Source organism: Pseudophryne corroboree, chromosome 11 (genome assembly GCF_028390025.1).
Source record: "Pseudophryne corroboree isolate aPseCor3 chromosome 11, aPseCor3.hap2, whole genome shotgun sequence".
Taxonomy (NCBI): domain Eukaryota; kingdom Metazoa; phylum Chordata; class Amphibia; order Anura; family Myobatrachidae; genus Pseudophryne; species Pseudophryne corroboree.
In genome coordinates, this window is record NC_086454.1 from 113,468,636 (window position 1) to 113,756,993 (window position 288,358).

The window sequence follows — 288,358 nt, forward strand, 5'->3', positions numbered from 1 at the left end:
ATAGAATCAATGTTACTGTGACATCACCTACCACTCATTCACAACTCATATTACACCCTCACTATACCACATAGTGCATTCACACTCTTTCCTAACAAACACCACTTCCCCCATAATTCACTTTTCTTTCCTCTTTAGTCCATGCCATAGCCCCTCACATTGTATTACTCCAACATGATCATACAACTGGAATTCTGCACTCCTGTCTATCTCCCTCTCCCTTTCTCTATTACCACTTTGCCATACTTTATTGCATCTATCTCTGCTTTCTGCTCCCTTTTTAACAGCCTTTCCCTCACTCCTTCTCTACTTTCTCTTCCTTCACTCTTAAATACCCCCACCCTATCACTGACATTGTGTTACTCCACTTTCTCTCCCTTTGGTGCACACTGCAGGTCACGTCCCCATACTCTCCTGCTCTATTTCCCCCCGCTTCTCTAGCAGATAACCAGTACATACAGGTGACCCTTCCAACATCATCCTCACCCTCTTTATTACACCCATCCCACTACTTTTGTGCTCTCTGGAACATCAAGTCCATTTGTAACTAACTGGACCTCATCCAAAACCATTTTACAATTCTTTCAACCTGCTTGTTTTCTGTGAAACCTGGCTCAACACAACCTACACATCTCCAGTTGCTCTCTCCTTCTGGGGCCTCTTTTCTCCTGCCAACTGGATGATCAACAATATGGTTGTCTGGGGGGCATTTTCTTTCCCAGCTGCTTCTCCAAGGTACTACCTTCTCTAACATTTTCTCCCTTTGAAGTTCAATCTCTCTGTTTCACCATGTTCACTTTTGGGGGATGGTCATCTACCGTGCCATTGGGCCCACCTCCCACTTTCTTGATATTTTTTCTGTATGGATACCTCACTTTCTCTCCTCCAACTTTTTTACCTCATTACCTTTGCCACTCAGTGGCAATACGTTATCAACGTCCGGCCCCAGCCAGCACCATCATTGCCCAGTCATACTAGGATTGAACGGTGAGCAAGTGAACCTTTGGACCTTGCTGCATAGCTACACCAGGCTCGTAGTATTGCTGGCTCCTAATGGACAGCATAAGGAAGGAGGGCACCGAATACTGCACGGTTAGCCAGTCGATAGGTGACTATCATCATACACACTGGGGGTATTTCAGACCTGATCGCTAGGCTGTGTTTTCGTACTGCGAGCGATCAGGTCTAAACTGCGCATGCATATGCACTGCAATGCGCAGGCGCGATGCATGGGTACAAAGCGGATCGCTGCTCAGTGATGGGTTTGTGCGAATGATCCATTCACACGGGTGTTCACAAGGAATTTGACAGGAAGAAGGCATTTGTGGGTGGCAACTGACAGTTTTCTGGGAGTGTCTGGAAAAACTCAGGCATGTTCAAGCGTTTGCAGGGAGAGTTCCTGACATCAATTCTGGTCCCGGACAGGCTTAAGTGTTCGCAGCGGCTGAGTAAGTCCTGAACTACTAAGAGACTGCACAAGACCTGTTTGTACAGCTCTGCTACACATGCGTTCGCACACTTGCACAGCTAAAATACACTCCCCTGTGGGTGGCGACTATTTGATCGCAGCAGTGCAAAAATCACATGCTAGCGAACATGTCTGAATTACCCCACTGTGTGATGGGTGATTCCATTTAATTTACCCTCCATTCACGGGGATACATTCTTTTTAATTCCCACACTATGGAGATCACATTTTATCCCATTACCATTAGCATTAGTGGATGTAAGGATCAGAATCAGAATCAGCTTTATTGGCCAGGTGTACTCACGTACACTAGGAATTCTTTGTGGTACAATGCATCGCCAAGCAGCAACATGAAGGGGGAATACATAGCATACGAAGGGGGAAGAACATAGCATACATTACACACATTACACGTATGAGTTGATACTGCACATTGCAACTGTACAATAGACTCAACATATTAGACATATTATACACGTAGGTCTAAACACAAAGGCTGCTTGGCAGAGCAGCACCGAGGCAGCCATCCGCGGCGCCAACTAGAACTCAAACAATGCACATAATACAGAAGATTTAAGTATTACATCAAAAGATAAACCACACAGACAATAAAGACAGAAAGCATAATGCAGGGTTGGTGTAAGCATTTTGGGTAATAACCTCCAGGGGTTGTGTATTCCACCCTCACAAGGTACCAGGTGCGGCAGCCATCTTAGGCGCTCTGCGTAGGATTACCCAGGGTGGAATAGTCCACCCCTAGAAGAGAACACAAAACGGGGAGATTGCAGAGTCCTTAGGTTCAGAGTAGGGTTCCAATAAAACCATCAGGTCCATGTATTTTTCATCCCATCCACAGGTTTACCAGATAAGGCAGCCATGTTGGGCGCACTACGAAGGTTACACAGTGGGAGATGAGCCATACAAGGGCCAAATGCATTCACGGGAAAACTGACACAAGTGTAGGAGTATGCTATACCATGCATGGAAAGATCCAAATGAAGCACACCCTGCCCATGGAGGAACCATCCGAGGCAGCCATGTGAGGCGCACTGTGTAGGTTACTGCTGGCAGGGTGTGCAACCAATGGAGGTACACATTACAGGAATAGCACACAGTGGGGGGAAAGTACCATGTAAGAAGAAAGAAGAGAAAGACACATTTGCAGGAAAACATTAATTTGTGAAAATGATAAATGTCCTGGTCTCATGAGAGCAGTGCGGGTGGGTGTGAGAGTGTGGGGAGCTGTGCGGGTGGGTGTAAGAATGAGGAGTGCACACTAATGTCCAATGGAACTGACCCAGCAAAATCTGGTCCTGATGCGCACGCCCCTCAGTTCCCTGCTCAGCTTGAGGGGTAGTCTTGGGGGCAGTCATGATGTTCTTGGACAGAGAAGTAGTAGGCATTGGTCCCGGTGTTCTCAAGGACGAGGTGAGGAGAGGCCACATGATGGTCCTGAGTTGCAGTGTTTGGGGAAATTGTTTTATTCGAGATTTTAGCGTAGTCCAAATCCAGTTCAAACTCCGGTTCTAACTCCATTCTTAAATCACATTCTTAACAAATGCATTCTTCACAATTGCAAGCAGGCCAAGTCCTGACTGCAGGCCTTGATAATTTTGCTCTTAAATGCTCCAACTATATCAGATGGCAAAGGGGGAGGTATGCAATCAGAAGTTCAGCTAATTAACAGAGGTTATTTTGCATTGAAGAAGGATCACAGACATTTGCAGACAAACTTCCTTGGGGTGTGAAAAGTGTAGCCAGAGAGAGATGAGAGACTCAGATATACAAGCATGAAGATGGTGTTTTTACCTGTGAAGAGATCTTTGAGGACCAAACAAATGGTTGTTTAAATATATGATCATAATTAGAAGGCCCATACTAATCTATACGGCAGACGGCAATTGAAATGTTATTGGTCTGAAATATCTAAAATTATGTCAAATTATTTCCTATTTTTGTGATATACCAATGCTGTAAACACTGACATATAGATGAAATTATGGCTCTTTTTCACCTGAGATCCATAGTTCTGTTATAAGTATATCCTAAATATCCAAATAGGAATTTAGTTGATAGTGTTAAAACGGGATCAGTACGAAATCCCGCTGGACGGGATCCCGGCGGTCGAAATACCGACACCAGAATCCCGACCAGCCCAATCCCGACAGGGGTGGCGAACGGAACACAGCCCCTTGCGAGCTCTCTGCGCTCGCCACGCTGCAGGGACGGTGCCTCGCTACGCTCGGCACACTATTTTATTCTCCCTCTGTGGGTGTCGTGGACACCCACGGAGGGAGAATATGTTGGGATTGTGCCGGTTGGGATTACGGTGTCGGTATTTAGACCGCCGGGATGCCGTCCGGCGGGATCTTGACCGCATCCCGTTAAAACACTTTATAATAAATTGTATCCCTCTACTGTGGGACATAGTAACTCTTTTTACATTCTGGTCCTTGGAGTTACAACTTTGGAGATCATTCTGAGTTGATCGCTCGCTAACTATTTTTGCAGCGCTGCGATCAGATAGTCGCCGTCTATAGGGGAGTGTATGTTTGCTTTGCAAGTATGCGAACGCATGTGCAGCTGAGCGGTACAAAAAGTTTTGTGCAGTTTCTGAGTAGCTCAGGACTTACTCAGCCGCTGTGATTCCTTCAGCCTGTTCTTGTCCAGAATTGATGTCAGACACCCGCCCTGCAAACTTTTGGACACACCTGCGTTTTTCCAAACACTCCCAGAAAACAGTCAGTTGACATCCACAAACGCCCTCTTCCTGTCAATCTTCTTGCGATCGGCTGTGCGAATGGATTCTTCATTAAATCCATCGCTCAGCAACAATCCGCTTTGTCCCCGTACGACGCGCCTGCACATTGCGGTGACCTGATCGCAGTGCAGCAAAAAATCCTAGCGTGCGATCAGGTCGGAATGATCCCATTTATTATATAAAACTTTACTGTAACAATGGCCTAAGTCTTTTATTCATCTTATGTATATGATGTTATATTAAATTTATAAAATATTGGGCGTAATTAAGGTTGGATCGCAAAATTTGCAATCCGCAATCTAGGTGATTGTCGAATGACTGTGCAGCATTCACATTGTGCACGTGCTACAAAAACAGCATTAGATAATGCGTACTGCAGCTGCTGTCTGAGTGGCAGGAAGCCAGTGTTTCTTGGCGGAAACCTGACATTTTCTAAGTGTGTCTGAAAAAAATGCAGGTGTGCCCAGGCGTTTTTTAAGGAGGGCCTCTGATGTCAGCGATGACCACTTCCAGCCTGTTAAGCAAAAATTGAGGATAACCTTGCCTGGCGCAGATAGGAAATTTCTTCGATGTTCCGCTAATTGCGTATAATTTTGCGAACAGCCCGCATATTGCGATGCATTCACAATTTTTTACGATGGGCGTTTTTTCACTATTTCTGGGCGGCAACTATTTTATCGCAGAAACTGCTTTTTAGCAGAAACTGCAATCCTTGCTGAATTAGGACCATAACCTGTTATCTTTGTGCTCTTCCATACCACATTTGTATTATTTTTGAGTTTTAAAGGATAGACAATCCCCTGTTTTGAGAGAGCTGCTTAGATATTGTGTTTTCAGATACCACAGGATTGGTTTTCGGTGCCTTCCCGATCTCCCACCCCCCATTTATGGGTAGAGGCTCAGTGACTGCTGTTTGCTGCCTAGTCCCCCTTGTTTGACACACTACTGATTGCTTCAGGCCTTAGTGAGTCTCCCTATCCTTCCCTCTACACTAGGGGTGGGCAACATGCGGGCCGCGGGCCGAATGCGGCCCGCGAACCGATCCTGCCTGGTCCGCTGTCCCCCAGCAGTGCGCAATGACAAGCGGCCCGACTAGCTGAGCCGCTGGTCATTGCGCTACAGCAGCTCAAAGACGCGGCGCCGCTGAGGAAATCCCGGTCACGTCACAGGGGCTGCTGACCGGGATTTCCTTTCCGACGTCAGGCGCTGGGCGGTGCAGGGGCAGAGCCAAAGCAGGGGCAGCAGCGGATGCGGCCAGCGGATCATCTGGGCAGCTGGACTCCCGGCTGTCTCCTGCTCCCTGGCTAACCACCTCGGCCGGCTCTGCATCATGGAGCATCATGGAGGAACAGCGGCAGCGTCCCCCACACCCTCCCTCCTCCAGGGAGGAGGAAGCAGACCTTGGCCTACCAATCACTGTTCCGCATCACACCCAAAATTACTGGCGGTGCGGCTCCATGGACTGCACAGCACTTGATCTTCTGGCCTGTACCTGGTTACCACATGTGACGTCCTGCAACTCAGTGGATTGGTGCAGAGAGAGGTGAGCACCCTGGGAGCCCTGTACCCACCTAACCCCCCCCCCCCGTGTGTGTGACTCACTGTACCTAATACCTCTGTGTGAGTGACCCCCACTACCACCCTCACCCCTGGTGTGTGTCCCAGTACCCTCCTACCCCTGTGTATGTGTTCCACACCTTGTACCCCCCCGTGTTTGATACCCAGTACCCCCTGCCTCTATATATATGACACCCTGTACCCCTACCTCAGTGTATATGGCACCCTGTACCCCTACCTTCCTGACGTTTTTGACAGTGAACACCCCCTGACGCTTTGTGACACACCCCTGGGGGTCCGAGTTACGGATTTTCGCAGCGCAGCGATCAAGGCAAAACGGGGCTAAACTGTGCATGCACCGCAATGCGCATTTGCGTCGTATCGTACGGGTACAATGGCCGGCGTGCTTTTGCACAGGATCTAGCGACGCTTTCAGTCGCACTGGCGGACGCAAGAAGATTGATAGGAAGCGGGAGTTTCCGGGTGGCAACTGACCGTTTTCTACGAGTGTTTGAGAAAACACAGGCGTGGCCGGGCGTTTGCAGGGCGGGTGTCTGACGTCATTACTGTGTCACTCGTCGCAGCAAACATCGCACAGAATAAGTAACTACAGGGCTGGTCTTGTTCTGCACAAAATGTGTTTGCAGGCGCTCTGCTGCACAGGATGCTATTTTAATACACTGCCCCGTGGGCGGCGACTATGCATTTGCACGGCTGCTAAAACTAGCAAGCGAACGACCAACTCGGAATGAGGGCCCCTGTACCCACCTACACCTGTGTGTGTTTTTGTTATACCTTGTACCTGTGCGTGCTCAGGGAGGGAGGGGATATTTTGTGTGCGGCCCTCGAATATTCGATGGAATGTGTTAAGTGGCCCCCCAGCTGAAATAATTGCCCACCCCTGCTCTACACCAACTGTTGTTCAATTATTTGTAATTTGATTAGCCTTTGTATTGTGTTCTGATAAGGCTGTATGGAGGGCATTTCCAGCGGTATGGGGTAATGGGGACCTGCTACATTCAGCGAGACGAGCACAGATCTAAAATGCAGTAACTGGGTGGTGTAATAATGGAAGTTAGAGGTGAAGGGATATGGTACAATCAGTGAAGGGGAAAAGTAATATATTGTAATAGAATATAAGGAGAAAAAACAACAAATAATGTAAGAGGCATAAATCAGGAACAAAAATATAGTGCTATTTATTGCTGAGTGGGTATCTTGCTTAGGGCCCCGTGAGGTCTAAATCCACCTCTGAGGGGGAGAGTAACATAGACCAGCTACAGTAATATGCAAACCAGCAAATAGATGCATGTACATGTGAAAGTCACATCATTTATGGGTGGTAGGAATTGTTTCTAATATAAAAGCTTTGTTGAATTCTAATACCGAAAGAAAATATTCCAAGAAAACATTAGTTTAAGTGTATGTGACAGAACTCTCACTTAATCTGGGTGGCTATATTGCTACCGACAGGGCCGAACTTAGCCCTTGTGGCGCCCTGGGTGAAAAAATAGGGGCGTGGTTTCATGAAGGGGTATGGTCAATTATGCTCCCAGTAGTATTGCCCCCAGTAGAGGTGTTGTGCCCCCAGTAGTATTGCCTCCAGTAGAGTTGTGCCCACTAGGTTGTGCTGTTTACAAATCACCATCACCGCTCCTGATTCCCGACTGCTGCTGCCCTCCGTGTCCGGCCGCCGGTGCCGCTCCTCTGATCTATGGGAGAGAGGTCATGACGTCTCTCTCATAGCACCGCATAGACACTAGAGGTTAATCATGACCTCTAGTGTCTATGTGCCGCTCCCACAAAGCAGTGCGGTGCACGATGACTTCATTGCACACCGCACAGTCAGCACAGCACCACACAGCACCGGGGGGCACCACCAGTAGCGGCGGCGCCCCGGGCAAAAATCCTGCGTGCCCGTAGCAAGATCCGCTACTGGCTACCGACTAGCACCAAACCTGCAATAATTTTAACTCTTCATATGCATGCAGTTATATCTTTTTCTACCTGCAATTTGACGTGCAATTTCCTTGAACTCTGTATCAGGATCTGTGTTTCCATCAGCTGACCATCATCCAAGTAGCATGGTTGCTTCTCCCAGCACTGGAACCCCCATCCTAGCCTTGATAGTGTTGGTACTATACTGTACATGTTTTGGGATATTTGAAAAACAATGAGATAAAAGCTTTATATCAACTGCCAAACACTGTAAATGCATGTATGGCGGGCAAACATTTAAGTAATACTTTTGTGCTATACTGTATTTACATGCTACTTATAAAAACTATGTTTATATAAGATTATGACATTGAGAATAATAATAATTGTCATGTTTGTCCTCAGTTTTAAATCCTGTGAACTATGAAGTCTGCAGCACCTGGGGGAACTTCCACTACAGAACATTTGATGGAACAATCTATCGTTTCCCAGGGATATGTAACTACCTATTCGCTTCACACTGTGGAAAATACTTTGAAGACTTCAATATCCAAATTCAACAAGCTCTGGTTAAAAAAATACCAACCATCTCTCAGATATCTTTAAAACTAAATTATCTGCTAATAGAAATAATTGACCACAACCCTACACTCCATGGGCAAATGTGAGTACTGTTATTATTCAATAAAGTGCCATCAAAATATCCATATACAGAATTTAACAATGTAAAAATATACAAAAAATGGATGTATAATACTAAATCCTGTAATCTTCCTCTGCTCAGTTTCATTATTTATTAACATTTATATAGTGCTCACATATAATGTGGTGCTTTACAGAGAACATTTGGCTATTGACATCAGTCCCTGCCACTGTGGAGATTACAGTCTGTATTCCCTACCACGTGCACATCAGCTGCATGAAGTCAGGGGGTATCTGTTTGGATGGTCGACCATGTTATGGTCGACAGTCATTAGGTCGACCACTATTAGTTGACATTGACTTGGTCGACATGGACACATGGTCGACACATGAAAATGATCGACACATGAAAAGGTCGACATGAGTTTTTTTAAAAAAAATTCTTTTGGGGAACTTTTCCATACTTTGCGATCCACGTGGACTACGATTGGGAACGGTGATCTGTGAGGGGACGCGGTGCACTAATTGGGGTTCCCCGTCACTTTACGCAGAAAACAACACCAAAAAAAGTTAAAAAACTCATGTCGACCTTTTCATACGTCGACCTTTCATGTGTCGACCATTTGTCCACATCGAACATGCCAATGTCGACCAATAGTGGTCGACCTAATGACTGTCGACCATAACATGGTCGACCATTCATACCGGAACCAAGTCAGGGTAGGCAGGGGAGGCAGAGCCTTCCTGCTCATTCTCCCTGCAAATCTCCAGAGATTTTATATAAAAATAATTAGAATAATATAAAGAAAATATTTATAACATAAACAACTTCTTTGTTTACTGTAATCCTTTTTATAACACTCACCAGCTTTGTGGAGATCCCTGGAGCTGCAGGGAGATGAGAGATGAGGCAACAACAGCCCTGCCTCGGTTCTACATTCAGACACTGCTTTGCAGAGATGGGGGCAGGGCTACACCATGGGCAGTAATGCTGCACAGTAAGGGAGCTAATAGAGGTATGCCTCTGATTGTGGGGGTGGGCCTTGTGCATGTGTCATGTGACCCGGAAGTGCACTGTAGTTGGAGGTCAGTCAGTCAGCAGCAAGAGAAGACACAGGAAATGTAGAAAGGAGACTCAATGGACACTAGCTTAGTGTAGTGAGGGAAGGTTACAGTGAGTAGGGGGTGAGACAGGCTCCCAACATTCACCCCTATCCCCATGTGTGCCTCCCCAGCCATTCACCTCACTGCACGTCACTGATGCAAACTAAGGTTAATAGATATATTGAGGGTCAATCAACCCTCCAATATTTTTTGGGAGTGTGGGCTGCATAGCATGGGGATACTATACAATCTCCATACAGTTAGTGTCACCGTGGGCAACAAACACCTTAGTGCTGTGAGGCAGTAGTGCTAACTATAACATCAACAGTATTGCCAAATATGTCATAAACATTACCATCCTTTAAGCCAATGCTATACCATATCCCAAAACATTAACCTTTAATTCACTTGTTTTGTCCTTTTTAAGATTTATCAGTCATCATCAGAATTCATGGTCAGAGTTTGAGACATTTTAGGAACAGGTACAATGAAACAGTGCTGTAACCTCAAATCTAGAAGGGGCTTACTTGGATATTGCCTTTAGAGATTGTTGCATAAATTATCTTGTTTTATAATAAAATTGTTTACCATTATAATTTATTTTGACTAGTGTTACTGTAGTAATCTCCTGATACAAAACATGGCAGTAATATCTGAACGCCATGATCAATATAGATCCACACTTTATAAACAAGTGACTTAAATGTGGTCTGCAGTAAAGAAAATTCTAGTACAGCACCTAATGTATCATTTTCACAGATTTCAGTTTGTCAAGGTAACTTTTTCAAAAATAATATAATTTAAACTGCTTCTTCAATCAGTTAGAGAGTTAAGTTTGTCTGCCAACAGCTTTTCTGTTTTGGGTTGGAGAAACCGATTTTGGGGACTTCTGAAAGAGTATAAATTAGAATTGTTAGTTCTATGGTGTTTTATATTCATTTTGTCTACTTTCTCCTATACCTTTCAGAATAATAACATAAACTCTCTAAAGTTTTGCTACACGTGTGTGGCCAAATCAGATAGTTCCAGCTGAATAAATGTTTCCCACATGGTGCAGATATTGCAGTTTAATAGTGAGATACAATGGTCAGATACAACCATAATGCAACCAGATTCTTCAGTTGTCATGTGTATAAATTAGGTGTTCTTGCTTAGTGTTCTTTTGGAGGCAAAAACCTGTGAAGCTACAGTATATAGGCCCTCATTCCGAGTTGATCGCTAGCTGCTTTCGCTCGCAGCGCAGCGATCAGGCAAAAAAAGCGCAGTTCTGCGCATGCGTATGCGGCGCAATGCGCATGCGCGTCGTACTCTTACAACGAACTATGTAGTTTCACACAAGGCTAGCGAAGCTTTTCAGTCGCACTGCTGCCAGCAGAGTGATTGACAGGAAGTGGGTGTTTCTGGGTGTCAACTGACCGTTTTCAGGGAGTGAGTGGAAAAATGCAGGCGTGCCAGATAAAAACGCAGGTGAGGCTGGTGAAACGTAGGTGTGGCTGGCTGAACGTAGGGCGTGTTCGTGACGTCAAAACAGGAACTAAGTAGTCTGCAGTGATCGCAAGCTAGGAGTAGGTCTGGAGCTACTCTGAAACTGCACAAAATTATTTTGTAGCCGCTCTGCGATCCTTTCGTTCGCACTTCTGCTAAGCTAAGATACACTCCCAGAGGGTTGCGGCTTAGCATTTGCATGGCTGCTAAAAGCAGCTAGCGAGCGAACAACTTGGAATGAGGGCCATAGCCAATAGTTCTACAACACAATTGGGCATCATAATTACAGTGTATATAGGTACCTTTTAAATATCTGGTCCTAAAAAAAATTCTTTGAACATACTTTAAGTGCTTAATTTTGACATGAATGGTAATGGGTCATTTCTGAAATAATATATTTCAATGTTTCCCAATCTCCGCCATTGCAGTCCAGGTTTTAAGGATATCCATGCTTGAGTACAGGTGACTTAATAAGTACCAGTCAATTTAAATTAACCATAGGATTCGATCATTGATAGTCTTAAAACCTGGACTGTAATGGCAGATTTTGGGGAACTCTGATCTATATAATAAAATTGACATATGATAAAAATGATGCCGTTACATTGGACTGTAATAACAATAATATGACTTCTGACCCCTCTCAGTAATGTCAGACATGCAGAGAAGGGAGAGAGATGTAATTGTAAAGATAGTAAGGGAGGGAGAAGAAGAGGTGGGAACAAAGTGTCTAGGGGAGAGAAGATGAGGAATAATAAATATATAAAAGCCAGACAAAAGCAAATGGCTGATTTGTGGATTGTTGATCAATGTTTTCCCTTTACAGATTAAAGCTCCCGTACAACAAGAAAGGTATCCGCATAGAAAAAACTGGAGATATATTAAAGATAAGTGTTAAGTTAGTCCTAGATCTTACTTGGGATGACGACGGCAGTATTCATGTAAGTATACATGGTAAGAAAAAACAAAACAAAAAACAAAACAAAACATGGATATTGTAAATTTAATGCATTTAGGGAGTAGGACACATCTAAACAAAGACTCAGTCAATGGCTTAGTCAAAGTTTGCTACTTGCTGCCTCACATTAGATTTAGGGCACTGCACAAAATATGCAATAGCTGGGAAATGCAAGGCAGGCTGTTCAGTACCCTGAGTGTACAAGGTCCAAGATAAAACTCCCTAAATTCAGGTATTATTTTATGCTTGTTCATATGGCTTACTTATTTAGCCAATGGAATTAAGGGTCCATTATATTTTAAACTTGACAATTATAGCCATTCATGAAGTGTGTAATGTATTAAGCTTAGGAACGAAGATGCAGGGACGGTTAATACTATGGGCCATATTCAATTAGCAGTGATAACGGACTTTTCACGTGAAAAGTCCGGTTTTCGGGTGAAAAACCGGACTTTTCACGTGAAATGCAATTACAGCCTATTCAATTATCCTGGAAAATTTATCGTTGATCATGTTTTCACTAATTTCACTTCACCTTCTCTGAAGCAGGTAAAAAGTTGGGAAAAGTCACTATTTTAAGGTAAAAATGTTTGGATATGGTACAGAACTCCTGGGACACCCCCCTTTATGACTAATTAGGCACGTTGAAGTTTTTAATTATTTTTAATTGGCCAATAATGACATGTCATTTTTGGGGTGAAAAAGTAAAAAGTGATGGAAATTGGGGTTCAAGGTATGGGACAGGTATATTGGGGTGCTTTATGAGTGGGACAGGTGTTTTTTAGGCTTGCAGATGGGAGTAATCGGTCTGTTTCCACTTTTTTTTAAAGTACCCTAAAATGACCCAAATATATACTTATACCCATTTTCATGTACCCCAAATTTAATGAGAGCATTTATTTTGCTCAAAAAAACTTGCTTTCTATCATTTTTTTGCATTTAAAAAAAATGCATATAACCGCCATTTCACACAATTTAAGTCCCCAAAAACTCTCTAATGTGATCTCTAACACACTTCTCTTCTGTTTTCCTATGTTAGTTTAGCATTTTTTGGGGTACAGGCTGATTTCCCCATTTTCACCTGCACTTTTCACTGCAAGAATTTTCACGTGAAACCCGGTCGGAATTGAATAGGTCGAAAAATGGAGCGTTTTCGCAGCAATTTTTGGCCGATTGCAGCGAAAAATTTTCGGGCGAAAAATTGCCGCGAATTTGCGGATAATTGAATACCCTAGAATGCCTGAATACATACAGTAATGGCACTACTGTATTGGACAGGTCAAAAAGAATTAGAATGGTACAGTAGTTTTAGCTTTACCATACTTCCTGATGAGGAAATAGAAGTTCCAGCAGGTAGGAGCACAAGGCCAAAAACAAATGTCAGCATTGTCTTTCTACACACAGTATTGTATAATGGTTCAATTAGGCCTCTCTCTCTGCTGAGTCCCAGCAGAGAGAGAGGCCTAATTGAACCATTCTCCTGGATTATACACAAAGGAGTATCACAGTCATGGCTAGATTACCCTTAAAATAGTTCTGTACATGTTCTGATGTTGATGGTCATTCAAGTGCAGTTGCACCTGCAATCATCGGCGCAAAGTACCAATTTGAGGTGCGTGAATGGGTCCTGTGGCAAAGAATGCAGCCTAGCATCAGACTGACTTTTATTGACAGTCTGATGCCATTGCAGGAAGGGGGCAGCTACGGCCTCCATTTATGAAAGCGGAGGCGCGTTGCCACCGTTTTGGGGGTGGGAAGTAGTCAGGGATCTCTGTGGTAGCATGGAGATTTCCAGGCCTCTGCGACGGGCAGCTTGTACAGCACCATAGGTGCCGTAAGCAGCCCGATGGCGACTGAGAGATCCGATGCTGTATCCGAGGATGCAGGTCGGAATCACTAGTGCAGCAGGAGGCATCTGCTTGTAAAAGGCACCTCCTGCTGCTTCAGCATACAGCACTATCACTGCTGCTTACAAGGAAGCAGCAGTGATAGCTTATCCAACTCCACCTGAATGACCCTCATTATCAGGGCTGTCTTAACAGCATAGTAGGCCCTGGGCAAAGCAATGCACTGGGCCCCTATACACCCATTCACTGGAACCAATTATAAATAATCATAACATGCCCCTCCTGCGATCTTGTGCCCTCTATTCACATACTTCCATACAGTGTATTGCTGTCAGCAATTTGATTGGTGGATATTCCCAGCCATCCATCAATCATGCTGAAAGTCATTCACTGTCTGGCTGCAGGCTGGGAGGCAGTTTGAGAATGCTACATCATCTCTCTGATTGTGTGACCATCACCTTGCAACTATATATTACATCATAAAACTATAACTATATATATATATATATATATATATATATATATCACACACACAATTAGCAGCCATACACATGATGCCCACATTAGTGCTCCTTACACATAATGACAACAGTAATAGCTGCTTACACATACTGCCACCAGTAATGCCCCTTACACACAATACCCCCACTGTAGTGCCAGATACACATAATGCCCCCAGTACAGTGGCAGTTACATGGAAGCAGTGGCGGATTTAGCGGGGGGCGATTAGGGCGAACGCCCCCCCCCCCCTAAACATACCGGCGCAGGGCCGGCCCGACATTGTGCGCCAGACTCAGGAGGGCTCAGTGAGTGACGTCACGCACTCTCTGCTGCGGCTACCCGTCCACCCGACACAAGCTGCTCTCCACAGGGGACCCCATTACAGGGCAGTTTAACATGTGACGCCAGCTGCTTCCGGCCCGGGCCCTGTCAGACTGAGCACATTGGACAGCTGCCGGGTGCAGGAGCTCCAGCGCATTCACCAAAGTCTCCTCTCCTGCACCATCAGTCACTGTGGTGTGCTGGGAGAGGAGCCGAATGAGACTAAGGAAGGTTGGTTGGAGGGACGGACATTCAAATTAGATAGAGATTGCAGGTGCCAACATCGCAGTGAGGTAATCACAACTGTGCACCTCCGGAGCAGAGCTGAATAGCTTACCCCTGCTGCTGGACGAAAGAAGATAAGAGATTATAATTTCTTTCATCCAGCAGCAGGGGTAAACTATTCAGCTCTGCTCCGGAGGTGCACAGTTGTGATTACCCCACTGCGATGCTGGCACCTGCACTCTGGGGGGGCCTATAGCAGTACTGTGGTGATAGGGGCTCATTGGGCTACCGGGCGGGAGATTAGGACACTTCCCATCAGCAGCTGCTGTCACACAGATTCAACTCCTCCCTGAGCATCAATGACTCTGATCTTCGCACCTGGTAGCTGGCCCCTCCCCCGAGACCAGCAGCCACTGTACAATATTCAGCCGCGGATCGTCCCGTTGGACTTCCTTCCTCCCCGGCTGCCAGCTCCCTCCCAGGGTGAGTACATTCTAGTTTTCATCCTAACTCTAAAAATACAGTTTATCAAATATAGGTTTCAGTCAGATGTGGTCCACCCCCCTCCACCCTTCCGTCTCTTTCTCCCCCCTCTTGCTATCTCCCCCCCCTTTCCCTCTGCACCCTTCCTCGTCTCTTTCTTTCCCTCTCCGACCCCACCCTTTCCCTCCACCCTTACCTCTCTTCATCCCACCCTCTGTCTCTCTATCTCTTTCTCCCTGTCCCTATGTCCCTGCTGTCACTCTCCCTGAATTTTGTCTCATTCTATGTGGCATAATGTGAATTTCGGCTCATACAGTGTGCTATAATGTGAATTTCGGGTCATTCTGTTTGCTATAATGTGAATTTTGGATCATTCTGTGTGCTATAATGTGAATTTCGGCTCATTCTATGTGCTATAATGTGAATTTCGGCTCATTCTGCGTGCTATAATGTGACTTTTGGCTCATTCTGCGTGCTATAATGTGACTTTTGGCTCTTTCTGCATGCTATAATGTGAATTTTGGCTAATAGAGTGTACTGTAATGTGAATTTCGGCTCAAACCATGTGCTATAATGTATACCATTGTTGTCCTATTACTGATGCCATCACAGGATCTATTAAAAGAAGTTTGTATTTATATAAAGCTTTTTTTCCTGCTAAAATAAATGCATTTCACTTTTTTCTCTCTGAAAGTGGACTGGTAGTCCAAATCTGGCTTGCACGATTGTGCATGTGTGAGCTACGAATGCATGCAGGAATGGCGATTCGCCAGTCTGTATCACCAGTGCGCAGGGTTCTCTCCACTAACTGGCAACATTTTATTAGTAATGGCAACAATTGGAAATTTTAGAAGCGAATGGGAGGGGCATGTGTAAGTGGGAGGAGCTATGATTAGGGGGAGGAGTCATCATTATTAAACTGCCCCCCCTAAAAGTTAAGTCTAGATCTGCCACTGCCCCCAATTGGTAACAATCAATCACATCAAATCACATAAAGCATTGACATATTATTAAAATCACACCTGTGACACATTCAATCTCAAAATCAGACTCACCCTCCAAGTGAGTACAAGCTGTGTGTGCTGCAGGGCCTGTCAGCGTGGCAACATTACTACAGTGTACACTGGCCGCGGCGTATTTCCTGCATGTGGAATGCACTTCCGGTGACGAATCCCGGAAGTGTGCGCACCACGGCGCGCAGCTGTGCGTTCCACTGCTGAAGACAATGCCCAAAAGAATAATGAATAATCTGCCTAGATGCAATCAATAGGTATCAACTATATCTATTTATTATGCTTCTATGCCACTAGACAAGTGAACTATTGGTATGCATAATCAAAAAATGAATGTCACCACTCGAGCCCGGATCCAAGTCAGGCTCAGGTTTTCCCGCCTGACTCAGGAACCAGAACGAGGCAAAACGTCATCATCCCGCTGTCGGATTCTCGCGGGGTTTGGATAACATATAAGGAGCCGGGCGTCGCTGCTATTTTCACTCCGGCATTGGAGAGTGTAGAGAGAGGACGTGTCTCCGTCCTCAGTGTCTTGCATCAGTTCAGTGGTAGTGTCTTGTGCTGCATCAGTCCAGTCACAGTGGTTGTGTCCTCTGCTGCCAATGTCCAGTGCTGCTGTATAAATCCAGTCCAGTGGGCTGTGTTTTTGTTGTGCTGCATCAGGTCAGTGGTGGTGTATTGTGCTGCATCAGTCCAGTCACAGCGGTGGTGTCCTCTGCTGCCATATGTCCAGTGCTGCTGTATAAATCCAGTCCAGTGGGCTGTGTTTTTGTTGTGCTGCATCAGGTCAGTGGTGGTGTATTGTGCTGCATCAGTCCAGTCACAGCGGTGGTGTCCTCTGCTGCCATATGTCCAGTGCTGCTGTATAAATCCAGTCCAGTGGGCTGTGTTTTTGTTGTGCTGCATCAGGTCAGTGGTGGTGTATTGTGCAGCATCAGTCCAGTCACAGCGGTGGTGTCCTCTGCTGCCATATGTCCAGTGCTGCTGTATAAATCCAGTCCAGTGGGCTGTGTTTTTGTTGTGCTGCATCAGGTCAGTGGTGGTGTATTGTGCTGCATCAGTCCAGTCACAGCGGTGGTGTCCTCTGCTGCCATATGTCCAGTGCTGCTGTATAAATCCAGTCCATTGCAGTGGTGTTGTGTTGTCCTGCATCAGTCCAGTGGTGGTGTCCCTGTGCTGCTGTAGATGTCCAGTTGTAGTGCCATATATATGTCCAGTGATACTGCAGTATATGTCCATTGATACTGCCGTAAATGTCCAATGGTACTGCTGTATAAATCCAGTGATCCTGCCATTTAATTCCAGTGATCCTGACATATAATTCCAGTGGTACTGGCGTATAAGTCCAGTCCAGTGATACTGCCGTATATGTCCAGTGGTACTGCCATATAAGTCCAGTGGTACTACCGTATAATTCCAGTGATCCTGCCATATAATTCCAGTGGTACTGCCGTATAAATCCAGTGATCCTGCTGTATAATTCCAGTGGTACTGGCGTATAATTGCAGTGATCCTGCCGTATAATTCCAGTGGTACTGACGTATAACTCCAGTCCAGTGATACTGCTGTATATGTCCAGTGGTACTGTCGTATAATTCTAGTGATCCTGCCGTATAATTCTAGTGATTGTGCCGTATAATTCCAGTGATCCTGTTATATAATTCCAGTGGTACTGGTGTATAAATCCAGTAATCCTGCCGTATAATTCCAATGATCCTGCCGTATAACTCCAGTCCAGTGATACTGCTGTATATGTCCAGTGGTACTGTCGTATAATTCTAGTGATCCTGCCGTATAATTCTAGTGATTGTGCCGTATAATTCCAGTGATCCTGTCATATAATTCCAGTGGTACTGGTGTATAAATCCAGTAATCCTGCCGTATAATTCCAATGATCCTGCCGTATAATTCCAGTGGTACTGTTGTATAAGTCCAGTGATACTGCCGTATAATTCCAGTGGTACTGGCTATATTTCCAGTGATCCTTCCATATAATTCCAGTGATCCGGTCGTATAATTCCAGTGGTAATGCCATATAAATCCAGTGATCCTGACGTATAATTCCAGTGATCCTGCCATATAATTCAAGTGGTACTGCCATATAATTCCAGTGATCCTGCCGTATAATTCCAGTGGTACAGACGTATAATTCCAGTGATCCTGCCGTATAATTCCAGTGATCCTGCTGTATAATTCCAGAGGTAATGGTGTATAAATCCAGTGATCCTGCTGTATAATTCCAGTGGTAATGGCGTATAAATCCAGTGATCCCGCCGTATAATTCCAGTGATCCTGCCGTATAATTCCAGTGGTACTGGCGTATAAATTCAGTGATCCTGCTGTATAATTCCAGTGGTACTGATGTATAACTCCAGTCCAGTGATACTTCCGTATATATCCAGTGGCAATGGCATGTAAATCCAGTGGTACTGCTGTATAATTCTAGTGATCCTGCCGTATAATTCCAGTGGTACTTGCATATAAATCCAGTGATCCTGCTGTATAATTCCAGTGGTACTGTCGTATAATTCCAGTGAGCCTGCCATATAATTCCAGTGATCGTGCCATATAGTTCCAGTGATACTGCCGTATAATTCCAGTGGTACTGGTCTATAAATCCAGTGATCCTGCCATATAACTCCAGTGATCCTGATGTATAATTCCAGTGGTACTGGCGTATAAATCCAGTGATGTTGCCTTATAATTCCAGTGGTGCTGGTGTATATTTCCAGTGATCCTGCCGTATAATTCCAGTGATCCTGTCGTATAATTCCAGTGGTAATGCCGTATAAATCCAGTGATCCTGCCCTGTAATTCCAGTGGTCCTGCCATATAATTCAAGCGGTACTGGCGTATAACTCCAGTGATCCTGCTGTTTAATTCCAGTGTACTGTCATATAATCCCAGTGATCCAGCCGTATAATTCCAGTGATCCTCCCGTATAATTCCAGTGATCCTGCCATATAAATCCAGTGATCCTGCCGTATAATTCCAGTAATCCTGGCATATAATTCCAGTGATCCGGCTGTATAATTCCAGTGATACTGCAATATAATTCCAGTGGTACTGGTGTATAAATCCAGTGATCCTGCCGTATAATTCCAGTGGTACTGGCATATAAATCCAGTGATCCTGCTGTATAATTCCAGTGGTACTGGCGCATAATTCCAGTGGTACTGACATATAATTCCAGTGGTACTGGCGTATATTTCCAGTGATCCTGCCATATAATTCCAGTGATCCTGCCGTATAAATCCAGTGGTACTGGAGTATAAATCTAGTCCAGTGATACTGCCGTATATATCCAGTGGTACTGCCGTATAATTCCAGTGATCCTGCTGTATAATACCAGTGGTACTGGCGTATAAATCCAGTGATCCAGCTGTATAATTCCAGTGGTAGTGCCATATAATTCCAGTGATCCTGCCATATAATTCCAGTGATCCTGCCGTCTAATTCCAATGGTACTGGCGTATAAATCCAGTCCAGTGATACTGTCGTATATGTCCAGTGGTACGGCCATATAAATCCAGTGGTACTGCCATATAATTCCAGTGATACTGCCATATCATTCCAGTGGTAATGGTGTATAATTCCAGTGGTACTGGCGTATAATCCCAGTGATCCTGCCGTATAATTCCAGTGATCCTCCTGTATAACTCCAGTGATTCTGCCATATAATTCCAGTGATCCTGCCATATAATTCCAGTAATCCTGTCATATAATTCCAGTGATTTGGCTGTATAATTCCAGTGATACTGCAATATAATTCCAGTGGTACTGGCGTAAAATTTCAGTGGTAGTGGCATATAAATCCAGTGATCCTGCTGTATAATTCCAGTGATCCTGCCGTATAATTCCAGTGGTACTGGCGTATAAATCCAGTGATCCTGCCGTATAATTCTAGTGGTACTGGCGTATAATTCCAGTGGTACTGGCATATAATTCCAGTGGAACTGGCATATATTTCCAGTGATCCTGCCATATAATTCCAGTGATCCTGCCGTATAAATCCAGTGGTACTGGTGTATAAGTCCAGTTCAGTGATACTGCTGTATATGTCTAGTGGTACTGCCGTATAAATCCAGTGGTACTGCTGTATAATGCCAGTGATCCTGCTGTATAATTCCAGTGGTACTGGCGTATAAATCCAGTGATCCAGCTGTATAATTCCAGTGGTAGTGCCATATAATTCCAGTGATCCTACCGTATAATTCTAGTGGTACTGGCGTATAAATCCAGTCCAGTGATACTGTCGTATATGTCCAGTGGTACTGCCATATAAATCTAGTGGTACTGCCATATAATTCCAGTGATCCTGCCATATAATTCCAGTGGTAATGGCGTATAATTCCAGTGGTACTGGCGTATAATTCCAGTGGTACTGTCATATAATTCCAGTGATCCTGCCCTATAATTCCAGTGGTACTGGCATATTTGTCCAGTGATCCTGCCATATAATTCCAGTGGTACTGGCGTATAAATCCAGTGATCCTGCCATATAATTCCAGTGGTACTGGCGTATAAGTCCAATGATCCTGCGGTATAATTCCAGTGATCCTACCGTATAATTCCAGTGATTCTGCCATATAAATCCAGTGCTACTGGCGTATAAATCAAGTCCAGTGATACTGCCGTATATATCCAGTGGTACGGCCATATAATTCCAGTGATACTGCTGTGTATGTTCAATGGTACTGCCATATAATTCCAGTGATACTGCCGTATATATATACCCTGTTGCAAAGCGGATAACTGAAGTCATAACAACTATGCTGGTGTTAGACGTGCATCCAGTATACACCATTAGTGCAGTGGGACTGCAGTGCCACTCCTAGATGGGCCAGGTGTTTGTGCAGCACACTTGTGTCGCTTAGCTTAGTCATACAGCTACCTCATTGCACCTCTTTTACTTCTTTGCGTGATGTGCTATTTGAGGACTAGTTTTTTTAAAGTGCCATCTTGTCTGCAACTGCAGTGCCACTCCTAGATGGGCCAGGTGTTTGTGCTGCACACTTGTGTCACTTAGTTTAGCCATCCAGCTACCTCATTGCCCCTTCTTTGCATCATGTGTTGTTTGGGGCCTATTTTTTAAATCTGCCATCCTGTCTGCCACTGCCAGTGATCCTGCCATATAATTCCAGTAGTACTGGCGTATAATTCCAGTGGTACTGGTGTATAAATCCAGTGATCCTGCCGTATAATTCCAGTGATCCTGCCGTATAATTCCAGTGATTCTGCCGTATAAATCCAGTGCTACTGGCGTATAAATCCAGTCCAGTGATACTGCCGTATATATCCAGTGGTACGGCCATATAATTCCAGTGATACTGCTGTGTATGTCCAATGGTACTGCCATATAATTCCAGTGATACTGCCGTATATATATACCCTGTTGCAAAGCGGATTACTGAAGTCATAACAACTATGCTGGTGTTAGACGTGCGTCCAGTATACACCATTAGTGCAGTGGGACTGCAGTGCCACTCCTAGATGGGCCAGGTGTTTGTGCAGCACACTTTTGTCGCTTAGCTTAGTCATACAGCTACCTCATTGCACCTCTTTTACTTCTTTGCGTGATGTGCTATTTGAGGACTAGTTTTCTTTAAGTGCCATCCTGTCTGCAACTGCAGTGCCACTCCTAGATGGGCCAGGTGTTTGTGCTGCACACTTGTGTCACTTAGTTTAGCCATCCAGCTACCTCATTGCACCTATTTTTCTTCTTTGCATCATGTGTTGTTTGGGGCCTATTTTTTAAATCTGCCATCCTGTCTGCCACTGCAATGCCACTCCTAGATGGGCCAGGTCGCTTACCTTAGTCATACAGTCACCTCAGTGCAACCTTTTGGCCTAAAAACAATATTGTGAGGTGTGAGGTGTTCAGAATAGACTGGAAATGAATGTTATTGAGGTTAATCATACCGTAGGATCAAAATGACCCCCAAATTCTGTGATTTTAGCTGTTTTTATGTTTTTTTTAAAAACCATTAAGATCCAAAACCAAACCACAAAAGGGTGGTTTTGACAAAACAAATCCAGATCCAAAACATGAGCATGGAACTAGAACCAAAACCAAAACATAAAACACGAAAAGTGCCACCGCACATCTCTATTTATAATACAGTATCTAAATGTATCTCAGCAACTTCTTTCTCTATACATATTTATTTATTACCAGTTAATTATATAGCACACACACATTGTGCAGCGCATTACAGAGAATATCTGTCCATTCACATCAGTCCCTACCCCAGTGGAGTTTATAATCTATATTCTCTACCACATAGACAGGCACACAAAGATAAACATTAGGGTGAGGCAGTACTGCTAACCATAACATCAACTGTGCTACTGTTATACTGTACCAAGTATTAAATGTAGTGATTTTTTTTATAATATAGAACATACTCCTAATTGCGCCATTATGAATATTTTGACGTTCGCCAGCATTAATGAACCACTTGTGATTGGTCACTAGAGTTTTTGGCGCTGTTACTGATAGATGCTCTCTTCAATGCCCTGGCAAATATTATGGGCCAAATGTAATAAAGTGAGAGTTTCAGAAAGTGAGAGATTTGGTAAGGTTTTTCAGTTTTTTTTAAAGTGGCAATCATTTACACTGAAAAACCAGGTTGATCGTGTTGTGTAAATGATTGGCACTTTTAAAAAAAACTGCAAAACCTTACCAAATCTCTCACTTTCTGAAACTCTCACTCTATTACATTTGGCCCTATGTCTTTATGACTTTATGTGCATTTCAACAATCTCCCCATCTCATACACAAGACAGAAAGTTGTTTTGTGTATACTGTATATAAACACACACAAAATACAGTATTTTATATATATTAAATTTTTAGCTTTGAAACATACGTTGCTATGTTAGCCTGCTTTGCTCTGGCTGGCTCCGGTGGTAAGGATTTTCACAGCATCTGCTCACTCCAGTCCAGTGCACATACTGACAATGGACAACTCCTTCCCATCCCTACACCACAGTCCCACTCAGAGTCCGAGCATTCAGTTTGTGCCTGCAGCCAGGATCTAGTGCAGATACAGAGTACAGACAATTCAGCTGCTGACTTTGAGGGGTATTATGCATCACCCTTCATTTGAACTGTTAACACTGCCGCCATGGCTCTCTGCTTTCCATCACCTAATGCAGGTGCATAGCTAGAACTTTGTGAGCCTCATAGCAAAAAATTTAAGGGCCACCCTCCCTAGCTGAGCAAACTTGGCACCTTTGCCCTCCCCTTGCCATGCAGACTTAGCACACCATCCCCCTTCCCCCTCTCTTACTGGGTACACCTAGCACCTCCCAACCCCCCTTTGCCACCCTCCCTCCCTTATTAGGCACACCTAGCGCTTGTTACCCATCTTGCCACCCCCCTCCTTACTGGGTACACCTAGCACCTGTTCCCTCTCCTGCCACCTCCCCTCCCTTACTGGGTACACATAGCACCTGTTCCCTCTCCTGCCACCTCCCCTCCCTTACTGGGTACACATAGCACCTGTTACCCCTCTTGCCACCCTCACCCTCTACTCTCCCTTACTGGGCACACCTAGCACCTGTTCCCTCTGCTGCCACCTCCCCTCCTTTACTGGGTACACATAGCACCTGTTCCCTCTCTTGCCAAACCCCCTACCCTCCCTTACAGGGCAAACCTAGCACCTGTTCCCTCTCCATTCACCCCCTCCCTTATTGGGCTCATCCAGCACCTGTTCCCCCTCTTGCCACCGCCAGTCTCTTACTGGGCTCACCTACCACCTGTTAACAACCCCCTACCTTACTGGGCACACCTAGCACCTGTCCCCTCTATTGCCACCAGCTCTCCTCTTACTGGGCACACCTAACACCCCTCCCTCCACTACTTCTCCCTGCTACTCCCACTTCTCTTACTGGGCACACCTAGGACTAGTTACCCCTCTTGCTACCCCCTTCCTTACTGGGCAGACCTAGAAACCTGTCCGGCCTATTGCCACCAGCTCATCTCTTACTGAAAAACAAAGATAAAGGCGCCCTAATGTTCCCTAGTTGAAATGCTGTCTGCTGCTCTCCAAGGAAAAGGGTATTAGCAAACCCTAAACAAATGAAAACAAGAAAACAAGAAAGAGAGAGCGCAGACAGACTAATGTGTAATAACACCAATTTAATATTAAAATGTAATATATATTAAACTTTACAATCAGTATAAAAAAGATTGTTTAGAGCTGATAATAATTTACTCCAATAAAGAATCCACACTCCGCATATCTGATAGTCCCGTAATACTAGTGCACTAGTAGATGACACAATAGCCGGCAGCACATTAGAATCTGAAAATGGTGATCCTCAGGTCTAATGATATATATGGAATTGATCGTATATCATTTAGAAAAACAGTTCAAAACTGGATACTAAAGTCCCGATCTAAATACCACTGATCTACTTAAATGTTATTAGTACCGTTTCAATGGAGATATTAGTGGGTTGCAGTATATCTGCTCCGTCCGTCACTCTCTCACTGTGACCGCTGTCCGGAGCGAATTTGCTTACCGCTTCCACTGGTGTCTCAGCGGCACTGATATGAACCGGACGCTGTGTACTCCGGTTCATATCAGCCGTGGAAAGGAGTACACAGCGTCCGGTTCATATCAGTGCCGCTGAGACACCTGTGGAAGCGGTAAGCAAATTCGCTCCGGACAGCGGTCACAGTGAGAGAGTGACGGACGGAGCAGATATACTGCAACCCACTAATATCTCCATTGAAACGGTACTAATAACATTTAAGTAGATCAGTGGTATTTAGATCGGGACTTTAGTATCCAGTTTTGAACTGTTTTTCTAAATGATATACGATCAATTCCATATATATCATTAGACCTGAGGATCACCATTTTCAGATTCTAATGTACTGCCGGCTATTGTGTCATCTACTAGTGCACTAGTATTACGGGACTATCAGATATGCGGAGTGTGGATTCTTTATTGGAGTAAATTATTATCAGCTCTAAACAATCTTTTTTATACTGATTGTAAAGTTTAATATATATTACATTTTAATATTAAATTGGTGTTATTACACATTAGTCTGTCTGCGCTCTCTCTTTCTTGTTTTCTTGTCATCTCTTACTGGGCACACCTACCCCCCTCCCCCCATTTGCACCCCCTTCCTTAGTGGGCACACCTAACACCTCTGCCCCCACTAATCCTCCCTGATGCCCCCCCCCCCCACCTTCTCTTACTGTGCACACCTAGAACCTGTTTCTCCTCTTGTCACCCCTTCCTTACTGGGCACGTCTAACACCTCTTACCCTCCTTACCAGGAATACTGCCCTCCCTACCTTTATGGTCACTGGGTGTATATATAACTGTGCCTGGGGCGGGTCTGGATGTAAGGGAATACTTCCAGGCTCCAGGCGGCTGGTAGAAGGTGTGAGTTCATTGCCCCTCCTGGCAGGCTGGCAGAGGCCTGTAGAGGCGCTGTGGGATGGAGTGAGAAGACAGCCGGCTGTGGAGTTGCTGGGTGGAGGCGTGGCATCATTGCCTCTCCCAGCAGGCTTAAAAGTCTGTAATTGTGCTGTGCTGGATGCTGGGACAGATGGCCGGGGAGGTGAGAAGCATGGTGCAGGGGAGCTTTGGAAAGGGGGGGGGTTATGCACCGTAGCCTCTGCAGCTATGGCAGATAACTGGTGCGCCTTTGATTTTATTTGTTAGGACCCATGGCACAACAGCAGATGACATATAATGAGTCAGTCTGACTCATTATAATGCAGATGGCGACGGGCCCCTTCATAGCATAGGGCCTTGGTGCAATGCACCTGCTGTACTGGTGCTAGTTCCGCCTGCCGCTGACAGAAGAAATATAAATGTATTTGTTCCCATTCCATTGCAGCGTGGTTTGCTCCAGATAAAAAGTTACAGGACTTGTTTTTTTGGATGTTTTTTGCATTACTTCCAAATCAGACTCAGGCCCTCTGTATGGTAAACATGACAATTCCATGTTTAAAGACATTAGTCTGATTTAATGTGGGGGTGGTTTATTAACCTTTATGATTTAAACTAGAGATCTGTGGGTTAGAATTTACTCAGCACTTAACGCCAAAGTTAACACGAGTTTGGATTTATCTGGATTTTTCTTATTGGCTATCCAAAGCACGTGACATCCTGGGAGTCAATACGATGCCATTTTGAGATCTGGGTAAATCTGAATCTGCACATCTCTAATTTAAACTGGCAAAATGCAACTGATTAGAGAAAGTGCAAATTTACGATCTGTGCCTTATGTAATAGCCCACAAGAGAAAGGCATGGAGGAGATTCTGGCTTATCTGCCTGTACTTTCAAACCAGCAATAATTTAAATGACAAAATAAAAAAAAATTCTGTCTTTTCAATGATTGCCATTTTAAAAATAAAAGACCTATTTCAGTAAGGATCGCAGATTCTGCTTTTTAGCAGAATCTGCAACCCTTTCAATCGCATGCTGAGGGATGCCCATCGCAGGGCAAGGATGCCCAGCATGTTAGCCACCACCCACCCACTGTGATTACATTCTAATTGCGAATGCAATGCATTTAGAGTGTGGTCACAGAAACTATTGGAGCCTCCTGCCGGCGCAGCCTGGCTGCGATGGCAGGAGTCCCACCGATATTTTTTGATCGGAGCGGCTACCATGAAAATCCCACCGCCATGCCCCTATTTCCCCGACGCCGCCCCGAAGACATTTAGTTGCCGCCCACCCCCTACTCTGCGAATGCCTCTGTCTGTCAATCAGACAGAGGCATCTGCAGTTATAGTGCACTGACCTGCACGTTCGCGCTAGCCCCTGATCTAAAAAATATATTATTATCATTATTATTATCATCCTTTATTTATATGGCGCCACATGGGAGCTGCAGTGCTCAATTACAGAGTAAACAAATAAGCAAAACATGAAGACAATGACTTACAGTTCAATACAATATAGTACAGGATATATAAACATAGCTGCGTCAGTAAACAGCACTGAAATAAGTATCAGGGTGGCAGAACACTGAGGGATTTGGTGCCATCAAAGGGAGTATTGAAGAAAGGAAGATAGGTTAAGTAAGAGACGTAAAAGCACATGAGGGAAGAGGACCCTGCTCGTGAAAGCTTACATTCTAAAGGGGAGGGGCACACAGAAAGGGGTGACACAGATGGGGAAAAAAACGCAGTCACATCATGTTTACAATGAGACCTGAATCAGGCCCATAGGCAGACTCACCGGAGTCATGGCAGTGCCTCCAACTCGCTGGCTATTATACAACTGCAGACTAAAATGTATTTCTAATTTTCTTTATTTTGTCATAGTTAATCATCAACAAGAAGTACATGGGAGAAACATGTGGTCTATGTGGAGATTATAACGGTGATCCTGGAAATGATCTAGTTTACAAGGGTAAGAACCAAGACTGAACAATGAAAAATGAAAATAGTGGAGAAGTGAGCCAGTGGAGAAGTTGCCCATGGCAACCAATCAGTTGCTATGTATAATTTTATAGAATGCACTTGATAAATGTTACTTCAAAGCTGATTGGTTGCCATGAGCAACATCTCCATTGGCTCACTTTTCCACTTTCTTTACTACTTCATGAATATACTCCTTAGTTTCTAGTAGTGAAATACTTGCAGTGCCTACCCGAATGATTATTCATTTTATTCAATTGTACAATTTCCCCCATTTTTTAGTTTACTTGTCTGTGTTAATGTCTTTTGTAGTAAAAAATATTTTTTTTATTTTCTTGTTTACTAATTCCTTCAGTCTGTAAACACCCTGGTGTAAAGTAACTAAGATGGGAGTTCCGTTTAAGATAGGATGTTGCCAACAGCAACCAATCAGATTCCAGGTATTATCTTCTAGAAGGTGCTAGATAAATGAGAAGTAGAATCTGATTGGTTGCTATGGGCAACATCCCATCTTAGTAAATTGACCCGCTTGTCGTAAATCATATTATGCGTCTCATTTGCAAAACATTTAATCTTTATTGGGTGTGTGGTGGTAGTGACATGGCAACAACATATGCATGCGTATGCAGATTATGGTGGGCAACAAGGCACGTCTGTGCAAAGCAGAGCCTGTCAGGACCCTGAGCAGCCAGTCAGAAGCCTTAAGATGGCTGCCCTCACCTGAGTCAGCAGCACTGCAGTCAGAGACTTGCAGGTGATGGCCAAATGGTATTAGTTCCCTCAATGGACTGCACCCCATGACACTGACTGGTGCACCCTTGCCCCATTTCTCCCTTACCTGTGTTTCTGCACTTAAAATGTAGAAAAAAAATGGCAGGGGATGCCCCATTACCCAAGCGTGCATCAGCATTCTCCCTTTAGCCATGTGTGGCTTTAAACCCCCCCCCCCCCGCCCCCTTTACCTGGTCTGTGGCATGACAGCAGAGATGATTTGGTGTGTTGATTATTTTGTTTGCAAAATAGTCAGTTAACATTACAGCGAGAAATCAGGGAATCTCAAGGAATACTTCACTTCAACGTCAGCTCAATAGTTCTTTAGTTTGTTATGAAATACAAGCAATTTTATTAATTGTAAAGGTGCGTGTGATGTGTGTGTACTATATGTATTGTGTGTATATGTGAGATGTGTGTGTGTGTGCATGTGTATAGCCAATTAACGTGATAGCCAGGCGACTGCTCAGTCTCTAATTTGTATCCTAATAACATTCTACTTTTTGGCCACATGATGTCCTCACGCCATTTTACTTATTTTGTTTTCTAAAAAGTAAATTAACAAGATAGCATGATGATTCTATGAGCCTATGTTACTCGGAGAATCTCAAGGAGCATTCCGGTGAAAACCCCATCAAAATCGGTTCAGTAGTTGTCAAGTTTGTCATGCATATACAAATAATTTTAATTTATATATTAAAGAATGGGGAGAATATACAAACTCCACACAGTTAAGGCTATGGTGGGAATTGAACCCATGACCTCAGTGCTGTGAGGCAGTATTGCTAACTGATATATAGATATCTCCACAAAAATACATACACCTGGCGCCACTCTCCTCAAAGTAATTAGCAGCTAGTCTCGGGGATTAAGTTCCAAATACCCCAAGTTTAAAAGCAAAAAAAGAAGAAAAGAATGAGACAGCGCTTCTTACTTTGAAAAATATTTTTTATATATATATATAACACAATAAATCTCAATATCACATATGAATACCGGCCAGTTTTTCTTTAAAAAACAATTCTATATTTATATTATACAATCTTAAAACAGCAAAAGCCACTTGATACTTTATGGAGCTGCCAATTTCAATACTCTATTAGCTACAATACAGCTGTAGTTTTAACTTGCATAAATATTCATCTATCCTCTATGGAGACAAATTAACAGATATCATATCCAGGTTGGAATCCCACTGTAATTATTTCCAGCACAGTTCTTTTAGGTACAACATGCAAGTATGCCAATCAAATCAAACGATGTTAGGCAGTCCTGTAAGCATGCCAAAGAATTAACAGGGTATTATGACATGTTAGTAGAAGGCAGATCTTCCAAGGCAGTAGCAAGATCGTGTTAGTGTTATAACATGTTAGCAGAAGGCAGATCTTTCCAGCACTTTTAAGCCATGCACCAATTTACTGGTAGTTAGTATGTAGCAGTTCTTTTAGGTGCACCATGCAAAGCACCAATTACCTCTCCCAGCAACTTCTCTCCCTTGGAGCCTTGCCTGTTCTCCAAGGCTGCTGTGTGGAGTCCGTTCTGTTCCCCCTTTAGCACTGGGGTGTTTGAAAGAATGTGAGCCGGCCGGCTTTCAAACAATGCTGCAGGAGTGCTTTTCTCTCCCAAGGTGTTCTGCTCGTGACAAACGCGTTTCTCCGCCTCCTTATTAGCATCGGCGGCTTCTTCAGTGTCAGTGGTGCTTATGTGCATAGTTTGATCTTTAAATACTCATAATCGTGGCTCGCGCATGTGCACTGCGCCCGCGATTCAAGCCTCTCTCTCGGTCTGGTTTCCTATGTTCGCGGGTCGCGCATGCGCACTGCGCCCGCGTTTGAAGCCTCTCTCTCAGTCTGATTGTTTTCTTTACAGGCACGGAGCCAAGCCTCGTTTTCGTTCTATGTCAGAACAGCTTTTTTCTTTTTTTCTCCAACTAGGCTTACTCCATATACCCAAGCCTCATTTTCATTCCAAGAGTATTGAATGGGCTCCCAATGTATCAACATTATTCCATACTGTTCTATTAACAATATAAATAAATAACAAACATACACACCTAAAACACATAAACCTTTAATTAAAAATTACTAAGTAACTAGATTACTACTAATTTTACCCTCTCGTACATTAGTATTTAGTCCAATCCGCATCTATACTACCCCTATGGGGTTCTTTCCTCATCACACTTTATATATCCATATGAATTGATTTCTTATATATATCCATTAAACAATAGACCATAAATGCATAACTTAATCTATTATTCCAGATTTTTTATATATATATAGAAACTTTATACAGATAATCATCGATTATTTATGATTTATATATATATATATATATATGAATGAATGAAAATTTTCCCCATGATTTTAATTAATCCATCTAATATATGTAATAATTTATGTATAATATCCAATATGCTATAATAGCACGGCTCATCCCCCACCTCTTGTGTTAGTGTTTTCTTTGATAAATTAAATATACCTTTTCCTGTTTTTTCCTTGGGGTTTACCTTCTGCAGGGAGTCTTGTTTCTGTTTGCCTCCCCCTCCTCTACATCCTCTCCTTCTCCGTTTCTGCTTCTCTTTCTCTGAGATTTTGCTATCTGCCAGGCATTTGGTCCCTGGTACCTGTTTCCCCCTAAAAAAAACTTTATTCCCTGGAGTAGAATCATATTCATCTTCTGTTTCTGATGGTTTGGTAAATTTTCTAAATCTCTCCTTATATGTGTGGGGCCTTTCGTTGTAATTCTCCAGAGCCTGAAATCTATTTGCATGTACCCAGTTCCTATTTTGACTTCCTCTCTGATATGCTCCTCCCTCTTTTTTATGGTGTTGGTAAGAATTATTAACCTGTCTATTTGTATTCCTCCTATAAACTGCTGGTTTAGAATATGGGGTGGGATATTCCTGTTCCCTTGGTTTAAATCTCTTATTATAATTGTGAATATTTCCACTTTTATAATCTGAGACATCCCTTTCCATCTTGTTCTCCTTTCTTGTTATTAGGGACTGTTCAAACTCTTCTAGTTTTTAGTTTACTTTCTGATCCTTGACCTTGTATTCTTCAGATTTCTCATATACTTTCAGTAGGGTGTGGACTTTTTCAATCTCTAGTTGTAACTCATTAACTCTTTGTTCTCTATACTTTATAAGTATCTTTATTAGATTTTTGGAACAATTATCTAGTATATTGTTCCACTCTTCTGTGAAATCTTTATCTTCCTTAAAAGTGGATTCTTTCAAAATCCTCAACCCCCTAGGTATAAGATTATCATCTAGATATTTTTGTAGGGATATCTGGTCCCACCATTGTTTGGTCTCTGTCATGCACAGATGTTCCAATTTATTAAATAAACTATGCATTTCTGTTGATTCACCATGTGTATCACCTGTGGTGGGGTGTTGCTTTCCCTTGAGATAGTAATTACGTCTCTCTAATCTATTCACAATACATGTAAGTTGTGCCATTGTATAGATGCGGACTATTGTGGACTAAAGCCTCTGTACGAGAGCAAAATAAATAATGCTTATACACCTTTAAAATCTAACTATATTAAATCACTTAAATAAAATCACTTAAATAAAACAGGGATAGTGGCAGCCTGTGTAAGGAACTATTCACATATCAATCTCCACAAAAATACATACACCTTGCGCCACTCTCCTCAAAGTAATTAGCAGCTAGTCTCGGGGATTAAGTTCCAAATACCCCAAGTTTAAAAGCAAAAAAAGAAGAAGAAAAGAATGAGACAGCGCTTCTTACTTTGAAAAATATTTTTTATATATATATATGAAACACAATAAATCTCAATATCACATATGAATACCAGCCAGTATTCTTTAAAAAACAATTCTTTATTTATATTATACAACCTTAAAACAGCAAAAGCCACTTGATACTTTATGGAGCTGCCAATTTCAATACTCTATTAGCTACAATACAGCTGTAGTTTTAACTTGCATAAATATTCATCTATCCTCTATGGAGACAAATTAACAGATATCATATCCAGGTTGGAATCCCACTGTAATTATTTCCAGCACAGTTCTTTTAGGTACAACATGCAAGTATGCCAATCAAATCAAACGATGTTAGGCAGTCCTGTAAGCATGCCAAAGAATTAACAGGGTATTATGACGTGTTAGTAGAAGGAAGATTTTCCAAGGCAGTAGCAAGATCGTGTTAGTGTTATAACATGTTAGCAGAAGGCAGATCTTTCCAGCACTTTTAAGCCATGCACCAATTTACTGGTAGTTAGTATGTAGCAGTTCTTTTAGGTGCACCATGCAAAGCACCAATTACCTCTCCCAGCAACTTCTCTCCCTTGGAGCCTTGCCTGTTCTCCAAGGCTGCTGTGTGGAGTCCGTTCTGTTCCCCCTTTAGCACTGGGGTGTTTGAAAGAATGTGAGCCGGCCGGCTTTCAAACAATACTGCAGGAGTGCTTTTCTCTCCCAAGGTGTTCTGCTCATGACAAACGCATTTATCCGCCTCCTTATTAGCATCGGCGGCTTCCTCAGTGTCAGTAGTGCTTATGTGCATAGTTTGATCTTTAAATACTCATAATCGCGGCTCGCGCATGCGCACTGCGCCCGCGATTCAAGCCTCTCTCTCTCTCTCTCTCTAATAGAACTGTGCTGGAAATAATTACAGTGGGATTCCAACCTGGATATGATATCTGCTAATTTGTCTCCATAGAGGATAGATGAATATTTATGCAAGTTAAAACTGCAGCTGTATTGTAGCTAATAGAGTATTGAAATTGGCAGCTCCATAAAGTATCAAGTGACTTTTGCTGTTTTAAGATTGTATAATATAAATATAGAATTGTTTTTTTAAAGAATACTGGCCGGTATTCATATGTGATATTGAGATTTATTGTGTTTCATATATATATATATATATATATATATATATATATATAAAAAATCTTTTTCAAAGTAAGAAGCGCTGTCTCATTCTTTTCTTCTTCTGATAGATAGATAGATAGATAGATAGATTTCTACATAGAATGAGAATTTTACCAATATGGAACCTCATTCCGAGTTGTTCGCTCGCTGCTTATTTTAGCAGAATTGCTAATAGGCTAAAATCCGGCAGTTCTGCGCATGCGTCTGCACAGCTGGGCGCACGCGCTAAGCAAATTTACACAAAACTATGCTATTTTACTCACAGGCCAACTAAGCTTTTCAATCGCTCTGCTGATTGACAGGAAGTGGGTGTTTCTGGGCGGAAACTGGCCGCTTTCAGGGAGTGTGCTAAAAAACGCAGGCGTGCCAGGTAAAAACACAGGAGTGGCTGGAGAAACGGAGGAGTGGCTGGTCGGACACTGGGCGTGTTTGTGACGTCAAACCAGGAACTAAACGGACTGAGGTGATCGCAATCTAGGAGTAGGTCTGGAGCTACTCAGAAACTGCAAGGAAATTGCTTTCGTTAGCAATTCTGCTATGATAAGATACACTCTCAGAAGGCGGCGGCTTTGTGTTTGCATTTCTGCTAAAAGTAGCTAGCGAGCGAACAACTCGGAATGAGGGCCCTTATCTGACACAGAAGCACAAACTAATATGATAACACCATTGCATAGGTATTGACTGACATGTTGCATTAATTTAGATCTTTACTGTTCTGGTGGTGATTTTTCTTACATAGGAATGCTGTTAGATCCTCTACTGTTTGGAAATATGCAGAAACTAAGGAAGCCTGATCAAATCTGTGAAGACCCTGAGCCAGATACAAATGGAATCTGCAATATTTATGTAAGCATATATTTTATAGTGTACATAGTAGTATAACATTTACAATACATCCTGGGATCATTTACAACTGCAGAAAAATGCAGGTGCATTCATAAATATGCACCTTCCCTTGTAAAAGCAATACAGATTTGTTATGCATGAACAGATAAAGTATATTAATAAGCTTCAAATGATGGAGACTGGACACCATACATGCCTGCTCTCCTGGAATTTCCCGGAAGCTCCTGAAAACCGGGTGGCACAACTGGCAACCTTTTCCCCGTGCAGCGTGCCACATCTTGTCGAATTTGCCAACACACCCTCATCACAGTCGTCGCGGTCTGGGGGTCAGATGACGCGAATTGACCCATGTCCCCTGCCTCAAAATGCCGAAGCCATAAGCATTCTGTCCTTGATGATATCTTCAGATATGCCTGCATTGCAAGTAGATCAGAAGACACAATGAATCAAAAATGCAAAAAGGAAATCAGAGCAGCTAAAATAGAAAACGAAAAGCAAATTACTAAGGAGAGTAAAACTAACCCTAAAAATAGGATTTTAATTACCTACCAGTAAATCCTTTTCTCGTAGTCCATAGGGGATACTGGGAATCCATATAGTACCATGGGGTATAGCCGGGTCCACTAGGAGCCATGGGCACGTTAAGAAATTGATAGTGTGCGCTGGATCCTCCCTCTATACCCCTCCTACCAGACTCAGTCTAAGACAACTGTGCCCAAGGAAACAGACATACTTTGAGAGAAGGATAGATAAGGAAAGTGGTGAGATTACGAACCAGTACACACAGAATAAGAGGAAAGCCATTCTAACCAAATCAGAAACATGAACAGCAACAGCTTAACCAACCAGAATACTTAGCCAAGTAACAGCACAGGAAGAACGAAGCACCGGGAGGGCGCCCAGTATCCCCTACTGACTATGAGAAAAGGATTTACCATAAGGTAATTAAAATCCTATTTTCTCTTACGTCCTAGGGGATAATGGGAATCCAATTAGTACCATGGGGAAAAGCTCCCAAACCGGGTGGGAGAGTGCTGAGGTTCCTGCAGAACTGATTGACCAAACTGAAGGTCCTCAGAGGCCAAAGTATCGAACTTGTAGAACTTAGCAAATGTGTTCGAACCTGACCAAGTAGCTGCTTGGCAGAGCTGTAAAGCCGAGACACCCAAGAAGAACTCACTGACTTAGCAGAGTGGGCCTGTACAGATTTTGGAATCGGCAAGCCTGCCGTGGAATAAGCATGCTGGATAGTGACACAAATAAGAAAACAGCGCTTCACAAAAATATCTTAATACCAGGTGTAGTTAAAATACAAATGTCATTCATATAATAAAACATAAAGGGGTATATGCAATTGCGGTTGAATTGCCGCAAATGTCGAAAAACGGGGCATTTTCTACACAAAAAATGTATGTAATAAAGTTTTACTTTCACGGTGTGCGTGTACTGTTTTTATTTGGGTATTTTTTTGCAGTAGAACTACAGGTACCAGCAGGCCCGTTTCCCCCCCGCATGCTGGTACTTGTGGTTCTTCATGTACCAGCTTGTGGGGGAGGCTTGCTGGGACTTGTAGTTCTACTACAAAAAACAATATTCTTTTATTTGACACAAGGCTATCAGCCCCCCCATCCGCAGCCCTTGGATGGGGGGGACAGCCTCAGGCTTCACCCCTGGCCCTTGGGTGGCTGTAGGGGGGGGACCCCTTGATTTAAGGGGTCCCCACTCCTCCACGGTACCCCGACCAGGGGTGACTAGTTAGTGATTTAATGCCACGGCCGCAGGGACCGATATAAAAGTGTCCCCCAGCTGTGGCATTATCTCTCTGACTAGTGGAGCCCAGTGCTAGTGTTAAAAATATGGGGGACCCTACGCTTTTTGTCCCCGTATTTTTTGCATCAGGACCGGACGCAGAGCCCGGTGCTGGTTGTAAAAATACGGGGGATCCCCTGTCAATTTTCCCCCCGTATTTTTACAACCAGGACCGGCTCAAAGAGCCCGAGGCTGGTTATGCTTAGGAGGGGGGACCCCACGCAATTTTTTTCTGGGTTTTTTAAACACTTTTGTGCCGTCCAAAAAGTCGAATCCAGGATGCACACTTTCCGTCAATTGGTCCGTTTTTCGACAGCGGGACTGTCGAATCCGTTTTTTATTGAATATGTCGAATTCGGGTCCCGGCGGCAGGGTGTCTGACTGTCGAATTGTGTCGAATTCAAAAACGGTCGATACCCCATAATTTCTGACAGATTAATAATACAGGTTGAGTATCCCTTATCCAAAATTAAAAATCCCACAATTGTACCACAATAACAATATAATAAAAAATGAAACTAAAGGCCAATCACTCGACTTCTTTGCTTTTTTGAAAAGGGGCAGGTCAGTGTATGTAAATGCCGGCATATAAACAGTGTGCTAATCAGCAAACCGTCCTCCTCACTCTAAGATGTTATAGCAACATCCAATTTGGAGATCAATAATTACCAGCTCCCTTGTGGTATTAGCCTGGTATTCCACCTAGCGAGGGTCCAGATGCTCTCTTTATCCTGCGCAAAGTAAACGGTGGTTCTCCCTGTGTTGATGTCCACAATATCGGGTGCTTGAATCTCCCAGCATTTGTAGTGACTCGGAGTGGTTCCACTATATGGCTGGACATTGCCCTGGTCAGAGGATTGGCTTACTTACGCGTTTCGCTGTCATCTGGCAGCTTTATCAAAGGTCTTGCCGGCATTTACATACACTGACTTTGAGGCCAGTCCGGAGCAATGAGGATTGCTTGAACCTTTTCCCTTTTTATTCTTTTTAGAATTCTTGGGATCAGAGGAAGTGGAGGAAACATGTACACTGGCTGGGAGACCCACAGAGTTTTCAGTGCATCTACCATGACTGCTTGTGGGTCTCTCAACCTGGAACAATACTGCTTGAGATTCTTGTTGAGTCGATAGGCCATCATGTCGATCTGTGGATATCCCCACCGACATGTCAACCACCGGAGCACCTCTGAGTGAAGGCTTCACTTCCCCGGGTGCTGGTCGTGTTAGCTGAGGAAGTCTGCTTCCTAGTTGTCTACTCCCGGAATGAAGACTGCTGACAATGCCACGATGTGTTTTTCCTCCCAGATGAGAATTCTTGACTCCTCTGACATTGCTGCTCTGCTTTTCATTCCGCCCTGTTGGTTTATGTACGTTACCACTGTCACATTGTCCGACTGTACTTGAATGGCCTGATTCCGAAGTAGAGATGAGGCCTGCAGAAGGGTCTGTCTGTCTCTTTCCACCGTCCTCTCACATCCTCTGTCTGTCTGTCTCTTTTTTCTGTGTGTCTCTTTCCACCATCCTCTCACATCCTCTGCCTGTCTGTCTCTTTTTTCTGTGTGTCTCTTTCCACCATCCTCTCACATCCTCTGTCTGTCTGTCTGCATGTCTGTCTCTTTCCTCTGTGTCTCTTTCCACCATCCTCTCACATCCTAGGTCTGTCTGTCTCTTTTCCTCTGTGTGTCTCTTTCCACCATCCTCTCACATTCTCTGCCTGTCTGTCTCTTTCCTCTGTGTGTCTCTTTCCACCGTCCTCTCACATCCTCTGTCTGTCTGCATGTCTGTCTCTTTCCTCTGTGTCTCTTTCCACCGTCCTCTCACATTCTCTGCCTGTCTGTCTCTTTCCTCTGTGTGTCTCTCTCCACCATTCTCTCACATCCTCTGTCTGCATGTCTGTCTCTTTCCTCTGTGTGCCTCTTTCCTCCACCCTCTCACATCCTCTGTCTGTCTGTATGTCTGTCTCTTTCCTCTGTGTGTCTCTTTCACCATCCTCTAACATCCTCTGTCTGTCTGTCTGTCTGTCTGCCTGTCTGTCTCTTTCCTCTGTGTGTCTCTTTCCACCATTCTCTCATATCCTCTGTCTGTCTGTCTCTTTCCTCTCCACCATCCTCTCACATCCTCTGTCTGTCTGCCTGTCTGTCTTTTTCCACCATCCTCTCACATCCCCTGTCTGCCTGTCTGTCTCTGACAGCAGGGAGGGATTTGGAAAGATCCCTCACCTATCCAAGCTGACGCATCAGGGACGTTGGCGGTATCTGGCATCGTCTTGGTGATGGTAGCGGGTATTAGCTTGACGGCATTAGGGGTCATCAGCGGGACTCAGAGAACATTATGCCTGCAGTGCCTCACCAACCACTGACCAGTGGTTGGTGAGGCACTGCAGGCATAATGTTCTCTGAGGGGGATGTGAGAGGATGGTGGAAAAAGACAGACAGGCAGACAGACAGAGGATGTGAGAGGATGGTGGAGAGGAAAGAGACAGACAGACAGAGGATATGAGAGAATGGTGGAAAGAGACACACAGAGGAAAGAGACAGACAGGCAGACAGACAGACAGACAGAGGATGTTAGAGGATGGTGAAAGAGACACACAGAGGAAAGAGACAGACATACAGACAGACAGAGGATGTGAGAGGGTGGAGGAAAGAGGCACACAGAGGAAAGAGACAGACATGCAGACAGAGGATGTGAGAGAATGGTGGAGAGAGACACACAGAGGAAAGAGACAGACAGGCAGAGAATGTGAGAGGACGGTGGAAAGAGACACAGAGGAAAGATTTACTAAATGATTTAGGAGAAGGATTAGAAAACACAGTGTAAATTTTTGCAGATGATACTAAAATATGTAGGGTGATCAAGTCAGATGTGGATGTGGAGTCTCTTCAGAGCGATTTATTTAAACTGGAAGTTTGGGCAACAAAATGCTGTATGAGGTTTAATGTGGAAAATGTAACGTTATGCACTTTGGGACTAAGAATAGACATGCAACCTACCAATGAAATGTGTAAAATATAGGGGAAACGGTATTAGAAAAGGATCTGGAGGTGTTCATTGATAGTAGATTTAGCAGCAACACACAATGTCAAACTGCAGCAACAAAGGCAAATAAGGTGTTAGCATGCATTAAAAGGGGAACTGAGACAAAGGATGAGAGTGCAATCCTGCCACTGTACAAATGGTTGGTACGGCCGCATCTTGAGTATTGTGTACAGTTCTGGGCACCACACTATAAAAGAGGGGTGTAGTACGGGTGACCGGCGTCTCCTGACCGCCAGTCACCTTACCGACGCCGGGATCCCGGCAGCATACCGACGCCGGGATCCCGGCGGGGAGGGGCGAGTGCAGCAAGCCCCTTGCGGGCTCGCTGCGCTCGCCACGCTGCGCTCGCCACGCTGCGGGCTCGGTGGCGACCTGCGGTCGCCACGGGTTCTATTCCCACTCTATGGGTGTCGTGGACACCCACGAGTGGAAATAGTCCCTGTTGGTCGGCATGCCGACCATCGGGATAGTGAGCCGTCGGGCTCACGGAGGAGGTCATGTGACTGTCGGTCAGCCGACCGGCGGTCACATGACTACCACCCATAAAAGAGACATATTAGAACTGGAAAAGGTTCAGAGGTGAGCTACCAAATTGATTAAGGGATTGGAGACACTGGACTATGAGGAGAGGCTTTCTAGGTTAGATGTGTTTACACTAGAAATGAGACGACTAAGAGGAGATATAATTAATATTTACAAATATATAAAGGGGCAATGGGGGTAATTCAGAGTTGATCGCAGCAGCAAATTTGTTAGAAGTTGGGCAAAACCATGTTCACTGCAGGGGGGCAGATATAACATGTGCAGAGGAGTTAGATTTGGGTGGGGTGTGTTCAAACTGAAATCTAAATTGCAGTGTAAAAATAAAGCAGCCAGTATTTACCCTGCACAGAAACAATATAACCCACCCAAATCTAACTCTCTCTGCAAATGTTATATCTGCCACACATGCAGTGCACATGGGGGGTCATTCCGAGTTGATCGTAGCTGTGCTAAGGGGGGACGCCCAGCACAGGGCTAGTCCACCCCGCATGTCAGTGCCGGCCCCCCCGCACAAATACAAAAGCATCGCACAGAGGCGATGCCTTTATATTTGAGGAGTAACTCCCGGCCAGCGCAGCTCCTGCGGCTGGCCGGGAGTCACTCGTCGCTCCCGTTGGCTGCAGCGGCTGCGTGACACGTCACACAGCCGCCGAGGCCCGCCCCCCGAACGGTCCGGCCACGTCTGCGTTGGCCGGACTGCTCCCCCTAAACGGCGGCTATAAACGCCGTTCAGCCCCCTCCCACCTAGCAACCGCCTCTGTCTCAGAGGCGATCGCTAGGCAACGATGACTGCCATGCGTCGGCGCATGCGCAGTTCCGACCCGATCACACGGCTGCGAAGAACTGCAGCATGCGATTGGGTCGGAATGACCACCATGGTTTTGCCCAACTGCCAACAAATTTGCTGCTGCGATCAACTCTGAATTACCCCCAATATGCTGAGCTATCAGGTGATTTGTTAACTAAGAGACCTCTACACAAAACGCGCAGACACACGCTAAGGCTTGAGGAGAGGAAATTTCGTACTCAGCGCAGGAAGGGATTCTTCACAGTAAGGGCAATACGAATATGGAATACACTGCCAGAGAAGGTTGTAATGGCGGGCTCAGGGCCTAATTCAGTCTGATCGTAGATGTGCTAAATTTTACACCTCTGCGATCAGTTTCTCAGACATGTGGGGGGACGCCCAGCACTGGGCTAGTCCGCCCTGCATGTGAGGCCGTAGCCCCCGCAAGGGTGCAAAAGCATTGCACAGTGGCAATGCTTTTGCACCCGCTGAGTAGCTCCCTGCCAGCGCAGCTGCTTACCTTATACTGCACAGGATTAGGATGTATTCTCTACAGTACATTGCTGTCATTAATCTGGCACATTATCATGCATGCACTAGCATTAATTACTATATAAATTATCAAGGAGTCCAGACAAGGTACTCTATAATGGTTAGCCAAACCTCTGTGGTGGCTTGCCACACCCCCTTTGGAGGCTGGCCACACCTCTAATCATGGGCCCCTACCACTGCATACCCTCCGGTGGGCCCTTCATGCTCCGGTCTGACACTGCCTGTGCTGAGCCTCCCTCGCACTGTCAGAGAAACTAATCGTAGATGTTCTAAATTTAGCACATCTACAATCGGGTCTGAGTCACCCCCTATGTACCTAATAAAATATGACTTTATGCACAACTGTCTAAAAACGTTAAACCGGTGGCACAACAGTTTGTACTGTGTAAATGACCCCCACGCACTATCACATTGATGTGATCTCATACACCAAACCTCAATACACCATGCAGCTGCAAAATGCCAGGCACGAGTGCAGTACGCTGAGTGGTATAGAATAGCAACATTTTCTTAAAATGTGCATATTATTCGCACTGTAGACGCAGCAAAACATCAATTTGTACCAGTAACATCAGGCTGCGACTTTAACCACACAGGAGTTAGTTTGATATACTGTATGTACAGATGTGTCTTCATACATTATTGCTGCAGTCATTCCAAACAGCTCCTCCCGATGCACCAGGCCAAGCACAGCATCTGAAAATGCATCTTAGTCGCAATGCAATGTGACAATGATGCATCAGGAGACTGCTTATTAATTTGATATGTGAAACTCTAAGTGCGACTGAGTTTGAATATCTATACAAAGTGCGTTGATGCAGCAGAAACTGCTTTTTTTCCACGTCAAGTTAAGTTTTGCTTCATATACAGACTCAGTCGCACACAGATGTACAAGTATAGCATATCAAATGAATCAGTTCAGTCTCCTGGTGCATCCTAGTTGCATTTCATTATTACTAAGATGCATTTTTGGGTAAAAAGACTTGAAAAAGGCAGTTGGCCCTAGTAGAGTCACACGATATCCGGTGGCTCACTTGTGCCAAACGTCTCACATCACGTGGTGTATTGAGCTATATGTATGAGGACACATCTGTACAAAATCGCAGATGAAGCGCAATGGAGCTTGGTGTGAAAAAAGATGCAGCATTGTAGCACTTCCTATACAGATTCAGGTGCATTAGCACACAGATGCATAGTGTTGCGTATTAATCACTGCAGTCTCATTAAGCAGCTTTGTTGCATCTGATTGTTTAAGTTGTGCCACTGAGCTGCACTTTCCAGTGAAAAAAGTGTTCAATGCAAGTCCATTCACCCGTGTCCTGTCGAACTAAGTAGGGCTATCACACGGCGCTAACAACCAGTATAGCTCTTAAACATTCTTCACATAAATATGCGGATAAACTTTTTCTTTCCCCAAAAGATATTCTGAGAAACAAAAAAATACACACAATTGTGCAATACAGAGACAGAAATAAGATCAAGGAGTGTTTTTATTGGTCCTACTCACAATTGTACAGGTTATTGATTGCGTATCACCCTCATGGGGTAAGTCATCCTCAGAATAGATTATTCTCCTTTAAAACTGGAACTTGAAAAAGAAATAAACAGTGCAATACTGTCTAATTTAAAAAAAATAATAATATACAAATGCACTCACAAGGTTAAAAAAATCAACAAGCATATCACCAAACTGTATAATCCTCTCCAAAGTCACTGTTTTGGTCCAATCTGGCACAATGAATTCCTCCACAACTCGGAATCGTAGGAGATAGCACCAGGTCGTAAACATCCACGGCATCCTGTTTAGAGGTCTTTCAGGAAGTGAAGAGTCCCACAGCTTAAACGCGTTTTCAGACCCAATGGTCCTTCATCAGAAGCATGGAGACCTTCCACCTAACTTCCCTTTTATACCCACTCCAATTATGGGCAGTTATAGGACCTCCTACATTTCCCAGCTCTCCCAGCCGGAAGTGAGTCACTCAGAACGACATGATGGATTTCAGCTATATAAAAACATATACTCCTAAAACATCAAAATAAATATTTTGTATATCATACACACTGACTGGAATCATCAATATTTCAGAAATAACTTCAATTGATTGTGTTTTAAATACATTAATTCCCCCGAGACCGGAAGTGCGTCAACAGGAAGTGACGCAACGTCCTTTATGTATCAGGGACGGTGTTATTTGTTTTTTATATACTTTTGTGGAATATTCATATAGTGTACTTAATAACAACAATCTTAACTTGATTGTAGTCAGTCCCTCTAACTTTACAACTAAAGCGGCATTGAGGCCGAAAATTCAGCACCTGGAAGTGACACGAATGCGTTCCAGATACAGGAAGTGATGAAACATCCTTTGTACAGGACAGGACTATGAATTTATTAGAGGGGACCCCCCAGCTGATAAGTTCCACTTGGCGTGATAAGGATTTAGAAACTCGTCTAGCAAAGGCAGAAATGCGCTGGATCTACAAATTAGGAACATTGATGCCACAGGGCTTGAACACTGATTTCAAACTCAAGTGGTTCTTATAGTGTTGCTGTTTCCCTCTAATAAATGCATAGTCCTGTCTTTTCTTAATCTCTTCTATTTTTGGCTGAATCTGCTCTGAATATGTAGTATTAGTGATGTTTTTAACATTGATTATTTTTTAATTTCTTTTATTTTTTGGGTCCGTTTTAGAGAACCTGCTTGATGCCAAAAACTGGATTCTTATTGTAATTTTATGAGTTATGAATGTCTAAATGTGTTGTATCTAAAATGTATGGTCTTTATGGTGTAAAATACACATTGACTGGCGTTGGAACGCAAACAGGAAATTATTTTCCTGTATCTGGAACGCATTTGCATCACTTCCGGGCACCGCGTTTTCGGCCTTAATGCCGGTGTAGTTGTAAAACTAGTGGTACTAACTATAAACAAGCTATAAACCTCCTAATGATAATGTGTGGACCCTTATTCAAAAAGTAAAGCATTCAATACCTTTAATACCAAGAAATAATGACATGGAGACTTGAATTTGGCAGAAAATTGTTAGCTATTTATTGTACCCTAACCATTAGAAAAAACCTGTAAAGTAAAATTTAAGTTAACATGCCGATTCAGCCGGCATATGGTGGCAGAAAAAAGAACGGCTATATTCCACTGACGATAACCTCAAAAAACATTAAAACCCAAACGATCCTAATTTACCACAAACCATGCATAGGTAATATGTGCCCGACTCAGACCTCCACGCTGACTGCCCACCCTGATGGGTGATGACGCTGCCCCCTGATGGGTGATCTAGCGGCCTTAAAAGTCAATGGAGGTGAGTGCACCTAAACCACACCAATACTGTAAACAACTGTAACTAACAAGTCAAACTAAAACCTGCCGTTCTTTTCCGCCAACAAATAGCCAACGATAAACCACAACTAACAATTTAGAGCCAAGGCACTCCGTGCCAAAACCTCTACCAGATGGGGTGGGAGGGCGGGAAGGCAAACCAGCAGCAAGAGAGACTCAGCTAGCCTATGCATCCCTGTATATACTGAACCCTCCCCTCTCTACCATTGGCTGTACTTTTCATAACATTTAGGTCCACCCTTCACAGGAGGTTTAGCTCTCTCCATTCCTATGCCTGTCATTTCGCTCTCCTAAACCTCCTAATGATAATGTGTGGACCCTTATTCAAAAAGTAAAGCATTCAATACCTTTAATACCAAGAAATAATGACACGGAGACTTGAATTTGGCAGAAAATTGTTAGCTATTTATTGTACCCTAACCATTAGAAAAAACCTGTAAAGTAAAATTTAAGTTAACATGCCGATTCAGCCGGCATATGGTGGCAGAAAAAAGAACGGCTATATTCCACTGACGATAACCTCAAAAAACATTAAAACCCAAACGATCCTAATTTACCACAAACCATACATAGGTAATGGGTGCCCAACTCAGACTTCCACGCTGACTGCCCACCCTTATGGGTGATGACGCTGCCCCCTGATGGGTGATCTAGCGGCCTTAAAAGTCAATGGAGGTGAGTGCACCTAAACCACACCAATACTGTAAACAACTGTAACTAACAAGTCAAACTACAAAATGCCGTTCTTTTCCGCCAACAGCGAAAGACTCTTCCCCAGAGTCTTCGCACCGCCACCATACCCTCAACCTAACTCCTGCAACACCAGAAACAGATCCTCCAGGAAAAACAACATCCCTTCCTTGGACAGCTGCACACCATCAGGCCGAAAAAAGGTGACTGGCACGAAACCGAATCCTAGGGTGGCGAACCACTTTCCCTCCGTGAGCCAACACCCACTTCGCCACCGCCGCATTCACCTTTTGCCTGGCCTCATCAATTGGGCTACCGTCCGCCACTCCTCGCCAACGCAACCTTGGCACCATCATAGAGAACACCAAAACACAATTGGGTCACACTGCGGCCACACTGGCCAAATCTTCCATCATGGCCCATCGCAGCTCCAAAGATGTCCTCTTCCCCAGATCGTTGCCACCCAAATGGACAACCAGCACCCTAGGGACTCCATGCTCGCTGACCTGACTGACAAATCTACTCTTCAGATCTTGCCACATCATCCCCCGCCAACCAAGCCAACGAACGCCATGAGCCCAAGGAAAAAACTGCGCCCCCTCCGAGGCCAAAAACCTGGCTGCCCAGTAAACATAAGAGTGGCCAACTACCCAGATTACCAAATCGTCTTCTACCCAACCTGAAGAGAAGGAAAGGAGTAAAAATCGGTTAATAAGTATCCTAACAGGTGCATTAACCTGAAGGATCTGCCAAAAGAAAAAAGGGGTTTTCGTGTCTTGCATAAGTCACGGCCTAGCCGATCTAAACAAGCTTCCAGCCAATCAAAGCATAACATAAAAACACAACGGGAAAGATCAAAGTAAAATAAGGAAAATAAAAATTGGGGGGGGGGGTTAAAATGGGAAAAACATGTAAGAACTCAGCTGGAGGTGAAAGCGTAAAAACCTACTGAGGGACTTCGTGTTGTAACTAATCAGACGAATTGTAGATTGGAATTCAATCCGTCAAGTCAGGCAAAAAATCGCAAAAGAACTCCAGACCCCCGCTGCCAGCAGCGGCGAGTAGCTAATCCCTGAGTAGGATGAACAAGGGAGACGAACAGACACAAACTGCACAAGGACGTACTTAACCTTACAACATGAACTTATACAACGTCTAATAAAACTGAACTGGTAATCAAACTAAAAACTCATGAAACTGGGCGAATATATAGTTTGTAACTTGACGACTTCCATCGCCCCACTGCCTGAATCTCCGCAACGGAAAAACCCGCCGACACAGCCGACGTCGCCGCCCCGATTCGGAAAGAATGTGTACCAAAAGCAGCAGGTGAAAGGCCCAAGCTCGCCAGACAGCGGCTCAGCATCCAACGAAACTGATATTTCGTCAAAGGTAAACTGTCATGGAGAACGCCAACTGGAACAAAAGCGATTAAAAAATTGACGACGCGATACTGCCTACCGCATCAATGACGGCCGGTAGCAAGGCCGCATCGATGGGGCGTCGCCTATCAGGCGCGCCCACCCTTTCATCGCCTTTACAAGAAGCCCTCTCTTTGTCACGTCAGGGACACCCTTGATTCTATTAAAAAACGAAATCCCTGGTAAGTACCGGGACACCACCGCTCTGGACCTACCCGTGACAAAAAGCTGCCAATAAAAGAAAGCATCATCCGATGCCCGCTCTTACCTTCTTGACTACGTCCTCGGACAAACTCTTCCCACTCGCTCCAAGCTTGACCGTAAGCCTTGAGCGTGTTCGGAGCCACTGACCGCATCGCTAGACCCTCCAGTCCGGTCCGATCACCTGCCAGACATAACCGGGACATTGAAACCCCCGCTCATCGGCCTCGGGTGCCAACAAACGACATCTCTCCCACTGACCGCGGGACAACGCGTTGGCTGCATTCTTATGCAAGCATGCCAGCAGCAATCGCCCAAGCACCCTCAGAACCACCAGCGACTTCGCCCTCTGGTTATTGATCGCATGCACCACACCCAGATTGTCACATCTAAACCAAATGCTGCGATGAGCCAGACGATCGCCCCAAACCTCCAGCGCTACCATAATGGGAAAAAGCTCCAGCAGCAAAAGGTCCTTAGTGAAACCTTCGCAATGCCATTCCTCAGGCCACGAGGCCACGCACCAAGATCCCTCTAGGTAGCAACCGAACCCAGAGGAACCCGCCGCATCGGTAAACAGCTGTAACCTAGCATTGTCGATCGTTGGGGCCAGCCAGATACGCACCCCATTGAAGTCTTCCAGGAACGAGGCCCAGACGGCCAAATCCCTCTTAATCTCGGAGGACAAGCGAATGAAATGATGCGGCCTGGCACACCCCGCCGTCGCCCTCTCCAGCTTTTGGCAGAAAACCATGCCCATTGGGATCACCCGGCAAGCAATGTTCAAGAGGCCCAGCAAGGACTGCGCCTGCCTAAGCGTGACTTTGTGCGACATCACGAACTGGCAAATAACCTCGCGGAGCTTCGCGACCTTGGCCTGAGGAAGGTGACACGATCCCGCCACCGTGTCGATTTCAATCCCCAAGAACGACAAACAGGAAACCGGCCCCTCCGTTTTATCCTCGGCCACAGGAACGCCAAAGTGATAAAACAACGCTCGGATGCTGAACAGCAAGTTGCTGCAGCGCGGCAAATTCGCCGGTCCCACACACAGGAAATCATCGAGGTAATGCGCAACTCCATGACCCCCTGAAGAAGACTCCATGCACCAATGCAAGAAAGTGCTAAACCTTTCAAAAAACGAGCATGAAACGGAACATCCCATCGGCAAACATTTGTCAATGAAATATTCCGCTCCGATTCGAAAACCCATAAAACTGAATGAGTCCGGATGCAATGGGAGCAACCGAAATGCGGATTCAACATCGATCTTTGCCATCAGAGCTCCCGGGCTGTAACTACGAACCAACTCCAGCGCCTCGTCAAACGACTGGTACACCACCGAGCAGTGTGCCGGTGGTATCGCGTCGTTGACCGACGACCCTGACGGGTAAGAAAGATGTTGAATGAGCCGAAAGGCACCCAGAGTCTTCTTGGGAACTACCCCCACTGGGGAAATGACCAGGTCATCCACTGGGGGCGAGCTAAACGGGCCCTCCATCCTACCCATTCGCACCTCTTTATCAACCTTCTCGCGCAAAACAGACGGCAAGGCGCGAGCGGACTGAAGATTCCGGAGAGCCTTGACCGATACTTCGCCCGCAACTGGCAAGCGGAAACCAAACTTAAAACCCTGAAACAAAAACTGAGCGTCCGTACTATTCGGATACCAATCCAACCATTTGGACATGGCGTCCAAATCAATTGGCGTTGGGGCCCTGTGGAGCGATCCCGCTCGCGCCGGGTCTTGCGTAGCTCTGCTTTCCCCTTTCGCCTTGCCGATTTCCTTTAAAACAGTTGGAGGCCGGGTGGAAGCCGCCACATTGCAAGCACGAATGTCGAAACCGACACTGCTTGCCGAAGGAACAGGTGGCATTATTAAATGCGAAGCACTTCCCCCTCGCGGCGGGCTGCCCTCCCCCGCGGATAGCCAACCTACCTCTCCTACCCGGTCCCCCTTCCGCGCTACTCCCCTGGACGGACGACCCTGCGCGTTGCCCGTCCGCCCCCGGATTCCGGGGCTCCTTTGCGGGTTGAGAAGCCCGGGTGACCTGGAGCCAGACCTCCACGTCCTTGCAACCAAAGTCAATAATATGTAAGCAGTCCTGCTTCTCTCGGTACTTCTCATCATACATCCGCCATTCGATTCCTGACGATGTGCGCTGCATATCGTGTATCAAGTGCAGGTATCGTATGACGTTCATATGTTCCTCAGGCCTATCTTCCAGATAACACGCCGCAAAGACGCAAAAACAGGCCAGCCAGTTGTCGAAAGTACGGAAAGCTTCAGCTCCGATGCCTTTCTTAGCTGTCGCTACCTTAAACTCCTTCTTCGCGTCCTTAGTCAGCACGAACATATCAACGTAATCGCCTCTGCAGATCTTCCTACGGCAGCTATCCCGCAACCCCCTCAACACTGCTGTATAATCACAGTAGACTACTCCCGGCAAATCGCGGCGCTTCTTGGCCCTGCGAGCGTCCTCGCTAAGCCGCTTGCATGTCTTCCGCCTCTCTTGCTGCCCTGCCGCCCTCTTAGCGTACTTCGTTGCACGCTTTTTTGCCCTAGTTGTGCTACTGACGTCAGACGCTTGCGACGACAGGGAAGAAGAGGAGAAACTGAGAGAACTGGAGCGTGCGCTGGAGCCCGACGCTGACTGCTCAAGCTCACCTGATGCTGTCGACTGTTCGGACTGGGAGTCCTCCGGTGTGGAAACTTCGAAATCCTCCTCATCGCTCACGTCCACCTCAACTTCTCCGCGATCACCTGAAGAAGAAGACAAAGCACGGGACCCGGAAACCACTCCCGGGGCATGCCTAGCACTCCGGTGCAAAGACGTCCCCACCTCGCGCCCGCGCTCCGTCCGTATTGGACGGTGTCCCAACTGTGCCGCGGCCGCCCCCAGGTCACGGCAAGCGCGCGCTATTCGCTGAGCCACTGACCCTGGCTGCGTACCGGACGCCCTTGCTCCTGCGCGGGCGCCGGAATGCCTTGCTGCCCCCGGGGATGCGGCTGCGGCCAATGGGCCCAATACCGCCACCACCGTCGACAGAGCCGACGCCAACTCTCCGGAAGCCTCCTGACTTCCCCAAAAGTCGCAGCCGGCACCGGCGGGAGCCCCCGCAGATGCCGGCGCACCTCTCCTGGCCCGTCGGCCGGCAGGCGCCAATAAGGGATCCGACGGCCAATGCCCCACCTGGCCTGTTGGTGATCTGCTGGCCCCCCTGACCACAATTGGCGTGGCCCCCCACCAATCATCTATCCTATCCTGCGCCTGCTGGCCCTCACTATCGCTGCTGTGCCTACCACCGGCCCCCCCGCGCGTGCCCTACCCCCACAGGCCGGAGCTCTCTCCGTCTGCAGGGAAGGCACCTCTGCGGGGCTCAATACTGCCGCGCTCTATCCAGGGGAGCCCCCCCCCCCGCCGGACTCCGGCTGTAAGGGAGGCAGCAGGGGAGACGTTGAAACTGGCGGCGCCGCAGCGCGCACACGTGCGCGAACGGCGCCACTGGCTGAGAGCGCGGGCGTGCGCGCACCCCCGCTTCCCGCCACCCTCCTTACAGCGTCTGGGCCACCGGAAAGGACCGCCGGACGAGACCCTGCGACAGGCCTCGTCCGACCCGCCGCCGCTCTCCGCCCACCCCGACCCCGAGGGGGACGGGTGGGGAGATGGGATGGGAGCCCCCATTGGCCACCGCTCTGGCCCGCGGGCGCCTGCTCCCGGCAACGGCGCCTCACCCTCAAGAGGTGGAGGTGAAGGCCGATGCCCGGCCACCTCTGGTCAGCTCCCCCGTGCCCCAGCCCCCCCCTGCCGCTCGTGGCCAGAGGTTATTACCGGACCCGAAACCAGGGGCAGGGAAGACCGGGTCCGTCCAGCCACCGCCGCACGGGCACCCGCGTCGGCGAAAGTGGACGGGGAACGGGCAGATGAGCCAGCAGGCCCATCCGCGGACCCAGCTTCACCGCCTGGTGAGCGGTAACGAGCTGGGGTCCCGGCAGAACGGAGGGAGCGAGAGGCGGCCATTATCCCAAGCAGTGTGTGGTGAGATGAGAGAGGAGGGTGAAGCTATAACAGTACAACAGTATAACAGTATAACAGCTATAATAGTATAACAGTATACTATATAACAGTATAACAGTTTTCAGTGTAAACCTGAATACTTCAACTAGCCTAGCTAAAACACTAGTGAATATGCAATTCAGCAACACTCACCAGAAGGCAAACCAGCAGGAAGAGAGACTCAGCTAGCCTATGCATCCCTATATATACCGAACCCTCCCCTCTCTACCATTGGCTGTACTTTTCATAACATTTAGCTCCACCCCTCACAGGAGGTTTAACTCTCTCCATTCCTATGCCTGTCATTTCGCTCTCCAGACTACTGTTAGTTAGCCCGCTATATATATATATATATATCCCATAACATTTTTAGAAATACAAATAACATTGTTCGATATACAAAGGACGTTTCATCACTCCATGTATCTGGAACGCATTCGCGTCACTTTCACCTGCTGTATTTTTGGCCTCAATGCCGGTTTAGTTGTAAAGTTAGTGGGACTGACTACAATCAAGTTAAGATTGTTGTTATTCAGTCCGCTATATGTATATTCCACAAAAGTATATAAAAAACAAATAACACCATCCCAGATACATAAAGGATGTTGCGTCACTTCCTGTTGACGCACTTCTGGTTTCTGAGGAATTAATGTATTTAAAACACAATCAATTGAAGTTATTTCTGAAATATTGATGATTCCAGTCAGTGTGTATGATATACAAAATATTTATTTTGATGTTTTATGAGTAAATGTTTTTATATAGCTGAAATCCATCATGTCGCTCTGAGTGACTCACTTCCGGCTGGGAGAGCTGGGAAATGTAGGAGGTCCTATTACTGGCCATAATTGGAGTGGGTATAAAAGGGAATTTAGGTGGAAAGTCTCCATGCTTCTGATGAAGGACCATTGGGTCTGAAAACTCGTTTAAGTTGTGGGGCTCTTCACCTCCTGAAAGACCTCTAAAAAGGACGCCGTGAATGTTCATGAGCTGGTGCTATCTCCCACGATTCCGAGTTGTGGAGGAATTCATTGTGCCAGATTGGACCAAAATGGTGACTTTGGAGAGGATTATACAGTTTGGTGATATGCTTGTTGATTTTTTAACCTTGTGAGTGCATTTGTATATTAAAATTTGTTTTTAAATTAGACAATATTGCACTATATATGTCTTTTTCAAGTTCCAGTTTTAAAGGAGAATCATTTACTCTGAGGATGACTTACCCCATGAGGGTGATACTCAATCAATAACCTGTACAATTGTGAGTGGGACCAATAAAAACACTCTTGGATCTTATTTCTGTCTCTTTGTATTGTGTGTATTTTTTTGTTTCTCAGAATATCTTTTGGGGAAAGAAAAAGTTTATCCGCATATTTATGTGAAGAATGTTTAAGAGCTATACTGGTTGTTAGCGCCATGTGATATAACTTTTTCTATATCCTACATGTACCTAAGAGTTTGTTGGTGAGGGCTCTATTTGTGTTATCACTGGCTGCAACCTCATATTGTGAGCGCAGTGTGGATTGCTATTTTTCTGTTCACTAAGTAGGGCTGTTTGGTGCAACTGCGGCAATAGTGTATGAAGACACATCTGTATATTCAGATATGATAAATAAATACAAGTATTTGCAAAAATACAACTATACAGTTATATGACGTACAATAAACATAACTCACCTGTATTATTCAGCCATATTCTTACATTTATCCTTTTCAGAGACGTACATGTCTGAGGACACTAAAAAACAAAAAGTGGGCAATGTGCAACAGACTTGTGAACCCAGATCCATACATCGAGGCCTACATGCTTGATATGTGCCTCTGCAAAGGCTTTCAGACATTTAGCACATTCTGTCTATGTACCACTATTGCTGAGTATTCCCGTCAGTGTGCACTAGCCGGAGGAAGACCACCAGAGTGGAGAAGCCTTACGATGTGCTGTGAGTATAAGTAGTGATTGGCTCCACTTCCTGTTTATCAAAATATAAAACTCCAGTTTTATATCTCCCCTTATCGCTCAAAAATTTGATACATTTCCCGTCCATCTTAAAAAAAAATGCTATAAAATACTGTAGACTACAAAACTTTATAGTTTAACATGTCTAATTAATGCTTCTTGCACTTAAACAGAATTTAAAAGTTAAGAGAACTATTGAAACTCTAACACTCAATCTTCAAGAAGCAATGATGTTACTGTTGGACTGGGAACACTCCATGCAGTCTTCCTTTGTTACATTCCAGGCACTGCTGTTGTCACATCATTGCCATGACCCCCCCACCCAGATCTCAAGCGTGCGTTACATTACAGGCACTGCCGTTGTCACATCATTGCCATGACCCCCCACCCAGATCTAAAGCGTGCGTTACATTCCAGGCACTGCCGTTGTCACATCACTGCCATGACCCCCCACCCAGATCTCAAGCGCGCGTTACATTACAGGCACTGCCGTTGTCACATCACTGCCATGACCCCCCCACCCAGATCTAAAGCGTGCGTTACATTCCAGGCACTGCCGTTGTCACATCACTGCCATGACCCCCCACCCAGATCTAAAGCGTGCGTTACATTCCAGGCACTGCCGTTGTCACATCACTGCCATGACCCCCCACCCAGATCTCAAGTGTGCTACTGCATCTTTTGTGTATGTCCTCCATAGGAGGAGGACATGCCACTAAGCATCTACTGTACTGGAGAATATGTCACATATACAGTACCGTAGACTGTGCTACACAGCAGAGGAGCTACAAATCCCACTGTACATAGGCGTTCCTATAATGGGTGCAAGGTATGCAGTGTGCACATGGGCCCCTAGGTCCAGGGAGGCCCACACCACATACTCTGCACCCTTATATTATAATTAAATCTGCAGAGACCTGCAGATTGGGGGCCCTTCACTGCAGACACAAATCACTTGGAAAATCACTGCCGCGTCCATGTTCCCAAAGAGACCTATGCATGCGCAGTAGTCTCTGGCATAATGCCAGATTCTATTCCTTGCCAGAGAGGAGGGGGCCTGCAACGGAGGCTGCATGCGGGCCCTATACTCTCTTAAAATGCCCCTGCATATACTGTATCACCATTGATTACTGTTAAAGGGCCACCGCTGTTTGTATATACAGGTGTGTGCTACTCCATCTACAGTATGCACATCATCTGCATTAACCCTGTAAGCTCCTTGCTGGATCTGTCTCTTACTACTGTATGTGCATACCGGCATTAGCCGCAGTGCTGCAAGTATGATGATACGGGGCGGTACTGCGTATCGGTAAGAAAGGGACAGCCGGCCTGACTGCCTTGCTTGCAGCCGCTGCTGTGCCTGAGGGGAGGAGGGCGCAGTGCACGCCTCTCCTGCCCCTCAGTGCTCAGTCAAGTCTTCGGCGGTGTGTATCTCAAATGAGGCGCCGGTTCGCTAGCAAATCAGAGCTCGCGGATCGGCAGTGGCAGTACTTGCACCACTTATTAGCCCTGTGTTACCTTGCTTCCTGTTGGTTAATAAACCAATAAGCCTGGTTAAGCTATCTGCTGTGTGGAGTGACCACCATATCACACCACTGACACCTAGCAACACCATAGGTTCTGCCAATAGTTACAACTATGAAGGCAGAAATCATAATGGGCATGCTCTTTGCACAATACTGACATGGTATTTCATCACATTTTGTGCTTAGCTGCAGTCAGCAGTGGGGGTCATTCCGAGTTGATCGCTCGCTAGCAGTTTTTAGCAGCCGTGCAAACGCATTGTCACCGCCCACCGAGGAGTGTATTTTTGCTTTGCAGAAATGTGAACGCCTGTGCAACAGAGCACCTGCAAACACATTTTGTGCAAAACAAGACCAGCCCTAGCCTTACTCTTCGTGTGCGTTGATTCTAACGTTGGTGGGTTGGCTTTTGATGTCATACACCCGCCCAGCGTTCGTCCAGCCATTCCTGCGTTTTCCCTGGCACACCGGCGTTTTTCTAAGCACTCCCTAAAAATGGTCAGTTGACACCCAGAAACGCCCCCTTCCTGTCAATATTCTTGCGGCTGCCAGCGCGAATGAAAACGTTGCTAAAACCAGTGCAAAACCACAAAGGACTCGTACGTTGCACGTGCGCTGCCTACGCATGCGCAGAAATGCCAATTTTTAGCCTGATCGCTGCACTGCAAACAATGGCAGCTAGCGATCAACTCGGAATGACCCCCAGTGTCATAGAGTAAATATGCTGTCACTCACAATTGTGTGGCTGCTAACTCAAAGATTTGTGTGTTCTTTGAAATACATATATGCAGTTTGTGTAACTCAAGGTCTCAGCAAGTATGTATCACAAACAGGTCACCACAGTAAGATAAAATGTCAATGAAATTGGTTAATGCTTGTAGACATTTGCTTGATGGATGCAGTGTTGCAAACTTTGCCGGTAACTCTGCAATGAAAATTAATTGAGCTTCTGTTGCTAGAAGCTGGTGCACATTATTTGCTTTCTTTTCTGCTTATATCCACTAATATTCCAGTGCGCATGTTTGTAAATCCTAATAGTGTAGAACAATATGCACCAGTTGAATGTTAAATGGGATTTAGGGCACACAGTTCATCTTTAAGCATGTTTGGGGATTTATTCAGGAGAGCTGCAGTTGTCAGCATTAACAGCTGTAGCAGAGTGTAGTGCAGAATAAGCTGTTATGTTACCACAGACAGTGATAGTGTGATACTTCTGGTGTTACCCATGGTAAGACTTCCCTTGTATGTGTCCTCCACGTCCATGCAGTACATCACAGTCACGGTAAGATGGCACAGGGGCACACGTACACAGTAGACGATTCAACAGCCATTTTGGGAAAGGTGGCTGCCCTGCTTCAATTTAAAGCAATTTAAAGCATCAGGAGATAGTGCTGTAGCGCACTACTCTCTAATCCCCTCATCCCCTTGCTACAGCTTGTACTGGCTACGCCTACTATAAACATTTTTTACGTCATGATGTAGAATTTTGGTACATTTCTTATAACTGAAACAGAGGTTATGCATCAAACATAGGGGGTCATTCCGACCCATTCGCTCACTGCGTTTTCACGCAGCAGAGCGAACGGGTCCCTGCTGCACATGCGCCGGCGCCTTTGTGCGCCTACGCATGCAGGACGGCCGTGGCAGGACAGCGATGCCTTTGCACTTCTGCGGGGGGGCCGGACTGACATGCAGGGTGGACTAGCCCCGTGCTGGGCGTCTCCCCGCAAGTCAGGAAAGTTGATCGTAGCTGTGCAAAATTTTGCACAGCTGCGATCAACTCGGAATGACCCCATAAGACAGTGAAAAACATCTTACTAGCTTCCCCTCCCCCTATCCTAAAAAATGTTTGCGCTGAAAACACCTTTCTACTAGAGATGTGTGGCTGGCACTTTTCGTGTTTTGTGTTTTGGTTTTGGTTCTAATTCCACTTTCGTGTTTTGGTTTTGGCTTGAATTTGCCAAAACCACTCTTTCGTGTTCTGGTTTTGGTTTTGGATCTGATTGATTTTTTTTTTAAAACATAAAAACAGCTAAAATCACAGAATTTGGGGGTAATTTTGCTCCTACGGTATTATTAACTTCAATAATATTCATTTCCACTCATTTCCAGTCTATTCTGAACACCTCACAATATTGTTTTTCGGCCTATAAGTTGCACCGAGGTGGCTGTGTGACCAAGCTAAGCGACACAAGTGTGCGGCATAAACACCTGGCCCATCTAGGAGTGGCACTGCAGTTGCAGACAAGATGGCACTATTCAAAAAGTAGTCCCCAAACAGCACATAATGCAAAGAAGAAAAAGAGGTGCACCAAGGCTGCTGTATGACTAAGCCAAACGACACAAGTGTGCGGCACAAACACCTGGCCCATCTAGGAGTGGCACTTCAGTGGCATACAGGATGGCACTTTTCAAAAACTTGGCCTCAAACAGCACCTCATGCAAAGATGTAGAAGAGGTGCAATGAGGTAACTGTATGACTAAGCCAAGCGGCACAAACATTTCCCACTGGAATTATACGTCCAAATCACTGGAATTATACGTCCAAATCACTGGAATTAAATGGCAAATCACTGTAATTAAACGTTCAAATCACTGGAATTAAATGGCAAAATCACTGTAATTATACTGCAAAATCACTGTAATAATACTGAAAATTCACTGTAATTATATGTCCAAATCACTGGAATTTTACATCCAAATCACTGGAATTAAATGGCAAAAGCACTGGAATTAAATGGCAAAATCACTGGAATTATACGTCCAAATCATTGGAATTAAATGACAAAATCTCGGTATCGCCTGCCTAGTGAAGTGGAATCTAGATGGGATTTGGTACCAGGAACACAATACCTCCATCAATTGTCTAAATCCCACTGCACTAATGGCGGATACCGGACGTATGTCTAACACCAACATAATTGTCAAGCCCTCAGTTATGAGGGCTTCCATTATTATGTGAAGCTGAACCACTAGTCATGAACATAGGCCAGGGCCTCAGCCTTTCCTTGCCACTCCGTGTCGTAAATGGCATATTGGCAAGTTTACGTTTCTCCTCAGACCATTTAAATTTCTTTTATTGGGTCTTTTTACTGAACTTTGGCTTTTTGGATTTTACATGCTCTCTACTGTCACATTGGGCATCGGCCTTGGCAGACGATGTTGATGGCATTTCAACGTTTATGTCATGGCTAGTGGCAGCAGCTTCAGCACTAGGAGGAAGTGGTTCTTGATCTTTCCCTATTTTATCCTCCAAATTTTTGTTTGTCCATTATTTTTTGGAGTTATATAACACAATGGCCCTCATTCCGAGTTGTTCGCTCGCTAGCTGCTTTTAGCAGCAGTGCAAACGCTAGGCCGCCGCCCTCTGGGAGTGTATCTTAGCTTAGCAGAATTGCTAACGAAAGGTTAGCAGTTATGCAATTAAAATTTTCCCTGCAGTTTCTGAGTAGCTCCAGACCTACTCCTAGATTGCGATCACAGCAGACTGTTTGGTTCCTGGTTTGACGTCACAAACACGCCCTGCGTCCGGCCAGCCACTCCCCTGTTTCCCCAGGCACGCCTGCGTTTTTACCTGACACGCCTGCGTTTTTTAGCACACTCCCAGAAAACGCCAAGTAACCACCCGGAAACACCCACTTCCTGTCAATCACTCACCAATCAGCAGTGCGACTGAAAAGCGTCGCTCGGACCTGTGTAAAATTGCATAGTTTTGAGTAAAAGTACTTTGCGCGTGCGCACTATGGCGCATGCGCAGAAATGCCGATTTTTGCCTGATCGCTGTATAGCGAAAATCTGCAATGAGTGAACAACTCGGAATTACCACCGATATGCGGCAATGGAATGACTGATGGCTGATGGCCAGGACACTACCACTGGTCTGATGCAGCACAACACAGCAACACTGTAAGGGACTTGTTGTTATTAGTATTATAATATGGCAGCAGTGGACATATAGCAGCAGCATATACCACTGTGACTGCCTGGTCACTGGAATGACTGATGGCCAGGACACTACCACTGGTCTGATGCAGGACAACACAGCAACACTGTAAGTTACTTGTTGTTGTTATTATTATTAAAATACGGCAGCAGTGGACATATAGCAGCAGTGTATACCACTGTGACTGCCTGGTTACAGGAATGACTGATGGCCAGGACGCTACCACTGGTCTGATGCAGCGCAACACAGCAACACTATAAGGGACTTGTTGTTATTATTATTATTATTATTATTATTATAATACGGCAGCAGTGGACATATAGCAGCAGCGTATACCAATGTGACTGTCTGGTCACTGGAATGACTGATGGCCAGGACCCTACCACTAGTGTGATGCAGCACAACACAGCAACACTGAACTGATGCAGAACATAAATCAGCAATGGACATATGGCAACAAGAGGAAATAAACACTGTGACTGCCTGGTCACTGGAATGACTAATGGCTAATGCACAGGACACTACCACTGGACTGATGCAGCACAATACACCACCACTGAACTGATGCAGCACAACACAGCAGCAATAGACATATGGCAGCAAGAGGACACAAACACTGTGACTGGACAAATACAGCACAAGACACTACCACAGAGGACACTGAGGACGGAGACACGTCCTCTCTCTACACTCTCCAATGCCGGAGTGAAAATGGCGGGGACGCGCGGCTCCTAATATGGAATCCAAACCCCGTGAGAATCCGACAGCGGGATGATAACGTTTTGCCTCGTTCTGGTTTCCGAGTCAGGAGGGAAAACCAGAGCCTGGTTCGGAACCGGACTCGAATGGTGAAGTTTGGTACGGTTCGGTTCTCTGAGAACCGAACCCGCTCATCTCTACTTTCTACTGTCTCAACCAGTAGAGGAAATGTTATGAGGAGCCGCCGCAGCTGATCTCTGCATCAGGTCCCGGTAGTTGCCAGGTGAGCGTGACATTGCGTCATCCCTGTCACACTGGCTGATGGTCCTGATGGTTGCTAGACAACCAGGACTGTCGGCGGCTGTGGAGGATCTTGATGGCTGTACGTGCAGCTTACAGCTGCAATCTAGCTGCCTCTCCTGCCTACCTTTTCTGAAGTTATCCTCTTAGCTAAATGCCTGAATTACTGAACCTTGATTAAGTTGCTTCTTAGTATTGTGTGTGTTCTGTGCAGTTATTACTGCTGTGATTTCCACCTGTGTTTAGCTGGAATCCATGGCTAGTTACCACTGCTAATCCATATTGGATTTCTGTGCAAACTTAATATATCTCTCAGTCTTGGACTTCAACTGTGGTTTCTTGTCTCCTACTTTATTACACTGCTGCTTTAGTAATAAGTACTGACTATGGGGGTTATTCAGGTTTGTTAGCAAACAAAAAAAGGTAGCAATTGGGCAAAACCATGTTGTACTGAAGGTGGGGTAAATGTTACATGTGCAGGGAGATTTAGATTTGGATGGGTTATATTGATTCTGTGCATGGTAAACACTTGCTGTTTAATTCATATACTGCAATTTAGATTTCAGTTTGAACACACCCTACTCAAATCTAAATCTCTTTGCACATGTAATATTTGCCCCACCTTCAGTGCAACATGGTTTTGCCCACTTGCCAACTTTTTTGGTTTGCTAACAAACCTGAACAACCAAAAAGGTAGCAATTGGGCAAAACCATGTTGCACTGAAGGTGGGGCAAATGTTACATGTGCAGGGAGATTTAGATTTGGGTGGGTTATATTGATTCTGTGTATACTGGCTGCTTTATTTTTACACTGCAATTTAGATTTCAGTTTTAACACATCCCACCCAAATCTAACTCTCTCTGCACATGTTATATCTGCCCCCCCCCCCTGCAGTGCACGTTGTTTTGCCCATCTGCTAACACATTTGCTGCTGCAAATTACCCCCAATATCTCCACTGCTGTGGATATTTATTATGAAAAGCAGTAGTCATTGTGTTATAGCATTGTACTGCTTTCTAAGCTCTGCTACAGATCTGTGTTTACATTACTCATTTGCATTCCACCAGTAGTTAAATATTGCGCTGCACTTCTGGATTTATAATACTCTTATTTTTAATGACCATATCCATTGTCTGCATATTACTACGCTGAGATACTGTATCCTTGCTACTACCTGCTCCGTAGATTTCTGAACACACCTAAAATTCTACAGTTATTCTCCTGTTAACTGTTTTCCTGCCAATCTGCATCTGCCTTAGTTACTAATTCAGCCAATTATCAAGCAGTCTCCAGACAATTGTATGAGTCCCTACAGCTTGAGGTTTAAGACCTGGTGACATCCAAAGTACCGGTGCATGTATAATACACTAAGGGAACAACAGGTGACTGTTGTAGGTTAAAGACCCTAGCAGTGGCTCTAGGGGTCTCATGCAACTGTGTTGGAGTTCCTATCAGGAATCTACTTACAGTAGTTTTGAGTCTGCAACCAATCTACATTTTTCACACATTTTTTTTTTTCCGTATAGATAGTTCATCCCATGCTAAACCAAGTTTCCAAGGAATTCCGGGCCTGGGTTGACCAGTTTAGGGCTGGTTGCCATTCTGGCAGGAGGATACCATGCTGTGGTCCTTCTTGGTATAGCAGCAGCCCCCCAAACAGGTTCAGCCAAGTGCTGTTTATTCGGCCAACCCCACACAGTTTTCCCCCCCAATTAACAGTACCAGCCCAGCTTTAGAGGTCCAGGGTTTGTTATTAATTTAAAGGGTGAGACATCGCACATTTAAAAAATAATAATAATAACCATTTATTTTCAGTTAAACCTAACGAAGCCTGCACAGATCAAACTTGCCTTATTGTTTTTGTCAGTTTATAAATGACCAACAGTAAATCTGCAGATACTATTCTAGTTTAGGTTAAAACAAATGATTGTTGGCCTGATGTTCTAAAGTTAGTTTTTTGGTCATGACCTTGAGAGCGTTTGGGATGTTTCAGTAACAGCAGCTTTACTTGGTACAGTGTTCAAGATTGGTAATGAACGGGGATTATGGTGTTTACTGGTCAGTCAGATACTAATTTGTTTTATACCTCTCCACATCAAAAACTCTCTTGTTATGTCATAATGTACTATTGGTGGTGTTGATTATATATGCATTCTCCTCTATAAATATTTTGAAAATATACACATGTTATATCATGTTACATGTTATTAGCACGGTTATCAACATATGGGTTATTTGTCATTTCTAGAGGATTGGAAAGCTTCAGATGAACAGTTTCTATTTTTTCTATATATTATATAGTTAGAAATATTAACAAATGTATATATATATATTTTTATTAATGTCTCTTCAAATATTTCCTTTCTTTGAGATCCTCCCCCTGTTTCTGGCATTTTCAGTGCCTGTTGTCTTGAGGACAGGTCTCTAACTGATAGGTTATGGTTACAAAGTACACCATGTGCTGGATGTAATGCCGTCCGAGTTGGCTGGAGGTGCGGGTTGCCGGACAAACTTGGATTTTTTTTAAAGTGTCAATCATTTACAATCAATTAGTCTCCCTTCACTACAATATAATAATAATAATAATAATAATAATAATATACTTTATTTGTCATTAGCAAAATCGACAACGAAAATGTCAATGAAAATGCAATAAGAGTCTCACAAAGCCATAAAAATAACAGTAACATTTTGCCACATTTTGGAAACATTTGCACACAACCTACTGATCATTTAACAGCCGGATAGCAGTTGGAAAAAAGCTATTTAACATGCGGTTTGAATGAGCGCGGATACTCCTGAACCGTTTTAAAGATGGCAATCTTTCAAAGATCAAACAATTTGGATGACTCTCATCAGTAAATATACTCCTAGCTTTCCTTAATACATTTCTAATATACAAGTCTTTCATACTTGGCAGAGGCACCCCAATGGTCCTACTGGCAGTTTTAACCACCCTCTCAAAAGCTATTCGTTCCGCTGCAGTGCACTTTCCAAACCACACTATCATCCCATACGTTAAAACGCTCTCTACGATACTATGATAAAACCTAACCAAAGTGCTTGTGCTTAAGCAAACAGCTCTAAGCCTCCTCAAAAAGAAAAGGCGTTGCTGAGCCTTTTTAATCAAAAAGAAACTGTTCACAGACCAAGTTAGGTCATTTGTGATATGTGTACCTAAACATTTAAAAGAGACCACCTCCTCAATCGGCTTTCCATCCAAAGACACAGGAAATAATGGTCTATTACAACCCCGCCTAAAATCAACAACCATCTCCTTTGTTTTGGACGTGTTTAAAACCAAACAGTTTACTTTACTCCATTCCAGTAAGCGTAAAATTTCGGATCTATAAGATGACTCATCGTTACCACTTATCAAGCCGACAACCGGTATATGCAGGAGATATAGGTTAATATATTACAACAGTAGAAATGTAGCAGTGGAGCAAGCAATATATGAAATATCTGTAATATGGATGTGATAATAGTATTTGTTTTTCCTTCAGATAAGACATGTCCTGCTAACTTAATCTACAAGGAATGCAGCCCACCTTGTGCTCCTTCCTGCTCCAATCCAGCAAGACAGCTTTTTTGTGATGGACCCTGTGTGTCAGGGTGTACCTGTCCAAAGGGTAAGCCTAGGGAGTTCATGCTGTGAATAAAATATAAAGATACAATCACTTATTAATGCTTGATGAATGTTTTAACTAGTCACACAAATGACCACAAAATTAAGAGACACGTGGCTGTCTCACAAAGCCTTTGGTATCATATAAACTTCAAGTCAGACTGTTGCTGTTCACAAGGATACCATCAGAGGGTACGGGTTTGGTATGAATTACTAGTGTGTGGAATGCCAGCTGTCAAAATCCCCACAGCGGCATCCTGCCCACCAGAATGTCGGCAGCGGGTTGAGAGCTAACACCCCTTGTGGTTTCGCTGCGCTAGCCACACTGCGGGTTCGGTGGTTCGCTGTGCTCACCACCAGATCTGTTCTCACTCTATGGGTATCATGGACAACCACGAGTGGGAATAGCCCTGTTGCCCTGTTGCGCCGGGATTCCGGTCGGCGATATTGTCGGCTGTCATGATTCCGGCAATGGTACACTAACCGCCGAGGTCCCGACAGCCGGTAAATTAAATGCATCCCGAGAGCGCATGTAACATTTACAACATTTTATTTGTAGGTTCTAGGAAAATAAACCAGATAAATTCTTGTTGTAGTATATTAGGTTTGTGCAGTAAAAACGTCTAACCGAGTAAAGAGCTGCAGAACATCCAGGGGATATGTGCTAATATTGGCAAAAACATTTATAATATATACAGTACAACATATATTTGTCACACTATTAGACAATGATACACATCAATGTAAAAAATAACTGGAAAATATTGAATTAAAAACGTATGAAGCCTGCTTAAGGTTCTTTACTAGCTGAAGAACATGCTGAAAATATAGGGCCTAATTCAGATCTGATCGCTAGTCTGTGTTTTTTGCTGTCCTGCAATCAGAAAGTCGCCGCCTACAGGGAGAGTGTATATTCGCTGTGCAAGTGTGCGTTCCCATGTGTTGCAGAGCTACTCAAAATCAGTGTGTGCAGTCTCTGTGCAGTCCAGGACTTACTCTTCCAGTGCAATTGAATCCTGATGATCGGGGCCGGAGCTGACACACTCCCTGAAAATGCTTGATCTAGACTACGTTTTTCTGGACACTCCCTGAAAACAGTCAGTTTCCACCCACAAACGGCCTCTTTCTGTCAATCACCTTGCGAACCCCATGCGAATGGATCCACTGCACCATCCCATCGCTGACCACCAATGCACGTTGTAGCCATCCAACACGCCTGCGCATTTCGGCTCAGATGCATGCACAGTTCGGATCTGATTGCCCGCTGTGCGAAAACACGCAGCAGCGATCAGATCTTAATGACCCCCCATAGCCATTATTCTTGCACAGGAGATATATCCTACGGTATTACTTATGCCTTTGGAGCTCCTGTATCTGACATGCTTTGTGAAGCCCACAAAAAATTGCCTTGAGTAATGAAAAGATTGTACTACTGTATACAGTACTTTGGGAATTGCCATCAACATTCTATTATAGTATGAGGATAACCAAAAACATTCTGCTACAGAATTAGGTTTCTCTTCAAGATTTACTATGAGTGTTGAGTCAAGATTTTATTGTGGATTTTTAATTCTACAAATTCTACAATGAAATGCTTTACTGCATATAAGCAATCAGAACACTTTTTATAATCCACATTAGCAGTATTTTGGAGCCAAACAACACTTCCTCTTTGTCAGGATGATTGTCTATGAAAATCCTTCAGATAAACATTAAACTGATGAATGTCTGCTTTGCCTGAGAATGGCCGATGAATAGTTCAGAATGTTTCTAAAGAGGTGCATATATTGAGGACAAGTGTACCAAAAAGAAAGTTGTCAATGAGGTATACCCCCTTCTGTACAAGTGGCAGACCACTTGATAGACATGCTAGAACATTAGTTCTCTGTAGAATATAAATAGCAAACACATTTCTTACCTAGAACACCTTAACCAAGTCATTGTTTGTCTTCTCAGGATATGTGTTGGATGATATAACTGACTTGGGATGCATCCTCAAAGAAAATTGTTCTTGCAGATACAACAATGAAATCTATCCACCGGGATCAGTTTACAAAGGACATTGCTATACTTGGTGAGTATATTTTATAATATCACTACTGTATATTTTATATTCTGGATATGTCTATCATGCCCGGATATGTTTAACAAACACAGGACAAAGTAAGTATTTTTAATTATCTTACTGTTGAGCACCTGACTATAATTAATTTCAGATTGCAAAATACAGTACATCCTGGTTTTCCCACAAAGTGGCAAGACATGTGAATAGGAAAGAGCTATATAGATGCTGGATCAGCTAGTCAATCAATTTGGACTATGTCAATTAAGTGCTAGGGCTCATAAAGAGGGAAAGTATATTATTTTGTGTAAGTGTTCTTCTATAATGACACATAAAGCAGACTGTTAAACAAAAGTTGTGTTGTTGCAAGCATCATCTTAAAGATGACAGTTTCACTATATTATACGCAACATGGGCCCTCATTCCGAGTTGATCGCTTGCTATTTTTTCCAGCAGTGCAAATGCATAGTCGCCGCTCACAGGGGAGTGTATTTTTGATTTGCAAGTGTGCAAACGCCTTTGCAGCCGAGCTCTGCAAAAACATTTTGTGCAGTTTCTGAGTAGCTCTGGACTTACTCAGCCCTTGCGATCACTTCAGTCTTTTTGGTGCCGGATTTGACGTCAGACACCCGCCCAGCAAATGCTTGGACACGCCTGCGTTTTACCAAACACTCCCAGAAAACGGTCAGTTGACACCCACAAATGCCTTCTTCCTGTCAGTCTCCTTGCGATTCTTCGTTAAATCCAACGGCCAGCAATGATCCGCTTTGTACCCGTACAATGCGCCTGCGCATTGCGGTGCATACGCATGTGCAGTAGTGACCTGATCGCTGCGCTGTGAAAAACGGTGGCGAGCGATCAACTCGGAATGACTCCCATGGCCATAATTAAATTTGACAAGTAAAATGCATGAAAAGGTGCCAACAAATAAGAAACTAAGAAAGACCTAATATTTAAAAAAATTATAGTTTCTCTTTGTCAGTTTAGTTTTATTTTCAGGTTAATTTTGTGTTTATCTAAGCTATTCATGTGTTGGTACTTTTCCATGCCTTCTTTTCCTTTTATGGCGCCATATTTAACCTTATGGGCAGATTTTAGAATAATTTTCTCCTTTAAATGCCTGTACATGTCGTAAATATTATACTTAGTAAATTTGTAGGCATTCTACAGACGGGTGTGATATGCGTGACCGATGGTTGGGGTGCCGGTGGTCACATGACCGTCCGCGGCATCCCGACTTTTAGAATGCCGACAGGGGACGTAGTAATTAATCTACTCCTTGCTTGCCTCCTACCCTAACCCACCTGGAGTGGTGGCTAGCTCTAAGGACACCCGCTGCAGCTAATCCCAGGGTGTGGCAGCTAGGGCTAAAGACCCAGGTGGTGGTGGTGGCTACGGCTAATCCCCCCTTTGGCGCCTAAACCTAATCCACTTGCCGGGCCATAACCCTCACCCCAATACTTACCCTTGGGATGCTGGTGGTCCGGGATCCAGCACTGGTATACTGAGTAGTGCCAGGTGCCAGGATGCTAACCATATTCCCTGCAGACAGGATGCTTACCGCATCCCCTACAGACAGATCTGAATAGGGAAAGTTTGATTATTACCATGCTGAATATACAGAAATATTACTTATATGACACAAAACCTGTACTAATTTTTACAATATCTTTAAATGATGTTACTGTATAAATGTTAGTAATTACTTCCATAACAGCAGTGCCATTTTTAGGGCCGGGCCAGCCATGTAATTGCACAGGGTGCTGGCCCGCAGCCATTGTGTGCAGTATTCTATGCAGTTTGGCAGGTAGCAGAGAATATTGTGAAAAATATCCCTCCCAAAATGTTCGCCACCTGGGAGAGGACAGTTTGGATGGATACTAGAAGAAGCGGCAGCCATTTGGGGAGGGACATTTAGATGGAATCCAGGTTGAGAAGGCAGGCAATGGCACAGCAATGCCGGGAATTTGGTGGCAGGGGTGGCAGCGGATGGAGCAGACTAGCAGCAGCAGCAGCAGCAGCATGAAACAACCCCTGACAACGAGTAGGACCAGGTGCAGTGCCAATTTTAAGGGGCGTTGTGATTATTACTAAGTGATGCATGGTGCAAGAGGCATACTGTGTGGGGCATAACAAGGGACATTACTGTATGGTGCATGCTTTGCTGCAAGAAGCATTTCTTTGTGGGTCATAACAAGGGGCATTACTGTGTCGGGCATACTTTGGTGCAAGGGACATTACTGTGTGGGCATAATATAGTGATAGGGGCATTACTGTGTGGGGCATAGTAAGGTGTAAGTGGCATTACTGTTTGGGGCATAATATGGTTAAGGTAGTATTTTCCTGCAAGACCACACCCATTTCTGCAAGCCCTGCATCACATACATATTATACATTCAGTGCTTAGTTTTGATCAGTTCCTGTAATAGGATGAGTTGAAGCAAAAATAAATGTTGATACAAAAATGAAAGATAAATAACACTGTACATGTTATTGTTGCTTTTTTGCAGTTTATGCTCTAAGGGTCACTGGAACTGTCAAGAACTCCCATGCCCAAGTGTTTGCTCTGTGGAAGGTGGATCCCACATCACAACTTTTGATAAGGCGCATTATACATTTCATGGGGAATGTAGTTATGTGCTGACAAAGGTAAAGTTGATAGTGACAATTTTCTGAAGTCACCAGGATTGATCCATTGTCAAATCACAAGAAAACATCCGAATTTGCATTAATATATGCTACAGTAAATACTTTTACATTTTATATATATATATATATATATATATATATACATACTAGGTGCTTCATCGCGCCCTACGGGCGCTCTTCACACCGTCGCAAGGGGCTACGCCCCCTTAACCCTTGCATGCCTTTCTGGGGTTTAATATTTGTATTATATGGAGTATTACCTGCATTCCTTTGTTAGTTGTTAAATATTGCACAATGAAAGGGCGTGCGATGGTGAAGGAGGCGCAGCCCCTTGCGACGGCGTGAACAGCACCTGCAGGGCACGATGTACAGAATGTAGCGGGTGTGGGGGGGACTGCGGATGGTGTCTGTAGATGCTGCGGGTGGAGGGAAGCAGAAGTGGGGGTGGGGCCCGGATGGGGAAGGTTCGGGAGGTGCTGCGCGTGGGGGAGGGGCAGAGGAGTGGGGGATGCAGATGGGGGAGGGGTACGGAGGCACTGAAGGTGGGGGAGGGGCAGGGGTGCCACGGGTGGGAGAGGGGCAGGTGTGGGGATGTTGTGGATGGATGAAGGGTTCCGGAGGTGCTGTTGGATGGGAAGGGATGGGAGTGCCGGGGGTTGGGTAGGGGACCGCAGGCACCATGGGTAGGGTAGGGGCAGGTACGGGTGTTGCGGCAGATGGGAAAGGAGGTCCGGAGGTGCTGCAGGTGGTGGAGGGGCAGGTGCGGGGGTGCCATTGGTGGGGGAGGGGTGGGTGAGGGGGGGACCGCTGATGGAGGAGGGTGTCTGCAGATGCTGCGGGTGGAGGGGAGCAGGTGTTGGGGGAGACATATAAGGGGGGTGAATGGTGGAAGGGGCCTGGAGGTGCTGTGGGTGGTGAAGGGGTGGAGGAGTGGGAGCCACGGGTGGTGTAGGGGGTCTGGAGGCACAGCATGTGGGGGAGGGGTGGAGTGCCGCATGTGGTGGAGGGGAAGGTGCGGAGGTGTGGTGCATTGGGGAGAGGTCTGGAGGCGCTGCGGGTACTGTACATGCCATAAAAGGTAGTTGGAGGGTATGCAGTAACAGAGCCAGGACAGGGGTGACAGGGTCAGTACAGGGTTGACGGGGCCAGGACAGGGGTGACGGGGCCAGGACAGAAATGATAGGGACAGGATAAGGGTGACAGGGCCAGGATAAGGGTGAAAGGGCCAGGATAAGGGTGGCAGGGCAAGGCCAGGGGTGACAGGGACATGACAGAACACAGGGCACGGGAGAGATTGGTATTAGGGACAAAACAGTGGTGACAGACAGATGTGTCTTACCGGAGTCACTGCTGCTGGCTGCTGCTGTTCCACTCCAACCTGTTGGGATCTGCTGCTGCTGGAGACTTGGCATGGCTGACTCTCTCAGGCTGGAGTCCTGCTTCCTCTGCCCGTCCGCATCCCTCCCCCCCTCCTCAGTCACACACCGCAGACCTCGCGCAGCTGCCGGGCACTGTGGTAAGGTGAGACTGGAAATGACTGGTTAGCCCCCAGGAGATGCTGCGGCTGGAGGGAGGAGGGGGTCATAGCATGCACGTGGCGCGGACCTCACGGCTTCCGGGCACTGTGGTAAGGGGAGACTGGGAGTGACTGGTTAGCTCCCAGGAGACGCTGCGGCTGGAGGGAGGAGTGGGTCAGAGCCTGCAAGCAGCTCGGATTTCTGCAGCGCTACCCGCCAGCTAAAGTGTGTGAATGAGCTGGGCGCACTCCACTGCGGGTGGCAGCTCTGCAGCTAGCGGTGGGGTTGCCGGGGCTGGAGATAACAGAGGCAGTATGGAACCTGCACAGCAGCAGGTGCCCCACTAAACTGCAGCTAAGAAGCGTGGAGTGTGCCAGAAAGTGACGCTCCTCCGCATCAGAGAGACCCTGCTGAGTATGCCGATGTGGGGGGTCAAGCACACAGTGAGCCGGTGCCCGTCTGTCTGTATGACATACCCCTCACACACCCCCATACCTCCCAAATGTCCCGATTTTCGCGGGACAGTCCCATTTTTTGGGGTCTGTCCCGCTGTCCCACCCGCGGGTCGCAGTGTCCGGCGGTGGGGGGGGGGGGGGGGCAGTTGGAAAGCTCCTGTACTCGCTGTTCTGCTTAGCAGAGCAGCGGTGAATAGTGGAGACAGAGGGAGAGGGGGCATCAGGGGGTACGGATTAATGGGGGGGTTCCAGCAGCAGAGCTGGATTAAGGTGGGGGGGGGCAGGGAATACGTACCGTTGGCCCCACAGTTTTAGGGGACCCCCCGGCTGGAGTAGCTCTGTCCCAGCTCAGAAGCTCCCCCCCCCCCCCCGTCCTGCCAGTAACAGCGGCAGCATTGTGCTACAGTCAGCGCACGCTGCTACGTGTCGGCAGGTCTGTGGTGTTGCAGGGAGGCAGCAGTCTCCCTGCTTTCTTCTGCCAGTGTGTGTAGGGGGGGAGCGACCACCTCCTCTGGATTTAGCCCTAGCTGAGGGGCCAAAATCCCATCAAAAAAATAAAAATAAAAATCGAAATTTGCATAAGGGGGCGTGGCCGCGCGGGCGCGATTAGGCCACGCCCCCAACCCACAGCAGGCACAGCAATGAGATAGGGCTCGCCTGTCACAAGTGCCCTGGGCCCCCCAGACTCATAATCAGCCCCTGGGAGCATGCCAGCAGCTCACAGAGCGCTGGGCATGCTCCCTCACTGACGAAAACGGGGACCCTCCTGTGAAGCCACGCCCCCTTTTCGCCGAGTGTGTTTCCCTCCTTCTGCCTGGATAAAGCTCCTGCAGAAAGCTGGGAGGTATGCACCCCTGCCTGTGCCATGCCCAATGCCCATGCTATCTGCTGCTGCTCCTAGTCTCCTGTAGATTTGGCCAGATCTCTGTGACTCATTTGACTAACTCCGCCCACTGTTGTAACTCCGCCCAGCGTTAGCAAATGAATCACAAGGTCACAGAATAGGGCTATTATATAGGAGATATATATATATATATATATATATATATATACACCAAGCAATGTACCCGGCACTCCACCTTGGAATAAGCTGGTTCTGGTGCCCTCATAAATAAGACATATACAATCAAGGATGCGGCACTCATGAACACTTTGTAAGAATCACAGACACCGATAGAGGTATGTTCAACGTTTCAATCCTTTAAGGATTTTCGTCAGGAGCAAACATGACACAAGTACAATAAAACTCACCTTATATCCCCACAAACATAAGTGACCCACAGGTGGAAGGCTGCTCGCTCCGGAGCGGGAGTCCGCCCAACGAGCGCTGGCGCAGAATGGTGACGTCATCGCGCATCAGCGCGACGCACGTCAGACGTTGTCATAGCAACCTGGCAGCTGTAAACAATACAAAGAGAGGAATAATCGATGTCTCACTGGCGGAGTGTAAACCACAGCACATAATCTAGTGATGCTGAACATATTGTCAAGCTGAAATGTATGCAAATATACCAAGCATAATGTACTAGAACATATGTGGCAAAAAATAGCATTAAGACACAAGATTGCGGCGCATGTCAGGTGCTGTCATGGCAACCCGGGCGGTACACATAAACAATAGCTACTATAATAGCAGCATGTGAAATTCAAAATATAATCAGGTGCCACCCATCCCAGTGCCATGGCAGCATTCAACAAGCGCTAACGCAAAAGAATAGTGGCCAAAAACATACATCCATATAATTGCAGAGAAACAAAACAAAAACTGGCATAATACATTAAGCGAATGTAGAGAAAATAATGGCATCATTCAGACCCCTTGGACTAATCACATCAAGGCGGAAAATCCATGCAGCCTCTCTTTTTAACAACAGAGCATTACGATCACACCCCCTACGCAACGGGGGGATGTGATCAATCATTCTATACCTCAAACTGTTTAAGGGGTGCTTGGCTATTAGGAAATGCCGCGCCACAGGCTGCTCGCTAGAACCATTACTAATGGCGAGACGTATAGCAGAGCGGTGTGCCCCCATCCTTTCTTTAAATTTTCTCTGTGTTTTCCCTACATATGAAAGCCCGCAGGGACAGAGTAATTGGTAAACAACGTAGGAGCTTTCGCAGGTCAAATGAAAACGAATCTTATATTTGGTCCTCAAATGTGGGTGACAAAAAGTGTCACCCGGAATGAGGAAGCTACACGTAGTACAGGGGCACTTAAAACACCCATTCTGTCTCTTAGCCAGAAAGTTCCTACTGTCACTAATTCTGTCCACTGAAACATCTGTTTTGACCAGTTGGTCCCTCAGATTTTTAGGACGTGAATAACTAGTCATTAATGAAGTGTTGGCCAGCCCTATATCCACATCAGATGTAATAATTGGCCACAATTTTTTAGACACTTGATTAATTTTAGGTGAGTGGGTGTTAAACTTATTAACCCAATACAGTCTGTTGAAATTCTGTTTAGGAGTCTGTTTAAGTAATAGCTTATGTCTATCCAAGGACATCGCTTTCTTTTTGGCCATCAGTAAGGAATTTAAATGGTACCACCTATTAAGGAATTTATCAATTAACCAATCAATCTGGTCAGATGCTTTTGTTAAATCACTGTTAATTCTTATAATTCGGACCATTTGTGAAAAAGGTAATCCCATTTTCAGATTGACTGGATGACAGCTCTGGAAATGAAGGAGTGAATTCCTATCTGTTTCTTTTGAGAATAAGGTGGTCATAATGTTGCCCTCATGTATGCTGATTTTAACATCAAGAAACGTAATATCAGACTGACTCATCTCAAATGGTAATTTAACCGGTGTGTCAGAGGCATTATGAACCTCAAGCAATGATCTTAACTCAATTTCAGACCCCAACCAGATTAACAGCAGATCGTCAATAAATCTAGTATATAACATGATTTTCTCTGCCACATCAGGATTATCAAAAAACAGTAGTTTTTCCACATCAAACATATAGGTGTTAGCATAACTGGGGGCCACGGAAGAACCCATGGCACACCCAGTTATTTGAAGATAAAACTTGTTATCAAACATAAAGAAATTTCTCTTTAAGACTAATTCCAACATTTGTAATAAACAATCAATATGAGTGTCAGGATATTCATTGTGTTGCATTAACAAGCCTTTCACTGCAGCGATTCCTTCCACATGGGGGATCACTGTGTAGAGGCTAGCTACATCAGCCGTCACCAGCCACGCTTCTGGCGGAATAGACCCCAAAGATTCTAATTTGTTCAACAACGAGGTAGTGTCCAATAGAAAGTTGCCGTGTTGTTGTACTAATGGTTGAAGCACGGAATCTAAGAAAATCGACGTGTGTTGAAACACAGATCCCCTTGCCGACACAATAGGGCGGCCGGGGGGAGGAGTCAAACTTTTATGAATCTTCGGCAATGTATAGAGCAGCGGAATAATAGGAAATTTAGGTAGTAAAATATCGAAAATACGTTCATCAATCAACTTGATATCTCTAGCGTGCACCAACATCTCACGAAGCTCACTCATAAAGGTGGTAGTGGGGTTATTTTTGAGTGGTTGGTATACTTTATTATCCTCCAGCTGGCGATAAATTTCCGTCTTGTAATCTTGTAAATCCTGCAAGATCACTCCACCCCCTTTATCCGCCGGACGGATCACTAATTGATGGTTGGAGGATAAAGATTTGATGGCATCGCGTTCCAATTTTGTTAGATTCAAGTGTGGTGGATTCTCCACCATAGTATTGGACATGACATCTTGATCGAGCAAGCGGATAAACGTTTTAATGGATGCATTATTTGATGGTGGATAAAAATTAGACCCTTTTTGTAAACGTTTAAGTTGTGATGGTATAGGGTTTTGTGTAGATGTGGTTGGAGAAGCCTCCTTCTTGTGAAAAAATTCTTTAATTTTCAGTTGTTTCTGTAAGCAGAATTTCTCCATTTGCCAATTAAATGCATTAAAGCCAGTAGATGGAATGAAAGAAAGTCCTTTAGACAAGAGACTTGTTTCACTAGGACTAAGATCATATGATGAAAGATTGAAGACTATTTCTTCCTTGATTGTACCGGTGGTTTGGTGCCCAGATTTTTGTCTCCTATTCTGGCCCCCTCGCCTGTTATATCTTCTTGCTCTATTCTTCCCCTGTTCCTGGTGGCTGCCGCTAAAGGGATGAATTCCTTATTTTTTCTGCGGTATGATCTGGGTTTATCAGCCTCACTCGCCGTGCTGTTACCCTCCTGTGAGGATTCTGTATCCAAGTTGCCTTTCGGATAACGATTCTTGCGGAAAAAAGGTCTGCGTTCCTTATTCTGCTGGCCTCTCGGATTATTCCCTGTTAACCATCTGTATACCTGATGGTGTTCATAATCCAGGGTAACTTTAGACAATTTCTCACGTTTATATTTCAGCACATCTCTTTTATAAATAGCGAGTTGATTACCCAATTTATTCAACCAGTCATTATCAGGGTCAGTTTGTAAGCAAGGAATAAATTTAGCCTCAAAGGTCGCAATTTTGCTCTGTATATTGGAGTGTTCTTTCTTCGATTGTTCCACAACTAGTAGCATTAGATCAAATGAGCATTTGTTCAGAATGTTGATCCATTTCTTACAAAAATTAGGGTCAAAGCGACCAATTGTGGGACAATTTCGGACTCTGAACCCTCTCGGTATCTGCTTAGCTCGAAAATAATCGCTCAATGATACTGCATGAAGATGAAAGTCAATCTCCTTCTTTTTCAGGTTTAATAAGTCCCGGTAAATGATCTCATTAGGCAAACCTTCAGTTTGATCCACCATATGTTCTTGGTGTAAAATAAATTCTGTTTCTGATTCAGAATAACTAAACATGTCATGTAATGGAACTAGCAGCGGATTAAAATGTTCATCGTTTAGATCAGCTGACTCTGCCATACTAATCACCAGTCGCAGTCCAATCCACCAACCACAAGTAAAGTGCACAACCTGTGCAAATAGTGCAAAAATTAAATAAAAGTGCAGTGTAAATCACACACCTTTTAACTTCCTAGAAAGTCAATAGGTCAGCAGCAAATGTTCCATAGATATAGGTAATAACAATGGCGAGGGTGCCCTGGTTCGTTTGTGTGATAAAACACACAAATCAATATCCACCAAGCAATGTACCCGGCACTCCACCTTGGAATAAGCTGGTTCTGGTGCCCTCATAAATAAGACATATACAATCAAGGATGCGGCACTCACGAACACTTTGTAAGAATCACAGACACCGATAGAGGTATGTTCAACGTTTCAATCCTTTAAGGATTTTCGTCAGGAGCAAACATGACACAAGTACAATAAAACTTGTATTATTCCGCTGCTCTATACATTGCCGAAGATTCATAAAAGTTTGACTCCTCCCCCCGGCCGCCCTATTGTGTCGGCAAGGGGATCTGTGTTTCAACCCACGTCGATTTTCTTAAGGTGGGTACACACTATTAGATATATCTGCAGATCAATTGATCTGCAGATATATGTATGTACGGATCGGGCAGTGTGCTGTGCATACACACAGCCCGATCCGTCGGGGGACTGACGTCATGAACTGGACGGACGGGCGCGAGCGCCCGCCCAGTTCACCTGTCAATCACCGCCGGCCGCCGCAGCATGTGTACGGGCGGTCGGACGACCGCCCCATACACACACAGCGACGGGCCAATATATCGTTAGATATATTGGCTGTCGGCTGTGCTGCGCGGCCGACGCGATACGTCTGTGAACGACGGAGTTCACAGACGTATCGCCCGTACACACAGGCCGACGGTCCCGCGATATATCGGCCGTTCAAGAGAACGGCCGATACATCGACCAGTGTGTACGGGCCTTTAGATTCCGTGCTTCAACCATTAGTACTACAACACGGCAACTTTCTATTGGACACTACCTCGTTGTTGAACAAATTAGAATCTTTGGGGTCTATTCCGCCAGAAGCGTGGCTGGTGACGGCTGATGTAGCTAGCCTCTACACAGTGATCCCCCATGTGGAAGGAATCGCTGCAGTGAAAGGCTTGTTAATGCAACACAATGAATATCCTGACACTCATATTGATTGTTTATTACAAATGTTGGAATTAGTCTTAAAGAGAAATTTCTTTATGTTTGATAACAAGTTTTTTCTTCAAATAACTGGGTGTGCCATGGGTTCTTCCGTGGCCCCCAGTTATGCTAACACCTATATGTTTGATGTGGAAAAACTACTGTTTTTTGATAATCCTGATGTGGCCGAGAAAATCATGTTATATACTAGATTTATTGACGATCTGCTGTTAATCTGGTTGGGGTCTGAAATTGAGTTAAGATCATTGCTTGAGGTTCATAATGCCTCTGACTCACCGGTTAAATTAACATTTGAGATGAGTCAGTCTGATATTACGTTTCTTGATGTTAAAATCAGCATACATGAGGGCAACATTATGACCACCTTATTCTCAAAAGAAACAGATAGGAATTCACTCCTTCATTTCCAGAGCTGTCATCCAGTCAATCTGAAAATGGGATTACCTTTTTCACAAATGGTCCGAATTATAAGAATTAACAGTGATTTAACAAAAGCATCTGACCAGATTGATTGGTTAAATGATAAATTCCTTAATAGGGGGTACCATTTAAATGCCTTACTGATGGCCAAAAAGAAAGCGATGTCCTTGGATAGACATAAGCTATTACTTAAACAGACTCCTAAACAGAATTTCAACAGACTGTATTGGGTTAATAAGTTTAACACCCACTCACCTAAAATTAATCAAGTGTCTAAAAAATTGTGGCCAATTATTACATCTGATGTGGATATAGGGCTGGCCAACACTTCATTAATGACTAGTTATTCACGTCCTAAAAATCTGAGGGACCTACTGGTCAAAACAGATGTTTCAGTGGACAGAATTAGTGACAGTAGGAACTTTCTGGCTAAGAGACAGAATGGGTGTTTTAAGTGCCCCTGTACTACGTGTAGCTTCCTCATTCCGGGTGACACTTTTTGTCACCCACATTTGGGGACCAAATATAAGATTCGTTTTCATTTGACCTGCGAAAGCTCCTACGTTGTTTACCAATTACTCTGTCCCTGCGGGCTTTCATATGTAGGGAAAACACAGAGAAAATTTAAAGAAAGGATGGGGGCACACCGCTCTGCTATACGTCTCGCCATTAGTAATGGTTCTAGCGAGCAGCCTGTGGCGCGGCATTTCCTAATAGCCAAGCACCCCTTAAACAGTTTGAGGTACAGAATGATTGATCACATCCCCCCGTTGCGTAGGGGGTGTGATCGTAATGCTCTGTTGTTAAAAAGAGAGGCTGAATGGATTTTCCGCCTTGATGTGATTAGTCCAAGGGGTCTGAATGATGCCATTATTTTCTCTACATTCGCTTAATGTATTATGCCAGTTTTTGTTTTGTTTCATTGCAATTATATGGATGTATGTTTTTGGCCACTATTCTTTTGCGTTAGCGCTTGTTGAATGCTGCCATGGCACTGGGATGGGTTGCACCTGATTATATTTTGAATTTCACATGCTGCTATTATAGTAGCTATTGTTTATGTGTACCGCCCGGGTTGCCATGACAGCACCTGACATGCGCCGCAATCTTGTGTCTTAATGCTATTTTTTGCCACATATGTTCTAGTACATTATGCTTGGTATATTTGCATACATTTCAGCTTGACAATATGTTCAGCATCACTAGATTATGTGCTGTGGTCTACACTCCGCCAGTGAGACATCAATTATTCCTCTTTTTGTATTGTTTACAGCTGCCAGGTTGCTATGACAACGTCTGACGTGCGTCGTGCTGATGCGCGATGACGTCACCATTCTGCGCCAGCGCTCGTTGGGCGGACTCCCGCTCCGGAGCGAGCAGCCTTCCACCTGTGGGTCACTTATGTTTGTGGGGATATAAGGTGAGTTTTATTGTACTTGTGTCATGTTTGCTCCTGACGAAAATCCTTAAAGGATTGAAACGTTGAACATACCTCTATCGTTTTCTGTGATTCTTACAAAGTGTTCGTGAGTGCCGCATACTTGATTGTATATATATATATACACACAAGAGACCCGACCGCTGATCAGCCAACCAGTTTACAAGTTGTACACTGCTGAGACAGGAGCTGGTGACCAATCTCTGGAGGGTTCCAGAGATTGCAAAGACTTGGGCACTCAGCACACCATTGGCAACAGCTGTCAGCAGAAACCATCATCAGCGGCTTGGCACCAGCAGCTAACCCTGTGAAAAGTCATTGGGTGACTTATTAATACCAGCAACAAAGCATGGAAGTTGGATGTTTAACAGCTGCTGCAACATTGTAGCAGGGTCTGGCAGAGATCCTGGGCATAGTGTTGGGCCTGGATCCGGAAAAAACCTGACCCAGTTCCCTGATTCCTTCCAGGGATCCCCCTCCCCCCCTTCCACATAAGATTTTGCAACAAAATAAATTATGACCAATTAAATTGAATACCATGGGTATTGGGAGCATACATACTTGCAGTAATTCAAAGTTGGTCTTGATGCACGTTGTACGATTTGCACTATAACAGTCAAGCCTTTAAAGGAACATGAAATGGAGAAGAGAGAGAGACTGAGTCAAGTGATGTTTAACTCAGCCTCTAAAGTTAAAAAGTGGCACGTAGTGCAGATATAGATATGTACAAAAGCACTAATAGTCTACATTGCTCTGCAATTTCCATTTGTAGTTGGAGATGTGCACTCATTTTTTTTTGAGCAAATACAAAAGCAAACAAAATACAGTAGAAAGGAGTGTTCCATGTTACAGTAAGTATACCAAACTTTGTTCTTAATGAGTCATTCTTCACTCCTTCCAAATTTGCCCAGCGGCTTATATAAATTTCAGCTTCTCTGAAAATTGTCCTATGCAAATTGATGCACATAGCACTATTAAAGTGTTTTTTTTGCTGCTTTTCTATCATTTACTGTATCACTTTGGAAATGAGGTCCAATTTGTTTCATTTTAATATTTTATTTAAGAAATATAATCTGTTTTCTTGTTATTTCAGATGTGTGGAAATAATTCATTCTCTGTGACCATTGAAATGAAGAAGTGTGGCCATAGTGAAACTGCCACTTGTTTAACACAGATCCTCCTTTTCCTGGATAATGGAACCTATGTAAGTATGTCTGCCAAAACAGTACATTTATACAATCAAGTGTTAACTAATCATTTACTAGAAAAAGAGGATAGCCGGATGATCGGTCAACAGTAATAAGGTTGACAGTTAATAGGTCGACAGGTACAAAAGGTCTACATGGGCAATAGGTCGACATGAAAATGCTCACAGATTATCAGGTACAAAAGGTCAACAAAATCGAAATAAGAACTCAGCTGCGCAATGAAATTGGAAATATGAACAAAAGCTGACGTATGCTGAGATAAATTCTAAATAAGAATTTAATATGACAATGAAGGAAATTACATACAATAAAACATATAGTCTGGACATTAAACCTTATAGGGAAAATAGTAAAATACCCTGTACTGGATATCAGATGAAACAAGCACTTGTGATGTGAGCGGTAACAATATGCAACATTTGTATCCAACAAGTAGAAACAGTATCGTATCCTGGATATGAATGAATTGTTAGATTGTGGAGTAATCATAAGTTGTAGACCGGTAACTGCAGTCCCATGAATGGATTAATGGACCTCAGGTATGTAGAAATACTCCGATGTCAGATAAAGTCAAAATTACCTCTCCCGTGGGCTGGTTTCTAACCGAGCGTCCTCGGTTAGATTATCCTGCGTTGCCCACCACGTAGCTGTCACTGGGAGGGAGAGTGCAAAGCTTGCACTGGGCGGAGTCCTACATGGAGACACTGCTGGAGGTATAAAGGAGCCGCTATGGAGACTGAGTTACCAATGCCGCTCGGCGGGCCTCGATGTCAGCTGCGGCGTGCAGAGAATATAAGCCACTGCAGGGGCTGCAAGGCCAATATCGGTCTATAAATATGGATGAAAGTGCTGTCGTGCAAATGTCACAATAATCAACACACATATGGCCGACACTTTTTCCACCTAATTTTTTCATTTTTACTGTACCATACACATGGACTACAATTGGAAATAGTAACCTTGTCTGAAGCATGGTGAGCGAACATGGTACACTAATTGGGGTCACATGTGGTTAAACATACAAAAATGACACTTAGAAATGCAAAAAAAGTGTCAACCTTTTTTTGTGTCGACCATTTCATGTTGACATTTTCACTATGTCGACATTTTGTACTTGTTAATCTCTTCAGGTGTCTACCTTTTTTCTTGTCGGCCTTTAGACCCAGTCGACCATGTGCATGTCGACCATATGGGGTCAACCTAGTGACTATTGACCTAATTTTGGTTAATTTAATGATCTTCACCTGAAAAAGAGGTATGGGATATTTTATGATTATTTGGGAGCTGCTACTATACATATAAAGGGAAAATAAAACAAATGAAGGCAAGAAATTATCCATCCTTCACAAGTACAATGTTTTCTTTTTTCTTTTTCTAGAAATGTTAAATTATAAAATTTAACCTCATTGGATGCTGGGGGGCATTTTTGCTATAACTTTGCACCATATGTCTGGTTAAGTTGGTTCCCAATGTTCCACTCCATGTACAATTAGACTGGCCAAAACTGTTATCCACAGTTTTCCTATCACCGGAGGTCTTAAGGATGCTAGCTGACATCCTACCAGATAAGCAGTTACTATCCATTCGTATGACCAACTCTGCTGAAGTCACACCAATGTGTGAATTGCATGACAGGCAAACGTGAAGGAATTACCTAAACAAGGTGATTTATGCCTGGACAGTGCTCAATTGAGATTATGGCTCCTACTAGGCTGGTTATTGATTAGGGCATTGTGTCAGTTACATGTATTGAAAAAGTCTTTATGAGCCTTCCAAAGTAAAGAAGCAGGGAATAGGTCCCTTCTTTGCTGGCAGAGAAATGGAAGATCATGGTTTGGCAGCCAAGACAGAACGATTATGGATTTGTGACCACTTGTGCTTTGGGTGGGGTTGTAGATTAGGCAATAGTGTGGTACTGTATACCATCTGCCATTTGTTCTGTCATTTGTTCTTTATTAGTGTTCAAGTTTGCTGTATGTAATAAAGCCTGTCTGGACTTACAACCATCCATGATTACGAATCTATGAAGGTCAACATGTGCCTCAAGTTAATACAAAAGTTAACATATAAAGCTGCCCCCAGACATACCAGTCGATTGGCAAGGCCAAACATCCTTCCCACCATACACACCATCTACAGTGCCCAATAAATTGACACCACCATTCTCCCAGCTCTGTTCATTAATTATAAATTCTGTAAAATGAGAATCACAGCATTATTGTACATCACGAGAGGTGGGATTACACTGTTCTGATTTACAATGACATGTCAGCAAATCTCCTACATGTACTACCCCAGAATTATTGGTTAAAATGCAAATTCAGGTGTGTGTACTTTGATGTTAGAAATCTTTGCGTTAATCCAGATGCATATGCAGTAGGTCTTTTTGACTCATAAAAGAAAATGTGACTGATGTAGGATGTCTGTTTACATTGTGTAATATATGAAAAAAAATTGTGCAGCACATGTACCCAAAGTAAAAACATGTTTATGCATGAATGTAGATTTGTACTCACATGACACTTGATACTCCTTTCATATGAAGTGTTAGTATGGGGGCGGAGGAGGGAAGAGGTGTGCAAATGGAGACTTACAGTAGTAGAGCAGGGACATGTTTTCTCACCTGATGACTGATGCAGACTGTGGAGGAACATGTAGATATGCATGTGAGTGGGTGTCACTTTTGAGTACCTAAGGGCTGGTATAAAGCCTAGGTTGGTAGCAGCAAATAATAATTGGTCAAATGGTTGGAAAGAATGTATATATTAGTAATTAGTTAGAGGGTAGTTCAGTGAAATGCAATGTTTGGTAACAATATGCAACTGCACTCACTGCATATACTTATGGTAGTCTAACATACCTACTTTTCCTGTGAACCCCTGTAGACTCAGACTGCACCACATATAATTGAATTGCTCACAGTGAGTCTACACTGGGTCTCACCACTAACCACAGTGAAGTATATTGTACTCATTCTCAAACAATTTAGGCATGCTGAAACCAATAGTGCACTACAGAAAACCACATAAAATATACTATCCCACATCCACCAGTGCAAGCGTGTTTGTAAAGAGCCCTAGTTCTATCAGGAGTATATTAATTATGACAGGCATGTCCGAGAGAGGTACAGAGGAAAGCGTTAGCAAAGAGATTGAGGACTAATGAGAGCACAGCAGTGCTGACCACTCAAAATAACTGAGAAGGCTACGGGTAATACGACTGTGTAATTATGCAGAGAAATGAGTACACAGGAGGAATAAGTGGAATAGAAAAACAAATAGAGAGGTATGCAATAGGAAACAATAGCATGGACTACAAAGACTGGTAACAGGCTAACCCGGGGCTGGATGCAATAGTACAGAGAAAGATAGTCTGAAATAAACCAAAGGCATGGATTGACTCTGAGAGACAAGAGCTCCCGCTGCAACCAAGGACTATGAACACTAGGGAGTGAGAGACAGACAACACATATACTGTAAAGGAGACAAGAGCCAATGAGAGTCACAGCACAGCCAACCTCCCCTAATTACCAACTCTCTGCAGCTGTGCTGCTGCATGTCCACCAGCCTCCAGAAACTTTAATTGAAGACGCTTCTGGCTTCCCCACTGCCTGGTAACCCCTGCATCAGCAAGCGGAAGCTCGGTAGCGTCCCAGTCACCTAGCAATGACCAGATTATGCGTGCCGTGGCTTGTAACAGAATTAGGTTAATTGTGTGCAGAATAATCAATCAGAAAGTATTTTTCTTTAAATTATCTCCCTTTCAACAATATAATGTATCCTTGTTTCTGTAGGTATTTGAGATCAAATATGACAACAATGATTTTCCCCTTATTATCTATAATAAGGAAAGCATGGCTAAAGGTATTGTGATATAATCATCATATGCATGAATAAAACGATCATTTATTTGATAGGATTCTTTCTTTGTGTAGTTGGCATTCCAAACAGCATACATTACATTTATACCTTTTTTTGGTATTTTAAGATAACAGCAGCAATTACATCATAATACATTCATAATTTTGCTATGGTGTGTAAATTAGACATAAGCACTCCAATTGCAAAGAAAGTAAGTAAAGCAGATTAATTATTATTCAATGAGTTTTTAATTTATATTACATTTTATTCCAAATCAAATTTCCTTTTGTTTTATTTTGTCTTTCACTTTATATTGCCTAGAACATAAAAGCTAACATTTCCCAAATAGAACAGCCGTCACTTCACTAACATTTAATATTTTCTTCTATTGCAGACAGATACAGTTTTGGGAAATTTTATTTTCTAAAAATCTAACCAACAACAAAACTTTTTTTTTAAATGCCCAAAACTGTGCATCAAGCATCTACCCATTGCATGTTATGTTAAATACATTATGTGAGCTCTATAAATAAATTTGAGGACCAACTAAACTACTGTTCAGCACTGGTGCCAAGTGCGGTACATTTGTTAATTCACATGGAGTAGGTCAGAAGTTTGAATTGCAAATATATTTTAATGAAACATTTCCATTTCATACACTCAGTAACGGTTCTGTGACAGGATATTTTTGCAAAAACATTTGAAGCACTTTATGGATTAAGATAATTAATTACATCAGACCTGATTTAGGTATGCAGTCAGCTTGTCAGCATTAAGACTGCTGACAGCATAAAGTTGACATGTTCTCAATGTTTACGTTCAGAATGTCAACATGTACAGACTATCAACATTTAACATTTCGACATTCACAATGTCCACACTAACATACTATTGACATTTTTAGAATGTTGACGCAGCATTTTAGGGTTAGGCATACAGTAAATCAGGTTTAGGCTGCAATTAGGGTTATGGTGAGGCTTAGACTGCAGTTAGGTTTAGGTTAGAGGTAAAGTAAGGTTGCAGTAATAGTTGATGTTTCAAGCAGTGAAAAGAGTTAAGTGGACCAGTAGAGAAGTTGCCCATACTGTAGCAACCAATCAGCATCCTGGTATAATTTATAAAGTACATTCTATAAAATGATAGACACAAGGTGATTAGTTGGTATGGACAACATCTACGCTGATCCACTTCTCTATTCTTTTCACTGCTTGATACATCAATCCCTAAGGCTTAGACTTACATTCAATGGAAACTCCCATTGTTGACATGTTGACTGTCTACATTCTGTCACTGTCAACATGCTGTCACTGTCAACATCCTGAATGTCGACATTATGTACACATCGACATCCTCAGTGTCAGTATTCAGAACATGTCAACATACTGTCAACAAAATGTACCACATAATGAAACAATGCGATTGAGTGCAGACTGTTACAAATAGTGAACAAGGGTTATATAATAAGTTTCTGGATGCATAAAAGTAATATATCTACAAACACAGTGAACATTACTGTGAAGATACGGGTTCCAAAACACTCAGACTCGGTGGTAGATGAAAATCAACAGCTGATTATTGAACAAATTTGGTGATAGCACAGCACACTTCAGTAATACAATCCAATACAACAGATCTCACACTGAATTCCTGACAGAGCATCACCTCTTAGTCTTGGGCTAGCGACTCCAATCTCCAGCAACACAGGGTCCTATATAAATATCCTCGCTCGGTGTCCCAAAATCTAATATAATGGGTTCCACAGCAGACCACTGTCAGAGTTCTACTTCTAAAGGTGGGTACACACTAGGCGACATGCTCTATGAGTGATGTCACCTAGTCTTTCCCCCTCCCGGGCCATTCGGCGCAGTGCATACACACTGAGCAATATGATGACCATATCGTTCAGTGGTGTCACGCCTCGGCTGGCCCATGCAGTCAGCTCTTGGGCAACAGTCCAAATTGAGCTGCATGCACGGCCAGCAGTGAGGGTCATTAACGACCCTCGGGGCCGCGCATCACTCGTCGTTGGCGGCATGCACACTTGCCGAGAAACTGAACAACATTGCTCAGGAAGGATGAAAATGAGCGATATTGTTCATTTTCTCGGCAAGTGTGTATGCACCTTTAGTCTAGGGTCAGAGAATCTTCTACTCAGCTCTGTGGGTAGCTCTATTTATACCCCCAGAATAGCAAGGGTGTGTTCTGTTTTTTTTTCTTTGTTTTTAGGCAAAGGAATGCATTACACATTTTCTAATCAAGGTGATTAAATCAGTCAGAGAGCCACCCTGTATGGCTAGCTTACTATTGGTCAATAGGGAGTAAACAAAAGGGACAATGTACCTTAAATTACTCAGCCTTAGAATGTTCACTATGGTGTAAGTAAACAGTATACAACTAGGGCTAACTTGAATACATTACCTAGAGTGTAACAGATAACATAATACAATTGCATATAGGGGGTAATTCCAAGTTGATCGCAGCAGGAATTTTGTTAGCAGTTGGGCAAAACCATGTGCACTGCAGGGGAGGCAGATATAACATGTGCAGAAAGAGTTAGATTTGGGTGGGTTATTTTATTTCTGTGCAGGGTAAATACTGGCTGCTTTATTTTTACACTGCAAATTAGATTGCAGATTGAACACACCCCACCCAAATCTAACTCTCTCTGCACATGTTATATCTGCCTCCCCTGCAGTGCACATGGTTTTGCCCAACTGCTAACAAAATTCCTGCTGCGATCAATTTAGAATTACCCCCATAGTACCAATATTAAAGCTAGTTCAAACACAGTATAGGTGTTGAGTAGCAACATGCTATGGAGAGTGAACAAACACACAAACTGAATATAAACAGTTATATAGGGGGATGTGGGGATAAAAATTAAATATTCAACAGGTTTTGTTGATGTGGGATATCAGGCAATTAGATTACTTTTCACAGACTTCTCATTTCCTCAGATTCCACTCCCACTTTTTAGACCCATTTTCCCGGAAAGTTGTACTTTAGGTACAGTCCTCAATGTCCAAGCCAGGCTGCTGGAATAATAGAGTACGTTTTTTCCCTGTGTCTGTTGAGAGGGTAATCAGCAGTTCAGTAGTTCCTGCCTGGGCAGTGCAAACTAGCTGGTGCTATAATCCCACATGGGTCAAAAGGACTGAGGACCATGCTACCTGAAGAGTCTAGGGCACAGCCTTTTGGGTCTGGTGGAATTATGATTACCAGACCACAAATTTTCAAGTCCTCCACCAGATTCCCAACTACATGTCCCTGGTAGCAGCAAATAACTTTGGGCACAAAACTAACTTGTACATGGCTGTCCCTCTCCCACTCATTCTGTGGGGTCCCACCTGAGAACAAGCAAATAGTGGCATGTTGGTTGAGAGCTCTCCTGGTGGTGTATTACATTCCTCACCTCTGGTGCTTCAGGATTATGTATTTTATCCATGTGTCCCAAACATAAATTTGTCAGACACATGCTGACTCTTGGCCATGGCTCCCGATACAGTGTGGGCCTCTCCTCCTACCTCCCCAGATTGCATTCCCAAACTCTGCCAAATGGTTGTAACATGTTGGGGCTTCAGCCCTAGTGCCAGAGACAAATATAACTTAGTCAGCAGGGAAGTCATAGAAATTGACAATTTATCTCTCTGGTTGGTGCTCACCTGAGGGATTCCCTTGGAGGTTCTATTACTCGAGTGGTGATAGGATGATTCTCCCTCAATCACTCACTGGCACTCTGTGATTATTATTATTATTATTATTATTATTATTATTATTATCCTTTATTTATATGGCGCCACAAGGGTTACGCAGCACCCAATTACAGAGTATATATGCACATAATCAAAACAAGAAATCAGTGACTTACAGTTGAAGACAATATAGGACAAGTACAAGGTAACTAAACATTACTACATCAGTAGATGACACTGAGATAAGTATCAGGGTGGCCGAAAACTGTAGGATTTGGGACAGCTGAGGATTATTAAAGTAAGAAAAGGATAAGCACATGAGGGAAGAGGGCCCTATTCATGAGAGCTTACATTCTAAAGGGGAGGGGAAGACACACAGGGATGACACAGATTGGGTAGACCAAGCGTGGAACAGAGGGTTAGGATGAGATTTGGCTGGGTTTGGTAAAGGAGTGGGTCTTAAGAGCCTGTTTGAAGTTCTGTAGAGAGGTGAAGAGTCTGAGGGGGAGAGGTAGAGAATTCCAGAGTAAGGGAGCAGCATGTGAAAAATCTTGGAGATAGGAGTGGGAGGAAGTAATTAGAAGACAGGAGAGAAAGAAAGGCAGTGAGGCGGTTATAGACAATATGCTCAAGGAGTTTGGAGGCAAAAGGGAGGAAAGAGTTTGGTTGATAGTTGGAGAGGGTGTTTGGATCAAGGGTAGGTTTTGTAAGAATAGGGGAGACAAGAGCATGCTTGGAGGCAGAGGGGACAGTGCCTAATGAGAGGGAGAGAATAAGAAGGTGGGCAAGATGAGAGCAGGCAGAAGGAGAGAGGTAGCGGAGGAGGTGGGAGGGGATATGGTGGAGTGGGGAGGTGGTGGTGGGAGGGAGGAACGAATGAGGGACATGATTTCCTCGTCAGATATATGGGAGAAAGATGTCAGAGTTGGTGAGAGGGAAGCGGAGGGGTGGAAAGGGATGGGTGGTGGCTGGTTGCTGGTCTGGTGGAATGTGATGTCCTGACATATGTCAATCTTGGATGTAAAATAAGTGGCAAAGTCAAGAGCAGACAATGAGGATGGGAGAGGAGGTGGCAGTGTTCAGAGGATGGGGTTGACAGCGGCAAAGAGACGCAGAGGGTTGGAAGACTGGGTAGAGATGAGAATGTTGAAGTATGATTGTTTAGCGAGAGAAAGGGCAGCACTGAAGGACGAGAGCATACGTTTGAAATGGAGGAAGTCTGCCTTAGAGCGTGATTTTCTCCACTGTCGTTCAGCAGTACAAGAGCATTTTTGAAGATATCTAGTGCATTTGGCGTGCCAGGGTTGAGGTGTTGATTTGCGATGGTGAATTGTGGCTGGCGGATCAAATGAGTTAAGATGCATTGTACAGGGATGTGGCTTGTTCAGGACATGAGAAAGAGAGAATAGGAGAGAGAAGTGAGTCGAACAGGGAGGATAGGGATGAGGTGTCAATGGCCTCAATGTTACGCTTTTTGATGGTGGCCTTAGAAGGGAGAGATGGGGAAGCAGAGATAGATAAGTTGAAAGAGAGCAGGTGGTGGTCAGTAAGGGAAAAAGGGGAGTTGAGAAATCAGAAATATTGCAATGGTGAGTGAAAACCAGATCCAGTGAGCTCCCGTTCACATGGGAGGGTGAGGAGGTCCACTGGGAGAGACCAAGTGAAGAGGTGAGGTTAAGGAGTTTAGAGGAAGGTGATTTTGTAGGGTTATCGATAGGGATGTTGAAATCACCTAGGATAATGGAGGGAATGTCAGAAGAGAGGAAGTGAGGTAGCCAGGAAGCAAAGTTGTCGAGGAATTTGGAGGAAATGCCAGGGGGGGGGGGGTCGGTAAATGACAGCAACTTGATGATTAGTAGGTTGGTAGAGGGGTATCTCATGAACCTCAAATGTAGAGAATGTAAGGGATGGTTCTGGAGGTATAAGGTGGTATGTGTAGCTAGAGGGTAAAAGGACCCCAACACCACTACCATAGCAACCCCTGAGTCGGAGTGTGTGTGAGAATGTGAGGCCCCCAGCAGAGAGAGCAGCAGGAAAAGTAGTATCAGAGGGGGTAATCCAGGTTTCAGTAATGGCTAGGAGATTCAGGGAGTTGGAAATGCAAAGGTCATGAATGGGGCCCAATTTGTTGCAAACAGATCTGGCATTTCAGAGGGCACAGGATAGGGAATAGGAGTTTGTGGGAGAGATGTGAATGAGATTATCAGGGTTGCTGTAGCATTGAGGTAAGATTAATTTGGAAGGAAGGGATATAGAGGGTGTAGCAATGGTGCTGGGTCCTTGGCTAGGAAGGGAGACTGCAAGAGTGAGAAATGGAGGGAGTGCAGTATGATAGTGGTGGAGGAGAGGTGAGGTGACAGGCAGAGGAGGGAGAGAGTGGTGGGGTAGAGTGTCTGTGAAGGGGCAGAAGTGAATTACAATGGGGAAACAGAAGAGGAGGGAAAGCGAGGCAGAGGGGAGGATGGGAGACAGAGCAGCGGAGAGAGGATGAGATGTAGGAGACTGGGAGAGAAGGATAGAGGTGGTACCAGGGGACAAAAAAAAAAGGATTAGGAAGACAAGGATTAATGGGAGCTGTTGCCAGCCTGGCCATAGTGTGGATGGGGTAAATACTGGTAGTAAAATGAGAATAGGAGTAGTAGGTGGACGATCCGCCTAGTCACTCCGGGAGTACACATTTGCGATAAAGCCATCTCAGATGAGCACAGCTCCATCTGTAAATATCCTGGCTCAGTGTCTCAAAGTCCAATATAATGGGTTCCACAGGAGACCACTGTCAGAGCTCTACCTTTTAGCCTAGTGTCAGAGAATCTTCTAAGCTCTCTGGGTAGCTCTATTTATACCCCAGTATACCAGGAGTGTGTTCTGCTTTCTTCTGTGTTTGAAGGCATAGAAATAAATTACACATTTTCTAATCAAGGTGATTCATTCAGTCAGACAGTCACCCTGTCTGGCCAGCTTACTGTTGGACAATAGGGAGTAAACAAAAGAGACAATGGTTCATTAAATGACTCAACCTTAGAGTGTTCACTGTTGTGTAAGTAAACAATAGACAACAGAGCAACCATACACACCGGGGAGATGTGTGCTGTGTGATCTAGCACAGACTGCTCAGCACATATCACTCCCCACGCTCAGCACACAGCGCGATGTGATCTCCTGATGAGATGCCTATCTCCTTCTCTAACTGGGCCATGGTCACCCTGTCATCCACCTCAACTGTGGCCCGCATAGCAACAACATTGTCTTCGGTGATGACAGACACAGAACATCCATAGCACTCTTCGTTTTCCCAAGACAGTCTCCAATGCTGAAATTCTGTAAATAACTCAAACACAGTCGTTCGGGATGGCGCTTCATCCCCAAAAGCAACTCGCAGTTGGTCAAAACTTTCTTTTAGATGTAGAAGATCATGTCTCTATAGTAGCCTCTGTTGAGTTTTATAACGAGTTGGTTAAAGAAGTGAACATTTTGACTCCTTCGGTGTGCAGTGCTGCTTATAAACAATTCTGTGAATAACTTTAGTTAGAGATTACAGTTCACAACTAGACAATCAGATTGTGTCTACTCTACCTATGCACTGCACATCCAGAAAAAGAGAGTTATGGTAGATTTACCTTTGTTAACTCTCCATCTTTGCAGTCCATAGGGTCCACGTGGATAACATCGGGTTGTAGGAGATAGGATCAGCCTGGGCACCATACAGTTAAGCTTTTTCCGATATCCCAGGATGCATCGGTCCCTCTATCTATAACCCCGACTCCATGCCCAGGGAGGTCAGTTTGGTAACAAACCCATAGCAAGAAAAGGATAAAGAGAGAGAGAAGATCTGGTACACATAGAAACACACTCTCACAGACAGCAGAAGGGAACCAGTGATCATAATAAAATGAAAATAAAATGAAGGAACAAAAACAATGTTCATAAAATACTTATTGCAAAAATATCATAAATATCAGACTTGCTTATTGATAATCAGGAAGCTAGCATAATTCCCACAGAGTGTTTTGAATAATCCGTAACTTTTATTGTGGACAGTAATGTAGCCAGAACTTTATGGGCCACATAGCAACATTTTGAAGGGCCCTCTGCCCCAATGCTTCTGAAAGACACCTCTCTGCAGCAGTTGGTAATTTTATATTCCATAATAGTTCTCTAGTTCATTTTCTGAACCATAGTAGTGTGTTAGTTAATGTTATGCCCCATAGTAGTGCCCTAAATCACATTATGTCATATTGTAGATTTACTAAGATGGGAGTTCTATTTAAGATGGGATGTTGCCCATAGCAACCAATCAGATTCTACTTCTCATTTATCTAGCACCTTCTAGAAGATAATACCTGGAATCTGATTGCTTGCTATGGGCAACATCACATCTTATATAGAGCTCCCATTTACCCCATAGTGCCCCAAGTTCATAATATGTCACATTACAGTGCCCAACTTCATATTATGCCACACTAAAGTGTCTCCATATTGTGCCACATTACAGTGCCCCAATTCATATTATTTAACATTATAATGCCCTCCAGTTCCATTTATACCACATTAAAATGAGCAGGTCCAGGGGCATAACCAGATACATTGTAGGCTCCAAAGCAAAAGTTTGTAAGGGCCCCTATGTATCTACCAATGTTGAAAAAATTATATAACACTTGCAACTGTGACAGAGAAGGTGGCCCCTCTTAGTTCTGGGCCTCATAGCAGCTGCAGTCCCTGCACTTATGGTAGCTACGCCCTTGATTGTGGGTGTTCCCAAAAGCCATTTTTGTGATTCAAAATGTCAATGTAAAAGTTCTTGGCACATCTGTGGCAAAGTATATACAGTAAATCCAAAAGATACAATGTGTTGAAAATAGACGCTTCAGCGTTAAACACTTACCCAAATAGTGTGAGCAGGAGAAGAACCTGTTGCATCAAATCTTGCAAGCCCACTTCTAGTGTTTAGAAACTTAAAGATATTCCCCAATAAATTGCCTCCAAATATGTTAAATAGGAGTTAAACTTCAAACAACCATACCCCTGATTTAAACCAATAGAGCCTGCAATATAGAATATAAGATAAAATAAAACAATAGAATATTTTATTAAAAATATTTCTGCCAAGCACTTCTACCTTGCACTTTAAGATTAATGGGGTGGACCTGCCCTCTTACAGTATTTGTGTAAACACAAAGGGCCTGATTCAGATGTGGTTGTTCTTGCGGCTGACATTGCTATCTTTTGCTGTAAGCAACTGAAATTATGGAGATCATTCAGCAGATCATTCAGCAGCAGTCTACGCATGCGCAGTGCTAATGTGCGTGTGTGAGGGTTAAAATGCGAACACATCCCGGGACGATACAATCTCATTTTCACTGACAGCGGCGGGTGTAGGGGTGCGTTATGGGATTTGGGGTGGAGTGGTCTGGCCAACGCGGGTATAGTTAGACCATTTTCAGGGCAGCTGACCGTGGCATCACATGCTGCCACTCTGATAAAGATAATGGCGGTGGTGCGGCCATGCTGCATATGCAGGGGGTCATCCGCTATTTCCTAGTCAGCCATGCGATTGCAGTTAGATTGTGATCGCAACGCTGGGCAGGTCTTGGCATACTGGGTGGCCTTGCCCTGTGCTGGGCAGCCTCCAGATTGTGATCTGCAGCAGTAGCAGATTCTGCTACTGATACTGAATAGGTTCCTATATGCTAATATGGGCCGAAGCTAACCTGAGCATAGGGACGCCCAATGCAGTTGAATTATATCCGTCCAACAGCGTATGATTGCTGATACATCGGTACCATTGTTCTAGATTGGAACATGAAGTAGATGATGGGTGCCTCAGAAATAAACAGCAACCGATTTGCATCAAATAGATGATTTGCATCCAATAGCCAATTTGCGACAGCATCTGAATCAGGTCCAATATTATGTTTTCCTGATTCGTGAATTGCTTTTTTTGTGCAGAACATTTTGAATGTAATCTAAATGTAAGTTTTCTTGTCGTTCTCGCAGCTGGTGTGACCATTTGCTGGCCAACCTCATTCTACATGGTTTTATATACCAGAAAAGGCTTTTATTTACAGGTGCAACTTACACCAATCATGCAACTGTACGTTATCCTAGACCCATTTTACAAGGAGAAAATGTGTGGTAATCATAATCTTTTACTTTGCAAATCTTATTTATTTTGCTTTGCTGTTTTAAGAAAGTAAAGAAAGATGAAATAGAATCGATTGTGTATTATTTCCTAATTAGATACATTTCATGCTACAGTTGGCTATTAAAATAACAATAGGCAATTTCATTCGAGGGTATTCAAGAAAAAACAATTTAGGACATTTATTTAAAAAAATTTAATTTCCTTGCTGATAAATGTAAATGTGTGAGTCCCATCTTGTTGGCACTAATAATAAAACAGTTAGTGCCTTTACTATGTATTTTATTGTACTATGGGGGCCATTCAGACAGGGCCACTAATGCGGCCCGCAGTACAGTTTGCCGATAAATGCTACCGCAATGTGATTGACAGCAGCAGGCGTTCGTGGATGCAGTGTTGTGGGGGTGGAGCGGACTGAACAGGGGCGGACTGGGACCATTTTCGGGGGGCTGCTTTACTTTACACACAGCTACTCCGATTAGAAACATGGTGGCCGACCTTCTGATAGCGCCACCAGGCTGTGCTGCCAGGGTCAATCTTAGTTCCGATGCATCCGCAATCTAATTGGTGGCCCCCAGCATGTGAGGAAATGGGTGCAGATCTGGCTGCGTATATAGAGATCTGCATCCATCTCTGAATAAGGTCCTATATCTATTTTGTTTCATGCAAAGGGTAATAAAAACACAGAGCTTAATTCATGTTTTAAGTACAGCATAAAAATAGGATTTTAATTACCTACCGGTAAATCCTTTTCTCGTAGTCCGTAGAGAATACTGGGGTCCACATTAGTACCATGGGGTATAGACGGGTCCACTAGGAGCCTTGGGCACTAAAAGAAATCGATAGTGTGCACTGGCTCCTCCCTCTATGCCCCTCCTACAAGACTCAGTCTAGAAACTGCCCGTGGAGACTGACATATCCTGAGTAAGGATGTAACAGAACAGTGGTGAGATTCGAACCAGCACACATAAACAAGAGGAAAGCCATGCTAACCAAACTTGAACAGCAACAGCTGAATTAACAACATTACTTAATGAAGTAACAGTGCAGAAAACACGAAGCACTGGGCGGGCGCCCAGTATCCTCTACGGACTATGAGAAAAGGATTAACCGGTAGGTAATTAAAATCCTATTTTCTCTTACGTCCTAGACGATACTGGGGTCCACAGTAGTACCATGGGGCTGTACCAAAGCACGCAAACCGGGTGGGAGAGTGCTGAGGTTCCTGCAGAAATGATTGACCAAACTGAAGGTCCTCAGAGGCCAGAGTATTGAACTTTTAGAACTTAGCAAACGTGTTCGAACCCGACCAAGTAGCTACTTGGCAGAGCTGTAAAGCCGAGACACCCCGAGCAGCCGCCCAGGAAGAACCCACCGACCTAGTAGAGTGGGCCTGTACTTTAAATGGCAATCCTGCCGTAGAATAAGCCTTCTGGATAGTAAGCCTGATCCAGCGAGCAATAGACTGCTTTGAAGCAGGGCATCCAATTTTCTTGGGATCATAGAGAACAAATAGCGAGTCATATTTTCTGTGATGAGCTGTCCGCTTCACATAGATCTTCAAAGCCCTCACAACATTCAAGGACTTTGAGATAGCAGAGGTGTCAGTAAGCACCGGAACCACAATAGGTTGGTTGATATGAAACGCAGACACCAACTTAGGAAGAAATTACTGATGAGTTATGAGTTCAGCTTTAGCTTCATGAAAAATCAAATAGGGGCTTTTGTGAGATAACGCCCCCAATTCCGACACACGCCTTGCCAACAGTGTAACAGTCTTCCACGTAAGAAACTTTACGTCAACCTCCTGTAAAGGCTCAAACCATTCCGATTGTAGAAACTGCAACACCACGTTAATATCCCAAGGTGACGTGGGAGGCACAAAGGGCGGCTGGATGTGCAGAACACTCTTCAGGAACGTTTGAACTTCAGGGAGGGAAGCCAATTATTTCTGGAAGAAAATGGATAAGGCCGAAATCTGGACTTTCAAGGAGCCCAAACGTAGGCCCACATCCACACCTGACTAGAAAAATCAGAAAACATCCCAGTTGAAATTCCACTGAAGGAAATTTCCTGTTTTCACACCACGAGACATATTTTTTCCAAATACGGTGGTAATGTTTAGACGTTACCCCTTTCCTGGCTTGGATCAGGGTTAGAATAGCCTTGTCCGGAATGCCTTTCCAGGCTAGAATTTGACGCTCAACTTCCATGCTGTCAAACGTTGCCATGGTAAGTCTTGATAGACGAACGGCCCCTGTTGCAGAAGATCCTCTCGAAGAGACAGAGGCCACGGGTCCTCTAGGAACATCTCCAGTAAATCCGCGTATCAGGCCCTTCTTGGCCAATTCGGAGCAATGAGAATTGCTTGAACCTTTTTGCTTTTTATTCTTTTGAGAACTCTTGGGATCAATGGAAGAGGTGGCAACACGTAAACCATCTGGTAGACCCATGGAGTCACCAGAGCGTCCCTCGACCTGGAACAATACTGCCTTAGCTTCTTGTTGAGACGAGAGGCCATTATATCTATCTGTGGAATTCCCCACCGACATGTTAATGACTCGAACACCTGCGGGTGGAGGTCCACCCACTCTCCTGGGTGGAGGTCCTGTCTGCTGAGGAAGTTCGCTTCCCAATTTTCTAATCCCAGAATGAAGATTGCCAACAGCGCCACCGCGTGTCTTTCTGCCCAGAGGAGAATTCTTGTTACCTCTGACATTGCCGCTCTGCTCTTCGTTCCGCCCAGTTTATGTACGTTACCGCTGTCACATAGTCCGACTGAACTTGAATGGCATGATCTTGAAGAAGATGTGATGCCTGTAGAAGGGCATAGTATATGGCTCTTAGCTCTAGAACGTTGATTGGAAGAATGGTTTCCTGACTTGACCATTTTCCTTGGAACTGTTCCCCCTGGGTGACTGCTCCCCAACCTCTGAGGCTTGCGTCTGTGATTAGCAGAATCCAATTTGAATCCCAAACCTTCAACCCTTGGTCAGGTGAGAAGTCTGAAGCCACTACAGAAGATAAATCCTGGCTTTTGGTGACAGACGTATCCTCTGGTGCATGTGAAGATGCGATCCGGACCATTTGTCTAACAGATCCAGCTGGAAGGGCTTTGCATAAAATCTTCCATACTGCAGAGCCTCGTAAGAGGTGACCATCTTCCCCAGAAGGCAAATGCATAGATGCACCGATATCCAGGCTGGTTTTAGAACATCCCGCACCATCGACTGGATTACCAATGCCTTTTTTTCAACAGAAGGAATACCTTCTGTTCCTCCATATCCAGTATCATCCCCAGGGATGGAAGCCTCCGTGTCGGTTCCAGGTGGGATTTTGGTAGGTTCAGAATCCACCCGTGATCCTGAAGTAGTCGGGTTGAGAGGACAATTGCTGTCCAACAACCTCTCCCTGGATGGTGCTTTTATCAACAGGTCATCCAGGTACAGTATTATGTTCACTCCCTGCTTGCGGAGGAGAAACATCCTCTGCCATTACCTAGATGAATACCCTCGGTGCCGTGAAGAGGCCAAATGGCAGGGCCTGGAACTGGTAGTGACAGTCCTGTAGTGCAAATCTTAGATAAGCTTGATGAGGCGGCCAAATGGGGATATGAAGGTACGCATCCTTGCTGTCCAGAGACACCAGAAATTCCCCTTCCTCCAGGCCCAAGATCACCGCTCTCAGAGACTCCATCTTGAACTTGAACACCCCCAAGTACGGGTTCAGTGATTTGAGGTTTAAAATGGGCCTTATCAAACCGTCTGGTTTCGGTACCACAAACAGGTTGGAGTAATAACCCCTGTTTTGTAGTTGAGGTGGAACTGGGACAATGACCTGAGTCTGTACCAGTTTTTGAATGGCTGCCTGTAAGGTCATACTTGCTTCTGGAAAAGCTGGTAAGCCTTATTTGAAAAATCTGTGAGGTGGAAGTTCCTGAAACTCCAGTCTGTATCCCCGGGTGATAAGGTCTTTTACCCAGGGATCCTGGCAAGATGTTGCCCAAATGTGACTGAAACAACATAACCGGGCTCCCACCTGCCTGTCTTCTAGGCAGTGCGGTCCACCGTCACGCTGAAGGCTTTGAGGAAGCAGATCCGAAGGTCTGTTCATTAGAACCTGCAGCTGCTGGTTTTCTGGCTTTCTTTTATTGTCTTTGAAGGCTGTAGAAGAACATTTGGGTTTGCCCTTAAATTTTGCTGTCTGAAAGGACTGCAGAGTAGGAGCAGAGTAGGTTTTCCTAGCTGGGGTGCTGCAGAAGGAAGGTATGTAGACTTACCCACCGTAGCCTTGGTTATCCACTTATCCAATTCATCTCCAAAAAGGTAGGCTTTCCACGCCTTTTCTGGAATCCACAGTCCACTGGCATAGCCACAAGCCCCTGCGTGCTGAAACTGCCATGGCAGTGGTGCGTGCATTGAGCAAACCAATTTCCTTTATGGCCTCCACCATAAAGTTAGCAGAGTCTTTAATATGCTGTAGGAGTAAAATGATCTCCCCCCTGGGTAATTAATCTAATCCGTTAATTAGGTTACATGACCACTTAGCAATGGCCTTAGTGATCCAAGCACAAGGAATAGTGGGTCTCTGGGCCACCCCAGCAGCAGTGTATAAAGATTTGAGAGTGGTCTCAATCTTGCGGTCAGCCGTGTCCTTTAAGGATGCTGCCCAAAGAACAGGTAAGACTGTCTTACGTGACAACCTAAACACCAATGCGTCCACAATTGGCAGGTTTTCCCATTTCTTTCTATCTTCCAGAGGAAAGGGAAAAGATGTAATTAATCTTTTAGGGATCTGAAACTTTTTGTCAGGATTAGCCCAAGTTTCTTCAAACAGGGCATTCAATTCCTTTGATGCAGGAAAAGTTGCTGAGGATTTCTATTTTACATTAAAATAAGATTCCTCCTATAACCTCCACCACCCCATCAGCAATGTGCAGGACATTTCTGATAGCTTCTATCAGGGCCTGTATTCCCTGTGACAGGACAGCATACCCCCCACTCGCATCCACTTCACCCTCCTCTGGGTCTGATGTATCGTCATCAGTATAAGCCTGCATGAGCTGGGCCAGAGTACGCTTTTGTGGGCAAATGGCGGGGGCCTGAGACGCTGGTATGGGAACTAAATCTCTATTCATCGGGTCATCCATAGACTGTCTTAAGAATTACGTCTCGTTCTCAGTATGGGATCATTTAGTAGAAATACTGGATATCGTCCCTTTAATGGAATCTAACTATGGGGGTTCAACCCCACTAGCCTGAGAATGTGCACTATCCTGAGTACAGGGTAGTGAGTCTCCAGGGGAGGACTCTGCTGTGCAGGAAACACAGTCCTTGAACATGGTAACGTGAAGGGACACCCACACAGAAGGTGAAAACACAGTTTTACCCACACACTGTACACAGAGTCCGCAGGGAGACACAGAAAATGGAGCCAGCTACACAGCGCCCTTGTAGCCAAGTAAAAACTCAGCTGGGTCGCCACACTAAGTCCCCTAATAGGGCTGTATACTACAACATTCCCCTTCTTCTAAAGATCCCCTGGTACCGCTGAGGAGACGTGGAGTCTTCGTGGAGGAGCTGCGCTTCCCTGTGATTCCTGTCAGTGTAAGCTGCAGAGGGAAAATGGTGCTGGTGAGCTGCTGGATCCGCTCACAGTGAAGCCCCGCCCCTGTAATGGCGCCCGGCTTCCCGTGTTTTTTTTTATACTGGCCTGAGGTATTAGTGTGCCTAACAGAGGGTTCAAAGTTAGGTCTGTTAGCCAATGTGGGTAATCATTGGTGGCTCAGCGTGCCCCTCACAGCGGGACACACTTATGTGTATGTCCTCCTGAGCCCCCTGGAGCGCAGCCTGCATCAGCGCTGCGCTCCTACCCTTGTGCCGCCATTCCCGCCGGCGACCTGCTAACCGGGATGCTGGTGCTGTACTCACCACTCTTCTATTTTCTGGCTCTGCTAGGGGTGGCTGCGTACTGCGGGAGGGTACGCTCACCGTGGTGCGGCTTGCGAATGACTCCCTCAGGAGCTCAGTGTCCTGTCAGCAAGGAAACAGGACCATTAACTCTTTAGGAAGTTGGGCCATTCTCCCCCCTAAGTCCCACGAAGCAGGCAGTCTGGTGCCAACCAGACATGCCTGAAAACAACAAACAAAAAATAAATGCAGAAAACTCTTCAGGAGCTTCCCTGAGCATGACCGGCTCCTCCGGGCACATTTTCTAAACTATGTCTGGTAGGAGGGGCATAAAGGGATAAGCCAGTGCAAACTATTGATTTCTTAAAGTGCCCAAGGCTCCTAGTGGACCCGTCTATACCCCATGGTACTAATGTGGACCCCAGTATCCTCTAGGCCGTAAGAGAAAGAATGCAACTAGGCAAAACCATGCTGCACTGTAGGTGGGGCAGATGTAACATGTAAAGAGAGATTTAGATTTGAGTGAGATGTATTCAAACGTAAATCTAAATTGCAGTGTAAAAATAAAACTGTCTAACTTTTGTGAGCTACATGCAAAAGTAGCGGGTATTTACCATGTACAGAAAAAAATATACAGATGGAGCCATGCTAATCGTGGATCCGTCTGTGCCACAGGTGCGCTATTGCAGCGTCTGGGGCGCGCACATCCATGATGCGCACGCGCCCCCTTCACTAGAATGGGAGCGTCTCTGTGCACTCCCGTGACGGGGCTAGGCGCCGGATCGCCTAGTCCCGCCAGGAGTGCACATATACGATCGAGCCACACTAGATGAGTACGGCTCCATTTGTAACCCACCCAAATCTAAATCTATCTGCACGTTACATCTGCAGCACCTGCAGTGCAACATGGTTTTGTCCAGTTGCTTGCTTTTTTTGCTTTATTTACAAATATAAATCAGGCCCATATTTCACTTTCAAAGAGTAAAATGATTAGGCATACTCCTCAAATTAATGTTATTTATTTAAATAATCCCTCTTTTTTTTTATAAAGGACTTTGTGGAAACTTTAACAGTATTCAGAAGGATGACTTTATGACTAATATTGGAGCAGTGGAAAGCAATGCTGTTGAATTTGCTAATACATGGAAGACCTATTATCAATGTAAAAATATAAAACAGTTTTATGAACATCCCTGCATTTATGGCATGGAAATAGGTAATAATCTGTTTCTACTGTTTGCAATTAGTTATACTTTCATGCTACGCATTAAAATGGAGATATTACCTCACCAACCCCATCTCCCAGAACAATTTGGTTAGTGGGGGAAGTGAATAGACTGTATATCAGCGGTGCAAGTATATGGGTACACTCGGGTACGGAGTACCCTTAAGAATTAGGCAGCGGGTACGCAGTACCACCTGCCACACACTTTGCCATTACCACAATTATAATGTACCACAAAGCAACAAGATCATGGTGTTTGGCAGCATGACAGCTCCTGCCACTTTGTCAGGGTCACTGGGAGTGCGACAGGGGCTGTATTTTCCTGTTATAATGGAGGCATTACTATATATTGTTATTAAATTGGGGGCATTAGTATATATTTCTATTATACTGGAGACATTACTATGTATTTTTAGCCTTGCCTCTAGATTCCCCCCCAAAAAGGGGCTGTCGTGTGGCCAGGCCGCTAGTGTCATTTAGCCACTCCCACTAGCAGCATGTGACCACACACCCTCACAACACATGACCACGCCTATTTTTGGCACTCCGTACCCCTAAGAAAATATTTCTACTTGCACCACTGCTGTATATCTATGTTTATTGTTTAATTCTGTTATTTTGCTGATGCTTTAAAGTACATACAAAGTAGATGATAAGGGTCAAACAATATTATTATGAAATATTTTAATGCTTGTACAAAATAGATAAAAATAGGACTAACAATGGAAATGAGAGCATTGCAGCAGCAATATGGTTTTGGGAATGTTGACAGTTCTATTTATTGTGGTCAATATACATTAATGACCTCTACTGACCTTCTGAGAAGTTAAACAGCTTTGCATTTTACAAGCATTTCCAAAGGCATTTGAACTTGAACTTTTTATTGTTAAACACAAGTAGATAAAATGCTTTATGAATGTTTGTGTACAGCTATTAAATACTGTTGCTGTTTGGCATACCTCCCAACTGTCCTGATTTTCGCGGGACAGTCCCGTTTTTTTTGGGACTGTTCCACCCGCGGGCCACTGTGTCCTGAGGTGGGGGGAAGTTGGGAGGCTCCTGCACTCGCTGCAGAGCAGCGGTGAATAGACGCTGTGTGCATGCGCACAGCTTCTATTCACTAGAGACGGAGGGAAAGGGGGCATGCCAGCAGCTCATAAAGCGCTGACCATGCCCCCATAGTAATGAAAAATTGGGGCGTGGCTTGTGAGCATGGCCCTCCCATGAAGCCACGCCCCCCGTGAAGCCACGCCCTATAGGCTACATCCCCCTTTCGGGCACGCCTTCACCGTGCCAAAGCGTCCCTCCTTCTCTCCTCCCAATGTTGGGAGGTATGAATTTGGTACATCAGTGGTTATTGCACAGATAGTTTACTAAGCAAGTGACAACAAGATGTTAGCAATGAGTTTATAAACAACAGACTTCAGTTATGTACAGGCAGAATGTAAAGAAGGATTAGCTTCCATATAATCCCGCCAAAGGAAGAATTTTAAACTGGACATAACTATACAAAATAAATAATTAAAATGTTAGCTCACCCAGTCTTTTCTCATTAATCCAAGATCCCTTAGTGGCGGCCATAAGTCTGTGTAGCTACCTTTCCTGTGAAAAGGGGAAAAAAGTATATGTACAGTATCTTGGACTATAACAAAAATAGTATTTAAAGATTGGAATACAGTATGGTGATAATTACGTGTAAAAAAAAAAACAACAAAAAAAACTTTAAACCAGTGGTGTTAGTTTTTGTTAGACGGGAGGATTGCCACCTAGCAACGGCAGGTGGGTTATTTGTAAGCATCCTGATTTTCCGCTGGAAGACAGGGAAGGGACTTTTTTAAATCACTAACCTGCTGACACTAACAGTGAAGTTGCAGTTGCCCAGCAGGCTAGGTTGTGCACAGGTCACATGCACACTGGCAGCTGGGCAGGGATAACACTCACTGGGGGAGATTCAAATGTTTGAAAAGTCAGTTGGGAGTCTGTTTTTTCCTATCTAATAGACAGGAAAAAACAGACACCCAACCAACTTTTCAAACATTTGAATCTCCCCCACTGAATCAGATTTTTCTTCAGTGCTGAAGGATGAGGATGCAGTCTCTTCTCTCTGGCTGACACACTGGGGGTGATTCCGAGTTGTTCGCTCGCTAGCTGCTTTTAGCCGCCGCCCTCTGGGAGTGTATCTTAGCTTAGCAGAAGTGCGAACGTAAGATTAGCAGAATTGCGGATAGAAATTTCTTAGCAGTTTCTGAGTAGCTCTAGACTTACTCAGCAATTGCGACCAGCTCAGTCCTTTTCGTTCCTGGTTTGACGTCACAAACACACCCAGCGTTTGCCCAACCACTCCCCCGTTTCTCCAGCCACTCCTGCGTTTTGCAATTTGAACGCCTGCGTTTTTCCGCACACTCCCATAAAACGACAGTTTCCGCCCAGAAACACCCACTTCCTGTCAATCACACTCCGATCAGCACAGCCATGAAAAAGCTTTGTTATGCCGTGAGTAAAATACCTAACTTTTGTGTAAAATAACTAAGCGCATGCGCTCTGCGAACCTTGCGCATGCGCAGTAAGCGACTAATCGCAGTATAGCGAAAATCGGCAACGAGCGAACAACTCGGAATGACCCCCACTGTTCTTTCCTCATTTATTGCAAAAATTGACATAAAAACCTTGGTAAAGGTTATATCAGTGTCCACTACTCCCTCATCTGAGACACAGAGGGAATGAGAAATCCTTCAGAAATAATACCTGATAGCCAATTCACATTCTGAGGTATAACTCTGAGCTAATCATTCAGGTCTTTCTCCATATTATGGTAAGTGTGTTGCTATCAAATATAACTAAACAAATACAAATAATAATGGATTTCTCACAGGGATGCCTGTTCAGGCCAATCTATTTTATCACTCCCTGAAACTGCCCGTAGCAGGCAAACCTAACCTGTCCAGAGCTGACAGAACAGTACTGCCCGTAGCTGGCAATATACCTCTGCCTGGAGCTGGCAGCAAGTGGAGACCCGAAATATGATTAAAGGGTACTCTCATGACAAACCCATTGCTGGTCCTTCCCTTATTGCTTAATCCTCAAGTCCCTCCTCTGTGGTAGATGCAGAGTCTGAGGAAGGGATTGGGACAGCTATGTCTTTAAAGTCACATTGGGCACCGAGAAGCTTTCTGCCAGAGACCGTTGATAGATAATGCAGCGCTGGTTTCTGTCACAGATACTGTATACTGCATATTTCACCTCTCACTGTATCAGGCATAAATATAAAAAAAAAAAAAACACAGCACAGAAAGGTTTGTCACTGTGTTATCATCATCCTTCTCACGAAGTACAGTAGTTATGAGGAAATACTAATCCCTCAGACTCTGAGGTAACAATGGACTTTGATCATAATAAACCATTTTCTGAGGTACTGTAGGCATATGTTCAAGACTGATGTTGCCACTAAAATAAATAAACAAATCCTCACAGGGATGTCAGCTGAGGTGTACACACGGATGTGCATAGTCGGATCCGGGGGGGGGGGGGGGCACTCGGCCCCGTGCCCCTCCTGTCACTTCTAGTGGCAGCACTACTGCTATTTACGTCAGTCAGATTTGATATAAGAGTTGGTAGGCACTAGGACCCACCGCGGCTCTAACAGCAAGTCTGTATGGTAACCAATGGGGAGGCTCGAGCCACCGCAACCTACCTCTCCCACTGCCAACCGGCCAGAGTTCAGCCAGGGGCGGGGTTCAAATGCCAGCATTGAGTAAGACTGTTACCTATGATGGCACAGAAGACTTCATTAGCCCTTACTGCACCGCACAATAATCCCAGCACCTCCTCCTCCACTTCCTTTACCACCATGCTATGTGCAGTCACACTCAGCCTCAGATTTGAGAAAGTGACCCATGTGATTGTGACAGGGCTGTCCTGCAGATGTCTTATGCTGCTTGTTGGAGATCCAGCTGGCTGCTTCTGCTAATCAAAGATGGGCAGTTCATGTCCTGCAGTCTGAGTCTCAGTGCAGTGCCCAAAACAAGGTATGCTGCACCTGCCACCACCAACTAAAACCTATAATAATTATGTTGTGCTGGGGTGCCTTCCAGGCTCCCATAACTAATGGAACAGGTGACCAACATTTCAAGGCCCAATCAGCCTTTTCATCAGGGTGAAACATTGGCAATAAACCAGGATGCGCTCCTACATTACCTGATGGTGTATTCTGTGAGGCCACACCCCCTGTGATACCACACCCCTTATATGGGAGCACGCATGTCTTAGGTGCATGTAAATATAACTTATCGTTGATCTCTATCATGGCGCCCACTCTTTCATTTTCTTCTGGATCTGCCCCTGCGGATGTGGATCATCAAATCAACAGTGTCTAGGTCGACAATGTTTAGGTCGACCACTATAGGTCGACAGTCTCTAGATCAACAGGGTTTGAAGGTTGACAGGGTTTCTAGGTCGACATGTGCTAGGTCGACAGGTCAAAAGGTCGACATGAGTTTTTTTGGGGGGGTTTGTGTCGTTTTCTGCTTACAGTGACCGGGAAGCCGAATTAGTGCACCGTGTACCCTCGCATGGCTCGCTTCGCTCGCCATGCTTTAGGCAAGGTGCCTCGCTCCGCTACTGCTTCACTCTGCACAGATTACCGTTCCAATCGTAGTCCACGTGGATCGTTGAGTATGAAAAAGTTAAAAAAAAAGAGAAGTGAAAACTCATGTCGACCTTTTGACCTGTCGACCTAGCACATGTCGACCTAAAAACCCTGTAAACCTAAAAACCCTGTCGACCTATAGTGGTCGACCTCAACATTGTCGACCTAGACACTGTCGATCTTCAGATCGGATCCCGTATTCACAAAGTTCCCTGATATTGCCTGTAGTTGACAAAAACTTTAGAAACCCATCTCTGAATAAGAGATAATGGGGGTCATTCCGAGTTGATCATAGCTGTGCTAAATTTAGCACAGCTATGATCAGGCACTCATACATGCGGAGGGACGCCCAGCACAGGGCTAGTCCGGCCCGCATATCAGTGCCGCTCACCCCTCCCCCGCAGAAATGCAAAAGCATCGCACAGCAGCGATGCTTTTGCATTTGAGGAGTAACTCTCAGCCAGCGCAGCTCCTGCGGCTGGCCGGGCAAACATCTTCGCTGTCCGGGTCACAGCAGCTGCGTGGTGATGTCACGCAGCCGCCACGGCCCGCCCCCCCCCCCCCCCCCCCAACGGTCCGGCCACGCCTGCGTTGGCCGGACCGCACCCCTTAAATGGCAGCTTGATGCCGCCGTCCAGCCCCCTCCCGCCCAGCGACTGCCTCTGCCTGTCAATCAGACAGAGGCAACCGCTAGGCAACGAATGCCTTCGGCCGTCTGGCATGCACCGGCGCACTGCAGCGCCAGCGCATGCGCAGTACTGACCCAATCGCACTGCTGCGATAAGCTGCAGCATGTGATCGGGTCAGAATGACCCCCAATGTGACTGCTGGCCAATGTCACTAACACTTTCCCTTCCTAATAATCCCCACACTTCTGAATGGGAATCCTAATACCAGGTCGCAGGGGTGGCTCTAGCTTCAAGGACCAGGGCCGGTGCAAGGTTTCTTAGCACCCTAGGCAAAACTTCAGCCTATTGCCCATCCCCCCTGCCCCCCTCCGCCATACTCTTTTTTTCAGCCAGGCACTGCCGAGGCTGTGTAGAGCTGTCATCCTGGCATGCTGTGTGTGTCTGTCTAGTACCTGCAGTCACTTCTGGTGTCCTGCATGGGAAACAATGGCATGCATACAGTCCAGAGCCCCCTGTAAATATTAATCAGTTTAGAGTCGGCAGTGCCCCCACCAGGCCAGGTTCTAGCCACAGGGGAAGATGCACTCGGTGTCACCAGTACTGTCACAATCACACTAACCTGAGTCCATATGGTTCTGCTCAGGGACTCTCTGCTGTTAGTGGGTCTCCTGTTGGTTGCCCATGCTTCCACAAAGAGTTGCAGGGATGGATGAGCTGGTGAAGCTGTGGCACAGGATCTGGGCACATGAAGGGGGAGAGGGACATAAGACCTTGGGGCATTAGTGGGGTGAGGGGGAGAGGGAGGAGGGACACAGGACCTTGGGGGTAATGACACAGGATTTTGGCACATGAAGGAGGAGGGGGTGTCACGGTACATGGGGACATGAGGGTGGTGGGGAGTGGGAGGAGGGACACAGGACCTGGGGACATGAGGTGGTGTTGCACATGATCTGGGGACATGAGGGGGGGAAGATGGTTACACAAGACATGAGAAGGAGAGGGGAGGACCTGGGGACACAGGACCTGGGGGGATGACAAAGGACCTGAGCATATGAGGGGAGAGAGGGTGACATGGGAAATGGGGGTGTGGGAACAAGACCTGGGGGCATGAGGAGGAGTAGGGACACAGGACCTGGGAACATGAGGAGGTAACACAGGACTAAGGGGATTGACACAGGACCATGGCACATGAGGGGTAAGATGGGGAAATGATGGGGATGGAGAGGGGGAGTTGGGACACAGGACCTGGGGACATGAGGAGAAATGACACAGAACCTGGGCACATGAGGGGGGAGGTGGTGACACGGGACATGGGTGGGAGGAGGGACACAGGACCTGGGAACATGAGTGGAGGTGACAAGGGACCTGGGCACATGAGGGGGCGACATGAGACATAAGTGGGGCAGGGGAAGGAGAGACAAAGGACCTGGGGAAATGAGGAGGGGGTGGGACACAGGACCTGGGGTGTTGACACAGGACCTGGGCACATGAGGGAAAAAGTGGGCGACAAGACATGAGGGGAGAGGGGAGGAGGTACACAGGACCTGGGGACATGATGAGGGTAATACAGGACCTGGTGGGTTGACACAGGACCATGGCACATGTGTGGGTAGGTGGTGACATGGGGACATGAGGGAGTAGAGAGGGAGAGGGGGACACAGGACCTGGGCACATGAGGGGGGGAAGGGGGTGACACTAGACATAAGGGGGAGAGGGGAGAAGGTACACAGAAGCTGGGGACATGAGGAGGTGACACATGACCTGGACACATGAAGGGAAAAGGGGTGTCATGGGACATGAGCGGGAGGAGGGACACATGACCTGGGCACATGAGGGGGGAGGGAGTGTCACGGAACATGGGGACATGAGGGGGTGGAGAGGGTGAGGAGGGACTCATGAACTGGGGGCTTGAGGGGGGTGAGGAGGGACACATGAGCTGGGCACATGAGGGGGGAAGGGGGTGTCATGGGATATGAGGGAGTGGAGAGGGGGGACACATGACCTGGGCACATGAGGGGGGAGGGAGTGTCACAGAACATGGGGACATGACACGGTGGAGAGGGGGAGGATGGACACAACCTGGGGACATGAGACCACACAGGTGCTGCTGTAGCTGAAAGTGCTTGGTGCAGTAAATTCAGGCTTGGTGCCCAGAGGCATGCATCTCCTTTGCCTCTAGGCATTACTCCCCTGCTTCTATGGCATAACTGGACATTATCAGACATACTCCATATCCATTTTTGGAGGGTTACCACCTGCGCACTGAGGTAATGTCAACCCCCTATTGGGTGTGGCGAGCTGCTGATGTTTGTAGGTGATCTAACCTACTGGAAAAGTTTGCAGAGTATAAACAACACAGCGCTCAACCCCTGATAAGAACTAATGCAGTGTCGGTGTTCACTTTATCTATGTGTTCTTATTCATGATAATAATAATAATAAATCACAAGTGTAAATCATACTCTGTATTGATGTTGAAAAAGTGCTGATATCAGTTTGATGTAACAATTAAACTTTTATTTCCGGAGTCACAGTGCTCCTTGTAGATACTTAGTAAATATAAGGTTAACTTTATAACTAATTGGGGTTATTTCAGTCCATGCAATTGCGTGAAATTTCTCCTGTAAAATAATTATCAGGAGTACTTGACCTCTTTCAAAGGTCCAAATTAATGTGTCCCGATTAACTAGCCGAAAAAAGCATGAAAACAACATAAAAATAAAATTAAGAATAATGAAAAAATAAAAACGAAAAATAGAAATAAAAAGGGTCCAATTGCTGATCGCAAAAGTCAATATTAAATGTGTTATCACTGCCCTAATTAGGGCCGTCTTTTAGTCCTGCTGATCGCAGTAAATTTCCTGGTATAAATGTCAATGGAGATGTGAGTTGGGGGATATATGTTCTGGGGGTGCGGCGTCCCGTAACCCTCAGGTGCATATACTTACCCTTCTTCCTCTTGTCGTCTTAGCCTCTCGTCCCCCGCTGTGTCCGTTCGTCTGTCCCTCCGTCTCTCTCCCCGCGGCCGGCGCAGAGCCCCTGTGTGCAGCCTGCACACCGAGGCACGGACCTTCGGGGCGACGGAATCACCGGCGGCTACGGCACTTCCGGGCACTGTCAGCCTGTTACGGGCGTTCGGTCCCCGGCGTGCTGCAGCACTGACGGCGGCTCTACTTCACTGGCCAGTGAAGGAGACTGTGGGATCTGGAAGCGGCTGATCTTTACAGCGGGTGTTCGAATGGCAACAGAATACAAGTATGTGAGAAGTCAGAGCTGGTTCCCTTCCCTTTCTAATGAGATGACAGGGGGTGTCACGGGACATGAGAGGGTGGACAGGGGGGACACAGGAGTTGGGCACATGAGGGGGGAAGGGGGTGACACTAGACATAAGGGAGAGAGGGGAGAAGGGACACAGGAGCTGGACACATGAGGGGGAAGGGGTGACACTAGACATAAGGGAGAGAGGGGAGAAGGGACACAGGAGCTGGGCACATGAGGGGGGAAGGGGGTGACACTAGACATAAGGGGGAGATGGAAGAAGGGACACAGGAGCTGGGCACATGAGGGGGTAAGGGGGTGACACTAGACATAAGGGAGAGAGGGGAGAAGGGACACAGGAGATGGGGACATGAGGGGGTGACCCATGACCTGGGCACATGAGGGGGAAGTGAGGGTCACGGAACATGGGGACATGATGGGGGGTGGAGAGGGGGAGGATGGACACAACCTGGGGACATGAGGGGGTGACACAGGACCTGGGAAAAATCGGGGAGAAGGGAGCCTCAGCCTACAGGATACCATGCTGCGATGGCGGACCAGCGCTGTACGAGCCAGCAGGGGGGGGTGGAGAGAGGGAGGAGGAGGAGGGGGAGAGAGAGGAAGGCATCCTCTCTCACCTAAGATTAGGTTCATATCCTCCGCCAGGCAAACTTGCGCCTCTCCAGGAGCTGATGTCGATGGCCAGGTATAGCTTCTGTGTATGCGCAGCAGAGCAATGTAACTAATAGACGCTCTGTCCTCCTCTCTCGTTGGTGCCTGTGAGGCTGTCGGCGCTGCGCCCTCTCTCCTTGGTGCTGATCTGTAGGCTGGTCACACACACTGCTCTGCTCGTATGCCGCCAATAGAAAGCTGCTATTTCAAAGATTTTTTCTTCCAGGCAGCTTTAGCAGGCCTCCCTCAGGTCTCGCCGCCCATAGGCAGCTGCCTAAAGCTGCCTAGTGGAAGCGCCGGCCCTGGCCAGACCACTGTCAAACCTATACTCCGTCCTCACACTGGGCTTTGCATTCACAATCTGAGGTGCATGAAAATTCTAAACAGGCATTCATGTCTACACTTATAAAACAATATTATATGGCGTTGAGGATTGTCATAGCCCTGCCTGATGTGGCAATTCTCTTCTCCCAGTTTTCTGATGCAGCTCTTAATGCATTATTGTGTGATAAACTGTTGATTTCTCAAATAAAACTCTAAGATAAACTATTAAAATTATAGCTGCAGCAGGTTCTCTGCTTGCTACTAACAGGTTCTCTGCTATATGACCTGGACTAGGCAGAAAGGAAGTATAATCTATACGCTCCCTGGATACACTTTTTCTCACGCCCTTCTAAAAGTTGTCAGCAGAGCTACTGTATTGTGGGCCAAGCAGTTACTGTAACTATTTTACAAACTTTAAAATAGTATCGTTGCTCACTATAGCAGTCTTATCAGAACTAGAACCAAAATATCTGGACTATTCTAGTCTCTCACACGTAGACCTGGTTGGACCAGAGTTTCTGTCAGGAGTAATGTCTTGTTATATGGTTTACAGGTCCTTTGTGTTGCTGAAGCCTAGAGCTCAAGATAAACATACTGTATGAAGCCATTTGTGCATTGTGCTTTCAGAGCTAGACTTTAGTAAAGAGAGCTTACCACCGATAAAATGGTTAAAGACAATACAAGTTGGTGTCAACTTGCCATTAATTTAATTTCTCATCAAAGGCATATACAGTACACCGATTGATATGCAGTCCCGACTGAATGATATATTACAAACCGTTCTCTGACTAGAACAAATTAGAGATGGAAAACCCATTTTTGCATAGTTGATCAGTCATACTGTAACTTCCCTATCAAAAATAAATAAATACGTAAAATTAAAATTTGTCATTCAGACCAGTATTAAATGTAAGAGTGCAAAACAGCTTTTCAAAACCCATAAGATTCTGTGTGGAGAGTTTGCATGGCATTTACTTTTTACTAAACCAAAATGGATTATGCATTAAAATAGATCTCCAGAATGCTTTCCTTCCCATTTCCATACATCTGTACAACAGTAGGTTACAATTTTATTCAAAAATGCTTTTATTCCGGTGTCCTGTCATGTTACTTTGCTTCTCAAACACACCTTATATTTTACCTATTGAAACAATAGTAGTCACCACATTTCTCCAACCATATGGTGTCTAGAGAGTGGTATACATAAACAATTTGCTAAAATCATACACCACAGTGACTTAACAGTATCTTTCATAATAGAATTGGCCTTTATCATAAACTGCCATAATAGGGCAGTCAACAGAGCAGCGGCATCTACAGGCAAGATCCCTAAGGTTGAATCCTGATAAAGCACCCCTTCTTTCCAGTACATGCTTTGAATAATGGAACCTGCCTCATCCAAAGAAATGGGGAGCAATAGGGGGTTTGGCTCTGAATTTCTTGCTAAAGCCAACAATTTCTCTCAATGATTTAGCGGCACTAACCGGGACAAAGGTAGATCTCTCTTACACATTTTCTCTCCTATGCAGGAACTCACTAGCTCTCCTCAGTTTTTCTTAAAAACCTGTCACTGCTAGTCAAGCATACCGATCTTCCCATGTCACATGGGAGACACTGAATTGGAATTATCTTCCAATTTCCAAAGTACAGGCCTGCATTAGACCCTCTACTGATTTTAATGATAACATCAGATGTGTCTCCACCAGGATAACTTCTCCCAACAAAGATCCATACAAGGAGAATTATCTTGGAAGAATACAGCCTTTCTAAAAGTACCTTAGAGCTGAGAGCTGGTAAATAACTGTTGAATCGCTTTAACCTCTCTACACACAATGCTCTAGTTCTGCTTTGGACCATATGGCAGCTATGTCCTACTTAACAGAATAGAGAAAATCTTTTAATGTTCCTTTGCATGGAAGATTTGGACATTTTGCAGGAGATCATAGAAAGGAACATAGGGGGTAATTCTGAGTTGATCGCAGCAGCAAGTTTGTTAGCAATTGGGCAAAACCATGTGCACTGCAGGGGGGGGCAGATATAACATTTGCAGAGAGAGATAGATTTGGGTGGGGTATTTTGTTTCTGTGCAGGGTAATTACTGGCTGCTTTATTTTTACATTGCAATTTAGATTTCAGTTTGAAAACACTCCAGCCAAATCTCTCTCTGCACATGTTATATCTGCCCCTCCTGCAGTGCACATGGTTTTGCCCAACTGCTAAAAAATTTCCTGCTGCGATCAACTCAGAATTAGGTCCATAATTCTAAAAGCAATAAACCTGCCTGGAAATATTATTCTAACTTGCAGATTCCCTTTCCCCTCTTTGACTACCTTGATTTCCTTATTATATATTATGTCTATTTCTAAGACACTGGCTTCCCTCTTAGCTTTAGCATTTGCAAATAACAGGAGTTGAGCTTACCCTATTAGTTTTCTTAAAACCATTTCTCAACCCACAAAAGTGTACCAAATTATTCTCAATGGTCATATCAAAACATCTCTTATGTACAGTAGAATTCTTAGTAGAATTAGAAAAAGTAAAGATGATAAAGAACCAAACCATTAAATTTTCTCCTGTTTATCTACTTACCTCACTTGTACCCTACTTGTTAGAATATACAACAATTATTTATTAAGTTTAGAAAACCTATCTGTACAGCTAAACCCTCCACCCTTACAGGATATATTGTCACATGATAGTGTCTGGTATTGATATTTCTCAATTTAAAGGCCTCTCTTTACTGGGTGACACTGCTTCTAGAGCTGCTTCAAAGTCTTGCCACGTCAAGCTATCATGCACGCTTCAAGCTGGTCATCTGCACATGAATTGGCAAAATACTACGGAGACTGGTGATCATGAGGTTTACCTCCTATACCCTCCAATTAGTTTGAAGGGAAACTTACCTCACACACTGGTATACCCTCAACTTCAATGGATATGACACTACTCAAAGGCCACTTTTGAGAGGAGTTACCAAAATGAAGGCACCTCAGAAGGTCTTCCCTTAAACATAATTATATACAAGGCTCATTTGTCATCAATGCGGTCATGTGCATAACATTATTGGAGACTTATGATGAAGAAAAGATTAGGTCTCTCAGAACAGCCTACAGGTGTGTGGTAGTCTGCCCACCAGATGTTGATAGGTGGCAATCCTCCTGACGAACAAACAGTAGTTTGCAGGAATCTATGACCTTAAAACTTCCTTTGTTCTAGGGAATAGGATTGCCACCTAGCAACAGCGCCCATCCCACCCTTCCAAAAAAAATTAAAAATATTACATAGTAGGTGTTGCTCTTTGTTGGTTACTCTTCCAGACATTAGTCTATTATCTTTTCAGGCCCTCTGAGGGACATGAGAATAACAGAGTCTGGCTACAGAGGACCTTAGAAATTGAGAAGCCTCAATTTTTTCTGTTTGGTTACTTGCAAAACAACGGTTTCTTTATAATATTGTTTTGTCATCCATTTCTGGAAAACAAGACAAATATACTGTTGCTGAAAAAGTCAGTTCACACATAAGACTTTATTCTCTAGTTGTGTACAATTACTATTATTCCAACTGCAATTGTCTAAAATTATAAGAAAGTTGTTCCAACTTCCATTTCTTGTTCTGCTTAGATATATATCATACAGTGCAAATATAACCAGAACTAAAAGAATTTATACACAATATATATATATATGTTTTTTTTCTCAGTGTTTGCCTTTCACAAGCCTCACCAGTACTGTATGCCTAAATAAATGATTCAGTCAGTTCAGATCTAAATGTGTGGGTATTACTCTCCTTCGTTCCAGTATACACAATATTCACCCTGAGGTGTTCTTGTTATTAGGATTGCTACCAGTAAGCTTTGAAAAATCTGATTCAGTGAGTGTTAGCCCTGCCCAGCTGCAAGCGTGCATGTGACCTGTGCACAACCTAGCCTGCTTTGCAAGTGCAACTTCACTGCTAGTGTCAGCAGGTTAGTGATTTAAAAATGTCACTTCCCTGCCTTCCAGCGGAAAGTCAGGATGCTTACTACATAACCCACCTGCTGTTGCTAGGTAGCAATCCTATTCCCTAGAACAAAGAAAGTTTGCAGGTCATAGATTCCTGCAAACTACTGTATTGATATTTAGTATGTACAGCATACTCACTGTAACATGCACACTGGTGAGTGAGCAGAGAGGAGTTTCATATAGCTAACCAGTGGAAGACTACATGGGTGGAATTCAAATGTTTGAAAAGTCAGTTGGGTGTCTGTTTTTTCCTATCTATTAGATAGGAAAAAACAGACTCCCAACTGACTTTTCAAACATTTGAATCTCCCCCGATGTGTCTTCCACTGTGATGCTCTAACACAGTCTCCCAGGATTGCTCCTGCACATGCTCAGTAATGATCTTGGTGGTTATCTTGGGATATGGCATGAAACCTCCCTGGAGAAAGTGAAGATTGAAATTAGTACAGTAGCGCACTCCTCTTTCAAAAGGTACCATAAAGCGCTGCAGGACTGGAAAAAAGTGCAAGTGAAGTTAAAGATGTCGACATGAGATAATGGGCGGAGAGGACCTCTGCATGCAAACTTCTTGTCTAGTGAGAGAAAACAATGCCAAGATAATAGGAGCTAGTTAAACATGGAGTAGGCATAGGATGCAGTATATGCAGTGGGAGTAGTATCAGGTGGGCTAAATTGAGGAAGTGGGTTTTGAGGGATTACTTGAGGTATTGAAGGATGTGGGAGAGTCTTGTCAGCTGAGTGAGGGCGTTGACTTGAATTTAGGATGTTAGGGAAGATTGGTCAGAAGTTTAAGTATCACTTATCTGCATAGATTTGGATGCCACTGGAGGCAAGATGTTGAAAAGATTTTGGTAAGAGTGCTGAAAGGCAGATGTCTTCCAACTACTAAACAATTCCATTTCATGCAGAGTGATGTGTAATAAAATAATCCTAATTTGCACAGGGAGGGGTTCTATTAGGCTCCATTTATGTAGTTGTGGGACTAGGGTAAAACAACAATGCAAAATTCTAGGATATCCACCAATACCACCCTCAAATGTTTTGGTTTGATTTCAGTTTGGTTTTGGATTTACTTTTAAAATTGATAAAAACAGCTGGAATCATTTAATTTGAACCTTTTATTGTTCCTACAGTAAATGGCACTTTACAGTAAATCACGAGGGATGGATTTTCATGCCATCAAAAGCACACAAACATTTTTTTTTTCAGATCTGAGACCCAAACCCAAAGTGACCCGAGCTGGGATTTGGTTCAACGCGAAACCCCTAAGTTTGGTTGTCTTTGGTTTTCACCAAAACCAAACTGCTCATCTCTAATTTGGATTACAGTTTTCCAGAGACAGCCATAATACTGGTTACAGCAATTTAGTAAATAGGCACTGTTAAGAGGAATGTAAAGAGGTATAGACACTGGATTAGCCACTGTACTGCAGTGTAGTAAGAACCACAATTTTTAAATTGGGAAAAATTATATCTAAAGAGTATCAATAGGCAATATGTTCCTACTATGAGGTTCTGACTTATTTATCCAACCAGCACTTTAGACAGGATGCAGTCAATTTACCTACATTATAATCCCGACAGTCAAAATACCGACAACCACTGACCGATGGTCTAAATACCAACTAGGTCAAAATCCTGTCATGGTCAAAATACTGACATTTAAAATACCAACAAGGTCAAAATACCGACATTTATAATGTTGACAGGTCAACAAGTCGACATGAGTTTTTATTATTTTTCATTGAAACCGACTTGTTCATACTTTACCATCCCAGTGGACCCGGAGGGGGAATATAATAGTGTTCCGAGCGCAGCAAGGCACTGTGCCTGAAGCATGGTGAGTGCAGTGAGCCATGCGAGGGGACACGGTACATGTATACGGTGTCCATGTCGATCTATGTCAACATACATACAAAAAAAAAAGAAAAACTTATGTCAACGTTTTGACCTGTTGACATTTGAAATGTTGGTATTTTGACCTTGTCTGTATTTTAAATGTTGGTATTTTGACCTTGTCAGTATTTTGACCTTGTTGGGATTTTGACCATCGATCAATTGTTGTCGGGATTTTCACCGTCAGGATTTTGATTGTAGGTATTTCATAATAAACCCATATAGACATAGGGCCTAATTCAGACCTGAGCGCAGCAGCAAAATTGTTATCTAATGGGCAAAACCACGTGCACTGCAGAGGGAGCAGATATAACATGTGCAGGGAGAGTTAGATTTGGGTGGGTTATATTGTTTCTGTACAGGGTAAATACTGGCTGCTTTATTTTTACACTGCAATTTAGATTTCAGTATGAACACACCCCACCCAAATCTAACTCTCTCTGCACATGTTATGTTCTCTAATGGATTTGCCCATTAGAGAACAAATTTGCTGCTGCAATCAGGTCTGCATTAGGCCCTATGCCCATACTGTATGTATATAAATTAAATCTTACATCCAAGTATTCATTCAAAGTTATAAAATATTTCTAACATATATTATTGTTCTATTAAACTGTACATTTCCGTGCACCAGTGTTTTTGACCATCCTCTTTTTAAATCTGCAAACAGAAAAATATGCTCAGTATTGGTGTAGCGTATTGATTGACACAGAAGGACCATTTGCTGTCTGCCATGCTTCATTGAGCCCTGATATGTACCATCAGGTAAAGTACAATAATGTTCTAGAAAAGATGTTTTAGAAAAGATGATGGAGAGTATTCAATAAAAAATGATTACTAACAATGGGACTGATGAAGAGCTGTCATTAATTTGATGTACATTTCTGAAAGGAAATCTCCAAGAAAAATTGTTTATTTTTGCCTACATGCAGAGCTGTATGCATCTTGTGATGTGTCCACCTGTGTGTGTGTGTGTGTGTGTGTGTGTGTGTGTGTGTGTGTGTGTGTGTGTGTAGCATATTACCTGGTTTGCAGCTACTATTATTATTATTATGTTTTATTTATATTGAGCCACAACATAACCGCAGGGGATGTAGTTGCTATCACCGATGTACAGGATCCTGGTGGCCAGAAGACAGGTGCCAGAATCGTGACAGCTATCAGAATGCTGATGCCGAAATCCCAACAGCTGACATCATGAATGTAAATATCAGGGGGAGGTTATGGTTAGGTTGCGGGGGAAGGGATGGTTAGGGTTAGACTGTGTGTGTGTGTGTGTGTGTGTGTGTGGGGGGGGGTTAGAGTTAGGCTGCCGGAAGGAAGGTTAGTTGAAGGTAAGGAGGAAGGCAACAATACTTACCCTGAGTGTGGAGATCCCGGCCATCGGGATGCCAGGGTCAGATTCTGACTGCCGGTATCCTAAGCACCAAGATCACATACCCAACCACAGTGCTGTACAGTGATAAGCAATACCATTTACATAAGCACATATTATAACTATTTACACAAAGATATAGCCAAAGACATGGTCATGGTGTAACACGAGGTAGAGGGTGTAGTGGAATGATTTGCTGTGGCTGGTAGACGGAAGCAACAATGGTTCACGGGGGTGGTATAGGAAAGAAAACAGAAATCAATGAGCCTGTACCCACACATCAGCAGTTAGAGAGGATTAGATTATATAGTGAGGAAACAGAATATCAAAGACTCAATAAAGAAAGGGAATGTTCTTAACAAGATAATGAGGGAAGAAAACCTTGCTAGTAAAGGCTCACAGTTTAAGATTAGGGGTGGGACAAGAAGGTTTACTGGGAGCGATGATAGGTGGGTGGACAGAGATGCTGAATATTGAGTAAAGAGGATGGCTGATTGTGATGTAGCAAGTCTTATGTTCTCGTTCAAAGGTGTGTACTAGTCAGTGTGCACTTGCACCTACCACTTTTCTAGCTGCAAAAGAAATGCCTCACAGCATGTGTGTAGTCTCTTATGTTCTGATCTGGATGATGAACAGTTGCGTGAACATGTTTTTACTAAACTTTACCTATGTGAGAACTCCTCTTACCTGAAGCATCAGACTCAGTATTTCCAAAAGAGGTCTTTGTGTTCTATAAAAAAGAAATGGTTACACTTATATAGAAAAATGCCACGATCTCACTTGCACTTCAGATTGTAAAACAGTGGGTGGTGATATGATTTTCTCACAGTTTACCAGTGGTATCGTCCATATATGAAAATAAACACATAAAACAATACAATAGTATAATATTTCACATGTCTCTGATTTCCACACATGAATATAAAAATAGAAAAGTGAAGATAGTCCCATCCAGGAGATCCAGATTCCCTGCCTCCATTTTAGCACCCAAAATGTGAATGATAGTCAGCACTGTGGAGACTCTCACTTGTATGCTTACTTCAGGAGTAAGGGTCGGTCTCATCAGCATCTGTTTTAAGTTATCCCCTTTGCCATATGCCATCATGGGTGGCTTCATATGTGTGAAAGTTATTGAGGGGTCAGACACCAACATAGGCCAATGTTTATGAAGAGTCCTCTGTGTATGTTGCGCATAATTATCATACTTGGTGGAGAAGATCATTTGATGTTTAGGGATTGATTTTTTAATATAATTTCCAATTAAGATTTTCCTTGCTTTCTGCAAACAATTGCATAATGTCCCTGAGGTACAATATATATCTGTTCCTGGAATCTGTACATCATCTCATTCAATGAAACTCCCTGTTGGACTCTTCAGTGTTGATTCTCATAACCCTCAAGAATTGGGAGACTGGGAGATTATCCTTGAGCACAGGAGGATGGAAACTGCTTGCCAAAAGCGTGGTATTCCTGTCAGTGGATTTTCTAAATAAGGTAGTAGTGAACCGACCCCCAGCAATACTGATGGTGACATCCAGGAAGTTAACCTGATGAGAACAGATCTCATACGTAAATTTAATAGGACATTCAAGCTTATTAATTTGATCGACTTTCCTAATAAAGGACTCCTCACGACCTGACCAGATGATGAATACATCATCGATAAACCATTTGTAGAACTTGATGCTGGAACCAAACTCAGGGAAGTTGTAAGTATTTTTGAATCGCGACATATACAAGTAGGCATAAGAGGGAGTCAGATTGGACCCCATTGCTGTCCCCAATTGTTAGATAAAGAATGCCTCCTTAAACTTAAAGTGATTCTGACTTAAAACTAAACTGGTAAGTTCAAGAATAAATTCAGTTGGCATACCAAAAACATGTTCTGATGAAAAGATCTCCTTCAATGTATCGAGGCCTTCTTAATGCGGTATTAAAGTGTATAGTGACTGCACATCCATGGTAGCTAAAAACAAATTTTTGGTTGTTTCCCCGACCAGGTTTAAATGGTGTAGATAATCACTCATGTCACGGATGTAACTGGCATCTCTGGTCACATGTGGCTGCAGAATATGATCAATAAATTGGGCCAATGGTTGCTGTAATTACCCCTCTGCTGCTATGATCGGCCAACCCTGGGAGGTTTGACCAGGTGTCTTGTGTATTTTTGGAAGTGTATATATAATAGGACATCTAGGTTCGTCCACTGTTAGAAACTCAAAAACATCTTCGTCGATCCACCGATTGTCGAATCCCCTCTTCAAACATGCATCAATTAGGGACTTAATCTGCGGGATGGGATTCATACCAACTTTCAGATACATGTGTGTGTCAGATAACTGATGGTTAATTTCAGCATCATAATCTGCCCAATCCTGGACCACCACCGCCCCACCTTTATGAGCTGGTCGAATGACCAAATGTGGGTTTGTGTGTAATCTCTTGAGTGCTGCCCTTTCATCTGGGGAAAGATTATCAAATATGGGTGGAGGATTGAAACCCCGAATATCTTTATTGACCATTCTGTGAAAAGTCTTGAGACTTGGGTTGCCAGAGATTGGGTCAAACTTTGAAGTTTTGTTAAATGTTTTTTTCTGTTCCATATTGCCTTTATCAGCAAAGAATTCTTTAAGCCGCATGTTTCTCCCAAAGCGATATTGATTGACTGTACCCTGAAACGACTGATGTCTCAATGTAGGAACAAATGAAAGACCTCTCGTTAAAAGCTTTATTTCTGATGTTTTCAAATGCACTGTTGACAGATTGAACACAAGGTCTGCATCCGTCTCCTGCGGCCACTTCTTTTTGTATTCGCCACTCCTCGTATGTGGTCGATGATTCTTGGATCTCCAACTGGCGGTGTTCCTGCGTGATCCAATCCTGTCTCTAAAAAATGGGCACCTTCACATTGGTGATCAGACTAATCAGTGTCTGACGTGGACATTGAAGAGCCAAAATCTTGTGGATACTGCTGTGGTCTACAACGCCTAAAGGGTAAATTTTGTCTGTCCGAGGAAGACTAACTACTATTGCCAAGTAACCAACGGTAAACCATATAGTTTTGGTAATCTGAGGTCACAGTTGTCAACTTCTTACACTTAAAAGAGGTCAAGTCTTTTGGATAAGAATCAATTTGAGATTGTAATCTCTCTATCCAGTTAGAACTTTTATCATCACATAGTAGGGGAACAGAGGTGATCTCAAGTTGTTCAGTATCACACTTTACTTTCTTGAGCTCATTACCTGCCTCCTCAATTACCAAAACTAAAAGGACAAATGAACATTTATTGAGGATTCTGCACCATCTACTAGAGAAGACTGGATTATTCCGTCCAAGTGTTGGAACATTATTGATACGGAATCCTCTAGGTATTAATTTGCGTCAATGATATTCAGATAGAAATTGTCTGTGTAACTGGAGGTCTACTTCATGGTGCCTTAGCTTTAATAATCTATAAAAGACATCAGCCGAGGTCTCTGCAGGTAGAGTATCAAAATCCAATTTGTCAAATAAGACTTTCTCAATCTCGTCATCCATAAATGAGATCGTGCGCTGTTCGGCCTGTGACAGTAAACCTTCATCAAAGAGACAAGATGCTCCTTGTGCAATGGTCATATACTCATTTAGCTAAAAAATGAGTCTTCGAATGCAGTGTGCAATACTATTGCTGAATATATGTATTTATAAATCCAAAGAATGAGACAGCACACTAGCAAAAATCCAAAAGTATCAAGAATTGCGGTGCATTGTCCATAATAAACAGATAATAACATTCACTCTCCCCCAATTTTTTTTTTAAAAGTATGCATGGTTGAAACGGCTGTTGGGCCGCTGTTGTTGTTACTTTGTTACACCTATGTACCACAAATGATGTTTTGTGAATAAATCTTCACCCTGCTAAACATGAGTGCTGATCGTCTATATTTTCAATTTTTTGGGGAGAGTGAGTGTTATTTATATACAGTATATATATATATCTATATATATATATACAGTATATATATATATATATATATGTAGCAAATAATAGAATGTTCCTTAATGCACTTTTATTATATAGTAAGGTTTAATAGCCTTGAAGCCAATTTCTTATTAAATACAGCTCTCTTTAGGCAGCTTCCACAAAAGAAAGGACCCCTTGCCGATATTGGTTATATGAAGATAAATACAAAGAGATGTCTTTGCAGAGTGCTCTTATTAAATGGATTATCCAATCTATTTTTGGGGATATAAACAGAGGATAACTTTATCAGTACCTTATATACACATACACCCAAATGTTAAAAACATATCTTTTTATTAAAATGTAAATGACATAATCAAAAATACGTTTCTGTAATCATTCTTTAGAAAACAATATTGATCACTAAAAAACATATGTTTGTTCAATTTTTGTTCATACAATAAAACATTAAAATATGTTTGTTTCACCCAATGCGTTTTGTCGTATAGTAACTTCTTCAGGGGTGTTCTTTTGGCTGTAAGAGAGGAGAAAAAATACCTTAATACACAATATTTATAAAACAATATACAATTCAGAAAAATTAAAATACATTTGTACTATTTTATCAAATGATATAATTCACAAAATAGTTATTCATCTTTAAATGAGTTATATTCTTCTTCTTCTTCTTCTTCTTCTTCTTCTTATTATTATTATTACTATTATATCACAGATGATGACTTTAGCTCTTTTTCAAATAGTGGTTGTCTGTTGAAAGACTCCATGTTAGCTTAATTAGTCAATATACTCGTAAAACTATGTTAAAAACTATTTAGGCAAAAATAGTTTTCTTATTGTAACGCCAAAATAATTTGAAATGGTTTTCCTTCTTAAATGGTAACTCAATGAATGAGATCATAAGCAAGGCAAATTATTTTACCTAATTAAATAGAAATATCCAGTTTAGTTTTTTACCAAATATAATTTTAACATAATTGTCCCTTTTACCCATAAATACTTACTGAAAACATATTTAGAGTAGTCTTAATTGGTTTCCAGAGCCTAATAACAATTTTAGCTGGATTCCCTATTTGTGAGATTCCTAGAGAAAAACATTTACAGTATTTAATGGTTAATTAATTAATTACTTAAATCATTCTTTGATGAGGTTAAAACTAAAGAAAAAATACTTACTTAAGGCTTAGATTAAAGTCAAATAGCTTTTAACTGCTATCAGATTTTCTGTCTTTTCCTAATTGAAACAACAATGTATCACTATTGTTTGATTTCAAAATCGATAGATTAATTTAAACAAAAGTTTACCTTACCAGTAGCAATCCTACATGTCTGTGTGCATAGGAATCCAAATCAAAATATATTTAGTATAGTAGCACATTAACCATACTTGTAAATCCTTCTAATTATTAATATAGTTTATGTTTCAGCCATATATTTACATTAGTATTAACCCCTTAAGTAGTGGTAAAACATGAGTGAGTGTGTGTGTGTGTATATATATATATATATATATCTATCAATAGTGATACTCTATATTTTTTATTTTATATCAGTGATAAGCAACATATCTCTATTTGTTTTTTGAATAACCCACTTTATTAATTAAACACTGAAATAATTTTATCTACAATTCTTATTATTATATATTCTATTCGTTGCTAATAGCAACGTGTGCTAAGCTATGAACATGATTGTTCGTTGCTGTAGCAACGTAACCTATAATTAATCTATAATTTAAATAATTTAAGATTAATTATAGGTAACATTGCTACAGCTTCCCTATTCACGGACCGCGATCACCTCCACGTGACCAGTCTCAATAGCGGTCATGTGACATGCGCAATGACGTCGAGCGTGTCAGGATGAGGCTTGGTGCGCATCCAGGAAGCGGGATCTCAGCTCCTGGAACGCAAAACAGACAATTAGGTCTGTTAAGTGTTTTTTTCACTTTTAGCTTTAGCCCACTGAACACCAATGTTTTTAAAGGCGCATTAAGATTAAAAATAATTTCCTCTATAGCTCCCTGAACACAGAAAGTTAGGTTTAATAAGAATATCAATTAGGGATTAAATAGGACCAAACAGGAATTGAGGTAACTCACTCTGAGGCTTAAATAGAGAGCCAGGGTGCCTATCATTCACTCCACATTTGAATTCCTATGCACACAGACATGTAGGATTACTGCTGGTAAACTGAACTTTTTTTTAAATTAACCTATAGATTTTGAAATCAAACTATAGTAATACATTGTTGTTTCAATTAGGAAAATACAAAAAATCCGATAGCAGTTAAAATAAGATTTTACTCACCCGTAAATCTATTTCTCGTAGTCCGTAGTGGATGCTGGGACTCCGTAAGGACCATGGGGAATAGACGGGCTCCGCAGGAGACTGGGCACTCTAAAAGAAAGATTATGTACTATCTGGTGTGCACTGGCTCCTCCCACTATGACCCTCCTCCAGACCTCAGTTAGGATACTGTGCCCGGAAGAGCTGACACAATAAGGAAGGATTTTGAATCCCGGGTAAGACTCATACCAGCCACACCAATCACACCGTATAACTCGTGATACTATACCCAGTTAACAGTATGAAATATAACTGAGCCTCTCAACAGATGGCTCAACAATAACCCTTAGTTAGGCAATAACTACATACAAGTATTGCAGACAATCCGCACTTGGGATGGGCGCCCAGCATCCACTACGGACTACGAGAAATAGATTTACCGGTGAGTAAAATCTTATTTTCTCTGACGTCCTAAGTGGATGCTGGGACTCCGTAAGGACCATGGGGATTATGCCAAAGCTCCCAAACGGGCGGGAGAGTGCGGATGACTCTGCAGCACCGAATGAGAGAACTCAAGGTCCTCCTCAGCCAGGGTATCAAATTTGTAGAATTTAGCAAACGTGTTTTCCCCTGACCAAGTTGCAGCTCGGCAAAGTTGTAAAGCCGAGACCCCTCGGGCAGCCGCCCAAGATGAGCCCACTTTCCTCGTGGAACGGGCTTTTACTGATTTAGGATGCGGCAATCCAGCCGCAGAATGCTCCAGCTGAATTGTGCTACAAATTCAGCGAGCAATAGTCTGCTTAGAAGCAGGAGCACCTATTTTGTTGGGTGCCTACAGGATAAAAAGCGAGTCAGTTTTCCTGACTCCAGCCGTCCAGGAAATATAAATTTTTAAGGCCCTGACTACGTCCAGTAACTTGGAATCTTCCAAGTCCCTAGTAGCCGCAGGCACTACAATTGGTTGGTTCAAGTGAAAAGCTGATACCACCTTAGGGAGAAACTGGGGACGAGTCCTCAATTCTGCCCTATCCATATGGAAAATCAGATAAGGGCTTTTACATGACAAAGCCGCCAATTCTGACACACGCCTGGCTGAAGCCAAGGCCAACAACATGACCACTTTCCACGTGAGATATTTCAAATCCACAGTTTTAAGTGGCTCAAACCAATGTAGTTTTAGGAAACTCAACACCACGTTGAGATCCCAAGGTGCCACAGGAGGCACAAAAGGGGGCTGAATATGTAGCACTCCCTTTACAAATGTCTGAACTCCAGGCAGCGAAGCCAGTTCTTTCTGGAAGAAATCGACAGAGCCGAAATCTGGACCTTAATGGAACCCAAGTTTAGGCCCATAGTCACTCCTGACTGTAGGAAGTGCAGAAAACGACCCAGCTTAAAATCCTCTGTTGGGGCCTTCCTGGCCTCACACCACGCAACATATTTTCACCAAATACGGTGATAATGGTTTGCGGTTACTTCTTTCCTGGCTTTTATCAGCGTAGGAATGACTTCCTCCGGAATGCCCTTTTCCTTTAGGATCCGGAATTCAACCGCCATGCCGTCAAACGCAGCCGCGTTAAGTCTTGGAACAGACAGGGCCCCTGCTGTAGCAGATCCTGTCTGAGCGGTAGAGGCCATGGGTCCTCTGATATCATTTCTTGAAGTTCTGGGTACCAAGCTCTTCTTGGCCCATCCGGAACCACGAGTATCGTTCTTACTCCTCATTTTCTTATTATTCTCAGTACCTTTGGTATGAGAGGCAGAGGAGGGAATACATAAACCGACTGGTACACCCACGGTGTCACTAGAGCGTCCACAGCTATTGCCTGAGGGTCCCTTGACCTGGCGCAATATCTAGTTTTTTTGTTTAGGCGGGACGCCATCATGTCCACCTGTGGCCTTTCCCAACGGTTTACCAACAGTTGGAAGACTTCTGGATGAAGTCCCCACTCTCCCGGGTGTAGGTCGTGTCTGCTGAGGAAGTCTGCTTCCCAGTTGTCCACTCCCGGAATGAACACTGCTGACAGTGCTAAGACGTGATTTTCCACCCATCGGAGAATCCTTGTGGCTTCTGCCATCGCCATCCTGCTTCTTGTGCCGCCCTGTCTGTTTACATGGGCGACTGCCGTGATGTTGTCTGATTGGATCAGTACCGGCTCGTTTTGAAGCAGAGGCCTTGCCAGACTTAGGGCATTGTAAATGGCCCTCAGTTCCAGAATATTTATGTGTAGGGACGACTCCTGACTTGACCAAAGTCCTTGGAAATTTCTTCCCTGTGTGACTGCCCCCCAGCCTCGAAGGCTGGCATCCGTGGTTACCAGGACCCAGTCCTGTATGCCGAATCTGCGACCCTCTTGAAGATGAGCACTCTGCAGCCACCACAGTAGAGATACCCTGGTCCTTGGAGACAGGGTTATCAGCCGATGCATCTGAAGACGCGATCCCGACCACTTGTCCAAGAGGTCCCACTGAAAGGTTCTTGCATGGAACCTGCCGAATGGAATTTTGCTTCGTAAGAAGCTACCATTTTTCCCAGGACTCGTGTGCAGTGATGCACCGATACCTGTTTTGGTTTCAGGAGGTCTCTGACTAGAGATGACAGCTCCTTGGCTTTCTCCTGTGGGAGAAACACTTTTTTCTGTTCTGTGTCCAGAACCATCCCCAGGAACAGTAGGCGTGTGGTAGGAACCAGCTGTGACTTTGGAATGTATAGAATCCATCCGTGCTGTTGTAGCACTTCCCGAGATAGTGCTACTCCGACCAACAACTGCTCCTTGGACCTCGCCTTTATAAGGAGATCGTCCAAGTACGGGATAATTAAAACTCCCTTTTTTCGAAGGAGTATCATCATTTCTGCCATTACCTTGGTAAAGACCCTCGGTGCCGTGGACAGTCCAAACGGCAGTGTTTGGAATTGGTAATGGCAATCCTGTACCACAAATCTGAGGTACTCCTGGTGAGGATGGTAAATGGGGACATGTAGGTAAGCATCCTTGATGTCCAGGGATACCATGTAATCCCCCTCCTCCAGGCTTGCAATAACCGCCCTGAGCGATTCCATCTTGAACTTGAATTTTTTTATGTATGTGTTCAAGGATTTCAAATTTAAAATGGGTCTCACCGATCCGTCCGGTTTCGGTACCACAACAGTGTGGATTAGTAACCCCGTCCTTGACTATCACCTGCTGGGAATACAGCTTGTGAATTGCCTCTAGCACAGCCTCCCTGCCTGAGGGAGTTGTCGGTAAGGCAGATTTGAGGAAACGGCGGGGGGGAGACGCCTCGAATTCCAGCTTGTACCCCTGAGATACTACTTGAAGGATCCAGGGATCCACCTGTGAGCGAGCCCACTGATCACTGACATTTTTGAGGCGCCCCCCCACCGTACCTGGCTACGCCTGTGGAGCCCCCGCGTCATGCGGTGGACTCAGAGGAAGCGGGGGAAGAATTTTGATTCTGGGAACTGGCTGACTGGTGCAGCTTTTTCCCTCTTCCCTCGTCTCTGTGCAGAAAGGAAGCGCCTTTGACCCGCTTGCTTTTCTGAAGCCGAAAGGACTGTACCTGATAATACAGTGCTTTCTTATGCTGTGAGGAAACCTGAGGTAAAAATTTTTCTTCCCAGCTGTTGCTGTGGATACGAGGTCCCAGAGACCATCCCCAAACAATTCCTCACCCTTATAAGGCTCTATGTGCCTTTTAAAGTCAGCATCACCTGTCCAGTGTCGGGTCTCTAATACCCTCCTGACAGAATGGACATTGCATTAATTCTGGATGCCAGCCAGCAAAATATCCCTCTGTGCATCCCTCATATATAAGACGACGTCTTTAATATGCTCTTATGTTCGCAAAATAGTATCCCTGTTTGACAGGGTCACAGACCACGCTGCAGCAGCACTATCTGCAGGTCTCAGTCTAGTACCTGAGTGTGTAAATACAGACTTCAGGATAGCCTCCTGCTTTTTATCAGCAGGTACCGTCAAAGTGGCCGTATCCTAAGACGGCAGTGCCACCTTTTTTGACAAACGTGTGAGCGCCTTATCCACCCTAGGGGATATCTCCCAGCGTAACTTATCCTCTGGCGGGAAAGGGTACGCCATCAGTAACTTTTTAGAAATTACCAGTTTCTTATCGGGGGAACCCACGCTTTTTCACACTTCATTCACTCATTTGATGGGGGAACAAAACACTGCCTGCTATTTCTCCCCAAACATAAAACCCTTTTTTAGTGGTACTTGGGTTAATGTCAGAAATGTGTAACACATTTTTTATTGCCGGGATCATGTAACGGATGTTCCTAGTGGATTGTGTATATGTCTCAACCTCGTCGACACTGGAGTCAGACTCCGTGTCGACATCTGTGTCTGCTATCTGAGGGAGCGGGCGTTTTTGAGCCCCTGATGGCCTTTGAGACGCCTGGGCAGGCGCGGGCTGAGAAGCCGGCTGTCCCACAGCTGTTACGTCATCCAGCCTTTTATGTAAGGAGTTGACACTGTCGGTTTATACCTTCCACCTATCCATCCACTCTGGTGTCGGCCCCACAGGGGGCGACATCACATTCATCGGCATCTGCTCTGCCACCACATAAGCCTCCTCATCAAACGTGTCGACACAGCCGTACCGACACACCGCACACACACAGGGAATGCTCTGACTGAGGACAGGACCCCACACAGCCCTTTGGGGAGACAGAGAGAGAGTATGCCAGCACACACCAGAGCGCTATATAATTTAGGGATTAACACTATATTGAGTGAATTTTTCCCAATAGCTGCTTGTATATACAATATTGCGCCTAAATTTAGTGCCCCCCTCTCTTTTTAACCCTTTGAGCCTGCAAACTACAGGGGAGAGCCTGGGGAGCTGTCTTCCAGCTGCAATGTGAAGAGAAAATGGCGCCAGTGTGCTGAGGGAGATAGCTCCGCCCCTTTTTCACTGACTTTTCTCCTGCTTTTTTATGGATTCTGGCAGGGGTATTTATCACATATATAGCCTCTGGGGCTATATATTGTGATATATTTGCCAGCCAAGGTGTTTTTATTGCTGCTCAGGGCGCCCCCCCCCCCCCCAGCGCCCTGCACCCTCAGTGACCGGAGTGTGAAGTGTGTATGAGGAGCAATGGCGCACAGCTGCAGTGCTGTGCGCTACCTTGGTGAAGACTGATGTCTTCTGCTGCCGATTTTCCGGACCTCTTCTTGCTTCTGGCTCTGTAAGGGGGACGGCGGCGCGGCTCCGGGAACGAACACCAAGGCCAGTTCCATGCGGTCGATCCCTCTGGAGCTAATGGGGTCCAGTAGCCTAAGAAGCCCAAGCTAGCTGCAAGCAGGTAGGTTCACTTCTTCTCCCCTTAGTCCCTCGATGCAGTGAGCCTGTTGCCAGCAGATCTCACTGTAAAATAAAAAACCTAAAATAAACTTTCTTTCTAGGCGCTCAGCAGAGCCCATATTGTGCATCCAGCTCGGCCGGGCACAGAAATCTAACTGAGGTCTGGAGGAGGGTCATAGTGGGAGGAGCCAGTGCACACCAGATAGTACCTAATCTTTCTTTTAGAGTGCCCAGTCTCCTGCGGAGCCCGTCTATTCCCCATGGTCCTTACGGAGTCCCAGCATCCACTTAGGACGTCAGAGAAAAGCTATTTGACTTTAATCTAAGCCTTTAGTAAGTATTTTTTTCTTTAGTTTTAACCTCAAAGAATGACTTAAGTAATTAATTAATTAATTAATTAACCATTAAATAAATGTTTTTCTCTAGGAATCTCACAAATAGGGAATCAAGCTAAAATTGTTATTAGGCTTTGGAAACCAATTACGACTACTCTAAATATGTTTTTAGTAAGTATTTATGGGTAAAAGGGACAATTATGTTAAAATTATATTTGGTAAATAAACTAAACTGGATATTTCTATTTAATTAGGTAAAATAATTTGCCTTGCTTATGATCTCATTCATTGAGTTACCATTTAAGAAGGAAAACCATTTCAAATAATTTTGGCGTTACAATAAGAAAACTATTTTTGCCTAAATAGTAAGTAAACATAATTTTATGAGTATATTGACTAATTATGCTATCATGGAGTCTTTAACAGACAACCACTATTTGAATAAAAGCTAAAGTCGTCAACTGTGATATAATAATAATAATAATAATAATATTAATATAACTAATTTAAATATGAATAACAATTTTGTGAATTATATCATTTGATAAAATAGTACAAATTTATTTAAATTTTTCTGAATTGTATATTGTTTTATAAATATTGTGTATTAAGGTATTTTTTCTCCTCTCTTACACCCAAAAGAACACCCCTGAAGAAGTCGCTATAAGATGAAACGTGTTTGGTGAAACAAACATAATTTAATGTTTTATTGTATGAACAAAAAATGAACAAACATGTTTTTTTAGTGATCAATATTGTTTTGTAAAGAATGATTACAGAAACGTATTTACATTTTAATAAAAAGATGTGTTTTTAACATTTGAGTGTTTGTGTATATAAGGTACTGATAAAGTCATCCTCAGTTTATATCCCCAAAAAATAGATTGGATAATCCATCAAATGAGAGCGCTCCGCGAAGATATCTCTTTGTGTATGTATGTATATATATATATATATATATATATATATATATATCTTACTATATTTAACACTATCAACCCATGTGTCTACACAGTATTTAGATGCAATTCTGTATCTGTAGCACTACAGCCAGGTTCACTGTGCTATGTGATTTTGTAATCAGTAGTATTTTATTTACAATATACTGTACGGCATATATTTTTAATTTTAGTCTGCACTGCACTGCATGGCAGTCTTGTGTAGTAGTGGCGTTCGGTCATGTGCCTGCCGGCATCCCGATCGCCGGCAATTACTATGTAAATAGTAACGTGAGGCGTAACGTGCAGGTTAAGAGCTGCAAAGTTCACATTTTTATGTTCAAAATATAGTGGGTTCCTCCTTTAGGCACCTGAAAATGTTTTGTTGTCTACAAATGTTGTTAAGACAGGCCCCACTATAGAGTTTTTATTGCAACACGGTCAATCACTTGTTTGTGCATGCTCAAACTGGATGGCTGGGGAAACCCTTACCTTTCACAGACAGAGATGTTGCATTTTAAATGCATCTACCTCTACAGCCATACAACATAATGTGTCTTTGTTTCTGGTAAATTTAATTTTCAAATCAACAAAAAAAATTATTTGGTGATAAAGGTCACAGCACAAAGGACCCAGTAATTCAAAACTCTGACTGTGCGACACTGTTCTTGTCCATTTTATAAATCCTGTACTTGCACCATCCAGAGCCCAGTTGTTATGTTCGCCTACTACATCTTTGAAAAATAATCATGTGCTGTGTTTTGCTGATAAATCACTTGAGTAAATGTATAATTCAATCTAGTTTTAATGTATGCATAATAAGTATCAAGGTTGTTGGATTGTGAAATGAGTTTGTCACCAAAAGTAAGATCCACCTGACTATACCATATATAATAAGGGCACCCCGCACCCCACTCCATTCCACTTAGCTATATGTATTTTACAATCACAAATATCCAATGTTTTCCACGTAGGTGGGTACTGTATTTCTGTAAGAACTACATCCCATTCACCATTTAATTTGATTGCCTATGCCAGTTTGTTCATATACTTAGAAATCTGATTTTGTTGGAGTGTATCTGCTGAAGCATTACTAGGTAAGGTTATGTAGATTGATTTGGCATCAGAGGAGGTTTAGTAAAGAAATCAAAATAAAACGTATAAAATGTGCAATCACATGGTATACCATCACACTGTATCAAGGAGTATGAAATCATATCATAAGAGGTGTACTTAGCAAATGAAAGCAGAATTGCCAGTTGTCAAAAGAAAAAAGTTTGATGAAATGTGGACCTTTACACTACTACTCAGTATCCCTTGTAACTTCCTCAAAAAATGGCCACTGTAGACTATGGTTCATTTTCTACAGTGCATTCCTGTTTGTGATCTAATACTGTATAAAATCTAGAAATGTGCGGTGGGCACTTTTCGTGTTTTATGTTTTGGTTTTGGTTCTAATACCTGTCAAAGTCAGAAAAATGTCTCTATGCACGTTGCCATATTTGCACCGCACACTGGTCCGTGCTGCGCATGCGTACGCTCTCCCGTGAAGGCGCATACCCGCAATAGCGTGCACCCGCGGGCGCACGGTATGCGTATTTACGGTAGAGTTTATGTAGTCGTAGCGTGCGACTCATTCGTTACATATTTTCATAATTAATGTAGTTTGTAGATCATGATCCCTTTGATAGTTTCTGAAAGTTTGGTTAATATAGAATGTCCCTGAGCTGAGGAATCCCTCTTTGTGTTATACGAAGGGTCTAACAAGAGTCATACAGCAGTGTTTGGTACCCATCGGAAGAGTATTTAATTAGCAATATTCCGGTGTTGGTTTGGAGCGTATTAATCGCTCGTGCGAATAGTTATGGACATAAGAAGTTTATGTCCATTTCTACTATTTACTCATACTCAGGTATGCGGCGGGAAACCTAGTTCCCCACCCACCTGAGCTGTTTGAAATCGTCACAGCCCACCTGTATGAATCAACCTATGACCTTTTGTTATGATGCAGGGCCGAATTCCGACGTCCAATGGACAATGGGATTGTAGGGACTGTAAGATTGCATTGTGTGTGGGGCATAAATAGGCAGGCCGACCACATCCAGCTCTCACTCTTCAACGGTTCTCATTGCTGAAAATCGGGTGCTGGATGTCCAGGCGCATGCGATCGTTTACCCTTGTGCGTAAGTTTCTCTCCGTAATCATATTGTCTTACTGTGAGTCAATCTCTCTCTCTCCGTCTCTCTCTCTCTCTCTCTCTCTCTCTCTCTCCTTTCTCTTTTCTCTCACATCTCCCCTAGACTAGTATTGTATTGTATTAGATAGTATTGTATTTTGGTTAGGAAGTCTCTGTTATATTGTAGTGTATCATTTGTACTGTTATCCCCTTTTACGAGTATATTAGATATAATACAGTTAATAGGCTTTGGACCCTAAACCAGTATCTGTGTATTTCCTATAGTGTTAAGTGTTCACTTGAGCGTCGGTGACGCTCAAGCAGCTTTATAGTTAGTCAGGTTACACAAGGTTGCACTTACACCCTGTACTCACATTAAGGTATTCTGTGAATTTTATTGGTATAAGGTTTAGACATAAAGGTATAGCGTTGTGAGCGTCTGCGCCGCTGGTGATCTCCTCGTGGTCTCGAGCGTCCGCTACGCCATAGCGAATCATTACTCTAGTCATAGCCAATAACGTGTCCTGTGATCACTGGGCCGTGAGCGAACGTGACGCTTGAGCGTCTCGCCTACGGCTGAGCGATCGTTACGCAACTAGCGTACCATTACGGTACTTCTTAAGTAAACAGCGTACAGTGTTCTTAGACTTCATAAAGGGTTGTTTATACGACAAGGGAATTTAGCATTGTCATACCCAACTCATGTTTTGGTTTTGGATTGGTTTTGCCAAAACCACCTTTTCGTGTTTTGGTTTTGGATCTGGATGATTTAAAAAAAAAAAAAACCATAAAAAGGCTAAATTCACAGAATTTGGGGGTAATTTTGATCCTACTGTATTATTAACCTCAATAACATTCACTTCCACTCATTTCCAGTCTATTCTGTACACCTCACAATATTGTTTTTAGGCCAAAAGGATACAACGAGGTGGCTGGATGACTAAGCTAAGCGACACAAGTGTGCGGCACAAACACCTGGCCCATTTAGGAGCAGCACTGCAGTGGCAAACAGGATGGCACTTAAAAAAAACTAGTACCCAAACAGCACATTATGCAAAGAAGTAAAAAAAGGTGCAATGAGGTAGCTGTATGACTAAGCTAAGCGACACAAGTGTGCAGCACAAACACCTGGCCCATCTAGGAGCAGCACTGCAGGGGCAAACAGGATGGCACTTAAAAAAACTAGTACCCAGACAGCACATTATGCAAAGAAGTAAAAAAGGTGCAATGAGGTAGCTGTATGACTAAGCTAAGCGACACAAGTGTGCGGCACAAACACCAGGCCCATCTAGGAGTGGCACTGCAATGGCAGACAGGATGGCACTTAAAAAAACTAGGCCCCAAACAGCACATGATGCAAAGAAGAAAAAGAGGTGCAAGATGGAATTGTCCTTGGGCCCTCCCACCAACCCTTATGTTGTATAAACAGGACATGCACACTTTAACAAACCAATCATTTCAGCTACAGGGTCTGACACATGACTGTGGCTGAAATGACTGGTTTGTTAGGGCCCTCACCAAAAAAGAATCAATCAATCAATCTCTCTTTGCACAAACTGGCTCTACAGAGGCAACATGTCAACCTCATCCTCCGATTCCTCACCCCTTTCACTGTGTACATCTTCCTCCTCACAGAGTATTATTTCGTCCCCACTGGAATCCACAATCACAGGTCCCTGTGTACTTTCTGGAGGCAATTGCTGGTCAAGGTCTTCCCGAAGGAATTTATAATTCATTTTGATGGACATCACCTTCTCCACATTCTGTGGAAGTAACCTCTTACACCGATCGCTGACAAGGTTACTGGCTGCACTAAATGCTCTTTCGGAGTTCACACTGGAGGGGGGCAACTTAGGTAAAATAAAGGAAGTTTGTGCAAGGGCCTCCAAATTGCCTTTTTTTTCCTGACAGTATATGTACGGACTGTCTGAAATGCCTACTTGGATGCTGTCACTCATATAACCTTCAACCATTCTTTCAATGGTGACAGAATCATATGCAGTGACAGTAGACATGTCAGTAATCATTGGCAGGTCCTTCAGTCCAGACGAGATGTCAGCACTCGCTCCTGACTGCCCTGCATCACCGCCAGCGGGTGGGCTAGGAAATCTTATCCTTTTCCTCCCGGCCCCAGTTGCGGGAGAAAATGAGGGAGGAGCTGTTGATGGGTCACGTTCCACTTGAGTTGACAATTTTCTCACCAGGTCTTTGAACCTCTGCAGACTTGTGTCTGCCGGAAAGAGAGATACAACGTAGGCTTTAAACCTAGGATCGAGCACGGTGGCCAAAATGTAGTGCTCTGATTTCAACAGAATGACCACCCTTGAATCCTGGCAAAGCGAATGAAGGCCTCCATCCACAAGTCCCACAAACTTTGCGGAATTGCTCCATTTTAGGTCCTCCTTCAATTTCTCCAGCTGCTTCTGCAAAAGCCTGATGAGGAGAATGACCTGACTCAAGCTGGCAGTGTCTTAACTGTGTCAAGTTCGAAGGGTTGGAGAACCTTGCACAAAACGGAAATCATTCTCCACTGTGCTTGAGTCAGGTGCATTCCCCATCCTTTGCCTATATCATAGGATGCTGCTCCTCCATCCTCTGAAGCATATACAGTGTTGAATTGCACCTCATTACCACCTCTTGCTTCAGGTGATGGCAGGGCAGGTTCAGGAGTGTTTGACGGAGATCCAGTCTTTGGCACGAAGTGGCTGAATGCCAATAATGGCCCACAATTTTCCGGGCCACCGACAGCATCTCTTGCATGCCCCTGTCATTTTTCAAAAATTCTGCACCATCAAATTCATTGTATGTGCAAAACATGGGACGTGCTGGAATTTGCCCAGATGTAATGCACGCACAATATTGGTGGTGTTGTCCGATATCACAAATCCCCATTGTGCAGTTATGTCCCGTCTAGGATGACGATCGACTCCCAGCAGCAACAACAGCAGCGGCAGAAACAGCAGGCGTACCTCTCAAGGATCTTCCAGAGGAATTCCGGTTATGAGAGGACTCCTCAGTCTTGCCAGTGACATGGCCTGCAGGACTACTGACGTTCCTGAATGAGGAGGAAGTTGACGTTGAGGGAGTTGGTAGTGTGGCTTGCAGGAGCTTGGGTACAAGAGGAAGAAGGGGTATAGGTGTCAGTGGACTGCTTACGCTCTTACTCAAAGTTTCACAACTTGACACTGACTTCTGATAAATGCCCAGCAGGTGACGTATAAGGGAGGATGTTCCTAGGTGGTTAACATTCTTACTCCTACTTATTACAGATTGACAGAGGTAACACACGGCTTGACACCTGTTGTCCAGAATTGTGGAGAAATAATTCCACATCGAAGAGGTGGCTTTTTTGTATTTTACCTAGGCATAACAATGGGCTTCGTTATCCCATGGACAACAGGTGTCTCCCCCGGTGCCTGATTTAAACAAACCACATCACCATCAGAATCCTCATCGTCAACTTCCTCAGTGTCAGCAACACCCATATCTTCATCCTGGAGTACTTCAACAGTGGCATCTTCAATTTGAATATCAGAAACTAGACTGTGGGTGCTCCTTGCACTTGCAGGGGGTGTGCAAATGGTGGGAGGATCCACCTCCTCCCGTCCAGTGTTGGGAACGTCAGGCATCTCAACCGATGACACACTGGGACTTTCCTTGGGGATTTGTGATACCATCTTAGTAGAGAGAGCACCACTTTCCGTCAAACTCAAAGTGACAGGTGGGATATGCCCACAATTATGCAAACCACGCCCTAACCACGCCTGTAATTATGCTAATCACGCCCTAACCACGCCCCTAATCACTCCTCCGACACTCCCACTTTTCCTCCCCTTCTGATATTGTTTAATAGGAAATAAGCTTACAAAAGGAGATATAAGCGTAGTTTAATCATTGAAAAGCCTCCTGTTTATTAACTGTTAGATGATGCAGCAATGTATATTATTTCCAGTTGATTTGTGTGTTGTTAACTCTTAGTTGCACCAGTAAATGTTATATCCAATTGATTTATAAAATAAGCATGCAAGCTATGAGCTTTGTGACAGATAGCGGACCAATTAATGGCAGGGCACACAGACGTATGGGTGCATTAAGAGTTCACTATATGTGTATTTTAAGCTATGGTGTTTGTGACAGATTAGTAAAGTAATGACCGGTACACATAGACGTGTAAATTGTTTTAATTAGGAGTTGACATTGAGAACTAGGTAGTCCTTATGTTTTGTTTATATTTACAGCTATTTGAGCGACGCAAACAGACAAGAAAGTTGCAGGGTAATTAAGTTCTGTTACTAGTGATATGATAATTTTGAAGGCTGGGGAATTTGCTAGTGACCGAAGGTTGAACTTTGATTGCAAGCAGACATGACCAGACTTGTCTGGTCATTAATTAAGGACTATCAAGAGTGCTATGAGAACACGAGTTTGTAATTGACTAGTTGTCGGATGTAAAATGGCATACACGCTATGGATAATGATATATTATCAATTAGCAGCGGTTAGTGGTTAAGAGATATAGAGAGAGAACCATTTTAATGGCGCTGCAGTAACACGACTGGTAATAAACATAATACTTAATTGCCGGTTTATAGATGCTAACCAGTATTGATAAAGCCTAATGGGTATAGAAAATAATACATATAACAAGTAGTACAAATCAGTAAAATCATTCTACGTCATATAGGAACTAAACAGTTTTTATCATTTGACGAGCAAAATATTTTAAACATTAATGCCATTTCACAATTAAAATGCTGTGGCTACATTAACAATACTTGACAGACATACCTATTAAACCTAAATGTTGCTATAATATAGAAGCAAGATAGCGCTAATCATGTGTGTATATATATATATATATATATCCTAATATTATTTGTAAAAACAACTCGTGTTTATATTCAAAATGTTGGCAATGCTTTATGTAAGATAAAGCCGTATAAATTAGTTGTATAACATAATCAGGTCTAAAATGATGTGTTTATTAATAAATAAGCTGTTTTTTGAAACCCTATTTGTATATGACCCCTATAGCTCCACCCGTAGGGTCTGAGTTTTGCATTTGTCAACAACATTTCAGCTTTATAAGGAGAGTCCTGTAACCGTTCCATTACAGCGTTGAAATCTATCACACAGAAGATACTGAGTCATTGCAACACAAAAAAGTGCACTTTTTCTTGCAAACTTGGTGTTTTTTTAATGCAAATAGCAGCAGCCATTTTCTTAGTCTGGATAAGGATGGGGTTACTGGCTTTGTTCTGCATGCTGATGCTAATAATAATAATAATAATAATATTAATAATCAGTTTTATACATTGATAAATGCACCACACTGCATTTGTCAGCAAGTATTAACAGTTCCATTCCCCAGTTGGTTGTTTGGTGTCCCCGTCATCCTCTAGGCTGGAGAATAGGCAGCTGGTAGAACGCTAGCATTATTGATTGTCTCGATGCATAGGAATGGCACGGTATTGGTAGCTTTGGATAACCAGTTTCATCATACAGCAGTCTTAGTTATTATTCATGCATATTAGCATTTCCCTATTTACTTTCAAAACACTTAATAAAAATAATAAATTAGGTGTAAAACATATTTGATTCCCCCTTGCTCATTCTGCCGGAGACTACCTGAAATAGTAGCAATCTCCCTGATTCTCAGCATAGTCCCTCAATCTCCCTGACAAAAAAAATCAAAAAATCAGCGACACATACATTCAAAAGGATCATCGGCGTCATTTCCCTGTATTGGTTATAAGGCACAATGATCCCAATGGCTACATGCATTTTTAATAAGCTTAATACTGCAAAATAGCAGTGTCTTTTCTTCAGCAAGTAGAACTTGCTAACTTTGGGTATTATTTACATTTGGATGTAAGTCATTTTCACGGCACACCTCTCAGATGTAGCAGTACGTGCCCACATTGATATGTGTTAATTTCACAATATCCCTGAAATGCTTTTTTGAAAAGTAGGAAAGTATGATGTAAAATGAAATATTTGTTGTCTACACATGGCAGTGTTATCTACAGCGCCAACACACTGCTGTGTTTAGCATTCTGGGATATTCCGTGTTGATAGACCCCCATTTGAATTTGCGAACAGTATTAGCATTGGAAGCCCTGAAATTTTTTTTTTTTTTAAATAACAGTGGTCGCAGTAACGGGGGTTTACCAATAATCTGGCATTGGATAGGTATAGCTGGTGAAATGTAGTTCAAAGGGGTTGTATTCTAAGCCTACCTTTTCAGATTTCATAAGGCGTTAGTGGTTTATCTGAATGGGCATAAAATTAGTTCTTCTTGTTATACAAGGCAGTGTGAATGTATAATGATATAATCCCTAGCTGGTGTGGTCACGGTGATAGGGGCAGCAGTTTACCAGGAACAAGCTTTGCAATTGACATCACGTGCATCCTGAATACATAATGACTCATGAAAATATTATAGTGGTTTCTGAAAGGTTCAGTTTTTACTTTCTAAACATTGTAAATGTTTTTTATTTCAGACGTTCAGTTATGCAGAGGTTTGCTGGGGATTTTTTTCTTTTTCTTTTTTTTTTTATTACCAAATGTTTTTAATTAAATAGTGTAATCTGTTGGCCTTGTCATCATGTCATTCAATTATTCTACAACGGGCCTTTCTGAGAATATAGATAAACATATAAAGACAAATAGACCACTTTTTAACACTACTATAATACACAAGTCAAGTTAACCTATAAATTCCTGCGAATGACATCTGCATGTTATTCAGTGTAATTGTTAATGGCTTGTCGATATAGAGGCCACCATCATGAATAGTCATGGATGTTAGAAGTCACTGTGGATCCACCATCATGCCATCTCATTGACTTATATTCAGTGCTTAGAAAAAAGGTCCGAGTACTCTGATAACCAAAGGCTACAAGTTGGTGCAAAATGTACAGATGTTTCCGCTCTGGACAATGCTTAAAATGCTTATTTTCTTAATTTATTAAATGATTTCACTGATCTCGGCCTGTATCCAGAACTAGTTATAAGAATTAATAATTACTCCAAGAAACAAGATGCTCATACTACATCCCATTGAGTACCAACAGAAGTGGACCAGGGTAATTAGGACCTTCGCCATTCTCCGCTCTCGGCGCCAGAGCTCATACTGTAACCCACTGAGTGCCATCAGAAACAACATAGCTGTAACTATGCCTATCATTTGCAATAGCGTTTAAATAGACTTTAATCTGTGTTTCCCCAATGGATATGCACATATGTATGGCTAATATTATTTATAGCACATTGACAGTTATTGATTTATGATTATTTGTATATCTACATCTACTGTAATTTATAGATGATAAATCTGGGTCGTAGCCAGAACTTTGTGGGACCCCATAGCAACATTTTGAAGGGTCCCTGTCCTAATGCGTCTAGAGACACCTATCCACAGCAATTGTTAATTTTAAACCCATAATAATATATTTATTATTTATTTATTAATTACCAGTTTATTTATATAGCGCACACATATTCCGCAGCGATGTACAGAGAACATTTTCCCATTCATTTCAGACCCTGCCACAGTGGAGCTTATAATCTGTATTCCCTATCACATGTACACACACACATTCACGATAGGGTTAATTTTGTTGAGAGCCAATTAACCTACAAGTATATTTTTGGATTCTGAACCATACTGTTGCCATAGTAAATGTTATGCCCCATAGTAGTGCCCTAGTCTATTTTATGAACCACAGTAGTGCTCTAGTTCATTGTAGGGCTATCAGTACACATTATCCAACACTGTGACATCAATTCACATTATGACATGCAGGGTGACCAGTTCATATTATGCCACACTATAGTGCCTCCACTTCATATTGTGCCATATTACAGATGCCCAGTTCAGATTATGAAAAATTATAATGCACAATATTTCATTTTATATCATATTACAGTGAACAAGTGAAGAGGCATAAATACATGTATTGAAGGCCTGATGGCAATGGTTTGTAAGGGACACTGCATAACAAACAAAGTGTGCCCCTCTTAGCCCTGGGCCCATAGCAGCTGCACTAAAAGCATCTATGGTAGCTATGTCCTTGTGATAAATCCATGTTATACACCTGGAAATAGTACAATTTTCTTACATTTGTTATCAAAGGATGTATAGTGTAAAGGGCCTATCAAAACTTCCCTTAATATTTGCATTTAGTAATAATACTGGACTTTGCTGCGGCAGTATCATAATATATCACCCCTACACTATGAAAGTGATGTTGAAACGTTTTATAAATGAGATTGCTTACATTTAAAAAGAGAGAATTTGTGAATGAATCCTATCATTCATGGGACTGTTGTGTTTAATTTTTGCATAATGTTATTTTACAGATTTTTCCAGTAAAACTTAATGTTAGTGTTGTAAACATATGCTGTCCAATAGGCACACAGACATCTGCCCTCAGGGTTTATCTTCCCGGAGGTCCTCCACAGATGATTGTATGACTTTTATTCATTATACTGTGGTATTGAGAACTTATAATGACTGTGCTTGTATAGACTGTTATTATATTAATGTGTATGTTAACATCATGTATTACTTAATCACAGGCGCAGCATGGTCATAATTGATGATGTATTGACTTTCTGTTTTATAGAATGGTACTGAAGAGCCCGATGCATATCGTCATCACAAACCTCGGGAACGCTTCAAGAATCCTTTTGTGATCAACAATGATTTAACAGGTAGGATTATCGAATTAGTCATACAGTCAATGGTGAGTGTGGAATCCTGGCCAGTCATTGGAAGTGCCTCACACGCTTTGATTTTAATGTATAAACAGTTGACGCTTATTTACTGAGGAGTATATAACAAATCCTAACAATCAATAAACAGGCAAGAGTTACCTTTTAGAGCCACAATACAATGGGCCATAAAAACAAATCCTCAAGTAGAATGGGAAAAGACATCTTGAATCTCGCAGAATGTATTTTTAAACGATTATGAGACACATAAGGATACTTTAGTTCTGTAAGCAATCCTGCAAAGTATAAATAATATACTTGAAATAAATTATATGCTTTTACTTAAAACATTTACAGCATGATGCTTGTCCACTGATGTAGAGAAACCAGAAATTGCTTGTCAAGGTGCTATAACTCTGCAATGTATAGTATCAGGCAGATCGAATGCTATAGCATATTTAATTGGGTTGCTGTTTCCTAGGTAACAATAAATGTTTTGTACAGGCTGCACATTGATAGATTCATACGTAGATAAGACATGCAACAGTAAACATACATGTGTAATGCTTCATTTAAGCTTCTTCTACTATTGCAGCACCACTTTTGGAACTTTTTTAAAATCGGTAGGAATGGCGGTTATTGTTTATAGTCGAGAGAGAGGGAAACCTCTACCACAACAACACATAGGAAATCATTTTACTGCGGGGCCTCTCCCTTAACCAGAGCATTTAGGACAGTATATAGCTGTATTTCCTGATGCTGCATCCACTTGTAGCCTTAGATGAAACCCATGGGTACTGTCAGTGGGAGGACCAACCAAAACGTAGTTTGTACTTATTAGCACCGATCACTCATATACTTTCCCTACGCCGACATATAAAGTTGGTAAAATAACTAGATTTGATGGAATTATAGAAATAAGGCCATTCAAAATGTAAATCTGAATGAAGAAAGTTTTTGTTTACATTGCAAGTACCAGATACACCACGTCAAATTATCTAATGGTTTTGAAGGGTCTGCCCAGATCCTGACTGTTATATGAAAACATTATTTACACTATATGGTACTGCCAATCGCATTAAAGGTTAACATCTTTCTGCATACGTTATGTTAACTGTTTCATTAAAGCAATCCTAGCAAGTGCCATTTTATTGCACAGTGCAGAAGTTCCCAGCAAGGCAGAAAACAGTGGTATCACAACAGGTGAAAAAGCAGCTGTAAGCCTGACACACTTAGTCTGCAAGTACACAAACCTGGCAACAAGCAGTACAGGTTTTAAGGATATACATATGGGGATTTAATTTATTTATTTTGTCATATCGAGATGTCTCGATAAAGGCCCAGGCCAGGGCTGAAACGCGTTGACAAGCAGGAGTGTGAGTAGTGACAAACTTCTTTCCGGATTTTTATTCATTAGACTTTTATTCAATTTTTTTATGCTTTACTAAAAGGGGACATCCCGTGCTTTTGGGACCCCCTTCAGTCTTTCCTTGCCGGCTCCGCATAGGAATTGTTTTATTTTTGTATACTGTGTTTTTATGGATCCAATACAGTCTGTCTGTATCCGTGACTTCCAATAAATTTTTGTACCCCCCCTATATCCATCTGAGGAGAGCTGAGTTCTTTCTTTTGGGGAGGCAAGACTGTCACCATTAAGGACAGTGGACAGGGGAGTCGAACCTAAAGATACCTTGATGGGAGTACGACGATACTTAGAATTGTGAGTTTGGGTACGCACAAGTTGTTCCACAGATTTTCATGCTACCTTAAAGATACCTTGATGTGTTTACTATCACCTTCATGAGTGTGAGTTTCTGGGTACGCTCCATCTAGATATTACAAGTTTCTAAAGATACCTTGATGTGTTTACCACCCATCTCGCGAGTGTGAGTTTTGGGGTACGCTCCACCAATATATTATTGACTACACCTATTTGCCAGGCGCAGTTCAAGTGAATCAGGCCTTGGTACTGGAAAAAGAAACCTTGATGGGCTTAGATATATCTGATTAAAGTGTGAGTGGGGTACGCTTAGAACCACCACTAGTTCCCTTGTAAAAGACTCATCTGACATATAGAAGGAATTTACTACACATTGGTTTTTCTTGTTTCTATATTTCCCTACATGTTGCCATATCCTGGAGAAATTACACCAGCCAATATCTATTGAAGGATTCACCACAGGAAACTGCTAATAAGGGATGTAACGGTGATATTTTCATTATAAGTGGTTTTGTTTTATTAGAGCGCTGTTGGTGTAAATACAGATCTCAAATTTCTGGTGTTGTGAGTAGTGTCTGAGATGTGGTGACATCTCCTGAGATCTGTTATACCATAAGCTGCTTGGCGCCTGTCCTGGGACACCCCCGAAAAAATCTTTGTTTCATTCAATCTGCCTGATACTATACATTGCAGAGTTATAGCACCTTGACAAGCAATGTCTGGTTTCTCTACATCAGAGGACAAGCATCATGCTGTAAATATTTTAAGTAAAAGCATATTATTTATTTCAAGTATATTATTTATACTTTGCAGGATTGCTTACAGAACTAAAGTATCTTTATGTGTCTCATAATCGTTTAAAAATACATTCTGCGAGATTCAAGATGTCTTTTCCCATTCTACTTGAGGATTTGTTTTTATGGCCCATTGTATTGTGGCTCTAAAAGGTAACTCTTGCCTGTTTATTGATTGTTAGGATTTGTTATATACTCCTCAGTAAATAAGCGTCAACTGTTTATACATTAAAATCAAAGCGTGTGAGGCACTTCCAATGCCTGGCCAGGATTCCACACTCACCATTGACTGTATGACTAATTCGATAATCCTACCTGTTAAATCATTGTTGATCACAAAAGGATTCTTGAAGCGTTCCCGAGGTTTGTGATGACGATATGCATCGGGCTCTTCAGTACCATTCTATAAAACAGAAAATCAATACATCATCAATTATGACCATGCTGCGCCTGTGATTAAGTAATACATGATGTTAACATACACATTAATATAATAACAGTCTATACAAGCACAGTCAATATAAGTTCTCAATACACACAGTATAATGAATAAAAGTCATACAATCATCTGTGGAGGACCTCCGGGAAGATAAACCCTGAGGACAGATGTCTGTGTGCCTATTGGACAGCATATGTTTACAACACTAACATTAAGTTTTACTGGAAAAATCTGTAAAATAACATTATGCAAAAATTAAACACAACAGTCCCATGAATGATAGGATTAATTCACAAATTCTCTCTTTTTAAATGTAAGCAATCTCATTTATAAAACGTTTCAACATCACTTTCATAGTGTAGGGGTGATATATTATGATACTGCCGCAGCAAAGTCCAGTATTATTACTAAATGCAAATATTAAGGGAAGTTTTGATAGGCCCTTTACACTATACATCCTTTGATAACAAATGTAAGAAAATTGTACTATTTCCAGGTTTATAACATGGATTTATCACAAGGACATCGCTACCATAGATGCTTTTAATGCAGCTGCTATGGGCCCAGGGCTAAGAGGGGCACACTTTGTGTGTTATGCAGTGTCCCTTACAAACCATTGCCATCAGGCCTTCAATACATGTATTTATGCCTCTTCACTTGTTCACTGTAATATGATATAAAATGAAATATTGTGCATTATAATTTTTCATAATCTGAACTGGGCATCTGTAATGTGGCACAATATGAAGTGGAGGCACTATAGTGTGGCATAATATGAACTGGTCACCCTGCATGTCATAATGTGAATTGATGTCACAGTGTTGGATAATGTGTACTGATAGCCCTACAATGAACTAGAGCACTACTGTGGTTCATAAAATAGACTAGGGCACTACTATGGGGCATAACATTTACTATGGCAACAGTATGGTTCAGAATCCAAAAATATACTTGTAGGTTAATTGGCTCTCAACAAAATTAACCCTATCGTGAATGTGTGTGTGTACATGTGATAGGGAATATAGATTATAAGCTCCACTGTGGCAGGGTCTGAAATGAATGGGAAAATGTTCTCTGTACATCGCTGCGGAATATGTGTGCGCTATATAAATAAACTGAAATAAATAAATAAATAAATAATAAATATATTATTATGGGTTTAAAATTAACAATTGCTGTGGATAGGTGTCTCTAGACGCATTAGGACAGGGACCCTTCAAAATGTTGCTATGGGGTCCCACAAAGTTCTGGCTACGACCCTGATTTATCATCTATAAATTACAGTAGATGTAGATATACAAATAATCATAAATCAATAACTGTCAATGTGCTATAAATAATATTAGCCATACATATGTGCATATCCATTGGGGAAACACAGATTAAAGTCTATTTAAACGCTATTGCAAATGATAGGCATAGTTACAGCTATGTTGTTTCTGATGGCACTCAGTGGGTTACAGTATGAGCTCTGGCGCCGAGAGCGGAGAATGGCGAAGGTCCTAATTACCCTGTTCCACTTCTGTTGGTACTCAATGGGATGTAGTATGAGCATCTTGTTTCTTGGAGTAATTATTAATTCTTATAACTAGTTCTGGATACAGGCCGAGATCAGTGAAATAATTTAATAAATTAAGAAAATAAGCATTTTAAGCATTGTCCAGAGCGGAAACATCTGTAAATTTTGCACCAACTTGTAGCCTTTGGTTATCAGAGTACTCAGACCTTTTTTCTAAGCACTGAATATAAGTCAATGAGATGGCATGATGGTGGATCCACAGTGACTTCTAACATCCATGACTATTCATGATGGTTGCCGCTATATCGACAAGCCATCAACAATTACACTGAATAACATGCAGATGTCATTCGCAGGAATTTATAGGTTAACTTGACTTGTGTATAATAGTAGTGTTAAAAAGTGGTCTATTTGTCTTTATATGTTTATCTATATTCTCAGAAAGGCCCGTTGTAGAATAATTGAATGACATGATGACAAGGCCAACAGATTACACTATTTAATTAAAAACATTTGGTAATAAAAAAAGAAAAAAATTCCCAGCAAACCTCTGCATAACTGAACGTCTGAAATAAAAAACATTTACAATGTTTAGAAAGTAAAAACTGAACCTTTCAGAAACCACTATAATATTTTCATGAGTCATTATGTATTCAGGATGCACGTGATGTCAATTGCAAAGCTTGTTCCTGGTAAACTGCTGCCCCTATCACCGCGACCACACCAGCTAGGGATTATATCATTATACATTCACACTGCCTTGTATAACAAGAAGAACTAATTTTATGCCCATTCAGATAAACCACTAACGCCTTATGAAATCTGAAAAGGTAGGATTAGAATACAACCCCTTTGAACTACATTTCACCAGCTATACCTATCCAGTGCCAGATTATTGGTAAACCCCCGTTACTGCGACAACTGTTATTTAAAAAAATTTTTTTTAGGGCTTCCAATGCTAAAAATTCAAATGGGGGTCTATCAACACGAAATATCCCAGAATGCTAAACACAGCGGTGTGTTGGCGCTGTAGATAACACTGCCATGTGTAGACAACAAATATTTCATTTTACATCATACTTTCCTACTTTTCAAAAAAGCATTTCAGGGATATTGTGAAATTAACACATATCAATGTGGGCACGTACTGCTACATCTGAGAGGCGTGCCGTGAAAATGACTTACATCCAAATGTAAATAATACCCAAAGTTAGCAAGTTCTACTTGCTGAAGAAAAGACACTGCTATTTTGCAGTATTTCTTTGTGTATTGTTTATGACATGATGTTCCATATACTGTAAGTGGGCACGATAAAAGCTTATTAAAAATGCATGTAGCCATCGGGATCATTGTGCCTTATAACCAATACAGGGAAATGACGCCAATGATCCTTTTGAATGTATGTGTCGCTGATTTTTTGATTTTTTTTTTGTCAGGGAGATTGAGGGACTATGCTGAGAATCAGGGAGATTGCTACTATTTCAGGTAGTCTCCGGCAGAATGAGCAAGGGGGAATCAAATATGTTTTACACCTAATTTATTATTTTTATTAAGTGTTTTGAAAGTAAATAGGGAAATGCTAATATGCATGAATAATAACTAAGACTGCTGTATGATGAAACTGGTTATCCAAAGCTACCAATACCGTGCCATTCCTATGCATCGAGACAATCAATAATGCTAGCGTTCTACCAGCTGCCTATTCTCCAGCCTAGAGGATGACGGGGACACCAAACACCCAACTGGGGCATGGAACTGTTAATACTTGCTGACAAATGCAGTGTGGTGCATTTATCAATGTATAAAACTGATTATTATTATTATTAGCATCAGCATGCAGAACAAAGCCAGTACCCCCATCCTTATCCAGACTGAGAAAATGGCTGCTGCTATTTGCATTAAAAAAACACCAAGTTTGCAAGAAAAAGTGCACTTTTTTGTGTTGCAATGACACAGTATCTTCTGTGTGATAAATTTCAACGCTGTAATGGAACGGTTACAGGACTCTCCTTATAAAGCTGAAATGTTGTTGACACATGCAAAACTCAGACCCTACGGGTGGAGCTATAGGGGTCATATACAAATAGGGTTTCAAAAAACAGCTTATTTATTAATAAACACATAATTTTACACCTGATTATGTTATACAACTAATTTATACGGCTTTATCTTACATAAAGCATTGCCAACATTTTGAATATAAACACGAGTTGTTTTTACAAATAATATTAGGATATATATATATATATATATACACACATGATTAGCGCTATCTTGCTTCTATATTTTAGCAACATTTAGGTTTAATAGGTATGTCTGTCAAGTATTGTTAATGTAGCCACAGCATTTCAATTGTGAAATGGCATTAATGTTTAAAATATTTTGCTCGTCAAATGATAAAAACTGTTTAGTTCCTATATGACGTAGAATGATTTTACTGATTTGTACTACTTGTTATATGTATTATTTTCTATACCCATTAGGCTCTATCAATACTGGTTAGCATCTATAAACCGGCAATTAAGTATTATGTTTATTACCAATCATGTTACTGCAGCGCCATTAAAATGGTTCTCTCTCTATATCTCTTAACCACTAACCGCTGCTAATTGATAATATATCATTATCCATAGCGTGTATGCCATTTCACATCCGACAACTAGTCAATTACAAACTCGTGTTCTCATAGCACTCTTGATAGTCCTTAATTAATGACCAGACAAGTCTGGTCATGTCTGCTTGCAATCAAAGTTCAACCTTCGGTCACTAGCAAATTCCCCAGCCTTCAAAATTATCATATCACTAGTAACAGAACTTAATTACCCTGCAACTTTCTTGTCTGTTTGCGTCGCTCAAATAGCTGTAAATATAAACAAACATAAGGACTACCTAGTTCTCAATGTCAACTCCGTTTTAAAACAATTTACACGTCTATGTGTACCGGTCATTACTTTACTAATCTGTCACAAACACCATAGCTTAAAATACACATATAGTGAACTCTTAATGCACACATACGTCTGTGTGCCCTGCCATTAATAGGTCAGCTATCTGTCACAAAGCTTATAGCTTGCATGCTTATTTTATAAATCAATTGGATATAACATTTACTGGTGCAACTAAGAGTTAACAACACACAAATCAACTGGAAATAATATACATTGCTGCATCATCTAACAGTTAATAAACAGGAGGCTTTTCAATGATTAAACTACGCTTATATCTCCTTTTGTAAGCTTATTTCCTATAAAACAATATCAGAAGGGGAGGGAAAGTGGGAGTGTCGGAGGAGTGATTAGGGGGCGTGGTTAGGGCGTGATTAGCATAATTACAGGTGTGGTTTGCCTAATTGTGGGCGTATCCCACCTGTCACTTTGAGTTTGACGGAAAGTGGTGCTCTCTCTACTCATCTTAAAACGCACAGTTCTTTACTGTTTTTTTTCTAGCTTAACTCTTATAATTTTTTTAGCGGGAGGATGAGGGCTTCCATCGGCATGTTAAGCTGAACCACTAGTCATGAACATAGGCCAGGGCCTTAGCCGTTCCTTTCCACTCCGTGTCGTAAATGGCATATTGGCAATTTTACGTTTCTCCTCAGACCATTTAAATTTATTTTTTTGGGTCTTTTTACTGAACTTTGGCTTTTTGGATTTTACTTGCCCTCTACTATCACATTGGGCATCGGCCTTGGCAGATGACGTTGATTGGATTTTCATCGTCTATGTCATGACTAGTGGCAGCAGCTTCAGCACTAGGAGGAAGTGGTTCTTGATCTTTCCCTATTTTATCCTCCAAATTTTTGTTCTCCATTATTTTTCTAGCGTTATATAACAATGGCCCTCATTCCAAGTTGTTCGCTTGCTAGCTGCTTTTAGCAGCAGTGCAAACGCTGAGCTGCCACCCTCTGGGAGTGTATCTTAGCTTAGCAGAAGTGCGAACGAAAGGATCGAAGCACTACTACAAAAAAGATTGTGCAGTTTCAGAGTAGCTCAAGACTTACTCCTAGCTAGAGATCACTTTAGTCTGTTTAGTTCCTGTTTTGACGTCACAAACACGCCCTGCGTTCGGCCAGCCACTCCCCCGTTTCCCCAGCCACTCCTGCGTTTTTATCTGGCACGCCTGCGTTTTTAAGCACACTCCCCGAAAACGGTCAGTTACCATCCAGAAACACCCACTTCCTGTCAATCACTCAACGATCAACAGTGCGACTGAAAAGCGTCGCTCGAGCTTGTGTAAAACTGCATCGGCTTTTGTGAAAGTACATTGCGCGTGCGCAGTGCGCAGAAGTGCTGATTTTTATCCTGATTGCTGTGCTGCAAACAACGGCAGCTAGCGATCAACTCGGAATGACCCCCAATATGCGGTATAGGAGACCGTACCTCTACACCACACAGGGCAAACCCTGTGAAAATTATTTTAGATAAATATTAATAACCCCATTATTTGGAGTAAATAATATACAGCTCAGGACAGCACCACTGAACTTATATGGCAGTACCACCGGACATATACGGCAGTATCAATGGACATATACGGCAGTATCACTGGACATATTCGGCAGTATCACTGGACTGGATTTATACGCCAGTACCACTGGAATTATATGGCAGTTCCACTGGAATTATACAGCAGGATCACTGGATTTATACGGCAGTACCGCTGGACATATAAGGCAGTATCACTGGACATATATACGTCAGTATCACTGGACTGGACTTATACGCCAGTGCCACTGGAATTATACAGCAGTATCACTGGATTTATATGCCAGTACCACTGGAATTATACAGCTGTATCACTGGAATTATACGGCAGGATCACTGGATTTATACAGCAGTACCGCTGGACATATACGCCAGTATCAATGGACATATACGGCAGTATCACTGGACTGGACTTATACGCCAGTACCACTGGAATTATACGTCAGGATCACTGGATTTATACACCAGTACCACTGGAATTATATGGCAGGATCACTGGAATTATACAGCAGGATCACTGGATTTATTCATAGTAACATAGTAACTAAGGTTGAAAAAAGACAATTGTCCATCGAGTTCAACCTATTTGTGGTCTCCTGTATACCGCTGGACATACAGTATACAGCAGTATCAATGGACATATACGGAAGTATCAATGGACATATATGGCAGTACCACTGGACATATACAGCAGCACAACACACCACCACTGGACTGATGCTGGACAACACCACACCACTTCAATGGACTGGACTTATGCAGCAGCACTGGACATATGGCAGCAGAGGACACCACCACTGTGACTGGACTGATGCAGCACAACACACCACCACTGGACTGATGCAGCAGAACACAGCACCACTGGACTGGATTTATACAGCAGTACTGGACATATGGCAGCAGAGGACACCACCACTGTGACTGGACTGATGCAGCACAATACACCACCACTGGACTGATGCAGCACAACACAGACCACTGGACTGAACTTATACAGCAGCACTGGACATATGGCAGCAGAGGACGCAACCACTGTGACTGGACTGATGAAGCACAAGACACTACAACTGAGGACACTGAGGACGGAGACACGTCCTCTCTCTACACTCTCCAATGCCAGAGTGAAAATTGCGGGGACGCGTGGCTCCTTATATGGAATCCAAACCCCGCGAGAATCCGACAGCGGGATAATGACATTTTGCCTCGTTCTGGTTTCCGAATAAGGCGGGAAAACCAGAGCCTGACTCGGATCCAGGCTCGTGACGTGAAGTCTGGGGGGGTTTGGTTCTCTGAGAATAAAGGGTTTTTCACAGCTAGAGCCCTGTCTACCTTTTATTTTATTTATACCTTTTATTTTATTTAATTTTATTTTATCTACCGATTATTGTTCAAGAACTGCAAATCTTATTCATTTGAGCAATCAAAACACAGCTTCTGACAATACACGCGGCTCGGCGGTTGAAGCTGCTGATCCGCGTGTATTCCGACAGCATTCCGACAAGTAGGATTTCCCAACTTGTCGGAAAAACTGAGCCCGGATTGAATAGGTCGGAACCCCTTGCGACCATTTCCAGTTGGAAACTGCCATCTTTACGACAAGATGGCAGTTTCCGACTCTAATTGAATACACCCCATAGTCATTTTGGACTTGAGGAGCCAACACACTGCACACTCAGAGTGTCAAGCATCTGGTTTTATCTTTATTGCTCCTCTCCCTGATATCATATTGAGATTATACATACTGTACCTCAGTTTCTTTCTAGTTAACTAAGCTATACAATAGTGAAAACACCATCCAAATTCATTCAGTAATTTTTACGAGATGCCAGAAAGAAAAGACAAACAAAAATGACATTTTTATTATATAGATATAGATCAAGATGAAATAATATTATATTTCTTGCAGCCAAACTGGATATATATAAATCTTTGTCACCTTTACATGCAATATATAAGTTCAAATTTGCTGAATTTATTTTTTGTTTCATGTTCAAAATATACTGAAAAGGGTTGTTGTTTAGCAAATACTGTAAAAATATATCCCATGTTTACCTATTATATAGAAACACTCCCTGGCAGATAAATATAGCTGGTAATAAATAGAATGCTATTGGGAGTGCAACTCAATGAGTTGCTTCTAGTTTTTTATTATTATTATTATTATTATTATTATTAATAATAATAATATTTGCAAATCTCTTTGTTTTGGTTTTGGTTAAAAAAAATTCTAATCATTGATAAAAATAAAAAAAATAAAAAACAGCTATAATAATGTAAAACCCAAAATTTGGATTTAAAAGGCGAATACTGAACAGCTGGAAGAACCGAACTGGGAATCAGATCTCCTCAGGACATCTGGACCAGGCCTGTTTCTAGCCAACTTGGCTCCCAGTGCGAGATATAAAAATGCGCCCCCCCATGACATTAAAAAATATGCGCCCCCAGCTAGATTTTTAAAAATACCCTGCACGCACTGTAGGCACGCGTGCTCCCGGTGATGGGGTGTGGCCTCATCCAAATGGGTGTGGCCTCATTAAAATGGGCGTGTCGTGTGAAAAGTCTACCTCACAATCCAGTTTTTGACCCTGCTCCAACAGATCACGGCCACCATAGGGAAAAAAAATTCTACCATATTAAGCCCCACACAGTAATGCCCCCTGCACCATATTATACCACACACTGCAATGCCCTTGATACATTAGATCCCCACATTACGGCAGGCAAGTGTCCCCATTTTCCACATTATGGCAGGCAAGAGTGCCCATTTTATACATTACGGCAGGCAAGAGTCCCCATTTCACACATTACGGCAGGCAAGAGTCCCCATTTTACACAGTACGGCAGGTAAGAGTCCCCATTTTACACAGTACCGCAGGCAAGAGTCCCCATTTCATACATTACAGCAGGCAAGAGTCCCCTTTTTACACATTACGGCAGGTGTCCCCATTTTACACATTAGGCAGGCAAGTGTCCCCATTTTATACATTACGGCAGGCAAGAGTCCCCATTTCACACATTACGGCAGGCAAGAGTTCTTTTTTTACACATTACGGCGGGTGTCCCCATTTTACACATTACGGCAGGCAAGTGTCGCCATTTTACACATTATGGCAAGTGTCCCCATTTTACACATTATGGCAGGTGTCCCCATTTTCCATATTATGGCAGGTGTCCCCATTTTACACATTATGGCAGGTGTCCCCATTTTACACATTATGGCGAGTGTCCCTATTTTACACATTATGGCAAGTGTCCCCATTTTACACATTATGGCAGGTGTCCCCATTTTACACATTATGGCACTCCGAGAGAGAGAGAGAGAGAGACAGAGAGACAGAGAGAGGGAGGGAGGGTATACTTACAAGAGGTGATTCCCGCTCTTCGGGCCACCTCACCAGTCGCTCCTCGCGCTGGCCGCCTCTCCCTCTTCCTAACTTGGTTCCCCCTCCTCCTCTGTACTCCGCTCGGGGGGTGGAGTTTTGCGGAATGACGCGGTTGCGTCGTGACATCATGACGCAACCGCGTCATTCCGCGAAACTCCGCCCCACTGAGCGGAGTACTCGGGGAGACGGAGGAGGGAGAAGCAGGGAGCCACAGTTAGTGCCGCGGTGGGCGTCTCGTGCGGTTGTACGGCTCGCCCGCTCCAAGAAATGGCCTTGATCTGGACCAGGTTTGGTTTGCTCCGGATATGCAAAATTTGTGTGGATTCGGATTTCTGCAGAACCGTACTGTCATAATTTATTTAAATATTCAGAAAGTAGTAGAACTCTGCGACTTCCGTGTGCATTCAATCCTTAAAAATGATAGATATATGCGTACCAACAGTAAGAATGATTTCAGCTATTTAAATATATTTATAAATTGGCATAAAGTTACACAGCACTGTACATAGGGCCCGATTCAGACCTGATCGCTGCCGTGCATTTTCACACAGCGAGCGATTATCGATGGACTGCGCATGCGTATGCACCACAATGCACACACACGTCACCAAACAAGAACAGGCATTGCCAAACAGTGACAGGCTGGTGCAAAAATTTAAATCGCACAGCCATTCGCAAGCTGATTGACAGGAAGAGGCCGTTTGTGGATGGTAACTGACCGTTTTATGGGAGTGTCAGAAAAAACGCAGGCGTACCCAAGCGTTTTCAGGGAGGGTGTCTGACGTCAGCACCAGACTAGTGATGTGCACCGGACATTTTTCGGGTTTTGTGTTTTGGTTTTGGATTCGGTTCCGCGGCCGTGTTTTGGATTCGGACGCGTTTTGGCAAAACCTCACCGAAAATTTTTTGTCGGATTCGGGTGTGGTTTGGATTTGGGTGTTTTTTTCAAAAAACCCTAAAAAACAGCTTAAATCATAGAATTTGGGGGTCGCTGGATGGCTAAGCTAAGCGACACAAGTGGCCGACACAAACACCTGGCCCATCTAGGAGTGGCACTGCAGTGTCAGGCAGAATGGCACTTCAAAAAAATAGTCCCCAAACAGCAAATGATGCAAAGAAAAAAAGAGGCGCACCAAGGTCGCTGTGTGACTAAGCTAAGCGACACAAGTGGCCGACACAAACACCTGGCCCATCTAGGAGTGGCACTGCAGTGTCAGGCAGGATGGCACTTCAAAAAAATTGTCCCCAAACAGCACATGATGCAAAGAAAAAAAGAGGCGCACCAAGGTCGCTGTGTGACTAAGATAAGCGACACAAGTGGCCGACACAAACACCTGGCCCATCTAGGAGTGGCACTGCAGTGTCAGACAGGATGGCACTTCAAAAAAATAGTCCCCAAACAGCACATGATGCAAAGAAAAAAAGAGGCGCACCAAGGTCGCTGTGTGACTAAGCTAAGCGACACAAGTGGCCGACACAAACACCAGGCCCATCTAGGAGTGGCACTGCAGTGTCAGGCAGGATGACACTTCAAAAAAATTGTCCCCAAACAGCACATGATGCAAAGAAAAAAAGAGACGCACCAAGGTCGCTGTGTGACTAAGCTAAGCGACACAAGTGGCCGACACAAACACCTGGCCCATCTAGGAGTGGCACTGCAGTGTCAGACAGGATGGCACTTCAAAAAAATAGTCCCCAAACAGCACATGATGCAAAGAAAAAAAGAGGCGCACCAAGGTCGCTGTGTGACTAAGCTAAGCGACACAAGTGGCCGACACAAACACCTGGCCCATCTAGGAGTGGCACTGCAGTGTCAGGCAGGATGGCACTTCAAAAAAAATTGTCCCCAAACAGCACATGATGCAAAGAAAAAAAGAGGCGCACCAAGGTCCCTGTGTGACTAAGCTAAGCGACACAAGTGGCCGACACAAACACCTGGCCCATCTAGGAGTGACACTGCAGTGTCAGGCAGGATGGCACTTCAAATTTTTTTTCCCCAAACAGCACATGATGCAAAGAAAAAAAGAGGCGCACCAAGGTCGCTGTGTGACTAAGCTAGTATACTTGACGACACAGAGGTAGGTAGAGCAGTGGCCTACTGTACCGTAATGCTATATATTATATACTGGTGGTCAGCAAACTGTGCAAAACTGAAATGCACCACAGGTATGGATGGATAGTATACTTGACGACACAGAGGTAGGTACAGCAGTGGCCTTCCGTACCGTACTGCTATATATAGTATACTGGTGGTCACTGTATCAGCAAACTGCAATACTAAAATGCACCACAGGTATAGAATGTAGATGGATAGTATACTTAATGACGACACAGAGGTAGGTACAGCAGTGGCCTTCCATACCGTACTGGTATATATACTGGTGGTCACTGTGTCAGCAAACTGCAAAACTAAAATGCACCACAGGTATTGAATGTAGATGGATAGTATAATTAATTACGACACAGAGGTAGGTACAGCAGTGGCCTTCCGTACTGTACTGCTATATATACTGGTGGTCACTGTGTCAGCAAACTGCAAAACTAAAATGCACCACAGGTATAGAATGTAGATGGATAGTATACTTAATGACAACACAGAGGTAGGTACAGCAGTGGCCTTCCGTACCGTACTGCAATATATAGTATACTGGTGGTCACTGTGTCAGCAAACTGCAAAACTAAAATGCACCACAGGTATAGAATGTAGATGGATAGTATACTTAATGATGACACAGAGGTAGGTACAGCAGTGGCCTTCTGTACCGTACTGCTATATATAGTATACTGGTGGTCACTGTGTCAGCAAACTGCAAAACTAAAATGCACCACAGGTATTGAATGTAGATGGATAGTATACTTAATGATGACACAGAGGTAGGTACAGCAGTGGCCTTCCGTACCGTACTGCTATATATAGTATACTGGTGGTCACTGTGTCAGCAAACTTCAAAACTAAAATGCACCACAGGTATAGAATGTAGATGGATAGTATACTTAATGACGACACAGAGGTAGGTACAACAGTGGCCTTCCGTACCGTACTGCTATATATAGTATACTGGTGGTCACTGTGTCAGCAAACTGCAAAACTAAAATGCACCACAGGTATAGAATGTAGATGGATAGTATACTTAAAGACGACACAGAGGTAGGTACAGCAGTGGCCTTCCGTACCGTACTGCTATATATAGTATACTGGTGGTCACTGTGTCAGCAAACTGCAAAACTAAAATGCACCACAGGTATAGAATGTAGATGGATAGTATACTTAATGACGACACAGAGGTAGGTACAGCAGTGGCCTTCCGTACCGTACTGCTATATATACTGGTGGTCACTGTGTCAGCAAACTGCACAACTGAAATGCACCACAGGTATAGAATCTGGATGGATAGTATACTTAATGACGACACAGAGGTAGGTACAGCAGTGGCCTTCCGTACCGTACTGCTATATATAGTATACTGGTGGTCACTGGTCAGCAAAACTCTGCACTGTACTCCTCCTATATAATATTATACTGGTGGTCCCCAGTCCCCACAATAAAGCAGCACACTGAGCACAGATATGGAGTGTTTTTCAGGCAGACAACGTATACTGGTGGTCACTGTCAGCAAAACTCTGCACTGTACTCCTGCTATATAATACAGCTGCTCCCCAGTCCCCACAATTAAGCAGTGTGAGCACAGATATATGCAGCACACTGAGCACAGATATGGAGTGTTTTTCAGGCAGACAACGTATTACTGGTGGTCACTGTCAGCAAAACTCTGCACTGTACTCCTCCTATATAAAGCTGCTCTCCAGTCCCCACAATTAAGTAATAAACAAGCACAAAATATTTGCAATGCATCAACATAAACGGAGAGGACGCCAGCCACGTCCTCTCCCTAACATTTCCAATGCACGAGTGAAAATGGCGGCGACGCGCGGCTGCTTATATAGAATCCGAATCTCGTGAGAATCCGACAGCGGGATGATTTACCGGAGCCATACGGGAAAATCCGAGTATAGCTCGGACCCGTGTAAAAAGGGTCAAGTTCGGGGGGGTTCGGTTTCCGAGAAACCGAACCTGCTCATCACTACACCAGACCCAATCAGCCTGTTCTCATCGCACTGCGGGAGTAAGTCCTAGGCTGCACACAGACTGCAGATGGTGGTAAAATCATTCGATGGTGAGTGTGGTGCAAACGAATTTGCAGCTGCCCACTGACTGAGGGAGTTCTGTAGCATGGCATATACATGTGATCGCACACTTGCATGGGCGAATTTACACTCCTCTTGGGCAGCGACTATCTGAACGCAGGACAGCAAAATTAGCAACACAGCGATCAGGTCTAAATTAGGCCCATAGACTATATATTCATATCATTTCATGCTTCATTGGAGTTAACTGTCTATGGGGCTCATTTATCAACAAGTGACACAACTCGTGAATGATAAAACTTGTTGCATATGATAAATGGTGCTCCAGCCAATCAGCTCATGTCATGTGTTTGAAAAATTATAGTTGGGTGCTGATTGGCTGGAGCACCATTAATCACACACATCAAGTTGTATCATTCATAACATATTTTATCACTCGTAGATAAATGGGCCCCTAAATTTATATATATATATATACTGGTGGTCACTGTGTCAGCAAACTGCACAACTGAAATGCACCACAGGTATAGAATCTGGATGGATAGTATACTTAATGACGACACAGAGGTAGGTACAGCAGTGGCCTTCCGTACCGTACTGCTATATATAGTATACTGGTGGTCACTGGTCAGCAAAACTCTGCACTGTACTCCTCCTATATAATATTATACTGGTGGTCCCCAGTCCCCACAATAAAGCAGCACACTGAGCACAGATATGGAGTGTTTTTCAGGCAGACAACGTATTACTGGTGGTCACTGTCAGCAAAACTCTGCACTGTACTCCTCCTATATACAGCTGCTCTCCAGTCCCCACAATTAAGTAATAAACAAGCACAAAATATTTGCAATGCATCAACATAAACGGAGAGGACGCCAGCCACGTCCTCTCCCTAACATTTCCAATGCACGAGTGAAAATGGCGGCGACGCGCGGCTGCTTATATAGAATCCGAATCTCGTGAGAATCCGACAGCGGGATGATTTACCGGAGCCATACGGGAAAATCCGAGTATAGCTCGGACCCGTGTAAAAAGGGTCAAGTTCGGGGGGGTTCGGTTTCCGAGAAACCGAACCTGCTCATCACTACACCAGACCCAATCAGCCTGTTCTCATCGCACTGCGGGAGTAAGTCCTAGGCTGCACACAGACTGCAGATGGTGGTAAAATCATTCGATGGTGAGTGTGGTGCAAACGAATTTGCAGCTGCCCACTGACTGAGGGAGTTCTGTAGCATGGCATATACATGTGATCGCACACTTGCATGGGCGAATTTACACTCCTCTTGGGCAGCGACTATCTGAACGCAGGACAGCAAAATTAGCAACACAGCGATCAGGTCTAAATTAGGCCCATAGACTATATATTCATATCATTTCGTGCTTCATTGGAGTTAACTGTCTATGGGGCTCATTTATCAACAAGTGACACAACTCGTGAATGATAAAACTTGTTGCATATGATAAATGGTGCTCCAGCCAATCAGCTCATGTCATGTGTTTGAAAAATTATAGTTGGGTGCTGATTGGCTGGAGCACCATTAATCACACACATCAAGTTGTATCATTCATAACATATTTTATCACTCGTAGATAAATGGGCCCCTAAATTTCCTTAGATGCAAGTATAATAAACCTACTAGTGTATTTATGGGTTGTGGAGGAAACCAAAGCACAAAACATCACACAACTGGGCAAAGTTTTTAAATAGAACATTACTTTGGTGCAAAAGGTTGCTAGAATTTGGTGGAAAAGTCAAATGGTTAAGATCTGCTAAGTATGGGTTCATAGGGTTGTCTGACTTTACATGAAATACTGTATTAACCATGTTGCACACCTATCATATATAAAAATATTAATTTTAGTGTTTACAATTTGTTTTCTCTCTTAGAACTGCCTCTTTGATACTTGTTCATGTAAAAGAGCAGAGGACTGTCTATGTGCTGCCATGTCCTCGTATGTGTGGGCCTGCGCTGCTGTGGGTATATTGATACCTGAATGGAGAGAAGTTATTTGCAGTAAGTCAAAACTCTGTTGGGTGTATACAGGGAAGGATCCTGGGTTGCACACCGGTAATGAGAGGTGCAACCCTGAGGAGACCTTTCAGTGCTTCATACAAAGACAAGGTTGCAGGTGCACAATTCAAACGCTACCAATTGATTAATAATAATCATTGCAATAAAATTTAGCATTTTGAGTGAGGTTTTTTGCATAGTTATGGCCATAAATAACGGTTTGCCCACCGCGTCCAGATGACCTCATTAATCGGTTAAGTCACAGTAAATCTTGGGCACTGGACACCCCAAACCCAAGCAGCCGAGTGACCCAGGACCAGATTAACAATGGGGCGGATGGAGCTACAGCGCCAGGACCCAGATAAAAATAGGCCCATCACCATGATAGCATGATGTTGATTAACTGCCCAGCTGGTCACATGGCTGCCCTAAATCATAAGATTTAAAAGTATGTTTCTAATTTCCTCACAAAGGGATGCTGTTTTTCTACTTTTACGTGTTTTGGGAGACGTTTGGGCTTATAATGTAAGGAATGTACATGCCCATATGCCACTGGACACACCCAAACAACATTAGCCACACCTCCTCAACACCTCACAATAGGCCCTATATCATTTTCAGCCCCTGGCCCATGTGGACCTTAATCCAGCCTGGTAGGGCCTAATTCAGAGTTAAACGCAGCCACTGTGCTCACATTCAGAGAGTCTGCACACACGCAGCAGCCATAGTGCGCATGTGCGACCCTTCACCATGTGATCGCATCTGGGAAGGATGTGATTGCATGGTGACTGACAGATAGTGGATGTCCAGGGGTGGCGACGCAGAAATGGGGATGGGGGGAATTGGGAAATGCAGGCATTTCATTTTTGGGACTGGCTGAATACGCCTGAGTTTTCTGCATGTGGAGACATGGTGGCGATGCCCCTGCCTATGCAACCAGGGGTCAACCTCTATTCAATAAAATCACATCCTTATGGGGTGTGATAGAATTGCTGCATGGCCCTTCCCATGCTGTGTGGTCTTGCCCTGTGCTGAGGCAGCCCACAGCACAGCAAAATCTGCCACCAACTCTGAATAGCCCCCATAGTGCATCATGTGTACAATGTACACATGCAGTGAGAATAGTAAGGATGGTGGTAATGGGGGTGGAGAAGGGGAGAGGGAAAGAGCAGCCAGCTAGGGTATTTACCTGGGTACTAAAAAGGGTATTAATAAAGGTATTGCCAAAACATTAACTAACAACAATTGTGGGTCATCATTACAGCATATAGAAAATGATGTAAGGAGCATAAGGGAAAATACTTATGTCGGGGTGGAGAGTTTAGAAGGACTAAATGGGTTGATCAAATAGAATAGTAAGTATGATGGAGGTGGAGAGGGAGGGAGGAGAAGAACTGTCAGTAAGAGTAACTTTAGGAGGGCACTGGTAAACAATGACAGGATACCCTTAAAAAAACAAACGGACAAGGGAAACACTAAACTAAAATGTTTGCTTGCAAGCGCAAGAAGCCTAGCAGGTAAAATGAGGGATTAGAACTGTTAGCATCAAAGGCTCAGTATGACAATAAGAGCAGCTAAAATAGAAAATGAAAAGCAGTTCGCTATTGAGAGTAAAACCAATCCTAAAAAGTTTTTTTAATACATAAACAGTTACAGGTTAAAAAAGGAGAATGTAGGTCTAATAAAAGATGAATTTGGAGTATTGATAAATGATGATGGAAAAAAAAGCAGAAATACTGAACACATTTTTTTCATCAGTGTTTATCAGAGAAGTACTGACTGTGGGAGTAGTGCATAACAATAGTGACAGCAATGATTCATGGCTAGATACTTGTTTAAGTGAAGAAGTAGTCCCGGAGAGACTAAGCAAAATTAAGATTAATAAATAACCTGGTCCAGATGGACTTCACCCAAGGTTACTTATGGAGCTTAGGTCACAACTAGCAAGACCCCTATACTTGATTTTCAATAGTTCAATTAGATCAGGCATGGTACCAAAGGACTGGCGTATAGCTGAGGTAGTGCCATTATTTAAAAAGGGATCTAAAAATCATCCGGGTAACTACAGACCAGTTAGTTTGACATCTATAGTGGAGAAAATATTGGAAGGAATTTTAAGTGATAGCGTACAGGAGTATCTGCAGATCGCTAAGATTATTAGCAAGAACCAGCATGGGTTTGTGAGGGACAGATCATGTCAAACTAACTTAGTTAGCTTCTATGAGGAAGTGAGCGACAATCTTGACCCGGGAAAAGCAGTGGATGTGGTCTACTTAGATTTTGCAAAAGCCTTCGATATAGCGCCTCACAGGAGACTGATCATCAAATTAAAGGAGCTTGGCCTAGGCAAATCTGTTTGTACATGGATAAGTAACTGGCTGGATAAAAGGGTACAGCGAGTTGTGGTCAATGGGATGTCCTCCAGCTGGACCCCAGTAATCAGCAGAATACCACAAGGGTCTGTACTCTGCCCACTACTGTTCAACATATTTATCAATGACCTAGAAATAGACCTGGAAAGCACAGTTTAATTCTTTGCAGATGATACTAAACTGTGTAGGGTAATTAATTCGGAAATAGTCGTGGAGTCTCTACAGAATGACTTATCTAAACTTGAAATCTGGGTGTCTAAATGGAGAATGAGGTTCAATATAGAAAAATGCAAGGTTATGCGTTTCGGGACTAAAAACAAACTTGCATCGTATATATTAAATGGGGAAAATCTAGGGGTATCAGTATTGGAAAAAGATTTGGGGGTATTGATAATAGGCTTAATAATCATATACAATGTCAAAGTGCAGCAAAGTAGGCAAGTAAGGTACTAGCGTGCATAAAACAGGGAATTGAGACAAGGGATGAGACTGTAATCCTGCCGCTGTACAAATCATTGGTACATCCGCATCTGGAATATTGTGTTCAGTTTTGGGCACCACATTATAAAAATGATCTGTGAACTCGAAAGGGTTCAAAGGCATGCTACTAAATTGATTAAAGGGCTAGAGGGACTGGATTACGAGGAAAGGCTTACTAGGTTGAATATGTATACACTGGAAAAGAGACGTCTAAAAGGAGACATTATTAATATCTTCAAATATGTAAAGGGACATTACAAAGAGTTATCAGAGGAATTGTTTATTAAAATAACTGTATAGGACACAAGGGCACTCGCTGAGGCTAGAGGAGAGAAAACTCTGTACGCAATGTAGGAAAGGGTTCTTCACTGTTAGGGCAATAAGGATTTGGAATTCCCTGCCAGTGAACGTGGTAAATGGTGGACTCTGTAATTGTATATGCATATAAAAATGAATCTGATAAATTTCTGACTGAAAAAGACATCCAAGGTTATAGCATTTAAAATATTGACATTGATAATCTGGGAGGAACATGATTTATACTGTAGTTGTTAACTAGACATAAAACATTACTTCAACAGGGACATTATAATGAACTCGGCTAAATACAGAATACAGGTTGAACCCGAAGGGCATTTTGCCACTTTTCAACCTCATTAACTATGTTACTATGTTACTATGTACATGACAGTAAAGGGAAAAATTACAAATTTGGTATGAATATCGTGCTGAAAAAGAATATGATCATTGTGGTATGTATGTAAATTATTAATAAATAGAGTATTTCAGAAATATAATTCTTTACAATATACAGAATAACAAAATTGTCATAGGATCCAGATATGTCATTTTTTTAAATGACACAAACATCTGCAGATGTTAGTGGCTTAAAGTTTGGACTGCATGAATCTCACATACAGTATATGGAGGTTTTATTCTTAGTACATAAACTTTTTGTCTCCAGTATTTGTGTTTTATAGAGAAAATTGGCTCAATATTGTGATTTGCTCGATAATGAACATTTTTTTCCCCTCAAAGGAAATTTCTTGAGCTACTGTCCCCCATCCTTTGAGTACCGTTATACAGTGACTACCTGCATACCCACCTGCCGTTCACTGGCTGAGCCAGACTCTACATGTAACATTACGTTCTCTCCAGTTGATGGTTGTGTATGCCCAGAAGGAACCTATGTAAATGATTGGGGTTTGTGTGTGAAGAAGCAAGACTGCCCTTGCTACTACAAAGGAGTTCCTGTGTTACCCAAAGAACCTCTGCATGTGGACCGCAAAATATGGTAATATAAACTCTTTACATCAGGTTACTGTATTCTGAAAGGTTTAGGATTCATCAGAAAAAAATACACGAGAACATAGAGAAATTATTGTTTTTCATGATAAATTAAATCATCAGGTCACCCTATCTAACTTTGTTAGCAGTATTTAGCAAAGGCAGTTAGCCACTTTTATGATTACCTTTAGCCATCCACTTGTTCCTGCTTCCAGTTGTGTGACATTACAATGCATACTATAACAGCCAGTGATGACTCAATGCACTAACATGCTGGAAAATTCTCAATTAAAGAATGGTCACTAAATATGTCCAAGCTCTATAATGTACAGTATGTGCTCAAACTTACAATGATTGGCCACCAATAAGAATAATCCCCCCCCCCCATACGTATGTGCAGCTACAGTATCCTTTGGTTTGCACATGGCTCAACCAGTTCTCACCTTTCTGAACCCATTCGAAAATTTTCACGATAGATTTGATATATTTAGTCAGTTTTTCATTGCAGACAAGCTCAAGTGGAAATAAGCAATGAGAAATGGTGAATTTTGAACACAACAGTTTTTGGTGTTTAACTGGGTATTTAAAAAAATATATATATTAAATTTAGAGATGTGCGGCAAGCACTTTTCGTGTTTTGTGTTTTGGTTTTGGTTCTAATACCCCGCTCGTGTTTTGGTTTTGGGTTGGTTTTGACAAAACCACCATTTCGTGTTTTGGTTTTGGTTTTGGATCTGGATGATATTTGAAAAAAACATAAGAACAGCTAAAATCACAGAATTTAGTGGTCATTTTGATCCTATGGTATTATTAACCTCAATAACATTAATTTCCACTCATTTCCAGTCTATTCTGAACACCTCACACCTCACAATATTGTTTTTCGGCCAAAAGGTTGCACTGAGGTGGCTGTATGACTAAGCTATGCGACACAAGTGTGTGGCACAAACACCTGGCCCATACAGGAGTGGCACTGCAGTGGCAGACAGGATGGCATATTTAAAAAATAGGTCCCAAACAGCACACAAGGCAAAGAAGAAAAAGAGGTGCACCGAGGTTGCTGTATGACTAAGCTAAGCGACAAAAGTGTGTGGCACAAACATCTGGTCCATTTAGGAGTGGCACTGCAGTGTCAGACAGGATGGCAGATTTAAAAATAGGCCCCAAACAGCACATGATGCAAAGAAGAAAATGAAGTGCACCGAGGTTGCTGTATGACTAAGCTAAGCAACACAAGTATGTGGCACAAACATCCGGTCCATCTAGGAGTAGCACTGCAGTTGCAGACAGGATGGCAGATTTAAAAAATAGGTCCGAAACAGCACATGATGCAAAAAGAAAAAGAAGTACACCGAGGTTGCTGTATGACTAAGCTAAGCGACACAACCACCTGGCCCATCTAGTAGTGTCATGCAGTGGCTGAATGTCGAAGATGGCACACAATTTTTCAGTCCATTGACAGCATCTCCTGCACGCCCGTCATTTTTCAAAAATTCTGCAATTGGTGGACTTATACGGCAGTAGCCCTGGACTAATACAGCAGTACCCCTGGACTTTTATGGCAGTGTCAGACAGGATGGCACTTTAAAAAACCATGCCCCAAACAGCACATGATGCAAAGATGAAAAAGAGGTGCATCAAGGTTGCTGTATGACTAAGCTAAGCGACACAAGTGTGCGGCACAAACAACTGGCCCATCTTGGAGTGGCACTGCAGTGTCAGACAGAAGGGCAGATATAAAAAAGACCAGAAACAACACATCATGCAAAGATGTAAAAGAGGTGCAATGAGGTAGCTGTATAACTAAGCTTAGCGACAGAAACAATTGGTCCATCTAGGAGTGGCATTGCAGTGTCAGACAGGAGGACACTTAAAAAAAATAGTACCCAAACAGCACATCATCCCAAGAAGTAAAAGAGGGCAATGAGGAAGCCTCCGATGGTGATGTGAGGCAGAGAAACGTGTTTTAAGCAGTATCAGCAGACACACAGAACTGCTATCCTTGCAAGCCCCTGCAAACTAATGTGAAACTGGATTTGGACCTCCAGATTTGGCTCGATAAAACGGAATTTAGCTACCAGAGCCGGGAGCCCTATCGACCAGTGTAAATTCTCCACAGACACTGAGAGGGGTAAAATTAATGCATAAAACATTATATATACATGGCCATGTGTAAGCACTAAATGTGCAACTAACTGTTCCTGCGCCGGGATATAAATTGAAAGATCCTAGCAACGTATATGCTGTTAAAACTCATCTTTTGAGTAAAATACTCCAATGTGCTTCAGCTGACTCTGCTAATTAAATCTGGTGCTAGAATGGTAAACTAACCTTTATACCACGCAAAACCTCATAATATGGACATTGCAATGTTATTTTAAAAGTGATCTGGTGTCACAACAAGAATAACTGGAAATTTCTAATGTGTATTTTTTAGTATATATAGCTACATACTGTAGTTAGCAAAATATTGTGTTGCAGGTTGAAAAGGGAGTGATAAGCTTTTCTGCTCCACAGAGACTGATTCGATACAATTGTGTTTAAAACAAGATAATAAATATCTGGCAACAGTCTCTTGGGACCAGAAAAGAGGGTCATGTATATGGTTTATATAGTAAAATCTATGGATAAAAGAATGTGTTTTTAATTGTTCTGCTGATTTTATACCTTTTTGAATTTTACTTTTGGTATTAAAAATTGAAGTTAAAATAAAAATATATTTCATATATATATATATATACAGAGTGTCAGCGCTTTCAAATTCTCTTTATTCCAGTGAGGTAGCTGTATGACTAAGCTAAGCGACACAAGTGTGCGGCACAAACATCTGGCCCATCTAGGGTTGGCACTGCAGTCCCACTGCACTAATAGCAGATACCGGACGCGCGTCTGACACCAACATAGTTGTTATGGCCTCAGTAATGCGTTTTGCAACAGGGTATGTATATATATATATATATATATATATACAGCAGTATCTCTGGACTGGACTTATACGCCAGTACCACTGTAATTATACGGCAGGATCACTGGACTTATACACCAGTACCACTGGAATTATATGTCAGGATCACTGGAATAATTATACGGCAGGATCACTGGATTTATACGGCAGTACCGCTGGACATATACGGCAATATCAATGGACATATACGGCAGTATCACTGGACTTATACGGCAGGATCACTGTAATTATACAGCAGGATCACTTTAATTATACGGCAGGATCACTGGACTTATACGACAGGATCACTGGAATTATACGGCAGTATCACTTGACTGGACTTATACGCCAGTACCACTGTAATTATACGGCAGGATCACTGGACTTATACGCCAGTACCACTGGAATTATACGGCAGGATCACTGGATTTATACGCCAGTACCACTGGAATTATACGGCAGGATCACTGAAAGTATACAGCAGGATCACTTTACTTATACGGCAGGATCACTGGATTTATATGTCAGGATCACTGTAATTATATGGCAGGATCACTGTAATTATACGGCAGGATCACTGGATTTATACGGCAGTACCGCTGGACATATACGGCAGTATCAATGGACATATACGGCAGTATCAATGGACGTATACGGCAGGATCACTGGACATATACGGCAGTATCAATGGACATATACGTCAGTATCAATGGACATATACGGCAGGATCACTGGACTTATACGGCAGTATCACTGGAATTATACGGCAGGATCACTGGAATTATACGGCAGGATCACTGGATTTATACGCCAGTACCACTGGAATTATACGGCAGGATCACTGAAATTATACAGCAGGATCACTTTACTTATACGGCAGGATCACTGGATTTATATGTCAGGATCACTGTAATTATATGGCAGGATCACTGTAATTATACGGCAGGATCACTGGATTTATACGGCAGTACCGCTGGACAAATACGGCAGTTCCGCTGGACATATACGGCAGTATCAATGGACATATACGGCAGTATCAATGGACGTATACGGCAGGATCACTGGACATATACGGCAGCATCAATGGACATATACGTCAGTATCAATGGACATATACGGCAGGATCACTGGACTTATACGGCAGTATCACTGGAATTATACGGCAGGATCACTGGAATTAGACGGCAGGATCACTGGATTTATACGGCAGTACCGCTGGACATATACAACAGTTTCAATGGACATATACGGCAGGATCACTGGACATATACGGCAGTACCACTGGACATATACGGCAGCACATGGACACCACCACTGGACTGATGTAGGACAACACAGCACCACTGCAATGGACTGGACTTATACAGCAGCACTGGACATATGGCAGCAGAGAACACCACTGTGACTGGTCACTGGACTGACTGATGCACAGGACAGTACCACTGGTCTGATGCAGGACAACACAGCAACACTGTAAGGGACTTATTATACAGCAACACTGGACATATGGCAGCAGAGGACACCACCACTGGGACTGGACTGATGCAGCACGATACACCACCACTGAACTGATGCAGCACAACACAGCAACACTGTAAGGGACTTATACAGCACCACTGGACATATAGCAGCAGAGGACACAACCACTGTGACTGGACAGATGCAGCACAAGACACGGACACTGAGGACGGAGACACGTCCTCTCTCTACATTCTCCAATGCCGGAGTGAAAATGGCAGACCTTATATGGAATCCAAACCCCATGAGAATCCGACAATGGGATGATGACGTTTTGCCTCGTTCTGGTTTCCGAGTCAGGTGGGAAAACCCGAGCCTGACTTGGATCTGGGTTCGGGTGGTGAAGTCCGGTAGGGTTCGGTTCTCTGAGAACCGAACCCGCTCATCTCTAATTAAAATATTATTTAAATCATGTTTGAGAGATTCAATGGGGGAGATTCAAATGTTTGAAAAGTCAGTTGGGAGTCTGTTTTTTCCTATCTAATAGACAGGAAAAAACAGACTCCCAACTGACTATTCAAACATTTGAATCTCCCCCAATGACTATAATTGTAACAAAAAAGGCAAATGATAATGATCAGCTGCAAATTTGAATCATGTTTATTGTTTCGCAAACCTGTTCAAACCATTCATATTTAATTTAATGTTTTACTGCTTTACAATATCTTAAGCATCTGTACTTGCTATGATGTTTGTTCACTGGTTGTTAGCATAATATTCTTGGCATTTTTAATGTGTATACACTCATGGTTTGGGAGCCTCATGGCCTGGGTCCCTAATTTATTGGCAGATCCTATAGTTGTTATACAGTAGGTGGTAGTGGTGTGTGATCGAAGTTAGTCCACATGGTTCATGGTATGCAGGTCTATGGTTTATTAACTAGTCAGAACAGGTTTACAGGAGGACACATGGTTAATGCAGCAGGAATGTAAAACAGGTAGACAGTTAATGAATATGAGGTATACACCAGATCCATATGGAAACAAATATGGGAGTGCAGTTGGTGTATGTCTGTATGTACAGTGGTGGCAGTAAAGTATGCCTATTTGCTCTGGACACATATAGTAGCATGAATACAAGTAAAACAGGTGCTAATGTATGAACTGGAACAACAGCGGCACCCTTCTGGTCACGGTGTACCCCTAATCACCAAGGTAATGAGGCAAGAAAAGAAATAGTAGACCAGATGTTTGCGCTATTGTTATAGATCAGGAAGAAATAATAATTATACTTCCCTCAGAATTTTTCATCCATTCCTGCAGTACCTCATAAATTTATCACCACATACAAGGTATGTGACATAAAAAGACACAAATATGGGCCAAATTCAGTTCAATAAGGGGCCTAATTCAGCATGGATCGTAGATATGCGAAAAAAAGCACATCTCCGATCCATTACCCTGGCATGTGAGGGAACGCCCAACACAGGGCAAGTCTGCCCCACCCCGCAAACATGCAAAAGCATTGCATGGCAGCGATGCTTTCGCATGTTTAGGGTAGCCCTCTGCCTTCCGCCATGTTTCGTGGCATCACACGTAGCCGCTGCGGCCTGCCCCACAAACGGTCCGTACACAACTGCGTTGTCCGGGCCACGCCCCCCCACTGCCAAGTCAAACCCCCCCCCCCCTTTAATGCCGCTGTGATGCACCCTCCTGCCCCGCAAACACCTCTGCCTGACGAGATCTCACTCTTGGGGTAATTCAGACCTGATTGCTGCTGTGTGTTTTCGCACACCGCGGGCGATCAGGTCCAAACTCTGCATGCATATGCACCGCAATGCGCATGCGCGTCGCACAGGTATAAAGCGGATTACCGCTCAGCGATGGGTTTGTGCGACGGATCCGTTCACACAGGCGATCACAAGGAGATTGATAGGAAGTTTGTGTGTGTCAACTGACTGTTTTCAGGGAGTGTCTGGAAAAACGCAGGCGTGTCCATGCATTTGCATGGACAGGGAGGGTTCCTGACATCAATTCCGGTCCCAGACAGGCTGATGTGATCGCAGTAGCTGAGTAAGTCCTGGGCTACTCAGAGACTGCACAAGATCTGTTTGTACAGCTCTGCTACACATGCGTTCGCACACTTGCACAGCAAAATACACTCCCCCTGTAGGCAGTGACTATCTGATTTCAGCAGTGCCAAAATAGCTTGCTATCGATCATGTCTGAATTAGGCCCTGTGTGCGCACGCGCAGTGCGGCTGCGACACGTACGCACACTTAACAGGGCTTCAGCATGTGAACGCTGCCACAGCAGCGTTCTATGCTGAATTAGGCCCTATGTTCCATAATGTTATTCTTTATAACACAAGTACTGCAGTATCTTCATAAAATCATTAACACACAAATATAAGAGTGAGCAAGGTGGAGGTTTATCAGATATCTGTGTCATAAAACTGCTATCGGATGAGCCTGGAAACAAAGAGGCTTTGGTCCACAGCACTAAACCCTTAAATAAAGTCCAACACAGAAACACCCCCTGCCACACCATAGGCAGGCTTATTCATGTAATGTCCCTGCCACACCATAGGCAGGCTAAGTCATGTGATGTCCCTGTCTCACCATAGGTAGGCTAAGTCATGTGATGTCCCTGTCTCACCATAGGTAGGCTAAGTCATGCGATGTTCCTTCACGCCAGCCCTCATTCTAGAGGTTTAAGCGACCTAATTTCTTATAGCAATCATTCGGTTTCTTTTCAGGCGAAATTGGAGAAATTGGCTCCGAATAATTAGTTCGGAGAACTAATTATTTAAATGGAGAAATTGGCTCTTAATAATTAGTCTCCAAGGCCCTCTCCTCCACTTCAATTAGGTACAGGATGGCACTCCTGTCACCTGCAACACATTTTGGGGATCTCTCCCTTCTTCAAGGCAGTGTGACATGAGTGATCAGGAAGTGCCATTTATACCTTAAATGCTAATCGTATCCTTGTCAAAGGTGATGGGAATATGTCAATAATACAGAAAATAAAAACAGAACTATAGATGCTGAGATTACATTCATGAACTTATATTAGTCTGTTAAATACCATAGATATATAAAAATGATCTAAAGCATGTTTTTTTCCTATTAATCAGCACCGGAAGTCCTGTTTCTATCAAACTGTCCATATTGCACAGTTCCATTGTCTTTATACGGCATCTCTCGGTGGTGGTACTTAATGGGGTATGTTCTCCCTTAATTGGGAAATCTCTCACAGTCTCCCAGCTGTATCCACGGACCACTTCTGGTCCGTGAACCACAGGTGGAATGCATACAGTTCCTGGAGTCTCAGTTACTTCCTGTTTATGCGGAGTTGGACTGTCATTCCCTTTTTAAGGAGGTAATTTTATATATATATATATATATATATATATATACAGGCAAAGAATGGGAGCACTCACCAGTCTTCATTTAAGCAGAGTTTTAATTTATAATCTCATACCAGACAGAGTAATCGACGTTTCGGTCCTCACTTGGACCTTTGTCAGGAGGACCGAAACGTCGATTACTCTGTCTGGTATGAGATTATAAATTAAAACTCTGCTTAAATGAAGACTGGTGAGTGCTCCCATTCTTTGCCTGTGTATTGTACTGGTGACTCCTAATAGGTCTCCAGTTTTGGACGGCACCCCAGCAGAAAATCTTAAAACGTGAGTGTGAACCCAACGCTTGGTATATATATATATATATATATATATATATATATATATTTATATATATGTAAAAAGTCCATAAGCTGGACAGAGGGCACTCACCATCCAATAAATATTTTCAAACTTTTATTCAGACATCAGTGTCAGCAGATATGTGTCGACGTTTCGACCCTATAGGGTCATTCTCAAGACAGCCACATGAGACATCCTCACAGCATGCAAGTTGTTGCATGCTGTGAGGATGTCTCATGTGGCTGTCTTGAGAATGACCGAAACGTCGACACATATCTGCTGACACTGATGTCTGAATAAGAGTTTGAAAACATCTATTGGATGGTGAGTGCCCTCTGGCCAGCTTATGGACTTTTTACATTTATATTATTGGTAAAGCCTCCAACATTACCTTAAGGAGCACCCCTGAGATGATCTACAATTGGACGTGAGTGCGGACACTTATATGAAAATAAATATATATATATATATATATATATATATATACTCCACAAGGCCGGCACTCCCTATAAAGAAATACTTCACTGCAGTGGCGGAACTAGAGAATGGTGGGCCCAGGTGCAACAATATGCATTGGGCCCCCTCCCATATTAAAAACAGGGAAATGGCGTCGCCCAAAATACAGTGTTTTATCTCACTAACAAGGGGTGTCGCCACACAGTAGTACTCCCAATTCACAGTAGAGAGCCTTATACACAGTACACCACACAGCAGAGAGCCTTATACACGTTGCGCCACACAGTAGAGCGCCTTATACACGTTGCGCCACACAGTAGAGCGCCTTATACACGTTGCGCCACACAGTAGAGAAGCTTATACACAGTACGTCACACAGTAGAGAGCCGTATACAGGGTTCGCCACACAGTAGAGAGCTTTACACAGGGTGCGCCACACAGTAGAGATCCTTATACAGGGTGCGCCACACAGTAGAGAAGCTTATACATGTTACAACACATAGGGGGGTATTCAGTTATTGCCGGATTTTTCATCCAGTCTAAAAATCGTCAATTATTGGTCATTTTTAGGGCGAATGACATTTCCCCTATTCAATGCATGTGCAGGATTTTTCAACTGGTCAAAAAATCCAGCACTAACGAAAAACACGCAGATCTGTGAATTTCCTGGTGAGCCATGTGTTTTGACGAATTTGCAGGCATTTTCGCCCGTTTTTTGGGTCTGTTTTTTCCCATGCCAATTCGGCAAAAAAAGTGAAACGTCGTGGGCGAAAAGGGATTCAAAAATGGGCGAAAAACCCGCAATTAAATACCCATGGTCGAATTATACCGTTTTTTCGGCTAGCCGAAATTGAATACCCCACATTATAGAGAAGCTTATACACGTTATGCCACACAGTAGAGAGGCTTATACATGGTACACCACACAGTAGAGAGGCTTATACATGGTACGCTACACAGTAGAGAGGCTTATACACGTTGCGCCACACAGTAGAGAGGCTTATACATGGTACGCTACACAGTAGAGAGGCTTATACATGGTACACCACACAGTAGAGAGGCTTATACATGGTACACCACACAGTAGAGAGGCTTATACATGGTACGCTACACAGTAGAGAGGCTTATACACATTGCGCCACACAGTAGAGAGGCTTATACACGGTGCGCCACACAGTAGAGAGCCTTATACACGGTACGCCACACAGTAGAGAGCCTTATACATGGTACGCCACACAGTAGAGAGCCGTATACACGGTACGCCACACAGTAGAGAGCCTTATACATGGTACACCACACAGTAGAGAGCCGTATACACGGTACGCCACACAGTAGAGAGGCTTATACATGGTACACCACACAGTAGAGAGGCTTATACACGTTGCACCACACAGTAGAGAGGCTTATACATGGTACACCACACAGTAGAGAGGCTTTTACATGGTACGCCACACAGTAGAGAGCCTTATACATGGTACGCCACACAGTAGAGAGGCTTATACACGGTACGCAACACAGTAGAGAGCCTTATACATGGTACGCCACACAGTAGAGCGACGCATACGTCAACATTTACAACCAGGAATGTGAGACAGATACAGATGAAGACAGCCTTATCGTTGCCGCGATGTGTTGGAACTGGCGTACGCATCACAGCAAGCTGCAGTGAAAGCCGTACTGTGGCTAGTCGCTGCCTCCGTTCACTCCATAGATGTCTATGGCTTGCATGCGTACACACACACGCGCTTCATAGACATGGGCACACTAGTCGTGCCATCCATGCCGTGATGCGAACTCATCGCGGGTTGGATGAGTGTGGCTACATCTATTGATATGGATATACACACACACACACACACATAGTAAAACATACGCAAAGCAAGACACATATACACAGACACATCCACAGAAAACACACACACACACACACACACACACACACACACAACACATAAATACAGCTAAACACAAATAGCAAAATACATATACAGTATATACACAGAAACACACACACCCATAGCTCAACACACACACACACACACACACACACACACACACACACACACACACACACAGCTAAACAGACATAGCAAAATACACATACAGTATATACACACACACACACCCATAGCTAAACACACACACACACCTACACAGACATAGCAAAATACATATAGAGTATACACTGAAACAAACACACACCCATAGCTAAACACACACACACACACACACACACACACACACACACAACAACTACAACACATAAATACAGCTAAACACACATAGCAAAATACATATACAGTATATACACAGAAACACACACACCCATAGCTAAACACACACACACACACACACACACACAGCTAAACAGACATAGCAAAATACACATACAGTATACACACACACACACACACACACACACACACACACACACAGCTAGACATAGCAAAATACATATACAGTATATACAGAAACACACACGCACACAGCAAAACAGACATAGGAAAATACATATAGAGTATACACTGAAACACACACACACCCATAGCTAAACACACACATTGCCAGCAAAACACAAACTCTTTACTTTACATATGTTTTCATTTTCCACAAGTTGCACACTTTCCACCTCCTAGGCTAGCTCTGGCTCCGGCAAGGCTCCTCACTGTGCAGGGGCTGAGTGCACTGACGTGACGTCTCCTCAGTCCTCACACTTCTGTATAGACACACTGCTGCCGTGACTCCCCTCTCCCTCCCCCTCCCTCCCTCTCCCCCCCCCTGTCCAGTATGCAGTGACTCAGTCCAGGAAGCTGAGAGCTGCAGCCGAGATGAAGGGTGATGTGATCACCCTTCTCACATCACTGGTGCCGGGGACCGCAAACAGGCTTCCTCAGTTAGGAGTCTAGGACCCGCAGCAGTAGCTCAGCGGTAGCAGCGTGTAATGAGTCAGTCTGACTCATTATACTGCTGCCGGCTATGGGCCCCTTCACAGCGCTGGGCCCCAGTGCACTGCACCGCTTGCACTGCCGCAAGTTCCGCCTCTGCTTCGCTGGGTGCCCCCACTCAATAATAGACACGATACCTCCATGTGTGGCACTCCAAGCATTAGAAATAAGGATTCAGCAGCCGTTTTTCAGTCTTTTTTTTTCCCAGTCAACGTTTCAATGCTTTAATTTCTCTAACGTCCTAGAGGATGCTGGGGACTCCGTAAGGACCATGGGGAATAGACGGGCTCCGCAGGAGACAGGGCACTTTAAGAAAGCTTTGGATTCTGGGTGTGCACAGGCTCCTCCCTCTATGTCCCTCCTCCAGACCTCAGTTTTACACTGTGCCCAGAGGAAGATGGGCGCACTGCAGGGAGCTCTCCTGAGTTCTTTGCATTAGAAAGCATTTTTGTTTGGATTTTTCTATTTTTACAGGGAGCACTGCTGGCAGCAGGCTCCCTGCATCGAGGGACTGGGGAGAGAGGAGCAGACCTACTTAAATGATAGGATCTGCTTCCTCGGCTACTGGACACCGTTAGCTCCAGAGGAGGTGAACACAGGTTCGTCCTGGGCGTCCGCCCCCGGAGCCACGCAGCCGTTCTCCTCACAGAGCCAGAAGAACAGAAGCAAGAAGACGTCTCAGGTGGCAGAAGCCTTCAGCGGCTTACACTGAGGTAACGCACAGCACCGCAGCTGTGCGTCATTGCTCCACACACCTCACACACTCCGGTCACTGTATGGGTGCAGGGCGCAGGGGGGGGGGCGCCCTGGGCAGCAATAATAACACCTCAAAACATGGCAAAAAGATATATACATGTACAGCTGGGCACTGTACATGTATATAAAAGAGCCCCCGCCATTTTTACACAAATTTGAGCGGGACCGAAGCCCTCCGCCGAGGGGGTGGGGCTTCTCCCTCAGCACTCACCAGCTCCATTTTTCTCTCCACAGAACGCTGAGAGGAAGCTCCCCGGACTCTCCCCTGCTTACACACGGTGAAGGGGTGTTTAAAAGAGAGGGGGGGGGGGCACATAATTGGCGGATAAGATATTATACAGCGCTGCTGGGGAAAAACATTCTGTGTTGGTCTCCAGGGTCATTGCGCTGGGGTGTGTGCTGGCATACTCTCTCTCTGTCTCTCCAAAGGGCCTTAAAGGGGATACTGTCTTTAGAAAAGAGTTTCCCTGTGTGTATGAAGTGTGTCGGTACGTGTGTGTCGACATGTTTGATGAGGAAGGCTCGCTTAATGTGGAGGGGGAGTGTTTGAATGTCAGGTCGCCGTCGGCAACGCCGACACCGGACTGGGTGGATATGCTGAATGTATTAAATGCAAATGTGAATCTCCTGCATAAAAGGTTAGACAAGGCTGAGGCTAGGGATCAGTCAGGTAGCCAGACCGTGCCTGTCCCTGTGGCGCCAGGTCCTTCAGGGTCTCAAAAGCGCCCCATATCCCAGGTCGCTGACACAGATACCGACACAGATACTGACTGTAGTGTCAACTATGAGGATGCAAAATTACAGCCGAAGGTGGCAAAGGGTATTCGATACATGTTCATTGCCATAAAAGAGGTTTTGCATATCACTGAGGAACCCCCTGTCCCTGACACAAGGGTTCACATGTATAAAGGGAAAAAGCCTGAGGTCACGTTTCCGTCCTCATTTGAGCTAAGCGAATTGTGCGAAAAGGCTTGGGAGTCTCCGGATAGGAGACTACATGTTCCCAAAAGAATTCTTATGGCGAATCCTTTTCCACAGAAGGATAGGATACAATGGGAATCTTCGCCTAAAGTAGACAAGGCACTGACACGCTTATCCAAGAAGGTGGCACTGCCTTCTCCGGATACTGCTTCCCTCAAAGATCCTGCTGATCGCAAGCAGGAAATTACCATGAAGCACATTTACACACATTCAGGAACTATCGTTAGACCGGCCATGGCGTCGGCCTGGGTTTGTAGTGCTGTCGTGGCATGGGCAGACTCCTTATCTACGGAGATTGATACCTTAGATAGGGATACCATTCTAATGACCATTGAGCATATCAGAGATGCTGCCTTGTATATGAGGGATGCTTAGAGAGACATTTGTTTACTAAGCTCCAGAATAAACGCTATGTCTATTTCTGCTAGGCGACTCTTGTGGACCCGACAGTGGACGGGAGACGCCGACTCAAAGCGGCAGATGGAGTCATTGCCTTACAAGGGGGAGGAGTTGTTTGGAGAAGGCCTCTTGGACCTTGTCTCTACTGCTCCGGCCGGTAAATCAAATGTTTTACCTTATGTTCCCCCGCAGCATGCTAAGAAGGTACCGCATTATCAACTGCAGTCCTTTCGTTCCAATAAAAGCAAGAAGGTACGAGGATCGTCCTTTGTTGCCAGAGGTAAAGGCAAGGGAAAAAAGCTGCACTCGGCTAGTTCCCAAGAGCAGAAGTCCTCCCCTACTTCCGCAAAGTCCACCGCATGATGCTGGGGCTTTCCGGGGGGGGGGGGGGGGGGGGTCAGATCAAGTGGCGGCACGTCTTCGTCTGTTCAGCCACGTCTGGGTTCTCTCACAGGTGGATCCCTGGGCAATAGAGATTGTTTCCCAGGGATACAGACTGGAATTCGAAGACATGCCTCCTTGCCGGTTTTTCAAATCGGCTCTGCCGGTTTCCCAGTCGGAGAGGGAGCTGGTGTTAGCTGCAATTCACAAATTGTACATTCAACAGGTGATAGTCAAAGTTCCTCATCTCCAGCAAGGAGAGTGTTATTATTCATCCCTGTTTGTGGTACCGAAACCGGACGGTTCAGTCAGACCCATTTTAAATCTGAAATCCCTGAACCTGTACTTGAAGAGGTTCAAGTTCAAAATGGAGTCGCTCAGAGCGGTCATTGCCAGCCTGGAGGGAGGGGATTTTATGGTGTCCCTGGACATAAAGGATGCGTACCTTCATGTTCTGATTTTCCCTCCTCACCAGGCGTTCCTGAGATTTGCAGTACAGGACTGTCACTACCAATTTCAGACGTTGCCGTTTGGTCTTTCCACGGCCCAGAGAATTTTCACCAAGGTAATGGCGGAAATGATGGTGCTCCTGCACAGGCAGGGCGTCACAATTATCCCGTACTTGGACGATCTCCTCATAAAGGCGAGATCTCGGGAGAAGTTGCTGGACAGCGTGTCTCTGTCCGTGAAGACGTTGCAGAGGCACAGCTGGATTCTCAATTTACCGAAATCCCAGCTAGTCCCTGCAACGCGTCTGCCCTTTTTGGGCATGATTCTAGATACAGACCAAAAAAGAGATTTTCTTCCAGTGGAGAAGGCTCAGGAGCTCGTAGCTCTGGTCAGGAACCTATTGAAGCCAAAAAAGGTTTCAGTGCATCATTGCACGAGGGTTCTGGGGAAGATGGTGGCTTCATACGAGGCCATCCCCTTCGGCAGGTTCCATGCAAGGACCTTTCAATGGGACCTATTGGATAAATGGTCCGGGTAATATCTACACATGCAAAAACAGATTACCCTGTCTCCCAGGGCCAGGGTGTCTTTCCTGTGGTGGCTGCCCAGTGCTCACCTCCTGGAGGGTCGCAGGTTCGGCATTCAGGACTGGGTCCTGGTGACCACGGACGCGAGCCTACGAGGTTGGGGAGCTGTCGCACTAGGAAGAAATTTCCAGGGTCTCTGGTCAAGCCTAGAGACTGGTCTCCACATCAATGTCCTGGAGTTGAGGGCCATATACAACGCCCTACACCAAGCGGAGGAATGGCTTCAGAACAAACCGGTTCTGATTCAGTCAGACAATGTCACGGCAGTGGCTCATGTAAACCGCCAAGGCGGCACAAGGAGCAGAGCGGCCATGGCAGAGGCGACCAGGATTCTACGCTGGGCGGAAGGCCATGTAAGCGCACTATCAGCAGTGTTCATCCCGGGGGTGGACAACTGGGAGGTGGACTTTCTCAGCAGGCACGACCTGCATCCGGGAGAGTGGGGCTTCATCAAGAAGTCTTCACACAGATCACGGATCGGTGGGGACTGCCTCAGATAGACATGATTGCGTCCCGCCTCAACAAAAAGCTAAAGAAGTATTGCGCCAGGTCAAGAGACCCTCAGGCAGTTGCGGTAGACGCTCTGGTGACACCTTGGGTGTTCAGATCAGTCTATGTGTTTGCTCCTCTACCTCTCATACCCAAGGTGTTGAGGATAATAAGAATAAGAAGGGTCAGAACAATCCTCATTGTTCCAGATTGGCCAAGGAGGACTTGGTATCCGGATCTGCAAGAGTTGCTCACAGAAAATCCGTGGCCTCTTCCTCTAAGGCAGGACCTGCTGCAGCAGGGGACCTGTCTGTTCCAAGACTTACCGCGGCTGCGTTTGACGGCATGGCGGTTGAACGCCAGATCCTAGCGGAAAAAGGGATTCCGGAGGAGGTCATTCCCACCGTGATCAAGGCTAGGAAGGACGTGACGTCGAAACATTATCACCGTATATGGCGAAAATATGTTTCTTGGTGTGAGGCCAGAACTGCTCCTACGGAGGAGTTCCAGTTGGGCCGTCTGCTTCACTTCCTTCAAACGGGAGTGAATTTGGGCCTAAAATTAGGGTCCATAAAGGTTCAAATTTCGGCCTTATCCATTTTCTTTCAAAGAGAATTGGCTTCTCTTCCTGAAGTACAGACTTTTGTGAAGGGCGTGCTGCATATTCAGCCTCCCTTTGTACCTCCGGTGGCGCCTTGGGACCTTAACGTGGTATTAAGTTTCCTCAAGTCACCTTGGTTTGAACCACTCAAAACAGTAGAGTTGAAATACCTCACTTGGAAAGTGGTCATGTTGTTGGCCTTAGCTTCTGCAAGGCGGGTTTCGGAATTGGCGGCTTTATCATATAAAAGCCCATACCTGTTTTTTCACGGGGATAGGGCAGAGTTGAGGACTCGTCCTCAATTTCTGCCCAAGGTGGTCTCATCTTTTCATATGAACCAACCTATTGTCGTGCCTGTGGCTACACGGGACTTGGGGGATTCCAAGTCCCTGGATGTGGTCAGGGCTTTGAAAATTTATGTGACCAGAACGGCTAGGATCAGGAAGTCCGAAGCTCTGTTTGTTCTGTATGCGGCCAACAAGGTTGGCGCTCCTGCTTCAAAGCAGACTGTTGCTCGCTGGATCTGTAATACAATTCAGCAGGTGCATTCTTCGGCAGGATTGCCATTGCCTAAATCGGTTAAGGCCCATTCCACTAGGAAGGTGGGCTCTTCTTGGGCGGCTGCCCAAGGGGTCTCGGCACTACAACTGTGCCGAGCTGCTACTTGGTCGGGGTCAAACACCTTTGCAAAGTTCTATAAGTTTGATACCCTGGCTGAGGAGGACCTCCTGTTTGCTCAATCGGTGCTGCAGAGTCATCCGCACTCTCCCGCACGTTTTGGAGCTTTGGTATAATCCCCATGGTCCTTACGGAGTCCCCAGCATCCTCTAGGACGTTAGAGAAAATAAGATTTTACTTACCGTTAAATCTATTTCTCGTAGTCCGTAGAGGATGCTGGGCGCCCGTCCCAAGTGCGTACTTCTTCTGCAAGACTTGTATATAGTTATTGCTTACATAAGGGTTATGTTATAGTTGATTTGAACCAAGGCTATGTTATTGTTCATACTGTTAACTGGGTAGTTTATCACAAGTTATACGGTGTGATTGGTGTGGCTGGTATGAATCTTGCCCTTAGATTTACAAAAATCCTTTCCTCGTACTGTCCATCTCCTCTGGGCACAGTTTCTCTAACTGAGGTCTGGAGGAGGGACATAGAGGGAGGAGCCAGTGCACACCCTGAATCCAAAGCTTTCTTAAAGTGCCCTATCTCCTGCGGAGCCCGTCTATTCCCCATGGTCCTTACAGAGTCCCCAGCATTCTCTACGGACTACGAGAAATAGATTTACCGGTAAGTAAAATCTTATTATTGCATTTTCATCAGGACAACAGCAGGTAATAAATAGACACTCACCTATATCACATGCATCGCCCAGTGAATGGATGCCATTGCCTGGGGCGGGACCACTTCCTCGGGCCACGGCAGCCACTGATGACGTCAACACGTCCAGCAACTTCATACGGACGCAGTGCACATACCATCCCATGATAAACAATACAACGGAAAGATATACAGCGAAAATATCACAGTGCTTATAAATACAGACAAATTGCTTAAAAAATCTTAGCTGCAAAGCATTATTAATATCCTAATGTATATAGTTTAACCAACTACTGCACGCAATATATCCAGTTATTGATTCAATATAAATAGATGACTTAACCATTTTGTATCCATATACATTCCATTAAAGTAGAGTCCCGAATATTCATTCAAGCCTTTAGGCGCTAGCGTTTCTAGGCGATGGATCCATCTAGTTTCGCATTGAAGAAGTCTCAGTGATCTGTTCCCACCCCGTGAAGATGCCGGGATGTGATTGATCATAAGATTACTAAGTGTAGTTAACGGATGTGCTGCCTTTGCAAAGTGTCTGGCAACAGGCTGTTCGCTGTTGCCAGACTTAATAGCAGATTTTATAGCTGACCTTTGTGCCGTCATGCGCTCTTTGAAGGTCCTATCTGTTTTCCCAATGTAAGAAAGCCCAAATGGGCAAATGATCTGATATACAATGAAATTGATATTACAAGTAAGAGTGTGTCTTATGGAAAATTTCTTACCATTATGTAGATGGTAAAAATATTGTCCAGGAATTAAAAAATTACATGTAGCACATGTACATCTTAAACACCCTTTCTTGGCTGACATGTGGCTCCTATTGGTTAAACTAGATATATCTGTTTTGACCAACATATCTCGTAGGTTCCTTCCCTGCGTATAGCAGGGTATAATCCTAGTATCACTCAATTTAAATTCTTCATCTGTTTGTACTATTGGCCAGTATTTTTTCGTAATAATGTTAATTTGACTACTAGCTTGGGAATATCTATTACAAACAGGATCTTATTTTGTCCTGTTTTGTTATGTTGCTGGTGGATTAATTCATTTCTATCAAGATTAAGAACCTGTTGTTTAATATTTGTGAGATGTACAGGGTTATAACCTCGCTCTAAAAACTTCTTAATCATCTCATCAAGCTGTTTTTCAACCTGAGCAGGGTCTGAAGTTATCCTTTTAACCCTCAACATTTGAGAATAGGGGAGACCTTTAATGAGAGGTCTCAGATGACACCTGTCGAAATGTAAAAGGTTGTTTCTGTCTGTTTCCTTTGAATATATACATGTTATAATCCTACCCTCAATCAAAGAGATAGAAACATCCAAAAAATTAACATGAGATATATCGCAGGTATAGGATAAATTTACTGGGCTAGTACCTCTATTATGCATTTCAATAATGTTAATGAGGTCAATTTTAGGACCTCTCCAAAAGATCAATAAATCATCAATGTACCGCATATAAAATGCAACACGACTCACCATGGCAGGAATACTAAAGAAAATATCCTCTTCCACATTAAACATGTACATATTAGCATATGATGGGGCCACACTGGACCCCATCACACAGCCTGTATGCTGAAATAAGAATTTATTATCATATAGAAAAATGTTCCTCGTCAATATCAGCAGTAACAATTCCAGGATAAAGTCCAATTATGGGCCAACATAGTCAGGGTTGTCAGTAAGAAATGCTCAAACCGATTCTATCCCAGTAACATGGGGAATAACAGTATAGAGACTGTTAACATCAAGGCTAAATAACCAAATCTCACACTCTGGTATCGACATCTCTTGTAATTTAAGTGTAAGTGATGACATATTCAACAAATAATGCTCATGTTTACGAAAAAAAGAGTTGAAATAAAGAATCTAAGAAAACTGATATAGGTTGGTACAATGATCCTCAAGCGGAAATGATGGGACGTCCCAGTGGTGAATCTATAGATTTATGAATTTTTGAGGTTGTATAAAAAATAGGTATGAGTGGATATTGAGGAACTAATGCTTCATATAATTTCTCTGTGATCAATTTGTGATCCACAGCATTTTTCAATGTCATAATCAATTCATCTTTATATTGTTTTGATGGATCCCTTTGGAGGATGGAATAAGTATCCGGATCATAAAGTTGTGATTCAACCTGAGTTCTGTAATATGAATTGTCCAATACTGAAAGTAAAGTGCTTACTAGAGGCCTTTCTTTTGTATCTGCAGTCAAGTCCGATACCCTCCAGTGGTAAATTGAACAATATAGCCTATGTAGGCAACTGAAATCGAAAGACCATTTTGTCAAGGTGCCCACACTGAGTGTTAGTATTAAGGAACAATTACCTGCACAATTACGCAAGCTTCAACCAAGATCAACATTTGACCCACCTTCATATAACACATCAATAAAAACTTTTGTGAGATTATTACATCAAGATTCCCAAAGTGCGGTGGCACAGTTACCACAGAGGAGGCTTAATCTCACTGAGGATGAACAGATGGCACTCAATAATCTTGCTGATAACAAAGAATTTATATTCCACCCCACGGATTAAGGAGGGGCCCTCGTCATCCAGGATATTGGTGATTACAGAACTCAGGTTGAATCACAACTTTATGATCCGGATACTTATTCCATCCTGCAAAGGAATCCATCAAAACAATATAAAGATGAACTGATTATGACATTCAAATATGCTGTGGACCAGAAATTGATCACGGAGAAATTATATGAAGCATTAGTTCCTCAATATCCACTCATACCTATTTTTATACAACCTCAAAAATTCAGAAATCTATAGATTCACCACCGAGACGTCCCATCATTTCTGCTCGAGGATCATTGTACCAGCCTATATCAGTTTTCCTAGATTCTTTATTTCAACCCTGTATTCCTAAACATGAGCATTATTTGTTGGATACGTCATCACTTATACGTAAATTACAAGAGTTGTCGATACCAGAGGATGAGATTTGGTTATTTAGCCTTGATGTTAACAGTCTCTATATTGTTATTCCCCATGTTACTGGGATAGAATCGGTTAGAGCATTTCTTACTGACAACCCTGACTATGTTGGCCCATAATTGGACTTTGTCCTGGAATTGTTACTGCTGATATTGACGAGGAACTTTTTTCTATATGATAATAAATTCTTCTTACAGCGTACAGGCTGTTCGATGGGGTACAGTGGGGCCCCATCATACGCTAATATGTACATGTTTAATGTGGAAGAGGATATTTTCTTTAGTATTCCTGCTGTTAAAGTGTGTACCTTTTGTCTGAGGTTGTTTGTACTCCTCCCCCTCCCTCTGGGGGGTCTGATAGTCACACAAATACAAAATAACCTTTATATCAGTATTAATTGTTATAAGTAATTATTGGGAAATGATACAATACTTTCTTCCATTCCATATTCCTTACATGTGATACTACTTCATCTATGACCTTCTGACTAATATTCACTAGCCTTACCATGCAGTCTTATAATATATATATTTGTCTTATACCACAACAGCCCACAGACAGAAGGTCCCAGCTGATACGCATTATGCTTCTCAACTAGAGTCCCATGTGAGCTACACACGCAAACTCTCTACTATTGCCTCGGACAAAACTGCCCAAATATTACTCCTTGACAAAATCCGTCAAGTAACCTCGTTATATCGCTATATTGCATTATACATATGATTTAAACATTTAAATCCTTCTTACCCTCAGTTGTAATGAACCAAAGACCATATAAAGTATAACATCTTTTACTCCATAAACAGTAACTGCAATGTTATAGATGACTTACATGTGGACAGTTACAAATAATGCAATATAGATTACCAGGTCAGATACACAATACAGTTTAACAATTTAGAAGTGAATTCCTAACTTGATCCCAGTAATGTATTACCCCATTCTGTTGCTAAATAAACTTCAATGCAGGTTCTAGTTATTCCTTACTCGTATATGTTCTTGGTGTACGTGTATGTATATATATATATATATATATATATATATATGTGTGTGTGTGAATGTATGAATGCAAGAAAGCTGTGCTAGTGTTATCAGATTGTGCTCTTCCCTGTGTACGTGTGTATAAGGATGTGAGTAGATGGCTGTTCCTGAAAGCATGGTGAGAAACATGTGTGTGTGTGTTTGTAGGTGATGATATTGTTAGGGGATAAATGTTTAACACGCACTCGGCTAATCAATGGACTAACTGGTAAATGCTGGATAATCATCTACCTGAAAAACATCTAGTGTGTGTGTGTGTGTGTGTGTGTGTGTGTGTGTGTGTGTGTGTATGTGTGTGTGTGTGTGTGTGTGTATGTATATATATATATATATTTGTATGTATGTTAAAAAGTTATCAGTATGTGTATAGAGATGGAGAGATGAAAGCAGAAGGCAGTGTCCATTGTATAGGCCAGCCCAAGTGCAGGCATAACACATACAGACATAGAAAAGATAAGGTATAAATAAAGGTAGAGTGTGTTCTAGTATAATCAGAAGTATGGTTACCTTCCAAAGAAAGTGTTTTGTTGAGTGGATTTCCAGAAGCCAGGTCAGTGTTGTGTCCTGTATTGTAGTGTCAGGAAAAGAGAGTTTGTTTTTGGGTGAGGGGACTTTATATAACCTTTCCCAGCATGCACTTCACCAACCTACCCCCACAGCTGCACATGGCTTGGAAGTAGGACATAAGGTCCATGGCTGGCTAGGTGTCATTTCCTGTTCTTTGTATTACTGTAGCTCATGTTACGATCAATACAGTATATTTCTTTTGTTCTATATACAGCTTCCCAGTGTATTTCTTAATGTGCGCAAGCAGTCTTGCGCATGCGCACATTATCAGTGGCGCTGAGCAGACGCGAATATCGATGCTCCTTCACACCTGCCATGACGAGTCATATTGCATTTTATATATGGTACATTGATGATTTATTGATCTTTTGGAGAGGCCCTAAAATTGACCTCATTAACATTATTGAAATGTATAATAGAGGTACTAGCCCAGTAAAGTTATCCTATACCTGCGATAAATCTCATGTTAATTTTTTGGATGTTTCTATCTCTTTGATTAAGGGTAGGATTATAGCATTTATATATTCCAAGGAAACAGACAGAAACAACCTTTTACATTTCGACAGTTGTCATCCGAGACCTCTCATTAAAGGTCACCCCTATTCTCAAGTGTTGAGGGTTAAAAGGATAACTTCAGACCCTGCCCAGGTGGAATAACAGCTTGATGAGATGATTAAGAAGTTTTTAGAGCGAGGTTACGACCCTGTACATCTTGCAAATATTTAACAACAGGTTCTTAATCTTGATAGAAATTAATTAATCCACCAGTAACATAACAAAACAGGACAAAATATGATTCCATTTGTTAATAGATATTCCCAAGCTAGTAGTCATATTAACATTATTACGAAAAAAACACTGGCCAATAGTACAAACAGATGAAGAACTTAAATTGAGTGATACTAGGATTATACCCTGCTATACGCAGGGAAGGAACCTACAAAATATCTTGGTCAAAACAGATATATCTAATTTAACCAATAGGAGTCAAATGTCAGCCAAGAAAAGGAGTTTAAGATGTACATGTACTACATAAGACACACTCTTACTTGTAATAGCAATTTCGTTGTATATCAGATCATTTGCCCATGTGGGCTTTCTTACATTGGGAAAACAGATATGACCTTCAAAGAGCACATGATGGCACATAGGGCAGCTATAAAATCTGCTATTTAGTCTGGCAACAGCGAACAGCCTGTTACCAGACACTTTGCAAAGGCAGCACATCCGTTAACTACACTTAGATATCTTATGATCAATCACATCCCGGCATCTTCACGGGTGGGAACAGATCACTGAGACTTCTTCAATGCGAAACTCGATGGATCCCCCGCCTACAAACGCTAGCGCCTAAGGGTCTGAATTAATATTTGGGACTCAGTGCACTACTTTAATGGAATGTATATGGATACAAAATGGTTAAGTCATCTATTTATATTGAATCACTAACTGGATATATTGCGTGCAGTAGTTGGTTAAACTATATACATTAGGATATTAATAATGCTTTGCTGCTATAACTTTTTAAGCAATTTGTCTGTATTTACAGGCAATGTGATATTACCGCTGTATATTTGTCCATTGTATTGTTTAGCAGTTGCTATGGTGATGGTATGTGCACTGCATCCGTATGAAGTTGCTGGATGTGTTGACGTCATCAGTGGCCGCCGTGGCCCGAGGAAGTGGTCCCACCCCAGGCAATGGCGTCCGTTCACTGGGTGATGCATGTGATATAGGTGAGTGTCTTTTCATTACCTGTTTTTGTCCTTATGAAATGCAAGTTTTTTGGAGCTTGCATGAATAAATTGGCAAAAGTTACAATGATTGCAAATGTGTAAGCCCTTTTAATTACTATCCCACAGGCCTCCCTCTTCTTATTTTACCTCTGGTAACATACTTGGTGTCAGCGGTGGCGGGTGTTGTGGGACACGCCGGCTCCCGGCCGTTGCTAAGCAACGGGGCCGGCGCATCACTTCTGCTGCTGAGCGTCCGTCCCCGGCCGGTTGCCTAGCAACCAGGGCCGCCCACTGGCCGCCCTGCAGTCTCGTCCCAGCTGTTACTATGCAGCCGGAACGCCACGCGCTGAGCGCCTGTCAACAGCTGGGCAATTAGGTCTGGGGGTGCTGGTCTCCTGGCTCTCCTGTGATAGGTCAATAGGACCTTTTTATGGGAGCCAGGATCAGGGAGCCTTGCCGGCTTTCTGTGGAGCTGTGTCCTACCCCTGGAGTGTTCCTGTACAGCCAGTTTGTTCCTGTGTCCTGGTGTACAGAGCCTGGTCCTGGGAATCTGATCTAGCTTTCCGAGTCCTGTATTCTTGAATCTTCAGCCTTAGGGTCCTGTTCCTTCTATGTGCACCTTTTTCAGTGTCGTGAGTAGCGGCTCTCCCGCACCTTACTGCTTTGGCCGTATTATCCTTTTCTTTTGCTTTTGTGTTTTCTGCGGAGTTTCCGCCAATGTTGTTTTGCTGAACTATGGATGCGTATTCAGTATTCGGGAAACAATATTTTAGTTACAGGTTTTCATGGCAGCCGCGCCGCACATAAATTAGTTTATTGTTTTTTTACAGTGGTTCCCCGATCTCCTTTGTGTCTGTCTTAGTCAGTTTTCCCCTTGTTCTCTCTTTCTCTCGGTTAACGCCTTGTCACCAACTAAGACCGGGGGGCATCAGAGTTCAGGCAGACCTAATCCACACGTTCAAACGCGGCTACCGTAGGCCCAAGAAACCATAGTCTCACAGGCGTTGACCGACCACTAGGGAGAGACAACGGAGTCAGGGTTTTCTGTTAGGGGTTGCTGAGAATCTCAGCCTGAACTGCAGCATCACATTTCAGTACTCGGAGCTCATCTACTACCACCCTGTCTCTCGGGTTCCGAGTACGTTGAACATAACACTAGGAGCTAGATGCTCTTTCAAATTCTTAGCCTTTTTAAAAACAATACTTGGATTGGCAGGTAAAATTCTATTCAACAACCCATCCATTTTTAAAATGCCCCAATGTTTATTAAAAATTCTACGAATCTGTTTTTCTTGACAATTAAATGGAGTAATGAAATTGACTCCCATCTCCTTGTTCTCTCTAATTTTATATTCCATCAGTGTATCTCGATTCCTCATCCTTGTCTCCTCTTTAGTTTCTCCAACCAGGATAGCCCCTCTCTTCAAAACGTTCTCCGTACAGACTTAGTTGTTCTTCCATGTCTTCCATCCTACTACAGTTTTGTTTAATGCGACTAAATTGTGATAATGGTATTTTTGCTTTCCATTTGTTTGCATGTCCACTCTTAAAGTGGACATATGAATTAGTATCCACTTTCTTTACAAAATTCTTCATTTGCACTTCCATTCCTATATTCATTAAAACCAAATCCAAGTATTCTATTTCATTTTTGTCAATTTTAGAAGTGAAAGAAAGATTATATTCATTAACTTCAATAAACTTCATAAAATCACCAAAGGAGTCCTCTGTTCCTCTCCATATCATTAGGATATTGTCTATGTATCATTTATATAAAACAATGTGATCCAAAAAGGGGTTATTCTGCTAGACACATTCTTGCTCCCAGCTTCCCATATGCAAATTAGCAAAACCGGTAGTGAAAACTGTCCCCATTGCCGTTTCACACGTTTGCAAGTAAAACCCTTCTAAAAATTTAAAATAATTATGGGTAAGTATAAAATCGATTAAAATACATATAAAATCCCGGTGTTTTACCTTCAAGATACGGATCCACCATTAAAAACTTTCTACAGGATTCTATCCCCTTTTTATGGTTTACTGAAGTATATAAAGACTGCACATCTATTGTTACCAAAAAATATCCTTCTTGTCACTTAATTTTTTTTAAAAGTTGAAGAACTGCTGTGTTGTGTTCTAATCCAGGCACATATTTCTTTAAAAAAAAATCAACATACTGAGAATGGCCAGCTGTGAGTCAATCCCCGCTACTATGGGCCTACCAGGTGGATCAATTAACCGCTTATGAATCTTTGGTAGGAAATAAAAAATCGGAATTATAGGATTATTCTTGATTAAATATTGATATTCATCTTTATTAATAATTTCTGCATGGAGTGCTTTTATTAATATCGGTCGTAATTCTTTCACAAATTGACATGTGGGATCACTAGGCAATTTTTTATAGGAAGTAGTATCATTCAGTAATCTAAAAGCCTCCTTTTCATAATTATTAAGATTCATTAATACCATTCCACCTCCTTTATCTGCTTGTCTCAAGACTAGATCTTTTTCTACTTTCAAGTCTTTCAGTGCTTTCTTCTCAAAGTTTGTTAGATTATTTCTATTGGACGATTTCAACTCTTCAATTTCCTTCTTAACCAAATTATAAAACATATCGATTTAACTACTCTTTGATTCAAGCGGATGGTGCTTCGATGTAGGTTTTAATCCTAATTTAGATCTGTTTTCAAAACATGAGTCCACTCCGGATTCCTCCTTTAAAAAGTGCAGTTTCAATGTGAGTTTCCTCACAAACTTATTTAGATCCGTATGTATTTGAAAATTGTTCCACTGAAGGAGCAAAAGATAATCCTTTTGTCAGCAACATTACCTCCATTTCTGTGAGAACATGGTCAGAAAGATAAAAAATTCCCAATTCCTCCATTTCAGATGGCACTACAGTCACATGTTTCTTCTTTTTTTTGTATTCGTTTAAGGGCCCCTTCTCCTCTTTTCCCCCATCTTCTGTGAGTCTTATTTTCAAAGGGGATGCTTAATACACCATTTCTTTTACAAAGTGTTCCCTTCGCGATCTGTGATTGAAGGCCATTGGGGATAAAAATCTTCTGTTTCTGTTTCAGAATTCAACCGATTCAATGTGGAAAACCTATTGTTTCAAAATTCACATATCTCGGGGCTCCTTGTCTTTTCTGATAATTCTTCGATCTATTCCGTACTGTCTTCCATTCACTGAGCCTGCATTGTGGCGAGGGCAGCGAGCCCACAAGGGGCTTCATTGCACTCACCCCCCACCAGGCATCTAAATGACAAGATCCCGAACTATTTTGTAAAGCAATTGTGTTTTTCTTTAAAGTGATTAGATAATTAGTGTGTAGTCACCGCTTTTTTTATATTTCTCAAATATTCATAAATATTGGGTTTTAATGCCCTGCTTGTTCTTCCCACATAGATTTTATGACAGCTGCATTCTATGTAATAGATGACATGTGTAGTGTGATATGTCATAAAGTGATTTAGCTTATACTGTATGCTTTATTGAAAAACTGTCATACTTTGATTTGGAGGACTTAATCTCTTTACATGTTTGCCACTTTTCACATCTGTAAAAGCCCTTATTCCTTATTGTGTGTGAGTAGTTATTGGCAGTGCACTTTTCGTCAATTTGTTCTTCAAATTAGGTGCTCTTTTTTAAATGAATTGTCATTGTATGGGTATCATTGTTCTTAGAATAGGGTCTTTTAAGAGTAGAGGCCAGTGCTATCTTACAACTGATTCAATCTTCCTAAGCTGATTGGTATACTATGTGATGAATGCATATTGGATAGACTCCTTTTGATTTTTTTGTTGTTATTGTTTCTTTTCCTTTCTGTCTTTATTTAATGCATCATTTTTTTTCTAGCTTGTCTTTGTTTTATCCTTTCTGCTTAAACCTCTTCTTCATAGTGTTGATCTGATCTTCACAAACATCTTGTTTACTGCAATTTCATTTAAGTCTTAAGAACTGACTCTTTGGAATGCTGTTTAACCAATTCCCATGGTGTTCGCTGGTACTCATTATAAAATTGTTTGCATCCGTAGACATGTTGTAACACTTGGTTTCTATTTGTCCATTTTCAATATATATTGTCAGATCCAAGGAATGGATTTGTTCTTGGCTGGATTTGAAACTCAATGTTATGTTGGAGTTGTTCTTATTGAGACTCTCACAGAAGGTATCAAACTTTTCCTTGGTACCCTTCCAGGAGAAGAGAATATCATCTATATAACAATACCATGCCTTTAGTTTTCTTCTGCAAGCTTCACCCTCCAAATCTGCCCCTATTCCCAATTAGACATGAAAAGGTTAGCAAAACTGGGTGCACATTTTGTGGCCATTGCAGTCCCAATGAATTGATTATAATGGATTTTGTTAAAATAAAACTAATTATTTTTTGAAGGATTAGTTCTTTCTTGTTTTCTATATAGTCTGTTTTATACAGATAGTACTGAACAGCTTTCAATCCTTTTTCATGGAGGATATTGGTATATAATACAGCAATGTCTGCTGTGACCATAAAGCTGTCTTCTGTCCATTTTATGTTCTTAATCTTATGTAGTGTATCTGTGGTATCTTTCAAATGGGATTTAGTTTCTGTTTCCAAGGGTTGTAGGTGTGCATCTATGTATTAAGACAAATTTTCAGTGATGCTGCCAAATTCTGCTATTATCGGTTATCTCAGGGGTTTTGATGCATTCTTATGCACCTTTGGCATTACGTATATAGTTGGTATAGATGGATTAGTGACATTGAGATAGCCAAATTCCTTTTTAGCCATAGTGTTTTTATCCAGAAATGTTTGCAATAATTTATTGATATTTGATTTAATTCTGGCTGTTGGATCATTCTTTAATTTTGTGTATGTTATGCCACCCGCCAACTGTCTATTGATTTCTTATACATAATTGTCTTTACTAATAACTGCCAAACCCCCACTTGTGTCACATGGTTTGATAATTATATTGGTGTCTTTCTGTAGTGTTTTTAAGGCTATACGTTCCTCATTTGTTCAGTTATATTTTCTTATCTTTAATTTTTGTAATGTCTCCCTATTTTCCAAAGCTGACTTTTGAAAGCTGTCTTTAAGCTGCCTTTCAGGTGTTTGGGGTAAAATGTAATTTTTTTCTTAAATGTATCATCTTTTTCTGCTATGGATGTGGTCTCTTGGTCTTTAGTTGCAAAAAAATTTACTGTCAATTTTCTTATAATTTTTTCCACAGCTATGTATGTGTCAAACTGATTAATTTTACTCATGGGGCAAACTTAAGTCCTTTGAGGATGAGTTTTTCTTCCAGGGTAGTCAGCTCCCAATTGCTGAGGTTAAAAATGTTGCTTTGTTTTTCTTCCTCTGCAATTGGTGCCATCCTTTGGAATTTCAGGTTTCTCTTTTTCTCTTCTTTCCTCTTTTCCCCTTTTTTTGTTCAGTTTAAGCAGTCGGTTCCTGAAACCTAGTTCCTTCCTAAAAAAGGTGAGTATCCTTCTTCCTTTCTCATATACCTCTGATGTGGTGCAGGGTAAAAATTGTCTTTTCTCTCAGGATATCTGCTGGTATGGAAAGCGTTCATATTCACCATGTAATCTTTCATATCATTCATCATGAAAGTTTGATCTCCTCCTCCTTGTATTCCGTCTACTGTGGTAGTTGTTTTATCTTCCGTCTCCCCTGAAAGTGATTAGTCTCCCTGGGGATTATCTCCTATTATGATTTTTCTCTTGTCCCCACCATTTGGATGGCCATTATCTACTAGGTTGTTCCCTAGGTGTATACTGTAGTTCAGACTATTTTGGGCTGTCCATACTGGGATGTTTTTCCTTGCCTGTTCTTGATATTTTGGGCAGCTCTCTTCATGTTCTACCGGTAACATAGTGTTGGAATGGTTTTTCAAGGTGTATACTTCTATTTCCTATTTGATATACAGTCCGATTCAGGAGTTTTATCTTCCTCTCTAATATGTCTAGGGTCCTTGCCTATAATCCTATAATATTCATGGTCTCTTTTCAACTTATTTTGTTTCTTAGTGATGACTTCTTTTGTAGTCTTCATTGTTTTTTGTTGAAAGTCCTTTTCAATATGCTTGGACTCTTGAAAGGGTTTAATCAAAGTTTAAGCAGTATGTTTATTTGGTCTTGATTTTCTTTCAGTTTATCCCGGCATTCCTTTAAAATTATTTAAATCAATGTAAATGAGCTAGTTTCTGTTTCTGTTTCAAGCCGCTAGTGGCGCGTCTGTGTGACTACACTCCAACAGCTAGATTCATGCATATATCCTTGTATTCCGCCTCAGCTGCTGTATAATTAGCAGTTTGCCTCTGTGTGTCTAGCTGTCCAGGTGCATTGTATATCCTCATCAGGATGCTTGGTTTCTCTGGCTGTTCTAATTGGGAGTGTCTCCCTTTATTACCCAGCTTCTCCTTTACCTGATGCAGGTTATAGGTTCAAGTTCCTGTTTGTACCTGGTCCCGGTCCTCGTCCTGTGGTTGTAAATTGAGTCTGTCCAGTTAGTGCTGTCTGCTCCAGTTGCCAAGCTTGCTATCACTGTACACAGTGAAATTCTGCTCTGAAGCCGCTCTCACTGTCTCTGGATCTCTGCTCCTCTTCAGGGGGGTTATGTTCCAGTTCCAGTTCCCGGGCTTCTTCAGAATCCACATCAGACAGTTTAAGCTAAGTCCTGGGATTTTGCATTAGTTATTTTCAGAGTCAGAGTTACCTCTTTTATTTGATCATTTATGTCATACTGTTCATTGTTGCATTTATTATCCATTGATATTTAGTTGCTTAAATCATCCTGTGCATTGTTGCATTTATAATCAATTAATATTCAGTTGCTTATATCACCCTGTGCATTGTTGCATTCATATACAGTTTATATTTACTTGCTTATACCACCTTGTGCATTGTTGCATTCACATACATTCAAATGCTTATTTCACTTTGTGCATAGTGCAGATTTATCCAGTATTATCTGTCCTACTTCTCATCCAGTGAGCTTCTCTCTAGTGTAAAATTTTGCCCTTGCCCAGCCTCCTATAGTCACCTTGTCCTTCTATAAGACCATCTGAGTACTGGGTGGACCTAATTCAACCAGGAAAGGCAGCTGCTATAGGTGAAGCCTAGTATTGCAAGAGACTAGAAGACTTCTGTGCAAGCATAACAGTTTCCAAGGTTTGCATCTTCTTTAAATTTCTTGCTTGCATCATTGAATGATACTAATTTGGATATGATTTGATAAATTACATACTTTTAATTTAGCACATTCCCACCATAGATGGCTTTCTTTCATTAGTCATGTTTCAAACATTCCACGGCCAAGTCCAAATTATTGTTTAGATCTGTAGTGCTTTCATAAAATATCTTCTTTGCTCTTTGGGGGTCATTCTGACCTGATCGCATGCTAGGTTTTTTTGCTGCACTGCGATCAAGTCAGAACAGTGCATGAGTATGCACCGCAATGCGTCTGTGCATCATACGGCTACAAAGCGGATCATTGCTGGGTGATATATTGTATGAAGAATCCATTCGCACAGCCAATCGCAAGGAGATTGACAGGAAGAAGGCATCAACTGACCATTTTCTGGGAGTGTTTGGAAAAACGCAGGCGTGTCCAAGCGTTTGCAGGGTGGGTGTCTGATGTCAATTCCGGGACTGGACAGGCTGAAGTGATCGCAGCAGCTAAGTAAGTTCAGAGCTACTCAGAAACAGCACAAAATGTTTTTGCACAGCTCAGCTGTACATACAATCGCACACTTGCAAGGCTAAAATACACTCCCCTGTACGCGGCAACTATGCGTTCACATGGCTGCTAAGAAAAGCTAGTGTGCGATCTACTCGGAATGATCCCCTTTCTTCTCTGTTCTTTAACCACTTGCCTGACATGATCACATTAGATGCAACCACACCAGCAAGTGCTTTATCTGACCTGGTCGAACAGGATGTGACCAGTCAGATACACTGTGTATGCAGCTGCAGGGAAGAGAAACTTCCCGCAGCTGCTGCTGCTCTCGGACGGACCGGAAGGTCCCTCTGCCTCCCTACACCTCCCCCAGTGTTTGCTATGCTGCTGATCAATGCTGATTGGTTAGCATGGCAGGACCCCCCACACGGCAGCTGCAGACAATAGCAGCCGCTGTAGAAGTGTAAATTACCCTCTCTCCCCCCCGTGCCAAGCCGCCCCTGAGTACCTGGCAGCTGTCCCAGCTCTTACAATGAAAGTTGCGATGATTGCAATGTTGCCAATGTTACTGATGTTCCGATGGTGCAGATCAATGTTCTAATGTTTGTGGGAAAAACTATTTTATTTTACAAATATCAAATAAATATATATTTTTCTTTTTTTTAAACTAAAATCATCTTTGATAAGGTTAAATTCATGTTCTTCACCTAATCCACTCATTTAGTAAAAAAAACAATTTTTGAGCATTTATTGGGGAAAAATAGTGAAGTAGTTAAGTGTTAGAACATCATGCTGCCTAGAAATCACTCCAAATAGGGGAATATCTGCACACTAATACAAATAAAACAGGAGAATATCCTGCTCTTTGTGATAACTATACCCATTGTTTACATATGCTATATGTGCTCAATGTTGCAGGGGCGTAACTAGAACTTTGTGGGCCCCATAGCAAAATCTTGGAAAATGGATGGATGGACAGACAGAGCACCATATGGGGGCATGGATGGAAAGAGCGAACTGGCAGGAGGGGGCAAAGATGGACAGATGGGAGGGGGCATAGATGGATGGACGGGAGAGGGCATATATGGATGGATGAGAAGGGGCATAGATGGACAGACATGGCCGGACACTCTAACTATACAAGGTGCAGGGGATGCAGCTGTTATCACTCCTTATACACATTACACTGCACCGTATCGCACATTATACACATTACACCGCGCCGTATGCTCCTTATTCACATTGCACAGCACCATCTCGCTCCTTGTACACATTACACCGCATCGTATCACTCCTTATACACATTACACCGCAATGTATCGCTCCTTACTCACATTACACTGCACCGTATCGCTCCTTACTCACATTAAACTGCACCATATCACTCCTTACTCACATTACACCGCACTGTATCGCTCCTTATTCACATTACACTGCACCGTATCGCTCCTTACTCACATTACACCGCACCGTATCACTCCTTACACACATTACACCACACCATATCACTCCTTATACACATTATACCGCACCATATCACTCCTTATTCACATTACACCGCACCTTATAGCTCCTTATTCACATTACACCACGCTGTATCACTCCTTATACACATTACCCTGCACACATTCACATTCACATTATTCACATTATGCCGCACAATAGCACTCCTTATTCACATTACACCGCACATTATCACTCCTTATTCACATTACACTGCAGTATCACTCCTTATTCACATTACACCAAACAGTATCACTCCTTATTCACATTACACCGCACGTTATTGCTCCTTATTTACATTACACCACCCAAGTAAGCAGCAGCTATGCTAAACCTGTCCAAAACTTTATCATGCCAATTGTCAAACATATCAAAAAATACTTACTTAAAGTCCCTGAACAGAAAGCAGCAATATATATGTATATGTGTGTTTGTACGTGTATGTGTTTATTAATACATTACCACATCTGTAGCTGTTCCCTTTACTACACCCGTTACCCCCATACAGTTTTACTATACCCACAAAAAAGCTTCAAAATACAATGATAACAACAATACACCTTCATAAATAAATCATAATACACCCCCCCAACCCCATAAAGACTAACATACACACACCCCAGATGACAGTAAAATTAATTCTTCCCACCCCCAGACTGCATTACCTCCCCATGAAGAAGCTGCCTAGTCTCAGTAGCACACTGCAGAGCTCCAAAGGTCCTGAGGAGGAAACACCCAGCGGCTGGCGGGGAGAGGATGGGCAGGGCAGGAACTAGGAAAGGAGATTAGTGGAGGAGACTAGAGTAGGAAGAGGACAGAGACTGGTTAGAAGAAGGAAGGGGCGGAGACTCACGAGGAGAGGGGGGCGGAGTTAAAGACATAGGAGAAACAGACAAATCCTCATGTCAGCAGTTCCGATCATGACAGAAGTCATGTGACCCGCTGGGTGACTTAAAGGGGGTTATTTAAGCATCTATATCATTGTCAAGAAAAAATAGTAAAAGCTTTTATTGTCAGCAAAAACAGACATTCTCCTGCACTGCTAGATCAAATTTATCATGCACCACACCAACTTTCTTTACCCTGAATGTGTTACCTTATATGTAGCTAGTTTCACTTTATGATAACATTTTAAAATAATATAAATGATGATAGTTGCAAATACATTTTTATGTGTATGGCAGTAAAAATATGTTAAATGGTTGGCAATCTTTTATGTTATTCAACATGGCTGTCTAAAACATAAAAAAATAAGATTATTAATTTTTATTTGTTACATTTAAATGAATCATTATTGTCATTATCATTATTAATACATTATGAATAAATTAACTAGAAATTTTATTGATACTGAATTTTAGTTCATATCAGTCAAAACTGGTCTTAATATTGTTTACATTATATTAAATTCCATGTCATTTCCTTTTCTTTGTTATTATAGCACCTGTACAAAAGGAACAATAAAGTGTATTGACCAACCCAAACCAGGTACTGTATGCCATATTGGTAACACTGTTAAATAAAGGATTAATAACAGCGACTGTCACACAATTAATGTATCTCTACTCTGTAATACTATTAGAAGTAAATGATGAGTTATATGCTCTGTAGGCTCCAAATGAACATACAGTGGAAAAAAGAACTTTGGGGTGACATATTTAATATAAGAGGCGCTGTTCCTAGAAATATATTTTTATTTAGTTTTTTTTTAGTTTTTTTACAATACACTAACTATGACGGTACGGGGCGGTACTGCGTACCGGTAAGAAATTGGCAGCCGGTACGCAGTACCGCCGAGCCGACCACCTTTTAGCTGCTGTGTCTGAGGGGAGGAGATCACATCATGCTACTCTTCTGCCCTTCTCCTGCCCTCAGTACGGTCTCCCTCTGGTGGCAACAGCTGCAGAGTCATAGGCCGATTCAGTGTGTGGGGGGGGGGGGGTTGGGGCACCAAGGCACCCTTGACATTTATGCCATGTTTTTGTTTGTTTGTTTGTTTGTTTAATGGTGCCCTGCATACTGCACTAACACGCTAGTGTGTCGGTGCATGAGGCTGCTGGCTGTCAGTCAAGAGCCCTACACATTAGGCGATATGCCGCCGAGGTGGCCGACGGGTGACCTGGCGGCGGGGGGGGGGGGGGGGGGGAGTGACGGAGGAGTGAAGTTTCTTCACTCCCATCATCACCCTGCCCCTTAGCAATAAATGCTAATATAGACGAGATTGTCCATATTGGCCTGCATGTATAAGCGACCGGGCACCAACGATGAACGTGCGCAGGGCCACTCATCGTTCATCGTTGGTGTCTACACACTGAATGAGCGTTCATTTCTTTCAGTGAAATCGCCTAATGTGTAGGGCCTATTAGCCATGATTCCATGAACGATCAGCCTAGCTCCTCCTCCTGTATTCAGATTTGTGGGCTGGGCTTGACCCGTAGCTGCTTTAGTTCATGGGGGTGGAGGGGGGTCCACGTAGCGAGGAAGACAGATGATGCGGCGGGGTGTCCAAGCCGCCAATAACGCTGCTGCTGCCGCCAGATGACAAATTACCCAGCGCAGTGATGGAGCTCGCTGGACCATCCCCATGGGGAACAGACCCCTGCATAGAGCTATTGGTGATGGAGCTGGAGACCCAGGATGCCAGGGGGTGCAGCGATACTGCAGCGAGGCCATGCAGAGATTGAACAGCAGCAGGTCAGTACTTTGTTCACAGTGTCTACCCCTTCTCCAACTCAGTGTCCCGCCACCATTACTGAACTCCCTCATCCCAGTGTTTCCCATCCTGCCAGCCCACTGTGCCCATCTCACTGCACTCCCACCTAGAAACCCCCAGCCAGTCCAGTCTCACTGATTCCCCCTCATTCAGCCCAGTGTTAGCATCTCACCCCCTATCTCACTGCCCCCTTCCCATCCTGTCCATTGCTTCCCTTTTCATAGTGCCCCACCATCTTGTCCAGTTTTCCCCACCATCTCACTGACTCCTGCACCTCAGTGTCTATCACCCTAGCTGCCCAGTGTCTCCGCTCTTCTCTCCCCCAAACTGCCCCCTACCCCATCTCACTGTTCCTTAGCAAGAACCCCCCATCAAGTCCAGTCACAGTGCCCCCTCATTCAGACCAGTGTACCAGCTTCTACAGCCTGGTGTTCTCCCCTCCCACCATCATCCCACTGCCTCTCCCTGTCACCCACTGCCTTTCTGTCTCCCACTATCTTTCCCCATCATTTCTCTCTCCTGTTACCCTCTCCATCTCTCACTGCCTTTCACTCTCTACCTGGCATCACCCACTGCCTCTACCCGTCATTCTCTCCCTATCACCCACGTCCTTTCACCCTCTAGCTGGATGTCACCCACTGCATCTACCTGTCACTCATTCCCTCTCACCCTCTCCCTGGCATCACCCACTGGCTCTTCCTGGTATCACTCACTGCCTGTCCCTGCCACCCTCTTCTGTCAAACCCCTTCATCTCCCTGTCACCCACCGCCTCTCTGTCTCCCACTATCTCTTGCCGTCACCCCATTGCCTCACCCTCTGTCTCTCCTCTGCATCACTATCTCTCTATCACCCTCTCTCTCCTGTAACCCTCTGCCTCACCAAGGCATCACCCTCTCTCTCCCAGTCACTTACTGCCTCTCCCATCAACACCTTCATGTCATCCTTTCCTTGGCATAATTCACTGCCTCTGCCTGTCATCCTCTCCTTTCACCCTCTGCCTCTCCCTGTCACCCACTGCCTCTCTATCTCCCACTATCTCTCTCCATCATCCCTTGTCACCCACAGCCTCCCCCTGTCACCCATTCCCTGGCATCACCCACTGCCTCATGAATACTGCATTCTCTTTGAGGCTGCAACCACTTTTTCTGGAGCGCACGTGCCTTTGGTGCTCAATAAAGGACCCCCCCTTTGGTGCCCCACCTTGTCATTTTGTTCGGTATCTGCCCCCGGACGGTGTGCAGCACAATCAGGTGCTGGTTCATGAGCCAATTAGAGCCTGTGGACTGGCAGCCAATCAGGAGCCACCGCTGCCTGATTGGTTCACGAACCAGCACCTGATTTGAGATACACGCCGCCGCCGGAGTCCGGACTAAGGGCAGGAGAGGCACATGCTGCTCTCTCCTCCCCTCAGACTCAGTGAAAGCAGAGCTGGTTCCAGGCAGCAGTGGTGAGTTGCACTGCTGGTGGCATATGTGTATCTGGCACTGTGGGAGCATATGGCATACCCTCCAACAGTATCTTTTTGGTAGGTACAATGCCCTTTTTATGGTTTATACCTGCCAAAAAGGACATTGTACTGATTTTTTACTCTCCAAATTAACATTGAAACTATATAAAAGGGGGCGTGGCCATGTCCCTTTTAACCATGACCACGCCCCTTTCCTAATTTGTATCGATTTTCATGTGTAAAATTTTGGAGGGTATGATATGTGTATCTGGCACTGTGGGGGGCATATTTGCATCTGGCACTGTGGGGGCATATTTGCATCTGGCACTGTGGGGGCATATTTGTATCTGGCACTGTGGGAGCATATTTGTATCTGGCACTATGCGTGCATTTTTGTATCTGGCACTGTGGGGGCATATTTGTATCTGGCACAGTGGGGGCATACCTGGCACCATGGGAGCGAATGTGTATCTGACACTGAGGGGGCATATCTGGCACTGTGGGTCATATGTGTATCTGGCACTGTGGGGGCATATGTATATCTGCACTGCACTACTGGAGGCATATGTGTATCTGGAACCATTGGTGGCATATGTGTATCTAGCACTGCACTATTGGGTATATATGTGCATACAGATGTGTCCACTTGCATCTTTATTTTTTTATTAATATGGCACAACATGCAAAACACGGCTAAACTGTAACACCTGTACCAGACCCCAAGGGTCAAATGGGCCCCAAAAATATGCCACATTGTGTTCAGCAGGGATATGAACCTTCTTGTCCAAATAGGGCAGCGAGCTGTAGGCGGTGTGGACACAGCCTCAGAGTGACAGAAGCCTCTCACACACAGTGACTGTGCGGTGTGAGTGTGTGCCCACTCTTCCGGGTCCAGCTCTGTTGCTGGCAGTTACAGGACATGGCAGCAGCTCCGTTGGCCAGGATTCTCGTGCCCTGCGCCGGCCTCTTCTGGTGGGGTGTGAGGGCCGCATGGTAGCTGCTGTGCGGTGTTCGGGTCTGGATACTGGAGATTGCAGTGCAGGTGAATCTCTCCCCAGGGTAAGTGTGGCTTGGTAAGTGGATACAGGGCTTTAGGATAGGGTGGGGGAGCTGGGAATGCAGTATGAAGTCATTGGGGAGAGACAGACTGTGGGGTGTGTGGGAGGAAGGAGAGAGGGAGACACAGACTGTGGTGTGTGTGTGTGTGTGTGTGTGTGTGTGTGTGTGTGTGTGTGTGTGTGTGTAAGGAGAGATATACATAATTATATATGTGTATAGATAAATATATATAAAATCTGAAGCGGCCCCAGAGATATCACTGTACCAGGCCCCAAGATTTCTGTTGTTGGCCCTGCCTGTATTGTTCTAATATCTGCTGTATGTAGGGCGCTGTAAAACACTTGTGGCACCGTATAAAAAAAGTTTAAGAATAATAATAACTATGATTTTGATAATGCTGATTATCTTTACAGGAATAAAAGCTATACCTTATACACACTTAGAATACACTTTACCATGGAGCCGCTGCGGCCGCTAAACCTAGTGCACACGCTACGAACTTTATACACGGTTTGCGTTCGGAGTCCCGTATCACTGTACGGACTTAGAGTACAAACTCCGCGCTGGGGGTACAAAGTACACACAGCGCGCACACACCCAGAGATACACTTTAAACCTTCACAGTAATGCAATGGGATGCTATTACACTTTAAACCTTAGCAGGGCAATGAGCACACGACACCAATTGTGATTTTACCGCTGGGTTCCGACACCACAGTGGATTATTTCTGAAAGGGGGTTTACAATACAAATTATACACTACAATACAAGACAATATATAACAGAATAATGGCTACAGGTCAATGTACATACGTGAGTATATTCGCGTGCGCTTCCCGGTCCGGTCCTCCGTCATCAAATAGATAACGTTGTGAGTCTTGTGTCTGGCCGGGCTGCAGCAGGCTTTATTTATACAAGTCTTCCAAAAGCAATACAATGGATACTGTAATCCCTTTGTCCATTGGACACAGGAATGCACTTTTACAGTACAGGAGAGGTCATAGGTTGATTTGGAAAGGTAGGCAATGTCTTTCTCAACTGCTCTGGTGTGTGGTCTCCTCTGGATTCCCGCCGCATACATAATATACAGTAAATACAGTTTATATCTATATTCTGCTTCTGCACATAACTATCCGCAGGAACATGCGATCTTCCGCAGACCGACACCGGAATGTTACCCTTAAAATACTCTACAGCTGGATACCAAATACCACCTTATAACCTTAGTCTGTCCCCTCTTATCCTGTAAAGATGAATCCCTTTGTTCTGCAACCATTTAAACAGCTATACCTTTCTGATGTGGTGCAAGGAGACTATGTGTACATTGTGCACTATTTGGATTAAATATGTAATGTGTTTTGATAGCTCTCCATGCGTTCACAAACCCTACCGTAAATACTTATACCACGCGCTGATGCGCACGACCGCGGGAGCGACCATACGCAAATTGCGAATATGTGCACGCACAGCAGAACAAGTACACGCGCGAAGGCCATCTGTGTGTTGTTTGTACGTGATGTGTATACTGCAATATTTTTCGACTTTGACAGTCCACCCTTTGGCAGTCACTAATAACTGCCACTATCTAATCACTAAACAGAAAAATATCAATACAATATCTACAGACGATTGGATGGTCGGAGGGAGAGTGGTAGGTAGGAAATGTATGACCTAGTGGGATAGTAAAAAGCATGTATGTATGAATCCATGTCTGAGGGGCATGTATCATCATGCCGTATATGTTTTAGATAAGCTTCGAGGTATTGCGAGGTATACATTAAATCCTTCTTATCCCGTATTAAGGGTCTGTAAGTGGACTGATAAACACTACCGAGCTCTTTTTAGCTTCTTGTTCCAACAAATGGGGTGCACATTTAGTTGATGATACATGGAGGGGGAACATATGTGAGTGATAGTATATGTGGATATCACCAGTCGACTATGTGTGTCATTAACTGAAGGTTGTAGAGATGAAGATAAGACACATATCTAAAATACATTCACATAACATTTACATAAACATTCTTGGGTAGGGCTGATGTCTTTTCCGGATGGGTGTATCTGGGCAGAGGGGGAGACAAAGGAAAAATGGGTGAAAGAAACAGGCCATGTAATTCATTTGCAATCCTTATCATAACACTGTCTCTATGGATGGGTCGTAAATTAAATCTGCTGCTATAACAATGCCCTCGCTCCTTAAACTCATCAAATTTGTGCCGTGCTTGCGCCACGTCAGAATTCGAACACACCTAAATATCAAGCCAATAATTATGACGACTCCCAGGATACAAAGAGAAACTTCCCTACACTCATAATAACATTTTGAGCACACTCTCCTAATCCTGAGAACCAATTTCGTGGGTTCAACCATGAGACCCAGCCGATCAGCTCTTTACCCACAGCGGTCAGGGTAAGGTTGTGTCTCCTCTGGAACTCCCACTTCAACTGCAATATATCATCCGTCTTTTGATCGATAATCTCTGTGGGGTCGTCAGTGCTGTTTGTAATATACGTACAGCACTTCACACCATACTGAGTTGCCAAAGTGACACAGTACCCACCCGTCACGGCTGTGATATAATTAAGGACCATCCTGTGCTGGATCAGTTCCATCTTGTAAGCTTGTAACTCCCTTCCCGTATACCTGAAGGTGTCATCATACATCTCAGTGATATTATCTATCAAGTTCGCTAGCGCATGGATATACCTATAATTTATAATTCCTCTGTCAGTGCGGGTGATGTCTAATGTGAGAAGGAATTGAATCCCGGTGGACTCGTGGATCAAATCAGAGGCTACGTGCTCTGTCCTCTCTATGAGGTGTCTCTTGACGATGTGTTCATAGTGAGCATGAGTATAAGGAGCCTGAGCACTGCGGTGAAGATCTTTCATCTTATCATGGGTTAAGGTCATGACCTCTGGCAACACTCTTCCAACATAACACAATCCCTCTGAGTTCGGGGCAAGCCACTTATACGCCTTCCTCCCACATATGAAATAGGCATCATCGGGGAGAACATAGGGGACAGAATATGACATTACCATATTACAAACTTTCCAAGTGAAAAACCCAATCCCTAGTTCTCCCATCTGCTCAGTACAAGTATCAGGCTGGATGATATGAGCTCAGTACCCTGGTGATACTTCTCCAACCCACATGGACTTGCTTCCTCGAGTATACCTATACCGAAAATACCTTCCACTGTTGGCTATTTGGTGTACAAGTTCAGAGTCTATGGGTATCCTATCAGCTCTGTGCGAAAAGGCCATTGTCTGGTTATTCCACGTCATTCCCAATTTCCCGGTTTTCGGTAATTGGAAATATTGAAAAATAATAAGGATCTATCTACATGATACTGGTGGAGCTTCAAACTAGGGGGCCTAGAAATATTGAATTTCTTGTCCACCGGTCTCCCACCCCGTAATTCGAGTACCTCATCTATTGCTAAAGGGTACGGTACCAATCCTGACATGCTCTGACCTTGAGGTACTTGTGAGCACACCCAGCATTCTGTCTGGTTTAAGACCTTACCCACTAGTGAGTGGTAATCACTCAATGGATGACGGTCCATGTTGATATTAAGGCTGGACTGACATCTCTGGATGCACCCATCCTCGACTATGTTCTCACAATTCCTACAAATGCAATTTTCCTCAGCCAATAACCCTTCACAGTGCCTCCGAGCTCCCTGACTACCAGATCGCTTTCTGATACTCGCCTTTGCTCGAGTGATGTGTTGCTCTTGAGATTCTACAAATCCATCCTCGCCATCAGAACCCATTCCTGATCCTTTCTCGACCTCTCTGGGACCCTCACCGAAACAGACTGTCCTGGTCAACAACAGGATTAACAGGAAAACCCGGAACGCAGTCTCTTGAGGTAAGTCCATCTTGTTAAGGGAAGAGAAGGGAAACAAGAAGGGGGAGAAAGAGAAGGAGAGAAGGAGGGTAGTGGGGGATGGAGAAAAAAACAAACTGGTGCGACAACCACCTCTGGTCTTGTTGTTCTCCGCGCTCAGGTGCCGTCTCAACAGTACTGCCTCTCAACCTTCCTGGAACAGACACTCCAGTGATACGTGATACGATGTTCTCTACACTCTGCTCTTTGTCACGGGTTCTCTCTGGGTCAGCGACCTTCTTACAGTGGGACGAGTGGACCGAAGTCTCTCTTTCTGCAACCTTTAATGCTGTCGTGCTGGTTAGTAAGACTTGGTACGGTCCTTCCCACCTGTCAATGAGGCAACGTGAGCATAGAAAATTTCGAATCATTACATAATCCCCAGGTTCAATGTCATGACAATTACTGTTCGGTAGGTCAGGAATCACCAGCTTTAGATTTCTATTTTGATTCCTCAGCTGCTGGTTCATCCTAACCAAATATTTTATAGTCACTTCATTATTGCATTTCAAATCATCCTGGGGGTCTATCATTACATGAGGTTGTCAGCCTAAAAGAATCTCAAAGGGTGATAGGTTAAGGGGGGATCTGGGAGTGGTTCTGATGCTGTACAATACTAGTGGCAAAGCTTCTGGCCACAACAATCTAGTCTCAGCCATCACTTTGCTCAGCTTGTTCTTAACAGTGCTGTTCATTCTCTCCACCTTCGCACTCACCTGTGGTCAGTACGGAGTATGCAGCTTGCTATTAATTCCCATCAGTTTGCACATTACCTGAAAGACTTCACCTGTAAAATGGGTACCCATATCGCTTTCAATTATTCTAGGGATACTATATCTACACACAAATTCCTGCACAATTTTCTTTGCAGTGAACGTAGCATTAATTGTGGCAGCAGGGAACACTTCTACCCAATTGGAAAATACATCAATACAGACTAACACATATTTTAAATTCCTACAGGGTGGTAACTGTATGAAATCAATTCGTATTACCTGAAAAGGGCCATCTGTCGGAGGGATATGGGATGGTTCTGTTGGTATTGACTTTCCAATATTCTTCCTCAAGCAAGTAAGACATGTCATTGCTCTCTTACCCGCATGAGAAGAGAATCCTGGCGCACACCAGTAGGCTCTCACCGGCTTACACATAACCTCTTTACCCAGATGAGTCAGACCGTGTGCTGCCTCAGCTAAGCTTGGAAGATATGCTCTGGGGGCCACTGGCTTACCGTGTCCACCTGTCCAGAGTCCTGAGGACTCCTGGTCATACCCCTTTGACCTCCAGACCGCCTTTTCTTGGAGAGAACACAAATTTTGCATTTCAATTAATTTTTGTGTGTTGATTGTGTTGAATGTCATCAGTGATGTGATGTTCGTTTGTATGGGGGTGCTGGCTGCTGATTTAGCAGCTTCGTCTTCCCGGCTGTTACCAAGTGATATTGGGTCTTGGTTGTAAGTGTGTGCTTTGCACTTGATAACAGCCACTCTGCCTGCTTCTTGTATCGCTGTTAGAAGCCTTTTTATGTGGGATGCATGCGCTACAGGTGTGCCAGCTGCCGTCATGAAATTTCTTTGGCGCCATAGGGCCCCGAAATCATGCACTACTCCAAAGGCATACCTAGAACCTGTGTATATATTGGCTGACTTACCCTTGCCCAATTCACTTGCTCTGGTTAGGGTGACCAGCTCAGCATCTTGTGCTGAGTGCGGTGGGCCCAGGGGTTCAGCTTCTATTATACCTCTGTCATCTACGACTGCGTATCCAGTACACAAGTCTCCCGAGTCCGTCTGTCTGTGGCAACTACCGTCAGTGTAAAAGGTAAAGTCTACGCCTTCCAGTGGGTTGTCACTGATATCAGGTCTCGCAGTGAAAGTCTGATTCAGATACTCCATACAATCATGCGTATCAGTATCTGTACTAAATCCTCCTTCACCATCATTCTCATCCTCCACCCTTTGTGCCTGTCCAGGCACACTTGGCAGATAAGTTGCAGGATTTAGTGCGCTGCATCTCTTTATGGTGATGTTTACAGGGGCCATTAGTGCTAATTCCCACTTTGTAAACCGTGCCGATGAGACATGCCTGGTTTGGGCGGAGTTCAGTAAGGCTGATACTGCATGAGGTGTATGGATGATCAGGTTGTGTCCTAACACTACGTCTTCACTTTTACTTACTAGCAAAGCTATCGCTGCAACACTTTGCAAGCATGTGAGGAGAGACCGCGCTACGGTGTCCAACTGTGCACTGTAGTAAGCTACCGGCCTGCTGGCATCACCATGTCTCTGGGTTAAAACTCCTGCTGCGCACCCTGCACTTTCTGTACCGTATAATTCAAAAGGCTTCCCATAATCTGGCATACCTAATGCACGTGCCTGTGATATGCACTGTTTGAGTCTCTCAAAGGCCAATTCGGACTTATCTGTGTGCGAGATCCGATCTGGTTTGTTCGAGGAGACCATTTCTTGCAAAGGTAAAGCCAGTATGGAGAATCCTGGGATCCAGTTTCGGCAGTACCCACACATTCCAAGGAAAGTGCGGATCTGTTGCTGGGTTTGTGGCAGGGTCATGTCGCGAATCACCTGTATTCTATCAGCGGTGAGATGTCTAAGTCCTTGAGTCAAGCAATGTCCCAAATATTTTACCCTAGTCTGGCACAGCTGCAACTTATCCTTTGAAACCTTATGTCCCGTATTAGAAAGGTGAAACAGAAGCTGTTTCGTGTCTTTCAAGGACGATTCGAGTGAATCAGAACACAGCAATAAGTTATCAACATACTGTATTAATACTGACCCGCTCTCAGGTTGAAAGGATTGTAAACAGTCATGCAAAGCCTGGGAGAAAATACTTGGGCTGTCAATGAAACCTTGGGGGAAACGAGTCCAGGTGTACTGTACTCCCCTGTATGTAAATGCAAAGAGGTATTGGCTGTCAGGGTGCAGAGGGACAGAAAAGAAGGCAGAACAGAGGTCAATGACAGTGAAAAATTTTGCAGTAGGGGGAATTTGCATGAGGATGACAGCTGGATTGGGCACTATGGGGAATTGGCTCTCAACTATCTTGTTTATCCCCCTTAGATCCTGCACTAGCCTGTAACCCCTCCCCTCACTCTTTTTCACAGGGAAGATGGGACTATTGGCAGTGCTGGACGTCCTGACTAGTATGCTCTGTTGTAGCAATCGCTCTATGATGGGATACACTCCTAATTCTACCTCTGGCTTCAGAGGATACTGAGGGATTTTTGGAGCTATCCTACCGTCTTTTACTTGCACTACTACCGGAGCTTCATTCGCCATCAATCCAGTGTCTTGTCCATCTTTGGTCCAAAGGGAACCCGGTATTTGTGAGATCATTTCCTCTACCTTTGATGGACACTTGTCTATAACAGCAGAATGCGACATTAGTCTTTGAGGGGTGTCTAATATATCTTGCACTTCCTGAACGTGATTCTCAGGTATATCCAAGAAGACACCCTCAGGAGTACAGTATATGACACACCGCATTTTACACAATAAATCTCTTCCAAGCAGGTTAGTCGGAGCCGCTGCAGCCAGCAAAAAGGAATGCTTGGTTTGCAAGGGCCCTATCGTAATCTCTGCAGGTCTACTCAAAGGGTAGTGTTGCACTATTCCTGTTACTCCCATTGCCGAAATTGTTTTACCCGTGGTTTTCATACCTACAGTTGAATTTAACACTGACCTGGCCGCCCCTGTGTCTACAAGAAAAGGTAATGGTACACCAGCTACATCAACTGTGACCTCAGGTTCACTACCAAGGCTAGCAATCAACTTCACTTGCTGCAGACTACAGGTGTGGCCCAACCCCTATTGTTTGGCGAGACCCTCCCGCAGCGCGTTGGCAGCTACGATATGTGGGGGAGGTAGCTGAGAATTTCCGGAGGTCTGCCCATCTCTCCTTGGGGGGTACCTCCTTGTTTCCCCTGCATGTGGCTCGTAACTTCTCCTATGTGGTCCCTGATCCCAATTATGTGAGTAGTAGTGTGGTTTGTATTCTCTGTCTAGGGGTCTATCTTGGCTATGGGCTCTTCTACTCCTACAGTCTTTGGCAAAATGCCCTTCCTTCCTACAAATGTAGCATGTTCTAGGTCTGTCCCAAGCAACAGGGGTCCGGGTTTTTGGCTGATGGGGTTTTTCCGTAAGGGCCTGTATACTTACCGTCATCAGTTTTTCCCCCTGTGACTCCCTGTGTTTAATGATGTTCCTATCATGCTCAACAGCGGACTCTCTCAATGCAGCCACTGAGATACCTCTCCAGTTTGGTAGAGAGGTCTGTACACTTGTTCTGAGTGCCTCCTTCAAACCGTCTATTAATACTGAAACAGCTACCTCCCTATGATGTGCATTGTCTCTAATGTCCTCGATCCCAGTGTATCTAGTCATTTCCTGCAGTGCTCGATGGAAATATTCGTATGCCGTTTCACCTTCCTTTTGTCTTATGGAAAAGATTTTATTCCATTTGACAACAGTAGGGAAATATATTCCTAATTACATTGCATTGATTTGTCGTACCTTCTCCTGAGTGTACTCATCAGTGATAGGTACTTCTTTGTCTAAATTGCAATCAATTATGAACTTTGCGGGGTCAATATTGGAGGGTAAACATACCCGTAGCACTGTTCGCCAATCTTTGTTTGTGGGTTCGGTGGCGTTACCTAACTCTTTAATGAACCTCTGGCATGCGACTAGATCCTTTCTGGGATCGGGAAATTCTGACAAAATTGACCTCAATTCTGTCCGGGACCAGGGACAATGCATGGCAATGTTCCAGATGGGAGTGACTCCCTGAGCGTCAGTCTTCCCATTGGGGACTGCAATCACCCTGACAGGATTTAATTCAATTACATCCTTCTGGTTTGATTCTACAATGTGGGGTGCTATGGTTTCTGCATAATGTACGGTACCGTACTTACCTGTGGACACAACCTCACTTATCCCTCCGCTAGGGGGCCTGACTACTGCTCTTGTTGGTTGGGCCGTTCCCACCTGAGTGTCTTGTATGGTGGCTGCTAGAGAGAGTGCCGATATCGTGCTGGGCTCATCTTCTTGTTTGCAATCCTGGGGAAAATTTAAAACAGGGTACAACTGGCAAGGGTTAGGGTTAGTACATTTTGCAATTACACTCTTATTCTGTACCAATGTATCATTGCCTGTAGCCATTTTCTCCCCAACAATATATGGTGGTGGTGCCGTCGCCATTGTTTTCCCGCTAGGTTTGGAACCTGCTGCGCGAGCTAATTCCTTTTGCATATCCCCCTCCTGTTGCCATAACTTTAAACAGTCTGTATGTTTAATCCTTTGTTTCTTGGATTTTATCAGACATATCCTTAACCTTAAGTTCTGTAATACCTCTGGTTCAAAGCTGCCCACTCTAGGGAATGGTACCCTATCATTGTTGGTCATACATATCCACTCATTGCATAAACCTTCTGTGTGTGAACCATATTTTTCACACATGATAAACCTTGCTGAGCCTTTTGGCCACAATTCTGCCTGAACCCTGTCTAAATGTCTCTTACTTGAGCAACTGGCTCCCATATTTGTGGGTCTCTTCCAATACCTTTAAAAAATTCCCACAAACACCAAAATACTCAATATAAGTAGACGGTGGAAGTATACCTGAGCGCCTTCCACTCGCTCGCACCCACGCTGGCCAGTACTACCATACACTGTTGATAGCGAAGGCAATGTACCCAACTTAGGGCTCCTATCAGACCTTACAACACCGTAATTTCTTTCGGTGGAAGTTCTGTTTGGAATATTTTCCTGAGAGAGGCAGTGAAAATTTCCTTTTCGGTATCTTTCAACTGGAATTGTTTGTAGGGTGAAAAACAGAGAAATTAGATAACTATCCTTCACCCTTTCCAGTGAAGCCCACCAGGGAGATTTCCCGAAGTTATCAAAGAAAAACCCCTTTGTCTATACAATCACGTCTGCGTATGCTCTTCCACAGCAAATGTGACACAATAATATCACGTTGCGCTATGCAGAACAAACTGACATGTGATGCAATAGCACAGCCTATAGATACTAGTTATCTATATGCCCTACGATTGTTGTAGACCACCTAGTAGACCACCTAGTAGACCACCTAGAGTTGTATGGGATACCACTCAGTCCACCAAGACCACCTAGTCCACTTTTTTTTAATAACGCAGGGTTGCGAACCCTACGCCACCGGGTCTCTACTACCCAGTGTGTACACCTAGACCACCTAGCAGTCCACCTAGTCCACCTAGTTCTTGGGTTCAGTATCCACTCACTCCTGCACTCGCTCACTTAGATACACTTTATTTTTCTGTACAGAAAATTATCATTCAGACAAGCAGCTTTACTCCCAGAGGCAATACAGTAAATAAGGGTTTTATACTAAACTTTGGAAGCTGGGCAATCTTGTGTTATTGTAGCGTGGCTACTATCCCACCTTTAAACTATACGAACTATTGTGTGGTTTTATTATGCGCACACAACGCTATGCAAGCTTGCGTAATTACGCAACCATGCGTACCTTTATGCCACGTGTGCGGCCTTGCGCTACGTGTACGTTTTGTGTACGCTGTCCTCACGTTCCGTACCACGTGTACCAATGTGCGGACGCAATAAAACAACTCACACAATTTCTTTAAATGTGAGCAATATTAACTATAATCGCTCACTTAACATGCCACACAGTTTCTTTTCTGTATAAACCTTTATAACTAGGCCAGACTGCGTTTGTGTTTTACACTTACTTCCTTAATATTTATATTATGAATCTAGTAATCTGAGTGTTATGGCAACAATGTGGGAGAGTATGCACAGGGTATGGGTGTACGCTTTTGTTGTGTACGCATTTGGCGCCAAAAATAAATTCACAGATTTTAAATAGCTTTTTTACTGCTTACCTTACGAGTTCTTACCAGCATCCCTACAAACCATACAGAGCAGACACCATCTAATCAGCAATTAAGTAGGGTTTTCAGTGTATCCACCGACCAAGAAAAGGATACGTAGGATCCCTGTCCACCCTTATGCTGATAGATTATGTCTGCTTGTGACCTGTTAAGCTGTAAAAATGTGGAAAATCGGATGATGCCCCCAATTGATAATGCTGATTATCTTTATACCTTATACACACTTAGAGTACACTTTACCATGCAGCTTCTGCGGCTGCTAAACCTAGTACACACCCTACGTACTTTATACACTGTTTGCATACGGAGTCCCGTATCACTGTACGGACTTAGAGTACAAACGCCGCGCTGGGGGTACAAAGTACACACAGCGCGCACACACCCAGAGATACACTTTAAACCTTCACAGTAATGCAATGTGATGCTATTACACTTTAAACCTTATATGGGCAATGAGCACACAACACCAATTGTGATTTTACCGCTGGGTTCCGACACCACAGTGGATTATTTCTGAAAGGGGGTTTACAATACAAATTATACACTACAATACAAGACAATATATAACAGAATAAAGGCTACAGGTCAATGTACATACGTGAGTATATTCGCGTGCGCTTCCCGGTCCGGTCCTCCGTCATCAAATAGATAACGTTGTGAGTCTTGTGTCTGGCCGGGCTGCAGCAGGCTTTATTTATACAAGTCTTCCAAAAGCAATACAATGGATACTGTAATCCCTTTGTCCATTGGACACAGGAATGCACTTTTACAGTACAGGAGAGGTCATAGGTTGATTTGAAAAGGTAGGCAATGTCTTTCTCAACTGCTCTGGTGGGTGGTCTCCTCCGGATTCCCGCCGCACACATAATATACAGTAAATACAGTTTATATTTATATTCTGCTTCTGCACATAACTATACGCAGGAACATGCGATCTTCCGTAGACCGACACCGGAATGTTACCCTAAAAATACTCTACAGCTGGATACCAAATACCACCTTATAACCTTAGTCTGTCCCCTCTTATCCTGTAAAGGTGAATCCCTTTGTTCTGCAACCATTTAAACAGCTATAACTTTCTGATGTGATGCAAGGAGACTATGTGTACATTGTGCACTATTTGGATTAAATATGTAATGTGTTTTGATAGCTCTCCATGCGTTCACAAACCCTACCGTAAATACCCATACCACGCGCTGATGCGCACGACCGCGGGAGCGACCATACGCAAATTGCGAATATGTGCACGCACAGCAGAACAAGTACACGCGCGGAGGCCATCTGTGTGTTGTTTGGACGTGATGTGTGTACTGCAATATTTTTTGACTTTGACAATCTGTTTTTAATTAGATTAGGTCTACAACAAAATGCATTAACTATAGAGTAAGTTATGGTCCAGGTTAGGGCTTACTGAATTACTAATTCTGAGGGTACAGTGAGTATGATAATGTCTAATTGGAACAATTTGCAAAGCTGAAAAAAAGCATGAAGCAGAGGGGTGGTACTGTATGTATAACTCAAATAAAGTATATAGACAACTGTAAAGTGTATTAATCTTTTTGCTCTCCAACATGAATGAAATTTGTCTTAAGAATGCCTTTGTAGTGAAATACGAGGTGTGTGTATTAAATAGTGTGATTAATTTATAAAAAATAAATTATTCTGCTTCAGTTAAAATGGAATGGGGAAGCATTGACCTTAGACTATCCAAAAATGGTTTTTCAAGTTTCAACCATCTCGCACAGATATTTTGCTGTCACACAGTGTGCGAAGAAGTTTTCTTTTTTTCGTGCACCAAAAAAATGCTTAGTTCAAAAGTAGAGCAATGTGTTAACTTTCATTTTTAGTTAAATTGAACAAAATGCCCACCAAATTTTTCTGCATGCTATCCAAGGCTTATGGGGCATATTGTATGTCATGTGTACATGTTTTTGAGTAGCAAAAAAGATTTAGTGACTGTTGTGAGGATGCCCATGATAATGAACATCCTGGAAAGTCTTGCACATAAAAAACAATGGAATATGTGGAAAAAATGTGAAAAATGTTTCAATTGACATTCGACAAAGAAACTGTTTTATTTTGCATCAACATCTTAACATGACAAAAGTTTGTGCTAAGATGGTTCACTGCTGAGCAGAAAGAACATCAAAATTGAATTAGTACACATGTTTTGGAACAAATTTAAGCAGATTCTCATTTTTTAGACAAAGTTATTACCTGTGATGAAACATTCCAGTACGATCCTGATGCAGAACAGTCCATGTACTGGAAAACACCATCATCACCAAGAAAGAAGAAAGAACATCAAAGCAAATCCAAATTCAAAGTCATGTTAATTGTTCTCTTTAATATCATGGGTGTTATTTTGTAAGACTAGGTGCCAGAAGGCACAACAGTGAACCAACATTACTTCAAAAAAGTTATAGAAACTTTGCAGAAAAGAATCAGAAGAAAGAGTCAAGAGTTGTAAAAAAATGGTTTCATCCTCCATCAGGACAATGCACCAGCTCACACAGCAGTGCTTGAACACCCTCCATACGAAGCATACCTAGCACAGTGTGACATTTTTCTTTTCCTTAAAGTCATAACTGTACTCAAGGGAACCCATTTTGCATCAGTTATACTCCTTTTATACCTAAAACGCGAGTCGCAGCCGGGAACATGACACGGGTGCTACCCGGCTGTAACCTACATCAGCCCCCTTTCCTTCTGCAGTCACCAACACCTGGCATGTTGCAGGGTTGGTGACGTTACCAGGGACGCGGTGGGGGCGGCGCTTGGAGATCATATGATCTCCAAGCGTCGCCCTTCCATACACTGTGAACGTGAGCCAGGTCGCATCGACCCGACTTCTGTTTACACAGCACAGCTTGCCGGGTTGAACCCGTGTTCAACTCTGCAAGCTACCCTGGTTGGAATACCGGGTCACTCGACCCAGATTATTTCAACTCGACCCTTTTACATCAACCATGTCCAATGGGCCGTGTTATATGCTGGTTGGTATAAAAGGGGAGAAAGCTGACAGATAATGAGCTACAGCATGGCTTTGACCAATGGAAATAAGAAGCCAGTAGTGTGTAGATGCAGAAGGGGAGTACATAGAAGGGGAATAGAGTTAAAATGTACTTAATATAATTAAACATAAATAAATATAATTAAACATAAATATAATTAAACATAAATTATAGCATTAGTGCTGCTATTTAATAGCCACACCTTGTCTATATTTTTTATTTTTTATGACTAGTGATGTGAAAGAGTGACAAACATATAAATTCCAATTACAGCTGTTGTTTTCATGTCTATATTTCAGTGTGTACTCCCCCAATGATTTACTTTGATTGTGAAAAGGCTGATTCAGATGCTAAGGGAGCCCAATGTCCTCAGACCTGTCACACATCCAAAGCACAGTGTGTGAGTATGCAGTTTATTCTTTACATCAATGTTTATTCTTTACATCAGTGCAGTAATATTAATGTTAGTTATTGTAAAATGAGTGTAACAAACAAATGGAAAGTACAATGTCATGAAAATAAATATCTTATTAATATGTAAGATAACTGCAAAGGACTTCTGTGTCAAGAAATTGAATGTTCACACTGCTGGCACTCTTTCACTATACTGCACGCAGTGGTAGCAAATAGAATGAAAGTCTGGATAAGCCGGACTACAATTAAACTTCAAAGTGGTGTTTGAGATTGTGGGCATATGACTTACATGTGAATGAGTTAACCTCATACTTGCCTACTCTCCCAGAATGGCAGAGAAGCTCCCGAAAATCGTGTGACCCTCCTGGCCCCCCGGAAGAGCAGGCAAGTCTCCCGATTTCAGGGCCCCCACCCCCACCCGGCCGCCCACTTAGCGAGTAAAGTGGGCAGTCCGGGCAGGCAATGATGTGATTCTTGTTGAATCGCGTCATCATAGCTACGCCCCTGCTGTATCATGTAATAGCGGCATTACACAGCGGGGACGTGGCTTACGTGACGCGATCCCGCAGCCATGCCCATTCCGTCTCTGCCACGCCCTGTTCCGCCTCTGGCCCGCCCCCCTCTGCACGTTATGTTACTTCCCGCCCCCCTACTGAGCTGACCTGGCTGCTCTTTCCCAAGTTCTCTCCTTACTCTGGTGTTTACCACTTGCCCTCCCCTTTTTTGTATGGTGACCACAGGTGTATTTATAATTGGTGCAGTCTGTGTGGTGCACATGGGCCCCCGCGGTCCAGGGGGGGCCACACTGCACACCCTGCACCCATTATTTTCACTGCTTACCCTCTGGAGTCCCGAGGTGCAGCATCAGTACTGCAGAAATAACTGGGTATATTATTTAGTATGTGTTAATAAGAAAGAATCAAACCCCAAAGCAGCAAACTCATCTCTAAAAACTGACAAATTGTGCACATTTGTAGAACTTGTGCCTTTCAGTATGCAGTCTGTGAATATTAGAGACCAATACTAGTTTAAAACACTCAGGGCCTTGGCCTTCAAATGTACTATGCAGTCGAGTCACATTATGACCACCAGCTAATATCCAGAGTTAACGTCATGTGCAGCATGGACAGAAGCTAGATGGTCTGACCAACGTTTTAGACACACGTCTGGTAGCCCTCAGGTTCAGCTGAGCTGCTTCACTGAAGCATGTCAGTCAGCCCTCACGTACCTTCATAGCCGACGTTCACATACCCTCCAACATTTTACACATAAAAACCGGTACAAATTACTAAAGGGAGAGTGGCCACGGGTAAAATGGGCGTGGTCACGTCCCTTTTCCTATACTTTCAATGGAAGTTTGGAGAGCCAAAAATCGGTACAGACCATACAAAAAAGGTACTGTACCTGCCAAAAAGGTACAATTGGAGAGAATGCGTTTACCTCTCACATCAATGGCACATGGTGCTTCGCAGTTTCCACATGAATTATTTGCAATGGCGCCATTTTTCAAGTCATGATACACCTTCACCACAGCAGCATGCAAAAAGTTCACAAACTGCGCTGTTTCAGAAATACTGCTACCCTTGGTCCGAAAGCCGATAATAATCTCTTTTTTGCAACTTGGATAAATCGCCCCTTTTACCCATGAAAACAATGAGTGCTGTGTGCAGACGGCCTATTGCACACCTTATATACCCACCAAGCCAGCACATGACATGTGATGTACTTCATGGGCTACGCGTTGCCAACGTCAAATCTAGTAGGTGGTCATAATAATGTGATTCAACCGTGTATGTACGGGTGGTCTTCTGTTTGCCGGCGGTCGGGCTCCCGGCGCTCAGTATACCGGCGCCGGGAGCCCGACCGCCGGCTTACCGACACTTATTTTCCCTCGTGGGGGTCCACGACCCCCATAGAGGGAGAATAAAATAGTGTGGCGCGCGTAGCGCGCCACCGTGCCCGTAGCGTGGCGAGCGCAGCGAGCCCGCAAGGGGCTCATTTGCGCTCGCCAAGCTGTCGGTAAGCCGGCGGTCGGGCTCCGGCGCCGGGATGCTGGTCGCCGGGAGCCCGACCGCCGGCCACCCGTAGTGAACCCGTATGTACATAATATAGAGTATATATAGGGGAGAGGGAAGTTGAACTACACACCCTAATTACAAACATAATGAGATGTGCAATTTTCTCTCATTTACGTCAAATACCACTGGCAAAATAGGGGTGAGTCAGGTAGAAATGTACTTTTAATAACCCAGAAAGAAGTTCTAAAATGACATTCTGGTTAGTATAGTTATATAGTATTATGTATTGTTAACTTTGAGTTGTCTCTCTTCTATAATATTTGTGTGATATATTCCTTTCCCTATATCCATATTAACGGTCATGGGTCCATGACAGTACAGCCCACTGTGTGTATCAGGTTGCATGTGTCCAGAGGGATTACGTCTAAGTGAAAATGGAACATGCATAAGTGAGGAACAATGTCCCTGTATTCACCATGGAATAAGCTACCTACCAGGGGAAACCGCAATGTTTCATTGTAAAGAATGGTATGTATATCCTGCTTTTATAATAACTGTGCAACATGTTAAACAGTGGCAGCAGGTGCTCCTGTACTGGCATCCAGGAAAATAAAATATGAAAAGTGATGAAATTAGTGTTAAAAAGTTTATTGATTTGGTGCTTATTCATTTACTTTTTATTCCTTACTTAGGTTTAAGGCTGATCATAATTTACCATTCACGCTGACTATGATTGGGAATAGTTATCTTGCCCAAAGCATGGCAAGTGAAGTGAGCCATACAAGCGGATGCAATACAATTATTGGGGTTCCCGGTGGTTGGACAGAGTAAACAACACCAAAAAACATTAAAAACTCATGTAAACTTTTTTCTATGTCGACGCTGTCGACCTTCTGCCCATGTGGACCTGTAAATGTCAACCTTTTTGGGTTGAACTAGACAATGTAAGCCTAATGATCCAGGACCTAGACATTGTCGACCTAATAATCCTCCTTACCCTCACATAAAAGGAGAGGTCCTTGCATGTGAGGGTGAGGAGATTGAAGAGGAATCTGTAGGGGACTGGGAGCCAGTGCAGGTTTTGGCTGAGGGGAGTGGCAGATGTGAAATGGCAGAAGAGGAAGGTAAATCTAGCGGCAGCATTGATTACATATTGATTACATATTGGAGAGTAGCAAGAAGAGACTGTGAGAAGCCTGTAAGAGAAGTTTGCAGTAGTAAAGCTAAGAAATGATTAGTGAATGGATAAATCAGTTTGTTAGCACTCTGAGAGAGGAACATCTGATGCGAGCGATGTTGCATAGCTGGAACTGACAAGATTGAGCCAAAGATTGAATGTGGAGGGCAAAGGAAAAGGTGGAGTCAAGGGTGACACCCAAGCAATGGAGTTGGGGAACAGAGGACAAGATGGTGTTGTCAACAATGGTATAGAGATTGTGGGGGTGGACAGTTGAAACTTTATTAGAGGGAAGATGATGAGTTCAGTTTTGTCCTTGTTGAGCTACAGAGAGTGCTCAGACATCCAGGAGTAGATGGCATAGTGGCAGCTGGACACCTGATCGAGGATGGCAGGGGAGAGGCCAGGAGAGGTATAGTTATGTGTCATTGGCATAGAGGTGGTATTGGAGGCTGAATGAACTGATGAGTTTTGCCAGGGAAGAGCAGTACACAGAGAAGAGCAAGGGACCAAGCATAGGACACTGTGGGACACCAATGGAAAAAATGGAGGGGAGTGAGGTGAAGCTGGAAGCAGACACAGAGAAGCAGCAGTTGATGAGGTAAGAGGTGAAGCAATCATGGACAGTATAAGAAAGGCCAATGGTTTGAAGAGTGCATGGGAGGAGAGGATGACCCATGGTGTCAAAGGTCATGGAAAGGTCCAGGAGGATGAGCAGAGAAAAGTAGACCCTGGATTTGGCCAAAAGTAGATACTTTTTTACTTTGAGCAGGGCAGTTTTGGTGGCGTGAAGTAGGCGAAAGCAGGATTGAAGGATCAAGGATGAAGTTGTCATAGATTTAGCTGGAGAGGTGGTTGTGGACAAGCTGCTCAAGTAGTGGGTGTAGTTGTGTCAAGGTTGGGATTTTAAGAATATGTGAAACAAGGGAATGTTTGAGCAGTGAGGGAAAGGTGCTGGTGGATAGAGATAAGTTGAAGAGTTGAGCAATGTGGGAGCAGGCAGTGGCAGAGAGGGAGTAGGGGAGGCGACAAGGGAATGGATCCAGGGGGCAGGTGGATTGGGGAGAGAAAGAGATGAGGAGTTTACTTCATCACCCATGGTGGGGTGGATGGGGCAGCAGTGGAAACTTGGGAGAGTTCATGACTGTCTCAATTTTGAAAGAAAAGAAGGGGCAAAAGTCACTCACAGTGAGGGAGCATGGGAGGAGAGAGTAGGTGAAGGAGAGTGTTGAGAGTACAAAAGAGGCAGCAGGTATTGGAGGACTAAGAGGAGATGAGTGACAGGAAGAAGGATTGTTTGGCAAGGGAGATGGCAGAGCTATAAGAAGAAAAGACACACTTGTGGATGAAGTCTGACAGAGAGAGATTTCCTCTAGAGGTGCTCAGCAGTGCACCAGCACAGGTCAGTTTGGAGTGGCAGGTTTGTGATTTGGAATGTTGGAGGAGGAAAGAGTATATGGGGGCAATGGAATTGAGCTTGGAAGTGAGGTTGATCTTGTAGAATGAGGTTGCCTGGTTGGGGCAGGCCATGTTGGAGTAGATAAGAGAGGGAAGGAGAGTAGATGGTGTTCAGAGAGGGGGAAGGAAGCATTGGAGAAGTCAGAGAAAGCACAAGATGGGTCAAGACAAGGTTAATGGAGTGGCTGAGACAGTGATTGGGATGTGGAGTTCCATTGAGAAAGGCCTAAGGAGTAGAAAAGGGAAACAACATTGTTGGATGCAGGATAAGTGATATCAATAGAGATGTTAAAGTCACTAACAATGATAGAGGGAGCGTAGAGGAAGTGGTGAAGCCAGGCAGCAAAGTTTTTAAGCAATTGGGAGGAGGCGAAGCCTGAGAAAAGTAGAGGACTGCAACAAGGAGATGAATGGGGTAGAACATACTGATAGAGTGGACCTCAGATATGGAGAAAGAAAGACTGAGATGGGATGAATCGAAAAGTGCAGTTGGGGGATAAGAGGATGCCAACTTCACTGACTTGGTGCTCATCAATACTGCTGGAGTAGGGGAAAAAGAGGCCTCTATAGGAGAGGGTAGCAGGGGAGGTTGTATCAGGTTTCGGAGATGGCAAGGGAAAGCCGGTAGAAGGCTTCAATGAGGCAGTGCAAAAAGCCAGTGAGGTAGTGGAAAAGAGTATGTAGATAATGTAGGATGTTTAAAAATAAAATGAAGATAATAATAAAATAATACAGTAAGTGGTAAAGTCAGATAGGACTATCAAGTGTATAGAAAGCAAAATGACATTGGTTTAGATGTGCATTCAGATGTTTGTGAAATACTGAAAGCACAAATACAGTACAAGTACAGGAATTGCAGGTGAAGTGGAAAGTTCTTTCCGAAACAGGGTGCTCAGTATATTGTGGGCAGGATATGCAGACAGCAGGTGCTTGATGTGAAGATTTAGTGAACTCATGTTTGTGGCTTTAATGCAGTCCATCCGTAGTAGTGTTGGTTTGCATCATGTTTTCCTTCAGTTTATGTTTGGTTTAACACTGGTATAATGCCAATATTGATTTTAAATACTCATAACACTTTAGAGCTACACACTTGAGATACCACACAAGCCGGCAGCCTACTCACAGCCTGGCAGCATACTCTATACTAATTAAAAAAAGGCTATAGACGTGTGCATCCTGATTCAACCCCCAAACAGTGTTCCCAAACAGAGCAGGTGAACATCATTAGGTGCACCTGTAGCATAATTTATGTTGGTACGAGTGCCCATTTAAGCTGTGCACACACTGATAGATATATCTGCAGATCAATAGATCTGCAGATATATCCACAGGTGGATCAGGAAGTGTGTTCGGCATACACACTGCCTGATCCATCGTTAATTGACATCACAAACTGGGCAGGCATTTACATGTGCCCGCCCAGTTTAGTTGCCATTCACTGCCGGCTTGTGCAGGAAGAGTATGGGAGGTCGGCTGATCGCCTGTACACACAGAACGATGCACCAATATATTTGTAGATATATTGGTCATCATGTGTGCTGCAGGGCCAATGCGATATGTTTGTGAACTATGGCGTTTAAAGACATATCGTTGGTGCACACTAGCTGATGGACCAGCAATATATATCGGCTGTTCAATAGAACGGCTGATACAGTATATCGCCCAGTGTGCACGCACCTTCAAGGAGCGGATGATGCTGCACAGAAGTGCTAATAGACAGGCCTTGGCAAAAAGGCAAAAGTAATAAGCCTGTAGCAAGGCACTGGGTTGAAGCAAGGCACAATTTATCGTGTCATTACAAAATAATTGATCATATCTCGTTCTCTGTTAGAGGGGGTAACCGTGCACAGCTACTCTTACAAACTAACAAAGAGAGGTGCCATTAATTTTTCATTTACAATCGTTAGCCCCAAAGGGGCTAATTGAGATGTTGGGACTACACTGCTTTCTATAAAATACATCTTTTTATAAAAAAAAACATATCTCTTTAATTGTGTTTAGGCTATTGCAAGGTGTATTTAAGATAGTTCTGCACTTTAGTATTTACTGCGGTCTGGATATTTAGGGTGGGATGTAATAGGATATGAGTTTTTTTTGTAGGACAAACCTGCTCACACATTAAGGGTGGTATTCAATTGTAGTCGGAAACTGTCGTCTTGTCAGAAAGTTGTCAGTTTCCTACTTTTATAGGTTGGAAACTATTCCGACCTATTCAATCCCCCTGCATTTTTTCTGACAAGTCGGCAATTCCGACTTGTTGGAAAACACGTGGATCGGCGGATCAGCCGCGTATCCACATGTTTTGTCAGATTCCGTGGCCAAATCTGACAGGTTTTGGCCCTGTTTCCGACTATGTCAATGCGACATAGAAAAAAGTTGGATTGGCATTGTCGGGATTGGCCAAATCTGTCGGATTTGGCCGCACACTAAATGTCTAGGGTGCCGCCTATCTATATGATATTGAATGGCCCCATCTCTTGCTAAGTGGGTAACAAGAAAGTCACCAAGACGCAATTGTGATGGTTAGCAAAGAAATGCTGGCAGTTTAAAGACTTCTATCTCATCTATCTATCTATCTATCTATCTATCTATCTATCTAGTGAACAGTTTGGCACTCCACTAACAGAGTAAATATTGCTTAGGTGCCCTCTGTAACTATTGTACAGATGAGGTAAAAAAAGACAGTAGCACTCAGGCTTTTCAGTAGCTTATTTTAGCATGTCAATATCAAGTGGCTTGCTAATATAATCTACCGAAAAGTCGTCGAGTGCCGCTGTCTTTTTTTACCCGATATATATAAATGTATTAACTTGGAATAAAGAAAATACTATTAAAGAATTTTCAAAGGGTGTCACAACATTGGAGTGGAATACCATATGTTTAATGAGAGGAAGGTCTCACTTGTTCACTTTAACCACCAGACTGGGTACACCTTTATTCAAAAGTGTGTTATCATCTAGTGGGGATCAGTATGAAATGCCAGTGGACAGGATCCCAGCCTCCATAAGGCCAGCAGCGTGGCGAGCGTTAGAAAGCCCTATGTGGACTCAATGCGCTCGCCACGCTGCGGGGCACGGTGGCTCACTGCGCTCACCACAGGTTCTTTTCTCCCTCTATGGGTGTCATGGCCACACACAGAGAAAGAATAGCCTGTGTAGCTGGTATTCCGGTGGCAGCATAACACCGCTAGTCGGGATCCAGGCGTCAGGATTGTGACCACTGGGATCCCGACTAGTGGTATTTTAACCGCTTCTCATTTAGTGAAGGGATAGAAGTTCAATTAATTAAGAGACGCTTCCTGTCTGTCGTCTCTCAGCACGCCATCACCTCCCCATGTCGTCTTTCAGCACACCATCAGCACGCATCGTCTCCCCCTTCATTCTATGGGGGGATATCCAATTACCCACTGTCAATGACCGCTGGGTTAATTGTATCGCCGGGGGCTATCCAATTAGCTCCGATGCCGGCATTTATCAGGGATTTTGCTTCTGGTGCCTGAGGCATAATCCGCGATAAGTGTCCTGCCGGAGCTGCGCTCACGCATGGGATTGGGGACTTATCCCTGTTCCCATGTATTATCGCACGATCGCGGGTCCAATTTTGGCCAATAAAAATGGGCTGTAATTGGATACCGCGATAATGACCATTGGTCATTAATCGTGATAACCGGCCGTTTTTATAGTGCAAAACCGCATCAGGGATAATTGGATACCCACCTATGTCTCCCTGTGTCCCTTCCCCCCTTCATTATTTGCTTCACTGTGTCCTCCCCCTTATTCTATGCCTCTGTGTGTATCCCCACTACCCCTTCATTCTTTGCCTCTCTGTTGTCGTCCCCTTATTCTATGCCTCTCTTTGTGTAACCCCCTCCCCCTTCATTCTGTGCCTGTGTGTGCCCCCCCTTATTCTCTGCCTCTTTGTGTGTAACCCCCTCCCCCTTCATTCTGTGCCTGTGTGTGCCCCCCCTTATTCTACGCCTCTGTGTGTACCCCCCTCCCCCTTCATTCTGTGCCTGTGTGTGCCCCCTTATTGTATGCCTCTGAGTGTACCACCCTCCCCTTCATTCTTTGCCTGTGTGCACCCCGCGTACACCCTTATTCTCTGCCTCTCCATGTGTCTGGTTCCCCCCCCCCTCACCACTCAAATTCAGAAAGGACAGAGGAGATACTAAAAGGAATGACAGTATGACACTCTGGTCTGGAGCAGGGGGGGGGGTTGTGAGGATTGGCGGCAGACGCTCCCGGCAGCAGCTAGCAAGGAGGGAGTCTAGGAGCTGCTGTAGTAACGCCGCCGAGCACCACGGAGGGTCTTGCTCGGCGGCAGATTTGTGTCAGGGGGCGGCTGTGGGATAATGGTGGTGGGTGGGTGGGATCGATGCACCGGGCACCCTGCTTGCCCCACGGTTTTTACGTCACTGCTCTCCTGCCTAGTACTCCATTCGGGGGCGAGTTTCATGGAATGACGCGGTTGCGTTGTGATGTCACGACGCAACCACGTCATTCCGCAAAACTCCGCCCCCTGAACGGAGTACTCGGGAAGAGGAGTGATGAGGGGGAGCTGTGAAGGGATAAAGTGCCGCGGCGGGCGCCCAGTGCAGTTGCACGGCTCGTCCGCCGCAAGAAACGGCACTGGGTCTATTCATGAAGCAGTGAAAATTCTGAAGAAGTTAGCCAGTTGAGGTGTTGCCCATGGCAACCAATCAGTGTTGAGGTAACATTTATTAAGTGCATTATATAAAATTATATATAGCCGCTGATTGGTTGTCATTGCCAACTTCTCCACTGGCTCAGCTCTCCACCCGTCTTCTTTTAGTAGTCGTATTTTTTTCTCTTGTCTTTTCTTTCAGTCTGTGTCCCCTCCCCTTTTTCACTGCATGGGTACTCTCTACCATCCCCTCTTTCCCTGCCTTTTTGATCAGCCATTGAGACTCCATGCATCTGGTCTGAGCCCCAGACAGAATGTTAGTCTCCATTGATGTGATCAATTACCCCATGTCCTAGATGTACACCTACAAGAATGATATTAGTTTGCTATGGTGGACCCATACATGCTTGTGTGTACTAGGTTATACATTCCCTTCACAGGAGACAAAACCTGAGATCCTAGGAGTATCCTTACATAGCCATTGTGTCTCTTATATCTCACTAAGCAGATATGCTTCTCTTTATGTACATGCAATGCATGTTTACAACCATACTCTCTGTATCTGACCTGAGCGTGGACCTGGGTCTGTACCTGACCTGAGTCCTGGAGCAGAGTCATGGATGTTATAAGGGTCATACAGTAGACTTCCCTGAGTGAACAATACACAGGCATGGAAATGAAGGTTGAATTGCAGGAGCAGGAAACCGATTAACAACAAGCTTCAACACGACAACAAAGCCAAATCCCGACTGTTATCCACTCCAAGGTAAAACTATCAATAACAAGCAGTGCAGAGCAAGTGTCAGGCCAGGGCTAGATAAAGGTTTGTCGGGGCAACAAACTTGAAGGGCCCTCTACCAATATATTTTCACTTATAAACTGTCATACAGTACTAAGAGAATTCCAGTGACCACTATACAGTACCTAGAGCATTCTAGTGACCACTAAACAGTATATGCATGCATACATGCAGCATCTTAGTATTTGACATACGGTACAGAGAGCTTCCCAGTTGTTACCACACAGTACACAAATCATCTAAGTGACCATGCTGCAATGTTTTCATTTCTGAGAAAGCACAATAACATGATTAAGATTATGAGACCTAATCTTTATTGGACATGAAAAGCAGAACAAATACATATCTAGAACAAAATTGTTTAAAACATTAGTGTACAGAAATTTTTGGGCACACCCAATGGAAAAAGAGGGACTAAAGGTCCTTGTATAAAGTTGTCTTATCACTCACTAAAAACAGTAAAGTGCAGCAGAGAATGCAAAAAAAGCTACTAAATAAATAAAAGCTAGTTTTTATTTCATGCACTGTAAATTAACAAATGAGTGAAAACTGAGTGTACCCAACATGCGATATAGACTACAGAAAAAACAGCTGGAATTTACTATTATAATAAGAATGTTCATTTGAGAGAAATATTATATAATAATTTTTTGTAAAGTTATTCTAATGTAAACTTTTTGACAACTATATTTTAATAAGAAATGTAGCTATTTAGCCAGGCTAGCATATTAGTATTAAGATATATATATATATATATATATTAATAAAAGATATTAATAAAATCAGAGAAAGCCTTAATTAGAGACCTCCTGTGAGGGAGGAGGGGCCCAGAGTAGGCAGCCTATTCTTTATGTGTAATGTTGGGGTTGTCATTGTGAGCCAGCGATCCATCCATAACTGGGAAACCCTTCATTCAGCTGACCTGTTCTGGTTATGTGTTGGGATATCTTGGGCGAACACCTGGCCACCCCATCGGTAAGCCTGCACTGTTCTCAGACAGCCCCAGGACAGACTGACAGGCTCTTCCGGATTCCAGCAAGATGAAGATGTTGTGGGTACTTTGCCATGCCAGCCTGACCAACCAACCAGCAGCTTAGTGTCCCACCCTTTATTTAGTGGAAGGAAGAGCATAGTTACATAGTACATAGTAGCAGGGCCGCAACTAGGGGGGGGGGGGGGGGGCTAAGGGGTCACGTGCCCCGGGTGCTGCATTTGAGGGGGCGCCGAGAACTGTGCCCGGCTCCCTCGAGCAGCTGCTCGCCCGCCCGTCGCAATCTTTGCCTGTAGTCAGCCCCAGGCCCGGCCCTACGCATGCGCAGACTACACCGCTGTGTAGAGTGCTGAACCAGTGAGCGCGCTGCTGAAGTCACACTCACCCGCCGCTAGCCGCTCACCTGGCCGCTCACCACCACTCGCCACTGGCCGCTGACCACAAACCACCGCCGGCTGCTCACCACCTGCCGCTTACCGCTCACCTCCCGCTGCTAGAAGCATTGGAATCAGTCCAAGAGTTCACCACACAGCTTCTAAGGGGGGAGTGCAATGTATGTACCGACTTCTACATCTGTAATGCCTGCATGTGTGTGCTGTGGATTATTTTCACTAGAGACTGTACATGCTTATTGCACATACAGCAGTATATTTAGTACAAATGTACATAGCAACATGTGTGCACTTAGACACAAGCCTGAGACTACACATCTGCTGCCTATACTAAAACAGACAGGCATGCAGAGCTCCTATGATGATCTTCATCTCAGTGTTTTAGTTGTCTATTCATACTGTAGCAATACATTTACAATCTATTTTTTGAATGGGGCAAGAAGACTAATTACAATATGTTTGTAAAATACAGTGAATAGAGCAGTTTATTAAATGATTAAAATGTGTGTCAGTGGATTTGTGAAGACCTTTCACACTTTTCACACAATATGACAGCATGAAGGGAGCAACATCTAAATAATTTGTTTTTAATAAACAGGATTGCTATAAAATTAAATGTATTTCAAGAGTATATAGTTCAATGCCTCTACATCATATCACAGAACACATAAAGGATGTTTTATCTGAAAACCCATTATCCAGAACCAGACCCGGCCCTACGCATATGCGGACTAAGCCACTGCGTAGAGCACCAGACCAGTGAGGGCACTGCTGAAGTCATGCTCACCTGCCACTGGCCGCTCACCACCACCTGCTGCGGCTCCTCTGTGGTGTAACGTGTATAAGCGGCTCTACTGTGCTGTCATAGTAACAGCTCCGTCACAGTCCCGCGCAATTGCATGTCACCGCCCATCCCTCTGTGCGACCGCCCGCCAACAAACTTCCAACAAAGAAATGGCACTCAGAGACAGGCACAACATTTTTAATAGCTGTATTCAATACCACAAATCACTGTCAAAAGTTTTTTGGCCTGTCTCAGAGTGCCATTCCTTTGTCGGAACTTTGTGTATACAGTAGTATGAATTGAGCACCTGAGCAAGTTGCCTTTTGTATGAAATATATACTGTGTGTGTATTACTGACGGTCTGAGGGATGCCTGAGTATATTCTCTCTCCCCATTTCTCTCCTCTCTCCCATTTCACTCACTCCTCTCCCTCTCCCCCTCTCTCCCCTGTGGGGGGGGGGGTACTACTGTGCAGACCAAAGGGGGTACACACGTAGCAGTGTATGCTTAATGCTTAGAAATTAAGCTCACATCGCTCCGTGTGTATAGCGATACCGATGCGCGGCCCCACTCGTCTATATCGCTGACTGTAGATTGGCCGATGGGTGAAGTGAGCATCCCCACTCCTTGCTCAGCACACATCTCTGGCACATATCTGTACGTGTGTACGCCTTTAATGAGAATAAGCTTGCACCACTGTGTGACGTAGTTTTAATTTTTTTGTATTTATTATTTTTTATTTATTTTAACTTTTATGTTTTATTTGATTTATTATTATTATTATTATTATTATTATTATTATTAAATATTTTTTATTTTTTGGGGGGGTAGGATGGGGTGGGGGGCGCTACATTACTGCCGTGTCCCGGGTGCCAAAAATCCTAGTTTTGGCCCTGATAGTAGTTACATAGTTGTTGAGGTTGAAAAAAGACAAATGTCCATCGAGTTCAACTTGTATTATATATTTTTTATATTTATTAAATGCTGTATCATTGGATATTTTTTTCCACTAGAAATTTGTCTAATCCATTTTTAAACTTATTGATTGAGTCCACCATTAATACCTTCTCTCGCAAAGAATTTCAAATCCTTACCGCTTTTACTGTGAAGATCTCTTTTCTCCGTTGTGTATGAAAAATTTTCTCTTCTAACCTCAGAGGGTGTCCTCTTGTCCTATGTAGTGGTTTTTTGATAAACAAACCGTTTGATAAATCCTTGCATTTTCACTTAATGTATTTGTAAATATTAATAATGTCCCCTCTCAGTCGCCTCTATTCCAGTGTAAACATATCTAACCTTTTAAGTCTTTACCCATAATCCAGTGCCTCTAACCCCCTAACCAGTTTAGTGGCTCGCCTCTGAACCCTTTAGAGTTCCAAGATATCTTTTTTATAATGAGGTGCCCAGAACTGTACACAATATTCCAGGTGTGGCCTCACCAATGATTTACAGTATACAGTGGCAGGATTACACTCTCATCCCTTGTCTCTATTCCCCGTTTTATGCATGCTAACACCTTATTTGCTTTAGTTGCTGAATTTTGAAATTATGCACTGGCACTCAGTTTATTATCAATGAGCACCCCCAAATCTTTTTAAACTACTGTTATCCCTACATTTTCCCCATTTAGTTTATAGGCTGCCTGATTGTTCTTAGTCCCAAAGTGCATAATTTTACATTTGTCTATATTGAACCTCATTTTCCATTTATCCGCCCAGACCTCAAGTCTAGATAAGTCATTCTGTAGAGACTCAACATCCTTGTCTGAATTAATTACTCTACATAGTTAGGTATCATCTTTGAAAATTGAAACTGTGCTTCCTAGTCCCTCTCCTAGGTCATTAATGAATATGTTAAACAGCAATAGCCAGAGTACTGAACCCTGCAGTATTTCACTGAGCACTGAAGCCCATTCAGAGTACATCCCATTAATCTCTACCCGCTATTCCCTATTGTACAGCCAATTACTCACCTAAGTACAAATAGTGTTTGTTACCCCAAGCTCTCTTAATTTGAGAATTAGTCTCTTATGTGGAACTTTGTCAAAGGCCTTATTGAAGTCCAAAGATACTACATCCACTGCTTTTCCCTGATCAATATTATCGCTCACTTTCTCGTAGAAGCTTATTAAGTTAGTTTGACATGACCTGTCCTTCACAAAACTATGTAGTAATAACCTTGGTGGCATCCAAGTACTCTAATATGCTGTCCCTTAATATACCTTCTAGTATCTTCCCCACTATAGATGTCAAACTTACCGGTCTATAGTTACCGGGGTGAGTTTTAATACCCTTTTTTAAAATAATGGGACTACCTCTGCTATACGCCAGTCATTTGGTATCATTCCTGATCTAATTGACTCACTGAAAATCAAATATAGGGGTATCAATAGCTCTACGTTAAGTTCCATAGGAACCCTGGGGTGGAGTCCATCCAGCCCTGGAGATTTATATATCTTAATTTTTCTTAGTCTCTCCCAGACTACTTCCTCATTTAACCAAGTACCTAGCAACCAGTCATTATTATAGCTTATGTTATGCTCTACTCTCGTCAACCTGTCCTTTCGTGAATACTGATGAAAATAATTTATTAAATAAATCCGCTTTTTCCCTATCATCATTAATCAAGACATCCAACTCGCCCTTTAAAGGCCCAATATTCTCCCTTTTTGACCTTTTACCATTTATATACTTAAAGAACTTTTTGGGGTTTGTTTTACTCTCCTTTGCAATCTGTTTTTCGTTTTCTATTTTAGCTGCTCTGATTTCTTTTTGGCATTTTTTGTTACATTCCTTGTAGAACTGGAATGATTCCTCCATCCCGTCAGACTTAAATGCTTTGGAAGCATGCCTTTTTTTATCCATTTGTTCCTTGACCTTCTTATTAAGCCACGTCGGTTTGAATTTACTACTCCTGTTTTTGCTGACTTTGGGAATATACAAATGAGTGTACTTATTGAGCACAGTTGTAAAAACATCCCACATTTCAGCCATATTCTTACCATGAAATACAATTTCCAAATTGCTGTCATTTATTGCTTGTTTCAGCAATATTAAATTACCTTTTCTAAAGTTAAAATTCTTAGGTAGACCCTTATATTGTTGTTTTTGGAAGCGGTTATCGAATGTGATTATATTGTGATCACTATTACCTAATGTCTCCCCTACTTTAGTATTTGATATTATTTCCTCATTATTAGTTAGTACTAGGTCCAGTATAGTCCTATGCCTAGTTGGCTCCTCGATTACCTGGGACAATAATGATCTTTTAGCATGTTTAAGAACCTGTTATCCCTAGCTGTATTAACTGTTTCGGTGTTCCAATATATGTCCAGGTAATTAAATACCCAACAATAATGACGTCCCCAATTCCTGCAGCTTTTTCAATTTGCTGCAAGAGTTGTAAATCATCATACACACTAATATCTGGCGGTTTATAGCATGTCCCTATTAAAAGTTTTTTGTATCTTTATCCCCACTCGAAATCACAACCCATAATGACTCCACGTTATCTCCAGTCCCCTCATAAATGACCTCCTTTAAATATGGTTTTAAGAATGGTTTAACATAAAGACAAACACCCCCTCCCTTTTTATTAGCCCTATTTCTCCTGAAGAGGGTGTACCCCTCCATGTTTACCGCCCAATCATTAGAATCGTCGCACCATGTCTCTGTAATGCCTGTTATATCATATTAGTCATTGAGTGCAATGTTTCTAATTCCCCCATTTTACTTGTTAGGCTTCTTGCATTTGCAATCATACACTTAAGTTTAGTAATTCCCTGATCTGAACCTGAGGAACCTGAGTTACCATTAAATTACGATTGCTGACTATTTTTCTCCTTCCCCCCTCTCCACCCCCATTATACTTTATACATCCCTCTTTTCTTTGCTCTCTAGTTGTCCTTCTAATTCTTTCTAATCCTTCCCCCCAGGCACCTAGTTTAAAATCTCCTCCAACCTCCTAACCATCCATCCCCCCAGCACTGCTGCCCCTCCTCATTCAGGTGCAAACCATCGAGACAAAAAAGATGGCACCTGACTGAGAAGTCCGCCCAGTGTTCCAAGAACACAAACCCTTCTTTAGTACACCAGTCTCTGAGCCACACATTTTCCTCCCTAATCTCCCTCTGCCTCCCTAACACATTAATAGGTGGTCTTGCGCATACCCAGACCACTCCACAGTCTTTCCTAAATCTCCCACTTCCACGTACTGTTCAAGACTTTTCCTATTGCGATACTCACTTACCAATATTTTCTACTACTGTATGCCCAAGCAGACGTTTCACAAAATTAAAATCTTTTAATGTTTTCTGGAACATCATCTATTTATTAGCGCTTGCCCTTTACTGTTGAAAACCATTACCAATGCATCCTCATAACTGCCCCAAATTCCACTGTAAGCCACACTCAGTACTGTTATTTCATATGTACCCTCTGCCTATTACAATGTAAGCTCTCTCATAAACAAGGCCCTCACTACCTTTTGTTTTGATGTCTGTATTTATTTTTTCTACATTATTTATCCCTGTTTTTTTATGTCCTTTTCCCTACTGTCCGGAAATGGGAAGCAGGGCCGGTTCTGGGGCTTTGCGCGCCCTGGGCGGCAATGGGGGGCGTGTTTTTCATACAGGGGGCGTGGTCATTTACGCCCCCTGTACAGGCTACTGTAGCACTCTGAAATGTACCCCCCGCTGCCGCTTGCTGCTGTGAAGGGAAACTAGAGTTTCCCTTCGTGGAGAGGTCCTTTAATGTGCGGTGCGCGATGACGTCATCGCGCACCGCACAGCAAAGATCCTCTCCACGAAGGGAAACTCTAGTTTCCCTTCACAGCGGGCAGAGGGGAGCAGCGGGGGGCACAGCAGCAGCGGATCTTGCCCTGGTGCAGCGCCCCCCGGAGGGCGCCGGCGCCCTCCGGAAGGCAGCGCCCCGGGCAGAAGTCCTGCTTGCCCGTGGCAAGATCCGCTACTGATGGGAAGCACTGTAGAGAGCTACAAATCATAATAATAATAATTATTATAATAATAATAATAATAATAATAATTAGGTTGCTTCAAATTATTTAATTTGCAGTATTTTTCTGTGTAGGTTACGTTCCATGTTACTGTAAGGCAATGTGTGACACCCACCTAGAGTAAGTATCACAAAGTCCTGATCCCAAGTTTACACTACACTTACAACTCAATACAATTTTAGTTCTATGACGCTCAGATATAAATTATGCAATCTTCTGCAAAGGTTTTAGTTTATTTCTCTGGAACACTTCAAGTAGGTTTCCTTTGCTGAAATAACTTAAAAGATCACCACGTTTGATAAAAACTTAGGGTAAATGCATTCTTCAATCAAATAGTACAGGAAGAAGTTTGTACCTTCTACAATCTTATCGCATTAACATTACAATTTACGATAACAATTACATTTAGTATAATCATACAATTGGGATCCCTTATTACCTCTATAAGTTATAGAAAGACTTATGAGTGCACTTATTCCAAATAGTCTATTTCCTAAGAAACGGTGTGAGTTCCTAATTGAATAAAGTTAACAAGGGCTTAAAGAATATTGAGTACCGCTGACTGTCTATCCAGGCAGTTTGTTGATTTTCCTTTCTGTAAATATTAAATTTATATTGTTTCAATCCTTCCTCGGTTGGGAAGCAATAATAACCTTTGGTGATTTTAGTGTCTTGCTGACTGATTCCTCAAGAGCAATAAGCTATGTATATCTACAGGCCATAGCCCGGTAACAGGCTTACTTGATGATCTACAACTCTATTCCTTTACATACCGTGGCCCCTAGTCGTCCGTCAGCCAATTGCTTTTCTAGGTATAGACTTTTGTAATCGACAAATTTAATCCGGCAGAACCTATTTGACTAGTCCATGAGCTGCAGCTGTCAATTAATAGTAATAAGCTGGTCAGTGTCTAGGGTGCTTCTGTATGCAGCATCCAATCTTTTATGCAATGTAGAAGTCTCTCTGTGTACATCTCAGCCAGCATCTATTTATTAACTACACGGCTTGCTGCACCCTCGTGTACAGGGTATGTTACTGCAACATCTGGAATGAATAACTAAATGCAAGGGTTGTGCGGGGTGATTTTCTACAAACCTCTCCAGTGTTTTAAGGGCTGTCCATCTATGCTTCAGCAGCAGCTGTTATCCTTGCTTGTTTCTCTACTCTGACTATTTCTGTGGCTATCTCTGGTAACTGAGAATGGCAGCTCTCTTCTGTAAAAGCACTGCTCCCTCTCACAGCCACCATCTCTCCTCTAAGATGGCTGCTCAACAACCACCAACTGTCACACCAGCCAGCATGAGCCAGACTCTCTGGAGTTGCATGTGACCTCTGTGTAGCCAGTGTGCAGGTGAGAGTTCCCATTCATGCACTAGCTCTGTAGCTCTAGTCCCACGGTCACCATTGATGCTCTGGCCCCATTAAATGTATATAAAAGCAGTATTTACAAATAAACAATGTTCTCACTGGGAGTGGGGTATCACTTTCAACCCGCTGAAATATTGCATGTCCTCAGGCAATGTCAATAGCCCAGTCAACGAAGAGCAAAAATGGCCCTCACCTAAAAATAATTCCAAGTTTGAAACAGTTTTGAAAACTTGGCTGACTTACTTAGAGGTGTCTAGTTATGAATTAAACACAAGTCCTGGTGAATCAGAGGTGAGCTCTAGTGACAGTGACGTAAAACATAATCACTTTTTTTGTTTTTATTTGTTTTTATTTCATAAACTGTTTGTCCTAGCAAATATGTAGTAATTTACAACATTAAATCTTATCAGTCATAATGGATTTTCACCTAAAACTAATTAATAATACCATTTTTTTATTCACAGCCTTGAAATGAAGTACTTAAACAAAAAAGTAAAAAAAATTAAAACGCAAAGTAGTTAAAGTAGTAAATATTTGGTAGTTCTTTCAATCGAGTCTGGATTTTTTGCTTGAGAAGGGTCCTGCTTCTTCCGGTGAAGTGATGGACGTGACAGGTTGTTGAGATAGTGTTACTGGGTAGGCTTCATCTTGAAGCAGTAAATCCAACTGTTCTTGGTTTTCTTCCTCATCAATTATGATATGTGTGGCATTTAAGCATTCGCCATGGCAAGAATGACAGGTTTGTACACTGTAGTGCCGCTTTTCTACACCCACACCTGGGTCCACATCCAGCCTTGCATTTACAATAAATGAGTTTTAGGATTTTGTCAGGTGCGAACAGGTCTTCAGTTGTGATGGTAATGAGATGATTATTTTCCTTCTTCCACCCCCACCTTACAGGTGATAATTGGTTTCCAATCCAAAATTTTACTTGGTGGTATACTCGATAGGAATGTTGTTTTGCTGCTCCTTCCATTGCCGAAAGTGCAGCAATGTCCAGTTTGACATTAGACACTGCTTGCGTGAACAAGTGATACCGATACAAGTTGAGAGATGTCTGTTTATAAGCAGGTGCTCCATACAATTTTAGAAACATTCTGTTCCCTGCCTCTGCTGCAGTCTCATGAGAAGAGGTTGGAATGTTGAAAACATCAGCAATATTTTGCAACTCTGCAGCATGCTTCCTGAACAAATTGACAGACTTGATCTTACCTTTCCAGTATGATGCTGAAGTGGTGTCACCTACACTAAACCCATGCAAGAAGAGAATGCTATTTGTCAGCCCCTCACTTTGCAAATCGTTGCTTGAATAAACTTTTCTTTCAACGTTGCCATGGCTCAGCTTGATTAACAGTATTTGTCATTCGGGCGTGGTTAAAGCCAAAAGTAGAACCATGAGATCAACATCTTCACCAATTACTGCTACCTTGGCATTTTCCTAGTATTTTTCTATAGCAGTTTTATTAATTAGTGTATCAGAGTCATTAGATGCTTCTCTAACTTCTATTCCCTGGTTTTTAAGAGCCACTGAAAGAAAGGAATTAAGCCTTGACTTATTCTTTTTTCGTTGGAAAGAAAATCCACCCGTTTGATGGTAATAACTGTTCCTTCATTAAAATGTATGTCCAAGGACTTCTTCAGCTTGTATCTTCAGCTTTGTTCAGCTCTCCTAGTACTGCACTCAGTGGAGGAGTAACCGTCAAACACCACAGTGCAGCTTTTGACCAAGTACAGAAATGTTTGAGAAGGTACTTGATGGAGCAGTGGCAAATTGTTGACATTTTTTAATCTTTGTACCACAATACCTTGTGCTGCAAGAAGCCACCATCAACAAAAATATTGAAGTTGGGAAAGTCAATTTCTGTAGTTCTATACAAAAATGTATCCTCTTTTACAGCACCTTAGGATCAGCAGCTTGTCCTTTCCTTGTGGTGTACACCTGCACCAATTAAATTCATGTGCAAACAAACAAATGGGGTTGGGCTCCCAGCGCTGAGCCTAATATTGGAAAAAAAGGGCTTAAGTGCTCAAATGTAGATGATATATTACAGACTCCACAACAAGAATTATTTCAGGTGGTTCCCAAAAAGTGCCTCTCTCTCTCCTTATAAACTGACACCTTTTGGTGAACATTTCAAGTGGTTAAAAAGTATCTTTTAAAGCCTCTCTGGTTTTCTCAATTAAGCTCCTGCTGTCGGGGCCCGACTCAGCACACCAGCGGTAGTATAGACACCATGGAGATATGAAATTACAACAAATCCCAACAGGGGTTCTTAATACTGTATGTTAAAGACACTTTAGGTGACAAAATATAAAATGTAACAAGTTCCGTTAAAATATAGCAGCAGACGGGGAAGATCGTACGCGTTATTAGGTGAGGCTATGCGCTCCCGCTGAGAAAATCCTGAGTGTCTCAGCGTGCTGTTCTGGCAACAGCCTCAGGCATGCAAGCAGGTAGTATTCTCCTCACGTCCAAATCCAAGTCCTGCAACGTCAACGCGTTTCGGGGATCTGCCCCTTTCTCAAGATCTGTTGCAGGTAAATCAGTCCTCCATAGAAATACCGAATGCTGGTCTCTGATTGGTTGAGTAATAATCCACAGGTGTCCCATCAATCACACCATGCCATTCATAAACATTTAAACCATTTTTGATTTATTTTCAAAGCTTTCATTAAACCTAATTTATGCATTATATAAACCGTGTAAAAATGTATACTCTATTCATAATACGTAATTACCAATTTATATACAAACATAAATAAGATAGTACAAATATACAGTTTACAATATAACTATACATTTCCGACCTACGATGGATCCACTATCATTCATTGTTATATAAATGTTATAAACCCATACACACGTTCATCCATCAATCAATCAATCAATCAATCAATCAATCAATCAATCACCATGATGCAGAGATTGGGGGAGAGAAGAAAAAAAGAACATATATCAGTTCCATCATTAAAAATGCTTATAAAAACCATTTGGTCTCAAAGTCGTTATTTAACCCATCGGGCATTAATGTTTTTGCCTCAAAAATTGTTCTCATTTTAAGTTTCGCTAACCTCTCAGTTCTGTCATTGGTTCTCCAGTTAGGGTCAACTTTTTCAATACCCGCAAAAGATTAAATAAACTTTGGGTCACAATTATGCATATTCTTAAAATGCATAGAAACATTATGATTTTCATAACCCCTCTTAATGTTCCGCACATGCTCTGCTAACCTTTCTTTTAATGAGCGTATTGTGTGTCCAATGTATTGTTTACCACATTGACATTCTAGGATATATATTTACTATGGTACGTAATACATTCTCTTATTGATATTTTCTTTCCTGTATTATTGAAGGTAATTTCTGTGATTTTTCTATCAGTCTTACATACTTTACACATGGGGCAATCCCCACATACATATAAGAGGCAGCGAGGTAATCCAAGCGAAAGTGTGTTTAAAAAAATTGGAAGTCTTTTTAAATATATACACCTCCACCAATGCCATCACTGAGGATATAGCAACATACATTAAAATAGATAATCCCTCCATAACGGTATTATATATATTGCCAAAAGTTCATAAAAGTCTAAGTAATCCCCCAGGGAGCCCGATAGTGGCATGAGTAAATTCCATTACCTCAAACTTGTCGTGCTATCTTGACCATCAGTTACAACCTCTGGTAATGGGTACAAGATCTTATTTGAAGGATACTATATCCATTATCAATAAATTATCTAATATTAAGTGGGAGCCCGATTATTGGATAGTAACAGCCGATGTAGCGGCATTACATACTAATATCCAACATGATCAGGGCCTAGAAGGCACTGAATTCTATCTAAATAAAAGCAGTTATACCATCCCGTACAGACAGTTCATACTTGAAGGTATCTCTATGATTCTGAGAAATAACTTCTTTTGGTATAGTGGCGTCTTTTACCTCCAGTGTAATGGCACAGCGATGGGCACCAGGCTGGCACCCAGTTACACTAATTTATTTATGGCGCATTGGGAGGAGACAGCTTTTTGGGAGGATCCACAGGCTGGTGCCAGACTGGTGCTATACAGCCAGTACATAGATGACATCATATTTATCTGGAAGGGTGACAGATCCTCTTTGGATCTATTTTGTCAGCAGTTAAACAATAATAACCGGAGTATACAACTCACCTTCCAGATCAGTGATACAAGTATACATTTCTTGGATCTAACAATATATGTAGTGGAGGGCCAATTATATACTAAGAATTACAGTAAACCTACTGATTGCAATTCATATATAAATTTTGAAAGTAATCATCATATGAATTGGATCACCAGCATACCTAACAGTCAATTTCAGAGGTTACGCCGTAATTGTACGGACATAGAAACATTTGATAGCCAAGCAGTGGGAATGCAGAAACAATTTATGGATAAGGGGTATGATAAAAATCAAGTGGACCATGCAATTGATAAATGTAGAAAAATGGATAGGTCAAGTGTATTTAAAGGTAAAATGCCCATTAGGGAAAATAGGTATAATATCCCCTTTATCACTCGGTATACTAATAAACATAAAGAACTAGAACAAATTATTAAAAAAACATTGGGGAGTCTTATATGCTGACCCATGTTTAAAGGAATTTATCTCTAGAACCCCATGCTTTGTATATAAAAGGGCCAATAAAGGACTTATTAGTAAGTAGTGTCACATCTCTGCCTAAGAAAGAAATCTGAACTTTAGCACAGGGGTTTCAGAGATGTGGGGATTGGCCCATGTGTAAAGTATGTAAGACTGATAGAAAAATAACAGAAATTACCTTCAATAATACAGGAAAGAAAATATCAATAAGAGAATGTATTACATGCCATAGTAAATATATAATATATATCCTAGAATGTCAATGTGGTAAACAATACATTGGACGCACAATACGCTCATTAAAAGAAAGGTTAGCAGAGCATGTGCGGAACATTAAGAGGGGTTATGAAAATCATAATGTTTCTATGCATTTTAAGAATATGCATAATTGTGACCCAAAGTTTATTAAATCTTTTGCGGGTATTAAAAAAGTTGACCCTAACTGGAGAACCAATGACAGAACTGAGAGGTTAGCGAAACTTGAAATGAGAACGATTTTTGAGGCAAATACATTAATGCCCGATGAGTTAAATAACGACTTTGAGACCAAATGGTTTTTATAAGCATTTTTAATGATGGAACTGATATATGTTATTTTTTCTTCTCTCCCCCAATCTCTGCATCATGGTGATTGATTGATTGATTGATTGATTGATGAACGTGTGTATGGGTTTATAACATTAATATAACAATGAATGACAGTGGATCCATCGTAGGTCGGGAATGTATATTTATATTGTAAACTGTATATCTGTACTATCTTATTTATGTTGGTATATAAATTGGTAATTAAGTGTTATGTGAATAGAGTATACATTTTTACACGTTTTATATAATGTATAAATTAGGTTTTATGAAAGCTTTGAATTAAATAAAAAAATGGTTTAAATGTTTATGAATGGCATGGTGTGATTGATGGGACACCTGTGGATTATTACTCAACCAACCAATCAGAGACCAGGATTGGGTATTTCTATGGAGGACTGATTTACCTGCAACAGATCTTGAGAAAGGGGTGGATCCCCGAAACGCGTTGACGTTGCAGGACTTGGATTTGGACGTGAGGAGAATACTACCTGCTTGCATGCCTGAGGCTGTTGCCAGAACAGCACGCTGAGACACTCTGGATATTCTCAGCGGGAGCGCATAGCCTCACCTAATAATGCGTATGATCTTCCCCGTCTGCTGCTATATTTTAACGGAACTTGTTACATTTTATATTTTGTCACCTAAAGTGTCTTTAACATATTAAGAACCCCTGATGGGATTTGTTTTAATTTCATATCTCCATGGTGTCTATACTACCGCTGGTGTGCTGAGTCGGGCCCCGACAGTAGGAGCTCAATTGAGAAAACCAGAGAGGCTTAAAAAGATAACTTTTGGTGAACGTTTCAAATGGTTAAAAAGTAAGGGTCAGTTTTCAGAGAGAGAGGCACTTTTTGGGAACCACCTGAAACAATTCTTGTTGCGGAGTCTGTAATATATCATCTACATTTGAGCACTTAAGCACTTTATTTTCAATATTGGGCTCAGCGCTGGGAGCCTAACCCCAATTTCTGTAGCTGACACTTCAAACACATCATACAGGGCTGATTTTTTAGTTTTCTGCATCCCATTTTAGTCAAACACCAATAATGGAAAGGGAGTCAACTCATACTTCATGTATGTCTTTAGGTCATCATTGATCTGCTTGCAGGTGCTTATCCTTTGAAATATCATCAAAGGGTCGATCACCACAGTATCACCTCAAACTGATTAAAGGATTAGAGACACTGGAGTACGAGGAAAAGCTAACTAGGTTAAATATGTATACACTAGAAAAGAAGCGTCTAAGAGGAGATACTATTAATATCTTCAAATATGTAAAGGGTCATTACAAGGAGTTAGCAGGGGATTTGTTTATTAATAGAAATCTGTATAGGATACATGGACACTCACTGAGGTTAGGGGAGAGAAAATTCCGTACAAAACGGGTTCTTCACTGTAAGGGCAATAAGGATTTGGAACTCCCTGCCGGAGAAGGTAATAATGGCGGACTCTGTAAATGCATTTAAAAACAGATTAGACAGCTTTCTAGCTGAAAAAAGTATCAAAGGCTATAGCATTTCATATATTGACATTAAGTATCTGGGAGTTGCACAAAATATAGTTGACAATTGGTACGAAACCATTACTTCAGCAGGTGCATTATGATGTGCACTGCTTAATAAAGAATACAGGTTGAACCCAATGGGCATTTTGCCTCTTTTCAACCTCAAGAACTATGCTACTATGTTACTATGTAACTTTAACAGAATTCAACATACTTGCCAAAGGGAGAGCTCGATTTATTTGTGATAATTTGACGTCTGAAAAATGCTGTCCCACTATAGTGTTCATTGCTTGCATTCCTACTGATTAAGCATTGTAGCAAGTGACTTTATCATCACCTATGACTCCACTCACTATTGACATTATTTAATTTGTCACTGATATGGAGGGACTCTGAAACCAATTTGAGAGCTTAGCAATATCTGCAGTGTCTTTAACTTTATGTGCCTCCCCAAAATCTGCATGCTGTTCACTAGTAGAAAACAGGATTCCAGTGAACTCTTCAAATGATGAGAAAATGTCAAGGGTAGCAATCATCCCTAGAACCCATTTGCTTATGACACTGTCTGTGATTTCCCACCCTCACATCAAGCTACCCATAATTTTCATCCCATGCATCAGGGTTTGCTCAATTGTCTGGTCTGTCCACACCCCAGTCTAAAATCAGTCAGTCCTCTGCATTGTGAAGTAGCTCTCTTGCACAAAGTTGTGGCATTCATCTGGAGTCATCACAGAGGGTAGCTTTATCATGTCCTGCAAGTATAGGTGACATGATTTGGAATAACTGAAATGTCTGGAATCATGGAAATAGGGAATGATATTCTTGACACAGTTCAGGTAGCCATTCCAATCACCTGACTGCTCTGCGTGAATGTAATACTTTAGCAATGTTATCATAATGAACAATTGGATCCAAAGGGTTGCTGTTGGTCCATTTGTCTTGACCTGATTCAGTTTTTCTTGTACTTTCTCACTTAGGCTGATCAAATGGGGGTTTTGTTGTAGTGCATAGTGCACTTCACCGGAAGAAGCAGGACCCGCCTCAATCAAAAAATTCAGATTCGAGTGAAAGAACTGCAACAAATTTTTTTACTACTTTAACTACTTTCCTTTTTGTTTAAGTATTTCATTTCAAAGCTGTGAAATAAAAAATTGTATTATCAATTATTTTTAGGTGAAAACCTATTATGACTGATTAGCTTTATTGTTGTATATGACTACATATTTGCTAGGACCAACAGTTTCCAAGATAAAAAACGAAAAAATAAAAACAGTGACATGTTTCACGTCATTGCAGCTAGAGCTCACCTCCGATTCATCAGGACTTTTGTGTAATTCATCACTAGACACCTCTAAGTAAGTGTGCCAAGTTTCAAAACTGTTGGAATTATTTTTAGGTGAAAACCTATTTTTACTGGGCTACAAATACAATGTCCCTATTAAAGTTATACAACTTGGTTGCTGAAAGGAAAATGATGTATGTTCAAACTTTACATACACAAAACCTATGTACATTCAACACTTACAGTCTTCTTCATATGTATAAAAAAACTTAGCTATACTAGTGATGTGCGCCGGCCATTTTTCGGGTTTTGTGTTTTGGTTTTGGATTTGGTTCCGCGGCCGTGTTTTGGATTCGGACGCGTTTTGGCAAAACCTCCCTGAACATTTTTTGTCGTATTCGGGTGTGTTTTGGATTCGGGTGTTTTTTTACAAAAACCCCTCGAAAACAGCTTAAATCATAGAATTTGGGGGTCATTTTGATCCCATAGTATTATTAACCTCAATAACCATAATTTCCACTCATTTTCAGTCTATTCTGAACACCTCACAATATTATTTTTAAGCCTTAAATTTGCACAGAGGTCGCTGGATGGCTAAGCTAAGCGACACAAGTGGCCGACACAAACACCTGGCCCATCTCAGAGTGGCACTGCAGTGTCAGGCAGGATGGCACTTCAAAAAAACAGTCCCCAAACAGCACATGATGCAAAGAAAAAAAGAGGTGCATCAAGGTCGCTGGATGGCTAAGCTAAGCGACACAAGTGGCCGACACAAACACCTGGCCCATCTAGGAGTGGCACTGCAGTGTCAGGCAGGATGCACTTCAAAAAAATAAGTCCACAAACAGCACATGATGCAAAGAAAAATGAAAGAAAAAAGAGGTGCAAGATGGAATTGTCCTTGGGCCCTCCCACCCACCCTTATGTTGTATAAACAGGACATATACACTTTAACAAACCCATCATTTCAGCGACAGGGTCTGCCACACAACTGTGACTGAAATGACTGGTTGGTTTGGGCCCCCACCAAAAAAGAAGCAATAAAATCTCTCCTTGCACAAACTGGCTCTACAGAGGCAAGATGTCCACCTCCTCCTCATCGTCCGATTCCTCACCCCTTTCACTGTGTACATCCCCCTCCTCACAGATTATTAATTCATCCCCGCTGGAATCCACCATCTCAGGTCCCTGTGTACTTTCTGGAGGCAATTGTTGGTGAATGTCTCCACGGAGGAATTGATTATAATTCATTTTGATGAACATCATCTTCTCCACATTTTCTGGAAGTAACCTCGTACGCCGATTGCTGACAAGGTGAGCGGCTGCAATAAACACTCTTTCGGAGTACACACTGGAGGGTGGGCAACTTAGGTAAAATAAAGCCAGTTTCTGCAAGGGCCTCCAAGTTGCCTCTTTTTCCTGCCAGTATACGTACGGACTGTCTGACGTGCCTACTTGGATGCGGTCACTCATATAATCCTCCACCATTCTTTCAATGGTGAGAGAATCATATGCAGTGACAGTAGACGACATGTCAGTAATCGTTGGCAGGTCCTTCAGTCCGGACCAGATGTCAGCACTCGCTCCAGACTGCCCTGCATCACCGCCAGTGGGTGGGCTCGGAATTCTTAGCCTTTTCCTCGCACCCTCAGTTGCGGGAGAATGTGAAGGAGGAGCTGTTGACGGGTCACGTTCCGCTTGACTTGACAATTTTCTCACCAGCAGGCCTTTGAACCTCTGCAGACTTGTGTCTTCCAGAAAGAGAGATACAACGTAGGTTTTAAATCTAGGATCGAGCACGGTGGCCAAAATGTAGTGCTCTGATCAGCGCCATAACTAGGTGTGTGCAGAAGGGGCATTGCCCACAGCGCACACCTAGTTAGAGCACATATTCCCCCTGTGCCGGCCCGCCCCATACGCCGACTACGCAGCTGAGTAAGGCGCCTCAGTTAGGAGGGTTGTCATGTAGACAACAGCGCCAGCGGACTTTGGCTGCGGCCGGCGCCACATTTGAATCAGATGCAGGTGTCCAATGCAGTGGCGGTACTACCGGAGTTAATAGAAGCAGCTGCCGCCGGGCGCCAGGCCTTAATGGGCACCTCCTCCATTGCTCCGGTGTCAGGGAATGGGATATATTGCCTACAGTATCAGTCCCACATTACCCGTACCGTACTGCTGTCCGTACAGGAGAGGAAGCAGGGGGCGGGTCACTGGTGGACTCGGAGCCTGAAGCTCATTGAAGTCCGTGTCTCCATACAGGTACCATGGTGTAGGCGGAGCGGCACTCGCTCCCGCCACACCCACTTTCTTCTGTGTGCATTAGGCTCATCATCTGATCTTCTTCCCCACGTAAGATCAGCGACACAGTAAGGACTCAGAGGGAATACTAGTGCTTCGGGTGGAGCAGATCTGTGTGTTTGAGAGAAGGCAAGGAGGGAATTTTTTGAATAGGGTTGTGTCTGGGTAGCTGTGTGAGGGGGATCTCATGGAGGATGGTACACTGACTGCATATGTTTCAGGGGAGGAGAACTGAGGGAGGGAGAGGAGCTGTGTGGGTGAGTGTGGGGTGGTGTCTTTGAGGAAACCAGCTATTTGGGGGGGGAATCTGTGTGAGGAAGGGGAGCTGTGTGTGGAGGGATCTATATAAAGGTAGTGCTCTGTGCTGTGTGTTTGATGGGACAGGAACTGAATGACGGAGGAGAGCTGTGTTTGTGGGAGGGAAGGGGTCTGTGAGAATAATGGACAGCCGTGTGGGGGAAGAGGTCTGTGTAAGGGGGGAGAGCTGTGTGTGGGGGGTTCTGTATGAGTTAGGGACAACTATGTGGGAGGGTCTCTGAGTCAGGGTGCTGTGCCAGCGCAGTAACTAGGTGTGTGCAGAAGGGGCATACACTACACTTCACTACAGTACACCACACTACACTACAGTATATTACACTACACTTCAGTACACTACACCACAGTACACTTCACTACACTACAGTCTAAGGGTGGTGGTGGGGGGGTGTAAGGGGGACTCTGCCTGCCATAATGTGTAAAAGGGAGACCTATCCTGCTGTAACATGTAAAAGGGGGACTCTGCCTGCCGTAACGTGTAAAAGGGGGACGCTGTCTGCCGTAATGTGTAAAAAGGGGACGCAGTCTGCCGTAATGTGTAAAAAAGGGGACGCTGTCTGCCGTAATGTGTAAAAAGGAGGCGCTGTCTGCCGTAATGTGTAAAAAGAGGACGCTGTCTGCCGTAATGTGTAAAAAGAGGACGCTGTCTGATGTAATGTATGAAAAGGGGATGCTGTCTGCCGTAATGTGCGGCGTAATTTGAATAATTGAGACTACTGTGCACCATTACGAACTGGTATTATTTTGTGGCCACACCCCTTTCCCGTGAAGCCACGCCCCTATATATTTTTGCGTGCACTGCTGCCGGTTTACGTTAGGGGGGCGCCGATGCCGTTTCTTGCACACAGCGCTAAAATGTCTAGTTACGGCACTGGCTCTGATTTCAACAGATTGACTACCCGTGAATCCTGGTTAAGCGAATTAAGGGCTCCATCCACAAGTCCCACATGCCTAGCGGAATAGCTCTGTTTTAGCTCCTCCTTCAATGTCTCCAGCTTCTTCTGCAAAAGCCTGATGAGGGGAATGACCTGACTCAGGCTGGCAGTGTCTGAATTGACTTCACGTTTGGCAAGTTCAAAGGGTTGCAGAACCTTGCACAAACTTGAAATCACTCTCCACTGCGCTTGAGTCAGGTGCATTCCCCCTCCTTTGCCTATATCGTGGGCAGATGTATAGGCTTGAATGGCCTTTTGCTGCTCCTCCATCCTCTGAAGCATATAGAGGGTTGAATTCCACCTCGTTACCACCTCTTGCTTCAGATGATGGCAGGGCAGGTTCAGGACTGTTTGCTGGTGCTCCAGTCTTCGTCACGCGGTGCCTGAATGCCGAAAGTGGCCCGCAATTCTTCGGGCCACCGACAGCATCTCTTGCACGCCCCTGTCGTTTTTTAAATAATTCTGCACCACCAAATTCAATGTATGTGCAAAACATGGGACGTGCTGGAATTTGCCCAGATGTAATGCACGCACAATATTGCTGGCGTTGTCCGATGTCACAAATCTCCAGGGGAGTCCATTTGGGGTAAGCCATTCTGCGATGATGTTCCTCAGTTTCCGTAAGAGGTTGTCATCTGTGTGCCTCTTCTGGAAAGCGGTGATACAAAGCGTAGCCTGTCTAGGAACGAGTTGGCGTTTGCGAGATGCTGCTACTGGTGCCGCCGCTGCTGTTCTTGCTGCGGGAGGCAATACATCTACCCAGTGGGCTGTCACAGTTATATAGTCCTGAGTATGCCCTGCTCCACTTGTCCACATGTCCGTGGTTAAGTGGACATTGAGTACAACTGCATTTTTTAGGACACTGGTGACTCTTTTTCTGAGGTTTGTGTACATTTTCGGTATCGCCTGCCTAGAGAAATGGAACCTAGATGGTATTTGGTACCGGGGACACAGTATCTCAATCAAGTCTGTAGTTGCTTGTGAATTAACGGTGGATACCGGAAACACGTTTCTCACCGCCCAGGCTGCCAAGGCCTGAGTTATCCACTTTGCAGCAGGATGACTGCTGTGATATTTTATCTTCCTCGCAAAGGACTGTTGGACAGTCAATTGCTTACTGGAAGCAGTACAAGTGGTCTTCCAACTTCCCCTCTGGGATGACGATCGACTCCCAGCAGCAACAAAAGCAGCGCCAGCAGCAGTAGGCGTTACACTCAAGTATGCATCGGAGGAATCCCAGGCAGGAGAGGACTCGTCAGACTTGACAGTGACATGGCCTGCAGGACTATTTGCTTTCCTGTGTAAGGAGGAAATTGACACTGAGGGAGTTGGTAGGGTAGTTTGCAGGAGCTTGGTTACAAGAGGAAGGGATTTATTAGTCAGTGGAATGCTTCCGCTGTCATCCAAAGTTTTTGAATTTTTCACTGACTTATGATGAATGCTCTGCAGGTGACGTATAAGGGGGGATGTTCCGAGGTGGTTAACGTCCTTACCCCTATTTATTACAGCTTGACAAAGGCAACACACGGCTTGACACCTGTTGTCCGCATTTGTGTTAAAATAATTCCACACCGAAGAGGTGATTTTTTTTGTCATTTGACCAGGCATGTCAATGGCCATATTCGTCCCACGGACGACAGGTGTCTCCCCGGGTGCCTGACTTAAACAAACCACCTCACCATCAGAATCCTCCTTGTCAATTTCCTCCTCAGCGCCAGCAACACCCATATCCTCATCCTGGTGTACTTCAACAGTGACGTCTTCAATTTGACTATCAGGAACTGGACTGCGGGTGCTCCTTCCAGCACTTGCAGGGGGCGTGCAAATGGTGGAAGGCGCAAGCTCTTCCCGTCCAGTGTTGGGAAGGTCAGGCATCGCAACCGACACAATTGGACTCTCCTTGGGGATTTGTGATTTAGAAGAACGCACAGTTCTTTGCTGTGCTTTTGCCAGCTTAAGTCTTTTCATTTTTCTAGCGAGAGAATGAGTGCTTCCATCCTCATGTGAATCTGAACCACTAGCCATGAACATAGGCCAGGGCCTCAGCCGTTCCTTGCCACTCCGTGTCGTAAATGGCATATTGGCAAGTTTACGCTTCTCATCAGACGCTTTCAATTTTGATTTTTGGGTCATTTTACTGACCTTTTGTTTTTTGGATTTTACATGCTCTCTACTATGACATTGGGCATCGGCCTTGGCAGACGACGTTGATGGCATTTCATCGTCTCCGCCATGACTAGTGGCAGCAGCTTCAGCACGAGGTGGAAGTGAATCTTGATCTTTCCCTATTTTACCCTCCACATTTTTGTTCTCCATTTTTTAATGTGTGGAATTATATGCTAGTATCAATAGCAATGGCCTACTACTATATATACTGCTCACAACTGAAATGCACCACAGGTATGGATGGATAGTATACTTGACGACACAGAGGTAGGTAGAGCAGTGTCCTACTGTACCGTAATGCTATATATTATATACTGGTGGTCAGCAAACTGTGCAAAACTTAAATGCACCACAGGTATGGATGGATAGTATACTTGACGACACAGAGGTAGGTAGAGCAGTGGCCTACTGTACCGTAATGCTATATATTATATACTGGTGGTCAGCAAACTGTGCAAAACTGAAATGCACCACAGGTATGGATGGATAGTATACTTGATGACACAGAGGTAGGTAGAGCAGTTGCCTACAGTACCGTACTGCTATATATTATATACTGGTGGTCAGCAAACTGTGCAAAACTGAAATGCACCACAGGTATGGATGGATAGTATACTTGACGACACAGAGGTAGGTAGAGCAGTGGCCTTCTGTACCGTACTATTATATATTATATACTGGTGGTCAGCAAAATTATGCACTGTACTCCTACTATATACTACAATGCAGCACAGATATGGAGCATTTTTCAGGCAGAGAGCGTATAATAATACTGGTGGTCACTGGTCAGCAAAACTCTGCACTGTACTCCTTCTATATAATACTGCTGGTCCCCAGTCCCCACAATAAAGCAGTGTGAGCACAGATATATGCAGCAAACTGAGCACAGATATGGAGCGTTTTTCAGGCAGACAACGTATACTGGTGGTCACTGGTCAGCAAAACATTGCACTGTACTCCTCCTATATAATACTGCTGATCCCTAGTTCCCACAATAAAGCAGTGTGAGCACAGATATATGCAGCAGACTGAGCCCAGATATGGAGCGTTTTTCAGGCAGACAACGTATACTGGTGGTCACTGGTCAGCAAAACTCTGCACTGTACTCCTCCTATATAATACTGCTGGTCCCCAGTCCCCACAATAAAGCAGTGTGAGCACAGATATATGCAGCACACTGAGCACAGATATGGAGCGTTTTTCAGGCAGACAACGTATACAGGTGGTCACTGGTCAGCAAAACTCTGCACTGTACTCCTCCTATATATACTGCTGGTCCCCAGTCCCCACAATAAAGCAGTGTGAGCACAGATATATGCATCACACTGAGCACAGATATGGAGTGTTTTTCAGGCAGACAACGTATAATACTGGTGGTCACTGGTCAGCAAAACTCTGCACTGTACTCCTCCTATAATACTGCTGGTCCCCAGAATAAAGATATGCAGCCCCCTGAAACAAAATGAGAGGACGCCAGCCACGTCCTCTCACTATCATTTCCAATGCACGAGTGAAAAATGGCGGCGACGCGCGGCTGCTTATATAGAATCTGAATCTCGCGAGAATCCGACAGCGGGATGATGACGTTCAGGCGCGCTCGGGTTAACCGAGCCATACGGGAGAATCCGAGTATGCCTCGGACCCGTGTAAAATGGGTGAAGTTCGGGGGGTTCGGTTTCCGAGGAACCGAACCCGCTCATCTCTAAGCTATACACATTAAACAGTTATAAAGAACAGCAGTAATGTTTCTGCACTATTGTCTATGCTGAATAGATAGAGCACCTACAGTATGTTTCTCTTTCCCAGCTTACTAAAAACCTTTTGCATAATTAATTTTATCTCTCTGGAACCAAGATATTGTTTCAAGATATTGTGTAGTGAAACTTCTAGGAAGGCTGTTGTTGATGAAGGACCCTATCTTCCTCTGCCGCACTTCCAACTTCTTCTGACGTTTCTCTACCATCACTGTAATAGTTATGTCGAGGACCTCTGCAATGTGAATAGCACCAATAATGGTTGCGATATGCTTCATCTTTGCTGCATTGGACTGGGACACCACCAATATAGGTTACATTAATTGCCTCTGCACCCTTTTCTCCTGTGAGTACATTGAATTCTACAGTCTGTCCATTTCTCAGACTTCGAATACATTTTCTTGGGTTGTTCATTTGAATTCCGGTGTAGTGTACAAAGATATACTTTTTATTATTATTATTATTACCAGTTATTTATATAGCGCACACATATTCCGCAGCGCTTTACAGAGAATACTTGGCCATTCATATCAGTCCCTGCCCCAGTGGAGCTTACAATCTATATTCCCTACCACATGTACACACACACATTCACGCTAGGGTTAATTTCACACACACACACACACACACACACACACACACACACACACACACATTCACGCTAGGGTTAATTTTGAAGGGAGCCAATTAACCTACCAGTATATTTTTGGATTGTGGGAGGAAACCGGAGTACCCGGAGGAAACCCACGCAAGTACAGGGAGAATATACAAACTCCACACAGTTAAAGCCATGGTGGGAATCGAGCCCATGACCTCAGTGCTGTGAGGCAGTAATGATAACCATTACACCATCCGTACTGCCTACTTTTTGTTTTCATCTCAATTTATGAACCCATATCAACGTCTTACATGGTACCATATGACTGTGCCCATAACCTTCTCTGCACTGGCTGGTGTAACATCACCTGCAGGTGGCATGCTGACAGTTTTTTGGTTCTGCACTACTGGGTTGAGACTCACACCTCCAGGTTGATTTTTCCTCCAGTAGTGGACCTATTCTCTCCGTTTTTCCTGAGAGCTGGTCCTTAACTTCAGTACTTCTGAGTAAATGTTCTTTTTGGTGGCAATCGCGTTCATCATGATCACCCTTCTGGCAATGCCTACAGATTGGCTGACCCTGTTCTTCAAACTTATTACTAACTCATCTATAATTTTGTGTCACATCTCATTGGTTGTCATAATGGGGTCTCTTTCCAGATCTCAATTCTCTCTTTTCTCTGTCTTTTTTTCAAACACTTACAGTAGTTTCTTTACACATATCTGTCATGCCCTGAATAAGTTCTGCAATTTGTTCTTTTAGAGTAACTAAAAAATCTACTCTAGCCAATGACTGACTGTGTTGAGTTGCTGATTCCAAATATGTGGTGTCCTGTACTTGTTTAGAACTGGTTGCCAAATTTTGATTGTGGTTTCTTTAAAATCTATAAAACTGCTAGACGGATCTTGCAACAGTAATATTTTAAGATGAGCTTTCATCTATTCTCCATAGAGCCCCTCGACAAATTTACTAAATAAAGCTTCATCTTCCTGAATAATTTCCCATGGTTTGAAAGCCTTAAATGTCTTGCAAAGCTTCATGTAAATCAAGAGCAAACTCTTGCAGAGTCTCATTAGGTTGCTGCTTTCTTGCATAAAAATGCAACATCAACGACGATAACATTCGTGAATCAAAGATTTTAGCTAATCTTTCCAATATGTCTGTTACAGTTCTCTTGTGTCTCTGTGGCCAAGAATATATTTCACACTGAGAAGTTCCCTTTAGTTGTCCAATTAATATTTCCACATTTTGTTGTTCATTTAGTGGGTATAGTCTAAACATAGCCTGAAGTTTTTCCTTAAATTCTTTGAATTCACGTGTCCTTGCAGGATGCATATCTCCTGAATAAGTATGGAGTCATGGTGCACCAAAATATTATGGTATTGTAATTAATGATGAAGTGTACATAATGGAGTCCTCCTTATTGGGTACTTCCCTTTGAGACATCTTTATCTAACTAATGGGTTATAACTTAACTTTGGATTCTGTACCCTGTTAGTTGGATGCCAAATGTGACACCCAGCTAAAGTAAGTATCACAAAGTCCTGATCCCAAGTTTACATTACACTTAGAACTCAACACAATATAAGTTCTATTACGCTCATACATAAATTATGCAATCTTCTGCAAAGGTTTTAGTTTATTTCTCTGGAGCACTTCAAGTAGGTTTCCTCCACTGAAATTACTTAAAAGATCACCACATTTGATAACAACTTAGGGTAAATGCATGCTTTAATCAAATAGTACAGGAAGAAGTATGTACCTACTACAATCTTATTGCATTAACATTACAATGTACAATAACAGTTACATTTAGTATAATCCTACAGTTGGGATCCCGTATTACCTCTATAAGTTATAGAAAGACTTATGAGTGCACTTATTCCAAATAGTCTATTTCCTAAGAAACTGTGTGAGTTCCTAATTGAATAAAGTTAACAAGGGCTTAAAGAATATTGAGTACCGCTGACTGTCTATCCAGGCAGTTTGTTGATTTTCCTTTCTGTAAATATTAAATTTATATTGTTTCAATCCTTCCTCGGTTGGGAAGCAATAATAACCTTTGGTGATTTTAGTGTCTTGCTGACTGATTCCTCGAGAGCCTTAAGCTTTGTATATCTACAGGCTATAGGGGGTCATTCCGAGTTGATCGCACATAGCAAGTTTTTGCTGCCCGTGCGATCAACTAGACACCGCCTATGGGGGAGTGTTTTTTTGCATAGCAAGGCTGTGATCTACCCTGTGCGATGAATCCAGCGTTGCAGGTCCCAGAATTGATGTCAGACATCCGCCCACCAAATGCCTCGACATGCCTGCGTTCGGATCTCCACGCCCAGAAAACAGTGAGTTGACACACCGGAACACCTTCCTCCTGTCAATCTTCTTGTGGTCGCTGCTGTGACCACTGTCTGTGCTAGTGGCGTAGCTGCCCAGCGACGGCTGTTGCCAGGCAATGATGTGCCTGCACAATGCGGGTGCAGCACATGTGCACTTCCGACCCAATCGCACTCTGTGACGAAGCGCAGCGTGCGATCATGTTGGAATGACCCCCATAGCCCAATAACAGGCTTACTTGATGATCTATAATTCTATTTCTTCACATAATGTGGTTACCATAAGCCATTTGCTTTTCTAGGTATAGACTTTTGTAATTGACAAACTTAATCCTGCAGAATCTATTTGACTAGTCCATGAGCTGCAGCTGTCAATTAATAGTAATAAGCTGGTCAGTGTCTAGGCTGCATCTGTATGCAGCATCCAATCTTTCATGCAATGTAGAAGCCTCTCTGTGTACATGTCAGCCAGCAACTATTTATTAACTACACGGCTTGCTGCACCCTCGAGTACAGGGTTAGTTACTGCGACATCTGGAATGGATAACTAAATGCAGGGGTTGTTCGGGGTGATTTTCTACAAACCTCTCCAGTGTTTCAAGGGCTGTCCATCTATGCTGCAACAGCAGCAGTATTTACAAATAAACAATGTTCTCACTGGGAGTGGGGTATCACGTTTAACCCGCTGAAATATTGCATGTCCTCAGGCAATGTCAATAGCCCAATCAACGAAGAGCAAAAAAGGCCCTCACCTAAAAATAATTCCAGTTTTGAAACAGTTTTGGAAACTTGGCACACTTACTTAGAGGTGTCTAGTTATGAATTACACAAAAGTCCTGATGAATCGGAGGTGAGCTTTAGTGGCAGTGACTAGTTTTGTAGCTCTAGTCCCACTGTCACTAACGATGCTCTGGCCCATTAAATGTATATAATGTATTAAATATATATAAAGGCAGTATTTACAAATAAACAATCTTCTCACTGGGAGTGGGGTATCACAAATGTGCTAAGAGATATACTATTGATATTTCAACAGTGTATGCAGAAATAGAACTTGGGTGTGTGACACAAAAGAAAAAGAAGGAATATGCACACTATATGGAGAAGGACATTTCACTACCTTTGACAATAAATACTATTCATTCAGCGGAGATTGTCAATATACAGTGGTTCAGGTACAGTGTGAAACTTCCAACCGGAAGTGATTAGACACCATGTATTATACATTTTACAACATATCTTTTACGTAATATTTTGTATACTAATTTAGGATTTCTGCAATACTGATATCTTAAATGAAGGAACCTTTAAAGTTGTGTCTGAGACCATACCCTGTGGGACAACAGGAACATCCTGCTCTACGGCAATCACAGTATATATGGAAGTGAGTATTACATGAAATATAAAATCTTCTGAGTGCTAAAAATGAATGTACAGATAATGTGTATGCAAGGGATAATGGGACTAATTAATAAAATATTTCTTCTAAAGTAAGGTTGTACTGTATCTTTGACACACCTTTTTATTATTGGGTCGGTGAGTTCAGTTTTGTTTTTATGACTTACTTCGAAGGTGATTGCCCAAATAGATTAGTTAGAACGTTTCTAAAATATTCAACTCTGTGGCCCAGATTTACCAAGCCTTGGAGAGTGATAAATTGCACTGTGATAAAATACCAACCAATCAGCTCCTAACTGTGATTTTACAAATACAGCCTGTAACATGCCAGTTAGGAGCTGATTGGCTGGTACTTTATCACTGTGCAATTTATCACCCTCCAAGGCTTGATAAATCTGGCCCAAAATATTGTTAGTGCAAAAAGTTTCACAGCCTGTCGCAATTTAATACAGACAGCTTGTCCAATCAGATTTAAACTGAGAACACTGCTCCAGTTGTATTTAAACTCAGTCTTGGTAACTGAGACATTATTATAAAGGAAAGCTGATCCCAAGGGCTGAAAACATTTTTTGAAGGGTGTGGTATGATATGTTGACATTCAAAATGTTGAGAACATAATGCCAACATGTTCAGTCAGAATGTTGACATTCATCATGTTTACATTTTCACAATTTCAACGGATCACGTGTCAACATTGACAATGTTGACCCTGATATAATGTTGCCATTTTCAGAATATCAACATTGTTAATGACAACCGCCAAAATGTTGACAGTACTGTTTTAGCATAAAACTAACCCTACCCCTAATCTCATTTTAACCCTAGCTCTAATTGCAGTCTAGCCTTAATTGTTGCCTAATTCTAACCATAAATACATGTCTTCACATTGTTACTGTTGAGATTCACAACGTCAACATTTTATAACATGCCGACATTATGTTGCTATCAACATTATGAATGCCGACAAATTATCTATGAGCATTTTAAACATGTTGACATCCTGAATTACAACAATCAGAATGTTGATTGGAAACCTTTTTTGATTGGTGCTTTCCTGTAAGTAAACTAAGCACTTGGTACTAGCTATAGGGCATTAGTCATTGACGACCTGTTGGATCTGTGACATGTCCTAAAATTTTGCCTAAAATTCTGTTATATCTTTGTGGTGTTTTGAGCTATCCATTAACCCTTGTTTTGATCAAATAAAAGTGTGTCATATTTTCTTTACTTAGGGCCATAAATTAGTTCTCATGGATGGAGACATAGAGGTTGTGGAGGGATCAAGGAGTGTTGAGTTACCTTACAAGTTTGAACATATAGGCTTGTTTCTAGTCGTAGAGTTCAAGAATGGACTAGTTCTAATATGGGACAAAATGACCAGCATCTCTGTTCATCTAAGCAAAGACTTTGAGGTAAAATGTAACTGCAATGTTAATGTTTTTTTGCAATGAGTACATGTACTGTAAGTATAGATGTGCGGATCTGGTTCTCTGTGAACCACACCCAACCTAACATACTGTGTCTGGCTTGGGGTTTTCCGCCTGACTCAGTTCAAAAAATTTGTCAAAATGTCATCAATCCCGGCATCAGATTCTTGTGGGTTTTGGATTGCATATACTGCGGTGATCGGTGCCATTTGCTTCACTCCAGCTGCTGTACTCTGCTGTGTGGCTGAGCCATGTCCATCCAGGCACTGTGCTGAGTCCATCCACGGACTGTGCTGAGCCCATACAGGGGCTGTGCTGTGCTCCGTCCACTGGTGTATTTATAATGGGGGCAGTGTGTGCAGTGCACACGGGCCTCTGAGTCCAGGGTGCCCATACCATGTTCATCAGCTCCAGTGTTGCTGATGCACCTGTCATGTGTCCATCCATTCCAGAGCTGGCAACACACCTGTCCAGTGTCCATCCGCTCCAATGCTGTTGGAGCACCTGTCCGGTATCCATCTGCTCCAATGCTGTTGACGCACCTGACTGGTGTCCTTCCGCTCCAGTGTTAAAACAAAAAAATACAAAAAAACATTTAAAACAAGTTTAAAAAATATAGTTTTGCCTTGTAAATGATTGCAGCTTTAAAAATATGGACATTCTCGCACAAAGTCCAGTACTTCCTGCTTCTCGTAGGCTATTACATTGAGCCCCTAAATTGCAGTCTAAAAATAAAGCTGTCCAGCAAGTGCAGACTACACGCAAAAGCAGCCAGTATTAACCCTTCAGGGTGTAGTATGGTATTGCGGCAGCCGGGATCCTGACCGCCGGCATATTGACAGGTGGGCGAGCGCAAATGAGCCCCTTGCAGGCATGGTGGTTATGCCATGCTATTTATTCTCCCTCAAGAAGGGTCGTGGACCCTCAAGAGGGAGAATAGTTGTCGGTATGCCGGGTGTCGGGATTCCAGCGCCGGTATACTGAGCGCCGGGATCCCAACAGCCGGCATACTGAATACCACCCGACCCTGCATACAAATAAGAGAATTAATTTAATTCCCTTGCATTGCAAAATTCTCCCAAATATAACTTGTTTTTTTATATTCAGGTAAGTTGCTTTTTTTTGCTTTGCTCCCAACTCAGAATCAAACACTATGAGTTCACCTTTTTATAATGTTAATTGTGACATAAATTCACCAATAAAGATTTTATATGATTAGCATATAACAGAAAATATATGAAAAAAAAAAAACTAATGCAGATGCCAGATGCTCTCCACAGTCTCCATTGCCATGTTTTAGTTGTTAATGGAAGGTTTTTAACAAAAAAATTAGTTATTAAGAAAGAATAAAGACATAACCAATTCCTGATTGGACTATTTATATGAAACAATGGGGTAAATTTGCTAATGTGGGAGGTTTTTTTGGAACTGGTGATTTTGCTAATAGCAACCAATCAGATTCTACTTAACATTTATCTAGCTACTTCTGGAAGATAATAGATATCTGATTGGCTGCTATGGGCAACATCACCAGTTCTAAAAAAAAACCTCCCACCTTAGTAAATTAACCTCACTATTTTATTCTTGTAAGAGTCTCTTCCAAATGATGGGAATCTTTTGGTCATGTATTGTCAATTGAGCAGCAGCAAGTTTAGGGCAGGTCACACAATGACAGTCACTTTTGTATATAAATACCTGCAAAACTGGAGGGATAATCAGAAAGCTTCCTAAATAGCTCTTGCCAGTGTATGTTATAAGAAATATCACTCCCCAGCATGTACTCACTGAGTGACACATGCATGCCCCGAGTCACATGTCTTGGTGACAGATTGTCTGCTCTTACAGATGTGTCCTCATTAGAGATGTGTTCCAGACACTTTTTGGATTTTGTGTTTTGGTTTTGGATCTGGATCTCCTTTCGTGTTTTGGATCTGGATTGGTTTTGCTAAAAAAAACCCTTTCAGGTTTTGGTTCTGGAGTTTTTAAAAAAAAACAGCTAAAATTACAGAATATTTTTTTTTTTGCTCCCACAGTATTATTAACCTAAATAACATTCATTTCCACTCATTTCCAGTCTATTCTGAACACCTCACTATATTGTTTGTAGGCCAAAAGGTTGCACCAAATTAGATGGATGACTAAGCTAAGCGACACAAGTGGGTGGCACAAACACGTGGACCATCTAGGAGTGGCACTGCAGTGGCAGACAGGATGGCAGTTTTAAAAACTAGGCCCCAAAGAGCACATCATGCAAAGAAATAAAGTGGTGCAAGACGGAATTGTCCTTTGGCCCTCCCACCCACCCTTATGTTGTATAAACAGGACATGCACACTTTAACAAAACCAATCATTTCAGCGACAGGTGGTCCCCCTGGAAAAAGCTTGCCAAGTTCTCCAAATCATAGCTAGCAACAAACATACCACCTCCATATTTGATGACATTTCACATTATGAGAAGAGGCAAGAGGAAGAGGACAGTGTCAAGAAGGTGATTTAAAATTAGAGAAGCACACTTTTATGCTTACACTCTTTTCTGTAGGTTTATAGGTGGTGCCTTGTGACTGTCACGCAATTACCTACTGCCCAGCAGTGTTTTAGCCTCCTGCAATGCTAGGCTTCCCCTATAGCAGCCGCCTTTCAAGGGTGAATTAGGTCCACCCTATACTCATATGCCCCCAAGTCTTACGTATGGACAAGGCGACTATCGGAGGCTAGCCAGGAGTAAATGCAGTACGGTGAGATGTTCTCTAGACACAACCTTACTACTATGCTAAGGCACAGACTGAGGAGTGTATTCTTAACACAAACAATATGTACATGAAACAATGCACAGGGTATTGTAAGGAACGACACTGTATATACAAATGATTTGTAAATGCAACAATGAAAAGGATGTAATAAGCAACTTAATAAAATATTAATGCAACAATGTACAAGGTGGATACAATAAAGAAATGTAGGTAAGACGGTGCCTGTGTGGAAACTCCACACCAAAACCTGAATACAAGGCTAGCTGGATCAGATCAGGAAATCAGTCAGACAGGGTCTCAGAGTCACGTGTATTTCACAGGCTGACAGGTTCTCACATGAGCTGACAGGTTCTCACACAAGCAGGAGCTATCACCAGCGATTTGGGAGAGGCCAGGAAGGCAACATAAATGGTGCTGCACCAATCAGAACCCAGTAGTCTTAATAAATAAACTTAATGCAGCTGCTCCAATCAGTCCCAGGAATCAGAGATGAGATAATAAATGAAAGGACGTGCAGCTGTGCTCACAAGTCACTGCCAGACTAGTTGCCCAGCAACCGGGAATGCTGCATGTGTCTAGCGTCCCAGCTGCTAGGCACTCGGCAGCTCCCAGTCCCCCTGCGGTAGCATTGCTAGGAGTTCAGCGGGACCTGGAAGTGCCAGCTGACGGAGGAAGTGCAGCATTTTATTTGCTTGGCAACAGGTGGGACCTGCCTCCTCAATGATCCGCGCTGCGTCTGATAACACACACACAATCAGGAACAACACACAGGCTTTCACCTCCACTCCTATCTTGGTGTGGAACAGAAAGGACTTTAAACAAGTAAATGTATAATTACCATATTACTGGACAAACTGAAAAACTAGGGGCCATACCTGTGTGTCTTGTTTATTTTATTCAGATTTTTTTTAAATAAAGCAGCCCCTTAGATGTTTTAGCAGTCCCTTGTGAGCCCCCACAGCAGTCCCAGATCTGGCAAGTTGAGTTTGGGTGGGTTCGGTACAGTGCTAAGCAGGACTGTGCTGTGTATTTTTTGTTATTGAGCCCTTGCCCTAGTGGAGCTTACCACTCTATTTGAAACTCATTTCATATTAGGACTGTGGGAGGAAGCAATGCTAATCTCTGTTCCACCAGCATGCCTCTGCCTGGCAAGCCAGACAGCTTCCTGGCTGTAAGCCACCATGAGACTCCATACTGGGCCCTTATTCAGTAACTGTTAGTGCCTCACAGAAGCTGCTGGTCCATCTAGTGCTGCAGTGTAATGGAAAGCTGATGCAGTGCAAGATCACTGAAACTCTGTTCTTCTAACACCGCAAATTTTTGCGATAACCCTACGCAGCTTTTACATTGTACTTTTATTAAGGCGAATACATTTCCAAAATTAAGGAAAGGAACCCTGTACAACAAATGCGCATCTTCTAAATAAATAATCCCAAAATGTGAAGCCATTAATTTGAGATCCTAACATGAAATAATTGAAAAGAACCTATCTCTAATGCTGGGTACACAGTGCACACTAGAAGATATATCTACTAGGGATGAGTGGGTTCAGATAGGGCACCCCTGGAATTATATGGCAGACATATAGACATAGGTACCAGAGAAAATGAAGTACAGATGGAGCCACACTAGTCGTGGCTCCATCTGTGACTATGCGTGCCTGCCTGGCCGTGACTGGACACTGTGAGAGTCTCCGTAATGTGTTTGCAGCGCATGCGCAGTTTACCAATAATCGCTCATTGCGTGCAATCTCACATTTGCAATTGGTAATGAATCCGGCCCTAAGTTCTTTTCCACCCCCTGTAAGGTTGCAGAATTTTAGTTCTAAGGATGTCCAGAATCAGAAAATTGGCTCTGGAATGACTGAGAGTTGGGTTGATACAGTTTGTTGATTGCCAATCCAATTAATAATGGGCCTGTGTTGTTGCTGGGGACACTAGACAGTACTTACTAGTTTTCCTACATATTTATCGTCTAATATATCATGGTCCGCATTGTTGGGTGGGTTTATCACCTGTTAGATAATTATGCACAACATTAGTTGTGATCTGCTGATTTTCCGTGTTTGCAGATATGTACTGTAGGTCACGATATTGCTGGAAAGCTTCATTGCATTGGTGCTTTTCTCTAGTTAATTGGTAGGGTAGTTGAATCATGTGTGTTTAATTTCTGTTTTGGGTATGCCTCATTTGGGGGGGGGGGGGTTATACAAGGAGGCGAATGGGTGGGTGAAGTTTGTTATGTTTGATTTTATTTTGCTTATTTCTATTTTCATGATATTTACACTATCACCACTAATTTGTTTGCATGCTGTACAGTGTGGTAGGTTGGATGGGACACTTGGAGTCTTTAACTGTGCTCTATGGACCTAATTCAGAGTTGATCGCAGCAGCAAATTTGTTAGCAGTTGGGCAAAACCATGGTGGTCATTCCGAGTTGTTCGCTCGTTATTTTTCTTTCGCAACGGAGCGATTAGTCGCTAATGCGCAATGTCCGCAGTGCGACTGCGCCAAGTAAATTTGCTATGCAGTTAGGTTTTTTACTCACGGCATTACAAGGTTTTTTCTTCGTTCTGGTGATCGTAATGTGATTGACAGGAAGTGGGTGTTTCTGGGCGGAAACTGGTCATTTTATGGGCATGTGGGAAAAAACGCTACCGTTTCTGGGAAAAACGCGGGAGTGGCTGGAGAAACGGAGGAGTGTCTGGGCGAACGCTGGGTGTGTTTGTGACGTCAAACCAGGAACGATAATCACTGAACTGATCGCACTGGCAGAGTAAGTCTCGAGCTACTCAGAAACTACACAGAGATGTATTTTCGCAATATTGCGAATCTTTCGTTCGCAATTTTACTATGCTAAGATTCACTCCCAGTAGGCGGCGGCTTAGCGTGTGCAAAGCTGCTAAAAGCAGCTTGCGAGCGAACAACTCGGAATGAGGGCCCATGTGCACTGCAGGGGGGGCAGATATAACATTTGCAGAGAGAGTTAGAATTGGGTGGGGTATGTTCAAACTGAAAACTAAATTGCAGCATAAAAATAAAGCAGCCAGTATTTACCCTGCACAGAAACAAAATAACCCACCCAAATCTAACTGTCTCTGCAAATGTTATATCTGCCACGTTTGCAGTGCACATGGTTTTGCCCAACTGCTAACAAATTTGCTGCTGCGATCAACTCTGAGTTATCTCCTATATGTATATCTGTGATAATATTGAATACACTTACCTGGAATGTTTGTGCAGTTAATGACAACCTAAACGTGACCTGAACGCGATGTGCTGTAACTAGTACACACATGGAGACACTGCTGATTAATATGATATATAACACTTGTATATTGTATACAAGTGTCATTCATCAAATTGATCAGCACAGTCTCCTCGTGCGTCCTAGACAAATTGCAGAAAAACCCAGACACTAGGGGAATCCCACGCAACCTGGCATGCCAAGAGGGGCTGTTTGGCGTTACTGCTGCAAAGGTGTATGAAGACACACCTGTAACACCAAGGGGTCTTTTTGGACCATTTTCCTTCTCATTGTGGATCTGAATTTGTGTAGCTCTAGGGATCTGTGGTTCTTAAAACTATATCCCTCCTGGTTACTGCAAATGGGTGCAGGGTATGAACTTGAGGCTTTGTAAATGGGCTAATTTGCAGTCATCTTTCAGTCTACAGATGGAGTGTGGGATGCCTTTAAGGCATTTTTGTGTGGGTAAGGAGGGTGGCTGAACTTAAAAATGTTCTATAGGAAAAAGGTGGCTGATCTGGAAGCTACATGTTGAAATAAATCTTAGCATACCTGAGTTAGCATACCTGAGTGATAGACTCTAGTCATCCCACCTTCAGTGGTTGGCCACCCAGGCAAGGTGGACTGCTCACTTGATGGACAGGACTAACCATAGGTTACTGTTTCACTTACTGTACAGTCACACTACATGCATGCAGGTAGGACAGGACAGGTAGTTATTTATGGTCCATGATGGCAATCTCTCTAACTTTATTTTAGAACTTATTGGACCTGACTGTTCTTAAAGGAGTACGACAATGCAGTTTGTTCCTTCCATACAGTAGGTATAAAGCTCCAGGATTAGATGGTATTCCAGTGTATGTCCTTAAGTAGCATGCTCTAATATTTGTTCCCAAACCTTTGGAGCTTTTTAATAGTCTATATGAGGAAGACTCCTGTACCTCTTCTATGCGTGAGGCCATGATCATTATATTCGCTAAGCCCGGGAAGGACCCTAGGTATCCTGATTCCTACCACCCAATGGGGGTTATTCAGGTTTGTTAGCAAACCAAAAAAGCACACTAATGGGCAAATCCATGTTGCACTGCAGGTGGGGCAGATGTAACATGTGCAGAGCAATTTAGATTTGGGTGGGTTATATTGTTTCTGTGCAGGGTTAATAATGGCTGCTTTATTTTTGCTCTAAAATGTATATTTCAGTTTGAACATACCCCACACAAATCTAACTCTCTCTGCACGTGTTACATCTGCCCCGCTTGCTGTGCAACATGGTTTTGTCCATTAGTGTGCTTTTTTGGTTTGCTAACAAACCTGAATAAAGCCCCATATCCCTGATTCCCATTGATGATAAAAATGTTAGCTAAAATCCTCTCTATTAGATGCAATGTGCAGAATTCTAATGTTTCCTACAGGCAACCACTAGATGGCACCCAAATGGAGCTATTCAATTGTAGCTCCGTTCATGCGCGATGACTGCTGGCGTCTGCATTTCAGCTCTAACCCCCTGTAGGTGGTGAGCAGAAATGCATGAAAAGTGACCCATTTGGCACCCAAACTGCACTTTTCATGATAACGCCCTGTACTTTGGTCAAGTTTAGCAACTTTTTACTAGAGATGTGCGGCTGGCACTTTTCGTGTATTGTGTTTTGGTTTTGGTTCTAATTCCATTTTCAGGTTTTGGTTTTGCCAAAACCACCCTTTCGAGTTCTGGTTTTGGATCGGGATGATTTAAAAAAAAAAAACATATAAAAACAAAATAATTTTGCTCCTACAGTATTATTAACCTCAATAACAATCATTTCCACTTATTTCTAGTCTATTCTGAACACCTCAAACCTCACAATATTGTTTTTAGGCATAAAAGATGCACCAAAGTGGCTGTATGACTAAGCTAAGCGACACAAGTGTGCGGCACAAACACCAGGCCCATCTAGGAGTGGCACTGCAGTTGCAGACAAGATGGTATTATTCAAAAACTAGTCCCCAAACAGCAGATGATGCAAAGAAGAAAAAGAGGTGCAATTAGTTAGCTGGATGGCCAAGCTAAGCGACACAAGTGTGCAGCACAAACACCTGGCCCATCTATGAGTGGCACTGCAGTGGCAGACAGGATGGCAGATTTAAAAAATATGCCCCAAACAGCACATGATGCAAAGAAGAAAAAGAGGTGCAATGAGGTAGCTGGATGGCCAAGCTAAGCGACCCAAGTGTGTAGCATAAACACCTGGCCCATCTACGAGTGGCACTGCAGTTACAGACAGGATGGCACTTAAAAAAAACTAGTCCCCAAATAGCACATGATGCAAAGACGAAAAAGAGGTGCAAGATGGAATTGTCTTTGGCCCCTCCCACCCACCCTTAGGTTGTATAAACAGGACATGCACACTTTAACAAACCAATCATTTCAGTGACAGGGTCTGCCACACGACTATGGCTGAAATGACTGGTTTGTTTGGGCCCCCACCAAAAAAGAAGCAATCAATCTCTCCTTGCACAAACTGGCTCTACAGAGGCAAGATGTCCACTTCATCATCATCCTCTGATTCCTCACCCTTTCACCGTGTACATCCTCCTCACTGAGTATTAATTTGTCCCTACTGGAATTCACCATCACAGGTTCCTGTGTACTTTCTGGAGGCAATTGCTGGTAAAGGTCTTCCCGGAAGACTTTATAATTCATTTTGATGAACATCAACTTCTCCACATTTTGTGGAAGTAACCTCCTACGCCGATCGCTGGCAAGGTTACCGGCTGCACTAAACACACTTTCGGAGTACACACTGGAGGGGAGGCAACTTAGGTAAAATAAAGCCAGTTTGTGCAAGGGCCTCCAAATTGCCTTTTTCCTGCCAGTATACGTACGGACTGTCTGACATGCCTACTTGGATGCTGTCACTCATATAATCCTCCACCATTCTTTCAATGGTGACAGAATCATATGCAGTGACAGTAGACATGTCAGTAATCGTTGGCAGGTCCTTCAGTCCGGACCAGATGTCAGCTTTCGCTCCTGACTGCCCTGCATCACCGCTAGTGGGTGGGCTAGGAAATGTTATCCTTTTCCTTGCAGCCCCAGTTGCAGGAGAAATTAAAGCAGGGGCTGTTGACGGGTAATGTTCCACTTCAGTTGACAATTTACTAACCAGCAGGTCTTTACACCTCTGCATACTTGTGTCTGCTGGAAAGAGAGATACAATGTAGGCTTTAAACCTAGGATCGAGCACGGTGGCAAAAATGTAGTGCTCTGATTTCAACAGATTGACCACCCTTGAATCCTGACAAAGCGAAAGAAGGGCTCCATCCACAAGTGCCACATACTTTGCAGAATCGCTCTGTCTTAGCTCCTCCTTTAATTTATCCAGCTGCTTCTGCAAAAGCCTGATGAGGGGAATGACCTGACTCAAGCTGGCAGTGTCTGAACTGACTTCACGTGTGGCAAGTTCGAAGGGTTGGAGAACCTTGCACAAAACAGAAATCATTCTCCACTGCACTTCAGGCAGGTGCATTACCCATCCTTTGCCTATATTGTAGGTGGATGTATAGGCTTGAATGGCCTTTTGCTGCTCCTCCATCCTCTGAAGCATATAGATTGTTGAATTCCACCTCGTTACCACCTCTTGCTTCAGTTGATGGCGGGGCAGCTTCAGGAGTGTTTGCTGGCGCTCTAGTCGCAGAATGCTGAAAGTGGCCCGCAATTTTCCGGGCCACCGACAGCATCTCCTGCACACCCCTCTCATTTTTCAAAAAATTCTGCACCAATTTAATTGTATGTGCAAAACATTGGATGTGCTGGAATTTGCCCAGTTGTAATGCACGCACAATATTGGTGGCATTGTCCGACATCACAAATCCCCAGGAGAGTCCAATTGGGGTAAACCATTCTGCGATGATGTTCCAGTTTCTGTAAGAGGTTGGCAGCTGTGTGCCTCTTATGGAAAGCGGTGAAACATAGCATAGCCTGCCCTGGAATGAGTTGGCATTAGCAATATGCTGCTACTGGTGCCGCTGCGGGAGACCATACATCTACCAAGTGGGCTGTGACAGTCTTATAGTCCTTAGTCTGCACTGTTCCACTTGTTCACATGTCCGTGGTTAAGTGGACACTGGATACAACTGCATTTTTTAGGACACTGGTGACTCTTTCTGACGTCTGTGTATTCGTCGGTATCGCCTGCCTAGAGAAGTGGAACCTAGATGGGATTTGATACCGGGGACACAGTACCTCAAACAAATCTTAAGTGACTCTGAACTAATGGTGGATACCGAATGCACCTCTAACACCAACATAGCTGTCAAGGCCTCAGTTATCTGCTTTGCAAAAGGATGACTACTGTCATATTTCATCTTCCTCACAAAGGACTGTTGGACAGTCAATTGCTTACTGGAAGTAGTACAAGTGGTCTTCCAACTTTCCTCTGGGATGATCGACTCCCAGCAGCAACAACAGCAGCAACAGCAGGCGTACCACTCAAGGATCCTACGGAGGAACACTGGTTAGAAGAGGACTCCTCAGTCTTGACAATGACATTGCCTGCAGGACTACTGACATTCCTGACTGAGGAAGTTGACGTTGAGGGAGTTGGTGGAGTGGCTTGCAGGAGCTTGGGTACAGGAGGAAGAAGGGATTTAGGTGTCAGTGGACTGCTTATGCTCTTACCCAATTTTTCTGAACTTGACACTGACTTCTGATGAATGCGCAGCAGGTGACGTATAAGGGAGGATGTTCCTAGGTGGTGAACATCCTTACCCCTACTTATTACAGATTGACAGAGGCATCAGATGGCTTGACACCTGTTGTCCGGATTTGAGGAGAAATAATTCCACACAAAGAGGTGGCTTTTTTGGTAGTTTGCCCAGGCATCACAACGGGCTTCTTCGTCCCAAAGACAACAGGTGTCTCCCCCGGGTGCCTGACTTAAACAAACCACATCACCATCAGAATCTTTAGCGTCAACTTCCTCCTCAGCGCCAGCAACACCCATATCCTCATCCTGGTGTACTTTAACAGTGACATCTTTAATTTGAATATCAGGAACTGGACTGTGGGTGCTCCTTCCAGCACTTGCAGGGGGCGTGCAAATGATGGAAGGAGCCACCTTTTCCCGTCCAGTGTTGGGAAGGTCAGGCATCGCTACCGCCAACACAATTGGACTCTCCTTGGGTATTTGTGATACCATCTCAGAGCGCACAGTTCTTTTCTGTGCTCTTTCCAGCTTAACTCTTTTCATTTTTCTAGCGGGAGGATGAGGGCTTCCATCATCACGTGAAGCTGAACCACTAGCCATGAACATAGGCCAGGGCCTCAGCCGTTCCTTGCCACTCCATGTCATAAATGGTATATTGGCAAGTTTACGTTTCTCCTCAGACGATTAAAATTTATTTTTTTGGTTCTTTTTACTGAATTTTGGCTTTTTGGATTTTACATGCCCTCTACTATAACATTGGGCATTGGCCTTGGCAGACGTTGATGGCATTTCATCGTCTATGTCATGGTTAGTGGCAGAAGCTTCAGCACTAGGAGGAAGTGGTTCTTCTTGATCTTTCCCTATTTTCTCCTCAAAATTTTGGTTCTCCATTATTTTTTAGGTGTTATAAAAGACAATATGCATCACATGAATCACTGGAATTACTGATGACACAGGACACTACCACTGGTCTGATGCAGCCCAACAGGTTGTTAATAATAATATAATTGTAATTTGTTATACTGCAGCAGTGGATATATATAGCAGCAGCGTATACTGGGGGTCATTCCGAGTTGTTCGCTCGTTATTTTTTTCTCGCAACGGAGCGATTAGTCGCTAATGCGCATGCGCAATGTCCGCAGTGCGACTGCGCCAAGTAAATTTGCTATGCAGTTAGGTATTTTACTCACGGCATTATGAGGTTTTTTCTTCGTTCTGGTGATCGTAGTATGATTGACAGGAAGTGGGTGTTTCTGGGCGGAAACTGGACGTTTTATGGGAGTGTGTGAAAAAACGCTACCGTTTCTGGGAAAAACGCGGGAGTGGCTGGAGAAACGGAGGAGTGTCTGGGCGAACGCTGGGTGTGTTTGTGACGTCAAACCAGGAACGACAAGCACTGAACTGATCGCACTGGCAGAGTAAGTCTTAAGCTACTCAGAAACTGCACAGAGAAGTCTTTTCGCAATATTGCAAATCTTTCGTTCGCAATTTTGATAAGCTAAGATTCACTCCCAGTAGGCGGCGGCTTAGCGTGTGCAAAGCTGCTAAAAGCAGCTTGCGAGCGAACAACTCGGAATGAGGGCCACTGTCACTGGAATTACTGATGACACAGGACAGACACTACCACTGGTCTGATGCAGCACAACAGGTTGTTAATAATAATAATAATAATAATAATAATAATAATATAATTGTAATTTGTTATACTGCAGCAGTGGATGTATATAGCAGAAGCATATATCGTCACTGGAATTACTGATGACACAGGACACACACTACCACTGGTCTGATGCAGCCCAACAGGTTGTTAATAATAATATAATTGTAATTTGTTATACTGCAGCAGTGGATATATATAGCAGCAGCGTATATCGTCACTGGAATTACTGATAACACAGGACACTGGATATATGGCAGCAGAGAACACCAACACTGTGAATGGCTGGGCTCATACAGCACAATACACTGACTAACCTGGACTGGTCTGCACAACACAGCCCCACTTTACAGCTACACTGGATATATGGCAGCAGAGAACACCAACACTGTGACTGCCTGGACTGATGCAGCACAATACACTGAGTGACTACACTGGACTAGTCTGCACAACACAGCACCACTTTACAGCTACACTGGATATATGGACTGGACTGAGCAGCACAACACTTGTCACCCCACTTTCCCGTCCCAATAAACAGAGACTGAGCACACTGCATACACGTCCTCTCACTCTTCGAGACTGGAGTGAAAATGGCAACGACGCGCGGCTCCTTTATATGGAATCCAAATCCCGCGAGAATCCGACAGCGGGAAGATGACGTTTTGCCGAGTTTGGGTTTCCAAGTCAAGAGGGAAAATCCGAGCCTGGCTCGGATCCAGACTCGGAAGGCAAAGTTCGGGGGGGTTCAGTTCTCTGAGATCCGAACCCGCTCATCTCTATTTTTGAACTTTTGACGTGGCTAAACCGAAACTCTATAGGTACGATCAGTGCGATAATGGGACCCAATTGAATATTGCCCTTCATGCTGTGTATGACAACTTCTGTGAACATTTGATGGTTACATGCAGACCTCTCACTGAGAGGAGTTCCCCTTGGTTATTGTGTGACTGGATGCTGCTAAAGCATTCAATTCCGTGGAGTAGCCACTTCTGTGTGAGGTTGTACATTGTCTGGGGTTTGGTCCTGTTTTTACAAAATATGTCCTATTGTTATATGCAAGGCTGAGTGCTAGGGTCTCTGTAAATGGGTTAATTTCTACATACCTTCCAGAACAGTCCTGTCCTGTCCCCTTTGTGCTAACTAGGTTGTAGGGTAAGGTGGCCCTATATGCAGACAATCTTTCACTATTTTTATCTGATTACGTGACAGTTTTGGCTGCAGTTCTTCAAGCCATAAATCAGTTTGGTACTTAGAGTATTCTTGTCTTATAATTACCTGGGATAATCCTCTATTTCTCCCCTTAGAGGACAACGGGGGTCATTCTGAGTTGTTCACTCGTTATTTTTTTCGCTACGGAGCGATTAGTCGCAAACTGCGCATGCGCAATGTACGCAGCGCGCCTGCGCCAAGTAATTTAGCACAAAAGTTTGGTATTTTACTCACGGCTTAACGAAGTTTTTTCATCGTTCTGCTGATCGTAGTGTGATTGACAGGAAGTGGGTGTTTCTGGGCGGAAACTGGACGTTTTCTGGGAGTGTGCGGAAAAACGCAGGCGTTTCAGGGAAAAACGCGGGGGTAACTGGAGAAACGGGGGAGTGGCTGGGCGAATGCTGGGTGTGTGTTTGTGACATCAAACCAGGAACGAAAAGGACTGAGCTGGTCGCAATGGCAGAGTAAGTCTGGAGCTACTCAGAAACTGCGGGGTAATCGTTACGAGAAAATTAGCAAATCTATCGTTCGCAATTCTGCTAAGCTAAGATACACTCCCAGAGGGTGGCGGCTTAGCATGTGCAATGCTGCTAAAAGCAGCTAGCGAGCGAACAACTCGGAATCACCCCCAATGTCCTTTTTACACCCTCATTTCCCTTTCATCACATTGAGTTAACCAATTTAAATATTAGGTGTTTGGGTTACCAATTTCCCAAAGGATTATATTGCCCTTAATGTAGAATGTTATTTACAAAATTAATAAGACAAAACTCACTGGTGCGGGCTTCCCCTCACAATTACTGGGAGGATTAAAATGGTGGTGAAACACAAATTTCTTTATGTTCTACATACATTGAAAGAAAGGGTTGAATACTTATCCTGAAGGGAGGATAGGTCAAAAATCATCTTGTGGGTGGTAGTTTGTAGAAACTCAGTTGTTAGGTACAATCCACGTCTACATGGAAGAAACAGAGTTGATACAGGCAGTGTGTATTATTATTTTATACAAAACATAGGTTTAATACATTATTCTGCTAATATTTGGTAGACTAGTCAGACAGTAGATAAGATGGAAGAATCCTTGTTTATGGAAGTTTGTACCTCACTTACATAGATATAATATGAAGGGCACGTAACAAAGTTTCTTTCTGCAGCGGGGTACACTGGTATTCCACAGGTAATAACATTGGGGTGTAGAGTTGGATCTTGATCCGAGGCACCAACAGGCTAAAGCTTTGACTGTTCCCAGGATGCACTGCACTGCCTCCTCTATAGCCCCGCCTCCAGACAGCTAACCTGATGGGCTGCTCTAAGCAGCCCTAAAAAGAGCTTTCTGAGACGAAAGAAGACTTCAAGGGCCGCAGCACAGGCACTAGTTGCTATATGTCATGCTGACATATCGTGCTGCTGCTCCCTCACCTCCCCTAGCGGCGCTGTATACTCCCGCATCCTGGTTGCCGGGTAGTTCCGTTTTCATCAGGCACACACATACTGCCGCTGCTCTCCTGTGTCGCGTGGCCGCAAATCTAGGGAGGAGGTAAGAGGGTCCACCAGGCAGGACTCGCCAAAATCGCAATCCGGATGTGATCTCCAGAGATGGACCGCACCACTGACGTGGACACTGTGGCCGTGCAGGGACCCCACTATATCCACCAGGGCAAAGAGCACAAGTCAGATTTACTAAAATCTGTTTCACATAGGCTCCATAGTACCTGGTGGTGAAGTCCAGCAGAAGGGATAAGGTGCTGACCTGTAGCCCCTCCCTCAGCCCCAGGTGCCATCTACAGCAGATGTTCCCGCTTTGGAGCGGCCTTTCTCTCTCTCTCCCTCACTCCTTGTCAGCGTTTGGGCGCCATTACACAGAGCTACGCTGATTTTTGGACTGTTGGGCACTGTCTCCTCTGTAAAGCCGCCTGCCTCATCAACGCTGTGCTTTTACATGACACTTAAGTATTCTACATGTCGTTTAGACAGTGTTAGTTAAGAACAAGTACATACTGTATAAATATTTAGTACAAGTATCCTGTGATATACATCCAGTGTTTACTGTGCATTGTTATATCTGTATACATACATAGCTTTATGTAGTATTACTAGTCCAGTGTAGTTTTATTGTTGTATGTAATAATTTCTGCATTGTACATGTGACTGTGTGTGCCAATAGCTGCTGTGTGGTTTCAGTTCAGTGTATCTCACACATATTGCTATCCCTATATTCTGTACCCTGTGGGGAGCTAAGTGCATCAGGGTCATATATATATATATATATATATATATATATATACATACATATATATACAGCAGCTGGTGCGGCACTCCGAGTGACTGACACAAATAGGCAATGGAGTCCTCGATGTGGACAACATTTCAATGCGTTTTAATATAGCATTTTTATCTATATTAAAATGCATTGAAACGTTGTCCACATCGAGGACTCCATTGCCTATTCTATTTGTGTCAGTCGCTCGGAGTGCCGCACCAGCTGCTGTATCTACCCTTTCCATGTGAGGGCACCCAGCGCTTTTGACTCTAATGGGAGAGCCCGACCAGTCTGCTGTGTGTGTGTGTGTGTGTGTGTGTGTGTATATATATATATATATATATATATATATATATATATAGTTTCACAGGATATACTATTTTGCATTTTTCTCTGTGTATTTTCAGTCACCCTATAACACTTAAATCATCTGTTTTGTTCTCTGCATTTGCAGTCACATTACACAGGGTTTTTTTTTGTCCGGTACTGTGTTTGTCTGGCTATATTGTACTATTACGCCCTAAGGCTACGTTTCCAAATAATGTCTGCTACACAGGGAGGGAATTCCATGGACTCTCCTGCCTCATGCAGTGCTGACGCCATGGTTTTACCTGAGGAAAATATTTCAGCTGAGGGACCAAGTACTTGGTGTTCTGCAACCCCTAGTCAGCCTGCTGCACCAGTGGCACACCATGATCCACCTTGGGCTGCTTTCTCTAATATGCGGACTACGCTGGTAACAAGACTTGCGTCCCCTGTGGGACCTCCTGTTCCATTACAGCCACATATGGTCCCTGTAGTTAATCTTGGTTTGAAGAGGAGAGAAGCAAATCAACTTTTTGCAGCAGCACTCATTCCCTAAATTCTTTTTTAATCAGAAATATAATGCATTCTAATAATTTATTATTGATAATGTAAACTACAAGAAAGATTCTCAATACCCACATGTGATATAAGTGCCTTTATTACTACCACATATGATGTATTATATGTCCCCTTATTATAAAGGGGACATGTAAAGTAAAATATTAAAACAATAGGACAGAATTACGTGTAAGAAAAAATAAATAAAATTTATGTGTATGGAGATGTATTTAAAAGAAGATGCTGATACGCTGTCTTGATTTATAAATCAATAAATACCTGTGATTCAAAAAGTTCTTGAATGATTTGTTTAATTTTTAGAAACAACCACTAACTCCTTCTGCCAGTAATGTTTATACAGGGTTGAATGTATCAGTATTGTAACGTTCTTAGTGAATTCTCAATTCTATAAATCACAATGCAACATTTGTTGCTATATAGTAATGTGATAAGAATGTTGTGAACCACACTGCAAATACCCGGATGACATTTTATCTGTCTGATTATTTATAAATATGAGGCTGTTATTGCCTTCAATGTCACCGGTATCTGATCACATGCTGGCAAATTGTTCTTTTAATATTGGGTATTGTGGGTTGCCCCTGTTGGGGTGTATATTCAATAACCAATACCCCTTAATTAATATCCTGCTGTTACAGCAAAATCCTTGATGAAACTGCAAATTCACACAATACTAGCTTAAAAATAAGCCTGCTTTAGCACCTCTTTATTAGATTATATCAGGAGACATAGGATTTATATATGGGTATTGATACTACTGCGGATGATGCTGTTTTAAGTGTACAGCTAATCCAGACACGTATGATTAACAAGTTGGTAATACCATCCTTATACAACCACTGTTTTATTGTAATCCCAGTGATGTGTGCTCACAATAAATCAAACATGCCAAATTTTTCAGAGATATAAATGGCTTATTTTGATCTCTCATATATTGATGTAATAATTCCAGGACCTTTTATAGCCTCAGTATCTGATTGGTATTGCAATGCGGTACAGGCACATATTGATAATTGACAATTTAATGTGTATTGTGAAGCTTTTTACAAACAAGCTTGATTTATTCATAACCTCTTTAATTGATATCCTTAATAAAAAATGCAAATTCGCACAGTACTGGCTTGTAAATAGACCTGCTTTAGCACCTTTATTATTGGATTGTATAGGAAGGAAACAAAGTTTATATATGAATATTACTACAAATAATGCTGTCTTGGATAAACAGCTTGTCCACACACATATAATTTCCAACTTGGTAATTACATCCTTGCACAACCACTGTTTGTTATTATCCCAGTGATGTGTGCTCACAATAAATCGAGCTTGCCAAAGTTTACCGGGGTGTTAATAGCTGGTTTGAATCTCTCATATATAGATGTAACAATTTACACCCCTGTTCCTGCCTAAATGTCTGGCTGGTATTGCCATGCAGCACAGTACTTAGCTAGTACTTGGAGCAAACCCTCCTATCTATTTGTATACCCTATGCCAGCATGAGTTTTTCGTTCTAAATAATAACCCTTACTGATGATAATAATATACACAGGATCTTAATACATATTAATATTACTACTGACAGCGCAGTAGGATTCAAATCAGTTGGAGAAAATCTCCCAATTTACGAGACAAGTTAGTGCGCAGTCATTTCATTAAAACAAAGAAACAAGATCCACCAGTAGAAGGTTGTTATCAATGTGGAAAATGCAAAGCTTGTGGCTTTATACAACCAACCAAAACCTATTCTAACAAATATAATGATGCGGTCAAAATTTGTGGTTTCATCAATTCTGCCACACAAGGTGTTATCTATTGCCTGACCTGCCCTTGTGGGCTAAGATATGTGGGCATGACCAAACGACAGCTTAAAAAACGTATATTTAAACATGCAAGCCACATTAAGAATGCGCAGCGAGATCATGAAAACATGAAACAACTCACAAGTGTCGCAAGGCACTTCAGGAGAGAACATGGAAGTGACCCCACTAAGATGAAAGTCTTTGGACTTGAGAAAGTGGAAATAGGGATAAGAGGTGGTAATATCACCAAAGAGCTCCTAAAGAGAGAATCCAGACAGATTTTCTTACTTAATAGTCTTACGCCGCTAGGATTGAAAGAGGAAATATAATATTCAGCCTTTCTGTAAATTCTAAAGGATGGGAGTATTAATTTATCCTTAGGGGTCTAAGTAAATAGACAAACATCTGGATAATTATTAATATGTGTATTTTGGCATTGCCAAGTAAACATCATATTAAAAATATGTAATATTAATTATCCTATTCCTCTTTAAAGGAATAGGTAAAGGTATTAAAATATTACTTCCACATAACTCATACATACTTACCTGTGAAAATGGTTTCTATACAAATAATGGTGTCTGTACATCAAATATATATAGCTCCGAAACTCATATACTTACCTGTGGTTTATAACCACTTAATATATATTTATTTGAAGGTTATTTATCTACCTGTAGCTTATATGTACTTACTTGGAGTCCACACAAGGAGAAGTGAACGGTTATTAATTTGTTGGTACATTTTGTATATATTTATTAGAAGTTCACCTATTTACCTGTAGTTTACATGTACTTACCTGGAGTCCATATAAGGAGAGCCGAAAATTGACAGTCTAGTTTCAATTGATGGATAATTCTTAGTGACATCAGTTATAAATAAGAAAAAATGGGACATAAAAGGTGCCAAGTAAATGGCTGCCATACAACTAAGATAAATCCATTGGTCACCCATAAAAATAAAATAATTTATGAATATCAGATTTGCCAATAAAAGGATCCATAATGGTAACATTCAAGGGTATGGAATTATTTGAGGTCTCCAAGAAATTGGAGTCTTTGGAAATAATAGTAAAATGAAATATTATACTTCCACCCACAGATGCAAAACATAGAACATACTTAATAAACCAATATATACATTATATAATATGAAGGTGTGATGAACATAATATAATATTAATGTGTAAGGAACAAAAAAATTTAAAGGGGAAATAACACCATAGGTATTAGGATCACTATATGGGCACTCTATGAAAGACATCATATGTATTATTGTCACATTTATAACTGATCGTTATAAAATAATAAATTGAAAGATAGAACACACTTGTTTGTATATGATTGTGTAACAATAATAACGTATACTTACAACTGGCTTTTTAGAAAGCAATATATTGAATACTTGGACACACTTATTTGCACATGACCATATAATAATAAAATTCATATGGTCATATGGTTAATTGTAATAACACACCAAATAACTTTTTGTCACAATTATATTATATTTAATTGTGTAAACACTACACACGTATAATAAAATTGTATGATCACTGAATTTATTGAGTCACATTATTCATTATTATTCACTTTAATTCATGTATAAAATGTAAGCACAACACAGTATGTTTTTTTCACAAATTTATTTGTAACAAATTAATTGCACACATTGTCACCATTATTAAGTTTATTTTTTTTATTTTTTCACAGCTTATCTAATCATTCACAATTGATCACTCATCTGATTATTCAGTATAACAAAATTACTTAAACATGTGATAATGTTTTACCTCTCTGATTCTCTTTTACAAATAGTTACTAATGTAACATGAGAGATAATGTGATCTATATAGGTATACCATTTGTATATAATAGAGAATTTTATTATCATTAAGAATAAATGTATGTTAAGATGCAGAAACAATTTGTAGAATACCCATTCTAAATATTTAGAAACTGAACTCAGCATTATTGGGTGACAGTATATCGTCTTCTATAATAATGGGATTCACAAATTCGTTTTTTATCAGATTCCAGGGCATTTTTAATTGCCCAGGAATAAGACACTTTACTTATTAAGAGGTGGGGATAGGATCCATGCCGCGGGTAGCTGTAATTAGCGGCTATTGCTGAGCCGCCGAGTAAGTAGTGACCATTGAGAAGGGGAGACGTGCTGCAGCTGCCTGCAATTAGCGGCCGCCGCACACATACTTGATGGCTATAACGGACAGGGATTTGAATTCCCTGTCTGGTTAAAGGATTGGTCTATCCGATTTCTGCTCTCCTAGGATTGGCTGTAAGCAGCAATAAATATGTTTCCTGAGGCGGGCGCTCAATACTATAAGCCCTGACGAAGCTTTACAAGTGAAATGCGCATCGGCTCTGCTGTGCGCTGTCAGTAGTAATATTAATATGTATTAAGATCCTGTGTATATTATTATCATCAGTAAGGGTTATTATTTAGAACGAAAAACTCATGCTGGCATAGGGTATACAAATAGATAGGAGGGTTTGCTCCAAGTACTAGCTAAGTACTGTGCTGCATGGCAATACCAGCCAGACATTTAGGCAGGAACAGGGGTGTAAATTGTTACATCTATATATGAGAGATTCAAACCAGCTGTTAACACCCCGGTAAACTTTGGCACGCTCGATTTATTGTGAGCACACATCACTGGGATAATAACAAACAGTGGTTGTGCAAGGATGTAATTACCAAGTTGGAAATTATATGTGTGTGGACAAGCTGTTTATCCAAGACAGCATTATTTGTAGTCATATTCATATATAAACTTTGTTTCCTTCCTATACAATCCAATAATAAAGGTGCTAAAGCAGGTCTATTTACAAGCCAGTACTGTGCGAATTTGCATTTTTTATTAAGGATATCAATTAAAGAGGTTATGAATAAATCAAGCTTGTTTGTAAAAAGCTTCACAATACACATTAAATTGTCAATTATCAATATGTGCCTGTACCGCATTGCAATACCAATCAGATACTGAGGCTATAAAAGGTCCTGGAATTATTACATCAATATATGAGAGATCAAAATAAGCCATTTATATCTCTGAAAAATTTGGCATGTTTGATTTATTGTGAGCACACATCACTGGGATTACAATAAAACAGTGGTTGTATAAGGATGGTATTACCAACTTGTTAATCATACGTGTCTGGATTAGCTGTACACTTAAAACAGCATCATCCGCAGTAGTATCAATACCCATATATAAATCCTATGTCTCCTGATATAATCTAATAAAGAGGTGCTAAAGCAGGCTTATTTTGAAGCTAGTATTGTGTGAATTTGCAGTTTCATCAAGGATTTTGCTGTAACAGCAGGATATTAATTAAGGGGTATTGGTTATTGAATATACACCCCAACAGGGGCAACCCACAATACCCAATATTAAAAGAACAATTTTCCAGCATGTGATCAGATACCGGTGTCATTGAAGGCAATTACAGCCTCATATTTATAAATAATCAGACAGATAAAATGTCATCCGGGTATTTGCAGTGTGGTTCACAACATTCTTATCACATTACTATATAGCAACAAATGTTGCATTGTGATTTATAGAATTGAGAATTCACTAAGAACGTTACAATACTGATACATTCAACCCTGTATAAACATCACTGGCAAAAGGAGTTAGTGGTTGTTTCTAAAAATTAAACAAATCATTCAAGAACTTTTTGAATCACAGGTATTTATTGATTTATAAATCAAGACAGCATATCAGCATCTTCTTTTAAATACATCTCCATACACATAAATTTAATTAATTTTTTCTTACACGTTATTCTGTCCTATTGTTTTAATATTTCACTTTACATGTCCCCTTTATAATAAGGGGACATATAATGCATCATATGTGGTAGTAATAAAGGCACTTATATCACATGTGGGTATTGAGAATCTTTCTTGTAGTTTACATTATCAATAATAAATTATTTGAATGCATCATATTTCTGATTAAAAAAGAATTTAGGGAATGAGTGCTGTTACAAAAAGTTGATTTGCTTCTCTCCTCTTCAAACCTATATATTTATATCAACGAGCAGCACCACTTTAATACACTTGTGTTGAAATATTTGTTTGGTCAACACAATATGTTATATTATAAATATTCCCTATATAGGATCATTTATCTATAATCTGGTGCGGGAGTCTCTTTAACTTGAAACCCTGTAGTTAATCTGCCATGGGCGGAAACTCTGTCAACTCAGTTACAGCAATTAAATCAGTCCTTGGTTACACAAACACCTAACCCTCGCCCTCCTAGAACCAAAGGGTCATCTAAGCAGGCCATTTCTTCCTTACAATCCACACATGTTTCAGATACTTCATCCAATGAAGATGGGGAATATACTGATCCATCAGCCACTGACACAGCTGCTTCTGATGGGGAATCTACAACACATGTTGATGTACCTGACCTAGTGGAGGTTATCACACTGATTCTTCAGATTGATGATGAGACTGACCCTCCAGATATGTCTAAGAAACCTGATAAGTTCAAACGTCAGAAGGTTACTAAATTAGTCTTACCACATTCTGACCATTTAATTGACATAAGTCAGGAATCCTGGGAGTCTCCAGGAAAGAAATTTCCCCTGTCTAAAAAGATGCTAGCTCGTTATCCTATCGCTGCCGAGTTAAGTACCAAGTAGTAAACCCCACCACCAGTGGACTCACATGTAGCCTGTCTTGTGGTGTCATCTACTCTGCCTGTCACCACCATCACCTCTCTGAAGAAACTGACAGATATGCGTGCGGAGGGCTGCTTGAAGTCTATTGGCACTCTCGCAGGTGCTGTACATAGACCCACTATGGCAGCCTCTTGGGCTGCAAAAGGTATTGAAGCCTGGGTTCAACCAGTTGAGGCAGAGCTACCACTGAATTTTCCTGATAATGCCAGACAGTGTTTATCATATATTACCACAGCCTCTCATTACATTCAGGAGTCGGACTCTGATGTTGGTATTATGGCGGCCAAAGCGTCTACTACGTCCATTCTGGCTCGCTGGATTCTGTGGTTGCGGTCCTGGTCGGTGGACCTGGACTCTAAAAGACCTTGGAGGTGCTCCCTTTTAAGAGAGGTGTACTATTTGGGGAAGATCTGAACAAGATTGTCACTGACTTGGCGTCTGCCAAGACTGCATGTCTCCCAAATACTAATCCTTTGGCTCCGAAGGCTGAGTACCACCTTTCGTTCCTTTCGACTTCCAGGTAAAGCAAAGGGTCAGGCGTACCCGAGACAAGCTCGTTCTTCCAAAACCTCTAAGCCCAACCCTAAACGTTCTTGGGCCACCCATCAGCCTGCTTCCAAATCAGACAAGCCTGCTGCATGATGTGGTGGGCCTCCCCCTGGGGGACCCAGGGTAGGAGACCGACTTCTGCAGTTCACCCAGGTGTGGTTACAGACCACTTCAGACTCCTGGGTGCGGGAAGTCGTCTCTCAAGGATATGTCATCTCTTTCAAGACATGTCCCCCTCGCCAGTTGTGCTCGACAGTTATTCCTTCCGTTAAAAGCAAAAACTCTACATTTGGTAATACAATCCCTCTTGGACACAGGAGTGATAGTGCTGGTGCCTCAGTTTTAGAGGGGCAGGGGGTACTATTCAACGCTGTTCCTAGTTCCGAAACCAAATTGATCTTCTCGGCCCATTCTCAACCTCAAGTCTCTGAACAAATTTGTGAAGGGATCAAAATTCCGCATGGAAGCTCTTCACTCTGCTGTTCTAGCTTTGGAGCCCAAGGACTATTTGGTATCCTTCAACATACAGGATGCTTACCTACACATACCTATTGCCATGTCGTATCAGCAATATCTGCGGTTTGCTGTTGGCAACCTACATTATCAATTCCAAACCTTGCCTTTTAGACTGACTACAGCTCCTCGGATCTTCACCAAGGTCATGGCAGTCATGACGGCCATTCTCCGTCGTCAAGGCATCAGGATCCTGCTTTATCGGGACGACTTGCTGATCCTGGCAAATTCCCCAGAGGTTCTTATCTGTCATCTGGAACGGACGGTCAAATTACTACAAGCCCAAGAGTGGCTCATCAATTGGAAGAAATCCTCGCTGGTCCCTGATCAGAGCATGGTGCACCTGGGGGCATTACTGGAAACACACAACCAACCTTTGTTCTTGTCTCCAGAGAATGTCCTGAAGCTTCAGGACAGCAGAAGATGCTTCCTTTCTCGCCCACGATTGTCGATACAGTCGGTGATGCAAGTATTCATCGTGTCGGCTTTCGACATGGTAGAGTACGCTCAATTTCACTCTCGCCCTCTGCAGAAGCTAATCCCTGCCAAGTGGGATGGTCTGCCTTACCGGATCAGATCTCACATGATCTCCTTGACTCCGGAGTTTTTTCTGTCACTGAGCTGGTAGCTACAGGACCAACAATTGAGCAGGAGTCGTCCCTTCTGGATCTCCAACTCGGTTCTCCTAACGATGAATGCCAATTTGCAGGGTTGGGGCGCGATGTTGGAGCAACACTCTTCAGGGTCGGCGGACCAGGGAGGAATCTCTACTCCAAATAAATATTCTGGAGTTGCAGGCAGTGCTCAATGCTCTGAAACTTGCTCTGCCTGTGGCACAGAACAGTCCTGTTCAAGTACAGTCGGACAATGTCACCACAGTGGCGTCCATAAATCATCAAGGCAGCACGAGAAGCTGCATGGATGTTGGAAGTGTCAAAGATTCTTCAATGGGCGGAACGCCATCTGCCAGCTATATTGGCAGTGTTCATTCCAGGGATCCTCAACTGGGAAGTGGACATCCTCAGTCATCAGGATGTACACGTCGGAGAGTGGAGCCTTCATCCAGATGTCTTTCAACTCCTAGTGGACAAGTGGGAACTAAAAGATGTAGACCTGATGACGTCTCAACACAATCACAAGGTTACGGTCTTCGGAGCAAGGACAAGGGATCCTCAAACAGCATTCATGGATGCACTGGCAATTCCATGGAACTTTCTGCTGCTGTACGTGTTCCCTCTGGTGTCACTCCTGCCCAGGGTAATAAGGAAGTTCAAGCAAGAAGGAGGAATACTACTTCTAATCGCTCCATCGTGGCATTGGTTCTCAGACCTGCAGGGTCTCTCGATAGAGCATCCTCTTCTGCATCCACAACACCCAGACCTCCTTGTTCAGGGCCCTTGTGTCCACCAGGATCTGGCCCGACTGGCATTGATGGCGTGGCTCTTGAAGCTTTGTTCCTGAGGGCCAAAAGATTTTCTGAGGGTCATTCAAACTATGTTGAAAGCCCATAAACCAGCTTCAGCAATGGATTTATTAAAGGGTCTGGAATTCTTACTTTACCTGGTGTATGGTTAAGAATCACGATGCATACAAGTTCAGTACTGCCAAACTTTTGGCTTTTCTGCAATAGGGCCTGGACTTAGGCCTTCATCTGTCCTCCCTCAAGGTTCATATATCTGCCTTGTCGGTGTGGTTTCAGAGAAAGATTGCATCTCTTCCTGACGTTCACACTTTCACTCAGGGTGTTTTGCGGATTCAACCTCCCTATGTCCCTCCTGTGGCTTCTTTGGATTTGTCTGTTGTCCTGAATGCCCTACAAGAGTCTCCATTTGAGCCTCTTGAGTCTGTAGACCTTTTATGGCTTACGCTTAAGGTCTTATTTTTGCTGGCTATTGCCTCTGCTCAACGGGTTTCGGACTTGGGTGCCTTATAATGTCGGTCACCCTTTCTGATTTTTCACCGTGACTGTGCGGTTCTTAGAACTCATCCCGGTTATCTAACTAAAGGTGGTGCCGTCTTTCAACCTTAACCAAGAGATTGTTGTTCCGGCCTTTATCTCTCCTGGTTTGTCCTCCAAAGAGCGGTCTTTGGATGTGGTTCGGGCTCTCCGTATCTATGTGAAGAGAACCGCCTCCCTTAGGAGATCTGATTCTCTCTTTGTCCTTTTTGGTTTTCACAAATGTGGCTGGTCTGCGAATAAGCAAACTTTGGCCAGATGGATTAGAATGGTGATTGCACAAGTTTATGCGCAGGCTGGACTTCCAGCTCCTGGTGCTATCAAGGCCCATTCTACTCGGCCTGTTGAACCTTCTTGGGCGGCCCGCCGTGGCGCGTCCCTAGAACAATTATGCAAGGCGGCTACATGGTCCTCAGTGAACACGTTAATCAGGCTCTATGCCTTTGATACCTCCGCATCCCAGGATGCCTCCTTTGGATGCCGGGTTCTTGTGCCCACTACAGTGCATCCCCTCCCATGAGGAAATACTTTAGGACATCCCTGATGTTATTACGTGTGGCATACCAGTGTACACCGTTGCAGAAAAGGAGATTTATGATAAGACCCCCCAGTTTTTGACGAGGAGATCCGTTCTGCACATGTGCATAAGATAATACTTAAATATTTAAAAAAAATACTTTTAAAACTATATTAAATAAAACATTAAAAAAAAAAAAAAAAAAAACTATATGACCGGTATTGAAAGAAAAATCATCAGTTAAGTGGTTAAAGGTAACTACCCATAAAAAATGTTTTATAATTAATTTTTATATCAAACATGTCTACAGTGGTAAATGATTATGGCCTTTTCCAAGTCTAATACATTATTTTCTTACTCTCTAGGGAAAAGTTTGTGGTCTTTGTGGAAATTTTGATGGCAACAGCAACAATGATTTCACCACAAGTAGTCAGTGTGTGGTAGAAGATGTGAAGGAGTTCAGCGATAGCTGGAAGGAGTCCCCAGAATGCTCAGAAGTTTACATATCAAAAGACCCATGTGTTGTCAACCCATACAGGATTTCCTGGGCCCAGAAGCAGTGCAATATTATCATCAGTGATGTGTTTGCTCCATGCCACAGTGAGGTACTATACCAACATATCTAATGCAGTTAAATAAATATATAAAAAAAAATGTATTATTATTATTATTTAAACAACCTGCTCAGGTACCAGAGTAAATTAGTAAAAAAAAAGTCCATAGAAAAAACGTCAAAGACAACAATATAATCATAAAGTGTGTATTCCCATCAGTCAATGTTTCGGGTCTCCAAACCCTATCGTCTGGACCAAACAGCAGATATATATATATATATATATATATATATATATATATAGTAACAGGGTTAGAGAACAGGTACCATCTCCTGAGGTAGATGGCAGTGTACAGCTACTGAGAGATCACAGTGCACAGCTGCTGAGAGATTACAAGTCCAAGGTTTCTGTTTCAACTGGCCTTTTATTAAGCAGCAAAGTAAAATACAGCATCAAAATAAACTGCCATCTGGCATTAACTAAACGTAAGTCATTCCTAACTAATACTATAAAGACACAAGATGTTTCACCAAGCATAGCTCACTTGCTTTCAGTAGCATGTTTTCTGTCACAGAGACTCTGCAATCCCTTTTCCCCTGGCAGTCAGAGAGACAGAATGTTCAGGCTGACAGCCATTTAACACCCACATGCAGGTGCCATTACTAATTAGCCTGCTCTAAGGCTAAATAGCCCCAAAACCCAAACTGTTCCTAATGGATGGAGTCTGCCCTCACTTTCCATCCAAACCACAGGAACCCTTATCAGACTTCTACCAAAAGCCCAAAAGCTGGTAGTAACTAGAGATGTGTGCCAGACCATTTTTTGCCAGTTTTGGTTCTAATTCATCATCCGGTTTTGGATTCGGTTTTGGATTTTGACCATGACTGGTTTTAGTTTAGGGTTTTTTTCCAAAAATTTACAATAAATGTTAAAATCACACGATTTGTGCCTTTTTTGTTCCTAGAGTATTATTAACCTCAATAGCATTAATTTCCAGCTCACAGTATTGTTTTTATCTGCTTTAGGCCAAAGGCTGCAGTGAGTTGGCTGGTTACTAAGCGACAGAGGTGCAGCACAAACACACGGCAGTTTATAGCACATCTAAGAAACATCGCCACACAGCAGCGGAAAAAATGAGTGGTGCATGACATGTGACAGCAGCTGCAGCTCTAGTATTTGCTTGCTCTTCTCTAAACTGATTGTTATCCATTTTGCAATTCGCAGATCACTGCTTGTAGTCACAGACCTTATACTGTAGATGCATGTGAACACAGCGCACTAGGGTAAAGCACACCAAACAGTACAAATAATAAATCTCTATTAGTTTTTTCTATCTTTTTTTTTTTAACTTGCAGCTCAGTTCAAACTGTGTGGAAGCACAGGGCTCACATATGCACATGAACAAAGAGCACAAGGGTAAAGTGCACCAAACAGTATAAACAATATATCTATATATTTTACATACATATATATATATATATATATATATATATATACAGATAGAGCCTTCCTTCTCTATGCCTGCCTAGTTGCAGGCGTGACCTCCCGGCGTGACTAGGCGATCCATCCACCTAGTCACGCTGGGAGTGCCCAGAGACGCTCCCATTCAGAGCGCCTCTGTCCGGGGTACGGATGGAGACGCTCTCCATTCAAGTGACAGATGGAGTCGACTAGCATGGCTCCATCTGTATAATTATATATACTTCTCACACCTTGACACATGGGTTAGACACCCCGAAACGTTGGTGGAATATGCTGTGATCTTTTTCTAAAAAATATACAGTGCTTGTTACAAGACCTTGTTGAGTGCCGCAGCTTTTCTTCATCTTACTACAAGTCTTTTACTGAAGGCACCGAGGCACATGATTCATTAGAGGAGTGCCGGGCTGTACGTAAACTATATATATATATATATATATATATATATATATAGTCATGAGAGTGTTTGTGTCTCACCACAACTCCCTTTAAGCTAGAGGACTACACATTCTGCAGCTGCAATAGAGATTTGGAACTCCGGATTTCGTGGATTACCCAGATCCAGCAGCAACTCATCCCTGGGAACAGGAAAAGTTTAAAACTCCCATTCACCCAGAGTTCTTTGCGCTGATGCCTGTTAGAGGCCAGTGAGTAGAGAACAGTTTGTAGTGCCAGGGACTGTGGACATTGGCTGTGCCAAAAGAGCAATATACAGGTTGAGTATCCCTTATCCAAAATGCTTGGGACCAGAGGTATTTTGGATATGGGATTTTTCCGTATTTTGGAATAATTGCATACTATAATGAGATATCATGGTGATGGGACCTAAATCTAAGCACAGAATGCATTTATGTTACATATACACCTTATACACACAGCCTGAAGGTCATTTTAGCCAATATTTTTTATAACTTTGTGCATTAAACAAAGTGTGTGTACATTCACACAATTCATTTATGTTTCATATACACCTTATACACACAGCCTGAAGGTCATTTAATACAATATTTTTAATAACTGTGTGTATTAAACAAAGTTTGTGTACATTGAGCCATCAAAAAACAAAAGTTTCACAATCTCAATCTCGCTCAAAAAAGTCCGTATTTCGGAATATTCCGTATTTCGGATATTTGGATATGGGATACTCAACCTGTATAATCTATCTATCTATCTATCTATCCATGTATGGTCGCACATTTGTGTATGTGTATGTATGCATACTGTATGTGTGTGTACATGTACATGTGTGTTTATACACATGTACAGTATGTGTGTGCATGCATATGTGTATATGTATACATGTGTGTATGTCTTTCTATATGATACTGCTCTTTATTTATATTGGTGCCTGTGTGGTGAACCTACATGGTTCCCACATGGTTGTTTTCTATTATTTGCATAATCTGAAAATGCCTTCCTGACAGGGTCCTGGTACTCTTTAATAATGTTTCATCCATATTTGTATGTATATAATCATATCTGCTATAGTGCGCCTTAGTGACAGATACAGTTATATTACTATAAGTTCCTCCCTGTGTGCACATATAAAAAATGTGGGGGCGGTAGTGCCTTCTGTTTACATTGATGACCGAATGAGTTACGCTGAGGAGAGGAGTCCACCTCCAGTGTAGGTGGAACACAGGATGTGGCCAGCGTAAGCGACGCGGTCGCGCATGCACAATAGGATGCGGAGGCGGAGTGCTCTCCAGCATTGTGTAGTTGGAGCGCACGCTGGAAACATCCCGCTGCTGGTGACACTGGAGCAGAAGTGGTATGCGTTCCAGTGCTCAGTGTTTGGAATGCACGCAGCAAACAGCTTGCCGCTAGTGACACCGGAGACCTGCCTATTGATAAATGCCATTTTTGAGAGGGGTGGCCACTTGTGATTATATGCCCTATTGGTTATTGATTATGGTGCATTAATTCATTGTTGTACACCTTGCTTATGTTGGTTAGTACTGCCTAGCCCTGATTGGTGCATGATTTTGGCGGTTTTTAATAGTTGTATAGGATACTTGTTGCTGTTGGTGAATATGGACAACTGATATATGCTGTATGTGCTGAACATGTTGCATGTCTTGAGGATGATCCTGATTTGATCAAAGCGTCAATCAAAAGCTATAAAATCATGCTAAGTATGCATTAAAGTTGTCAATTTTAAGTGCAAAACTGTTCTGGTGAGTGCCCCTCTATGTGCTTTTCTATCTATCTATCTATCTATCTCCTTGAGCGTATTGTCTACAACCGCCTTATTTCCTTTCTTTCCTCACACTCACTACTTGACCCATTCCAGTCTGGCTTCCGTCCTCTCCACTCCACTGAAACTGCCCTTACAAAAGTATGCAATGACCTCCATGCTGCTAAATCTAAGGGACACTACTCTATACTTATTCTACTTGATCTCTCTGCTGCTTTTGACACTGTGGACCATCCTCTCCTACTGCAAATCCTTCACTCCATTGGTCTGCGTGACACTGCCCTCTCTTGACTGTCTTCCTACCTCTGACCGTTCATTCTCTGTCTCCTCTCATGACTCCACCTTCGCCTCACTTCCACTAACTGTAGGTGTACCCCAAGGTTCTGTCCTTGGTCCTCATCTCTTCTCTCTCTATACATCCTCACTAGGTAAGCTCATTAGGTCTTTTGGCTTCCAATATCATCTCTTTGCTGATGACACCCAAATCTATCTTTCCTCTCCAGACCTCTCCCCTGCTCTCCTCACTCGTATCTCCAACTGTCTCACTGCTACCTCTTCCTGGATGTTCCAGCGCTTTCTTAAACTTAACATGTCTAAGACCGAGCTGATCATCTTCCCTCCCTCTCGCATAACCTCACCTCCTACAATCTCATTATCTATTGATGGCACTACTATCTCCTCTAGTCCCCAAGTGCACTGTCTTGGAGTTATCCTTGACTCCTCCCTCTCCTTCAAACCACACATTCAGCACCTCTCACAAACCTGCCGTTTTCATCTAAAAAATATTTCCAGGATCAGACCCTTTCTGACCCAGGATGCTACTAAGACTCTTATCCACTCACTGGTCATCTCCAGACTGGACTACTGTAATCTCATCCTGACTGGCATTCCTGACAAACACCTCTCTCCACTCCAATCTATCCTCAATGCTGCTGCCGGCTCATTTTCCTCACCAAACGCACTACGTCTACCTCTCATCTCCTACTAGACCTTCACTGGCTCCCCTTCCCTTTCAGAATCCATTTTAAGCTTCTCACACTCGCTTACAAAGCCCTCACCCACTTCTCTCCCACCTACATCTCTAACCTTATCTCCCGTTACACTCCCACCCGTCCTCTTCGCTCTGCTAATGCACGACGACTCTCCTGCCTACGGATTACTTCTTCCCACTCCTACCTCTAAGATTTTTCATGTGCTGCACCACTTCTCTGGAATTCCCTACCTCTCCCCCTCAGACTCTCCACCTCTCTACAAAATTTCAAACGGGCTCTCAAGACCCACTTCTTCACCAAACCCAGCCAAATCTCATCTAAGCCTCTGTTCCACATTCTCTATGTACCCCATCTGTGTCACCCCTGTCTGTCTACCCCTCCCCTTTAGATTGTAAGCTTTCATGAGAAGGGCCCTCTTCCCTCATGTGCTTATCCTTTGTCTTACTTTAATAATCTTCAAATGTACCACATCCAGCAGTCTTCTGCCACCTGATACTTATTCCAGTGTCATCTGCTGATGTAACTATGTTTATTTACCCTGTACTTGTCCTATACTGTCATCAACTGTAAGTTGCTGTTTTCCTGTTTGATTATTTATGTACTCTGTAATTGGGCGCTGCGGAACCCTTGTGGTGCCATATAAATAAAGGATAATAAATAATAATCTATCTATATATATATATATATATATATATATATATATTAACGTGCAGCTCGGTTCAAACAATAAGGATTTACAGGGTTTATATTTGCACCTGAACAAAGGAACATAGTGCATTATGGTAAGGTGCACCAAACAGTACAAACAATAGATCTATATTTTTTTTGTTTTTCTTTTGTTAACTTGCAGCTCAGCTCAGACTGTGTGGGATCAAAGAGAAGTAGTGTAAAGTGTACCAAACAGTCCAAACAACACACACACACACACACACACACACACACACACACACACATATATTTATTTATATTTAACTTGCAGTTTGTTACAAATTGTGGAGTCACAGGGCTTATATATGCATGTAAACATAGCACACTAGGGTTAAGCGCACCAACCAGTAAAGCACACCAAACAGTATAAACAATAGATCTATATATGTACTTTTTTAAACTTGCAGCCCAGTTAAACCTGCATGGATTCACATGGTTTATATATGCATATTAAAAAAGTACACTAGAGTAAAGCACATGAGACAGTACATTAAATAAAAAAATAAAATTTCAATTTTTAACTTGCATGTCAGCCCAAACTGCATTAAGTCAAATGGATTATATATGCACATGAACAGCACACCCGTGTAAAGTGTCCCAAACAGTACAAACAATAGAAGGATATTTGACAATAAGTCAAAGAACACACAATGTAGTGCTGCTTGTGAACAGCCACTTTAGATGGACACTGCACAGCCAATTTAAGCAGAGTACAGTGCATCATATGGCAGCATGTCCTCTATACCCTGACTATATACAGAGCACAGCCACTTGTAAGTCTATAGTTTGACAGAGCACAGCCAACACAGAAGAGTACAGTCCAGCATACA

General features: G+C 43.2%; 1 long non-coding RNA gene across 5 annotated transcripts; it reads right to left on the reverse strand.

Annotated features, from left to right (window-relative positions):
* Positions 1–34,235: 34,235 nt before the first annotated feature.
* Positions 34,236–233,532, reverse strand: LOC134969055 (uncharacterized). 5 transcript variants are annotated; one of them, XR_010189390.1, is made up of 6 exons: positions 233,354–233,532; positions 116,878–116,920; positions 100,931–100,994; positions 62,666–62,766; positions 52,369–52,429; positions 34,236–34,646 (listed from the first exon to the last, which is right to left on the reverse strand). It is a non-coding gene; the product is annotated as an uncharacterized LOC134969055 (long non-coding RNA). The 5 variants fall into 5 exon arrangements; XR_010189393.1 differs by lacking the exon at positions 116,878–116,920; XR_010189392.1 differs by lacking the exon at positions 52,369–52,429 and having other exon boundaries at positions 34,237–34,646.
* Between the last annotated feature and the right edge of the window lie 54,826 nt (positions 233,533–288,358).